The sequence below is a fragment of the Myzus persicae genome, unplaced genomic scaffold (assembly GCF_001856785.1).
Source record: "Myzus persicae strain clone G006 unplaced genomic scaffold, MPER_G0061.0, whole genome shotgun sequence".
In the NCBI taxonomy this organism is placed as follows: Eukaryota; Metazoa; Arthropoda; class Insecta; order Hemiptera; family Aphididae; genus Myzus; species Myzus persicae.
In genome coordinates this window covers 80,298-364,524 of record NW_019101352.1, presented here as the reverse complement: position 1 = coordinate 364,524, position 284,227 = coordinate 80,298, and the positions used below count along the sequence as shown (strand labels likewise).

The following is a 284,227-nucleotide window of genomic DNA, read 5'->3' as shown; positions in this document are numbered from 1 at the left end:
TGCCAGCATAGAAGAATATAGAAGCGACACTAGACCAACTGATCGGTTTTTTGTTTACCTATGATCTGAAGTCTAAACCTAGGGAACGAGGCCGTACACCAACATTTGAATACAGGCAAACAAGTGTCTAATATACTTGTTTGCCTGTACTCAAACGTTTACTACCACAACGGCAGGGTATGGGCATAGTCTGGCATAGAACACTATAGAAGCGACACTCTCGGGTGGCCAATGTTAATGTGTTTAGAATTCTTAACGGCCTTGTAATGGTTCGTAACTTCTTGTCTTACTGCCAAGCTTACAACATCATTCTTGTTGTTACTACTAATCATACAATAAATATGTGATAAGAGTATTATAAAATTATTAATTATATTTTAATTTTTTTTTGATATACATATAACATCAAATTTTTTCGATTTTTTATGTTATATCTTATATGATACGAATATTGAATTTATGATGGCTAATATATTTTTAAGATATTTATTCAATAAATTTGTAAGTATTTTGTTGTTCGGATATGATTTTATTAAAATGCATAATTATTTAATATCATTGATAATCAATGTTAATATATACAATGATTATGAATTATCTACCTTCTATTAGACAATTTAACAAAATATATACATAACAATATCTATACAAAATATTCAAACTAGATTATAAGACAATTTAACAACAACATATACACATAACAATATTTATAAATTACATAAAATTTGCAATTTTTTATTTTTCATGTGAGGTATTTGCAAATTATGGTTTGTTCTGGTCAAAGTAGTATAAATTCTAAATCTTATGTATAAGTTTAACAAATAGTCATAGGGTAATTGTTCACAGGGATATTCAAAGTATACATTTAACATTAAAGTTTTAAGTTTTTGCCCAACTTTTGGTGATGGTGCTAAAGTAGGAAATTGATTTGTAAATATATTGTTTAATTCAAAAATATATTGGTAAAAATTACAATCTGGAGTCATTAACTATGAAAACATAGATATAGAGCTGTGTTGATGTGATTTGAAGTGTGTGAAAAAAAAGTTCATCAGATAACTGCCATAAAAGATCTGCCATATCTTAAGCACGTTTCACAAGAATGCATGCAGCGCCGAATAGGCAAGGTATCGGCCTACCGAGTTTTACGATTATAACTGGCCATAAAAAAGTTGATGTCACGTTTTTCAATAAGTTAAAGTCATTAATGGCTATCCATATTTTAGTAATAACATCATATACCATACAATTTAAATTATACATATTATATTAAGCAGTTGACATAGATAAATAATGAATATTTCAAGCCGGCCCACCGAGTTCAACTCGATAACTCGCCGGCTCTATCCGGGCCTGAATGCATGTTATAACACTTCTTTATTAAATAGCCACATATATATGTAAAAGCATTTATTTTTGGCAATTTTAATGATCTGAAATTGGTAGCATCAATGGGTAACGGATTAATTTGAATTAATTTGGGTTAATCTTGGTAAGTGGTAATGTGCAGGGACCTTTTTTTTAAAAAAAAATTGGCGGGCTGATCTCGAGCAATGCATTTCGATGATAAAAGTGTTCGTTACATCATGCCTTACCGCCAAGCTTACAACATCATTCTTGGCTCTCCGAAATGAAGAAAATAAAAGTGGAGGGGTGAGTGTCGCTTCTATAGTGTTCTATGGTATGGGATCGACTTGTTTGTCATTCCCTATTTCACTTATGCCACAAAATTTCATGGAGGAAAAAAACACCGCCGATCGAAATCATTGTACCAACACAGAATCGAAAATTCTTTACAAATAATAAGAATAGTAGTACCAACATAAATAATTAATTTATACATTTTATGAAATACCTATATTTATTTTCATATTCAAAAATTATTGTATTTTAAATATAATTGCATTAAAAATATTATTTTCAAGTTATGCCTAAATTGACAGTATTTAAAGTGTTTATCTAAAATAGAAACTTACACTAAATATTGTTGTCAAAATTACTTATATTAACCATCCAATATTACCTAAGATAAACATTTATGGTAAATTGGAGCAGCTCCGCATTTTTCCAAATAGATAGATGAATTATCTCATTGAGGCTCTGACACATTCCTACATCACTCACTAATGTTTCGTGTTGACTATAGCAAAAAACACTAAATTAATTAATACTACAGGTACAGGCAGAGAGTTAGTTATTGTTATTTCATTCAGAATTAGAAAAGTAACTTTGAATATTTTGAAATTAAATTGTATAATATAATTATAACTGTAATCCCAAATTAATATCTGAAATTAAATGTTCACCTTCTTAAACTTGAACCACAGAATAATCGAAAGCACGAGCTGAGTCAGCGGTTTGACCTATGGTCAAAATTTAAAACAACGACAGTAAAAGGCGTAGGTAAGGTAAAGGTTTGAGTAAAAGCTAATAATGGTACTAAAAAGTGATCCTAAAAATTCGAAAATTAACGAAAGTCGAGAGTAGCGTCAAGTTCGAGAGTCGTTAAGCGACTAAGCGAGTCGTCGTTTGTCGTTGGTCGTTCGTACTTCATAGCTCGTACTTGTGAATCGTGATGGTGGGAGTTGGCTGGGTGGTGGGAAACTGGGAAAAACGTCTCACAAAAACTGTTACAAAACACAACAAAATCCAAATAATAATTATAAACATAATTATTAAATACATACATTATTGATTTTGTATTTCAAGGTGGTTTATTTAGGAATACTAAATTTTAATTAATTTGAGGTTGGTTAAGTTGATTTTTTTTCTTTTTTTTATTCCTCCATGAAATTTCAGAATAAAACCAATAATTCATTTGTGAGGTTATGTCATGCACGCTTTGGCTAAGTGAAACCCGTCTGACCTCTCGGCATTATAGTAACGTGGTCTGAGAATTTCATGACTTCTCTATAGTCCATTATTCTGTGCATTCCTCATCAGTCGTCTCGTCGGAAGTGCAATATTTTCAAAAGGGAGTTGGCAGTAGCAACTTCAGCAGCTGCTCCAAGAACATAAGCAGTCCTTGCAAATGAGTTTTTAGGTTTGAGCAGCATTATAATATTAGTGTTGGTAAGTCTTAAATAATATTATTACTTTTATCGTAGAACGCTATTGTCCCTGTATACCTACATCCATAGTAAATTATCTAATATTGGCTAACACAACGTCTTAATGATAATTCGTTGTTGAGTATAATTTCAAAGGAAGTAATATTTAAATACATTTTGATAATGTATTCTTTGCTTTTATTGTACTACACAAAATAAGAAAATATTGTGTTTTAGAATAAGTTTATTTATTAATATATTAATAAATAAATTGGTTTTTGTCTTTGATTTATTAATATTTTATTTTTTAGATTTGTTAAGAGAAAAAATTTTTTTTAAAAAAGGTCAAATTATAAATAATTGTTGAGTTATTATTGATGAACAAATATAATTAAAAAATATTTAAAAAAATTCATTTGACAGGTTGACATTTTTATTTATTGTTTTATTTTTATTATTTTTATTATTTTATTAATTGTGTTTATTATTCATGAATAAATCAAACAATTTTATAATATATCTATATAAATATAAATAAATGTCGGTTTTTTTCACACTCTTAATCTTTAAAACTACTAGTCCACTACTTAATAGACTGTCACTATTAGTTTATTCTTTTTTTTATAAAACAATGAGTCATTTTTATTTATATACATAATAATGATTATTATGTATATTGAATATTAATCCGTTAGAGAGCGCCACTAGTAAAAACCTTTTAAGTTTACTTTCTGTGGCCGGGAGGTAAATTTTGTGATATTTATATGGATACTGACCTTCCCCTGATCCGGCTGAATATCCGTGTTGTATTTCAAGTGGATCGGACAAGTAGTTTTAAAGATTACATGTGCGAAAAAAAGAGACATTCATTTCTATTTATATAGATATATAGATAATGATTATAATGTATATAAATAAAAATGACTCATTGTTTAAAAAAAAAAAGAAAACACTAATAGTGGCGTGCTTTAACAGATTTATAGTAATGAACTTCATAAATCTACAAAAATAAATATGAATGTTAATAATAGGTTAGGTTACGGACAAGTATATATTTTGAAAAGTAAATATTTACTACTTTGCTATACTTTCAGGTACTAATATTGTTTGAATGTATTACTGACTACAGTATTAGTATTATGGTATTTCATTATATTGTAAAGCATTCTTATTTATGCACTCTTAACAATATAATTAACACAATATTATGCATAATTATATCATGAAGTCTTATACTCAATTTTTACATTTTTAAATTATTTTATTGATAATAAATTTCAATAAAATATGTATATTTGTTATTTGTATGAATTATATAATACTTTATAGTTAATTGTGGTAAAAGTATTTAATGGAAAGTATTCAATAAAATAGAATAGTTTTTAAAATGCACTTGAATACTTTTTGACAAACAGTATTTAAAATGTGTATTTAATCAATACTTGAAAAAGTATTTGAATACCAATACTCAAATTCTTCACAACGCTGGCTATACGGTTATGAGCTAAAAAATGAGTGTAAAACCCTTTGTTGAAGTGTTTAAATTTAAAAAAGGCGGGAAATGTTTGGACGATTAATGGCTGCTATGACACCAGTTATCCACTCTTTTTATTATCTAGACTCTCTAAGCCGTACCATAGTAAAATAAATAAATAATAATAATAATGATATCAAACAAAATGTCAGTCAAAAATTAGGTTTATACTTATAAGATAAGCTTTTTATAAAATCTAACCTTGTTGCTTTATTTTCATTTACAGATATAGTATAGGTAAATAGAGATCGTGTGTTTATTGTTCATGATGACGACAAACGAACTTTCTTATTATTGCTTATGGAATCTGCAGCAAAATTCATCCATTATCGTAATTTATAATAGAAGGCACTTAATATAATACATAGGAACTATACTCTGTTAGTCGAGAGACCAGGACTGCGCGGAGGACGAAAACTCGTCGATCCCCACCACTTTTACTTGTAACGGCTACGCACCACCTGGCGACCGCCAGCTGCTCAGAATTCGGGCCATGCATACAGTGTCATGTTTTTTTGCAGTGATTTCAATTCATATGTTCGAGCGCGTTTCGTGTAATTTTTAAATAATTAATATAAAAAATGTTTTGTATGTACTTTATAATAGAATATTATTATATTATTATCATTTATATATTAGTAGCATTTTATTATAACGGCCGACATGAAAGTTTATTTGAACTCGCTACGTATGCAAAATAGTTTTAGTCATAGAGAGGGGATATTTGACGGAGCGCTCGTATTTCCATCAGTCGTATGCGCGAAATGGTTCTGGTTTCTCGGTGAACAGAGTATAGAGTCCAAGCTTCCTTATAATTAATACACCACGGAGAACCCCTGAAAACGAAATAATAATTCGGTTACCTAACCATTCTAATGTGACCCAATTCGTGTATACAATTTTTAAGGGACGCAACTAAGGTGCCCCGTGCCGTATAACATCTATAGAAATCATCGTCTCATATTTTTTTGTTTCTGCTAGCAATTGGTTTCCCACAAGTAAAGGAATTATACTTATTACTATCAGCTGACTTCAGTTTCAATGCAGAACACCATTACACCTAATAGTAACGAATTGAACACATTTTATACGATTTGGCATTTTTTACGGAAACAAAATAATATAATAATTTATACGTTATACTGGATAGATAACTGTATACAATATTATACATAATAATTTATAATAATATAATAATATTACATATTCACAGTCTACAGAATAGTATATAATATGGATGATGGATATTAAACAAATCAGTTATAGGGGTAATCTGCAAATCCTGCCTTTGTTTAAAAATTACAGTTTTACATTTTTGTCCTGGATATTTTTAAAAGTATTGGGAAGTTTTTGCATTTGAGTCATACCACAGTTTATACTCTATATATTTATTTACTTTTTGTTTTTTTTAGGTTCCAACGCTACTAAAGACTGTTGCCATCACTTATCCCGTCAACTAATTCACTCGTTGTCTCATGGTACTGTAGTACTGAGTATTGAAAAGGTGTGTGTCGTCAATATGGATGTGTTATCATTTATCACTTTTACTTTGATTATTGTTTAATGTTTTTATTTTTAATTTGCAGTACGCTCAAGCCACTTTCTCTTGGTCGTAAATTATTAGGAAAAAACAGCCGCGATGTCGGCTAACGACGAAAGAATGTACGTCGTACCCAGTCTGTTGAAGTCGGCTTACAACGCGTGTATCAAGATCCATCGGGAAATGTACGACGAGCTGCCACTTCCGGACGTCGACCTTCAGATTTGTTGTGAGTCGGTTTTTACAATCGTGAGACTCAACACGCAGATTTGTGGTTTCGACTCATCGGGTGATAGAAGGTCCATGTTCAGCAAGTTGCAGCGATTTCACTTATTCCAGGACATAATATGCGAGAAAGCCGCGTATTATGGACACATTGATTGTCTGAAGTTCGCTCACGAGATGGGCGTCCCTTGGAACAATTCGAGCCCACTTGTTAAATCGGCTTGCGAAGAGGCCGCAGGAAGGGGTAACCTAGAATGTTTGATTTATGCTCATGAGAATGGTAGTCGGTGGGGAGTGGCGTGTGGAACAGCCGCATCTGGAGGACATCTAGATTGTCTTAAGTATGCCCATGAAAATGGATGCCCATGGAACCAAAATGCGTGTACTTTGGCTGCGAGAAATGGACATTTGGACTGTTTGATCTATGCGCATGAGAATGGTTGTCCATGGGACGAATACACGTGTATGATGGCTGCTCAATATGGACACCTGGACTGTCTGAAGTATTTGCATGAGAATGGATGCCCGTGGAACCGATTCACATGTAATATGGCTGCATTTAATGGACACCTGGACTGCCTGAAGTATATGCACGAGAATGGATGTCCATGGCACGAAGAAACGTGTATGATGGCTGCGGAAAATGGACACATGAACTGCTTGATATATGCGCATGAGAATGGATGCCCATGGAACGAATGGACCTGTACTTATGCTGCAGACAATGGACACCTGAGCTGCCTGACTTATGCTCATGAAAATGGATGCCCATGGGACGAATACACTTGTACTCAGGCTGCGGAAAGTGGACACTTGCACTGTCTCTCTTATGCGCGTAGAAATGGATGCCCGTGGGACGAAGACACGTGTACTCGAGCCGCGGAAAATGGACACCTAGATTGTCTCTCTTATGCTCATGAAAATGGATGCCCATGGGACGAATACACTTGTACTCGAGCTGCTGAAAATGGACACTTAGACTGTCTCTCTTATGCGCATACAAATGGATGCCCGTGGGAGTGGAGAACGTTTTATGGGGCTGTCTTTTCTGGAGACCCACGCTGTTTTCAATATGTATATGAACATGAATGCCCTATGATACCTATATGTAGACGTCAAATATAATATGCTGTATTAATAACTGTACATTGAGTAGTATATACCTAGCATAGGTTTTAAAACGATAATCGATTGAATTCTTATACAATAAACTGTATTATAGGGCGAATGTCGAAGTATCAAGCATGCGTTATTTGTGTTGAGTTTATTATTTCATACATGTATAAATTAAATTAAATAGCAACTCGTAGTGTTATTAAAATTCAAAACTGGGCTAAGAAAAAATATATTTTATAAGTAACATATTTTAAATTTTAAGTAAGTTCCTTTATACATTTTTTTAGATTTTCAAATCACTCAAATATATCTTAAATTCTAAACATAAAAGACTAACACTTGTTTAATCAATGATTTCTTATGGAATTTGAATTTGGGGTGTTTATACCAAAACCATTACAGCAATCTTGAAGTAACACTAGGCTCACTACTCAGATTCATTTTTATTAGGCCTTATATATGTATATCAAACTTCTAAATCATATAAATAGTTGAATATTTTAAATTTAAAATCCTTGTATTTTAAATATGTTTGTTTAATCATGTAACTATAATCTTAAGGATGATATTGCAGTTGTAACTCATAATTATTCTACCCAACCTAAGTCCAATGTTATTGTTAGACAAATTAGAACAGTTTTTGAGTAACAATTTCCTAAAAACAAGTTTATTAAATTTTGTTATAAAACAGCTTTTATTTAAATTAATCTTCATATAAAACCCAAAATAAATGAAGACAACATTTATTTCTTTTATTGATTATAACTATTATGATGTAGATTATTGTATTCAATACTAGGTATTACTTCAAAGATGTAGGGAAATATTGATTTTTTGTCTAGTAATTTTTTTTTCATTTTTTAAATTTTTGGAGAAATAAATGTTTTTTGCTGGCTACTTACACGAAATGGTTCGTGGGACACTTTTTTGAGACCTCTGGCTTATAGGAAAATACACAGGTAACTTATTCGTGTCAGTGCTTGAGGACAGATCTATCCGTGTCATCTGCATGCGTAACTACGCCACTGCAAAGCTACAACGTAACGGAATAATGCATCGTTTGCACAATATACGTTGTAATAAATATTGTGACTGATTTGATAGATTTGAACAGGCAGCGTGTCTTGCAGATACATGTATTATATGAGAGCACTAAATCGGTATACCTACATACATACATGACGCGGACGACTAGAACTCTGTTACATTTTCGTATCATTTGTATATACTTGAATCAAAATATATACTGTTTGGTCCAAGTAAACCTACTGTTAATTCGACTCTCTGATCTCTAGTTTGGATCTTTATTTTTAATGGTTCAAACGGTCTCTATTTCCGGTAGTATGTTTCAAGGCCTCACGTTTTTAATTAATTATTCATTTTACGTTTGTTCTTCAACGAGACAATTTTCAAGCTTAAGAATCGTTTCACCGGTTCGTCATCTGTATATAGGCTCATGAGTCTCGTTCGCAAATCGCAAATGGGTTACGTTGGACACCAATACTTACTTTTTTTAACTTCATCGTTTTTACTGATCAGTGATAACTGATAACCTTATCTATAAAGTGCATAATTGCGTCAATATAGCATACCTAGTAGGAGACAGCACATTTTCGTCTATAACTTAAAAAAAAAATTAGCTGTTGATCTAAATTCATTACAATCAGATGTACCGATACTCAAATCAACTTATTAGTAATCTGCACTGCTGAATAACGCTTAGTGCATTTCCGCAATTTTTATATTTATTTGTTAGATAAGTAAGTAAAATATATATGATATACCCATATAATATGTACACACCATCTAACTATTTAAGAATGATAATCTAGAAAAAGCCATCATTGAAGACCACAACACAAATAAAGTCCGAGCATTTCTAACCATAGTTAATATTGTAAAATAATATTGACTAATGCCGATAACAGGGAAGTACCTATATAATATATAATATATATAGATGTAAGAACTTTTATATTTTATATATAATTATTGTATATATAATGTGAACAAAGCTAATCGCCTTATAGTTGCCGAAGCTTAATAATAATTTATTATATATTATGTTAAATAAACAGAAATATAATATCTGTACTTTTACAGAAAACTGTAGTTGTGTAATATTATGTCAATCGATAAGATTGGTTTAATTCACTTAGTTTAATTATATATAAAAATTATACTTTAAAATACATATAACAGAAAACTAGTATGCTACGACAAAACTAATTCGAGTTAGTTTGAATTGCATATATAGTTCGATTCCTGTACTTATGTAGTTATGCCAATCAAAATATTCTGCAATAATATAGTTTACAAATTTTGACATATGACTACGTCATGTTTACATAGTAGTGATGAGTATTGACGCAGTGTATTTCTTATAAGTTCCCCTACCATAGAAGATTTAATTTTTCAGGTTAACAGGTACCGTACAATTTTCAGAAACGACAGAAACTGTCACACAATTAATATCCATGCAAATTTGTGTTAAATATTTGCATTAAAAATATACAATATTTGGAATGGATGAGGTTGGAGATAAGCCATATACTCATATGTATGTGTTTTTTGTGTCAAAAACCGGTTTTTTAGCAGAAAAAATGCTTAGAACTTCAACTTAAAATTTGAAATTTCAGATTTACAATATTTTTCAAAATAATCGAAAAACATAAAGGAATTTCTTCAAGTAAAACCTTTTGCAAAATCTATTATTTTTTTTTTTTGCTGCTCAGTTTAAAAATTAAAAACGCATAACCGCTGGTACTTGAAGTGTTCACTAAGTATTTATTAATATTATTATAGCATTTCCATCAAAATAATTTGACTCTTGTTAAGCTATGTGTTAATTTTCCTATTTTTTTTCCTTAAAACTTTCGATAAAAAGTATTTGTCAAATAGCTAGTAAGTTTAATAAAAGATTTTTCATGAATAGTTCATACTGAAATCAAAACATCTAAAAATTATATAAGCACTTTTATAATAGACAATTGAAGGTCAAGTTCTGTTGAAATTGGCTACTTAAACTAAGAATAACTTAATTACAACTTGTGAAAACGTGAACTAAAGAATTATTTCAGGTAATATATTAAATGTTTATCTGTGGATATACCTTATGTCTAATATATTATTGTATTAAATATAAACAAAGTGTACTTATAAGTACACCTTGCCTACATAGTATTATGAAACCAGTGATAATAATATAGATTACAGTTAATATATTGTTTAAAAAAAAAATCATGTTTGTTATTCATTCAAAAAGCGTGTAAGGAGATGTCGCTCTGTTGTACAGTAGGTCACAAGTGCCAAGTGGGTCACTGTAATGAATGATGTTGAATTTGAATTCAAATAATTCAATGATATAAAATCATTGTGTATGAAAAACTATTCTGAGCGTAGACGGTCTGTCAGCCTATGATATTACTTAATATATTTGATGATGTTACTATGATTGAAGTAATTCATTTCACTTTTAGGAAATAGTACTACAGTAGGTTAACTTCATTTTCGCTAAAAAATTTTTTTTGGTCATTATTATTCGAAACCGTCGAGAGTGTATTTTTGATTTTGTAAATTTTTTGGATTGCAACATTTCACACACGCAATATTATTATTACTTTAAAATTTTTATTAAATATAGTCTTCTGTTTTGCGGCCTATTGGGAGATACCACTTATGAGAGGTACACTTATTTTTAAACTTATAATATTCCAATTGTAATATTAAGTAATAATAACATAACTATGTAACAATAAGAATAGAACTTATTATGTGCTTAAAATGTAAAATATCATGATGATTTTCATGTTGTAAATATTTTCGTTTTTAAAGGCTTAAAACACTGAGATTCAACACTACCTCTCCCAAACATTAGGTTTCTTAATCATTAAATACTGAACACTACAGGCCCTATTAGCACATGGGTCTAGGGCAGGGGTCGGGAACCTTTTCGTAGGAAAGAGCCATTCTTTTAAAAAAATACAAAACTATGATATCCAGGGAGCCGCACAGGTTTGAACAACTTTTTTTTAGTAGGCAATAAAATAAAAACATAATACATAATACGTCTTAAATTTAGAAAATACAGAAAAACTTTTTTTCATTAATTCATTATTATTATTATTATTATTATTGTTTATACAAATATAATATTATTTAATTAAACACAATAAAACACAAAACAACGTATCTATTTAATATTAGTGGGATTTTTGACACTGAATTTCTCCAGACAGCTTATTCAATTCTGGAAAGTAGTCTGTAGTTTTCAACTTCAAACAAGCATCAAGGCTGATATCATTCAGTTGATTTCTTAATTTATTCTTAATAAAGTTCATGTTTGAAAATGTTTGCTCACAAATGTAAGTAGATCCAAAAATGGTTAAAATTCCGAAAGCGACCATTTTTAATTGGCTGAAACTTTCGGGAAGACTATTCCATACGTCAAATATAACTTTCTCTTCTTTTTGACATTTAGCGAGTTCCGTCCATTTATGGTTCGCAGCTAAAAATCCTTTTTCCCTTTCCAGATTTTCAATATCCGTTTTCAAATTCTCAAATTTTGTAGACCAAAGATCTTTGGTTTTTAGTTCTATTAATTGCAATGAAAATAGTCTTTTGTCGACAGATGGAAACGATGGAAAATTAATTTGTCCAGTCTCCGCTATGAGTGTTCGGGACAAATGCATAAGTATCAGTCCACTCACTTCTAAATCCTCTATTTTCCTCTTCAATTTTACGTTTTTTGTTTGTAGACATCTCGGGACCCTAGACTCTAGGGCCTACGGTAGTGTTAATTCGGCCGTGGGTACGACCACGATGAAGTGATGTGAACGTTTTAAAATTGTTGTAAAAAATATAGGTATATAAATAAAGAAATATTAAGATATCATGGCGAGTACCACTACCTATACCTACATATTTGCGTTGAATATGAATGTCGTGCAGTTACAAAACTATACCGACAGCTGCAGTGTCGTCGAAAATGTTTTATTTTTATTATTCCACAATCATCATTACCCAGGCGGACGGTGCAGATGCGGGTACATGGCCGCGTGTGGGAAGAGGAGAAATCAATTTGAAAAAGTGCTTTGGATATAAATCATTCTGTGACGGTGTATATGTTATCCGTTTTTTTGTAGCGTCGTCGTCGTTGTCGTCCTATACCTAAAACCCTCAGTGGCTTTTCGCCCGATCTTCGTATTTTTTTTTTAATTGACATTTTTTTCTCTCCGCAGATCGATTGTCGCACACGAACACACACACGCGCGCTCCCTCAATGGGCGGAGCCTACGGTCGAGATAATAGCGATAATGATAATAGTACTAATAATAATAATAATAATAATAATAATAATAATAATAATAATAATAATGATAATAATAATATTGCGACAACAACAATATGTGCACAGCGCGATATATTTCACACGCGGCGACACGCGAGGTGAAAAATAATATTATATTATACTCGAACAGATATATACTGACGACGACGACGACGACGACGACGACGGATGATGGACCGGTGCCAAATATCGTGTGTGCATACCGAGAGACTTTGCGGCGCCGGTGACATGCAAAACAAGCTACACCGCAGGATACACGGCGTATATTATTATTATATACATTCGATTCCTTCCATCTGTAAGGCGCCGATAACGTCGTCGTCATCGTTGTCGTTGTCGTCGTCGTCGGCGCGCTGCAGATGAGCTTTCACCCGGCGGCCGCCGCCGTGAATAATGGTCGTTTCCGCGCTCGCGCGCGCGTGTGTGTGCGTATAATAATATATAATATCTTCACCCACACCTCGCCGCCACCCGTTCACCCACCGCCGTCAATTCGTCCACCCCGCACCCCCGCTGCACCCGCCGAACACCGTCCCGCGCGCGCGGTAATATCGTGTCACGCCCCAACGGGTAAATAATACGGTGGCGGCTGCGGCGGCGGCAGCTTTGAGAAAAGAAAAATTATGTCTGCGGTAAAAAATGAAAGAAAAAAAGAAAACCGCGTGTGTGTTATTATAGATGTATGAGGATACGCGTATGACGTGCCCCGCTCGCAACCCTTTTTCTCTCTCTCGATATATTTTTTGGCATGCTCGCACTTATTTTCGTATATATTATTATCACATATACAGTGGAAATCACTTTACCGTCTGGAAACGTTTGTACCTATATGCGCATTATGTATGTATACGTATTATAATGCATAAAATATTACGTATAAGGTATATAATGTATATAATGTATATAATATATGTATATATATATATATATAGGCATAGATCAGGTGTAATGTATATATATTATGTATATAATAGTCAGTAGATTTATTGTGTGCCCGTTAGCGGCGTGTATGTTCTTATTATATTATTATAGGAGTTATTGGCCGTTACACTATTATATTATACACAGTAGTTATTGATATCATTATACACTGGATGTAGGCCCGTGGTACATGGGTTTCAGTCGTTCATTTTTTTGGTTTTTTTGTTTGAGGGGGGCCGTAACGCGATATCGTCAGAGAGATTTCATAGAAAATGATATTTATTATCAAAACGGTGTTTAGAAATTTCAGAAATCGTAGTAGCAGAAATATTGTCCAAAGAAATTTTGCCAATAAATTCAGTATTTGGCTTAGTGTGCTGCAGTCTGTGGTGAGGTGCCAACTTGTAACGCGAGGTAGTGAGCGAGATGTCAATAATTTAAGATAATTAATTAATAAGTAATAACTGTCTATAATTCCAGTATACATCTAAAAATGAGTGAATTTTAGTTAAATTAATTTTATTATCATTCGCAGTTTTCATCGTACCTACACGCCTTAGCAGTTAGTTACTGCAATGTATAATATGTCATCTATACAGTTAATAAAAGGCGATGGTTCTACAAAACCTAATAACTACCTATAATATATTGTATTTGTCATTGTAATATTGGAGTGTTCTTCAATTTTTATTCATTTTACCGACATAAGAGTAGATATGCAAACACGTTTGTATATAGTTCACATAAACGGTTAAACCATGTAAACTGTTAAACAATTTGGTGCTGCTTTTTATGTAGGTAAATTGTAAATATGTATTTACAATCATATTTATTTAATTTCTATCTGATTTAAATCTATGAATTCTAATGATGATTTTTCTTATAACTTTAATTAAACATTTTTTTTCAATTTAGAATTTTAAATGTATACAAATTTATTCTTAATAATTTATTTTTAAATTTCGAAAAAAAGTGTCTACTTTTAAACTGAGTTACGTTCCAATTTGGAATAAAAATAATACCATAATTTTCTGCGTGGAAACAGTGTAATTATACATATAATAACTCTATAATTAATGTTGTTCTATGCAATATGAATATTAATCGGATAATGGTCAAGTGGGCTGGACACGTTTTTCGGAAACGAAATGTAATGTGATTATTTAAATTTAACATCGCGTGACAACCAAATATTAGGTTTTTATTACACGATGATGACTTATACCTATATGATTGTGTTCGCCCCATCCCATTGTTTAATGCAATAATTGTACCCTATGCCTTTGAACATTGTCACCCTTTCGGTGTTGCAAAAATCACACTTCAATTGAAGGGGTGCAGCACCAGGCCCATTAATGACGAGACACTTTTTAAAATCTCGGCCATGTGAAAAAAAAACCGTACAACCGCACTCTCGAGTGTAGAATATAACATGTTAACAAATTTATAATGCATAGTTAATGACAGATTTCACAAACTATAATCTATAAGCTTATGCATATCGGTATATACCTCAGATAAACCCGGCCAAAATGTTGGGTTATAAAAATCTTGATGATTTAATAATAATATTATTATGATAAAAATTATAAAAATTTTATTATTGCCCATCACACGTTTATTTATTTATCTACATATACTGATCCTCAACTTGTTTGTCATACCTCGTGCTATATTAGTATTATTTTATTATTATAGGTTTGATTTATTGAAAAACCGTTATTACAACATAAATGTCGTATATGCAACCCGCTGATTAAATGTGTACATAGGTGGATTATAATACATAATATGATATTCAACATTGCGTTTTATTTATTAAAAGTGGTCTCTATACTGGTACTAGTAGTATATAATATGGACGTCGGACATTTAATGACGTTATAGGTTATTCGATTCCTCTAATGAACCAATAACCTAACACATAATGAAATTTAAACAATAATATTAGCACATTTTCTCGGTACAAAGTTTATAAATCAAGAGGTATTTTAAAGAAAAATAGAATGAGTAGCATTAATAATAAATTGGGCGCACTGCAGCACAACCATGGCTGGTGACTGAAGTTTTGTCATGCATTTGGCTTCTTGAGAAACAATATTCGAATTTCGGAAAGAAACTTTTGAACACGCTCCTGGGCTCCTGCAGTGTAAATAACAATATTAACCTTCCAAATATAGCTTCGAATTATAAATTAATTTTGTTTTTTTAATGATTTTTCAAAAACTGATCACAATGCGCTTTAAAAGCAAGATGTATTAGCAAAAAATCGTTTATTATAGTTTTTAAACTACATTTTGAAGTGTATGACATAAGGGATTGATTTTTATCAAATATAGGTACCTCTCTATTTTTTTTATCTCATGCCGTAGGTCATTATACGTCTTATACTCACTCTTTTTCATTAAGAAGATTTGAGCAGAATTAATTAAGAACAATGTTACTATGATTTAAAAGAACCTATTTTGTAACAAGAAAACTATAGTTTTATCACTTCGATATAATATATATTAATGTTGTTTAAATATGCAAAATTGCTTGGGAGAGGTCCGGAGACAAGACCTTGTAAGTCGGTGTAGTGTGTGGACACATTAGTTCCAAAAATAATAAGATCTAGTTGCGCCAATCATATATTGTAACCTTACTTAAGTGGTAAATGATTAATGATTAAAAAATGTATTGCAATAGTATTTTCACTAATCCCGATCTCTATTATGATAAACATAATCCATTCAAGGGTATCACTTTTATGATCCTAAATATAATTCCGTATCCTGAGTGTATATGAATTCCAAGCTGAATTAATTAAATTCCCTCGCCTGGAGAACTGATTAAAATATGTATTTTACCACATTGTACAATATTCTTATGATATACAATAGCTACTTTTAGATTAAGATGCTGATTTTTTTATGTTATATTGAATCATGGAACAATAAAATTATTTTGTTTGAGAAACAAAATATTAAGTTCAAAGATTTAAATAATAAGAACAAATTAAATACGCATAATTGGGATTTTATAATATTGTACATTTTAGTCTAGTGGATAATTACTAGTATATTTTAACTTTCACACTAATAATTAAAAATATCTAGGTATTGAAGGTATACGAAATTAGAAAACTAGTAAAACAGATTAATAAGATTTGCATAGATAATTATTTAAACATTTAATTGTATTATATATTTTGTGGAGCGACGTGCCATAGACCCGAACGTTTATTATAGTTTAAACTGTCCGATAAAGGTTTTAACACACATTTTTGAAAATCGTATAATATAATGTGTATAGAAAATAATCCGTATATAAATCGTTTGATCGACAAATGTATTTTCGGTGGCCTAATGGCCGATATAATTGCGTAAATCCGATGACACATTAATCTCGTTTTTTATTATTTCCGATACGGTCACAAAACCGAAACCGTTAAAAAACCAGCCACCCCCTAAAAATATGTGATGTGTTTTAATTGACATGTACAACGCAGTGGCGATGGCTAAAGATTACTTAGGTCAACCGATTAATCTGGTATATGAGTTAGTTTTAGTGTGTGTGTGTGTGTGAGTGTGTGTTTTACCGCAAATATTTCTCCATTCATTTTCAGCCCTCTGCTTTTATATAATAATATTATCATGTGTATTATTTCTGATAAACGGCGTCAAATTCATAATATAATGGACCAGATGTTTTACGCGATAATACTGGAAATTCGTCTCGGCCTTTGGGCGAACACGAGCCATAACTAAAAGGTTTTTGTGCGTATGTGTATTTTTTACTTTGTTATTGAAAACCAGATATTATATTGTGCGTAGATGGATCGGCCGAATTTCGTAGCAATCGCACGTTTCCGGATGTATAATATAATAATTGGAACAGCTGTTGCCGAATCGAATCGAATGGCTTACCGAGAATTATTAGCTTTGGCTGCGCGTAATGTGTTTGAATTATTTAAAAGTAGCCGCCGCCGCAATATACAAAGTTGTCGCAGATTACAGCAGCATATTAAATATCAAGTATAAAAACACCTGTCCGAACTGTTGTTGAACTGTTTGGAAAATAATTTTAATATTATTAGGTTAAAATGTCATCGAGTTATTTTCATCAAAACATTCACCTATTGGTAATTATATAGTATACCTTATAATATCGATACTGGTGTTCGGCCCACTCGTTTCATAATATCAATAAAACTACAGTGATAAATTTAATGATGTATTTTTTTATTGAACAAAATAAAAATTCTTTTGTTAGTTCTTTTAATATTGATAAGTGAACAAATAGACAATTACTCTATTAGACACTTCAGTAATATTATAATGGCAATGGTGGTCCATTATTGTCGAAGACAAAAGCCTTACAAATGTAGATTATTTCTAAATGAACATATGGTATGCTTTTTTTGTTGGAAACTATTTTCACACACGATCAATTTGTATTAAACTTCTTTTTATTGCCGTTTGGATTAATTAGCTCTGAAACGACAGATATGCATATCGAGATAGCACGTTTAATAGACATACGCTTCAAGATTATAAGATTAATTATATTAAATAGAAATCGTTCGATTATTTGCCTTATTATAATATAATATGCGGCTTACCAGTATATGGACCTGAAAGTTCATCTAGAAATTTAAAGTTAATTAGAAACAAGTATATATTCAATATTGTATGTGCTTGTATAACTTATATAGAATAATGTCTAGGTAGGCAGTTATTAAATTTGGATAGAATTTATAATATAATATTATTGCGTAATTTTAATATAATATAAATGTTATGCACGTTATATAATACTATATTTTAATGTTGATATAGAGATATAAATTAGCTTATGATTTATAACTGTTTTGCTATGTTCCTTACATCCTACTTTATTTTTATTTTGGTACCTCTATAGTATTAATAACACAGCGTTTTTGTTATTTTTCTATTCCGATACTCAAAACTCATTTATAAAATTATAGGTCAAAACCGAAATGTATTATGTATGGCAAACATTACATTGTGTATATATTATACAGATATGTAATCTGTGTACAAAATATCCCGTTCACGTGGTATTATAATGGTAGCTATTACACGTATTATAACCAGTAGGAACACTCCAGAATTAGATATAGCCTTATGAGCACCCATTACCAAACTACAATAATAAGCGATAATGAGTGGGTTGCAGCATCAGATTTTAAATTGAAAGCCCAACACTGGGATATACAATATGATAGAGGATATTATGTTCGCTCGAGTATGCTGGTATGTCTGAAACAATGACAACAATTCATTCGAGTGTTCAGCGTACACAATATATAAACCTTCATCAGATACAAATTTGTTTGGGGTTGAAACTAAATCATTGTCGCCGATATAAACACTCTGTGTCACCGACATAATTCGTTTTGACGTGTACAATCGAATAGGTTTTCGTTACATGGCGTCCACGGTACACGCAATATACATTTTATTTTAGAGTTACTACATATAAATATATAAAACAATAACTTTAAATGAAAATTATTATAGTAGGTAACTAAATTACGTATACTTAAGTATACTTAAATGGATTGTTTTTATTCAGCAAAATTAATAGCCATTAAATTATTTCGTTATTAATAATATACCTGCCTACATTGCTCATGCTCGGTTATACTCTGTGGGCTTATTGTGAATTATATAGGAGGTGTATATAATAATTTCTTTGGAACGACATTTCTATTGATAACTGTGAATTTTTGTGATTATGTAATATAGTGTTAATATTTGTATGCAATTTTAATATTGTAAAAAAACAGTGATTTTTCTAGAGTATTTTATTTCCGAATATTAACGGTCAAAATGTAATCTACGACTACGACTACTATTTAAGGCCATACAAATATAAATGTTGCTTTTAGTATAATTATCGCATTATGAAATTAATATTCTTACACACATTTATACTGCAGTCTCAACATTAATTGCCAGAAACGAGGTTTAATTAATACCATTACATTTTGTTAGGTTTTTTCTATTTAATATATTTATACACATACAGTATATTACATAGTTACAACCTACTTATTAATTATTGGTATTTAAATTTTGATTTGGTTGAATCAAGTGATGTTCATAAACTCATGAATATCAAACAGACTGAATGTGAAAGTACATTATATAGTTTATACCTACATAATACATGATAATAATTTATAGGTAGAATATTCATTGATCTAAGACCCTCCTCATCAGAGAAAAAGTATTTAGTGCGATATTAATATCGAACACTTATGTTATGCAATTTATTTTATTTTCTCGATATTAATTTTGTCTACAACATTCGATTTGGACGAATATAAATTGCTATTTTATGTATCCAATAGTATACTATAGTAGCACATGTGACTGGAATATAATTGTGATTAAATGTTGGCAGAAATGTTTTGTATGCTGCATGTGTGGTCGGTAATTTATTTCATTGATATTTCTGTTGAATATTTAATTATTAAACTGGTTCAACCGGCAAAGTTAATTATTTTCTAGTCTTCACAGATTTTAACAAAATGTTTTATTTAACATATTACATAGAACCTATTTAACGGATAGGATAATTAATATAGGTTCCTAATGAATAGATTGTATTTAACTGTATTATCATATATCTTGATTGGACTCACTCTTATAAGATAATAATACATGTAGGACGTAAGTAGACACCTATAAATATTATGACATAAATCCTATATAGTATTTAGTTAAAGTGTAGGTATCTACGATTTTCTTATTTTTTGGTTCGATACATATTTATGGCATTTAGGTATATATATTATGCATATATTGTCAATATATATATTTTTATAACTATGAGTGATTTTATTTTTAAGATCATAAAATACCAACTTAATTTTACTGCAAACTGGCCCAATATGCATCACACGCAAACGTGCTATTGAAACAACTGTACTTTCTAGAATAACTATATGTACCAAGGTAACAAACATAATATTTTTGTATGAATAATTATAAATTATGTTTGTTGAATCTGTTGCAACAATTAAATTGTTCTGCATCAATTGAGATGTTCAAAAATTTTAAAATCGCTCACATCAAAACGCCATTTTTAAACCAATTGTTTTAAATTAGGTAGGTATTATTATTTATTACTAATATATTTTGGACATGTAGAGAAGGTTGGTAAAATTAGTAACCAATCGTAAAATAGTTCTCTACCTTAATCTTGAATTTCATTTATTATTCATATTATATAGTACATAAACTATAATATAGTCTATGCCCTGTAGGTATTAATATGTGTTTTCCTCCATTATAAATAAATATAGAAAATGTTTTCTAAAGTACTTTTATTTTTATTCTATTTGGTACATACATATATATACTTATGATTTTTTTTACATTAAAAAACTAATCATATATGTACTACAGCTACAATTTATCATTAAATAATTTGAATAAGACTGTTTCAAATATATACAATTTATGATATCGAGTTTACCGATCAAACTGGTTTCGACTGTTATTTATTTAAATTCTAAATTACAAAATTAAACTCATATAATAATATTAACAATTCTAAATTTGTAGAGAAAACACTATATAATTAAGTCGTTTTTTACAGTGGGTATATGTCCATTGCTCGTATCATGGAAAGTTCTAAAAACGCTGTGTGTTGTGACAACTTTTTTTCGGCTTAAGTAGGTATATGATTCCACTTCTATAATATACAGAGAGAAATATTAATTCAATATATATAATATATTTATACCTCAATTATAATATACAAAATATAATACGCATTATGCGCATAATAAAGAATATTTTTTGGGCATCGTATGATTTTATGGGTGTTTTGTTGGAAATATCCCCGTTGGCATTTTGGGGTGTTGTGTTAAAATTTTAGACAAAATAATTTAAAGTCGTTAATAATTATTATTTATACATACCTATGAAACGTGATAATTATTTTTTACTAGGTTCTCGCTGCAATTTCTGATCAAAAGATAAGTCTCAGGAGCTATAAAATACCAGTCATTAAAAATATGCAGGATACCCATATTATATTATAATATAATATACATAGAACTAATAAGTAATGATTGAAGTCAGTGTTAATTTAGCTAGTGTACCTATAATTCACTTCTTAAAAATGATGTGAAATATATTATACATGTAAGCGATTTAAGTTCTTGAAAAATATTACCATGTAGTTCTATGGGATGTAGTTAATTAGTTTTATGAGTGTGCTTGATTTGAATTTTGAAATGGTATAGGTACCTAAAATGTTAAAACCAAAGCCACACAGTGTGATGTATGTTATATCGGTTGTGGTATACGTATACATAATTTGTGGTTAAATATTGTAATAATACACATATTATATTATTATAACTACTACTGTAAACGGGTGGATTTATAAACAATAGGCGGTTTCCATGATGATATATTGTGGACGGGGTGGCAAGAAAATAGAAGGCACAATTCGGCACAAAATACTATTATTATAATAGAAGATACCTACGCTGCGGCAATCCGTTTACAGCGATAACCGATTTTAAGGCATATGTATTGTGGGTATGTACATAAATATTTTCGTGAGTGAGCAATATATGGAATCCGCGGGGTTGCCTCCCAGGTCCTCATTTTTTGTCCCCACCCGCGCCACCGCGGGCCACCCGTCCGTCGTCGCCCACAACAATATGATTACAATCCGTCATTATATTGCCGTGTACAATATTATTATATTATATTATGCGTAATATATTGGTAGGTACGCGCATTGTATGTATCAATTAATTAAATCTGATCTGCTCGGCTTATTAGTCAGATATATATAACATTATGCGGTTGCGGGAAACCGGGTTTTTTTTCGTTCGATGTTTTTTTATAATATTTTTAACGACCAAACTGCCGTAATGCATCACGAACGAATTACCAAAATACTACCATAAACGCGCGCCACAGCTAGTGTTATAATATGTGTCCAATAATGTTCCCGTAAAATTTAACGATCCATACAAATATAACTATACAATATATATATACACTATTATTGCTATTATTTTTTTTCCTATCGAAATACGATTTTGATATTATTATATAGTTTTGTTTCAACGGTCCAGCCCCGGGCGTAGATCCTAATATAATAATCGCCTCCGCGTGTCCAAATTATAGGGTTATGCGCGCACACAACAGCGCAACATATAACAATAATAATAATAATAATAATCGATCGACCGATCGGTCGGTCGGTCGGTCGCCTACAAATAATCACAAAACGTTATAGGCAGGCTTTAAACCGATTGTGTGTACCCGTCTGCAGGCTGTGCAATGTATATTATAAATGGACGGCGGGCGACAATAAGTCGCATTGTCGGTTTGTTATTTATTTTTGTAATTATTTTTTTTTTCACGAAAATAGGAGGAAAAAAAATCGTGATTTTTTCTTCAACCAACGTCCACAATGGAAGAGTCTGGCTGCAGTGTACCTCTATATAATATTATTATATACGTATACAGATTTGACCGAACATTGTAATCGTTATCTGACGTAGTCGACGTGAAAATAGTATAAATACTATGCATATACATGTATATAAGATACATTGTGCATGGGCACCTGCAAACCCGAAACGGTGGTCAATGTAGTAATAATAATAATAATACACAAAAAAACATTTTTGATAAACGGCGACGACGAATATTGTGCTGCACTGATTGCGTACATCGACACAATGAAAAATTAAAAGAAAAATAACGCGTAGCGCGTGACAAATTCAATCGTTAAGAACAACAACTATATAGGTAGGTACTATAGGTAGGTACTATAGGTAGGTATCGAAGTATTATAGTATATATTATTATTATTTACTTACGAGATTTTGTAGTTTTGTATCTGCGCCGCATGTAAAACGTCAAGACTATAATATATGTATATAGGTGTACAACTGTAGTAGCACTTAAAAGCAATTATCGCCATCGAGTTGAATACCTAATGATAATATTGCAGGTATATAGCGTCACTCTATATAGCGGTCTCATCATAATTGACCATTGTATCAGATGGTCTCAAATTTTTTTCGTTCCATTTTAACGCGTGTAAATGGACACAAATCATCGAATGTCATTTTTTTTATTTTCATTCATTCGCGCTCTGTACGTGTGGAAATTATTCGAATATTATCGAATTCCGTTTAATCGATTAATATACGCTGCCTATACATAATATTATATTATCATAGTTATGCGCACAGGTATTTGTTTGCCTAAAATGTAGAGACGTGATATTTTTTGTTTTTCCCGGGCCGCGAGCTTCCTTTTTTATTTCACAAATAATAATAATATTCGTTTTGAGCGTTATAACGCAGTCATTGTTGTATGGAAATATAAGTGTGCATAATAATATAATATGCGGATTTGTATTTAAATGCGGACCACCGCTGTGTCGTTGGAAAATCGGAACGCGACCGATCTGACAGTGCCGGCGACAGGGCGTCTGCGGCGACTTAGCCTTTCGTGGTTTTTTTTTTTTGTGCGGGAGACTTTCAGGACCTGTCAAATAATGCTCACAATAACACCCCGCTCGCGTGGACCGCATACCGGCGGGAGGGGGGGGGGTTATTTTTTTTTTAAATATTTAATACGTCACATGGAGGATAATGTCAAACGGCCGCCGCTCCGTCGACGACGCCGATTCATCATTTGCCGGCAAGCAAAAGAATCTTTTTTATAACGCCACGTCCTCTTGTCTGCACCGTTTCAATATGATGCAAATTTCCAATGTGAATCGCATGACACGCGCGCCACAATGGTTTGAATGACAGCGGGGATATCGAGAGACGAAGATATTCAATTTTTTTTTTTACTCGTTCGTGACGCTTCAAAATGTACAAGAGACTCGTGTATATACAGGCACGTATTTCGAGCACCCTCTTGCCACCAAGTTCCCGGTTTGGCGGCTGTTGTTAAATCATTTTTGAACTAGTAAAATATATACATATATACTAATAATAGTAATAATATTAAATAAATACCTAACGTTGAACGTATATACACATATATTATGTTCTAATATAATAGATGTTTTTTTATTTTTTCTAATGTTCTCGTAACAGAAAAAATATTCAACTATATACGTTATTTAATATTAATAAGGTATGTTGTTTTCTTTTAGACTACGAGCAAAGTGAGGAATGTATAGTTGTTTTACATATTTGATGGCTTTCTTTTTTTCCCATGAAAAAGCTCCGCAAATTCCATTTAATAGTATTATGGCTTATATAGTCGGTAGGTATACATGTATTGTATATTGTATACTTTGAACAGGCCATTTTCGATTTTCTCTGCAATTGTTTTCTTGAATTGTGTATGTTTCGTAAAAAACATCCAATAACCGTAAAAAATATATGGTTGAAGAAATTTCAGCAAGCTTTGTTTTATTTATTATTTATTTGTATTAACAACATACCATTTTCTCTGTGAGTATATTGAGTGGTGATACAACTATACAAATGTTTAATAGCTACTTTGTTTGGCTTTTGAAATGTAATGTTTGATTAGACTTAGCAATTTTTGAATTCTATACTCAATAACTTATTATTTTATTAAGATTTATAATGGTTATTATAATGTCATAACTTTTTTTTTTAAGATGATGTTATATTATGGCATATGAGATAAAATGTCTGTTGCCTAAACATTTGAGATTTACCTCATTGTGTATAAATTGGTATGTACTGGTGATGATCCATTTAATTGATTTCTTCAAAATGCATTTTAATATATATTCTTCACTATTATTATTCTTTGAGTATATTTTAGGTTAGGTGTTGATTAAAAATATTATGTTTCTATACTATTTTTTTTTTATAAATTGTCATTTTTCTATGGGCTTAACAATATAATGTGTATTAGGTCTTTGAACTCTTTCGTACAACAATGTATACATAAAATACAAGTAAATATCTCTCCTCCCATAACATGTTCACGACCGACATCAAAAGAATGTCAACATTTTTAATTATTAGTAAATTGTAATTATACTTAATCACGTTAGTGAATTTAGATATTATGTTAACTGCTATTTTTCGATTATTGCAACGAATAAAAATACATATTTATGCAATTAATAATATATACATATACAAATTATTATACACATAATAATAATATACAAGTACGTACCTATATATAAATGCACATAATAAGCAGCGACTGTATATTATAATAGTTTTTATTTTACATAAACGCTCACTAGTTTTGCACGAGTCCAAAGCAAACTAACGTGGTTTTCAAATTTAATTATAGTCTACAGTTTTCGTAGAATGCTTTAGATCACAACTTGGTAATGCGTTATCAATCATTTCTACCTGTTAGTTTTAACCAATACGCCTGAGGCCAGTATTGTGTTATTATCGACATTTACAGACTACACAGATTTTTATTACCCTCCTGCAAACGTTTAACCGGTAAACCGATTTACGTGTAAAAAAATTACTACCATATTTGGATTATATACCTACTATTTAGACATCCGCTACCTCCGTACAGAATCTTGTCTTCCCCAATTACCTTAAAAGTCTCAAATTTAAATTACCGGATTGTATTGCTCGCCGCAATATCCATACCTGATATTATTACATTTATATAATCACAATATATTTTACTACGAGAATCCGCTTTATAAATTCATAACTACAATATTAGGTACTATTATTCAATAGTTACGAGAAGAACATCTTTCATGTACCTATATAATCACAGGGCATAATATGATGAAATCCTAACACAGCTATTATAATAGTCTTTACACATTAAACAACGAGCAACAATAATACTGTATGTAATTTCTAAAGTATATAGGTTAAAAAAAAGGAATCGTTAACACAATTATTTCCATCCAAGTACCACGAATGTTAACCTACCTATAATGGTAATATATTATGTTTATGATACATTTTAATTCATTCAAAATGTATGTATAAAAAGTCGGTAGAAGAATAAAATAACGGGGGCCATTTTTTTATTTTTGTTTTATAGACTGTAATATTATTATTTTATTAAACTCAAAAATATATATCTTACATTACGATCTATTGTGAGCTGCAATAGAATATAGTTTTAACAGATGTTGTTGCAAATTATAAGGAATGATTGAAAATGAGTTAAAAACCACAGATAGGTACTTTACCATTATAATATGGACTAATACCGATGTACAGCTGTTACATCAGTTTATTATTGATAATTATTTAGGAATTCAAAAACATGTCGATTTAAGACATTTATTGTTTTCAATTACTTATAAATAGAGTGAAATTAAATTGATGGCCAAGACTTGAAAGTTATAATAATAATACATTATAATTATACAATATAATATTTATTTGTTTTGAATCTTTTGTAATTCTTGAAACTCGGGGTACCCCCCCCCCCCTCCTCACCTATATACAACTTGTATTGTAGATGGTATAATAAGCAGATAAATTTAATTTGTATTGACATTTTGTACGATTTACAATGTAATAATATAATATACCTCCTACAGCAGTATTGCATTCATTCACGCACTCTAAATAAGTGTTTCTACTTAATTGATAATGTATAAGCTGTAAAGGATTGACTCTATATACCTTTAGAAAAAAATCTTCTAATTGAACATGGTAACATTAATTCATTAAGTTCCATACAGATTAAAAGTCCAACAAGAAAGGGTTATTCTAAAATGGCATTTGAAAACGATTCTGATCGAAAGTTGATATCTATGTATGATAATATTGAAAATTTGTCTATCAACCTGCGCTTGCTTTTACTATAATTTTAGCTTACACTAAAAACTGATTTACAAAAAAATAAAACACATACTATTATATTGATTATTGATACAACACCATAAATCAACAAAGTAACTTTAAGCAAAATCAGAAAATTATTTTTGAAAAACCGTTATAATTAATGTAATATTCTGTAAATGTTGTTTAAGTGCACTTAATGCATGCATTTTTACAAGCTGTTTTTTTTTTAATACGATACTCTCATTGCCGCTTATGAATTTTATCTTTACGGTATTTGTTTATCATATCGTTCATCTATAACGCATCAAATCACTAACCCTCTTTTTGTTTCTTATTTCTAAAACCACGCGCAGCATAATAGGTAATATATGGTAGAAGAGGCGGGAGTGTATACCATATAAAAATAGTGGTGATAAGAAATGATCATAACACGCTGTATGATTGCTCAATAAAGTGTTTTGGGGGAGGGAAAATAGGGATGTACAAATAAAAATATAAAAGGGCATCACCGACGAGGAGGAAAAACGAAAGAAAGCGTTTTCAATTTATTATATTCGGTATACATATAAAATATACTGAAATAATACACTCAAAGGCGAGTATAACGCGTTATATTGTCGCTAAGTCGATGATACTTATTTTGATAGTCTCAATATATGTGTGTATATATATTTTTCCCTCCACTTCTCGCTTTTTCTCCGGGGACACACACACACACACACACACACCCGTGCATCTATATACATATATCTTAAATATATATACCTAATATGTTCGTTTATATGTGTTTGTGTGTGTATGGTGTGTTTTTTTTATCGCTCCATGACTTCCCGTTCTCTCGGTAAACAGCCATAAGTTATACTCCACAGACTTTACACGTTTTCCGTATTAGCCCCAACTGTATCGATTACGTTTTTATATTGGTAACCGTCGTATTCGTCGAAAGTATGAGAACATATACACACACACACACACACACACACACACACGAGAAACGGTGTGAAGTATGTATAAAAAAAAATAAAACTAGCACTTTATGGACTCTCAAAACAATTCTATCGACCAAATCCTCGGCTAACGTTTATTCGCAGTGTGTGAAAATATGTCGTTTATGTCCAGTGTAAGTCTTATACATACATAATACATATTATTATTATACTGACCGTACAATAATAATGCAAGCACATACGAGCAAAGTAAATATGCATAACAATATACATTAAACTATGGGAATGGTATATTATATTGGTACAGCTGGTCTTTAGATTTATTTATAGTGGTATATTACATTATGCATATTTTACCGTTCAACCCATTATATGGTGACAGTATTCAATACCTCCAATAAAATGGTTACCTATAGATCATATAATAATGATAATTAATATCGATAGTAATTTATTGCAATCTACACTTAATTAACATCAACAATTTTTCAGGTCAAAATTACTTTTATGTGTACAATACTGCAACACCTCTGCAGTCTGCATGTAAGCAAAGTTTGTGCTGGGGGAGCAGTTTTTAAAAATATTAAGAAGTGAACAATATAATAGAATAAAATAAAAAAAATTATTCAGAGACAAATATGTATATAGTAATGAAAAGGATTATTCCGTTTTATAAAGTATCGTCTGTAAATGTACCTACCCAAGATCATAAGAACTATGGAATTACTGTTTGTACGTAGATATGACATAACAATGTAAAACTATTGTAGGTATTCTACTCATAGGTATATAACGATGCGAAATACTGCAATATTATAAGTAATAGTACACGTATGTTTACTTAACTGCACTTATACTACAAATTACAATATGGGCTTGTATGAATAACAGATTATATTATGTTTATCTCGACTATTATAATTTATAATAGTAATCTGCAAATTATTTTACACGTTTTATACGATGAAACTTCTTTAAATGTACATATTCTTAGTTTTTTTTTAACATAAATATAATACTGCACGTTATAGTCTTATGTGTATAATATATGGTGGTATGTGTAATAAGTAGGTATAAGTTAAAACAAGCAAACAAGTCCGTAATATTTGAGTATAAACATAGATTTATCGGGCATTGAACAATAATTTGATTTTGTGTCCATTATGTTTCAAAGGCCCCGCAGTACAACACGTTTGAAGTTAATTTTACTTTACGCGATTAAACACTGCAGTGCGCTCGCCATATAATTATAAATACGAAATGGCCTGTTATTGGGAAAGTTATGGTTGCTGCTGTATAGGTATACGCGTTTGTGTGAGTTAGGTACGTACACCTAACTATAATTCATTAAAACGTATTGTGCGTTGCTGATCCCGTACCTAATTGAAAATCCAGTTTTACTCTCCGAAGTTTACGGCAGTAAACAAACTCAGGATGTTCGTAAATAACATATGTTAAGTCATGTAACACAATTATCAAAGTATTCCAAGTATCATGTTATATATTATACGTACAGAGGTACCTATAATACGTATGTCGTATACTTTTAGTATCATTCAAATAATAAATATTTTGCAACAATGGCGCTGATGTATAATTACCTAGGTACCTGTTGTCTTACTAATTGTGATACAGCAGTGAAAAGAGAAGAGAATCGAGTTTATCGCTGTGAATAAAATATGAGATCATAATATCGGATAATTGAAAAATATGGGAAGTCTGACGTATTATTACACTATACAGCGCAATGATTATATTTATTTTTACACTCGTAAGACTCAGACATTTCAAAAATATACCTACGTACCTATCTCTCATAATAATTGTTTTAGTTTTTACATTTTAGTAATGATTAAAAAAAACAACATTACACTTTTATTTTATGCAAAAACGTCAAAAAAGTTAATATTTGTTGGTTACACCTAAAAAACGGGTAGCAGGTGTTGGTCTATAATATACCGATTGTTGTTAGTATGTAATTACATATTTTTTTAACTTTATTATTATTGTTTTTATTACAACCATTCAACCGTTTTCCCTTCAAATTATCCTCCTACTTTATTAAATTAAATTTAGATTGCTTTAGTTCTTCTTTCGGTTTCCATAGAGATTCTTTTTACATATAATATTATAATAATATTGTATTTTATGAGTTCACATGGTGATCGATATATCATTAAGCAACTTATCTCCAGACTAATATTTTAAAACGTTTTAACGCAATTAACTCCCGTATATTCATCGGTATTTAAGAAATGATTAATTACTTTATCAAAAACTTTTATTTCCATTATGAATTATTTATAACGGTGTTTTTATTCTGAAACAATATATAACCTTTTTAACCTATTACTCTTTACATCGTGCTAATACGATTTGTAGGAAATATAATTATAAATGTTTTGCAATAAACTATTATGTCTTAAACATGGGTGAACTCAATTATTTTCTAACTTTGGTCTATTTTTTAGTGTAAAAGTGAGCCAACCATAAATGTATTTAATATTGAAAAATATTTAGGGCGATTGTGGCTATTTTTGTGTTGTTGTCGTTCACTTATGTTACCAAGTTTAATATATACATAATATAATATATTAAGGATCTAACATATTTGTTGGTCACTTATGCATTATGTCATAATTTATCATCGCAACTTAAAAAAATTAATTCGCATCTTGTTATTATTATGTTTGGGCAGGACAAATATTGTAGATTATTAAGTTTACTACTATATTCATTCGTTACGAGTATTTATAAAGTTAATATTGTGTATTGCATTTGTTCAAGCATAATAATATACCTATACACTTCGAAATTAATATAACATCTTGTTACTCTAAATAAAAGTATAATATGGCTTAACATTAAACAACTCAAATAATTAGTGTACGCAAGTAATTTATAATAGATAGATATTTTTTGGTCACGAAATTTGGTTGAACAAAAACCAAAACGATAGACAATAACTCAACAACTACAAACAATTATTATTGTTTTACACATAATGTTTGTATTCAATATACAAACATTTATTCCTCTTATCATTAAATATTTATTATACAGCTGGTCCAATAATATTTTTATTGTGGGTATATTGTAAGTATAGTAATGTTTATTTGATTTGTAAATTTATAACTTGAGTTCTTCACATAAAATGAAATATTAATTATTCATAATACAATTATACACCATATCAATATCAATAAAAAAATAAATAATTGATTTGATTCTCACTGATACGAGGAATCAATATATCACCATTGAAAAAATAATAACTATTAATTGTTAATTGTTAATTGTTATCATAAGAATTTGTTAGATTTATATACTATGTATTTCTATTATTATTTTAATAATGTTCAAACTGTATGTATTGGGTCCTAAAAAAGTAATTATTATTATTATATTGCTGTACACACATATTATTACAGCTATATAATACGATACTTGCATGTACTAATCAAACAAATTGGTCGATTTCGGAATTTCGTATTGTTGTAGGCATCATGCGATCAATGCATTTAATGGCCAGGTATAACGAATAATACTTTTAAATATATTATATACTTTGTAAGTATATAAAGAAATAATAGCGTGAGTATATAAAAATATTATGCAAATTTGAAGTTATTACCCCGCAAAAACTGCTGTGGCGTTTTCTGGACAGCTCACGGCCAAATCTTGTTTTTAACATATTTTTAACCAATAATTATTAATCCATCGAATATTTTTTTATATTTCCATTTGTGATGCGTTCGTATTCCTAAGGTGAATATAAAGCATTTAAAATGTTTATTCTATATAGATCATCCGTGAAATGACTGAGAATTTACCTATCGAGTAATGGGCATATACCTACCTTTATTATAATAATACCGAACAAGACACCAGCTATTTAAAAGGTAAGTCTATCATTTTTTGAGAGATTATCTTTTTGAAAAAATTTAGGTAAGTAGGTATGTGCAGTTTTAATACTTGTTATTTCTCTTATTTGTGATGAGTTTGTTAGCGACTAGTAGATAATTACAGTGGTATTTATTTATGATGATTTTAAAAAAGTAACCTATATTGCTATATTTTTAGTTTTATAATATACAGGAAACTATTTCTACGCATATCTCGTAGTGGAAATATCAAATATTAAACGAATCGTTATTTTATTTTTTGACATTTAAAATTGATAGATAAAATGAATGAAGCTCCAATTTTAAATGTTAGAATTTCTGGTACTTTCCTTACATTTTTCAAAATTAAAAATTAAAAATTACAATATATTTAAAATATATCTATCTAATTAGTGTGATTGCAGTGTTAATTGCAATGAGTTTAATATATCATTTTGTGATTTAGAATCACTATAAAATAGGTAGTTTAATATTTTGAAAATCAATAACAAATAAAAAATAAAATAATCGTGTAGTACTCGATGACAGCATTGAGGCATTTACGGCATATATCTGTTTGTTTTATTATTTCCCTTAGTAATATTTATGTATAGATTAAAGACTAAAACAGTAAAACACTCTCATTGTTAATAATATAAGAAATATACGTTTTTAGTTTCTGATAGGTACTTATGAATATAACAATTGAGAAATTACGATTTTCATTAAAAGTTAACCAAAAGGCAGTTAAAAAGAACAAACATCTAATCGACTTGATGGGTACTAAAAGGTTCAATTTAATTTAATTATTTCTTTATTTTTTACGCATGTTGTGTTGAAAACAAATTTGTTGCGTTTGATTTGTACTTCAGGTATGGAAGAAAAATAACTTTTTTTACAAGGGTTTTAGTTAAACAAAGTATTAATATACAAATTAAAAATAACACTTCTGCAGTTAATTAACTGGTAAAAAATATCATGACTCTATGGTAATTCTCGCTCAAAGTCTAAACGAATAATTGTTTTTGTTTGCAATTCCTTAATTTATTATTGTACCTATCTATCTTTTCCTATAATTGTTCTACTTTTTGTTCCCTTAGTTTTCAAACTAATACAATATGATCACTCTATTTTTTTTCCAATTGTCCCCGGACGGCGGATACAATTTACTAATGTTTCAAAAGTACCCAAGCCAAAATGTATGCAGTATTTGTATGACTATGGGTATATAAATATATATTTATATACTACTTACTATGAGATTATGAATAAGAATATTAATTTTTGTTTCTAAGCATATCCTGTTTTTAAAAATATCGTATGCATTCCGTAACATCAAAATTCCTACAATTATAGTTTAACTTTATGTTCGGTTGGTTGGTAGGTAGGTAGGTAGTTAGGTAGGTAGGTAGGTACCTATATAGTAAATAGAATATACTATATTACTATATACATATAGGTACATGCAAATTCTTCATTGCGTTTTACAGCATTCGTAACAGTAGACATGTAAATCATCTATATTGATGAACCACGCCTTCATTTAATTGTTATTAGAATCGCATGATAAAATATGTAAAAAAAAAAAATTACGCGTATTCTACAAACAAATTATAATTTTCTCGGAGAGTACTGAGTAGGTACCTATATCTAAAAAAATAATTCTATACTGATGTAATCGTGTTACCTAGCTTTAATTATGTTATTTACACATATTCATAAAATATTTAATTTAATTTGCCATTTTTTTGTTTTTTTGCATTCATTATTTTTAACTTCAATGCAACGAACTTCTTACGGAAAATGATAATCTTGTATTGTCTGGGTACAGTGTATACTATATGTCTATACATTATTATTATATAAATAATGTTTAGTGGATAATAATATAGTACTTATGTGTATAGTATTAATATAATACAGGCATCTTTTAATATTATATAAATTCCAGACAGGATACTATACGATGTTGGGCACTCGTCTCGCTTCGTTCAATTAATGGTGGGGCAGTGGAATAATGTGAAAATAAATTTTAAACGAAACGTGAATAATACCTTTAAATTTCCAGTAAAACGATTCTGAGTTGAACTCGAGCTTAATAAAATGTTTAATGGCTGTCTGTAGTCTGTACATAGCTTTTCATTATTCACCTATTATAATATATGAAAGTTTAGTCAGAAAATATGACCTCTGTAAATTGTGTGCAATAAGTGTTTAATTTCTTGTATTTGCATATAGAAAGAGACACTGCATGAGGTCCTTAATTATGGACAAAATATTATTGTATACAAAATGCATTGTACTATGTATAGTATATTTAATTATTTGATATTAAAAATCCTATATACATATACAGTCTTAAGACTGAAGAGAACGGTTAAATACATAAATATTATTATTTCATCATTGTTACATAGTATTTTATAAAATAAAAAAAAACAAAAACAAAAAAATAATTAACAAATAAATATTTTTATGGCTTTTGCTGAAAATAATAATAATCCATATTATGTTAACTTTAATATTATTCAGTGGAATGTGAGAAGCATCCCTGCCTGCCTTCGATCATTACATCAACTTACTGTTCATAAATACTCTATTACGCTACTCTCCGAAAACACGTTCCTTTTCTATATCGTGGTTTAAAATGTACAGATCTGATCGACTCCATTAGATTTCTCAATTCTCTTTTCAATCTTCAATCCATTCTGAACACGAATTGCACAGTCACCATACAAATTAAATTAAATTTCATTTTGGATACTACCTTTGTCATATAGTTTATTTGTATTTTTAATTGTATCTCTAATTGTTGAGCTATATAGTCGTTACTTAAAGCTATTAATAAAAAAAAAAGTCATCGTTACATATAATAATATATGTATAATATTATTATTATCGCTATTATTATGTACTTAACTATATTACATAGTGGTTCAGAGTATCAACCAAAAAAATAAAAACAAAGCATTATTTTATTTTATTAAACGCATTGCGTATAAAGTTTGACGCTGAGTTAACAAAATACTCTTGGTTTTGCACTTTTAAGTATAATATTATTTATTATTACTATAGTATACTACAATATTATACTACCTAAAAAAATTTCAAATGTTGTATTATTTTTTGTCTCTTCCTCGATGCCAAGGATAAAACCATTTTATTATAGATACAAGTTTTGGATTTCATTTTTTTAAATTTTAATTATGATATCTCATTTGGTGAATTATTGTCACGACTCACGGACACCCCAAAAGTAGGTGCAAACATGCAGAAAAGCTGAAATATTTACGTCGAACATCATTTCGAATTGTTCTTCTTAAACGAACGAATGATGCATTTTTTCATGTCACAAAAGTACAAAATGTTTCTAGTCGTTGTGAAATTAACGAAAACATCATAAGAAGTGATGACGTGTTTACAAATTCTATTGTCGACCGTAGCGGTAAGTGCAGAAGCAGAGCGGTCAATTGCGAAGTCTTATTGTTATACCTGTTTGTTGTAATACTATTCCAATTGAATCTGTAAATATGTATTGCGTAATATGCATACGCATGTCTATGCGCGAAAACTGACGAATTTATTATACATTATTATATAGTGTATTAGTGTACTCTTAAACAGGATTTTATTATTGAGCTGTATATTATAACAAGTGTAACCTTATTAATTAAGTATACTTGAAAAACGCCTTTGGGTTTAAATCGTGTTCATTTATAGGGACAAAAAGCACTATAATTGTTTGTCTGACGATGACTTACGCCGAAAATAGTGCATACATTAAATAATATTCGCATATAAAGTATAATATTATATTCAAATCTACGTCCTGTGCAGTTGGATACTGCAGCGCTTAAATTCGTCTGTGAAACTACTCGACGCCGCGTCAAAAGAATAATAATAATGTAATAGTAAAAGAAAAAAACGCTTTTCGGGGGCGGAAAATATTAGGGTCGTGAAATCGGCTGTATAATGTAGCGGGGTGACGATGGAAGATAAGTGCTCAGCATACGCGTTCTCAACGTGTTTTGTAAAAATCATGCTTTTGCCATATATATATATATATATATATATTATATATGTACCCGACTCAGTCGCATAATGGCCAAAAATTGTTGTGCTAAATGCCATTACTGCCGCGGTATGTGTGCGCAGTGCGTTAAACTTTATTAATGGGTGGAAAAAAGCTTAAGTCCACAGCACATACATGGGTTTTTAATATTTTTTTTTATTTCATCATCCTTATATTTTTTTTTGGTGCCATTTTTCACGTACAATGTATCAATTATTACAAACCTTTGATATTTTTGTACTTGTGCAGTATAAAATATACCAAGTTTGTAAACTCTCACTTCTAGTTTTTTCTATATTATATTTTCGAAATTATAAAACACATAGGTATAGGTAGAACAAGTAGGTAAATGTACAGGTAATTTAACTGCAGCTGGGATCTCTCTGCACTATGTATCAGCACTGAGTTAATCATTTAGATCGCTGTTGCCTTGAATGTGATACACGTCGTATTAATGCTGTTGGTTTTTTTATTATTCATTTTAGCGTTTGATCCTACTTTTGGCAAATAAAAATATAACTCATAGCATGTTATGCATACATTTTATTGATCAATCATTTTTGAGTTTCTTCTGTCTATTAAATATTAATATATTTTGAACATATGTAACATATTATGTATTTAAAAAAAAAAACACATTAAAATGCTCTATTTAGTACAGTTACAAATGTAGGTAGATATACCTATATTACATTTATATTTTTAATTATTACTCAATCCGAAACTTTTGATAATTGGAGTTTGATAATATAGACACTGATTTTGGGTATTCATCGTCATGATCAATAATTATTGATTATACTTCTATTCACAATGACTATATTATTTTCGATCATACATCTTGATGTATTCATATATATTATCTATTATATAGTTTTTATATACGTAATAACTAATAAGCAATAATAATAATGACATGTACGAAGTACCCATTACATGTATAGGCATTTAATTTATTTTATGTTAATCACTTCATGTTTTCAAATGTTTTTAAATATGTGTAAGTCTTTTTTGAGTGATGAGTAAAACGATGAATGATAGTTGGAAGTTTTATATAATATATTATATGTTAAAATTTCATAAAGGATCATTGAATATAATTGTTAATTTGAACTTCTGCAGGTGACTTTTTGATTTTTGATGTCAGTATACATAGTTTCTCTCAGCGTATGAAAAACAATGTAATTTGTGACAATACTTCATACTAAAATAACTAGTTTAATAGAGACTTAATTGTTTTCTTTTTAAATTGCTTTTTTAAGTTTTGGCACTTCTACCAAGAGTATATTGTGTACCTAGAAAAATTTTAAATCGAACATAAGTTATGTATAAATAATAATTTAGTAGAACGACATCATACTAATGTACATGTGAATAATTTAAAATATAAAACATTGAATACAACTTAAAAGGCTATCTACACATGATTTAAAATCATAAAAAATCGGTGTATATCCCAATCAGAAATGTATTATTTATGCCAATATTCATAATGCATAAGCATAAGCTAACCAACAGTTGGCTGGCCCTTATTATATGGGCATAATACTAGCCATAACTTTTTGACAGTACTAAATCAATGCTGAAATTCTGCACTGACAGCCAAGTGCCAAGATGGATATCCATCAACTTCTTAAGGATTGAAACTTAAAAGTTATTATTATGACTATTGACTTTCCATCATCCCAAATTAAATGTCATAAAAGGTATAATTTTGGAATTAAATCATTATAAAACATTTAATGTGTAGTTAATTTTATTATATTATTTTTGGGTCTCGAATATCTTAAAAACATTGAACATTTTTAAAATTATGACATATTGTATTATTGTAGGTTTCATCTCATGGTATTTGAGTGTAAATGAATTAAATTTGAATACGAACATATTTATATAAATCCATATCATATTTATTAGTTAAAAATGACTACTAGGTATATATTATATAGTATTTATACATATTGTATTATATAAATCGTCTTATTCAATAAATGTTAAAAACGTTTTCTCATAAATATATTTTACTACTGGTTAAAATGTGTTACACATCATTTAGTAAATATATTTTAGGTATCGAACACTAGATATTTCATCAAATGCTATGAAATTATATTTTCAAATTTGAATTAAATTATTATTTTCAGATCTGATGAGGTATTAGAACTTAGAAGTGAGACCGAAATAATACTAAAGTGCCAAATACCGGTAATACCCAATAGTTGTGTCCTGTCAAGTTTTTAATGTTTTAATATAACTTTTTGCACAATGATAATTCATTTACTGAGATTGTTTTAAATGTGTGTCATTCTTTAAAATATAATTAGTTACATCGAACATATCCTATAATATAGAAACTATAAGCTATTACATGAATTCATTGATATATACTTTATATAATTATGTACTGCCTGTTCGTGTATAAGATTTATGATTGTTCGAAAATCGAGAGATCTAATAGCTTAAAACAAAAATCGAAACAAAAAGCATTTTTCTTATCTACTATTAATTATGATTGAAGTGGTGTCGATAGCTTAATAATATTTTAATATGCTATTCACGGTGCTGGTAGATACTTTCACATGCATTTATATATCTATATATATTATATACTAATGTGGATAATATGCCATATACCTATATAGTAGGTATATATTTACCGTGTATGTGTGTCTATGTTATGGCTCATTAGAGTTAAATATTTACCGAAAATAACTACATATTAAGTAATTTTATAATTATTATTCATATAGATTTAAATGACAGCCAACATTATATCAAAGCATATTTCTGCTTTTAACGACTTAGCGATTACAGCTGTTTTTTTTTTTTAATTAAAATTTTTTATAAATCGTGACAATTTTTTTTACTATTATATTAGATTATAACTTTTTTATTAAGTTGTAAAAATTACTTTTGAGGTACCACAATATTATTTATATTTAAGTAGGTAAGTACCTATAGATTCATCAAAACCTAAATTCAAATATATTGGCAATACAAAAATTAATGTACTTATAGCGGTGTAGGCACTTTTAAAATTGTTTTCTTTGAGTAGGTGCTTTTATGACTTGTTATCAATCGTTACAAATGTCGAATAATATGAAGTGCAACTGGCAACTATAATTCTCGTACAGTAGTATTTTTTTTAATCTGCTGATTTGTGAAGACTGGCCAAACGTGTATACTGTACATAGGTACCCACTGTATAATAACCGATCGTAAAAAAATTATTTTACGATCTGTACAAAAACTAATAAAATCAAATACAGTATATAAATAAGCACACATTTCTTAAGTATAAGATATCATCGAACAGTTGGAAGATGAAAATCGATTAAACAACATGTGTTAACTATTTGTAATGTTATAATATAATAAAGTTGAATAAGTACATAATAACTAATAATTAAATGTTGCAATTCAAGTGTACCTAACCTATCCATTGCAATATATGTAGATACACCCAGAATAGTAGATTAATAATAATAAATCGGAAGCTCTAAAACAAGACCAAGGTGGATAAATCTAATTTTAAATGATATAAAAATAAATATGAATTTGAATCTAGAATTCTAGGTATTCGTGGTGATAATAAAATTTAGAAAAAAAAATTAGAACTATAATTCTTCGCTTGTAAATCGTGATGTGTTAATAATGCAATACAATAAACCTATAATAATATAATAGGTATAGTTTATAATCACTCGCGACGGGCATGACGTAGGTCATAGAAAATTTGAAATAAGCGCTAAATAAAGAAACTTCTAAATAAAGAATTAGTCTCGTGAAATTGTGGAAAGCAGTGGCTGCTGTCAACGCATTTTGTTAATTTTTTTTTTTAAATAAAAATGTACCCATACCTATATCTATCTCGTACTACATCGTCTACATCGTCGGGACGTCGTCGTTTTCAACTTTTCTCGCAGTGCACTCTAAGCCTGTAACTATATATGTACACAATATTATATGTTTTAGTTATACTACTTATTATGCATACGTCATATAATCGCATGCATATATTCCATAATATACACCATTATATTATATTATATTTTATAAATTTTAATGCACGTGTATGTGCGTATGGTGTACATCGTAGTGTATGGACGCCATACTCGAACGTTTTCGGATTAGACACCTGCCTGACATTATAATAAATTATGTGTTGACCTGGATGTTTGCTGTGCTGTTATTGAGTAAATAAAACGTGTCAATCGTCTTTTGATAAAACTGTCAATATCGAACTATACGTAACAATGGACTGTTTAATTAAAAATATATGTACGTCGTAGATGATTATTATAAATTCTACACAAATATGCGAACGCACGTACATTATAATAATATATATATGAGACACATGACTACAATAAACATATAATACTATATATACCTGTATATAATAATATACCGATATACGTACACGTGTGACCTGTGATTTTATACACAACAATTATTATTTTAAATTATGCGTATCCCTATAGCTGTTATTCGGAAAATTACCTTCATATAAATTGTATTATAATATGTTGTATGTACCTAGGGTTCGAAAAAAAACAGTTTTTTTTTCATTTTAAACAAAATAAAAACAGTTTTTATTGTTTTCTTTTGAAATTTGTCTTTTGAACATGTTTAAAACAATAGAAAATGATATTTCTTTGTTCATATTTTCAGTTGGTAGGTATTGAAAAGTCCATACAAAAAAATCGATGATACGAATTAGTTGAAAATATATTCTGTATAATCCAATCAAATGTATTATTAAACCATTTATTATGGTTATGTTTGGTTGCTGTAAGTTCATGCTAATGTCGAGCTAAATATTAGCAGAATCAAAATCGCAAATATCTCAACATTCCCATCATGACTCAATGGCTGGTGACGAAACTAACCTTAAAAAAGTGTCTTGCGAACTTTGGTGACAGTTTTGCAAATTCATGCCAATGGTGTGCTAAATATTGATGTATCAATGTATGTAGTTGATAATAATATTTTTTCAATTGGTCCGGGTGTTGTGCCAGCCCAGCCTTTCAAACTTTGGGTTTACCTGTTAAACTAATAACATTGAAATTTTAATTTAGCCATTCAAATTCTTGGTAATTTTATTCTAAATATTGGTTCAAACATTTTTTTAAATATTTCGAAATTGTCTTAACGTACGTCTAGGATGTATATACTCTATAATTTTATCCACCCTGTACCCATCCACCATGGAAACGATACTAAAATTAGATATGAAATTTTTTTAAAATTATTTTTAAGTATATAATGTTATTGTTAGGTATCTATTATTTTTGTTTTTAACATTTTTGGACTTTTTAAAAATATAAGTAGGTAATTACTTGCTTAATTTACATTAGCCATTTAAATTATTGATAAAATAAAAATAAATCTGAGTTATCATTTAGATACTACCATTTAGGTAATGAAAAATTAATATAATTAGTTGTTATTATTGAAAAAAAAATAGTATTTGTTCGTCATTAAAATACTCGTTAAGCGTCGAAACGAATCGTAGTTTTTTTTAACCGATCAGGTTTTTATATCATCCTATATACATACCTATATTGTCCGAGAATTGAGGTGTTCGTATAGCATTATTTTATAATATAAATATGTATATATTACTATTATTATTACGTCCTATCAAAGCAGTGGTTTTTTTCCATTGTACCGCGTCGTCGCGTCGACCATTGAAAACTCTATCCGTAGGTACACATTTTTCTCATTGTTAACTTTTTTTCTTGTTTATTTCTTATTTTTTTTTTTTGTATTTGCCCACCTCTAGGCACGAGCTGGGCACGCGATTAATTTTAAACCGTTTTCCAAACAATCGCCGGTGTGCTTACATTGTTTCCAAATTGTTTTCGTGGAAACGTCTTGCGAGCATTATTGTTATTATAACCAATGATATACCGATGTGTGTATACATGTATATATAAAGCAAGTATCCACACGGATTATCCGCTAGGTCATCCAGTAACCCAATAAATAAATAATTTTATTTGCCACTGTATAGCTTCAGCAGAATCTAAAAATAATATGATTAAAAAATAACGTTGTTATCACCCTGCAGTATATTGTATCCTTTGATATTATATATATGTGTGTGTATATATTCAAGGTGAATTGTTTTCTTATGTGCTTATAAATCACAAGGTTAGGTAAAGCCTGTGAGGAGGAAAAGTTTTGCATTTTATCCATTATTATTAGGTTCTGACATTTATAAGCATATAGTTATTACTTATTATAACAGTTATAGAACATACAGTTTACTATTATATGAATACTATTAATTAATTAATTTTATTTTTTTATCTGGTTTAACTATCTATTTTCGGAACATATTTTTGTGATTTTTCCGTTAGGTTTACTGTAGTACAAAATAATATAATATTAGAATGCAATAATGTTTCATAAAGTGCTTAAAAAAAGATGATTTTTATAATAATAATTTTAATTTAATTGATAAAAAGAAAGTTTAGTTTTAAATTAATTTTATTAAAATATTACGTGCTTATAAAAAATGAAAACAATTCATATCCTCCCGCTCATAATGTTATAAATAAATATTCAACTTTCAAATGCTTAAATATGAATTTTAATTTACTAAAAATATTCGTAAAAAAAAAATCAAAGAAAAATTATTATACAATATATACTATGGAACATATTTATGTATACCTACATCGATGGGAATTAACTTTTAACACAGCGGTAGCAGTAATATACATACATATCTAATAATATCTCGCACAGTTTAAAATAAGCTCATATACTATTATTATTCAGTGGTTTCAATTATTCATGTAAATTAAGTTCGATGAGCAAAATAACTATTTCTTCATTTTCATTTATATCAAATAAAATAAGAAAAATAAATATTGTTATGATTTTCGACGCCATCCTGCTACTTTATAAAATATCATAATATAACCGTATAATATTTAATAGAAAACAATAGGTAGATATGGAAATAAAGAAAATGTTTTTTTTATTATTTAGTGGCACTAATGCCTATCTAATCTTATATACCTATACAATGAATACAATCATATTATGTAATATAATTATAGTTAGTTTATCGAATACTATAGTAGCTCTGCAGAAACTGAGTTTATTGCAATATGAAATTTGTAAAATTTTTAAACTAACTCATATAGGTACCTATTTATATACTCGGTCCTTAAGCCTGTGGAAGTTAAGAATAATTAATTACCTACTTATCGATTGTAATATGATAAAAACTTATGATTTGACAATAAGTTGTTAAGGAAAATATGAAAAATCAAAATTGTTTCCACATTTCTAGCAGCCATACTATTAATTTGTTAATCTCGTTTTGTAAATATATTTTATTATTGTTTGTCAAAAATGTAGAACTCTCAGTTCACCCACGCAATCATACGTTTTGTTAGGGGGATTCGCCAGCAGCATGTTGACTTACCCCTATTTTTTCTACGATAATGAGTTTATTCAAATTATAGTTATTTAAATATATATAGGTACTTTAAGTCTAAAGACTGTATTTATATTTATTTACAATTTATACCATTTAAGGAGTGTGATACAATTTTTTTTTATGACACTCACCATTCTTATCGGAAATTGCCAGCGACTATTACAACTATTTTCTTTGAGTTATTAAAATGTATACATATCAAGTATATACATATCAATAATATAGTCTTTAGTAAATAAATAAAATATGAAATGTAATATTGAATTTACTATTTATATTACTCAGTCCATTTTTACAAATTATAAAATATTGACAGAGTCCTATTATACTCACTACAACTTTGAATCATCATTGCCCCCATATACATATATTAAACCTAAACTATGGCAGACCTAGTATCTTTTGTACACAAAGCAAATATTAACTCAAAAACCACTGGTTTGAATTTCGAAATAATGACCTCTGCTGCAGTGTACCATATACGCTGCACCTACGCAGGTATACATGCACAAATATGGCCCCGTAATAACGAGACGACTGTAGAAATATAGTTGGTAGAGTTAGTAACTACCTACCCGTTTATACCCGTGCAAATCGTATTGAAATAAATCATTTATTACGCATATCCGCTCTAGGTGCATTGCAAAAAAATAAAATACCATCGCTATGCGTAATTATTATTGTCGTTTCGGGCAAAGGATTATTATTATTATTGTGTGGTGCAGTGTACAAACGATATAGCTGCTTATGGGGTGTACGCGGTGAAAATAAAAATATATAATAAATATCTATGGTATAATATACACATAGCTGTCGTCGTATTAGGACCGAGTAGATTTGCCCGGGGTCGCGTTCGGTATGCAAAACGGATTCCGAGTCAAGGAACTCGCTAAATGCACCCGCCGACCTTGATAGAAAAGTGATTTAAAAAAATTGTTCCGGTAAGCAGCCTATGCCGGTGTGTACATATGATGTACATAATATTATATACATCTACCTGTGTATAATATAATATATTATTATAACATATAACATAATGTTATGTAGCTGCCGTAGGTGGATCGCGAGCACATTACATCGCGAATGGCGCGGCATTTATACATTATATAGGTACGGCAGGTATCCACAGGTATTAGCTGGTATAATATTATATGCTTTATTATAACCTAACTACCTACCTATTTACTACCGTATTTATACACTATACCGCCACCGCGTCAAATGAAAATGTCGTTAATTTGTTATAATAATAATATGTATATGATTTATCAACGGTCTGCGAGCGGTCACAAATAATGAACATATACTATTATTTTTTTTATTTTTTTTTACCATGGGTAACTATACATAGGTGCTTGCGCGTGTTGTATACAACGAAATCCTCGAAGTATTTTTATAAAAATATACGTTATATTATGATATTGTGTATGTGTAAAAAAAAACCGTTATGGGTACCTACTTGCTCATTATACTATCGTCGAGACAGCCGATATAATATATATGTGTGTGTGTGTGTGTGTGTGCTGTGTAGGTACATAAAATATTATTATATAGATATGAAATATATATACACATACAGTTGGTACATACATGACACACTCACATATACATACAGGTATGGGTATAGTTACACTTTTGTTCCATCTCGCCGTTTTTTATTTTTTAATGTCAAAACATTTTTCGATTAGCCTGTGAGCGCATATTATATATGTATAGAAGGCAGTAAGTATACACACGCATATATATATATATATAGATATGAGTGAGTGTGTATATATTATACTTTGTAGGTACCAGCCACAGTGTTTGTTGTGTGTAGGTACAACATATTATATATATAATATGTACACCTATATGCGGTCTCAAAACTATAAAATAATAGAATCTGTCATATAAGCCACTCAGTAGTAAATCAAAATGTGTTTCAGGGTACAATTTAATGCTTGTAAAAAAATAAATAAAAAAAACAACGAAATAAAAGGAAACTGTAACCGCTTTGTTCGATTGCCCCCGTATATGGAGTATAGTAGCTGGTTGGTATATGTGCACATATTATTATATAGATGATGCATTTATTTTTTTTACTTTTCGCTCGCCCCTTTTCAATTCCGGTATATGCATACAATATATTATAATGTTCCTGCTCGGATGTAGGTACATATTATATACGTACTTGTACTTGTATATGTGTATATATATATAATATACATAATAGGTGAATATATACGACTGGGGCACATAATATGTAGGTAAACCGATGGCGTGCGCATAATGTATACACACTATACACACACTCAAAGACGCACATAGAGTTTTAGCAACAAAAAAAGAGTATTGATAATATTTATATTTATTTATTCCTTTTTCGCGTTTTATAGACGCATATGTATAAGTACCTACTAATACTATTAAATCTATATTATATGTCCGAAGCTCGTGTAGTCACTGTGCATAATTTAAAATATCATTTGAGTACACTCGCATATAGGTACTGCACATATTATGATGTAGCAGTAAATCGGTAAAATATATTTATTTGATTTCGAATTATTATGTCTATAAATATATAGATTATTATAATGTAATAATAATAGATATTGAATATAGGTTCACTGAACATTGAACATGGATAACTTAGCATGCATAGTAATTGTTTCATTATGGTGCTTATATTATAGTCTGTAGATAATTCGATGTATATCATAAATATTGTTGTTTTGGCAGTACATTATAATGTAATAAACGAAATATAATATAATATAGATACCTTCAAACCGGATTGTGTGTAAAAACAAATGAAACGTAAAATAAAACATGGTAGGTATACGGATAAATATTTGATGTTATAGTTTATAATATATATATAATGTAGGCAGGTACCTACCATTATATAATGCAGTTTCATATTTTAATTTATTGTGGTTTTAATGGATTTCCAACAGATAATAACGCTTCCTTTTAATTTTCATAACTTAATTCAAATGTATAGTTTTAATTTATGTCTACCTATATTCATGAAAATATTTCCTATATAGCATATGTCCACAAAACGAGGTACACTCTATAATTAAATTATCCACATTACTCAGTACCTTATACATATTTTTAATCTTGTTCTGCGGGACATTAATGTTTAAACCATAGACTATTGGCTCACATCAATCTCCCGCAGACAACATTTTAAAACATTATAATAATAGATAGAGTACACTGAGTAAAATATGTTACTGAGTTTTAGAGTGTACCCAGTTTTCGTGGGCACACTATATACTATTCATAATAATTTATATGATTTTTGCATGCATTTTGAAATTATTGTTTGTATATTGATTATATTATGTATACCTACGCCTTTACGGTTATTATGGGCATAAATATACTCAAAACACAATTTAAACAATTCGGCTTGTCAGATCAATACAATATTTATTGATCTCCGTATAGCATGTAAGTATTAAGTATTGTTTGAAATATTATTCGTGTCGTGAAGCGTATATATTATATATTAATTTACTTTCTAATCTATTTATTTGTTCCCATTTATTGACATTCATATTTGAAATTTGTATTACCGGTAAAGAATTTATAACGCGTCTTAAGAGTATAAATATGCAATATGCATTATTATAATTTATATTAATTAAATAGCAGGGTAAAATATTCGTTGTACTCGAACGAAAAAAGTTATCAAAGTTTAACCTAAAATTTATTTGAATATTTGTGATAATCTTTTAACGCTATGTATCTAATAAAATACTATTAATTAAAATAATTCCGTTCAGCATTCTCTGCAGCATTACGTATAATAATTAATTATCGCAAAAAAAAATCAAATATTTCATAAGCTAGCACTACAATTAGTTGCAAAAGTAATATTTTTAATTCACTAGGTTAAACGTAGTTAATGTGTGTCTTAAATGAGTTTGAATAAATAATGCTCTGAAAGAATCCGCAGCAGCACATTTATTCAAATATAAATATAATATAGGTACATCGCAAAAACCAATTAATTGAAAATAATTGAATTCCAGAGTTATTATAGTCAATAGATTTTCATGCTAGTATGAGTATACACTATGTATATAGTGGAGCAAGATAATATATAAATGTCTCTGAGACCATAGTTTCACTGCGTTAATAACATTTGATTTTAAAGCATGGATCGCCCTATATATTTATTTTATTCTTTATCAGTCAACCGAGGTCTCAGACCACGTGCAAGTAATTTTTGATAATTCGGTTCATTAAACATGCATTGTTTGAGAAAAGTTTTTGAAATTTAAGTCAGACATTTTTATTCGGAAAAAAATTAACTAGGATATAATACATATATATTTATACGTCAGAGCGTATAGTTATACCTAGTATAATATATAGTATATACATATATACAGCTTAAACTTTTTATGCTTACTACATAATATGTGGCAGTGTACGGTACCTATATATATTATTAATTAGAAAATGGGGATACCCTGCTACATTTTATGTTTAGGTAGATGAATTATTGTGCGTTAACTGCAACGCTGCAGGCAGGTACCCACTTGAATAATTCATATAGACAATAGATTTATATAAGTACCTAAATTTATTTCTATATAATTATAACAATTTTTACCGAAAAATAGAAATTTTATTCAAATTATTGCACCGTTATATAAAGAAACCGCCATTGAAGTAAAAACCATATAATAATAGTCATAGGTATAATAGTATATTGTATAGGTATATATAGTACAATTTAGTACAGTATAATAATTAATAGTTGTATTATTCATAGTTTAGTTTATAAAAATAATTATCTTATTTTGTAAATATTATTATAAGTTAGTCAACAATAATTTTTTTAGATAAACCTAGGAATATAGGGATGAAACTTATATAGGTAATCATAGTTCCTACTTAGGTACATACTGCAAATTGCAATATGACACTGCAATGCAGTTACTCATTTGAGCCACTTTATAACTTATGGTATGAGTTTAGAAAATGAATACCTATAATATCTTAAAAAAAACGTTCTGCTCATAGGTATATTACATAGTTTTCAAATTTGTAATCATAAAACAATCATTATTTAATTAGCTCTTATTCGATATCAAATTATAAGAATGACATATATTATAAAATATTAATATCTCTATAAGTATTTTATATTGCCATCTTAAATAAAATTTTAAAAAAACTTGGTGCTTGGTCGTACGCTCAAACTGCGGCAACGTTCTAAGCGTAAGTACCGGCCGTTGTTGCTAGCACTCTGATGGGTGACCACCACTCGGGTTTTTAGCAACACATCCTTGCCATACATACAAATATGTATTTAGTATCAATCCTTCATCCCCTACAGCTAATGGCCATAATTGTCGGGCTTTAGATCGAAAAAAAAACTTAAAAAGCATGTTTCTGCTCCTATATACATATATATATTAATTAATAAGATACTTGGATACCTATAGAATACGAAACATTGTTTGACTGTAGCTTTAAATATCAGACATGAATTATTTATCATATCGTTTTATTGACGTATAATTAAATTTTGAAATAATTTCACCGTTTTTGAACTCTATTCCAATATATATATATATTATATATAAATAGGTTCGTTATAGTTACTTACAATTTTTAGAATATTAATAATTTGAAGTAGGCTGTGACCATATTATATTATGTGTGAGAGTTATTAATAGAGGTAGGATTTTGGTGACTCTTGCATTTTTTTTCTCTAAGTGTACAATTCTAACCAAAACTAAATTTGTTTCGTAATATAACAATTTAAAATATGTAATTTTTATTTTGCATTTTATTGCATTTTTAAGGTCATTTTTACGTAATATTACAAATATGACGTTTATTTTGTGTATTTAAACTAATTTTTGTTTATTTTAAGCTTTTTTAATATGTGTTTTAAAGGTAATCCCAAATATTATCTACATGGGCAATTACCTACTCCAGTCTATTGATATTGAAAAAGTAATATAATTAATTGTCATTTTATCCGATAAGATTAAATATCGAACGAACCCATAACTATTTAGGTATACAATAGTAGCTTTAGTAGTGAATTCGACACGTACCTATGTGGTTCTACCGATCTTAACTGTAGAAAATGCCAAGAATTAAGTCAACAGTAGGAAGCTGTTTACGTAGTTTTTTGAGCGAGTTTGGTGCCGATATTTTTTCTACGGACGGTATGGTGATTTTTTGTAAAGTTTGTAATGTCGCAGTTGCTTCCGAAAATACATTTACAATTCAACAACACATTAGTAGAGATGAGCATGCCCGTGGAACTCAACGAAAACTGAATGAAGTGAAACAAAACAATCAAGTAGGCACCTACTATCATCTAATTTAACAAATAATAGTGATCAAACGTCATTTAATTTAGAGCGTTTCATTAGCTGCTTATATTCCACTTGCTAAATTAAATAACACAAAGTTTTTGAAATTTTTTAGAAAAAAATATAAAATTTAAAATCCCCGACAAGTCTACATTGCGTAAAAATTATGTTGAAAAATGCTATTTAAATACAATACGAAATATTAGACTCTATATGTTGGCGATAAAAAAATTAATAACTTATTAATGTTAAATTTAATAATAATATATAATATATTATAATGCACCTATATTATTATACAACTATAATTATATAATATTATGCAAATTCAATTAAATGCTTTTGTGATGGTTTGCCGAATTATCCGAGTTAATCCACGATTATAGCTTCAATTAGTGCGTAAAAAAAGACTACGAACCCTGCAAATTCATACTAAAATTAATTAATAATACTAATTCATATTATAATACAATATACCTAATATGTATTACGAGTTCTACAAGTGTTGAAGGGAGTGGGTGTAAATGTGTAATAGTTTTATAGCCATAATGCCATATAGTCAACATTGTCACGACCACAACGGCGCCACACCATAATATATCTCCAGTGTCTCATATATTATAATATAACCATCAGTATTGGTACTAAAACCACGGTAGACAAACGTATAGGTACATAAACTGATGCAGATAGGTACAAAATATACCAGTAACTGGTATAGTGTACATTTTGTTTGTATACGTATGCAGGTAAAATATATTTGAAGTTTGAAGTATTAAATAAATAAATACAATAATACAAATTATACTATGGGGGTAGGTATAGGTATAGCCGTATAGGTATATATTTAATCTATAATATATAGTTTTACGGTTATCAGCTATATCATCACGACCGGGACGGCGTATAACACCACCTCTTCAGTCACGTATTATATATATAGGCAGGTTAAGGGTTGGCCTGGCTATGGTGGCAGACGCATCTGGGTGATCTACGCCTGGGATTATAACTAATTCATGTTTTTAGATTATTATTATTATCTGAGTATGATTAACAAATTGTTACACGTCACAGTATAACATCAATTAAGAATCATAACTATATATGAATTTGTATTATATAATAAAACAATACGAAAGCTATTTTTTTTTGTGGTAGTTGCGTACAAAGTGCCTTTATATGGACGACCCAAGTCTGAAAAAGTGTAAATACGGCCCTGGACACGACGACGGGCCTTTTAAAAATAAAATAAAAACGAACGAGTTTTTTTTTTGTATATAATAATATCCGTTGGGGCGGGCTCGTGCAAAAATCGATTTGGACACGAAAACTCTGTGCGCGCGTTAATTTTTTCCAATTCTCTATATATATTTGACCCATTTCTTTGCCCGCGTCCGTCCGTCACCCGACCGCCGGCGCCGCGAGGGGTGCAATTTTCGCGCGCGCGGCGAGTTGCGGTCGAGTGCGGCGGGAGCGCCGCCGCGGCACTGCTGCAAGGTGCTCGGCGCGGAGTGTGGCCGGGGTGGGGGGGGAGAAGAGCGAGGAGAGGATACAAAGGGGTTGGACACACGAGCGATATTTGCCACACAAAAGTAAACGGCGCGAACAGCGAGAGACAGAGTTATATATTATATTATATATTACGGTACGAGTGCGAGAGCGATGGGGACGCGGAGAGCGAGCGACAGGCGAATTCACACAAACACACGCGGGCGCGCGCGCGCAGACACATATTTTATACGATATATACGTTTGCAGCGCGGAAGAACAAGCGGCGCAAAAGGAAAAATGGGGGAAAAAAATAGTTATAATAGTAATAATAATCATAAAAACGAAGAAATATTATGCATCACACGTGTGTGTACGGGTGTGTGTACGGGTGTGTGTATGTGTGTGTGTGTGTGTGCGTGTGTGTGCGCGCGACGTGCGGAGCGGAGACAGTCAGAGTCGTCGTCGTAGTCGTCGTCGCCGCCGCCGTATCACTCCAGCGGTGGCGGACGGGGGCGGAGCTCCGGGGCGCCGGCCGCGCGGGACGGGGTTCAGCGCCGGTGGGCGGAACCGTCGCGGCCGCGGCCAGCCAATGGTGCGCGTCCGGCGCGGTGGGGGAAATTCGGCGAGCGCGAACGCGGCGGCCAACGCGACGGCCACGGCGGTAGCAGCAGCAGCAGCAGCAGCAGGAGCCGCCGAACACCGCCGCAGACGGCCGCGCCCGCAACAGTCGCGTTCCAACCGTACCGCCGCCCGGTCGCTAACCGTCGCCCGGCACACCACGCAAACAGTCATAATAATATTAGTATCGTTGTACGCGCGACTATACTCACACAAGCACGTCGCATATTGTACGTTACGATAATTTCCGCGCATTGTCGGGTGTGTGTCCGAGTGATCTGCGCGAGTTGCCGGAAGTCACCACACTGCCGTATAATCGTTTCGGTGTCGTCGATAAATTATAATTTTTTTTTTCCCCGTTTTTCCGCGCATGTCGACGGTATCTGTATTGCAGCTACTATCGACTCGATCCGGAAATCGACCGCCGTATTTGTTTACGCGCACCCGCGCGAGTGCAGTGATAATTATACTTCAGTATAGTATTGCGGCAGTGCGTTTATTTATATTTTTTTTATGTACATTACTTGTCATATAGGTACGCGCTTATCGCGATAGTTTAGGCACATAATCGGTATTTCGCTGACTCGATTCGTTTCGACTGACCTCGGCACATCATAGCGTCGCATCATAATATCGTCTGCACCATGATCATGGATTCGTCAAACGCCGGTGCGGAGTCGACCGGCTCCGGCAGCGACCGCAGCAGCAACGTGTCGACTAGCCCGCCACCGCCGTCGTCCACGTCGTCCCAACAGCAGCTACAGCAACAGCAAATGCAGCAAATGCAGCAGCAACCGGCCACGGGCCCGTCGTCGGTGGGTGGCGGTAGCAGCGTGGGTGGCAACAAGGACGGCAGTCCTAGGGATGAAAGGGGAAACAGCCCGATGATGAGCCTCATCAACCCATCGCAGCACCACCCGATCATCACGCCAACGCGAGGTCTTAGCCCGCCGGTGGCGCAGACGTCCACGCCGGTGGTGCCGGCTCCGGTATCGTCGATGAGCACGCTGGCATCCCGCATACCGATGGGACTGTTCAATTCACTGGTGCATCACTCGTCGCCACTCGACCTGATGGCCATGGCACATCACCACCAGCAGCAACAGCAACAGCAGCAGCAGCAGCAACAGCAACAGCAACACCCGTCATTGCAGCAGCAGCAGCAACACCCGCCGCGGTCGTACAACAGCCCGCCGCCGATCAGCAGCACTGACCCCGCTGCCAACGAATGCAAGTTGGTCGAGTACCGTGGCCAGAAAGTGGCCGCGTTCATGATAGCCGGCGACACTATGCTGTGTTTGCCGCAGGCGTTCGAGCTGTTCCTCAAGCACTTGGTCGGCGGCCTGCACACCGTTTACACCAAGCTCAAGCGGCTCGACATCGTACCGCTTGTGTGCAACGTGGAACAGGTACGCATACTCCGTGGCATGGGCGCCATCCAGCCGGGCGTGAACAGGTGCAAGTTGCTTTCGTGCAAGGACTTCGACACGCTATACAGAGACTGCACAACCGCCAGGTAAGGACGTTACGATAATATATTATTTATTATATTTACATCACAAAATTATATTATTATATACCTGTAATATTTATAAAACTTTTGGCGGTGACGACAATTTAGGCAGGCAACTATTTACCTTATAGGCGATGTAGGTGAATTTGAGGGATTTTTGGAGACTTAAACTTTTTGTAGATACCATTATTCGTATATTATGAAGAATATATTTAATATGACGTGTTCCACGTGCGACCCTCGAATTATTTAAAGGACTTTAACGCATTCGCCTTTGCAAAGTCACTATATAGAAATATATTTTATACACATGTATAAAGTATTGTGGGCGGATTCCTGAAATTTAACCCTTGCTCATTCATTCCGGTCAATACCTCTAATTTCTCATTGGGAGCAACCCTATAATTTTCCATTACCTATATAGGCATAAATATGAATCCAAAAGGTGCGAGGCGGACAAATTGCGTTTCCTGTGCACGACGCGAGTATCTATATATACATATAAAAGTATGATAATACCTATACATTATGTAGATGGACATATGTATAAATCTTCGTGCAACGCTTTCGAAAATTATGACTATAAACACCCGGCTCGGTTTAGGCGTATACACCAGCTATAATATACACGTAACCCCGTAATTGTCGGTTTTAAAACTATCTGTAAATGTAATACAATAACGACTATATTAAATGTATATATATATATATATATATATATGGTATATACCAGGAAGAGTGGAAAACGATACGAATAATAATCGTAAAAGCTCATCGCATATAGAATTACCCACCGTTTTCGCGTGTAAATAATATACGCGCCGATGATTTTCCCCCTTTAATTCACTGTAGAAGAGCAGCTTTTGGGGGTTGGAAAACACGTGTTGCATTTACAGACAAACCCCGACGACAATCGCATTTATAAAACCCTTGACAGATTTTATTACACCCAAACGGAAACATCGTCCGTAAACCGTATTCATCCCATTTATTTTTACTTATTCAAATCGCACGTGTAAATACACCTATAAACAGATTCCATTACATATGAAAACACGACAGCGTTACCTTCACAGTGTTAAAATCACATTTATTTATATAAAATAAATAGATACTTATATTCTCAAATCAGCCGTATTATTTGTATCTAAATATGGGTTATAATATATTGGAAAAAATCAGACTTATACATTTGCATCATTTGCCTATAAAACTTGTGCAGGGCTAAACATATTATTTATTTCAGTGTTCTTTGAAATTATCAATTTGTGAATGTATGTATAGGTAGGATTGAAGTTAGAATTTGTTATGTACGATTTGTCTAAAAGAAACATTATCATTATTTTCAAGTGCAATATTCATCATATTTTTCAAGATGTGTATGATACAAAATATAGGTAATATGAATTTTAACGTGATCAGTCGTGTGCAGCCCAATATGCGTACAGGCATATATATGGTATAAATCGCACCCACCGAAAGAATAGAATAAACATACCAAACATATGGTATTACACCTATGTCCTATAATATATATAAAAAAGTATATTGGTAGGTTCTCAACCTATAACTCTGTAGCTCTGATTGTCAAAAAAAAATATGAGTAGCGGTATGATATAGATTTAGGTATTATAAAAAGAAAAAAAAATATATAGATACATTGTAGGTATACCCATTGGTATATAAATATATGCTAACGCGGGAGTGTTCGGTGGAGCTTATATAATATATACCTATAAAAAATTGTCGAGTGGCCTATAGTAGGTACAGGCACACACTGCCACAATATGGGGTCGCTGTTGCACAATATATAAGGGGGAAATAGCAGCCGAAAGGGTTATTTGCCAGTAGAGAAATACATATTGTTACAAAGGAATAAAATATACAATACTATATATACGTCATATATTATAATATGTATTAACTACATCGGGGAGGAAACGTATATACATATTATATTATGTGAGTGCGCGCGCGTATGAATAACAATAAAATTGCGCTGGATCACGCGATCGACGAGCGCATGCTATAGATCAATTAAGCAAAACGCGCGGGGCAAATATATAAATCCTAGGGACTTATACATTGTGCCCACCCTTAATACAAGGTGGCGTGGTTCCTGTATTACTTACCATATTATATTCGACTTCCAATGCACAGAATATATGCTGTAGGTAGGCGAACTGCACGAAGACTGTCCAAATCGTTGTTATTTTATTTAACTACTTTTGTTGCAATAACATATAACTTAAAAAATAAAAATAAATTAACGCTAACGGCGCGGCGCCTATACCTATATTCCACATGGGGTTGTACGGTTTTGTTTTTTGTTTTTCTTTCATTCATTTTTCAAGAGTGTACCTATTTAGTATTTATATATATTATGCATAGGTTGGTAACTTTATATTCCTAAAACAACAAACAATTGCTTCCTTACCTATATATTGTTTCAATATATATTATAAATACTTTTTTTTACTTCTATTTTTTATACATTAGGTATACTCATCATTATCTGTCCCCACCAGTATAATATTAAATTTGAATATCGATTAGTACAATAAAGTTATTGTGGGTTCCTATATAATATGTATAGTTAGTTAATTACAACCATTTTCTTTATTCTTTCTTTATGTGCATTGTGTATTGTTGAAGTGCTAAATTATAAAAAAGTATATGTCAATTGTGCGGATGTTATATAACATATTTATATATTATGTTAATCGAAATATAATGGTGTCTCCTTATTAATAATTGTTCGGCTTGCCTATAATAAAGTATCTTTGAAATGATTGCATGTTTCGATAATGACAACGCATTAAATATTACATATTATAGGTTGTATATAGGTTAAACTATATTTAATGTATAGATGCATTTTTATTTTCTAATAGATTTCTATAGTTAATTTTTAAAAATTATTCAAGTGTATCTTGAACATGTTTGTTTTGATTATTATTACATCATTAGAGGTTGAATTTATTAATATTATTGATTCAAAGTTCGAAACCCTGCAGCGCCATTTTAAAATAAACCGTCACACGTTAAAATATTTGTACATAAAAAATTCAAAATTTTAAAAAAAATACAACAAAGTTTGGTTTGAAAAGTCAATCTGCATAATATATACCTACTATACAGATTCATACAATGTACATAATTTAGTACCTATATATTATATGAAGTTTGCATAGATGACCTAACGTATAAACGACGCGTGCAGTACCTATACATAGTACGTTTCATTTATAGATATATTAGGTTTAAAGTCTTAATCATCAATTATAGTCAACTATTATCATACAATAATATATGTATATACGCGCATATAGTACCTACCTATAAACGGTAACGCTTAATGTGTTTTATGATAAGTTCTTTGCAACAATGGCCACCTGGATATATTATTTTGTAGTCGAATTCACTTTGCGATGGTTTCACCGTGGCTAGACATCATGATCTCAAGGTGAAAATTAATAACGCTCAAGCTATGCGTTTATTAATTTTTTACATGGGTCGTTAAAATCATATACGCATATAATCATTTTACACATAAGTAGGTAGGTACATACGTTTATTGTAATAATCTCATATTATATATCTGCCTATACTTACCTATATTTGAAAGTTATCGGCACGGACAGCACGTACCTATTCTTATATGTTCAGAATATGGATGCCGGAAGCGACATAATATTAGACTAATATATTATATAATCGAATAATATTAAATAACATCATAGCATTTATGTTACGATAACGATGATGGTGTTGAAACAAATCTGAACAAAAGCCAGGCCCGTTTGACAGAAAGATACCCAGTGCAATCATAATTATATAAAAAAATAATATTATCTCATATCTCATATATAACTCGCTTAGCTTTTTAAAGCCCGTTTCGAAGTCCGTTTCCGTTTACATATAATTATTATATTTTGTTGAAGTTCATGCGCATCATACTAGCCGACGATGATTGAAAAGCGTCATCGTGGCTTATCGTTTCCGTGCACTTAACGAACGTCTGAGTAGTCGACTTATGTTAAACGGTTCTACGCGAACAATAATTTGACGCGAGTAGGTATGGGTCAGGTATCTGGTATATTATACCTACATTATATGTATATTTATATTTTATTTGTGTACAGGTGACGACTGACGGTAGATATATATGTATAATAAATATATTACAATGTAGATCCCATGTCTTATCGAGTGTCTTAGATATGTAGCTATAGCCATGCAGGGCTTTATACACGGACTTACGTAGGTACTAGTATATAATAATAAATTAAGTAGGTAAATCAGCAGCTCTCCGAACTGATATAACGTAAAAACTCTTTCGGAAACTACCCTTATTATTATGTATTTATTAAAGTATATTTTAGAATATAGGTATTAATTATTATTATTGTAATGCGGTCAAGATGTGAGGATCATAGCCGAAATATAACTTTTGAACTATTTCTCAAGACTTCAAAATACGATTTATAGGACCACCTACGCTTAACGTGTAATAGATCTAACGGAAAGTATTAGTAGAGTAGTTAAGCACAAACTATTAAAAGAAGCGAATTTCAACACATTTTTTTTCAAAAATCTCGGGGCAGTCAACTATATATATTTCATTGATAATAATATACACACATATATACATTTTGTATCGTAGTTATTGTGCACCTTATATGCTAGTGAATCAATTATGTCCATACAAACTATTTCAATACATATTTTCATTAACTATACACAATAAATAATAATATGCATTCAATGATAATGTCTACATTGTTGCGATGATCATTTTACTGTAGCCGTCTTGAGACGCGCGACGATTTCAAGACTAATTATTTGTGCCGGACTAATTATTAATATTATTATTATTATCGGTGATTAGGCACCGTGTTATTATCGTACATAATATTATACAATATTATTATAACCTATTCGTGAACGGTGCTCCTACACCACGTGTGTACACTGCTGTGGGTTCATAATATTATAATATTATATTATACCTATATATAGGCTCCACCGCTTTTTTTTACCGGACGCAACTAAGACTGCTTAAGACGCGTATGCCCGTTACAAACAGCCGGTGTAACGTTTCGATGATCACAGAAATACGATATTTTTCTTCTTCTTTTTAAACGACGACGACGCGTCGATAATAGTATAGACAGGCACTTAGTTTTCTGCGCATTAGGCAGGTAGATATTATAGGTACATATGGATTATAATTTATAACTTTTTATGGGTTATTATTGAATATACCAAATAGTACATATTATTAGAATTGCATGAGTATATATTATACCGCAGTGGTGAATTATATTTTGATTCTGATCCGCATATTTTTATTGTTATTACTATCACAACAAGGTGTCTATATAGAAAATGTATTGTACTAATATAATTAGCCTGTTAATTATCATTTGTATGTACCTAATATGCGACATGTTACTAATATTAAATTAAAACGAAATAAACCTAAAAAATGATAGGTATACTTAATTGTTTATAAATTATAAGTGACAAATATCGAATTAGGTAAATATTAAATGTATATAATTAACGATAGAATTAAATAAGTGTAAGTATTTAATTAAATTATTTTTGTCTTGTCAATGTTATATACACAGTCAAAAATTGTATACATTTTGGTTTCGACTTTTGAAAATATCAAATCAATTTAATAATCAACCTGAAAATTTTTTAAATGTTTTATATATATATTATGGTTCTGTTACAGCGTATACCATGGGCCATAATAAAATGTAACAATGTGATTTGGGTATTACAATGGATTAATAATTAAACAAGAATACGGTTTTATTAGATTTTAATGTTTTCAAAACCAATCTGAGGGATTTTATAAAATGCATTCAAGTGTAGTCTGTTCAGTCGTTATTAATTAGTTATTATTGTAAACGATGGAAAACAAAATATAAAATAACGAACAATGCGCGTCAGTGTACAATACGTAAAAATATTATTTATATAAATATTATTATATTTTGGTAAAACTGTAATCAATTTATTAATTAATTGTTGGTTTTTTAATTACGGTTCCGTGAATAGTTATATTTTATTAATTAAAGCATTTCTATGTTCCCAATAAAAGAAAAAAAACAAGCAGGCATGTATACCTATATACATGGTACAATAATAAAATCACAATTAATTGCACTTAGAAACACCACATATTATAATATCTTCATTAATAATTATACCCACTCGCTGTTATATATCTATATGTATCTTTTTATCTACCTGATGTCATAAGCTTACTACCGTTAGCCGTTGGTAGTATATCTATAAGCTAATGACTATCATACAGTAACATTAAAATGTGATTACAATAAACTATTATAACTATTATTGCTATACTTACAATATAGGTGTATTGTTTGAGAAGGATGTGAATGTCTCTGAAAGTATATTATAGAATATTATTATACATTATACTTACCTTATTTATAACAATAATACTTAGGTAGGTATGTTAAGTTTTTAATACTTACTTAAGTACGATTACCTATACGAATGTTAAGAATAATATGTACAAGTGGTTAATATTTGTACAAAAACCTAGTCTAGATTATATAATATTTAATAATAACTAATTATTAGTGACGATCGTACACGTTTTTTGATAACTATAATCATATCTAAATCAGAATTAAAGCAATTCTAAACAACAAACAGCTAAGTAAACGCTAGCCGTCTATATTAGATCGAACATATTTTGTTAGACCAAGTTTTTGCTCTCAAATTCTATGTGTTAAACCTGCTGCATACTTTCGAGATCACGAGAAGGGAAAAATAAATAAGATATTCACGTTCCCGTTCTCGTTCCTTAAAGAATTAGTGGAATCCTTTCCTTTCTGATTTTCCCAAAAATGTATAGTGATTGATTCCAGGAACGCATTCCTTCTTGAGAACAATCTTCTTGTCGTGAAATTTATACTAGAAGTTTAAAGGTAGTATTTTCGGCGACGTACCTATCGCTTACGCAAATTATCGTATATACCTACACATTATATTATATAGATAGAACTCTGTAGACTGTAAGTCTAGGTGCCATCCGTGCAGTATATAGACAATGACGCATAATTTCAGCGATAGATATGTGTATAAATATATTATAACATTATTATTACATAATTCGGGTGGTTGACGCGCGCCGCGGGTTATGCGCGTTGTGAATGGACGGGTGAGCTAGTGTATAGCGATTGAATGGAAAACGCGGTACAGCGAATAACACACACACACACACACACACACACACACACACACACACACACACACACACGCCGCACGCACACACATGCACAGATATATATATATAATATATTGTAGCAAGTGACACAGAAAGAGAGCGAGACAATGCGATGTCGGGCGGTGGGAAAACCCGAGCGGAGGCGTATACCGCGGCGGCCAACAGGTGGTCGGCCAGACGGACAGACAGACAGACGAATACTACGCGGCACGCACACAATCGTACACGCGGGCAATAGTATTCGGCTCGGCGGCATGAATGGCGAGAGCGACGGCACAAGACAGAGCGAGACCGATAGGGAGAGAGAGAGAGAGAGAGAGAGAGAGTCAGAGTCAGCAGCAGCGGTGCAATAGTAGTCTGTGTCTCTTTGACGCGGCGGCGCGATACGATTATATCGCATATATATATATGCATTCGTTTCAATTCCGAATGCACTCAGCGCGAGCGTCACGCCGGCTGTGGTTTTTCCCCGTTTTCATTTCCAGTCCGATTGCTGTGCGAGCAGCGCCAGGCCGCGTCGCACTCCCGTTTTCTCGCCACCGCCGCCGGATTACGATAAAACACGCGTCACGATCTAGCAACCGCCCCGAATTTTGTATCATTTATCGTTAAATGGGGAGTTCTAGAATTGTGTGTTATTAGCGACATGTATTAATATTAGAGCAAATTTACCTATATTATCAGACATGAAGGTAAGACCCTTTTCAATTTTTTACATCCGTTTTATTTCGATGTTTTAATTTTAAACAGATATATGAGCATTTTCAAATTTTGATATTCCTCATACTCATATATTTTGCTTCAAAATTAAAATCCTTTAAGTTTAATAAAATATAGGTCAATTCTCTCCAAAACTAATACTAACAATTCAAAATTGGAAGTGCAGCTGACTACACATTTTAAAATCATCTTAATATACCAAGGTTTTCATAATATCACCTAAATTGTCTTGTTTCACTCTCCAAACATATATTATTTATTTCCAATGATCTCATTTTTACGAAAACTGTATAGAAATAATGTGTCTTGTATTTTATTCTGCGCAGGCAATATATTATATTATAATATAGACGTATACGTAGACGCGGTGATGACGCAAAAAATATAAAATATTATAAATCGTTTGCAGGAAATTGTACCTGTACTACTGCAATGCCACTGTTACCTTCATCGACAGTTTAAATGAATATTGAATATTATCGATTTACGTGCTTACCTATTTATATTATATACCTATCAAATATGTAAATACATGCCGTTACGCGGAAAACGATCACGCGTATTATCGTTTTGTATTTTATTATGCTATATTATAATAATAATAGAGTCCCAAGATTATACAGCATAATACTATTACTATTATCATTTTTCCGTTGACAAATACAAATTTCAAAACGCTTCATAATACAATTTATCGCGGTTTTAGAAATGCGCGTGTGATGTATTATAATACGCCATATTATCATAATGACTGCGAAACATCCTGTTTTTAGCATATGCATTTACATACCCACATATGGGTACCTCACGATGATAGATAATAATATTTTGACTAGCGAATTATGTTTTACCCGGTTGACAGCGGTAACACGTAATAATCTAACATAATTTTTCAATCAGTCTCCAAACTGTTTTCCTTACATTATATATGTATATAGCACATATTATAATATTCACCTATACAAATACACAATATATGTATATATATATATATATGGATATATAAATCCCCATGTACGTCATGGACGTGATTTATAAATGTATGTGTATAGGTAGGTACTGTAATATAATATTATATTCTAGATCTTAATACCTGTACGTATGTGTAGTGTATATATTTTATTATACGACAATATAATATATAATATATACTATAGATGTTGCGTTATCTCCGTCTACAATGAAAATATATTACTTATTTTATATACTTTAATACATTATGGGTATATTATTAATACAGCTCTGCATGTGTATATGTACATAGTATAATACAGTGGTGGTATTATACTGGTATATTATACATAGATTATAGGTATACAGTATAAATGTGTTGGCAATATTTTATTTACCTAATATATACAGTTTTGAATTGTGCGTACCTGTCAATAAATATAATTTCACTAAACAATTGTATCATAGTGAAGTCTGTACACGTATATCTGGTATATAATTTATTATTGTGATAATATTACGGCATGTTGGACTCAGACTGCTTACAATACTAGCCACTGTAATATAGGTGTAGACAATCATTTTCAGACCGTATAATTACTTGTGCATATAATATTATATTCTAGATAATACTATTATATATGTATAGGTCACTGTTTAACTGCAGTCGACTCCTGCAGGGGTAGTTCCAAGTTCAACGGTAATGAACAGAATTCGAATAACCGAATTTAAGTACAAATGTGTTGCTACAATGTGTACAGTTTGAAGGGATTGTTTTTATTCTGAGTCATCAGGAATCGAGTTACCGAGAGCCGACTGTAATTATTTCCGACTCCTATATAGTGCAGCTGTACATAAATTGTTGCCCTGGGATTTGAGTAGTCACAAATCGATAAGGCTTCCAAAGACGATTTGATTATTTTTATTTATTTTTTGTTCGTCTATATTTATATACATAGTAAAATATTATGTATATATAAATTATATTTACAGTAACAAACTCGCAGACTCGTTTATATGAGCATCCGGCGTTCCCTTCGACGAAGGCGGGCGGTCGCAAAAAGGGTTAAATTAAACTTGATATACAGCTGTATGCATGTCTTAAACAATCCGATTATTCAAACGTTAATGCTACATGATGGCTAAGGAAGGGGGTGAATATAAGCCTTTTAAAAAAATGTACCATTATTACCGTTAGTAAGAACGCCATTTTTGTGTACACAAATCACAAGAGATGCGCATCCAGAATCCAGATTATAGTGTATATACGTAGTGTCGAATACGTATATTTTACTCGTTACATGTTCTCTGCTGTGACTCTTGCGTTTTCATCGATCTCCAATAGTTAATGTCTTGCAAAATACATATCCACAAGACATGAAAAGGTGACTTATCTCGATTATTGCGACTGTTATAATATGGATTTATGCATTTATGTTGTACATTATAAAATGGCCGACAAACGCTCATCGAAATCGAATAAAATATCACAACGCGATGTATGTGATACTTACACAATAATATCGCCATACATAAAATGTTTGTCACAGACGGCTGCAGTGATATAATATACAATATAATATATAATATAATAATATAAAATGTGGTGCGTTATTGTCCCCCTCCTTTGCCCCCCGAAATGTCTCCGCCTCTATATTATGTACCACACAAAAGCGGATTACCGTGCCCATTGTGTGAATGTGAGTGTGTGGAGACAAAAATCGGACGCCGCCATGTTCGAAAAACCTTTTGAAAAAAAAAAAAAAACTATAATATTATATTATGTGCGTTTGATGTGCGCACACACATAGATACAGACAGTAGCGGCGAGGACGCGTCGAACACAGTTGGAACGGATAAAAAAACAAAATGTGTATTTCTCGTCTGACTGGCCGCGGAACAATGCGAATTGAGAGAGAGAGACACACACGCGCACTAGAGCACAAATGGTGGAGCACAATATATAATATTATTATTATTAATGCTCTTCTCTCTGCAGCGTATACATGGGTCTGCTACACATATATAGATATCGCGAAGGGGTGTCGTCCTCTCAGCGGTGCATCGTTCACATATATATATATACACATAGGTGGCTAGGTATATAATATGTATATATAAACGTATACGCGCGGTCGGGTTATAAACATACATATTATATAAGATACGAAGGGTCGCGTGGAAATCGATCTGCCGCCGACGAGCGTTTTTATCCCCCCTCGCCCTCGTAACCCAGTTACAAGCACCGTGCGCATCTCTCGTATTCGTATGTATACAGATATATATATATTCGGAAACAATATCAACATGCCGTCTATATATTCATCTATACACATACACGACTATTGGGCACCTACAGTTCGGAGGGGGGGGGGGTGCACACGTTGTACTGCGTGTGCAGTATATTATATTATTTATTTTTTTGGCAGTCGCGGATTTGACAGGCGGGTTTTAAGAGCACTCGCACCGGGCCCCGATTATTTTTTTAGGAATCACCGAAATCGTTTTTTACTCAACAAATACGAAACTGGAACAAAAAATGTTATAGAAATATTAATACTTCAATTGTACGGCGGGAGTATTTTTTATTTTTTTATTTAATCCATGAACATAATGTGTATAATATTTTCTGCAGTGCTGTCAAGGTTATCTGGTTACGTAATATTTGTATCTGTCTCGTAATTTATTTTCGATTTAAGGTGTTGTTTAAGTGCGTCGTCCTGCTTTTCTGCGCTAAAATCTTTAATGGATGTGTCCCGTCCTTCCGTTATCCTCTACACCGCTGTGGATTCTCAAAATCCGAAATCCCTAACTACCAGCAGTTTTCGTTAATACAACTACTGCTGCATCAGCTTCATATAACGCATACAAATCTACTTTTCAATGTAAACGTCCTCTGCAGTATTTATTTTAATTCATGATTATTTTTATGATGCACCAAATGCATGCGATTTACCTATACATAATGGACATAATAGTATATTATATATTTAAATGTGCATAGAAGGTGTGATTTATATGGGTATACGATACGATGGTACACGGTATAAATTTTTATAATAAATAATAATATACATGGATACTCGTCCGTCTTTCGTTTGAATTATCATCGTCGACGTATTGTAGTTCGCGATATATAACGCCGTGGTGCTGCAACACAGACCAATAACTAAATATATGCCAATACAATACGTAAGGATAGACCATGACAGTTGTATGCCTAAAAATCGCGTGGCCCGAGGGAGTGGTTCACACACGACGAATGATGGTCGGGATGTGCACGGGGCGGAATATTATATACATTAAACTGTGCATATAGTGTGTTGCAAAATAATAAAGGAAAAAAAATACAGAGATAGTATTAAAAAACAGCTGCGCGGTGTACGTTTTTATACAGTAGGTACCTACCTATAATATAATACTGTATACAGTTTTGCGTGTTCTGTATACGGACATTTTGACGATCCCAATTTTTTTTTTTACCGTTATTCTGCTAAAAATCATCATAGCATAATTTATTACGTAATTTTCATTTTTTATTTTGTTGTGTCACCGCAACCCCTAAATAATAATATACATTATATTAATGTGTACGTATTATATTATATACATAGTGTGCAATATAATATCGCGGAGGTATATATAGATTTCGACGTCCCTTTCGAAACTTATGAAATCCTATTCTTTTTTCGTTTTTAATAATTTTAAACGATTATTGATTGTCCCGATAGTGCGAATATAATACAGTATTATGGTTTTTTTTATATGTATAGATGAGGGGCACGCGCAGCCGCTCGTTTATTTCGACTATATACTATTATATATATAATTTGCCTTGTATAATAAAACATCGACCATTTATAGAAAAATATTTTCTCATGTTGTGACGTTGTGCAACAGCTGAATAATATTATAATATACTATTATATCAACACGATTATTAATATTATAATATGTTTTAAGTAAATAACAATAGAGAAAGTTGGTTAATTTTGTGTAATTTCTAATATTGTCTATCGTTCAATATCACTAAAAAACAGTTTGGTGCAATATTATAGGATGCTTGAAGCAGTGTACCGATCTACTGTGTGTATATATTAATACTTAAAAAAAAAAATGGATAAATTGTATACGTTGCAGACTTAGAACATCGTTTTTACCTGCAAAATATTTAGGTATATTATTTTTAATATAATTCATACAAGTTTGGTTCGAGCGTATTATTATCGGACTGTATACTATATCTATATTTCATATTAGTTGTGCTTGAATAATATATATATATATATTATCTTTCTTAAATGTTAAGGACCTTGATTTCAGTGGAAGCTAGGTGCTAATTAGTGACCGGATATGACTTGTATCTATATAATAATATATACGTTATTATTGTTATTAATTATATTGAAATTTATTCGACAACAATCTAATTTACACTTCTAGGATTTCAAAAACGATAAATTAAAGATCAATTTACATTACTTATCCTATAGTATGTTATAGTATAATATACTTAATAAACTACGTAACATTTTGGTTGAGTTAATTTTTCTACTTATTTAGATAAAAGTTTACATGAATGATATTTTATTAATTACATCTTTAATCGTCACTGTTGTAGACAAGTGATGTTGATTTATATTTTATGTACAAAAACGCGTAGCTAGAGATCCGTGAAATTTAATTCACTTTGGACGATTTTGTTCAACGAAGACACGTGGTGTGGATTATAATAATAATAATAGTGAATGAGTAAATTGTATACTTTTAATAGCAATAATTAGAACTCGAACAGATAAAATCTGGTTGAAAATTTTGTATTAAGATAGGTTTTTCAAGCACTTAACAATTATGTGTTTTTAATCCATTGACCTTTAATCATAATTTTTTTCATAACTGTGGTAGACCCGACTTCATTTTTATTACGTCTTTTCATTTTGGCAGCAAAAATAGTGGAAAACAATTTCTTGACTTTTCCTAGTGGCGTTTTTAACTTAATTATTTTTCAATTTTTATTGAATTAACGAAGCTCCGTTTTATAAGTGATTCACTGATAAAATAATCATCGTCGTTCCAATTCTCTTACCACCCAAATCTCATCTGAAAGAATTCCAGGGCATCCCAAGAAAAGGCTAAAATGACAGTGGTGTAGAACCTGCTTAAATGAAATAAAAATTTTAGATCATTATTAGTTCTACATTTAACTAATACAATTTCACGACAAATTACTTTTGGTAGGAGGCCTCCTCACTTTATTATGCCCATGTAATATTATATTGCATTTATTAATTTTATCAACTAAGCTTATTGCTCTCAGCCCTGTAACAAATGACCCAATACAATAATATTGATACGTTTTTTCGCAATCAATGTGTGTATGTTTTGTGAGCCAAAAAGTCTCAGGGCCTCTCTAGCATTAACTTTTGGTTTTCTAGTAGTACCTATACCTTAACTTTCCACTTTAAATGTTCAATCGGTCTAAGTGGCTATTATAAAAGCTGAGATATTTGTACGGCAGATATTGACCAGTAATTTAAACTAATTATATGATCATCTTACGGTAGACATACTCAACTTAAGAGTGTGCACAGCAGTTATTGCACTCGTGTGCAGTAAGTATTATGTCTTCTACATAATATTAAACATTTTAACGTTTCTGGACGGATAAAAAAAAAAAAAAAACAATAATAATTTATGACGATACGATTAATGCGCAAGTCCCGATGGCAAAAATGTTATAGGCACCTACCTATAATAACGTTGTATAAATACCATTCACCTTTAAAGTAATGTTTACACACAATAGTTGTAATATATAGGTAGTCATAGGTGGGCATAATATATTATGCATATTATAATATAAGAGAGCAGCACTACTACTTAGGTAGTATTCATTATAATATAATATAGTAGTATATTTGCAGAAAGAGATATCAAGTTCACAGACCGCGTCGTCGTGTTGCGAGTCCAAGTCGTTGTTTAATTACGGTATGTAACGACGTGTGTGCGTGTGTGTGTGAGCGCGCTCGCGCGGGTGAGTGTGTGTGCGTGTACATAAATAGTAATCGTAATTAAAAAATAATAATAAAAAAAAAATCGTCTGCTCGAATAACAACAATGTGTCTATGTATTATATAATATACTTACCTTTATATGTAGGTACCAACGTTATTATTATTGCTATTCGTTTTCTATTGTAATGACATCGGCGGGCGGCGAATTGTCCGAGAGAAACATACAAAACGTGCGTGCGCGTATTATAAATTTAATTGCGAGTTATAATAATATAATGTGTACATCATATTATATACGATTCCCATACGAATGCGCCGAGGAAACGTTATAATAATAATAATAATATTATTATTATACGTCGGACGCGAGCAGCAATCATAATAATAATAAAAACACGAGTTTTATGTTTTTTCATTCCGTTTCGTTTTAATAGACATTTGTATTAGAGAAACGTTAATTAATCCATACGCTAATTAAACTAGGTCCGACCGAAAAAAAATTATATTATATTATAAACGAACTGCTCGCGAACGTCTCTGCCTCGTCCGCCGCATGTGCGGTATAATATATACACGGCTTGGCACGATAATTGCATGTGTTTACCGAAAAATGGTAATTATTACCCTGGTCCTGGTCGTAGTTGTCGTCTTGCGGCGTACGCAAATATTATACATTCGGCTACATCCTTCCGTCTGTCCGTCTCTCTCGCGGACTGGGTACTCTCTCGTGCAACGGACGCCACTTGTCGGCGGCGTGAGTCCGGATTGAAAAATAAAAAAAAACAAAGAACAACAACTACTTCTCTTCGTCACTACGATCGTTATTATTTGCTACATCTGTTCGAACAAATTATATAACGCGGTCCGAACACGTAGGTATACGCGAAATGAAATAGGTTTTCAATAATTCTGGTTTTATTTATGTATTGTTATAAGGTTATTGGTACATTGTACTATACGGATCTATATACCTCCTACGACTGAGGCACGAATGAAAAAACATATGAGATACGCTCCATTATTTATCTGCTCATGTAGAGCCCGTGCTGCCTTGCTAATTAAATCACTCAAGTGCCCGCTGCAAATCCATAATAATAATAATAATAATAATAATAATAATAATAATAATATTGTGCATATTATTTTCCACCTCGAGTGACGGCGGACATTGATGAGTTCATTAGATTAGGTCGCGTATTGGTACCCCCACGCATCTCTCGCGATCCCGCTGGAGTCTCGCAAAGTCGCAAAACCACACCACCAGCACCGGGGGTCATCACAGATAGTATTTTATAATGTATTTGGTACAACTCATTTGTATGGATACCGAATATTATAATATCAATACAATCATTTTATTATATAGGACAACGCGACTCTTACGTAACTATATATAACTATATTGGGACAGCTTATTCATTTTTTTTTTCGAGATACCTAACTCGCGATTAAAATATAATATACATCATATAATATGCCCATCGATATTATATTATTATAGAGCAACACAAATCGATCGGCCCCCAGTACAAGTATTTGTTGTTTACTTCTCAGATGTATAGATTTGTCGAGTCATATATATACAATATAATATATATAACGTAATAATAATCAGTACGAGAATTATTATATCTTTGATTCCTCCATCGAAACAATGGAACTCGTCTCGACCCAATAGGTGCCCATGTATAATAATATGTATTATATTATGCATGTATATACGAAGCATTTTTCTCGCGATGACAATAATAATACGATGCCGGGCTAACGAGAGTGTATATATATTATGTATACTGTTTTTACCACCCGATGGTTTTTCTTTATTAACATCGGTATACAATCATGTACCGTATATATGAAATACGTCTCGGTACAAGAATTGACGAAATTATAGATATCTTGGCACAACATTTTCGTACTCATATATACCCACTAACCATACATGCATACCAGCATACCACGGTTATCTAAAGAAAACTCGTAGATGACCGCGGTATACATCATCACCTGCTATCACTATCATCAGTATAAATGAGTTTTCATTTGTTTCTGGTCTGAAAAAATTTGACCCCCGTGATGGTATAGCTACAAGTACACCCCGGCGCCGCAAAGGCTGCATAATACGTATTAATAATACCACATATTATACCATGTGTATAGGTGATTCTTTCTCAAATGGTTTATACCAAAGTTCGTATCAGTTAGCGTGGTACAATATTATGAGCTGTGTCGAATACGTATGTGTAGATATAGGTACCTACGTTCTTGCATGTATTTAATATTACAATATGCGAATAATAATAATTTACCGATGGTGCCGACGGGTTTTAACGGCTCCCCCGTGTAACGCTCTGCACGAAACTGCATCATATATGCACTGTATGCACATAATATGCATAATATTATTTTAACGATCTCAATGATACGTCGTACGATTTATAATTATGATTTCGTCGCACCCGGTGCCCGTCGGTCGTATTGTTTTGGTCGGCGCGGTCGGTCACAGTTGGCCGGACACGCGGACACCGTCATAATATTAATGCGATATATCATCTCGATTGGCGAGCCGGTGATTTCCGTTTCGGGGAAACTCGGAATGGCCAATAACGATTATTATGTTCGTATATAGTATTACCTATGTATGAAGTACGTCGAAAAACAGCAGTCCATACAACCCCGTAAACCTTTAGGTTAGGTTAAACAGAGTCAAAAGGGGAAGGAGTTAAATAGATAGGTAACTATTACAATATTTGTGTACACTGTTTAAAACCTCATCATCTCGTCTAACTCGATTTAGACATAGTACTCGTTTAGGAAAGCCGTTGCTTATGGAGCGCTATTCGTTGACGGAGTAATTTATTTTGACCTATATAATAATAGAAATAATAACAATTTATATTTAAAAACACACGTCGAAGAATATGGATTACATTTGGCGGTCCAATATTTTTGTCACGTAGGTATTTTGTAATGTCGTCAATCTTGATGGCAATATTCCCAGTGTTTATTATCATAGATTGAAATTATAGTTTCATTGCCGTCCATCCAAAATTTTACGATCGGGGCTCGCGTTTCCACACAATATAGATAGTATTTTTACGCGTGTATAGAAAGCGAATTGTCTGAAAAAACGATCGTCCCGCACGATTTTCAATATTCGTATATTTTATCACAATCGTTTTATTATATTATATTATTCTTATAGACCATGGTTGTTTGCCATTGTTCTAGGCATATATATAATATATATATATTGATAAACTATACCTAAGTACATGTGCATACACGTACTTTATATTGTATTTTATACATAATATATTATTATGACCGTAATACGCTTAGGCTAATTGCTTTTTCACGCTCATAAAAATCGCAATACGTTTGGGCGAAATGTGTAAAATGTGTTGTTTGGGCGAAAATTGTACAATAGGTTTGAGACCACCTTAAGGTTAAGTGAGTGCTGGATAAACGTAAAACATACGACAATATTGAAATTTCATAGAATGTTATTCTCTTCACACTTGTGATGTACTACCAATACATTATAATTTTATTTTTTCGCAACATATCCTACTAAAATTTGATTACTTCAACTTCATACAAACTAAAATTATTTAGTTTATATTTTTTTCCGTGTTTTTTTAATCATAGGCACCCATGATATTCACAGACAGTGCCTCCAGTTCTATTCAGACGTGAAAGAAATACATATATATTGAATACAATTTCTAAACTTAATAAAACAATATAAAAAATGTCCACCACTCGTATACATTATATATAATCACAGTGATAATATTACAAACGTCATCGCTTTGTTTTTTACCTAAAGCTACATAACTATTATAAGTATATAGGTACACTTGTACGTCAAAAACATATTGAAAATCAAATACAAAATATCTGAACATAATATATGTACATAATATTATAAGACGACATTGCGTCGCTGCAGATTATTTTATTCCCTCAACATTTTACAGCAGCATCCCACCACGCTTACAGTCGATCGGAAGTATATTTCGTGGTAAACAATCAAAACGTACGCACTTCTGCGATCGTGAAACACAGTAGGTTTATTATTATGTACCTACGTAATTAAATTTGGTTAATATTCACATCGGTTTCTACACACAGCCTGTGTATAATGGCACATAATATATGCAAATGTACGTGATTATGTTATAAAGGTGCAGGCGGTACACACCGCGCTGTGATCAGAAAGAAATTATTCGTGTTCCACTAAATTATGGCAGTGGTGCCATGCGGTAATTAAATTAAATCCCAACGGTTTTTTTACAACGAGAATTTCTGATCGGACCGTGATACATTTGAAATAGTTACAGGTACCGTTGATGTGTGTGTGCGAATGCGCTTGTGCGCCCGCTAAGTACAAAATAGTTGTAGAGTAAAAAAAAAAAAATGACATACATAATAAACAATATAGCTTTATAAAACCAGACTTTACTTGGGAAAAAATAAATAAACTTAAGAGCAATCTCTGCGACTCTCTTCGAAATAGTTCGAGTAGTTTTTGAGTCCATATACTCTATATATTGAGCTTATATACGAACTTTCCGAACATAATATAGGGCATTATCATTTCATCGTACATTTGAATAGATTAAATACTGTTTTATTTTAAAAAAATCCATAGCGAAGCATAGCTGCCTGGGTATACGTACATACACTATACAAAAAAAAAATGTTCGATTTGTGTGAGCCAAAACGGAATTCATGCGTCAGCCAACCTATAGGAACTTATAGCGGTTGAAAAAGGAACCTAAAAACACCCTCCGATTCTCAAGAAGTCTCTTATTGATACACCTTTTATTAAAACCGTTTCAGTAGTTTACCTCAGACTTAGAAAAACTATTATATATTATATTATATATTACGCTCGAATAATATGTAAGTATATACGCAGTGTATACGAATATTTTTTGACGTAAATCACCGTTATAATATAGTTATTGGTTGTTATTATAAATTTGGCCTTCTCGATATCTGACTTATATACAAGGTGGTCATTTGCGATTTGCGCAATTTTTATAGTTTTATTGTGAGCAATAAAAACTGTTTGTAAAATTATTATAATACCTAAACAGTAAAAATATCATCATAATATAGTATTACGCAGAAACTCTGACCGGTCTCTTATATTACATAGGTATACATCGTTGTCCTATGGATCGCGACAGCCATATAATATTATTATAGTCTTGACTAAAAATATTTTATAATATATAGACGCATAAACAATTAAACGTAGCATAAATATAATCCATTCGATGTTAATTTGAATAGTTATTCGAATGTCGTTTTTGAGGCCAAGAATTTGTTGTGCGGGCGTTAACTTCGGCCCACGAAGTCCGTATATACGTATGCGTACGTACAATAACGATGATACGTTATATGGCACATAAACATAACAACATACATACATATACCCAACAACAATGAGTGATTTTAAATAATTAATTATTACCGTCGGCCAAGAGAAACACAATTAGACGTATATATGCATGCCGCTGCAACAACCGAACATTTTAAATATACGTTATTATACTATCGTTTTTGATAAATCTGAAAAAAATATCGTACTAATGAGAATATTCGGTAGGCGTTCGTCGTATCGGGACCGAAACGATTCGATCTGAGCACAGACCGATTCATTCTGTTCACATATAGACGGGGAGAAAAAAAAACTGAAACCCGATTTTAATATAATGATTATATAGTTCAACCGTACATGCACGTGAAATTATTCGAATACCATAATATTATAATATTCATAGGTTCAGCGAGCCCGGTTGTGTGTGTGCGTGTGTGTGTGTGCTCGTGCGCAAGTGTTCGCAATAATATTTTTATATAATAATATTTAATAATGTTGCTTCTGTTGCCGTTCATGGCGAGCAGTACTGTTTTTGGTCTTGATTTTTACCAAATATCGATCTGGTTTTTTTTGTTAGGTCGCGTGCGTTTTTTTGTCGAAAGTAATGTAAAAAAAAAAAAAAAACACTAGCACCTATTATATTCCACTTGATGTATATTCTGCGTGAATTGCAGTCGTTCGGAAATAATGACTGAGAAAAAAAATAAAACCAAAAAAAACCGGTTGATCGATTTGGCGTCCAAAAGAACTTCTACGCGTCATCGTTTCGACCAGGCATTTTTGATTTTTCACTATATATTTAAAAATCACATTTCACCAGGGTTTCGTAAACGCGCCTCGCTCTCGAATGATATTATAATATATACGTGCATATGTGTATATATTCTGCGCATAAAGATGAAACGGTGAGGACTGAGGATGTGCGCCAATGGTTTATATAAATGCGTTAAAACTCGTATACATAATATTATATATATATAGCGGAGAATTACTGAACGGACATCGCGTGACGTCGGTGAAACGTACAAAAAAAAAATAATGTTAAAAAATAATCTTAGGCTAATGAAATTATTACAGAAAATATCCCCATGAAAACATGCCCTCCCGGGGGGTACACGATCGCGTCTACTACATATATATAGAGGCACACCATCGCATCGTGGCAACGGCAATAAGCGTGTCATTCGGTCGGATTTAGGCGGTCTGCCGAGAAGAACCAACTCGCCGCCGTGGCCGACAACCTATGATTATGTGCTTAAAAATACATATTCGGTCCTTCGTGTGCGCCGGCCGATTCCTCTCTCGTGGGCACAAGAGATGCGAGCGAGTCTTCGAAGACACGCGTTCGAGTCCTACCATATACCTGGTGTATATTATATATCTACACATGATAATATGTGATTCGTCGTATCGTTATTGTGTGTTGTATAATATTATTAAACACACACACACACACACACACACACACACACACTTATGAGGTCGAACACAAAACACACATCACATTTCTCAGCGGATTCGAAACGCTGCTCCCGAACAATCGTTGTGTTATTAATAAAATATAATACACTTATATACATATATATTATATAAAAAAAAATAGTAATAATAATAAACAAATAAATAATGTATATAATATAACTAGTATATACCAACTCGGAGGACGAGACGGGGCCCCCGCCGAAACACATTAGTGCGTCGGACCAATTAGTTATGGGGAATCTGGAGAGGATCCCGGCCGCGTTATACTGTGTATACACCATACAATAATAATAATAATAATACCTATACTGGTAATGGTATATATCGGTTTGGTTTGGTGTGTGTCCTTGTTGCATTTGTGTGTGTAACTATGTGTTATTAGTTATTATGTTACACGACGACGGGTCTACAAACAACGAGAATAATAATGATTTATCAATACGTCAATGAGCGTGTTTGGAAGCAGAGAGGAAAAAAAAAACAAAACAAACCGAACCAAACCAAATAACACGTCGTCGTAGACGGGGGCGCGCGCTCGAGAGTGAGAGAGTGAGAGACGTCGAGAATCGGATGCGAAGAGACGCGACGTGGAAGAAGAATGGTAAAAAAAAAAAAATTAAAAAATGAAAAAGAAGGAACCGAAAAAAACCAACATCGGATGGTCGTTCGAAATTACTTTTCGGATACGCTGTGTCTCGACGACGGGCTCTCGGGTAGGTAATTTAAAAAAATAAATATTGTTACAGCCGCGAGTCCGTGTCTATTTGTTATCATTCGTCATGCGTGTTCGTCAAAAGGACGCACGTAAACCGGGCAGACCGATCGTCTTCGTCGCCGTCGTCGTCGTCGTCGTCGTCATAAGGCAATCGCGTATTACGCCTGCTGCACACACACACACACATACACCATGTACATAATATATTATAAGGTTTATTCTGTATATAGGTACGCACAACACACCCGCCCCGACCTGCCAACCCGCTCACGCTGCAGACAACAATTACTTAGCTGACGTTTTCCAAATTAACGCCGCGGGATAATGGTCGCGTCTCGTCTTCGTCTATGTCCACACACATATATTATAATGCAATAATAGTATGATATAATGATCATTGCTCTGTCGCTCGTGCAGCGTGTGTATCACATATTATCTGTTTTATATAGATTTGCTTCTTATATACATTTTCTCGTCTCGCATTGTGTTATTCGCCTTATATACTACGACGTGCTATTTTCTATATATATATATATAAGCACATCGTGTTATGTATGTATATATATATATATATATTGTGTCCGCGTCGCACGGATCATCTATTTTGGTAAATAAACGTCGACCGCGGACGAGACGCGCGCGCCTTGATATTATTATAATACTTATTATATTGTGTATATATTGTAATACGGAGACGTATATATAATAATATTAAATATGCATACAATACGCGTGTGGTGTATGTACGATAATGTGTTTGGGTGTGCATTGTGCCGCAGACACCAAAATATAAGAGACGGGGAAAAAAACGATTTTAAAACATTTCGGTCGATTTTAGACGGGGAGCGACAACCATTCGCCACTCGCTCGTACTATAACATATTTAAATACAATATAATATTATTTACTAATATAAATGTATACATAATATATGTTATTATTATGTAGATACCTAATATTACTCAACCATTACCTATACATATATATATATGTACATTAATCGCATGTTGTGCATAGCATTATTTTAATATGCTCTATACCGCGCCTAAATATAATACAATATCGTTTGAACGAAAATCACAGCTTGTCACTGGTCTGATATATACGTCATATTATTATTATTGTTATCATCATCGTCATTATATTATGAACCGCGTTCGAGTTTTTCGCACGAAAATGTCCGACTCTCGATCTATGTTTAAAACTGAAGCGAGATTGATCGATTGATTTTCATACCGAGTTTACCGCATAATAGTATTATTATAACCTATCTTATATTGTTGTGTTGTTCTCGGACGTTCTCCCCCCTCCACCTACCAGGTCGCCGTGTTTCAGTATAGAAACATATCGTAAATATTATAATAATACAATATATTATTATCGTCGTGACGGGGAGGGGGGGGGGGTCGGATACGATTGAAAATCATTATTATAATGCATCGCATAATATTATAATAAAATATAGTACTATTGCAACTCGCGATATCGCAACAGTTTGCCGAGTGCAAAATTATCGTTCAAAGTACCTATTTATAATATACCTACACTCCACACGTTTCGCGGTTAATATTAATATTATATTGGCACTGAACGGGTCCAAATGTCACGATGACTGTCATAACACGGTGACGTTAATAACAATAATTATTCGTACTATAATATATTAAAATTATTATGTACCTATATAATATTATAATACAAACGTATTAATAAAAACGGACGTGTTTATTTAATAAGTATTTGCGAGACCGCCAAGGTCGATATCGCAATCCACGTCGGATATCGTAATCATGAAAAATAATAAAAAATTGTCAAACGTTCCGACTGTTTTAGGTGTATAATAATATACAGGTACAAATTATGTTTTATTACGGAAAGCGAATGTTTTCGGGCGGCGTTCCGAAGCGGACTATATGTGTGTAGAACTCGTTATAATAATATTTCACATCCGTACCGGCCTCGTAAAATGCATATATTATAATATAATAAGCATCTCGAATGATTACCTAAATACTTAATATTTACGGGGATTACAATATATAGCACGAGTGTACTTATTATTACACTCCATGTCTATATGGTTTTCGTTCATCTTATATATTTTAGTGTACCTATGGAGATACCGGAGATGATACACGCGATTTTCCGTCCTCCTAGAATTATATACGTATCGTGAATATTTTTTTATTACATACCTACCTGAAACCTTCTTATAATTTCGCATCTTAGTATTCACGTGTAATTGCCACGTTTTGTTTAATGCTACAATAAGAGATAACGAGTTGAGTCGGGACCCGGGTAACTGTAGATAATGTTATGTACTTTATACAGATGTATATTATTATAATTTTATCTATATATGAAATCGCCTACTATCGACGGATTATAAAATATATACTCTCTGCGTGAATACGATAGTAATTGAATGCTATTAACAAATAATATGTTAATAGTATAGAAAAATGTATAATGTTATGCACACAGGCAATTAAATTTCAGAAAACAGAGATTTCGTACAAATGGGTCGGAAACGACTCCGCGGTCGCCGGTCAGCGCGAATCGCGTGCGATCTCGCTTAATTTAACTAAATACTAATACAATAACACACGCACGCACATATCATACGGGACTTTTATCATTATTATTTTTTTTTTTCGCCAAATAAACATAAATTAATATAGCTTATATTTTTCACATACACGCGCGCGGCGCGTCACGCGTATGTTGTTTTGCTGTTGCTTATATACTTACATGTAGGTGAATATTATAATTTATGCTGTTTTTTTGGCCACCATATTTATTTTCACCTTTTCCCCGTTCACTATCCGACTCACAGGTTCGGACGATGTCCTATATAAACGAGCAGCGAGTGTGCAACTCGCATACGTTATTATTTAGGTATGATGCGAATAAAATGATTTATGCATCACGTGTACCTACGTTACGCCGGCGCCGTCGGAAATGTGCAACTTGTTTCCCGCCTAAAACGCGTTTGAATTATTTTACGCTGCACATTATTGTAATATTATAACTATTAGAAATTGCATCATATTTTTTGTATCCCGGCTATGACAAAAATAATAAACTGTCCACGTGTTTTTTTGAATTTAAATCATGTACTATATTACTCTCGATCCTGCACAACTGAAAAGAAAACCAAATTTTCATCGTGTTCTGTCTGTTTTACTTATACCACCTACATTGTGCCAGACACCTCCTGCACTGCACGTGGAAAGAGTGACTACGGTTCGTTCTCCGCCTCCTGTAGCATTAGGCCGTGTAGAGAACTTCTGTATAGATAATCGTAATAGTATAACCTTCTACCTTGATTTGCTTCACCCCTCGTAAGCTTTAATTTGTAACCTTTGTGTCAGTTCCATAGCCCATCGCGAGCTTATATGCCACCGACGATCATCGACTTTTCGTCTCGGGCGAGAGCACGCGTACGCTCCCGCCGGCGGCGTTCTTCCACCTGTTCCCGGTGGAACGTAATACGGTAAAATTTCCATTGTGAATGGCGTACCTCACACACACACACACACACACACACACACGCAGACACAATACAATTAATATTATAATATACACATGCGTATCGTGCATTTGTATAATGCGCTACACCTTGGTATGTATATATATGACGGCGGATGATTATTGCGTTGTGTGTGAGCACGATAATGTCATATAATATATCATATATATGTGTGTGTGTGTGTGTATAATATACGATAGGTGTACATGTATATTATTATTTTTCAACCGGTACAAAACCCACCGCGCGATTTTTAAAATTCTTTTTCTATTCAATCTTCGCAACGTATCATTAAATTAACGTCCGAGTGCGGGCCAGGAGTGCGTAGAGGGGTATGGAAAAAGAAAAGAAACATAGCGTGCGCGCACACACACCATAATATATACGAGCTAACAGTATGACTATATACACAATAATAATATGAAATAATAACAATAATATTATATTATTGTCCATGTAGGTACATTACAATATATCGGGACCGTCGCAAATTATCGTTTGTACGATATAGCGTTTTCGTATTTTGTATTCTTAATTATTATTATCGTACCATATATAATATTATTATAATAGAGTATAACGTCCGCTTCGTGACCCGTTTCGCAAATAATAAATATCTAGACTGCACAGTCCCATTCGAAAACTAAAAAAAAAAAAAAACGATCGTAAATTATAATATTATATACGTATTTTGTACGCGCTGTTTCGTTAAAACAATTACCCATACAACATTGTAAATAAAATAAAAGTAACAATAATTTACGTCCAGCACGCGTTCGCCGGTTGACGTTCATCGTCGTCGCCGCCTCATCGACGAAAACGATTTCGTCACACCGATTCGCGCGTCGTCGGCTGCAGAGTAATTGCGGCGACGAGGACACGCAACAAACTATATCTGGGCGGCGTCGTTTCGCCGGGAAGACGGAATAAGATTTTTAACCGGTCCGGGGTCTTATCCGTGTCGATTTTACACGCGGCTGCTGTGAATTTTGTAACACGTCGAGCTGCCGAGTTTTTTCTCTCGTAGTAATCATATTCTAATCGTGCAGTGCAGTATTATCATGGTCACCTGGCACGTGGTTGCCGCTCCGAAGACCACGGCGGTATACGTCATCGTATTCAACATATACCGACTGATACCTAGTATGATTAAAAGTCGGTTGAATGACGGGTCGCGACATGATGTCGTATACCGGCCGTGTCACACAATTTCGAGTCGCTTCGCGTCGACCACCGAGGAGATCCCTGCAGAAATCGCCAATTCTGATGGTTTGCTGCAGTCGATCGGCGAAGACAGTCGAATCGAAAATCGGCCGGTATACCTCTCCAACACCCTACCCTACCCCCGTTGATCGGTTACAGTTATAAGGGAAGATAGATATAGGTACTCTATAATATGTTTATCGACGACTACGTAAACGACATTGCTCTTTCATGGGAGGCGTACTTAGGCGCGTACCTATACACGATGCATTATAATATTGTAATAATACATAATAATACCATGTATAGCTGACAACCGTATATTATTATATGTACACCGCGGCGGCGTCGATTTCCAATGAACAACAAATAACAATCAAAACGTGTGGACACATCTGTAGTGCGTGTGCCAGAGAGAAACATCATTTTTCTCTCACTCTCGCTCTTTCGCTTTATTCACAAGCACCTGCTGTCATTGGTTTATATATTGCTTCACGTATTGGAAACGGCACAAATTCGTGGTACATGCGTATCGGACGTCGCTTTGTAAACAAACACACACACAACCAAAATGTACGTAATTCTATAGAGTCGGTGATGGTGAGTATAGATGTATTTGTAGTAGAACCCAATCATATTATTGACTTTTTGTGTGACCAAGGACAAAAGAATCGGATTAACTCACAAAAAAAAAAAAAATATAATAATAATAATATAAAAAGAGTAAAATACAAATACCTAAATGTATACGACCGTACAATGGAAATCGGGAGCGCCCAGAATAATTTCTATTAAAATTCTTATAGATATATGTGTTTTTCATGTGTACTTGTGTATATATACCTCTATACCTACGAAAATTGTTATATTCCCGAAGAACGGTGTATCCATTGTCTAATGTTTGAAAAACAAACAATAGGTTCATATACGTTTTTTTTAACCATCTCTCTTATTATTACTATTATTATTATTATTAATATTACTATTATAAATATCTTAGTCATGATTGGAGGCCACTGAGGTTGAATGCCTCGCGGCTCTGACGACCGAGTCATTTGTCGTATGTACACGATTATGTGCGGTTTAATTCGCCAGTTTAAAAAGCGACAATTTTCCCGACGAGAAATCGGACGTTTAAGACTTCGTCGTCTCCTTTTCGAAAATGTTATATTCCCCGAAAAACTTCTGGTAAAATATAATAACAATACCTACGTGATATCATAACGACAGCTCTACAATACCAAACATTCTTTACGATCAACGATCGTTCTTTACATCAGTTCCGGGAATATTTTCTGGAATATATTTTTGTTTTGCAGTCATCGTGTATAGTGAATATATATATATTATTATAATGCGACGTGTAGAGGTATATGGGCACGATAATATTATAATATCTGTATGTGTCGTGTGTATATAAGGTATCATCATGCAGAATAGAAACACAATCGGAATGTTCATTAGCCGCAAGAGTAATCATAAATCATAACGTAATCAATTGTTCTACGAGCGTTATAATTGTTTCGAAGTTTGATTGATGGACTTGTGATATTGAACTCTTCGGAGCACACGGCGCGGTGGCGCGGATTGACATCCCCCGGCAAACAGGACGGTATTATACCTGCCTATACCTACCTATATAATATAATACTGGCGACGACGGTACCCATATAATAATAATAATAATAATAATAATATAACATACGAACCGGTGCAAAACAAATACCGTCGAGGGCCGCCGCCGCCTTGTGTGGGACGGATGGATTTGGGAAAACATAAAGGCGCCAGTGCAATAATTAAACGTTAACGATGTATGCAGTGCGCGCGTGTGTTATGTTGTACACACACACACACACACCGACGTATTATACACAGGTCGATGATTTGTTTCGCTTCAGGAGGCCTCAAAATGTCCTTTTCATCCAGACACCCGAATCATTAAACAAAAACAATATTAGTCTTGTACTATACGTGTATTATTTATATACGTATTTGATATCACACATAGTGGTACGATATAGATATACGTTGAACGCGGGGCACCCGTCATCGCAGAGGTAACTAAAATGGTTATTATTACTTATTATTATTATTATCGCGGCCAGGGCGACTCAGATCGATCACATACAAGACGTGTATACGAATCTACATAATATTATATATCGTAGGATATACGTAAATACTTTTTAACGTTCTGGATACGGTATTATATTATGTTAAATAATGTGATTCTGTTGCGGTATTGTAGGGTGAGCCTGCACAGTGTTTCCTGCGTTTTCCCATAATGTTAACGCGTTGCAGAAAAACGGACAATAACAACGTGTACAACACCCGCTATAATGCACGACTGCGGGATAAAAGATCCATTGCGGGTATATCGACGGACGAACGGTAGGTAAGCAGATGATTCGTCCCGTATCTTCGAAACAATATAACATTATTTACTCGATCACAAGATGATATTCGTCTCGTCAATGGTCTGCGGTACTATTATGGCGTGTGCACAGTAAGCGCCGCGCGTCGCAGGGCGTACCTATTATAATATTATAATATATTATGTAATACGACTGCCAAAAAAATAAAAACGAGTTTGTATATTTTTATCATACCTATTTTGGATGAAATTATTGTAATATTGCGCACACATCGCTGGCCGGGCGTTTCCTTTTCACAATAAAATATTACACGCGTACTGCGGTCCGCGTATGGAAAAAGGCACGTTATTGTGTTATTGCGATCCGGCGAAGGGGGCCGTACGGAAGATTATTGATGTCACCCGACTGCGTCGCGGGAGTATATTTCGTGGCGACTACAATACGGCCCGGGAACACACGATAGATCCGACTTTTTTATGCGGCGTATGAGTCGTGTGACCGCCGACGACTACGACGACGACGCACGGTTGAGGCCCACTGCAGGGGCCGTCCCCGACCGAGTGATGATAAATGATTATGAAGAGATAAATCGTATGAGACCTGCTGCGGCGCCGCGCGGTTCGAGGAGAAGAAGCGACCGCGGCGAACAACAACAAATATTGTACTTTTCCATTTCGGGGCGGCGTCGGCGGTCATTAACCACTTGGTCGAAATTAACTCGACCGCGATGACACATTGTAATTATCAAACGCACGGACATAATAATATATAATATTAATATGTACACGCGGAAAGGGGAACCGCGTTGGGTCGAAACGAAAACAAAACGCACTATACACAGTCGGACAGGAGAAAAATCGGATTTTTAGTCCAACTACGGTGTCGTCCTGCGGGTGTATCGTCGTCGCTGCGGCCCACGACTGATGGACTCGCGAGCGCTTATGCCGCCTATAATATACACGAATGGTTATGATATGTAAAATATTATGTGAATGGGTGCACGATATATTATGTTATTATTATTACTATATAATCGATTTCCGTCGGCTAATTGTCCGACCGACAAACGTGATTGGATATTTCCGTCGTACACTGCTCATGACGATGGGCTCTGTCTATATACGTACCTGCGGTAATTATTATTACCTAATACATAATAATAATTTGTAATATATTATAATATGCATAATACTGCTTTGTGCATTCTGTCGTCTGTAGTTACCGTTATAGTACAATTATTGTGCGTAGGCGCCGGTTATTGAAAATGTCACTCTTGCGACCGAACCGACTTCATATCGACCTCGGATAGATAAAAATTCGATTCAGACATTCAAGTCACACAAGACGCTGTGCTGCGTGCAGTCGCTGTAAAAGCTCTAAGATTTTACAAAAGCATCTGCGCTATAGGATCGATCTACTCGCGGAGCGGAGAGAGACAGAGGAGACCCTTGGCGATTACGTACGCGGACACCTGCTGCAGGCTTCGGTTGTTATCAGCGTATGCGTGTGCATGTGCGTTTAATGATGTAAACACGAGACGTACGATGAACTTGGTTTTCCCAAAGAAAAACTGAGTGGCTGTTCGATTATTAAAAAATGAAATTTAAAAAAAATCACGTTATTAAAAACGTTCACCGTGGAAAATGCGATACGTGCGGCGCGCATGTCCGACACATTATAATAACATGTACATTATAGTATATTATTGTATATCGCTGATGTACAAATAATAATATAATAATATGATATACATAATACACACTCTCATTGTATCTATATGTGTGCGTGTGTGTATGTAGTAGCCATACGAAATTATGATATTATACTTAACGGTTGTAAAAATATCGTATTATAATATTATAAAATATATTATATTCGTAGGTATAGCGTAGTATAGGTATATATAGGTACCTGGTGGCTGGTATACATGTGCGTGGTTAGACCGCGAGCGTCTTCCTCTCCGGCAACTCGAGCCATATAATATGTATTATTATAAATACCTGATAACATATTTACATGTATATTGGGTATGTAAATATTATTACTATTTGTATTGACGCGGGGCGGGGGTAAAAGCAAAAACGTTTTTTTTTTTTGTTTTGTACATATCGCCGACGACGAATCGTTTCGGTCCGGAAAATCGACATCGGGTCGGGCGCGAAAAAAAAACTGATCCATTCGCGTTTGCATGTGTACATCGAAAACCATAGTATTACATACGTATAATATACTTGTATATACCCACGATGTGTGCACAGCTAAATACCTATACGCGTAATGCATGTATACGAGATGCTCGTACATAACTCGGTCTGACAGGTGTAACGATACGTTTTAATAATAATAATATACAGTTCGACATATTATCATGTAATAATGTTTAGTCGCAAACGTACCGCACATAGGTATTATTATATATGTGTATATATATTTTTATTTATGGGTTTTTATTTCCGCAATTATTGTAATATTATAATTGATGTACGTAAAAATGCAAAATGCGAATAATTTTCGTTGCCTAGGTACATACGGTTTTGGTTTTTTTTCGGGCCTGAACTAAACGATATTTTCACGTCTCGTCATCTGACCGGGTTTTGCGACGATGTACGCCTGCTTCTCCACATCATCATCGTCATTATTATTATTGAATTTATTATAAATCTCGAGATCATTACAATATAATATGTGCATATTATAGTCTCGCCGACTGGTTTGACCCGGCCTGTCAGTTTATTACAATAATTAATAATTATAGTTTTTATAATTTTTAAAGTTTACGCCATCGTCCTTTCTCTTGCACAAACCGTTTATTGTTTTAACTAGACCCGAAAAGCTGTCAAATATTAATGATTTGAACGTACACGCTCATTGCTATTGGTTTTGTTGTCGATCATATAATTGTCAAAAAAAATAAATACATTATATTATAATATAAAAGTTATAGATGGTGCGTAAAACGACAATAGTTATAATATATTATAGGACAAAACGTCATCAATCGATCACCCGTCGATCGATCTCGAAAAATCTGGGAATGTAAAAAAACTATACTATACATTTCAAAAAAACTTTTTTTTTATTTTTGGTTTTTTACACCAGTTATTTTCATTGTCACCGGTGCTGCCATACGCACACATCTGCCGCTGACCTTTGAGACCAATATTCGCTCTCCCCTATACAAAATATCATTCCGTTTTAATAGGCGTTCGACGCCCATGACCTTTGCCACTCCACAATGATATACCTTGACAGTATTCGGTAAACCGTGACTTTTTATTTTTTAGGTTTCTATTTTTACCCACCATTGAATAATATAATATGTTATTATTGTTCATACGACTTTTTTCCTTCCTTCCTATTTTTTTTTAAACAGAATAATAGTGTTTATTGCGTTTTATTGACGTCCCTGTGTCGCGCGATCTAAATCCGCCTAGTCATTTCGGGGACTTGATTAACGTCCCGCGGTGACTTCGGGCGGCAGGGACCGTTATAGTGCGCGTGATATATACAATAATATTATTATACGTATATGTGTGTATATATTATGTATTGTGTGCAAACGTCGTCGATACTTCCTAATTCACTCGTATTCCATAATATCATCCCTTATCATGTGTACCTTTATACTCAGTATATATCGTCGTCATCGCCACTAGTAAAATAATAATAATAATAATAATAACAATACACGTGCACGCAAGAAATTCAATATAGTTTAACTAAGTGTGTCGGAAGAAAAACTGAACGTAAATAGAGAACCAATTTTTTTTTTACCAAAACAATATTTTAAACAACCTGCAACACTGTTAAACTATATCGAATTTCGGGTTTGCCTGTACTTGTTTTTTTTTTTATTTAATTTTTTTTAACCAATTATTTATACACTTTAGTTAAACTATATGTTTGGTTTCTTGTTTGCAGGTGCATGATGTCGCACAAGCCGACTGACAGGTAGGCAACGATTTGGATCATATTATTATATTATAATGTTATTTGCATGCGCACACACACACACACACACACAACATGAGTCGGGTAAGAAGTTTTCAAGTGCTATATATTATACCCAAGTACAAAGTATATATTAAATAGATGGTGTCGGCAGAGTGGAGGAGGCTTCCGGTTATAGGGCGCTATATACAATGTCTGGAAGAGAAAAATCGTTATTGGGGCTTATAATTAAAAAAAAAGAAAAGAAAAATAATAAAATAAAATATATCCAATCCCGCGGGGGTGGAAAGAGCATCAAAATCTGAATCCGAACAAGAGATGGAAACATTTACACATTTTTTCGTTATTAAACGTCCGCATTTGTTTCTCGTGTCGGGTTTAAATTAACTCTTCTCCTTTCCATTCCCCCAACAGATGAAGCCCCTTCATTATTTAATAAGGTTATAAACGCAAAGAAAAATATCCTTCTTTTTTTCCCCGCTCCCTTGTTTAATTAATTACGCGTCCGTTCTTCCGGCATTTACTTTTTTTTATCTGAGGAATTTGATTTTTTTTCGCCCGTCGGATCAAATCTGTAATTTATTTTTGTCAGGTCGATTTCGATTTTTTTTTTTTGTGAGTAAGATTTATTCAAAACGCTTAATCGGATTTATCATTGAAAAGACGTTTTGACAAGCCACCGCCGCGTTCCTTTTTTTTCTTTTGGCAATTTCAATAAGTACATACACCGGATGTGGCAGTCGCATTTCCATAGTTTGTTTTTATTACATTATCCGCAAAGTGTAATAATGTGGAATAAACAACGAAACCGATTATTTATATATATACAAAAGCGTTTCTCGAAAATACTGTGACAATTTGACCGGAACTATATATATAGCAGTTTATGCGTCGTTAAAAAAAATCATTTATATTAAATATATATTATATAATAACAGGACCTAATACCCAGGTGTAGACTGTAGATATATATATATATATATATAGATTTTATATTAGATATAGGAACATACAAGCGCGAAATGACCAACGGCCGTTTCGTGCACAAGGATGGAAAAATTGCAAATATTTTCCCCCTAGATAATTTCGCACCTTATAACTCTGACCCCCGCGGCGGCTATCCCAGAGTGTGTTTTAAAGGGACCGGTCGAAAGTTCAGCAGACGGTAAACGATTGGAAAAAAAAAAAATAACAACAATAATATAACGGCGTGCGGGGAAAAAAAACCACGACGACGTAATGACAACGAGCTGAATATCGACGGACGATGACGGCGGCGGCGACAACAACGGCGAGACACAAACGCGAGTTCTGGTCACCGCGCGTGTGTGATCCTCTTACGTTTCACGGTCCGAATGGCGCAGACCATCGGCGATTTTGTGTTCACACATTAGGCGCGAATCCCCCACACTCGCACCCACAGCCGGCTGTCGTGGCCGCCGTCGCCCGAGTGTGCAGAGTATCGGTGTCAACGCGAAAAAAAAAAATAATAATAAAAGGGAAAAAAGGCGAACCCGACGACACTTACAAACATCGCCGGCGCGCAATGGGTTCGGGACACCATGAAATTCGGAATGTGTACAAAACGCACTCGTACACACCCGCGCAGCAGCTAAATGGGTACCCGTGAGAGAGGGGGTGGGGGGCACGAAATACTAATATAATAACGCACAAAAAAAAAACCAGATGTCTTCTCGTAAACCGAAAATAATATATGTCCTTTTACGCCTTTTCGAGCACGCACAGCAGACACACTGCTATTATATTATTATTATTATTATCGTCATCATCATACACCGCCACACTATATAATACTCTATAATGCCACTTTTTACTACTACCCAGTACCACCAGTATAGGTACTAATGGCATAGGTGTGAGTGTTATTCCATTTCGTCCGCGATTATAATGTTATATACGTATAGGTACCCTGCTTCGAGTGTAAACACATAATGCGAAGCGGCGGCAGACGCGTCTTTTCTGTAAACGACCAGATCCATGCTCTTGACAATCGTAGGTACTCGAACTCGACAACCCGCGCGAGTGACACGATACACATAATGTTATATTATAATGATGGCAATAATATAATAGGCGCATAATGGATACGCGTACACACGCACGAACGCCCGACCGAAGATGACGGGCGGTGCGGGGGGGAGGCCTGCAATATATTAATCCGCGCGTGGGGGGGGAGGGGGTGTAACGCGTTTTGTCATCGTCTCCGTCTTGGTCTTCGGTTGTGCTCCTCGGCCAAACATATGTATGTAATAAGCAATAACTACTAGTAATCCTCTGCACTTCGTCTCGTCCGACGTAAACGATATCGCCGTGACGGATCGAAAAAACAACACTCTTGGAGCTCGCGTTTTCGGGGCGCGAGGACAGATGGCCTGCGGCGGTGGCGCGCTGCACAATATGCACACACGCACGCATCACGGACGAGTCGGTAATAAATATTATAATGTATAATATCCACGAGAATTCCTCAGACGCGAGTTGGTGTGTGTGCGAGTGAGTGTTTGTGTAGGCATTCTTTTCGTTTTTCACGCTTGGCAAATTGGTGTATACATTTCGGTGTGACACTCATACCGCCGGCCGTTTTAAAAGAAAAAAAAAGGGACTGCCACGGTGCCGGATTTAAATGTGTACGATATGATCAATGGTGATGCTGTGTAGTATAACAAGGTATTATAATATTATAAGGTGGCCAGGTTGAAGAATTCAAAACCCGCGACTCGTAATGCTATATAAATATATATAGTGTGTAGACACTTATACAATATGTCTGCGTCGACCGACACACCTCCGAACTATTTTTTTAAACTAGAGCACCCCCCGAATTTCGGCTATATATTTATTTTTGATCTGTACATATTTTGTTTCTCATAAATTATAATTATATAAATATTTTCCTACGGATTAAAATGATACAATGTACAGCGTTTCAGTTTAGGTGTATATATATATCTACACACATAAAAGCGCCATGGCAGGTATGATAGGATATTTTTTGTAAAGTAAAACACAAATAACTTTTCAAAAAAATTGGTCGTGTGTGATTTTATATCCAGAGTTCGTGTACAGCGAGTATAGCAACTACAATGTCCTAGAACCAGTGCTGCTGAGTCCCGCGAACTATGGATGCATAATATATAGTTGCTCGCCCCTCGAGTTCCGCGACGCATATCGTTTAACAATAATTATGATGTATAGAATAATATTATGTCAGGTGAGCGATTTTAAACACCTATAGCGAATTATTAGAATATATTGTACTTATTATCTTATCGACACCGGACACAGAGCCAGATTGGCGTAGGTCGCCGCCGCCTTCAATAATAATACAGCACACAATGAATCGGATTACGACGACTGAGAGGAAATCGTTATCGACGGGGTTTTAATTATTGTGTGGTGCAGTTGTAGTAGTGGTTGTTGTTGCTGTTATTGTATGTAGTACCTATAATAGGTACCACTGACATTTACTTGTTGTCTGGAATTTTAATTAGTCGCGTCGTCGCCGCCTCCATTTATACATTTTTCTCACCGTATTCTTTTTTATTCATAAAATATTCTACTCGTTCCGTAACAGCAGCAGCTGTGGTATGATTATTATCCGCATCGTTGTACAGAGCTTACGTACTATTGCACTAGTTCGCATAATATATTTTTTTATAATCTAACACTGCCGAGCTGGGTGATACGAAAATTGTGTCTCGAAAACTGTGAAGTGTGAGGATACCATTATACGGTTCTTGGGAAATCTATATATAAGTACATATTATTATATTGTTACACTTGGCACCCTCTGCGTACGCTTTTTTTGTTTTAATCGAAATAATAATAATTACAATAATATTATATAATATTAACAAACGGTCGCCGAGTGCCTAGCGAAAAAAAATTAACATCCCGAAATCACGTCGTCGATCTCTCCCGTAATAATAATAATATTATATATTATGTACGTTTTGGTCGCGTCTCCGGCATCGCGTCGTTTCACGGTGTGGCCCATTGTGTTTAACCTTTACCGGTCAATACCTATACATAATCGATTATTCTTTCTAAGTCATCACCCCGCAGTCACCCGGTGCATGTTTGATATATTATTGTTGCGTTGTTATATTTATGTGTCTATTTTTTCTTCCATCTATTACATTGAGAAAAAAAAGAAAAATACAAAATAAATAGTGTCGCCGCCGCCGTCGTTTGAATAGACTCAGCCCGAGAACAAATTGTCCGGCGGCGAATTTTCCCGTTGGTCCAGTCATTATTGGGTTCAATTGTGCGTGTGTGTGTGTGTGTGGCCACAAACGATTCGATCTCCTTTATCACCTCTGCAGTCTGCTACAATATATAAGTTGTCGTTTTTTGTCTGTTTTTTTTTATTATTATTATTATTATTATTATATTCTCGTTGTAGCACCTCTTCCGTTTGATTCGCTCTTTTTCGAATATTTTTATTAATAGGTAGTAATAATAATGAGGAAAAAAATCACCGCGACAGTGATAATAGTAATATGTATTATAATGGCCGGCGAAACGATCACGTACACCCGAATACGTGTCGCGCATTGTCCTCTTGTCGTCGTTGTTGTCGAATACGCGCACACAGACACACAGATGGCCTCGTTCGAGCGACTCTACCTACCTACTTATATATATATTTCTATTATTTATATATTTTACTTTTTTCTCTCAATTTATTCTGTCGTCGTAGTCGCCGCCTATTATTGTTCGCTGACCAATTGTTTACCGAAATCGATGCGCTCATTTATTTCGTTTGTTTGTCGATACATTATTTTTTTTACCCTCCAAACCGGCTTTCTCACTAAACCGCGGTTTCCTTCCTACTGACCCCATCTTGCGGTCACATTATTATCATATAGGTACTCGTGAACACTGCAAATATATAGCAAGTACGCATGTGCTCGGGAACGTATAATTGTACGTATAATATTGCATCGAGCAGACGAGAGAGTTTATTAAAAAGTTATTAATCACAGCGCTGTACATTTATAAATTTATATCATATACATACATGGCCACGATAGAAGCAGTATCATATAATTATATTACGCGTATATACATGTATTCGACGAGTTGTTTCAATATTTATTTCTCGCTGATGCTGCAGTGGGTTTCCACATTTTTCTCGCCCGGTCGAGCCCTCTCCGCAGCACTAAAAGCCGCTGCAAAACCGAAATTTCATTAACGTCATTTTAAGGTGAATTTATGTCGTAATTTCCGTTGGCACATACACTCCTCTCTGGTTTTACGCACCCATCACCTCCAGTCTCCGCCACCGCCGACGCCACCACCGGGACAATGGATGTGCGCCGTTGCTAATTCTTTGCAACACCCTCCACCGGCGGCAAAAGAGAGTTTTTCCGGACGGCAAAAGACGAGACCGAACGCGGGCAATGATTTACACGCGCATCGCCCAGAGAATAATATTACACGGTGCAATAATTATTGTTTTCGTTAGCATAAAGGCTTTACAACGAAAACGATTCGAAGGATTAAGTTTTAATTAAAACACAACCGTTTTATACCACCGCCGCCGACAAACTTTTCGCTCTTTTCTATTGTTGTTATGACATAATATGTTTTTAAGTTATGTGTACACACAGCCGCAAAGCAGTTGGAATCGAATGGGAGCGTCTTTAAGAGGGGCCACAGCGACCGCCGCGAATTCCTTTGAGCAGCGTATACACATGTAAACGCATATTATAATATGTACCTATTATATTATTATATATGTATACTTCGATTCAATAATAATAATATATATGATAATACAATACATACTTTGTATTTTTTCCGACGCAGTACGGCAGGAAATGTGTACGTAATAAAAATGAAAAGTAAGGTAATAAAAAAATGCAATAAGAAGGATTAGCTCTATAAACAGCGCGTTTTCGCATAAAAAGTAATGAAAAAACATGACGTCGGTACAAACAATTTAGTTTGAACAAATAAGGGAGGTCTACAGAAACTGGATCGTGGGTAGAAGTATACCTATATTACGAAATAAATTAATTTCGAATCAATGGAAATGAATTTCCTAAACACCAAACGCCACCACCCACCCTTAAATTAATAAAGTATTCATTTTTGTTCAATTATAATATTAGGTATATCGAATTGAACGCTCGATACACTTTAGTGACATTATATTATATTGAACTGTTAGGAAGAACGCTGTCAATAGCCGTACATTTGAGTGTTGATGCCAAATGCCGAGCAGCTAGTCCGTGTGTCATTTTAATTAAAAATAATAGTTTGTATTTCGCCGTAAATTGTCGAGTGTGTTTATTTTGTACTGGTTAGTTATAAATTGTGTAACAAGGTATAGAGGACGTATAACAATACTGTTACGACTGCAGCACTTTATCGTATACTACGGGTGTAATTCAATTTATATGCAATTAATGTTTGAAACCGAACAATTTAATTTAATTTTTTTCCATACGGTCAAAATGGAAAATACGTATGTAGTTATGTCTAATATAATCACGAATACAATCCTACATATATACGGTAAATCGACATCGATAATACTTCGTATAGACTAAAACTCGATGCATAATTGTATATATTCCAATTTAGCTATCATACGCAATCCGCTGTACAGACGAAAATACCTATACCGGTATAAATGGTAATCATATTTTAACGATTCGATGCACCAGTATCATAATAATATAATATTATGTAACTAGGTACCTCGTACATAATATTTCTTACACATATTTATGGTTATTAACGCCGTATGATTTATCTCAGTTGAGGGCGGCGCGTGCAACCGCCACACGCAGTCTAGCGATTTCATTCGATCTGTGCGTATATAATATTATACCTAGGTATAGTAGGTATAATGTTATTATCATACCGGAAAATACATATTATTAATATTATACGTTTGATTTTTATGAGCAATTTAATTTTACTCGTTGACATTTCACTTTACATGAATGCAATCGTAAACGTTTATCGCATAATAATGTATAGAGTGCCTACACTACAGCAGCAGCGTTGATTAATGAACGGTTTCGCGTTACCTAGGTATAAGTGCCGTAGGATTTTATTAAAGCCGTCAACGATGAATATTATTATCAGAAGCGCGTACAATCGCAATAAAACCACTACTAAACGTCGAATCGTCAACGTTTTGTATGTGAATATAAATAATATGTTATAAAGTAAACCCTCGCGTAGCCGTTCGAGCGTAAAATCGTTGCATAAAATATTGTTACACGCCTACATTATAATATTATGTGTATGCGTATGCAGTGGAAGTTGTTTAAGTCACGATTTAAATGTCAAAACATATTATTGGACAAAACGTTACGTCACTCTTGCGTTTGTACACGCCGGCGAGCGTATATATTTTATAAATGTACAAAATGGAATAATTTAAATAGGGTCGGTACATATATAAGGTGATTAAGTCCGTGCGTACAGGCGGCGGTATATTGGTTTTGGACCTTCAATTATTTCTTCCACCTCCACCCCGTCCGACGGCCGGCCAAACAATTTGGCCTCCACTACCCTCCGTCCCGCACCCTCTGCAGCCGACGGTAAGCGCGCAACAGAACTCTGTGGGCTATACGCCCGCTCGCGGGGGCACACACACACACACACACACACACACACACACACACACACACACACACACACACACACACAGACACTTACGAGAACAACGTTAACCGAAGATGACAGATATATGATTATGAAAGGATGCGAATCGGAAGCAAATACGGAATGAAATTACATATGCGTTTTACGACTAATGGAACACAACAAAGGCTCTCCCTACATACAACGGTGGATATATACTCTTTCCGCCGCCACCGCGGGACCCTTTTGTACGTGTGTATATATACATGTGTGTGTGTGTGTGTGTGTGTGTGTGTGTGTGCGTGTGCGTACGAATTAATTGCTAGAGCTTTTAGCGATTCTAAATGTGACGGCGCGGGGTCACCGCGCTGGAGGGTTCGACGATATCGGGTTTTGTATTATTAAATATTATTATATTATGCTATGGTATTACGGCCGTCGAGCATTTGTTACGTGCGTATACCCACCTCCATAGTACATACCTGGCCTATGCATACACCCGAGTGTTATACATATATTATCGTCGCAAATATACACTATATAGTATCATATTATACATACGCGTCACACAGATCCGGGCGAGTTCCGGTCATTTCATCGCAGTGACTGTAACGTAAAAAAATTCCAAAACATAACGCTCTTCGACCACATTCACAATAATACACACACACACACACACACACACACACACACACACATATATAAGGATATCATAACTACAAATATCGTTAACTTGCTCTGCGCTGTCGACGGGATCTATCTATACATAATATACTGAGTAAATATAATACAACTATATATCACCTACCTGTGATGATGGCGCAGGTGTGTATACGTCCGTGAAATTGTTTTTGGTTTTTTTTACTTAAACTATAATATATAGCTAGCTTATTCGCTCTCGTCCTCGTTAGTTCTCTATACACCCATACATCTATATATTAATATTATGAACTATTATAATATTTTATAAGCGCATCATTCGTATTTTCACGCGTATATAGGGCCGGATAACTCTCCGCACGCAGTAATGGTAATTAACAACGATGTGTTGACCGGACGGAAGCGGCTGAAACTGAACAGTAAATAACCGTAAACAACACTCTTGAGGACACAGGGGACCATAATTTTTTTCAAAGATTAATTATTAAAAATCGTTAACTTTTTCACAACCCACACCTGCAGCAGTCGCTTTTGTTTCACCGTATTTTATGTGTTTCGTATTACATGGGAAATCGGTTTTTTTTCGTCATAATATAATGTGCGTGCATATGTATACTGGAGGGCCATCAACTGTCTCGATGACCGATCAAAAATCGAACGGCGTATCGTCGCTAATTACCAACGTTTTCGTCCAACTCACCCTCCACCCACCCGTGTAAAAAAGTATAAAAAACCATAAAAAATAAGCCGTCGTCCACTACCGTCGCCACACCTTAACCGGGCATTTTCGTCTGCCTAAGCGTTCGTATTTTGTCGAGCGTGTGATGTACGGTTTTCAATCAGAAAATATTATTTACGGTCAAAATCCCGCAGGGGCTCGTGATGTAGTTATATTACATATACGTCACAGAGTTATTGCCCTCAGATAACTTCTTTTCAAATAATAAATAAATATATTCATTTTAAATCAGGTTTCTAATCATATTTCAACATTTTTTTCCGTTTTTATAATAAAAAAGGAGGTTTTTCCGATTTTTTTTTTTAAATAGAGTTAAACGGTAAGTTATTCACTTTCGTTAAGTTTTCACGATGAGCACACTTATGGAATTTCAAAATAATATTATGTCGAACACGATTGATATCGAATAACTATAACACACAGATGAATAACTTCCGTGTATTTTGCTCCATATTTTAGACAAACCACCGCTGCAGTAGCATTCCAATGTCGCCGCTGTCTGCAGCGCAGCAGGCACCTCGCGTTCGGAAAAATGTGCAAAATTCACCATCGGGACATGAATAATTATTCGCCGCGACAAACACGAGACGTCCCCCGTACGATTTACATACACACATATATATATATAAATACAATATATTATTAAATAGCGTCGGCGCGTGTATATATATTTAGCCGATCCGGATCCGTCGGTTGCTGCCGCGGGATTACAAGGATTAATGTGCATCGCGTTCGAAAGGCGCGCGAGGGGAGGGCCACTACTGAATTAAAAGTCGGTCGATTAGCCGCTAATATCGGGCCCGTCCGGACGATTATCTGAAAAATCGGTTCCGTTCTCGCGCCGGTGATTCGGAAAAACCCGGTTTGCCGCGTGCGCTTCTCATTTACACAACGCGAATAATATACGTATGTATATGCGCGGCGCCGCGACGTCTATCTCCGTCACTGTCACACTCCGCGTGTATCCGGTGTACACCGCGGCGGTTTTTAACAAAGCGGTTTTAATTTGCAAAACAATGCACCACCGCGCTCCGCGCCATTGTTGTCTCGACTGTTTCTCCACCCCCGCCGCCGAAACTAATCGCGTTCGAATTTCCCGAATTCTTCCGTCCGTGTGTACACACGCAATCGTACAGTATAATAATATGATATATAGGGTGATTCACAGGGCACGATCGCCCCAGCATTTTCAAGTATACGTCTTGAAGGCCATATGTTATTATATGATTTTAAAATGTTTGAGATTCTGTTTTCTACTATACTTAAAAAAGGAGCGTAGTCCTGCGGATGAGATATTATGACTTATGCAGTTTTCCTAATGAGAATTCACCTGCCAATTGTAATTTATTAAACGGATAATTTTCTCAAAATGTTATAGTATCACTATCAAAATTCGAGAGCGTAGTGTTGGAGTTATTCAGTTTTTTTGTAGGTTCCTATAGATAAACGATAATATGTTAGCTGTAGGTGGTTTGAATATGATTACACTGTAAATTACAGAGATTCATTATTAATGGTAAAATAGGGGTGAGCATGCGTTGTTAGGTTCACCCGGTATAATATGCATGATACCGTATTATTGTAAATCGTCTCAAGCGTATTTTTATCTCTCTATCTATCTGTTTTTTCTAACGTTTTATTAGGCGCCTCGCGTTTCACAACAATTATTGTTTTCTGTTCCGTCAATTATTGCGCGCAATTATTCAAAAACACGACGGAAGAGGAGCGAAATGGTTTTGAAGAATTTTTTTTCCGCATACGTCTCTATGTGACTATGTGGGTACCTATATGATACTCGGTGCGTTTCTCTGGTCGCCTCAGTATACCATATAATACCATGTGTATGATTACGGGAACCGCCGAACAAGAAATTCGTTTCATATAATTTTATATATAATTACAATTTTAATTAACCTGATGTATTTAGCCTCCGCCGCCGTTAAAACTTCGTGAAATAAACGCACTGTGAAAACGACCATATTATTATAATATTATTACAGTACACACATACGCGCGTGTATTATATTTATATATTATATGAATAGGGGCGGTGGCGTTCGAGTTTCAGTGTAGTTTTATTATTGTAATTAAAATCTTATCGAAACAGTCGAATCTTCGGCAGACTGATGGCTCGATCGAACGTTTAGAACTCATGGGAAATGAGACGTACCTAATGGTATTAGCGGTGAATAATTAACGCATATAATGCATATAATTTGAATGCGCTCGTGAAGCAATTTTCTGTACACACACACACACACACACACACAATATTTTTTTATTACTAAACACATTGCAGATTAACTGACATTAAATGATATACAGCCGCCGTCATTTATATATATCGACGACGTCAGAATATAGCAAGTCGGTCATATAGTCACTCAAAACCGTAGTCCTGCACTGATGTGTTTGTTGATGAAAAATACACGTATTCAAAGACGAAACTAGGATCAAACTACTTTTTTGGGGAGGGGGATATTCTCTTTATTAAATCTGAGTGTGGACATTTCCACTAAATTGGTGGAACGCATTTACAATGGCTTGTAATAAATACAAATGAACCTACAACAATATTTATGTTGGTATATAATATTTATCCAGTATGATTAACCAAGTAATGCACACACTCATAGTTTTTGGAATTTTGGATTTTTGGACTTTTTAAATACAGGACACAGGTCTTTACTCAAGGACTTATATTTTCAATTACTTGGATCAAGCTTAATAATTTACTGCAGTAACAACGTTTGGTTCTCATTTGAAAAAAAAAGTTTCTATCGCCCCACTGTAGAACACTCTTTAAATAGGACAAAAATTCCAACAGGATTTACCAAATTTGAGTAATAGACTTACAGCATACTCGTTCTCAGCCAATTGTAGCCTCATATTGAAAAGAAAATATTTTTTGTGACTATCCTATAATAAATAAAATGTATAATATTTTAAGCAGTGTGCATTTATATTTTCAAAAGAATAGACGTCGTCACTGAACCGATGGGGTGCTGCAGGTTCTCACACGATCGACATTTCTGGTTATTTCTTTCTTTTTGTTCCTAGTCAGTAATGCATATATATACACGATACACGACCCATATATAATAATAATATAATGTGTAGTAGATGAAACGCCGTCAAATTATTGTTTGGCGCCGTCGTTGGTACTATGTATAACATATATATATATGTATAATCGATCGCGCGGCGCGAGAGGACCTTTCAGAAATTGCAAAACACACACACGGTTTACCCGTCTGTCACAAAAAACCATTTCTCTTCCGAATGTGCCTTCTTGTTTCATTATTTTATTTTTTTTTATTTTTCCAATTTTATTTATTTAATACTCTTCTCAACGGCGTTTCTTTTTTAACGGCCACCCGATGACTCGGCGGTTTTCGCCATTTATTCCCTCGCATCGATATCGTATACTGCAGCACACTGAGCACTGCTTCTCTTTCCGCCTCTGTCTAGAGATATATAGGTCCATGCGGGCGATACATACTCGTGCACACAACGTGTTCGGCTGTCTATTAATTCGCCCGCCGCCGTCGTCGCTGCGAAAAGTGACGAAAATAAATGAAAGGGCCGTGGCGGGGCACACCTCGTCGTCGGGCCGACAGCCAAAGGGTGGTGGTGTGGTCTCGTGGAAACTCGAGCTCGAAATACCAATGAACGAGCCGAAACCCAATTTGATAGAGTATAATACTAATAATAATATATAAACATGCTGCGGGGCGAAGGCTGCAAGGGCGAAATAGAAGCAATTTCCTGCAATACAAGCTCACACACGCGCTCACATCATAAAAACGAATTCACGAAAACTGCAGCCAATATATACATATATACCTAGGCAGGTATACTGGATATTATTGACCTGGCCAGTAATTTGATACGATTTTTATTACGGCCGTTTATCAATCCACTGACATATCGCGTGACGATTGGCCGCCCGGAAAAACGATGGTTTATGATTGCCATCGGCGGTATATCATAATATAATATTTTGTATATACACGGGTATACACGGTACACCTAATGTATATAATACCTATATACTTTTCCGCTGCCGTCTTCCAAAGTTCAAATAAAATTACGACGGAGCTCGCATGTAAACTGCTCCCGAGGGCCCGCTATGATATGCCAAACATCTCTTATAATACGCGCGTGTGCATGGATTGGGTTTAATCAACGGTAATGGTCGTGTGTGCGCGGTAGATGTAGGTATATATAATATTATTATTGTCTAGTGTGTGTGTTGGGTGGGGGAGGGGGGGGTGTTGTTGTGCGCGTCTTACGTAAGAAACTCATAAAGTCCGCAAGTTTTATAATCCAAATCGAGTTTTATTATAATAATAATAATAATAGTGTATACGCGCTGTTCGAAACGTCGTTGATATTATTATTATATTACACGCGTGTATGTAATAATATTATATATACGTATGTATTGTTATTATTTTTTTAATATCTCGACGGTGACTCGTATTTCATTTAGGGCAGCATTTACTGTACGGCGATGGCAGAGGGCAAAAATAATATAAATTATATCTTTTTTTCTCCCCGCGCCACCGTCGCCGTCACAAACAATATGTAAAAACGAAAAGTTATTAAAAACAACAACCGTTACTGGAAAAAACTTATCCATCTGCCGGAAAGAGGCTCCGGTGTGTTTAATTCTATATACATTTTGTACACAACTTTTAATACTCAAATGGCTTTTTGGATGGAAAAAAGGTGTATTAGTTTTTTTTTCCCGCATACGCATTTGCATGCGCCGGCCGAGAGGAAATAAAGGCAACAAGACGGTCGAGAGTAATTTGAAAACACCATTAGATGGCAAATAAGCCGCGAGGAAAGGTCGTTTCTATTATATAGCGGTAAAAAAAGGAAGAAAAATCCTATGGCGGCCCGCAAGGGGTGTTAAAAATTTATTGTTTTTAATTTTTTTTCCATATTTTTTTTTAATTCCATGGAATATTTCGTTTCTGTAATTATCTCTTTAATTTTTATCGATACTGTTATTACAAGACTTATTATAGTCGTTTCCTGTAAAATTGCACACAGAAACGACTATAATAATAATAATAATAATAATAACTCTAATATAATATATAATATATTAGTTACTTAAAGCATGCAGTGGAAAATACAAAGCAATTAAATTATTAACTACCACGTTATGGTTTCGCGGGGAGACGATTTAACGGGCAAAGATTTTGTTTTCAGCAATACCCTTTTGTCTTGCCACAAAACTGAAAATACCGATGGACATTCAAACGGTATTCAGTACTACAACTATACCTATTATTACCTATGCTGGTTGTAGTAACACAGCGTGTCTTCTGGATGACGAAACAAATTGTGTTTAATGTTTTCGTGAGTAAAAATATTTTTTGGGCTCATAATGAAACGGATGACGAGCCATGGTTTAGTATAGAGTTGCAAGTCTTGCGTTTATTTATTATTATTATAAGGTTTGTATGACGTGTTGTTCGGTCGATAACAAAATATACTGAAAAACCGAATAACAACGTCTCCTCGACGAGCAACCAAATGGAAAGAACAAATTTTGAGTGGAGTTACTGATCTGTGGGTAGTGCGGAGTCGCGGGTCGGTGAGCAAATTGCAAAACTTCTGTTAGCCCGCCGCCGGGGTCCGCTCGGCGATTTAATTACGGTATTAAGTTTCGGGGGGACTCGATTAATTATTCAGTGGCGTCAAAAAGGGCGAAACGTCGGTAGTGTATGCGCGCAATATATATACCGAATATAATATATATTTACAGCAGTGTTATTTATATATATACGTATATACACGCAGTAAGTTCGAACTTTCCGCGGCGTGAGAATACGGCTGTGCGATATTATTTTTTTTCCCGGTCCACCCATCCCCGCATCCCCCGTCACCCACAACCCACACCGAGAATTCGCCGACTTTGGAAAATATACGAATTTAATACACTGCGTTGCTTCACCCGCCCGCCCGTCGGCCAGATCTCTCGCGCTAATTAAAACGTCATGAATAAAACACAGGTATTATTTTGGATGTAATAACACGCGCGGCGGCGTGTCGCTCAAAACGCTGTGGAATCGTATGCGATGTACAGCGTGTATATATATGTTGTGATAATAATTCATCGCGCGGACGGGAGAGGCGCCCAAAGCCCCCGAGGAGGAAATATTACGACCGAAACCGAAAAGGGCTTTGCATTTCCGCCATTAATTAGAGACAATATTACTTGTGTATTTCTTATTAATATGCGAGCGGGTCGGCCGCGGTTAAATATACTATATTATTATTATACTCTTGCACTGCTCGGTCTCTCACCCTCTTTCACTGTCTCTCTCTCTCTCTCTCTCTCAGTGATTCGCAGACTCCCGCGCCGAATCATCATTATTACTTTCCTACACCTATATATGCGTTGTATAATACCGTGTTTTATGGTGTAATCTGGTGTTTTTTTTCTTACGATTATTATTCGCTTGCCTATTTTCTCTCTTCTTCATCGCTTCGTTGGCACCCCGTCTGACGGTCCGGTATATCTACCCCTCTCGTACCGAGATGCATCGTGCCGCGTGCGCCTGCACTGCTGCAGTCGATGATGCATATCGACGGTATAGCTGCAGCAACTCGGCGCCGATATGCACACACATTATATAATATGGGTAGCTCTGTGTTAAATCTACGCTTAAAATAATAATAATATTTTATCTGCCGTATCAGCATAGTGTGTGAGAGAGAGAGAGAGAGAGAGAGAGAGAGATAGTCGTCGCCGTAATGAAGTGGCAGTGCGCCGTTTCGCCTCGGCCGCCGAGAGGGTTATTTCTCTCGCGCACAAAGACATCGCGAGATGAGAATAAAAAACTGTTTTTCAAAAAAAAAAAAAATCATCGTCATAATAATATATCCTCGACATAAATCCATTGTTTTAAAACGTATATCATACGCGCGTAGAAAAATCGCGTGGTATACCGTCGCGGGGCACGTTTTTGTCAGCGCCGTATTGTCCGGGCACATTCGATATTATAACCCGCCGGCCCGGGACCATTGTTTCTATCTCGCTCGCTCACACATATGCAACGAATTATTATTATTATTATTATTATTATTATTATTATTATACCGCAGATATCGTATTATTACACAAAAGCGTTCGTGCGTCTTCTCTCCGCGTAATATGTGCGTGTACGTGCGTGCGTGTGTTTATAAAACTACTTTTGTGTAAAATAAAACGCACTTGGTTTCAAAATTTGTATTAGGTACTGTATGCCACCACCTACCAACCACTATATATTATAATATAATATAATATATACACGTATGTATGTATATTATATTATATGGGCACTCTCGAGTGGCACGCCGACCGTATGTCATCCGATACGGATCACCACCGCACCGGTGTAGTGCGTATACGTATAGTACTTACCTATACGGGTGTGTGTGTGTGTGTGTGTGTTTTGAGACAACAATATACACTCGGCCGAAACCAAATGAAGTGTCGTACCACGTATTATATTATTATTATATTATTAATATAATAATAACGTTCGAGACCGATAAACGGATGTCGCCGTACGCCTTATAATAATACATATACACATATGTGTGCGCGAGTACACATTATTACAGTCGGCCCGGATATACTTACTACTTATATGGCATTATATACATCTCACAAGTGTGTGCTTCTGTACATAGTAGAGGGAATGAATATGAGCTATGTGTTTTTTCTTTATAGACTTTTCAACGATCGTCCAAAGCTCTGTCCGTCCCGCGGCCCTCTCCCGTATTGGTGTATATATTAATAGTAGTATAGTAATTAATAGCACAGCACAGTAATGCCGGCTCCTGTACAACTAGTAACTACTGCAGTCGCTTCCGTAAAAAGATAATAATAATAAAATATAATATTGATGATTTATACTGCTGCGCGTAGGTCATGTGTTTTAGATTTCGTTCTTTTTCGACGTGCTGACGATAAAACGACGAAAGTACGCTCCGAGTGTAAACATACGATACGGACGGTTATTATAATATAATAATAATTGTTCGAGGCAGTAAAAAAAACTTTTATTGCCCAATAATTGTTTATCAAGAGAATAGTGAAATGCGCTCGCTGATAATCGAGGCAAACAATGACTGCAGTAGTTGTTGTTGTGTGCTCATCAGCGGCAGTGTTATAATAATAATAATAATAATAATAATAGTAATATCAAACAGTTTGTAAGCACATCCGAAAGGCGGAATAACGAGATTCGTTTACACACTTAACTCGCCGGCGGATCCGAATAAACTTTCGTATGTATATAAAATATTTAAATATATACGTCATTCCGGTCGTTAAGGCAATCGTCGGGTTTTCGTTGTTTACCATAATTATGTTTATATAGGTACCTACATCATATCATATTATATATACCTAATAAGGAACGCGTCACGTCTCATATATATGTACTTAAAAATCGGGCCACCCTTACGTCGCAGTGGCGTCGTCTCGTCGAAAATCCACTATATTTAATATATATGTACACCATATGTGCGATATATATTCGGATAAATCGTGTGACGCTAACGCGTTTGTATATATAAATGTGCACTAGTGTGTGTGCGTATTTCATGATATGTGCGCGTGTTAAGTGTCCGTAACGTAAACGGACCGTAATAATAATAATAATATTCGAATGTTTTTTCTCATCGCACTCGCCCGACGACGTGTAAATCTCGAGTAAAATAAAATTCAACTCTCACCCGCTCAGCGTTGTACATATTTAATATTATACATATATTGTTTATATCCGTGTGCACTCGAAATAACGCTGCTGCTGCTGCTGTTGCAGCAACAACCCCCCCGAAAAAGGGTAGTGGCGTGTGGTATACAGTCGTTGATATATACGTGAGTGAAAACCAACACTTACGTGCACACACACACACGCGCACACACACTCGGTAATCATCATCCCATCATCGGATATACCATATACCACGTATATGTATATACGGCCGAAGGTCTGTCGTAGACTCATAGTGTTGTTTTTGTTTTTTTTTTTTTAAATAAACAATTTCAATAGCTCTCTCTTATCCGATATATTATATTTCTCGACCCTATACGCACATATTATTATTATTATTATTATACAATATGATATTATATAGTGGTGCCATGCGGGACATGTGTCCCGGGCCACATGGGGTAAAATATGTATATCGTCGTCGCAGACGCGAGAGATCGACGGCGCCTCGTCAATGACGATTCCGTCTTGCCCGGGCGTCTGTTACGTATCAAAGATATGATATTATTAATATTATTATTATTATTATTATTATTACGGCGACAATATTATAACGTATACACACCGTCGTGCTGATAACCGCTATTAAATCACCCTCGAGTGATAACGGTCCCAGGTTGCTTATTATATTTACTATATTTTTGACGTCTCGTGCAGCATTAAAACCATACGTCATGAAACTATATTTAGAAAGAAAGCGTACACAGCAGGCCCGAGTGTTCTGTTCGGCTCTTTGACATATTCCTATAGGTTTTGCGCCGTAATTAAATATCTACACGTGAGATTGTAATAAACGACGAGTACCTCCTGTGCAGGGTAGGAGGGAAAACGTTTCCAGAAAGGGCCAATTCTCTTTGTGTGGTCACCACGCCGTTTTGTATACGAGTGGTGCCGAATATAGTAGTATTATATATATATATACGTGTAAACAGTAAACGGGGGTAAAAAAATGTGAAATGGAACAAATTTCGAATACGATAATATATAGACCACCGTCTCGTCGTCCGTCGTCTCGCGAGCTCGTAAATTTCGCTCTCGAACCCGTCCTAAGTGGCGGTTTCCCATTCCAAATATGCCCGCGGAGTTAGACCAGACCCGGCGGACGCGCGTCGGAGGGCTATCAATCAAAACGGGTTTGGACCCCGTCCCCGTTTATATATATTATATATATAATAATCACAATAATAATATATATCGTTGGCAACAATGTACATTATTATTATATTCTTATCTAGTTTTCCCGTTTAAACTAGTGTGTGTATATATATATAGACGTGCAGTAGTAATAGCAGTATAGTCGCTTCGAAAACAGTCGGAATATTGGATTATGTGTAGCCCGACCCACCCCACACGTGCGAAAATAATACACTCGGCACCCTCGACGGGCGCGAGTCAAACGATCCTTTTTTCGATAACAACTTATTTTTTGGCCGTTTTTTTAATGGTTATTTTTTTGCACGCGCGTTTCCCTCAATTCGTAATATATTATTATTATCATAACTATTATTGAATGTATATGCTTTTGAACACAATCGTCTCGTGTTACAGTCGACGGTCCGTAACCCTATCGATATGTGTTGCCCGCGCGAGAGTCATTGTCGTGCAGCAGTCGTCCGCGTGTGCATTTCGTGTTGGTTTTACTTCAAGGATAATAACATATATATGTATAGAATGCAATAATAAAAAAAAAAAATTACGGAAAAAGGGGGTACGCGAGTCCGGACAATGTGCCCTCCTATTGTTGTACGCGTATACGTATACATGTACTTACAATGCCCGAGGCAGTATATCGATACGGCGGCGGCACGTGATAGTGCAGAAATAATAACAAACGTTTATATTTCTATTATATATATATTGTGTTACAATATGATATTATATCCATCGCGTGAAAACCCGTTCGGATTCGGTTGTTCAGATAACGTTTCCCCGGGGTGTATTTTTTGGTGCGATTTTATGATTTTGATTTTTTCTCTCACTCCTCCCGCGGGGTCGACGTCAAAGTTTAACGAACTCGTCGGGATGTTTTTTTGTACTTATTTATTTATTTATTTATTTATTTTTTGGTTTAATACTAAGTTTTTAAACGTATGTATCTCTTGCGGAAAACGGATGTCTTCTAATCGCCGTCTGTTTGTTCCGCAACACGTTTCCTCAAAAGTGTCATCGTCGTCGTCGTTGCCTCGTTATAAAAATATATCGTACAGTGCACACAAAGCGCGAGGTGTGGGAGGTGTTGATAGCTTTGTTCCGCACCGTAAACACGCGGAGGACAACTATTATAGGTGTTTTTTGTTTTCCTTATTTTTTTCTGATAAAACACCGCCGCCACCGCCGTGTGTACAGTTGCAGCTGTCCACATAGCTTGGCTCGACTTACCGAAAGTCGATTACCTCCTTTTTAGCTATCATAACTGCAGCTTGTATTGGCTGCCTATAATGCACCTTTATGTCCTATATAGTTATTACTGTTATATAACTAATATATAGGTAGCGTATTACTGCAATATAGGTTATAGGTCAGGATAGGTATGTAGCGTAGTTTAACTACCAACACAATGTGGTATATATCAAGTAATAGGTTGGTCTTCGTAAAAAGGGAACAACACAATAATACCCATATATTTATGCGTGATATATGGTTTAATATTATATGTACGTTCATTTCAATTGAGTCGACCGGCACAGCGTTTTGACTATATTATATTATTATATACTTATTCAATTGATATTCCTGTTGTATAAACAAATGTTGTTATGTCGTGCGAGCGTACAATTTACATATTATAGTATTAGTGCGGTATAAACCGCGGTGCACGAGGAGAATGAAAAATATTCGACAACAAAGAGTATTGCGAATGGAATAAAAGGCGTTTTGCATTGTGCGCGTGTCCCTTGCCTAGATGATGTTATTATGTCGGAGTGAGTAAAAAAAAAAATTATATAATATATAATAAAAATCGAGACCGCCGGCCATGTATCAATATTTCTGGTAAACGGGGAAAAGAAGAAAAACTCGGAGAGCCCATTGTTGAGCAGCCAATTTGAATTATTTACTTCCTCCGTTGAACCAACAAATGAATGTGGAATATGCCCGTCCTATTATGCATGTATAGGTACACCCGAAGTCATAAATCTGACGGTTTTTTCCCTCGTTTCCGACCAGTATTTATTTATTTTTTTACGAATTATTCGTGTTTCTCCCGCCGCAGCTCATCCCTTCTCGTTCACTCTCTCTCTCACTATATATATTATTTTTTTACGCGGGACGTTTAGGTACGTTTATTCCGCACATTAATATGCGAAAACCGCAGTTCTTCTCCCCGTCGGATATGAAAAAAGTACAACAAATCTGCTCCGAACAAAAAAAAAAGGGCGGTGGTATAAAAGCGCAAGCTATTACTGTGAACCCGACATCATAACACTTTGACATAATTTATTTGACTGTTAAACATTTGTAAGGGAAATGTCAATTTTTAAATCATATTTTTTATTATGCAAATTACACAAAAATTATTAAGTTGCCGAAAACATCATGTAAATTATTTAGAAGACTCTTAATCTACTTTAATGTTTATTATATTTTTTTTTTCGGAGAAAAGAGAAAACGAATTACACCCTTAGGTCGATCAAAGTTAATTATCAAGAATTATTTTTGTGAAGTATTAAAACGTTGAAAATCGTTTTAAATATTAATAACTCTCGTGCAATATTTATATTAGCGCGTATAAAAGCAAATCGTTAAAATAAAAAAATAAATAAATAAAAAAACGGCCACGTATAAGGAACAACAAAAATAAAATAATAAAATACTAAATATATATATGCAGAGTAACAACAATGACGTCGAGCAAAAATATTTTAGACGTATATACGTCGGTATATAATATATTATTTACCTCTTCGTCGATATAATAAAATATTAATATTGTGTCCTACACAACGTTATATATCATAATTATATTATAATATTATATCCGTCGGCTCTATTGTTGAATGTACATGTAAGGTATACAAACCCGACGTGATTTTTTTATACATTTCTACTCGTTTTCGCCGCTGCCTCAATACGCGTACAATAAAATGACGCGTATATCATTTTATACCATTTCAATAAAACACATCAACATATTATAATAACCTATACCTAAGAATAAAAAATCTCATGAGTTGGAATGAAGCGTCACAATAATTATATTATAGTTCGGTAGGGGTTGCGGCAGCGGCGGCTACGGAACGTATAGGTTTTCATCTGGTCGCTTTTCCGTTCGTGTATAGCATTTATATACATAGTTGTGGGCATTTAATATATCGGCGGCGTTAATATAATAATAAAGCGACAGAAGTATAGTATAAAATACTGACAGAAAACTCCCTCCCATAAAATATAGTACATATTATACGGGAGACTGCTGCAGTGTATATTGCGCCCGATAGGACTTACTAATCCCATCACCCCCCCCCCCTCCCCGAGAGACGTTGCCCTCACCGACCACCACGCTGGAGTCAATTAAAAGAGAAAACACCGAAATCGAGGAGGTGCGGATTTAACGGACTGTGTCCGCGGACCTGGCCGTGGTGGAAACCAATAAAAACGGGGTCGTAAATAAAACGACACAACTATATATTATATAATAATACGCGTCTGCGGCTTGACCGGTTTTCTTTCGGCCGCGATTCCCTTTACACACGTATATAATATGTGTGTGTGGGTGTGTGTGTGTGTGTGTGTGTGTGTGTGTGTGTGTGTGTGTTATATAGGTTTAAAGCATTTAAGCTCGTTCTGTGCGCGCGTTGGTCTTATCAATGCGTTACCAGCTAGCCACGTTATCAACGGGTACACCGACACGGGGGTGGCTTCAGTCGTAAAAACCTAAAAAAAAAAATACCCCTGACGGAATGAATAACTACCAATATATATTATTTCGCCGTCGACAGTTACATAACGTTATGGTGTAGAGTAAAACAATTATATATCGGGTGATCCATTTCAAGCGATTCACTAATTGTCACAACAATTATCAACGTTTTTAAAAATATTTTTTTCACGCGAAATTTAATTTTTACAATTTTGGAATAGTTTTCATTTTATAACATTTGCATGATTAACTATACGTCTTGTTCTAAATTCTGCTTCAGAATATTTAATTAAATGTGTATATGTTGTCATGCGGTAGGGTAAGAAACTTAAAAATGATTTTCGCAAAAATATCGTTTTATAACGGCTTAAAATTATGTAGTAGAAATATTTTCAAAAACGTTATCGTTGTATAAACTGCTACGTGGGTGTCTTGTAATAAATGGATCACTCCGTATATGCCTCTATTTAACACAGAACAACGATGGTTAGCGTTGAATTAAGAATTTGCGGTGTACACTCTTTTGAACGTCTCTCAGTCTGTAATCCATACACACGTGATATGTGCATCACCAAAATATTGCACCCCCAAAACATTGTAATAATAATAATATACATTATCCACGTACACGGCGGGGGCGGTCGTCAGCAAATCGTGAGTCTTCCCCGCCGCGATGATATTTTTTTTTTTGGCACCCGAAAACGATACGTGGCCTCGGTGGGGAGGTTTCCGTTATCTGACCGAACTTTTGGTGCAAATACTATATTATTATATATACGTACGATGGTATTATGTATATATACGTGAGCGCGCGCCGAGATTAAATCCCCGAGAACACGGCACGTTCCGTCTCCCCCTTTCGCGTTTTGTTTTTTTCGTTTCCGGAAATCGTTTTTTAAAAACCATTATAATCCAGCGCAATAACTTGGACCGCACGTATGGTTTTCCAGGGGGTTTTATTTTTTCCGCCGACGACGAACGCACACACGCACACACTCCAAGCGCTTGTGCAGGAATTATATGAAATAATGAATTTATATATATATATATTTAAAAAAAAAAAAAAATACACGTGAAATCTAATAAGAACGCGAGGTATTTTTCCTTCGTAGGTGGGTACGTGTATATATTATTCAATACGTATATGTGGGTGTGTGGGTGTGTGTAAATACAAACAGCGCTGAAACCATGCTGCCGTGTTTAAACAAAAATGCAATTTCCACACAGCACGCGCGCAGCACTTTATTAGTACAACGAAGAATTGCGCGTTATAGTATTATTATTTCTCTCTCACGGCCGTGCGTTTACTTACCTTACAATACACGCAGAAATTACAATAATATTATTTTACCTATATTGGTTTTTTGCGGATTGCTATTCGTTTTGCTAACCTAACCTAACCTAACCTAACCTAACCTTCGATGTTATTACAATTAAACCGTTATTTATTTGTATGTTTTTTTTTAACTTGTTCACAGTTCTCGGCCCGGAAGACCTCCCAAGAGAGCGTCGTCCGTGGGCCTGTCACTGGCCGCGTCCGCCTCGCACTTGAGTCATCAGCTGAAGAAACACCGTCTGGAAAACGGAGACTACGTCGCCGGAGTTTACGAAAACGGACATTTGCAAGGTAATATTATATTATATTCAATACATTGTAGGTATTAAATTGTTTCACCGTGATAATCAAACAGTCCCCGGTTACGCGTGGTATAAAAAACACGTTCGCGGCGGTATCGCTCTCTAGTCGTGCGGTGCCGGGTCAGAGGTCGCAAACGCGCGGTTTTAAAAACCGATCGACAACTGTTTTTTTCTTTTCAAATATTATGTTAATTATGTGTAAGTTCAATGTGATTCTTGCCGTTTGTACAGTGGTCGCTTTCGTAGTCGGATGTCTTGTACTTATAATGACGAACGATGTACCTATGTAATATACGTTTATAATTTACGCGATTCGTTTCCTACATAATATATTAATTTAATAACAGTGTTCAATTGGTGATTTTAAAGTACATACATAGTACGTATCTCAGACGTACGCAGTAGAAAATCATTTAATCAGCGTACGTATCATATACGAGTGCTTAATAATATGATATCATAAGTTGGTATACCTAAAATATATATAATATAAAAGTGTGTATATGTGTGTGTGTGTGTGTGTGTATGTGTGTGTGTGTGTGTGTGTGTGTGTGTGTGTGTGTGTGTGTGTGTGTGTGAGTAGTGGATTAGGTACCTACGTTGCAGGCTGATGGTGTTGTGTATATTAAATTAATGGGCGCGCGGCGAATACGTTTTTATTTATTATGACTAATTAGCGGAGACTCGCGTGCGGTAATTGCCGTTATAGTTTTTTTTCCTTCTTCTTTTATTCTTGGTACAATAATTATTATTCATTCCAACCCGGTCGTATGCGCTCGTCGTTCGGTGGACTGGAACCTACTTTATACTTGGTCAAGTTTAATGACCAAACGGACGATTCAATATAACAATATAAAAATATTCTATGATGCCGCACTACGCATAACTGCACGTTAGAATACTTAGGATAATAATTAACCGCATGATATTCATTCACGCTTTTCCTGGCCATCGGCTAATAAAAATGTTGAATTTCCAGGCCGTAGTTGATTGAAATAGGTTGAGGTCAAGATATACTTTGAAGATTTTCCTATTAACTAGAATATTTTACATTTTTTTTAACTACATACAATTTTACTGAAATAAGTGCAGTTCGAACTTCACTATGTGTAAGATTGTTTTCAAAAAATCGCACACTTGTTCGATTTCGTTTATTTTCAAAAAAAAAAAAACAATATTAAACAATAGTAGTCGAATCACTGCACCAGTGATCTCTATGTGGTCCCTGCATTCGAATAATAATAATATAGTTTACTGTCTAAAAGTGGGCATTATCGTCTGTTTCTCAGCAGTATAGGTACGCTATAAAATACTACATCATATATAGGTATAATATTATAATAAAGTGTTGTTCTCATCCGTTTCCCTCGTCTTTATAATATAAAATATAATATTATATTGTGTAGATATCGTTACAATATTTTTATTCGGCCGCAGCTGTTCGGCGATCAATCATCCGACAAAAGGAGAACACTCCCGTGCATGCCCATTATGCTCGTATTTAGTTTGTAACATTGCGTTGTTGGCCCGTGTATTATTTCGTTTTTTTTTCTCTTCCACCGACGATACTTATTTTTCCCTCACGCGCCCCGAGAACCGGTATTTTGTTGTTTTTTTCCCCGTTTCGTTTTATGCATATTATAATATTATTATTATTTATTATAATCACGCTGATTAAAAGCCAGTGCTCGTTGCGGCAGTGTGTGCTCGCACGCGTCCGTCTGCAGTTTTGCACCCTTGATCTCTTCTTCAATCGTCTTTCGAGAGGAGCTTCAAATTTAATTTAAAACGAGTGAATGAAAGAAAAAAAATAACACGACATTTTTCTCGGTGTTATGTAATTAAGAGTTTTTTTCTTTCGTTAAGAACGGCGTACGGTTCGTTAAGCACGTTTGCCGCCGCTGCCGCCGTTGTCACCGCGCTACCGAGTTAGCGTCGTTGCAGTGTTCCGCCGCGTCTGACACCGTTGCAGTGCTCCCGAAGACATCGGACACTGTCTTTTGAGCGTCGGATTTCCGCGAAAAGTTTTGAAAAAGAGCGTTAAAGTAAAAATTAAAATCACCACCCCTTTGAAAAATGTCCTCCGCTCGCCGTCGTGTAATATATTTTACAAGTACCCTCTCCGAGTACGACGCTTTCCGCTGTCACCACCGCGCTGCCGCTGACTGCGATGACGACTATATCGTCTATATCATATAATAACGCGACAAACGACAACAATAATTAACAATATCATAACAATATACATTACAACATAAAGTATGACAATAATAATATAGGTTTTTAGGTACGACGCATATAATAGGAGTCGCGCTTAAAATGAAAACAGAAAACAAAAGTGGGACCTTTTTCTCACACACACAGGATAGACGCACTTAAAATGTATCAACAGTGCGTTTCCTGTCACCCGAATAATATAATAATATTCAGTTGCGTTGTTTTTTCATTCCTCGCTGTTATTTTTTTTATTATTAATATTATTGTTTAATTCCATTATATTACGGTTCAATTGACAAAGCACTGCGCGTGTAGCAGTGCAGTGGCATATATACAACAATATATATGTGTGTGTGTAGTACACATGCACGCGCATTTAGAACAGTAGCCAGCCGATTGCCTCTCCCCCCCCAACCATAAGTATACGCGCGCCAGTAGTCCCATTCGGACAATGCGAACGTTTGTTGTTCTTCTCGTTCGTTATCGTTAATTGGACACACGCATACGTATATACTCTACATATTATGGTAAAGTCCCTCTGTCTCACTCTCTCACCCTCTCTCTATGTGCACGTAGGTAAATTTGCGTTATAATCCCCGAATGACACATTCCCCTCGTTTCCCCTCATTATTATTATTATTATTATTATTATTACGACGGTTGTTAAAATATGTTATGTTGTTATTATTGTTATTTTTAATTTAAACAAACCGTGGTATCGATTGTACCACATTATAATATTATAGTATCCCCCAGGCCCGGCTATCGGCACCCACTCCTGCAGCGGTGCAGAAGGCATATACCGCGGGACGTCCGGCGAGCTCTTCAAGACCTCCGCTCGCGCGTGTAAACAACCGCTGCAGCGGTCGGTCGCTTATGTATATACGACCTGCTACGAGCTGGCCGCCACCTATACATAATACTGTGTTACGAAATATATTTTTAATTCGAATGTTATTAACGTTTGTGTGTATGTGTGTGTGTGTGTGTGTGCAATTAAACCCGTTCGGTTCCCACCGCGACGTGTGTGCTATGCGTGTGCGTTTATTGTTGTATATGCGTACATGGACAAAAAAATAATACACATAAGAAATTATATGGTATAGCGCCGACCGCGTGTGTGTGCTTTTCTTTAAAAAGCCTTTTCAGGTAGACGCGCGCACACACCGCACGTTCTGTGTTTTGTTTCGAACGTCGTACTTTATTTACATTGGCGACGTGAAAAAGGGTTAAATCGACGAGTGTTTTCACCTGCGGAACGGCGATCGCGGGGGCCCGGCTTTTGTTGCCGACTTTATTTTTTTTCGCTTTTAATTGGTCCGGGAGGGTCCGCCACGGCCGCCGCGACGACTCCTTTTTTATTATTTATTTTTTTTTATTTTTCTAATAAACCGTAATAGCCGGTCGTCATCGGCGACGACCACCGCGACGTCACCCGGTGGTGAATCGACACAATCGTTTATTCGTTTATGAAAACACTGCTGTCTCCGCGCTTGGTTGCCGTTTTTTTGTTTTCTGTCCTTTTCACACGGCCTTCGGGCCAGCGCCCGCTGTTCAAAGTTCGAAACGTATTTATACGAAATGTCTTATTCACTTCGGAAATTAATGAATAAGCGCCCGCAAAAAAAAAAAAATATAATAAAATATTACAAGTTAATAATATATACGCAAACGACACATGGGCGTCGCCGAAATAAAAAAAAAATGAAATAGAATTAAAAACCGTAATTATCGAGTTTACCGTTTTTACTCGCGGTGGGTTCGGATTCTATGGTTTTTTTTCCAAATACATAGTGCTATACGCGTGCATATAATACTATTATAGTCGGCACTCGGCTGTACAAATCGCGGATTTTCGCAATCCAGACACGCGGCCTGCAGTCTATTACAGACGTGCGTGTTGGCCGCCGCCGCCGCTGCCACTGCCGAGTGTATTTATTTTGTTTGTTCGATAAACTGTAAACACACACATTGCTAGGTATATAATATAATATATACAATATACATACATATTATATCAAATACGATATAATTATCTTATACCTACATGCGTACCATGCGGTATGCCCAAACTCGAACGGCGCGGAGGAGAGGGCACAAACTTCTTCACTCCCCCGCCCCTGCAGCGCGGGATAATTGAACCAGAGAGATTCTTTTCACTGCACCCGCGTGTGCGTGAGTGTGAATTCTGTGTGTGTGCGTGTGAATGTGCGCAGTTTACCTACATCGGTATAGGCGTACCTACCTATATATTATATATATATATACAAGTATAATAATATAATATGCGATATCTGGCAACGGTGGCGGCCCAGAGTTTGTATTAATATTATTCGCGTGTTTCGCACAATGGTCACGCAACAGTCGAAAACGTTGTGTCGCCGGCCACTGTAAATACATGTTATGATGTGTACTTGTATAGGTATATATAAATACGAGTGTGAGTAGGTAGTTATTGAAATTACACACACACACACACACACACACACGCTTGAGCACGCACACACGCGGGCTATGCGGCCGATTGTTATTAACAGTATGGACATGAAATATGTCTTTTGCTAAAATCTCAAACCACCCCTTTTTTTTGCCCGTAACGCACGCTCTGCCGAGGGGTCGTCCAACTTTGGCCGCGTACACCGCCGTCGTCGAGAGCTTGTCACCAGATCATATTTCTGTACAAATGTTTCTCGTGTCGACGCCATATTATAAGATAATATATGTTATTAAATTAGAGTCCATCTATATTAAAATAGATGTGACGTGTATTGTATACTAGGTACCTATATTATATTCCGTAGACTAGCAAGCAGACGGGTGGATTCGCTGAGAAACAGCCGAAAAACAAAAAATACTTCACTATTATAATAGGTTAGGTGGATTTGGGAATTCGATTTTAGGCAATTTGGTTACATTATAATATATTCAATATGGTCGACGATCGAGATATTACTAAATATATATTATTATAATATTTAGAAATGAAACGAAAACAATTCGCTAAAAATAAATCAAACCGGCTACCCGGGTATAAGAATGAAGTTAACGACCGTCAGTTAAACCATTCGAACATGCGATATCGTTAGTATATATATATAAAGTTCTCAGTCTGATGGACATCGATTGCTGCGCACCCGGTGAACACCATATATATATATATATACATATTTATATATTATTATACACATTATATTGTATATAATATACATAACTATTTTCGTTCCGTTAGTCGTGAAACGGTTTTTTACGATTTTGTAATGTTATAACTATTTATGTATTCGCGTATATGCACACCCTGAACGAAAATACGTTTCCAAGACTGGCACTTTCGGAAGTTTCGAGTACTGCGCTTTTTGAAAACTCTATACAAACGAAGAGAACGCAAGGATCGAAACCATGACGACGTTTTAGAGCATAGGTAGATACTTATAAAAACATTAACATCATCTTGCGCTGGTTAATATCAATAGTTTTCGAAGACAGTCTTGCGATCTTAGGTCACAAACAAATATTAGTATAATATTAATTCGCACGACTGACTCATTGAGCCCGCGTATACGTTAATATAATTAGAATATGGTTCGAAATCAGATCGTCATTTTTTGGAATTGACGAAATCTGAATAATATCTTGACTTGGAACTTGTTCAAAATATGATATTATTGTCATTGATATCCCTATGACTCGATGCACTGATGTCAGTGTAATTAGTATAGAGTTTTGGTCCAGGGGTAGGCAATTAGTTTCTATAGGGAGATTCGGAGGATTTGAAAATACATTTTTGAGGTTCAGGAAAAAATATTTTTTTAGCATACTACAAGGAAAGAATGGAAAACAAATCAGTATTAAAGTAAAATATTTTTGGTGGTACATTTATTTCCTCTCCGCGTTGTCCGGATTTGGCCTATTGCCGACCCTCGTTTTAGTCGTTTTGGGGGGCGGTATATTATGGTATACACATAATCAGATTTTCGGCTCAACACCTCAGACACTGCAGCGCATCGTATATGCCGTCTCATCTCTGTGGTATTATACACATGAGACGGACGTCGCGACGGTCATCCCGTGTTGGACGACAACGTCGTTCTATAACCCTCTATAGCATGCGTTATCGCACCAGGGCCGGGAGAGAGAGTATAAAAATAATAATAATGATAACGATAATTATAATTATAATAATAATATGCGCGTCCTCGGGGGTTGATATCCGACCGGAAAACGTATACGGTGCCCACCCTGCAGCCACAACATCATCCCACCCACCCATCCGAGAACCGACGAATTCTAGAGGCCGTGCGTGAATAATGAATTGCCATCGTTTTGCCGGTCAACGGGTTAAATAGTTAAACACGCGCGGGGATTTCGGGCGAGATAGAGCACGTATTCGGCCGTTGTTGTGCTCACCCGTCGGTTACGCTCCCGTAATCGGCTAAGCCGCAGCAGCAGCCCTTTGCGCCAATAATACCGTTTTCCGCGACGGAAATGAAAATCCACGGCCGACTAAGTTTATGTGTACCTATATACAAGTCATGTATAACTATACCGAAACAAATACGGTTTTTTTCATGAAAGTTCACAGAATAATAATAAAATGTACATTAGCATTAAGGGTGGTCGATTAAATGGTGGTTACGCATAACATTCAAATGATAGTAAGTTGCTTATTGTTTTCCGACTGCCGATTTCTTCGCATCGCGTATATACGGTACACATAATATCAGGGACACAATTATTATATTACCTGTATCATAGTTTGTGCGCCACCCTCGATCGTCGATCATCATTTTTTTTCTATTTGAATATTCTGATGGTCTCTGCAAAATAACTTTAGCCGGAGCTCTCGTGTTATGAACACCGCAGGTACACATTATAATGTTATACAGTCATTAATATTTATTATTTTGTAATTTTTTTTCTCCGTTTGCCGCGTACCACTGATATACATCAAATAAATAATACCACTAGGTATTATAATATTATACATACTATAGTAAGTTACTACACGAAACGCATAATTTACGTCTGTAAAGAATGGGTATGACACATAAGTCATGGCGGCGGACAATGAAACGGAAAAAGCATATATACTATTTATACGACCCACGTCATAAATGTCTTCTTTCGCAATGCTAGATATCTCCGCCCTGCGGCCTGTTATAATTGTTGATAATTACACGGTACGCACGCACCTCAGACGTCTTCATTTCCCACTCTGCGAGCTTGCTGTCCGGCAACAGAACCACCGGGCCTAACTCGTACACACACACGAGGCAACACTCGTTCGGTCGGTCATACACTCGTACCTAATACCAGGTATATAATATGGACAGCTGAATAAGTTACTGCGTTGTGATGACCGCGGCAACCCAGTTCCGTCGTCATAATATTATATTTATGGTCGATCCCGATAACGCGATATTATTACTAATATAGACACCGATTTTTAGCATACATTATTGTGTTCTATTAATTCCTCCTTTCGTCGTCGCCGTCATATCACATCATAATTAAGGTGTTACACACACTCAAATAAAGTCATATATAATATATAATAAAGTCGTTCTGACGAGGACGTCGAGTGATTTCGAAACTTTCCTCGCTGAATATTTTAAATCGGAGAATCATCGTGGCCATATTGCACGCAATCAACAGCAATTAAAATATTATATTCGATCCGAAAGGTAGTAATCGAAAATTATTTTTCCTCAAACATCACATATCGCGTCGGTCTGTATGTGTGTGCGCATATAAATACATATATAACCTGTTTAGTCGGTTAGCTCCAATTACACACCTCGGTCGTGTGTAATTATAATAATATTATTAAAAATTCGATTTAAACGTATCCAACCGTTTAAAATCGCTACATCCGTCGTCGGCGCATCATCTAACGCTGCAGCGATGTATAATTCGATTGCTCGGCGGCTCCGCGTGTCATCAACTCGGTTCGATTCGTCATAATAATATATTATCGCCGTCGGTATAAAGCACATATCACATTATGACGACGTATATTACTCGTCAGACAGCCCGGCGAGGTGGTCTACCAGTATGAAATTTGTATACCTATGTGGCTATGTATATATTATAATAATTATATCTACACGACGAGATGACGATAATAATAATAATGAAACTGATATTATTATGTTTGTTCAATTAATGATATTATTATTATTATTGTTGTTGTTTTTGTCTTGTGTGTGTGCATGTATTTCACCCGCGGACGACCGCGACCGCGGTGGTATATTTCCACGGGGTTCCTACCAGAAAAAAAAACGAGTCCTCCGCGGTGGTCCCCGAAGCTGCTCATTGTGCGCGTCTCGGGGGGGGGCCTTTCACGCGTGCGGCGGGCTAGCTATTTAATCTTCGGATATGAACATAATATAATAAGGTATGTGTGTGTGTGTTCAGAGAAAAAAGAAGTGCCGCCATCGCCGCGTGATTGTACCTATATATATTATGGTTTATCATGGTAAAGTAACCGTTTTATACCGATTGTTATCTCCTTTTGTTTTTCGTATATGCGTACGCCGCCGCCGCATTGTTGTGGTGACTTAAATATATATTTAATTATAGAAACTTACGATGATGATTTATGCGCCACACACGTACTCGTATTTACACAATTTTTTCCTCTGCCTTTTCCCGTCAGCTATTCACAGCGCCGCCGCCACTATAGCGTACGATACGATACCAATCTCCTGATACTGTTTCGGTTGGAAATATTGCACAAAATAATAATAATATATAGGTCGGAGTTCAACCTAGCTATATATAGTTCCGTTAGTTTTTTGATGGGAGAGTCGGCAAAAACTGAATCAATTATATCAAATCAACTGAATTGACCAAATCCTAAAGTGCAGCGTGGTTCGCAGTATTCCATCAAAATCATTTTTACAATTTCTCTCGTCCAACCACAGCAATAAACCACAGAATTTTAGACCAAACCAGACGCATTCCTGCAGCGGGACACGGCACAACGCAGAGTGCCCCCCCCCCCCCAACTTACAGTGAGGCGGAATCGCGGAAGACCCATCACGGTCGAGAACGTCTCGCGGGGTATATATGCACGACGTGTCCCGGCAAGCCACCGGACGATGATCAAACACTACCGCGTGCGATCTTCGCCGTCACGGTTTATTTATTTTATGCACAGAAAATCCGTCGGAGCGTCATCCATCATCACGGCGGCTCGGAGATGACGACCACCCGATAAACAGCTCCTCGCCACCCTGTCCTACAGACGAGGATCCTCCGGCCGTCGTCAGCTCAATGCTGCATCGCGTTTATTATTACTATTACTTTATATTATTATCGTGATTATAATTATTGCACACAGGGCTTTTCTTGCTTCTGCCGCCGTTGCAATATATATATTATATACAATATACGTATCGCAGCGACGCCGGAAAACGCGTATTATGTGTATATTATTATTATTATACGTGTAGTTTCATCTCGAGGTGCGGCAGCGTGTCGTCGTCGCCGTCCGTGCCGTTGAATATTTTATGCTTAATCCCCGGACCGCATTTGTCAAAAATGCCCCTTCTGCCGCTCGAGGCAGAACCTCTCCGTGAAATTCGAAATGATCGAACGGTTCGTTTCGGAAGTGACGCGGTGTGTATTTGGTCTTTTGATATGGCTGGTTTTTTTAATTATGCATTTGATCGATGCGACACGCGCGGCGGCGGCGACGACCGTGCGAAACGTCGACGACAATTTTTAACAGACGATCGCCAAAGACAATATAATACAAAAAAATAACACAACCGAAAAAAAAATCTGTATACAGATCGGTTTCCCCGTGGGATTTGCTCGGTTTACACAGCGGGTCGATCTATATATTAAATTATATTGTTGTAAATGCTGTTGCTGGATTATCATTCCACCGTGGAAGACGTAGGCATATATTATACTAAATACATACAAACATACATACATTACACTATATAACAATATAACAGATATATAAATTGTTATATATATATATAGTTATATTATTCCAGTGTGATTTCGAGCAGAAACTATGGATCGACGAAGACATTCTGTTTATATGATATAATATTATACTTATTTACGCGGCGTGTATAACGAGAACCATAATATAATATAAATGTATATATAATACATACGCGTCATACAGTTGTAGACCTTTGTAGAGTAGTCGGCGGACCGTTTGTCCGCGGATTATAAGGGATAGGTACCAGCATTACCGGCTCTCATACACTTAAAGGTACCTATAAATACGCACTGCTCCAAGTACCTACCACATAACAACTGTAGGTAGGTCAGGCAGGTGGCCGTAAGATATTGAGAGCTCATACTTATATGAGTTATAACGATTTTCCTTTTATATTATAATATATTAATATTTCATTGGTGTCAAGAGAATTTCGTGTAAAGGTATAATAATATTATAATGTCCGGTATACGTGTACTTCATCCGCGGTGGTCAACGACTTAAGTTGTAGTCATTATAATATTATAATAATATGACGTCGTGTATACTCGATGTAAACGTTTTATACGCCACGGAAACATTATATAATTATTATTATAATATCGTTTTGAAAACGAAATTATGAAGTATATTATCGTCACCGCTACCACGCGCATACGTTTTTGTGAGACTAGAGGGAACGCGTATGTATTACGAGTAAAATAAAATACGGTATTTCGATGCAAAAATATGAAAACCACACAAACCCTTTCAGACGAGACGGGCCCGTGTATATAAATCATCGTTTACCCGTGCACAAAAAGACGCGAAGCTTTCATCTGTGAAATTGAACCTTCGTTTTTACGTTTCAATCGCAGATGCTACTCATCGGCGAGTCATGATTCACTGTCAGTCGGCGTCGTCTTCCTGGCCCACAACCGCGAAGCGGCGACGCGGCGAGAGGGTGCAGTGACGGGGAGGTAACGAAAAAACAAAATAAACTTCCCCTGACCTCAGGACGATTTTTTTCACTCCCGACTGTATACATCGTATGCTAATATTCAACGGTGTGGCTGCTGCTGCTGCTGCTGCTGCTGCAGAGCCGGCGGCGGCGTGGTGTGCAGAAAAAGAGAGTGCAAATTAATTTCAATTTAAACGAGTCGAAATGTATACATAATATATTATACAATGTATATATGTGTGTGTATAAAGGGATCCCTGCAGTACTGCCGCCGTCACTTAAAGCCAAGAAACGGTTATACACACGCACAGAGCTATACAGAGTGTAATCAATCATCCCGCGTGCGCGAGTCCGTTCTCTCACTCTCTTCGACTGTCAGCAGTACACACACACACACACACACACGCACACACACACACGCTCACATCGGTCCCTACGTACGGTGTATATATATAATATTGTGTACATGGTTATATTTTTTTATTGTTATATATATTCCGAAACCCGTGGCGGGAAGGATTTTAATTTTAGCATATATTGTTTCTTTTCGGTTCCAAGACAAACAAACACACACACACACGCACACTAGCACACTCACCCGGTCTTAATTTCCATCCCGACCCCGCGGGTCGCCACCTCCCCCTACGGTGGCGGCGGAGGCTGTGACTACTACGACGACGACTCCGGCGATGATGATGGATTGCACCCGAGTATATATGGCCGCTTTACACTGCAGCCACCCCCGTGCTTTATCATTAGCGCCAGCACCCAAAACGGCTAATTTAAACCTAAGGTCTTTTTTGTTTTCTTTTTTCGCCCCCTGCCCCTCTACCTCGTCGGTTCCGTACCGTCGCCACCGAATTATAATTACCGTCCGAAAAGGTTTTCACACTTCAAATGGCCGCCGCGACCAGAGTTTCCGACGTACCACCCACCGACACCGGTATTTATATACATATATATATATATATAACCATAAACATATACCTACTATACGTACGCCCTTTCCCTCCCAACAGTTCACCACACTTCGTCCGTCTCTCTCAAAATCCGCCAAACTTCGTCCAAAAATAGCATACAGGGGTTTTTCTCTCTCTTTCTCTCTCCACTTCGAGCTTTTGATAAATTATATTAACCCACGCGTCGCATATAATCTGTCGTTTGTTTTTACAATAATCAATTATTACATTATAAATTCATATTCCGTGTTTCAGCGGTGAGTGGTAGATTATACTTATATAATAAACGCAAGCAAAATGAGTAGCATCTGCATTTTCGACTTAACGACTCGCCTCCTTCCTTTTTTTTATTATATATGTATAAAGTATTTGGTACATTTACCGTTTTATTAATGGAAATTGTTCCGAAACGAAAACACTTTTTAATGGAAAATAGCGTTATCCAATTTACATGTTGTCTTTATACGATAACAAACTCACCTTGGGACTCGTTTATTAACTTTTTTTCACGTACACGCGTATATAAGTAAGTACTTTAACTCAAATCGAATTAACATTTTCCGGTATCAGAAGCGAGATTTAATAACAAAAATTAAATGGAAAAAGTGCCAAACTTCTATAAGATTAGAAATTAAATGAATATTTTATTTTACATAAGAACTAGCCGTAAAAGCACTGTAAAAGTGTTACGATTTCATGATTGCGTACCTATCGAGAATTAAATAATAACAAAGACTCATTGATCACACAATGAACTTAAATATAATATGCTTTATTGGGTTCAATGATGAACTAAATGTTGTGAATCAATCTTCAGCACCTCATACGCCATAAAATCACATACAGCTACGCATACCTTGTAATTTAATTTTTTAATTTATAAATTATTATTGCAACTGTTACATTGAATCTTTTCATTTTTACGTTCTGCAACTGGCGAGACTGCAACAATACTCGGTGTAATCGGTGCACCTATTAAATAATTTGCGTGGCTGCAGACGATCGCGTGGTTATAATATTATATACCATACCACACAGTAGGGTAACCTATAACCGGGTAAACAGAGCCCGGCGCGTGAACACGTCGTTACGTAATAATAATAACGATAATAACAATAATATTCTCGTCGGTGAAAGCGATTAACTGCATCGGGTGCGGTGCACTGCAACTATATATGTATATGTACTTATATTGTTATATACATGACGTTTAGATAGATACACTATACTTCTATACATACACTGAGTGCATGTATACACAATATAATATGTATATATGTATATAATATATATATAGGTGTATTAACACAAACTGCAACGGACCATCGACACGCGCGTGTACAAACAAGATTTGTAAATGTATACAAAGCAGAACGGTTAATACTAATAACAATATAATATGACAAATAGCGGCGGTTATTACGTCGACCGGTCGCCGGCGCAACCGTATAAATCACGGGCGCAATCGTCGTGTGTCGGCGGCGGCGGTGGCGGCGGCGGCGGCGTCGTCGTCGTCGTTCAAGTAGCTTCGGCGAAAAGCCGAGACTTATTAGTCAAAGTCCCGAGGTAATTGAATGTGTGTGTGTCTGTGTGAGTGGGTGTGTGTGTGTGTGTGTGCGCGCACTATTACGAGAGAGCCAGCCGACGAGGGACCCCGCTGAGAAAGGCCAATCAACATCTATAACAAAATATTATTATTATTATTATTATTATTATTATATAGGTACACATTGAGAGACCAATAATCATTATTACCGTTTGCCAGTTGTTTATTTATTATTATTATACATTTCGGGTACTCGCGCGTGCGTATATATATAATATATATATTCTACGTAGGTCCTTAAAGACAAAACCCATCAGTCACACACACCCGCCGCAGAGACTATACGGAACGAGTTCTGTATATGTATTTAGGTACTCTGACCGAATGCCATTAGGAATGTCCATTAATAATTATAAGTGGCGACTAGTAAGTCCGTTTCAATAATTATATATATATATATGTGTGTATAATATTTTTGTTTTGTTCCGAACGTTTTTTGACCGCGTGGCATCTAGTTTGTTTATAAGTTATAACACTTGGATGGACCCGCATTTCGTGAGTTTTCGAACGGATAGTTATCCCATATTGGTATACATACGAATATTGTATTATTACTGATCATTTTTCCTCGACTCTTTCCATGTAGAGTCAAATAACGTATTTGGTACTTTAATATACCTATATTAAAGGCTGCCCATATGATCATGATTTTCAAGGAAGAAATCGGAGTGTATCGATACGTATCGGTTCAATATTGAACGTTCAAGAAGTTACATATGAGGTTTACGAGCGAAAAGTACGATACGTATCGATTTTTCTCCTTGAAAATCTCGAATTTCAATATTATATACGATACTTTTATAATAAAATCGGTGTAAGAACGTAAATATAGAATAAGCTTACGGGTGGTTCTCTAGTCTCGATCATTCGGAACAGGCACCAAACCCGAAGTATAGAAACTGGGTAATCTCGTAATAATAACAAAATATAAAATAACTCAAATTATTGTATTTATAATATTATATTATTTGCTACCGACACCAATTTAATATAACAATGTACCTTTGCAGATTCGCCCCGCATGGAAAAATCGCCGTTGCTGGCAAACGGATACAATCAGCCGCCCACACACCTTGGACACATGCAGTACATGCAGCAGTTCAGCCACCATCACCATCATCCGGCGGCCGCTCACGCCATCATGAACCCGGCTGGTCTGTCGCACCCCGCGTTACCCCGCCCCGACGCACAGCTACTTAAGAGCCAAGGACTCTCCATGGAAGCGTTGGCCAGGTGAGTGTCTGCCGGGTACACCCCCTCCTCCCCCGGGGAAACTCTTTCGACCGGAAACCGTGTTTGTAGACCACTACTATCTCTCTTACCCACTATCTATAGCAAAGGACATGACACCTAAATTCACACTCCTGCCGTTATTGTTGCTATTTCATTTTATGAACGGGAGGCGAGTTCGTATAGTGCTTGAAGTGAAATAACAATATCGAATAATCCGTATGATATTATATGAACTACGTCTAAGTGCATTAAATAAACTGTGTACAGTCAATACAGTTCTATGTCGATAATATATTATTACTAAATACTATGTAGTTTCCATTGTCAGTCGATAAGGAAGTTATAACTTATTAAAAAACTTTGGTATCGTAGAAAAATGCAAACGTTTTTATATAAAAATAGCCTTTAGGTTGATCTTATTTTTAGAATTAATTTATTTAGATATATAAATTCAAATCGAATACATATTGAAAACAAGTATAGTTATAAATTAATAGAGACTGTATCTTTCGTTTACCTGCATTAATGGGACTTGGAAACTAAATTAAAAATTAATTACACTTCACATTTCACATACAGTTACTGAGTTACAGTAAAAAAAAAAAACATCTGTCAACGTTTCTAAATTATTATACGGATACTAATTTTAAAAAAAAATGAAACGAACGTGTCAATTTTATCTTGTTAATTTTTTAATATATAATTATTTTACTAAACTTGAATTTAGGATATCGCATATCTGTATTTGAATTTGAAATCTTATTATTTCTTTTCTGATATGAAATGTGGAGAGCTAAATAGGGTTTATCACGGAACCTGCAGCTGTAAATAATATAATGTTGTACGGTTAATAAATTATTATTGCAGCGTATACGCGTAATGACACAGTGGTTTACTTTTTAATTGTTTATCACTATGTTTTTAATACGTTTTTTTTTTTCGTTTTACAGTTCGGGTATATGGGAAAAAGCGTACGCCGGCTTCATGAAACAACTAGAAAGGTAAGAGAATAATAATAATAATAATAATCGCACACTGCGCGTGCAGTGTATATAATATCATTATTGTTTATATCCACGACGCCTTCCCGTCCGGCGCGTCACACTATTAAAATAACGACTTGTATATTATAATATTATTATTATTATTATTATACACGTGTATACCGTTTTCTGCAATATGCATGTACCTATATAATGATATAATGTAATACGCGAGCTGTATAACCGACGCACACGATCGTTTGAGGGAGGCGGCGGTGGCGGCGGAAATTATGTTCCGTTCAATAATATACGACCCAATGATATATGCAATGTAATAATAATAATAATACCTATGTATATAGGTAAGTATATATTATATTCGCGCAGCGAAATATCATCATCATCCCAAGAGCGACGATAATAATGATTGTTATTTTTTTTCTCTCTTTCCGCGTCGTAATAATAATATTATTATTACCATATCGTATATCCGTGCGCCGGACACAAGTATAAAACATAATATATAAATGTATATTTGCTGGAAGGTTCATCAGGACGTTGCACTAAAATACTAGCTACAATACTTCTATGTATGCATAAAATAGAGAAATGATAACGGTGATGGAGTGTGCGGCTATATTTATGAAATTTACGACTCGAACACGACTGTGTTGTATTATTTACGATATAATAATATAAATGTATAAATGTACCTTTTTAATAATAATAAATACGGTGCCGCCTCACCTCTGCCCATGGCTTATATCGGTCGCGGTAAAAAATCTGATTTAAGAACTGCTCGCAGATCCGTTAAAATAGTATAATATTATTTAAACTAGGTACAAGCGTTTCACTGCGCTTCGGCTCTTCTGATTTATCGCATAACCGACGACTTCTTCTAAAACTTCCACGTCAGAACATTATCATTATTTCCGGCCAAACATACTTATTTATAGTATTATTTAATTGGCATGGACATTACCAAATAAGAATATTCATTCTTTACCCGATTAGTTTTAAGTTGCAATAGATTAAAACTCGAAGGAGGGGGAGGGAATTAAAACAATTTTTGTGTAAGTTTAAAAATAAAAAGGCTTGTAGTTTTATAACCGTCATTAATAATTGTCCCGAACGCCGCATATTTGTCCTAGAGCTTATCTACATGGTAAGGTTTCCGATCAGCAATAGTTTTTAAAATACTAAAATTGTTTTCAGGGTTGGTACCTACTAGCCCTCATTGAAGTCTACTTACGACAATAAAACGCCTCGTTACACCCTGTACCGCAGACTTAATATCTGCGAATCTGCGAGTATACCTGCACGCAGCGAGCCCATCGTGTGATGCTACATAAATATTACTTCGTAAATAACGACGATGATAATAATTTGTTGTTATTATTATTATTGTTTGCACCTCGGCACTCGAAAATTTCTCATTGTCTGCGCGCCTCTCTACAGCCGTGTTGTCAGCAGCTGCGGCTGCAGTAATACAAGACGGAGGTCGTAAATTTCAATGAAACGCTCGAAAGTTGTGTTATTTGTACTCGGCGGCGGCGACACAAAGGTATACGACCTATATGATATCTTCGCGTTATTATATGACGGGTATATAATATACACAGAGACACAGGTCGAGAGTAGAAAACGCTCGGGCGAGCGTACTTAAATTGAATTTAGCGCTAAAACTTTTCTTGTATTTTTTCTCCCATCATATTTATATATAAATTATATATTAACTTATATATATATATATAAGATATCGTATTTTCTGGGTTATTATTTTTGTTCGCGGCGCCCATCTCCGGGACCGCTCTGATCTAATTTATATCCGGCGGTGGTGGTGGCGGTGGCAGCCAGCAGAGTTCCTCCGGTCGTCGCGTATCATTTATAACAATTTTCTTTTGGCGCGCAATGGATACACACCCACACACACACAAATAAATAAGGGACGACGGTGAAATAACGAAGGGTGGATAAAAAATATATACACGTATTAATGTATAATATATATACGTGGATATTATAGTATAGTATGCGTCGTCGTGTCCGGGGAGTGCGAAAAGAAACGTTTTACACGTCTCCGGAGATTATACGACGCGGGCACGGGGAAGGCCTATTATATGAACGCCGTAGTCATTTTTACGTTAAATATTTATGCAAAAGAAGTTATTAACTTTTTTTTTTTTATCCGTTTCAGTCTCCTCCGCTGGTTTTTTCTTTTTAACGCATATCTCTAAACACGCCTACCGCGCCGCCGCCGAGTCCTATAATAGTCATCGCCTTCGCGCGTATAATATTTATAAATAGGGACTTGCAGACCGCGTAGAGAGAAATATACAAGTACACGTTTATCGCAATAATTGTTATTATCCCACCTGCTCATACCGCTGTGTAATATCGTCTTTGTTTAAACATTTTCTTCGCGCCGCACACTAACATTTATAATATCAGATATATGCTTGTATATATATGTATATATATATATATATTATACATATACACACGAAGTGAAATAGTAATAATATAATAATAACAGTAATAACACACCGCCAGATTCTCCGCGTGTCGGTGTAATGCGCGCGTTTTTCGCTTCCCCGCCGTCCGACCGTCGACGTGCCGCTACGGTTCTCGGCGGAGGCGGAATTGATGGATGACGTTTTCGATCTGCCGCTGTCCGCGCCCGCTCGTATTATAACTTGCCGAAACATATTCCCGAAACGTTTAATAACAGTACGGCGCGCGCTGACTGCAAACGTGAAACAAATAAAAAACGACAACGCGGAAAATCTTCCATCAAGAGTCGCGTGGGAGGGGAACAACGGGGGAAAAAAATAATATATATATGAAAAACGACTTTCACGTCTCACACGCCCACCCACCACTCCATCGTATTATATATATATATAGTGCGCGGTGCCGTAATGAGAGGAGATGAGCCTCGAGAATCGAATAATATAATACGAGAATTGAACGAACGATATTTTTTTATTTTCCGTTCACACCCTTCGTCACCGCGGTAGTCATTTCTTTATGATGTACACGACGTCGCTTCTTGCTCTGGCTGTAAACGCGTGTGCGGTGTGTCTTAAGGGGTTGCCAGATGCGACTTCCATTACGCCAATTTCTCTTTACTCGCTCGGGAGGGCGGCGATGGTAAACGACGTACACTAACGACGTAAAATTTTTATAGTGTTGTCGTGCGCCGGCGGTGGTGTGTATAATGTAAGGTGTGTTCGGTGGTCGGGGTCGGAGAGTGGACCTGAAGAGGCTGGGGCGAGGGGGGCCGGGAAACAATGTCGCTAAAACGTCAAACATTAAATTACATTTTTATTCGAATTTCTTGCAAACAACACTCTGGTGGGTTAAAAAAAGCACATTCTGCTGGGGTAAGAAAAAAAACCCAGCGCAATCGTTACGTGTAGGAAAAAAAAACTTTGTCAATAACGATAAGCTTTAAAGGCGAAATGACGCGCCGGTTTCGCTTCAACGGCGCAGGATAACCGTCGCACAGCAATATGTATATAGTTCGCGTGGAGCGTCAGGGTATTAAAAATGGATTTCGGTTAAATCTCGGGGTTCAAAGTTGCAGCCTCGATCGGTGGGTACGGATTGTCGTTTGATTTTCTACGACGAGCTTCATAAATGAAAAAAAAGTATCAACGGTCGTACATAATATTATATAAACAACGATTCTCCGGCATACACAAACGATTATAGATAGGTATGGTGTTATTATGACATTAACAATTGCGTTCGAATCATGCATAAGTATGCCTATACATACGGTCGCTGCCGTCCGCGTGATGCAGTTAAGTCCAAATAATCCGGAATATGGCTATTTTGATATGCACTTGGCGGGCTGCTGTTTTTGCCGGTTACCAGTGCAGTAAAATTAAAATCGGCCGCCAACGTTCGACGGGCTATCGGAACGCCATCGATACAATAATATATTTTATATCATACCGTGTGTGCGTCAATATCTGCATATAATGTTGTCCCAGACACCCGGCGATCGTAGTGTATACAATATGTTTTTGCCGACCAAAACAAACACTGCCGCGGAGGATACGCGTACGCGGACTGTGTGATGTATAAACGCTCATATATATATATATTATATAGGTACAACGATAATAATAATACTAATCAGCGGTGGTGATGGTGGCGGGATTATATCGCGGTTAATTACGCGGCATTAACGACTATATAGCAGAGCGGCTTTTCGTATTGTTTTTGGGTGGCCGGGATTTCGGGTCCATTGTTCCGAAGGAATAACAATAACAATAACAATAGTAACACACACGCAGACGTTTTTGGTAAAGCTCAGTCCAGTATACACACACACATCGGGCGCGTAATAATTAGCAAAACCTCCGCACACAATAATGCCCCACAAATCTAGATATCACAGAGGTGGCGGCAGTAGCACCAGTCTATATATACACATTATACATGTGCTATTATTATTATTATTATAATAATATAGTGGCGGGCTCATCACGGGCCGTCATCGCCGCCGCAGCCGCCACGGAGTATTATCGGTCCAGTGTTTTAATCTAATATCGTTGTTTCCCCACTGCGTCCGCGTCTGTTCCGCTTTTGAACGGGATAAATATAATATATATATATGTTATATAATATGCGGGTGTGTGCGCTCGTCCGAATGCCCATTGTTTCTACAAAACCTCCACCCCGGCGAACAGGCCGCGATCAAATGCCATCCCTTCCGGAGACCATCGACACGTGGCTATTTATATATATATATATATTTGAAAATGTGTAATAATATTACTGTTGTGTTGTGTGTATGTATGTTATTGTGTTGTTACAATAGTAATATTCTATTATAACGTTATACGTAGAACTGCAGTATACATGCACATCGCGAGATTCGTGTGTATAATAATATTATTAAATTATACTCGTACATCATGATGACGTGTGTTGTTCGTGTCCGGACCCGCAGTTCCCCTCCACCCACATTTTGTGACCGCTGCAGCGTTTTCGGTACAGATCCTATAAACGACAAGACGATAGTAATATTTTGTGCGAGTTTTGCTGCCAAACCCAAATAATTGTCCGTTGCGAGTTCGAAATAATCGATGTATATACCTACAATACGCGATTGATCGACTGGTATAATACAACAGCGTCCGTGGGTCCAGGGATCGGCATCGCATCGGCGAGGGAGAGTTTTACAATATAGTGTGTATAGTAATAAAATAAAGAAAAATTTCAATATCGAAATATTAATGTCCCGGCAAATCCTCTCCGTCCGTATATTTTTATTAATAATATTCTTTACAAATACTTATCCTCTTCGGGTATTAGGTATATATATATAATAATATATCTCGGCTCTGCAGTGTGCCGCGGAATTACGAGCGGGTAATTTCTTTTGTCGTTTATACGATGCCGAGTTTAGTATAATATTACGACCGGCCGTCCTCTTCCTCCGCCGGAGATTTCTTAAAAAATAAATAACCGTTGCAGTGTATATGACTGTGGAGCACCGGGAATTTATTTCTGCGCCATCATCGTCGTCGTCGTTATACAGTTATCTCTTAACACTGCGGATTCGTTGACGGCCGTCACGTAAAAAAAAAAAAAGAAGTCATAATATTGTCGCTTGCTTTTAGTAAACCGAACATCGTACGGCGCTGCGGCGGCGTCGAAGTTAATATCCGTCATCGGTTATTTCTCCCTTATCTGCAGACCAAAGTTTGGGTCCGGAGGGCGACAGCGGTGGAAGAAAAAAATATTGGATTTCAATTGAAAACTCGTTTTTCTCGACCTGACCCCGAAAATGCGGACAAGATGGATTCATTTGTCACCGGCCGTATCGGCCGAGTGTGTATGAAAAAACACCACCCCCCTCACAGGACACATTTTCGGAATCATAAATTCACTTTGCTAACTTTTCGCCGCGGGGACGTGTCCTTTTTACGCTGCTTTTGATAGCCAGTTGATATATTGCCAGTTGGTAACTTTCCGATACTCGCACACGCACACGGTGGACACACACGAAAAAATACGATTATATTATGTTATTATATATACAGACTGACGGGACGACAAAAGTGTGAAAAATAAGAATAAAATATTTTACAATATCTATAGTCCTTTGTAAACGACAGTGTGCGAAAACGTATGTGTCCTAAACAATGAGTTTATGTACCCACACATGTTTATTACTATTACCTATACATCGAAACCGAGTAAATTGCAAAAAGCGTTGCTACAGAAGGCCACCGCGTAAAGTGTCGTTTCAATAATCTCCGGTGGACAGGTATTATATGAAAGCTGGCCCGCGTTATATATTTTGGAGAGAAGAAAGTTTTATTGGTTTCGAGTGTAAATTTATCGTTCTAAATAAATTCCCAGCGTACTTTTTTCCACTTCGCCTTTGAGTCGGTCCCAGGCTCGGCGCATGTGCATTGTAAATCACGGGTCGGGCGCAATATCGCTTTCTTCGAGTTTATGGACACCCACTACCCACATGTGTATATACCTACGTTATATTGTGTTCGCCCGCAGAGGAGATTCATTTCGAACCCCAAGCCGACTTTGGCTACAGCTGCCGCGGCAGTCCCAATGGCGCCTTAAAATACGATCACATCCTGACAGTCATTGCTCAATAAACACGACAATTACTAATTATTGCCACCGGCGTTGCATAATACACTGGCTCGGACAGCGGCAACAAAACAACCACAGTAATAATAATAATAATAATAATGATAAACATATTATAGCATACGCCGTCGACGACCCCGAAATGATTTCGTTATTCGAGTTCAAATATTTCATATTATAATAGTTTGTTCGCACGCGATGTGCGACTCGTCGTGGGAATGGATAAAAAAAAATACCTATCGACGACTCGTATATATTCTGATAAGATTTTATAATATTATTATTATACGTTCAGCGTGCGAAAAATAACTGGCGACGACGACGACGACGACGATGAATTTCGCCATAAAATTATTATTAAACCACGTATATACGTCCGTCGCACATCACGCTCAGATCCAAAGGCCGCCGGGACAAATACGCGGGTTTTGCGGTCGCGACAGCGCGTAATCTCCGCTGCTGCCTCCGACGGAGATTATACGCCTGCCGGACGGGACGTCATTATTCAATCTAATGGACCGCGTTAATCGCGTCGCGGCGTGACCCTCTGCTGCTGGGACAACGAGGTTTTCCCGTTTAGCCCCGAGGATTATGATATTGTATCACCGGCGACGGTGCAGATGTGTGCATGGAAAAGACGAAATCGTTTCGTTCGCGTCGCTCAGTACAGTGCGACTTTCCACGGCGTTCTTCGGCAGTTTGGTTTATACACATACGAAATAACAACATACGACGACGATAATGCCAATATTTTGTCGGGTCGCATACATGGTGGACCAGTTGACAACGTTTGTATTTCGGGATAAGACGTGTACCTGCAGTTTGTGTGGCACATGGTCAGTAAACCAATTGCGCTTGGGTACCTTTTGTACACATGTATACATTTGATTGATATTGATATTTTTAATTTTTCTAGGCTTTATTTATCAGCCTATAATGTGTCCGTTGCAGTACACAATACTGAATAATTCGGAGTACTTTGACACTAAGAGATGCTTTCATAATATGACGTACAATATATAGTCATTTATTTTTATTGTTTTATACGATAATAGTCGGGTGTTAATATTATTGTATGTTTTATCAAATACCTATCTAGTGCAATTGATAAGTTTATCGGCTTGCAAATAAACCGAGAACAGTTGATACATCAACCCTGAAAGTTATGGAGAGCAATTAGTAAACGCTCGTATTCTCATCGTCCGTCCGTCGGTCGTATATGCACCTACCGACAAGCACGCGACGATACATTCAAGATTTTCAAGAAAGAATTTGGAGTGTATCTGTACGTATCGGGTCAATTTTGAGCGTTCAAGATATTACACGTGCAATATACAAGCGATACGTACCGACCCGTATCGGACTCGGACTTCGATACGAGATGGTACGTAACTATTCCGTATCGATACGTATCGAATTTTTCTTCTTGAAAATCTTGATTGTACACCTAACGTAGATGAGAGGTACCAACATATTATTGTGTTCCTATACCTAAGACGCACGACCGTCGCACTAAAACATCTCGTCGTGACGTGTTCAGGTGGTGTCCGCCGCCGAATCAATTACCATTCGAAATACGCAGGATAATAATAATATTATACTATTAATATTTAATACGGTTGCACGTGGGCAGCGGTTGCAGCAGCTCGCAGGGTGCCGCCGAGCGCACACAAAGCTATCGGCCACTACCGATCTCTGCTCCGTCCGGGGCATTACGTGAGCAGCAGCCGACGACGACGACGTTGCGCGACTTGCGCCGCATGTCACTGTCACGAGTTTTTATTATGATTATTATTATTATTGCCGTTACCATTGTAGAAGAACAATATTCAATGCGTGCCTCTCTATGTTAATGTGTGTATAAAAACCGTTTTTGATTTAGTCGAAACGCCTTTTTTTCCTCCAAAGTGGGTGTGTGTGTATGGCTAGTCCTTGTCCGCCGCCAGCTGCTAATTACAAGGCACTCACTCCGGTGTGTGTGTGTGTGAGTGTGTGTAAGTATATTGTAAACGCTCGTGTCATTCCGATCGAAATATTATGTTATCGGTCGACACACATCTATCTATATTATATACTTTGTGCGTGTGTGTGTGCGTGTGTTGTATATAGTATGCGCTCTATATTATATCGGAAAGAAAAAAAAATACAACTTATAATATAATAATAATGGATCGCCGGGTGGGCGACCATCAAACACGAGTATTGTATATTTTATAATACAGGTACCCAATAATGTTAGAATATTACGCACGCGCGTTTGTCCGGACGGAATAATAACGATAATATACAGTGATAATAAATATCGTTTTTACTTACCCATAATATAAATATAATATACGTGGAATGTGTTGCTGAGAGTTATATGACATTTAATATTATATTATATTTTCGCTCTGATTTAGGTTCGATTTCAGAGGCGTACAAATAATAATAATATAATCGCATTCAGGCTTTTGCAAAAAGGCTGCTGCTGCTATAGGGACTGCCTCCGTCGGTGCCGCCGACGCTGTCGATTGCCTTTTATGTACTGTCAAAACCAAAAATTCAGTTTCGTTTCGCGTTTTAATTCCCTCCGTACAGAATCCGTTTTAATAATTAACTCCCTCTTTCTCGCTTTGAACTTTTAACCCTCGGAAAAGAAATTAATAATCTTGTTTTAAATGTATACAAATTCGGTTTTACGAGTAGTCTCAAAGGAATGTGCTTCGGGGCGTACGAAACTTTCCCATTAAAAATCTGGACGTCACTTACAAATCGTCCGGAATGACATTGAAAGTAATTCTAATTAGGTACCTACTGTATTCTGTTCTGAAACTACGAGTTTATGACATGACATTCGATCAGATAATATGCCAGCCAATCGGGTCTCGGAGAAATTACCAAGAAATGTAAACATTTTTTTTTTTGTCTTTGATTTTACTCAGATGCTTACGAATGAAGTTCGTTTGGACCATAATTCTAATATACAAATATTATTTATTAATCTCCTGCCTAATTATACTGTGGATTAGTACAATTCTTTGAACTGACGTGCTAAAAACGTATGAACCGACACCTCGGCTATGAATTTTATCATACACATTATTCGAAATATATAATTTAAAACATAGGTTTGACTGTCAAAATATTGAACCTATTTCAAAAATAATTAGTTCCCGAAGAAATGTTTAAATATTATAAATAAATAACGTTCTGTTGCACAAACAACAATTTAATATTATAATGTTATAGCTTATACCTATAATAGTCAGTTCAAATTTATTATTATCGAATAATTATTTCAGAAGCTCGGGAGTTGCACACGACAATTTTAAAATTAGTTAAAAAGATTATTGCAAATCACTTATAACCATAATATTAATAATATAATAACAATAACGACGTATATTTTTCATCTGCAATCAGTGAGTAAAACGTCTGAAAACGTTAGAGATCGCTAAATACAATGGGATATGTGAATTGTGAATATTGATAAACGAACACGAACTATCTGGCTTCCAAAGGAGCCAAGAAACTATTCTGAAAGTTAGACAATAATAATATAAATTTTGATATTTGTAAATTTATTATCCCACCCTAGTAAGTACTTACTTATTGCACGCGTATTCAAGCGGTAATGGAAAATTAAATAGTTCAAACTTTCAAAGGGCGTATAATATTATTATTATTTATTATCAAGTATTTAATATTAGTATTATTATTTTTCATGTCCAATGTAGCTGCGTATCTGTGCACGGGTATGCAATATCAGGTTATACTCACCAAACTGCACACACTGACACACATACGTAATAATGCGATAAATATTATTATTTAATATAAATCATTGCGGCCGCGAAGGCGGGCGTACAACACTGCTGTTCGAGTTAATGAATTGCAAAACATTGTCTTACCGCCTCCGGCATGATTATTCGATAATAATCACGGCAGGCCTAATTATTGTACCTCCGCCGCGATCCAACAGCACACCACCACAACGACTGCAGGCGGCTGTATAATAATATAATGTGCTATATATATCTATACCTATACACGCTCGCCGATTCCGGAATCCGTCCGGTCGGATTTTCGATCATCTGCGAATACACACTCACACTGACACACTACGCATAAACTTTCCGTAAACACATTATAATATATACATGTACAATATATATGCACTCGTACCCCACCTCCATCACCACCTCAGTACGCGTATATGTCTATGTCGATTAATTTAATATTAAATCCTCTCCGACTCTCTCGCGCCGTCTGTCTGCTCTCTATCTCTCTCTCTCTCTCTCTCTCTCTCTTTCTTTCTCTCTCGCCCTATCCCACTCCCACTCACTCGCTATCGTACGTACCCACCCTCGCTGTATGCCACACTCGACCGGCCGCCGACGAATCTGAGATTTCGTTTCAATTAACATGGTCCCGGGTCCGGAACGTTGGAGTTTAATATTATAATCGTAAGGAGTTTTGCGCGTTGCGCACACAGGATACGTGTGTATTAATAATCATAACTCAAAACGGCAAAGCCCCCAAAGGGTTTTGGCAACACACGCCGTACACACACCGTATATAGTAGTACCTACCGACGATGGGCGGAGGGTCGGCGGGCGGCGACCGAGAAGCGGGTAGAAGACGATGCCGCGGCGTTTCGCTCCAGAAATCTTATACTTATTACTTATTCGACCCTTCTGCGTAACGGGCAAAAGTTTAAAATCTTCCACCGCCGTCCGTCCACCCGCCCTCCCGGGGCTCTGACATTCACCGCCACCACCGCCGCGGCAGACGAAACTACCCTCTAGCCCCGAGGCCGTTTCTCGGGTTATTATTGTTTCACCACGCTGCCGAATCGGATTTCGATGATGTGATGTTGCTGTTACTGCTGCTTCTGCTTGCTGCTGTTGATCCTATAACACAACCCCTTCAACAAATTAGCATGACGTCGCTGTGCGTGGGACCCCCGCCTCATCTCGTCCGACTCCGGCGACACTCTTTTCGGCGTGTATTTTTCGCGCGTGTTTATTAAACACAAACAAAAGACACGCTGCAGCGCAACGGTGTCGAGAGGATTAGTCAAATTGAAGAATATAATATATATACAATTACGGGGTGCAAATAGCATAATGTATATATATTATTGTTGCGCGTGTCACGTAATGGCGTTATCGCACGGTAGGAATAGAAAAACCGTCGTACGACGTAAATAATAATAATAATAATAATAATAATAATAATAATAATAAAAGAATCTTGAAATAGTAATAATGTGTAGTAATGTAGTATAGTATAATACCAAGTAACTTATAATATATGATAATATGTACGTGTATTTACCTTGTGCGCGGATACGGATGAAAGCAAAAGCAATACTAATATAATACGAGTGAATAAAAAGAAAAAAAAACGTTACTGGAAAACGGAAAAAAAAGAGGAATTATCATAATTATTGTCGAATGGCCATAACGTCGGGATTAAATGAGCGGAGAAGAAGAAAAAAAATCCCCATCATCGGAGCCAATAGAATGATAAGGGGAGTTGTGTATTTAAATTTTAATCAAAACATCCGATTGAATCAATATATATAGCCGGCGGCGGAAATGAAAGGGAACAACATCCTAAAGACAAACAGGACTTTTAATATGCGGGCTCCCGCTATCCGCGTCGGCGGCGGTCCGGACATTCTTCTCGTCGTGCAGTATTATTATTATTATTATTATTACTGCTACTACTACTACTACTACTTCTATAATATATACACAAAGAACGGATTAGAATATATGCGATTCCGGCGCGCGGACTAATGAAAATTCACCCTCCACACGCGCCGGGAAAGAAGTCAAAGAACGTTACGGGAATTAATTTTGCCGATCTCTTTTTTCCCGTCTCTTTTTTTTTTTATATATTATTCAGTCTTTATTTTGATTTTATTTGTTATTTATCCTACAGTACACGTCCAAATTTCTGACGTCCCGCAGATAAGAAACACCGAGGCGGCCGCGGTGAATTCGTCAAACCGACGACGCCGCTACCGCTAATTTTCAGTGTATTTTATTACTTATTACCATAATTTTATTATAATAATAATATATATTTTTTTATATACGCCGCTGATAAATGATAATTAATTATCGGTGGACGGAGTACGTGTCTTCGAGCTTCCGGATCGACCGAATGATACTATGTATAGTGTATACGGGCGACAGCGAAATCCCCGCGGAACTTATCTGTGCGGCTACACGCCACCACCGGTCGGGCTCAAAATTTTAATCTCTCCGGGGCCGGTAATCTCGTTCGCAAACGAATAATTGCGAGACGACCACGGCAATAGAATAATATTATAATGGCGACGATAATATTATTATTATCATTGTTTTACTCGTCGTCGTGCGACTATAGGATACGGGTAGGCTTGGGTGGGTCATCTAGAACACTGTGCGTGGTCCTACCGAATCCGTGGCCTTGAAACCGCTGACAGGCGGCTGCAGTAAACGTTTTCGGAACTCCATTAAACAATTAATATGCATTATAACCTCTGGTTTCAGGTTAGGGTGGGCTCGTTTGTGTATTGTTTCTCGGATAGGTTCAGACTTCGGATCACAGGTGCAGATAGGTAAACAAAAACACGATCAGCTGATCGAGTGTCATTTCTATGTATTGTATTCCAAGACATGACGCGGTTCCGTGTGTAGTGGCGTGAAAAAGTCTCGTGGCTTACGGGCAGGCCACACGTCTTCTGTAGCTGTAGTTATACCGGCGAAGAGGAGAAACAATTTTTTTTTCGTAGAAAATTCGATATCTTTGTACATTTTCGTATACGTTTGAACACGATATATAGTCAGTGCTCGTGTGTGTGTGAGCAAGAGTTTATTTGGACGACTATATGCCGAACCGGTTTGAAAATATGTATTATTATAATATTAACATCGGCCCGATGCGACGATCCGATGAACCATTTTCGACTTCAGTCAGTCCTCTCCCAACATGTGACTCGTTTGCTTCTCGAAAACGGACCTTCGAAATATCATAATATAATATTACATTGCCATTATTATTATTATTAATGTTCACATTATCATCGTCATTATAATGCGTTGTGTTATAACTTATAAGACAATATGAGTCGTCGTGATGGCCGATATAATGATAGAACGCGCAAAATAAATATGATCCGCACGCAGCGTCGTTTTCCAAAACTCGTTTTTGAACAATAATTACACACACTCAATGATCATATTATACTGATATTTTATATAGGTGAGCGAAATCCATCTTACGACCGCCGTGTGTTTCCAAAGACGTTTTCTTCGTATGATCAAAAAAAAAAAAAAACTAAAATGCTATTATAACACGATCACTGCGGCGTTGAAAAGAAACCCTATCGAAACCTCACCGCGGTCTTTCTCATGTTATAAAATTAATGTGACATAATAATGTTTAATATACATAAAACAAAACGCGCGTGTTGATATACCCACCTTTATCTACCTATATGATATATCATTACAGTGTCGTTTTGATTTTCACATATTATTTTATCGTGTTCGATAAAATAATATGTCGCGCGACACTGCAGCGCAAGCAGACGTCTTCTGCACCGGAAGCAGCAGTTCCTCGTATACAGATTATACTTAATACAAACTCGTATGGAGTAATAATCATAATAATATCGTAATATACCGTGTGATATGTATTGTGGCGTATCGCGTGACGAAAACATCGACGATAATAATTAAAAACTCGTATTTAACATCGATGATGTATAAATATTAATGATCCGAGCATTATTGTAAATAGTACGATGTACCTACGTGGGGACCGGTGCCAGACGAGTGCGCTATTCGATGTATAACGTCATAACGCTCGTGTATAATGGTTGATTTATGTCTGGCGATATATGAAGTGTTCACAAGACGACGAGACTTGGACGATGATTTCCCGGAGTGCCGCCCTAACCGATATTATAATATTATTACTATACGAGTATATGCTTGTACTTACCCCGTGTGTGTGGAAATTCGTACGTTTCATGCGATTGTAATAACAATATTATCCGTATAGTATTCGTCGGTTTTCTCGATCCTCGATCACGCGACCGATTTCGTCTGGTACGACGATCGCGTCCGATGTCCCGTGATGTATATTCGCGTGTTCCCGTCGGGGCCGACGACGACGGTCCACACGGCGGGAGACCGACCGTGCTGGCTGCTGCAGTAGAGCATAATAATTATAATAGTAGTAATAATAAAGTATTATGATATATTATCATGGCGATATTATAATGATAATATTACGTTGACGCTTTCTTCGGGATTTCTATACGTCGTTATAATATTATGCTGCGACGACGGTAATATTATAAAATAATTACGATATTGAACGCTCGCACATGTGACGACAATAATAATATTATAATATACGCGCAAGGCAGTCGTTTCCGACGAGTGCTGCAGATGGAAAATTAGTCACTTCCGTTTTTTATTATTGTCATTTTCGTTTTTTTTTACACCGTAGTGCCCTCGACATTCGCCGACGCCGTCGTCGTTATTACGTTTTACGATTATTGTTATTACTATTATATTTGTATTATCATTACTGTATTATGTAACGCATTTGAAATGTCTTTTACGCGCGATATCGCCGCGGTGCAAAACGCATTAAAAAAAAAAAACGCTGCCCCTCCGCGCGTGTTCTTTGTATACATATATATCTATAAGTATTATATTTATTGACGATAGTAAAGCCCCCGAAATATGCAGATGTATATATACGCGCATTCACCGCTGCTGCTGAGACGTTAAAAGCTTTCGCTCATTAAGACACACGGAAAGGACTTTTTTGGTTATTCAAGTCCCCCGGCACCACACTGTATATTACTACTCTTAATGTCTTAATCGCCTCGTCCGCCGCCGACGAATTTCCGAAATGTTTTATTTATGTGAGTACAAATAAATATATATATTTGTGTGTACACTTATCGCGGCGCAGGGACTTAATGGAAAACGCGGTCGTGGAAATAAAACGTCATCGTTATATTATTTATACTTATATAATATCGTGCGTTTAATAGTGTTATGAATATTTTGTTTTAATTTTTAATTTTTTGCTTTTTTTTTGCAGAGCCAACGACGAGCGAGTGGGTGACATAAATCGAGCGCTAAACTTTGATCAGAAAGCAAGGGATTTGACATCGCAAAACGGTACGTTCACAATATTACGTAATAATATAATTAATTTAACTATAGTGTGGTGCAATTATAATGATAATATAATACACGAGTTCCACCGAGTGGCCTCTTGAAAAGACGTGACGATAACGTGTCTTTTTCACTATATTCTGTAGGTTCGTCCGAAGGGCACAGTCCCGTGCTGAACCTGTCCAAAACGGGAGGTGATCATTCGGGACCGGCCAGCGATCATTCGGCTGGCGGCAACACAAACGTCGACGACGAAGACGACCTGGACGAGGACGACGACAACATTTCCGACGGCGAAGAAGACGACATCAAGGATCACGGTATAAATTATTGTTTTTATTATTATTATTATTATTATTATCATACAGCGGTATAATACAGTAATGTTTTGAAACAGTAAAAAATATCTTTTTTTTTAAATTCTGGTCCCTCTACACTTCTACTAAAAGATATAAGATATTATATATGTGGGTATACCAAATATAATTGTTCAGACAGAAAAAAAATAACGAATTATACTCAAACCATTGGAAACAATAATATCAAAACGGAGAATGTTCTACTCGAATGCGTCTTTGACACAATTTATAACCATCATGTCGGTATAATAAAGTGAAAAGTGGATTGCAGGGGAGCCGCGTGTGCATTGTGGTCATAGTATAGTGGTAGTGGTATAGTGCAGCGCGGGTGTAATTCGAGATGGGAATACCTTTTTATAGGATATTATATTATCGAGTCCGTTTTGGGTTCAATTAAAATTATTAGTTTTGTACGTATTGTGTTATTTGTATATACGACCACAATATCGATTATACTGTGGCGATATAATATAATATTATATAGAATATACGCCGTACGTTACAAAGGGCGATTAGCGGAAGTTATATAAACGCACGTGACCGTTATTATGTTTCGCCGAGTGTATAGGTTTCAAAATGTAGTTTTAAACAATTGAATTATTCAAATAATAATTGCACCTATAGGCTACAACAATGTATAATATTATAAAATATCTTATGATATATTTTATTTAATTGTTTTTTTTTTTGTTTTTGACGTGTTCAGACCTCAGCGACAATCCGGACGTGGGAGGCAATAGCAGCGCACACGGTAGCGTCACGCCCCCGCCACAGGCGTTGAACTTCGGTTCCGCCGGATCCGGGGACATGGGTTTGCCATACATGACCACCGAGTCGCTACTCCGGAAGATACAAGCCCTGCTTAAGGCCGCCGCCGACAAGATCCGAGACGACGACCGCGCGTTGAACTTCGAAAAAGGTGAGGACCCCTTGACATCATAAGATAAATTAATTTGATATAAAATTTGCTTCGGCCGTTAAAGTGAGGCATATACGATAGCAAAGATTAGAAACTATTTAACAGGCGTATCTGAATATATTGACGTTGGTCAGAATATTTTGAGAAAATGTCTCCTGTAACCCTTGATAGAGTTTCATGGGGAATTATTTCATATAGATACATAAATACACAGCTGTACATATTATGAACAGCGACAAATATTTCTAAGCCGAGATAGGTCTACACGTGGATACGCTGATAAAATTAGATCATTGCTTTCATGATTTTCATAATTTCACCTACAGATTTTGCAAAACATCGAAATTAATAAACGAATTATATGCATACATTATATTCGTCAAAAAGTATATCGTTTTTCTATCAAACCACAACGGATTCTCTGTTCGAAAAAATCGTATCGTCGTATGTATATCAGTTGAGACCGTCTTGACTCCTAGTGCCGTTATTTCTTGAGTATACCCAGGTAAATGTACACAACACAACGCCGAACGTGACGAAAGTTTGATTTTAACAGTCACAGTCATTTAAAATTACATTTAAGATCGTTTCACACCTCCCGCCATTAAGTTTTGGTCAGTAGGTCGATTAGTACCTATATATATATATATGTATCTACTAATTTTTTTATCGCGATTTAGACAGACATTTCCTATTAAACTCAGCGCTCATAATATATTACCGTTTGTGATATTTCATAAACATCATAAAACGGCGCGGTATTCGACCAACGATTCCGTGAGACCTATAACCGGTTGAATAACATAAATACTATACCTATACATGCATACTTTTTACCTACATGCTATATCAATACTCACTCGCTCGTATATATATTTCTCGATCGGTAGTCAAAATAGGATATTTAAGACGATGGTAAATGCGTCTAATGGCTGAAAAAATAGAGTTAGTGACGGGTCAGAAACCGCTTATGTAACAGTTCAGAGGTCGGGTGGCAAAGAGCGAGTACTGGTGCCGGACAACGCAGCAAACGACCAAACAAACACACACACACACACACACACACACACACTCAAATACGAACACAACAAGCTGGACGAACATCGGGACAGGTTTTGCTGGAGTGCAGCTGGGGCCCAGTGACTTTAACGCCGTTCACGATAAATCCTGCACCGTATTGCCGCGTTGTAATTATAAAACCGCCGAACGAGAGCAATAATCATTGCCTGGCAAACCACCGCTGTTAAATGATACAACCGTGAATTCCGCATGACGGTTGACACGATCGTGTAAAATCAACCGGGTCCGTTTTAATTACGCCCAGTCGGATAAAAAAATCAAAACTCGCCCGCTGTCGCAATAGTAATAACGCGATAAATTAATCGTCGCGGATTACTGTTATTTCAGATCCGCCTAAACCGCCACACGGTGGAGAGAGAGAGACAGAGACGGAGATAAAGACACGAAATAATAATAAAAAAAACAATTTCACCGCGCGCGTATAAATTATTATTGTACGTCGGTGTGTGTATGTGTTTGGACCGCACTCCGTGTGGTGTGGCATACACTTGTATAATTGGCCACTCGTACCACTTATTCCCATCACGAACTGACCTTTAAGAGTCGTGTTCCGCCGGCTCTCATGGGACGCAATGTTTTTTCGCCCCCCTGTCCTCCCCACCCCCATCAACCGTCCTTATTGACGGAACACTCCGTTCCCCTCCGCCACCGCAGTGGTACCTACGCCTGGCCCGGGTGTAATGGATCATTCGTACAAATTATCGTTTTGAAAAACGACCGTTTTCATTAAATTACATATGAAATTATACCGAAACGGACAGACGTAAAAAGACACCTCATCACCACCACCACCTGCGTGTGTTTCCGAGTGTGTATGTGTGTGATTTTCGAGTATATATGTGTATTCATGTTTTTTTTCGTTTCGTTTCGTTTCGTCTGTTTATAGTAAATATAATTCCGTGCGCGTTTAAATAACAACAATTCCCGCGCGGGCTTCAATCAATTCCGAAACGTATACTTAACACACACATACGCACACGGACAGACACATTATAGCGCAGTCCCATTTCATTTTGTCGGGGAACGCCCACCGTTTTTGGTCGAAAATACTGGGCCAGCAGAGGAGAGAATGCACGTCTCGTCTTCACGAAATGCCATTTAATTCGGTCGACGGCGGCGGCCGTATTATATTGTGATTGCTGCGGCGCGCGCACGGAACCCGAGGCACGAAAATACGATTTATAATATATAATATGATGTATAATAACCGAACGAAGAGCGAAGAAAACGACCAAAAAAAAAAAAAAAACGATTACTCCGTAAACAAATGTGCGCTCCGAGGCCCGCCGAGTCGAAATTAGGGCTTATTATCGTACATGAAACACGTGCGTTGTGTACTTACAGGTATAAAAGCGTTCGTATTAGGCGCCCGTCATATAGAACCCAAACACGTAATCCATATATCACACACACACGTCGAAATTACATTAATATATATTATATCGACGTGTGTCTGCAGTGTGTGTGTGTGTGTGTGTATAATTTCACCGGTCGTCGATCTGCCGCAGGAGTTTGCGTGTCGCGCGCGTCGGCTAGTTTCGGGGCAAAAAAGCGTGTGTGTATACTTACGTGATCGAATACGTCAATATGGGTACTGCACGTCGAGTAAACGTATAATATTATTGTGTCGATGTTATGTAACAGGAAAAAAAATTGTCGAAAATCCCGTCGGTCCACATTTTCCGTCATCCACTAGAGCGATTCTTTAAAATATACACGATCATATTATTTTAATACAACTGTATACGTAATATAGGTATATCGATATAATATATAGGTACGTCATATCATTAAACTGACGTTATACAAACCTTTTTTTTTAAACGAATATTTTAATACCTCGTCTTACCCTCGCCTTGGCCCATAACGCATCACAATGGAGAGTCACCGTTAAACATTTTCGGGATCTTTACTAATTTTCGTAATATTAAAGTTTTACGAGTTTACGTCTTCTTTATTATAGTTATAGCAATCATGTAGGACTGTCTTTGTTCTATTCGTATGCCTACATTTCCGGTCGTTGTACCTATGCTGGACTTACATATTAGTATGCTAACAGAAATGTAGAGCATTTTTTATTAGAATAATATGTCCCAGCTGCTTTTAAACACATTTTAATACTATAATAAACATATCGACAGTAGTTTTATCATAGCTGATCTCGCAGAAGAGGGAACTCATAATTCAAGTTATCACTCTCAGAAAAAAACTGTTGGAAAATAATAAATACATATTATAGTATTCAATATACTCGTACACCGCGGGAACAGTTAGTAACTAAACCATTTGTTTCCGTATTAAATTAAAAGTCCGTACTTGTATATATTTGCAGCAGAATAATATAGCGTCTCCTCGGCGGTCAGAATATTAAAAAAAAAAAACTCGAAACCAACTCGATGTCACTATAAATTCCGAAAAAAAAATATGTCGTCCCGTCCGAGAGAGCGTACATAAATCTGCCGTGCTCGAAGTGCCTATGCTAGTATGTAGTATACTGCTATTATGCATAAATGCCTATATATAATGACACACACGGTGCAGTGCAGTGCAGTCCGCACGCGCGCAGCCGACAGACCGACTCGGTCCGCGATCGACGCGTGTGCAAGTTTTTTTTTTTTTTTATAAATAACGCAATGTAATATATTATTATGCTTGTGGTGACTGTGCTGTTGGCGACTCACGGCAGCGAAAATACGACAACGATATTCACTTATACGCCGCACACGTACACGCGTCTACGCACGCACACGTATCACATCTGAGCGGTGTGCAACGCGTATCGATGTGCGACGATTTTGCCGACACGGTTTTTCGCGCTCGATAAAATAGATAATAACAATACATACACCGCGGTCGGCCTGTTGTGCCTCACACGAAGGCGTCTCTCGGACACCGCGAGATAGGCACCTATAAAATAATATATTGTGTTATATTATATGTACACAGTTTAAGTACACACGATATATGTATATTATAATGTATATATTATGCATATATATATATAGGTACCTCACCGTCCGCCCGTGCACCGGACTACCTGTAAGAGATGTATATTATTGAACTGCATAGTCGATCGTCGTTATCGCGCCGAACCGGGGGACGCCACTGCAGCGACTGCAACTGCAACAGTAATAATATATTATCATCATCTTACAAGACGGTCGGTGTAATGCGTATATATAACGTATACAGTGTGCGATATCCTTTATTTATTCTACTCTTGTCCTCGTGATATATGACGTTATAGTAGTATACGTCCTGTAGGTACATGTAGGACATCTGATATCGGTATTCGATGCAATTTATAAGCGTGTTATGCTCCTGCTGCACCGCATAGTGCAGTTGTCATAGGTCCTTTGGGTGTGAAGCGCGTTTTGGTGCTTCTTTCATTCTCAGCTGCAGCTAAGTCAACAAAATCGTACTATAAAGTTTACCTATATACAAAACCTAAAATCGTATAAGACCATAATTGAGTGTTTAAAATATTGTGTACTCTTTTAATTCTGCAGTTTCATAATAAAATATAACTAGAGATTTCTGCAGATTAATGTATTATTGGGATCACATATACGAGCATTTCATAACTAACAAATCGTCTTTACAATCGTATATTAATATTTAAATAATTACAGACCATGTAATTGGTCATCAGTCATATACCATGCGGCATATCTGTCAAATCGTATGATGCATGCGTATATGTACTGCTATATTATTGATTTTAAAATGTCTTCAATATTAATAAATTCTGCCATGTGTTAATTCCACTTAGGTATATGTTATTATACGCTTTCGCGCTGATCAGCGATTTCTCGTCAGCCAGACACCTGTTCCGTGTGACGCGATACACACGAGTGAGAACGTTTGTAATCCGATTTGCCGTGATTAACGTCTAATAATTTAACGACCTTACGGAGAATAATATTATACGTAGCAGGACGTGTATAAATGTGAAATATACTGTTAAAATAATGGCAAGGTGTGCATGATTTTGGCGGAAAACGAATAGTATCAAATAGTCAATCGCCATTCATCGTGTCCGTTATTATTTATATTATTTGCACAAAAAGTGGACAAAATTGAAAATATTGATATCTATTACCTACGTATTAATAATGCTGCCTTGGGAGAGATCTCGATTAGGTACTTATTATTATCGAGCGTTATCCCACTGCAGCGGTAGATTTATGCTTCGGTGTTTGTCATTGTCGTCGTTGCGGTTTTTCATTACCCATATTGTCGCGTATATCATATTTTCATATAATATAATATTATTACTACTATTCCTATCGGGGCCGTTCGAAAATGTAATATCGACTAAAACAACAGACGAGCGCTCGTGTTTAGTATCGCACTGCGAGTTATGGACCGATAAAAATACTCGCGCCACGACACTTTTCGTCTGTAAATATTATCATATTAAATTTTCCGGCAGTGGAAATTAATGGGCCAGAAACCAGCGGTGACTTAACCAAATTATCGAAACCGATAACATTGTCTTCCGTAACGTCGTGATATTGTTCAGTATTAAAGAAAATAAAATAATATTGCAGCACGTGAAATGGAGAGGTAGGGAAATGACTAGAATTTCCCCAGGTGTTGTTTTGCGTTGTGCACTCCACGGCGACGACGCGACTATACGGTAGGCGGAAACTCTGGCAAAAGTTATTCAAATCGCTAGCGGGCGCTTCTTGTATTTTCCACGAGTGTTATGTTAGTATAAATATGCACTGTGTATATTTATATGTACATGCTTATATATTAACTATACATGTATATTGTATACATATATATGTATATATACATAAATATATACATATACGGTCTCGAGTGGCCGTACACGAGTAAACAGCCTTGGGTGACTAACCGACACGACCCTTCAAATCGGGATTAACACAACATTTCCCCGCAAGCCTTCGATAGCTCCTCTCGCGCGTACCACACACACGCACACACACACACACACGTCATATAGACACATAGCCTATATCTATACACATATAGCACATAAATATAATATGTTATGTGGGATATACTCTGCTTGCATATATGTGTGTGTGTGTGATGTGTTACAGTTGATATGTATATATATGTATATTGTTATTGTTGTTATTATTGTACAGCGATGGTATAATGTAGTGTGGTGATGCAGTCTTATAGGTATACCACTTTTATACCGTACAGTATATACGCTACGCTGAGAAAAGCGTTGTCAGCGAGTTTAATAAATATATATTGTGTTATGAATGATAATTTATTGTAATACTTCAATTCGCTTATCATGTATACTCAATAAGTTTTTGTTTTATTTCAGCCGAGTTGAAAATGGACGTGCTCCGTGAAAGGGAAGTCAAAGGAAGTCTAGAACGACAGTTGGTCGACGCCCAAAAACTGCGGGGTAAGTGATGTTTTCGTACTTGAAATCTCATTTTCCGTTTATTATTTACACAAGTACTCTGCACCCCTTTTTTTTGCTTTTTGTTTTTTGAATAACTTGTAAAATATTTCCACTAAAATACACCCTGCGGGGTGTGCGGTTACTTACTTTCGTGCGTCCCAATACCGACAAATTCGTTGAGGGTGGTCAACAACTCTGAATCGTACTGATGAACAATAAATTTGAGTATCCTGTTTAATATTATGTTACACGCGCTGCTAATTTACAGATGCACACACACACACGTACACAATGACGTACACATACATGTTTAAAATATACGTATAAATTCGATGAACCTTGACTGACCGTCTGTTTCACATTTGACACAAAAACTTCACTTCCACACACGCACGGTGTACAGTATATACGTACATATATTTATAAGTATATAATATAATATATTATATTTATATTGTAGGTATACGAGTGCAAACAAAAAAAAGTTTATAACATATACTCGAGAAATATAATATCTTACTATCTTAAGGTGTATATATAGTGTTACAACAACAATGAGGGGGTGTCTCTCATTCGCGCATTAGCATAAAATAAAACAAACGGGCCACCGGGATTTCCCCATACGGATTTCCGAATCGGTTGACAGTGTGTAAACGAATACGTATCGTCTCCATTTGTGTGGACTGCCCAAAAGCTTCATCTCTCTCTATTTATATATATAATATTGACCAGTCCATTTAGTCTATTGGACGTATCGAGTTTCATGCTGGTCAAGAACTAAACATAACATTGAGAAAAAAAATCATTTCGATTTTTCTTTCACCTGAAATGCGCGCGTAACCCGATTCTTCGCAATACACGCAGGGGAGTTAGACAGAAGCTTTTAGGCTTATTATATATCTATCTATATATATATTATACTTATTGACAATAGATCTCGGGTTATTCCCTTATAAGTGTGGTGCATTGGACTCTTATGAGGATATTTGGCTGCCCTTTATCCACCTCCATCGGAAGTCTCTGTGTGTTTTGTATTTTATTCTCTCTCACTCCCTCTCGTTCTCTATCTCTCTCTTCCGCTCTCCCTCTATCTCGCAGTCTGTCTCGTTCTCTTCAAACGTAATCTACACCGACTGATTAGGTTTAATTGGCCGATCGATAGTTTCCTGTTCATTCGTCTTGAATTCCGAATCCACCTCTACACTCTCTCATCCTTTCGCGCGCGTTATTATACACGACTATCCGGCGAACAGCACTAAAGCAAGTGACGAGGGGAAGAGGAGAAATATCGAAGTACGATGGTAAGATGTGAAGAGGGTTTCATTAAGGAAACGTCTGAGTGGGCGACGACGACGCCGGCGACGATCATCTCTCAGAATTAAACGCTAATTAGATCCCAAAGGGGCGGCGGGAGCGCATAAATCACTCGCTGCTGATTGGACAATTGACAGAGACACAGTTGATTGGCAACACTGGCCGTGTGCTAACGATGCCAAACATTAATCCGTCTCCTATTCGCTGTAGTCCCTTGAATATTATTATTAGAAAACGCTGTGTCTGGTAGTTAAGACAACATAAACAACCTCATATAGCAAATCGATATGTTTCACGCTATAATTTGTGTGCAGAAAACCTTCAATAAATATTGAGATTTACATATAATAACTCTAAATAATATAACTATTACAAAATAAGACTTATTGAAACTATTTTTTTTATATTATATAACATTATTATTTAAGTTTTTGAAGAATAGGCAATTTTAACAGTTATAAAATAATTGATCTATTTTTCATATGATATCAGTTACCAAAATGTATACGTTTAAAGAATTTTTTTTAAAAATAATGTTAAAAATGTCAACTCAATTTAAATAATTATTTTTTTAAACAAATTATTTTATCCTTTGCCATTTCATAGCAGTGACTGCACTCTATAATTCTATACACCGAAACCGTTTCTTTGTAATTCCTCAAACGATTTTGATATCGTTGACGAAGTTTATTGTCCGGAAGTATTAAGTTTTAATTAGATAATTGATATTTACTTTTTTGAATAAAAAGAAATTACACCCTCGTAAATGCTCTTGTGAATCAGTCCTGAGTTGGTGGCCTTTTGTTTTACTACCAAAGGGGCGCGCTCTTCAATGTCTTGTACACGTACACTGACAATAGAAACCATACCGTATAATAACCATTGTCAAGAAAAGCCAATGATCACTATATACCGTCTGTGTATATGTACAGTGTATAATATCATATATATCTATTTAAATACCCTTTTCTTACGTTGTATTATTACTATTAGCCGCCACTGACATTTCCAAAGGTCGTTTCCGCCTCAGGCGGACCATAAAGTTTTTCCTTTTCCTTTTCTGCAGCATAAATACCAAGGAGCCGCCGTCCCGCATATTCGTAATAATTAACTCTGGGCCGCGTGCGTGGGTGGAGTGGCGGGCGTCGAAGTAGGATATTGATATTTTCGTGTTGGTCGTATTACGTCAAATATGAAACAATTATTATTACATGAAAACGACGGCAAGGGGGGTCCAAGTGAAGGGGTGTTGGGTGGTGGTGGTGGCTAAAAGTGGAGATCAAAAAGAGATATGGAAACGTTTTAATAATAACAACGGGTCTCGTGTTTAACCCTTTTCTTCCGCGCTTCCCCGTAATTAACCGAAGACAATGGAAGGGAGATTGGAAGCCATCCGTCGTTCATATTGCCGTGTGCGTAGCCATCAATATTTTTTCCTTCGGGTGTGGAATGCAATAAATGTAATTAAAGTACCCCTCCCCCGCCACTATGAATCCCCGGCGGTTTGGTCCGAAACACCGAAATTTCTTTTATTAAAAACCGTTTCCACTGTGTTTTTATATATAATATAATATTCTGTTGACGATGGCGAACGTATTATGCCGACATATTTTTTTTTCCCATTCAGTCCGAGGGTAAAATTCCTGACCCTCTTTTCCGTAGCTAGTAATTATTATTGTACGCAGTAATTTCCAGATATTAATTCGGTGATAAAACGCATCATATTAATTCATAGGCAATCGTTAAGCTGGTAGGTCATACACCAAAGTATATACCTATAAGTATAGCTGTTGGCTTTTATTTCAATGTTTTTTTTTTTAAAAAAACCGTATACATTTAACGGTATCGACAAAGCGTTACGGCTTACAGAAAAAAACACCGAAAAACCCGAGGCTTTAGATCCTAACAAAAACTCTATAATATATAACTCACTATCGATTTGTTATAGGTACAAGTAATTCAATCTGCTTGGACGTTTCAAGTCCGTTCGGATGTATATATGACTTTTATAACAATATTATATATTACTGGCGACCGTCATCGATTATCGAATAATACCAACCTCATATTTGTTGTGAGCATTGTCGTTAGTATTATTCAGGAAAACTCATCGTCGTCGTCGTTATTATTATTATATTATATACTCAGTAATAGAACACCGTAGTCCAAAAGTCGGAACTGGAAAAGCATTAGATTAATGTTTGTTGTACTGATCCCGCTGAATCAATCGTATACTATGACAATGGACTCCGTTTTTGTATCGGATTGCTACTGTTGTTATGCGATCATTACAGTCTCCTTAAATTTCATATTTTATAATAATATAATAATAACTATGATATAGTTAGGTATTATATTATCGTGATTCATAATATTACTCACTGTCTCGACGTGTATTTAGTAATTTTCTAAATCAGCGGCGCCACCGTTGCTATTTTTTAATGGCAAATTTGCGTTTTTATTATAACTATCGATTTTATGCATTCCGGTAGCATTCGCAATTAACACAGCAGAGTCGATTACTGACAGGCAGGTGGAGAACTTTCGAGGGGATGTCTAGTTACGTTTCACAGGCGTTTCCGGTCGGCCGCGTGACATCTAAAAATCCTCTTCCGTTCGCAAGTCACGTACACATCGAACGTCGCGTACTTTTAATGCCACCGTCGACTCGATCGAGTCTCGGCGGCGGGGTAAGAAAGTTTATATTACCGTTCGACGAAGACTTAACTGCCGCAAATATTCAAACATGAATCATCATTACCGGGCTCGGCACGCACAGCGCATCATAACCAAACGCCTCGCGTATTATACCACGATGGTAATAATAATAATAATAATAATAGTAATAATAATATAACCCTCGTACTTCAAACGCAGTCCGGGGTGGGTAAAATCGCGCTGGAGTGAGCAGGGAAGGGACGTAACTTCTCCGCCGTCCGTGTAAAACACAAGTTCTAAATCTCGGAAGTATATCCGTCGCAAGTCCGTCACGTCGGGTGGTATAACACACACGCACACACGCACAACTGCACAAGGCATCACGCGTAGGCAATCAACCACACACGCCGGTGCTACTAGATGCATCTGAACGGGCACCTCAGTGTTCGTAAACGACGTCTTGCTAATAACCTGTCCAGTTTATCGTGGCAACGGTAATGATTTTTATAAATAGAACAGTGGTCCAAAAATGATATTGAATTGAAAAAAAAAATCATCAACCCGCTGAATGAAATAGAGAATTAGCTAGAATAAAATGTATGGTTTTTAGACCACTGTTTTAAAAATCGTAACAGTTGCCGGTTGTCATCTACTGGAAAGCTTAAAACAGTTAAAACTATATTACTATAATACCTATTATATGTTATTACTGTTGTTGTAAGGTTACGCTTTGGCGAGTGCGCGTTCCAAAACCTATAACTATTTGCGTTATTGTGTAGGTGTGGGTGTGTGGGTGCACGCGCGCTCACTTAACTCGAAACTCAGTTGGTGGCGGCGGTCAGCAATCCGACTCTTCGTGCTTTGATGTCCGGTCTCGTTCGTTCCACGGGGGGTTTCAGTAGACCCGAAAACAAGAGATGTCAAACGGCGCTGTGGTCTGCAGACCCGTCGCCAGCGCGACCCTTGGCCGCGGCCAGCGCGTTTTACGTTTCAAAACCCGCCGGTGCGGGTAGCGACCTTTTGTCGCGTCCAGCGGGCCCGCGCCGCTCGGGATTTAATAATAACGCGATTTTAATCGAAGTCGAGCACATCAAAAGCCCGGTCCGTAGTTTCTTTGTGATCATTTCACGGATGCAAAATCACCAACACGCCGCCGGACCGTCCGGCGCATCGGCGAGGGGGGTGTTTGGTGGGCTGGGGGAGGGCGTTAAATATTCATTGACGCTAACGCGGGCGAGGGAATCGAATTCACGCCATCCGAGATTTTTGACGTCCCAATTACATAATATTTAGTCGTAGACGATCACTAAAAACCGATTAACATAAACACACACGAACACACGCCACGCTATACGGTTTTCTTTGATATAGTGATGTTGACGTGTATATATAATATTATCGTGTATATGCGTATTACTGCTCTGCAGGACCAAGTGTATAATCGCTGGGCACAGTTCGATTTATGGTAAAAACTAGTCATTTTATTATTACACATCATATTATTACATAACAAATAAATAAATAAAATAATACGACTACGCTTCCTCCATAGTAAGAACACGCGACAAGACGTATTGATCGTTCATCGGGTCGTCGTTACAATATTATTACTATTATAGTAATTAAATATACCTTTTTGAAGTCACTCGTGTATAGTCCAGCTAGATTTCGATTTTCCTTTACTAAGTATTATATTATATTGTTTATAATACTCACGCGTAACGCCGCTGTATACACCGCGCAGGGGATCAATGGCGGTTTCGTTATTGCCTTTCGAATACTTACGTCTTGGGGATTTTAATGCGCCACTTCTGAAGTAAAGCGCCTCGCATAAATAAGCATTATAAAATAATTCCGAGCCCATTTCACCCATCCGCCCGGCCACTGATCTGCTGTTGTTGCTGATGTGGGGCGGAGGGGAAATCCTCTTATATGGAAATATAAATTATTAAACTTACACTGTGTGACCATTTTATGGATGGACAAAAAGGGCAGGGCAAACGACAGTGGTGGCAGACCCGTCGTAAAGGCGAGCCTCTCGCTATATATGCATATTATACTGTATACACATATATACATTGCACAGCGTATATCTCAGTTTTATTGTTTCTCTACCGTCGTCTCCCATCCCCTTTTGCTCATTAATTCCCGTGCGAAATATTCCGCAGAAAGTCTTGTTTACACAGGCCACGTACACCCAAAAACACTTTATACACCGCCCCTCCCGCGTGACCATCAACCCTATAAATATATATATTATATATTATCCGTTCGGTATAACGTTTATTGCCCATTTTGAGTGCACGAGTAGGGGACAAATTCCGATGCGAATGTCATTCCGATCGGGTTTTAGAGACCGTGTCAAAGAACCCAAAATTCTCGACCTTCGCAGGTACACGTATAGTCCATATGCAATTATTGACCGCAGGGTTTTAAGTGTCATTCGATAAGATTTTAAGGGTCGCTTTACACGAAGAATTATCGTCTGCCGTTTCAGTGCACACATATATTAAACATATATCACACACATATTATGTTATTCATTTGCCTATTGTACCTATATTATATATGTACACGCGCTACTCAAAAGCGAAGTAATACAATAGCCATAGCGGCTACACGTTGTAAAATGTAATTTGATTTTGTTAAGTGTTGGATGAGAGTAGGTTTAAGTCCTGTGCTAGTGAATTTTTATTAAAAAACATTTCGACCTTTTTTTTATAGCAATTTCGAGTTTTATTGACATGATTACAAATAAGTTTCCAAACACCGTGGTGAACTTTGGACAAAAACCCTTTGTGTACGGCACCACCATAGTATTTTTTTAAGAACGTTCCTGAAAACGTAAATTGTCCGAATGAAGACAATCCCCGGGGAATATAACCGTTTACCTTTGATCTGTCGCTATTAAAATTCGCGTATACAAACTCTCGAAGGGTCCACTCATTATTGTATTCTTCCCCATGGCCGGCGCACAAATTGGATTCCTTGCTCGCTGCAGCAGCGCGTCCCTCCGGCTACGTAGCACATAACAGTAAAAAGGTATTTCGGTTATTACCAAGAAGAAATATTGTTTTTTCTTTTTTCGTTTTTTTTATGTTGCACAGTAAAAACATAAAAAGAGAAAAGAAAATATCGCCTTACAAATGGTCACGAGAAAATTCATTTCTGCGTCCGAATATGTTTGTCCAACCCTCGCCCCACGCACGCCACCGAATAATTGAAAAACATCGAGCAATACAGTCGTAAAGCCTGTTGTCCCGCACAAAATGCACAACAATATTTTTACGATCTCCCGGAAGATGCGCTTATCGCCACAGACAAAATAATTAAATTCCGGAAGCTGATCCTGCGCGATGATGCAAACTGCGAACGTTTGATAGTATTATATTATTTTATTTTGTGAGCACGCTCCAAACTTTCGGCATTTTTGTTTCTCTATTCCATTGATTTTGATATTTTTGCTCGTTATCGTCAATTCTTTGTGATAATGATACACTACTATTAGCCTCGTCGCGATTCTTGCAAAAAATTAACGTTTTGTTTGTGAATTTTTTGCATATCAGCAGGAGTTGTACAACAGTTGTTGAACCGATATGAGTCTACATCGACGAGCGAGGATAAACCGAGAGAGGAAACTCACTGATTTCCAGAGCATATTATTACGCCATATATAATAGTATATTATTACTGTTATCTCGTGTCGTCGTCGTGTCGATGCGACGGATGAAAAACGGTCCTGTAGGATAATAATACTTTTGCAGTGATGCATATTAAAAACTACACACACGCTGCAGCGTCAGGCGCGTGCGGTGCGACAACGGTCTGTTTCCGGTCCGCCGGTTCACCGCCGCCGCCACCGCCTCCCCATGCAACCTTAGAACGATTTGCGCGAGGCGTGCGCGAGCTTCGATTAGAATAACCATATTTGTATAATATGCACACACACATACACACACACACACACACACACACACACACACACACACACACACACACATGCGGCCACGACCCTTTTCGCGCGATCTGCGGTGAATCTCTTTAGTCGTGCACACACACATACACGAGTATTATAGTCACTAGTAAGGTTTGTTTTTTTTATCTCCGTGACGCATACGCTACATTCGAACGCTCTCCGTCATCGTGTGCGTGCGTGTGCAGCGCGTGGGGAGCGACTCGGAAATAAATCGTTATTGCTTGGGTTTGGTTTTTTTATTCTTTTTCCTTTTACGATTCGAAACGAAACGACCGTAATAATAATAATAATAATAATAATAATAATAATAATTGTCGGCGCGTGTATATGAGACTCGGACCTATATATAGTACCTATCATTGTAGCGCTGCTGCAAATATATTATAATCGGACGCGGGCAAATGGCTAAGTGAATACTCGCGTTACGCCCGTGTGTAACTGTTAGTTACCTACATACTATTATACCTATCGTCTACTTGTCCGTCGAAATCGGTCGGTCTTGTAATTACATTAAACGCCGCCGTGGTGTCGTGTAAACAACCCGATAAGGGAGCGCTCGCGCTAAGTGAACTCGGTGCTCGTTATCGGTAGTATAGGTAGGACGTGTCGCGTCGTACATATTATTATACGAATAATATAATAATATATATCTGCGACGTGTTGTACCTGCGGTGTGAATACCTGTGTGTGTGTGTCCTTGATGGCGACCGTTGGCACAGTCTTCCGACGGCGTTTCGCCACACACGGAGACCGTCGACATCGTCGGTTTCCTGACCCGATCAGTGTCGTGTGCCACCTACACACGCACACGCACATACACACACAAAATAAATACAATATCATGTAATTTAGAAGCCGATTTATAGCCACCGTATAAAATACGCGACATCAGTCGTGTTGTGCTCGAGTGCTGCCGACCGGCTGGTGTCCGATTATCGGCTGAAAACGAATTAATGTTTTGGTTTTACAATATACCTAACTGATAACAATATTGGGGACGAATATTAAACGATCATTAACGGTACATGGGGGTGGGTTGAAATACGGAGTTTGTGCGAAATTTCGTCGATGTCGGAAGTTGTTGCAGCTGATCTCTCCCGTGCTGGGTTATGTGCATGCGTGAACGTCCGGATGACGATAATATGGTTTTTTACGTTTCACTGCCTCCGTCAACGCGAGCATCGAGGTCTAAGCAATCGATATTTTTCTTGTCGTTGATTAGAATATTTTACGGCTATTTTTAGAACGGTCTCGCCGATGATTTCAATAACCTTTTTTGATTTCGAATAATTTCCACTTCAAAATGCGAACCGTCACGTGATCTATAGGTTCGACACGTATACCTACGCCAAACCTATGTGGCTATATTTTATACTTATAATATTCGATGATAATATTCTCCATAGTAATATTGCAGCTCCTTAAGTCTGTGTGTTATCTTTGAGTCGCAATACCCTCAACACATGCTTGCATCATAATATTCACCATTATGTTTTGTACACATTAGTATATACATCATAATATTCAAGGAATATACTTTGCCGACGGTTATAAACTCATTGTACACTGTCAAGGTCTGCGTCATTTTTTCTTCATAGTTTTGCATTCATTATTTTGTCGAACCCGTTCACTGGTGCAATAGTACTCGTTTATACTACTTACTGCTGCAGGTGTAACAATTCCCGACGGGCGGTGAAAATTTGGGATTCGTCAACAAAAATGTTTTACTATTCACCTGTATGTAGGTAGGTACTATTTAGGATTTTATCATAATTTTAATAACGATTTCTGCTGTCGACATTGTCATAAATTCGAGATTATAAACAGTAAATATATGCATATATATATATATATATATATATTTAGGGGCTATGATGATAAAAAATACTAAAAACCAGAAAACTTTTCGATCGGAATCGATAGAACTATATAAAAGATATTGAAAATTACAACGGTACGAAATTAATTGCAAAGCAGCCCAGCTCACTGATGCAAATATTTTGAATATAACTTTTTGTTTTAAATTAAATATACATTATATATATTCCTTTACTTTGCGTTAATATAATGACGCGTGTCCTTGCGGTATTTACATTTTAAGTAAAGGGAGGTGGAATATGATATAATATTTTAGTTTAATGCAACAGTAATCAAAAAACAGAATTTCAAAATCGGCAAAACAATACGTATAGGTGCAAACTCCCTAACCCTTGCGCGTGGTTTAAACCACGACGAACGTGGACTACTCACCCGCACCCGCTTTGGAACGTCGCCACCTCCGTCACCGTCATCTACACAATATATATAATATTATTTGCACCCGACGGAATTACGACAGATAAATACGACGATAAATTATGCGTATGTAATGTGTGTACTTACATATTATTAAATAGTACATGACGTGCCCGAGCGCGTTTTGCGGCCCACGAATTCCTGGAACTTGAGGGAGGCAGTGTACATAATATATATACATATATTATATCAGTTTTAGTAATAATAATATAGTCACCGTATATGTATATATTATGATAAGACGTTGTTTGCCGAATTGTTTTCTTCGTCAAAGCATTCCTATATAATATGCGACCGCGAGCCGCCGTTGGAAGCTTTGTCCTGTATATATACTCATACAATTATATAATGCATATATATTATAACGATTTCGTCGAGTGGACTTGATGATATTATTATGTACGTGTGTTAGAGTGCGCGTTCGCTCTAGCCGCCAACCCGATGATTCTCATCATTGATGTCCGAGACCCTAAGAACTAGAAAACACTTCTTGGCCGCGGTCGAAAAGCACGCTTCTGCGGTATCCACGCGGCACCTTGTCGTTTCGGTTGAAAATTGAATCGAAGGATTTCTCGTGACTAACACTGACACTGCAAGAAAAATGTTTTCTCGAGTAGTATACGATGTATATACACACTATTTAATATTATTATTATTATTGTAAGATCGTCATACTGTAATATGAACATTAAACGGCGTTTAGTCAATATATAACTTGCGTCTCACCGTATAGTATATGTATAATATATATAGTATATACACTATATATGTGTCCGTTAACTGTTTTAGTCGGCAAACGCACTCCGCGTTACATTGTGAGTTAACGTATACATACACGAGATATATTATAGGAAAAACAGAGGTTATTATTTTCTCGTGTTTATTTTTTTTTTATCGACGGGCCCAGACGGTATTTTACAATAAATTACGAACCATATTATGTAATTACGGCGAAAACGCAGCGAGTGCATACGATACAACGGCCTGGAATGACCAGAAGACGATACGAAGCGAACCCCGAGAAATATCGAAATGGATATTATATATTATTATTATTATTATTATATATTATCCGGTCGTAAAAACACATATTATAATATTATACTTATATATTGTATATACATCGTCACAGTGTATGGCCGCGAAATGCCAATACCACGGCCGTACACATTATTATCATTATTATTAATGTACTGGTATAATATAGCCAGCGAGCGAATGTATGCATTTGTATACTTTTACGATCGACCAGACGACGTCTGACGAGGCGCTGGACGAGATGGTGGAGAGGTCAAGAAGTAGGTGGAGTGGGGCGGGGGAGGAACGGGAGTATATAATATAATAACATATATATATATATATATATACTACAATATACATACATAATACGTAATAGTTGTGTACTCAGTATTCGCGAGATCACCGCCACCGGGGCGCCGCAGGTGACATAAAATATAAAATATACGACGTATAGCCTGTTGCCGCAATAAAATCGCCGACGAAACGCAAAAAGCAAACGCCGTCGGTGCACAGTATTATATATACGCGCTTATATGGCTGAAACTTCGCGTTTTGTCAACGCGCGTCTCTTCCATCATGATGACCGGTGACTTTAACGACCAAAAAACGCCTTTGCCGCCGACGACGCGACAGTTCAGCTGTATTATTATTAGACTCCCGGAGCGTTCGTGGCGTATAAGTAATATCGATTATACGTTATTGGTAGCTGCAACTCTCAAATTGTATGCGACGTGGCGGTGCGGTAGGGAAGGGAGAGAAGATGATGTGCCTTCTCGCATATGTTTTATAATATATGTCTCGATAGCTTTATAACCCCGGATCTCATTCGCATCTATATAAACGACGTACGAAATATTATACATACCTACTATAATATATTATAAGCAGTCAATGTGAGACCGTATCATGCTGCCGCAGGTACGCAAATATAGCTAGTTTTTGCGCCACACAAGGTTATATAGACCAGAGATTCTTTGGTGATTTTTATCGTCCAGCAGTGCTCCCATGAAACACTAAAATATCCAGTAACACAAAAAAAACCTCGGGATGACACATACGTGCCGCTTTTTGTGCACGCGTAATTGCGTTTAATTGTCATGTACGGCCGTCCGATCGGACCGTTAAAACGTGTAAGTACAGTCGTTTTTGACGATCGGGTAGATCCGTGGCGGCGGCGGCGTCGAAAGGTACATAAAACTCGGCGGCGGGTGACACGTTAAATTCGACGAGGGAAATTGAATTGGAGTTTTATTATTGGACCAAGTGTCGTGATTCCGACTATAAAACAACCGTTAAATAGGTCCGTTACTGCTATGTACGCACGTCATATTATTATTATTGCAATGGTTATACATACATATGCGCGAGCGCTCGCGTTTTTAATTGACACGCAACATTTCCAATGCCCCGTCGGCTATCCCCCTCGGAACTGTCGAGCGGGCATATATATTTTATATATGTATAGGTTAGGTGCTGTGTCACACACACCGTCATTTACGCACATATCATATTATATAGATACGTTGACGACGACGACGACCGAGTATAATATTAAAATATATTATATTATATTACGTTGAGTCGTATGACTCAAAGGCCAACGGCAGCGGCCACACGTACTACTATAATATACAATCATCTATACATAATATTATATTATATGCGTGGCGAGATGGGATTATTCGCCGTTTTACGAGCTGCAGGTTTCCTACGATGAGCGGGGTTAACTGCTGCCCCCACCCACTAAACCCACTAAACCCGCGACGACCGAGCACGGCCCGTTTTCTCGAGGAATTTACAATAAGGTCCCCAAAGTTGTCCGGGGAATTGCTTTGCGAGCACACGAATATCATAATATATTATACGCACACACGAACTACACAGCGGAGCGCAACTATCGTGACTCGGTTTCTCTCGGGCCGACACATGTGGCCGGGCGATGATCCTCTTCCGCCTTTTATGGTCCGAAAGCACCTTGTTGAGATAATTACTCGATGGGCGGGCGTATGTACGCGGAGGGCTTAACTGCGGTCTCCGGGTTTCCTCCTCGATTACCCGATATTAATGTTAATACGTGCCGGCGAGATGGTCTGCCTGCTCGGCGGCGTGGAGCGATAAGGAACGACCGCGGCGACGACGACTACGACGACGGCGACGACCCTTTCTCAGCCGCATATAATAATTATTGTCTCCCCCCCCCCCCTCACGCCGACGATACACCGGTGCGCATTTTCTTCCGATCGTTTTGAGGCCATATGGGACAGAGTATCCGGTCAACCCGAGTCGTTATGTGGTCGTGTGATGGGGCTGGCGGCTCCTGTGGTTCAACTGCTACAGTGGTACACGTGTCTTTTGTAATAATTATATTATTATTATTATTATATACCGCGCGGGTCTATGTTAATGTGTAGGCTTCTGCTATCAGTTTCGGGTGCTTATAATGTGTGTGTGCGTGTGTGTGTGTGTGTGTGTGTGTCGGTGATTCAATTCTCATTCGTGATGTGCTGTTCAATAAAAACAAACGCAAGCCGTGTACATTATATTATCGTACATTACTATGTTACGCGGGGACATGCTCTCGTTGGGACGACCATCATCGTGTTTTCATCTCCCGTCATCGGCTGTAATTTATTTTTCAATGTTCGTTTCGTCACCAACGACAAAAGTTCCCGTTCAGCGAGAGAGAGAGAGTCGTGTTTATATAGTGGCGACGAAATAAAAACGAAAAAGGTGCCGGCGACGAGACAGCCAACGAACGCATTACACCCACGCGCCCAAAGATTCCGCTCAGCGCCTCCACCGTACAGTCTCTCGCCGTCTAATAGGTCGTGTTAAACGCAAATTATATAAAGCCCGACGACGGTGTTGTCATTTAAAATTCACTTAAAACAACCACCGCCGCAGCCCGCGGGTGTGGGAAGAGCGTGCGTAGGAGCGGCGGTGTGGGAGCACCCCTTTTACCGGCTTAGCAAAGCGTAAACACAAAGGACGCAAATTCGTATAACTTTTCCGGACGGGCTGCCGCGCGCGAAAGAAGAGAGGAATTTTGGAGTGCGCCTCGAGACGTACACACGCACACACCCACACACATAATATGTATATATGTATATACACGAAGAGTTTTTAAGCCGAAATGTTTTAATATGATTTCGGGACAAAACTTGCCGTTTTCTTAACCACCTTTTGCCTGCAACCCTTCCGCCCGCCGTGAGAGGGTGCGTATTAAATCTTGCACGCGGCGGAGAGGGGATGATCGGTGTTTGACGAAAATCGATAACGAGAATATATATGTGTATATATACAGTAGGGTCGCGCATACAACACAAACGCACGTACACTCTGTCTCTGTATATATTTATACACACTTATATGCTCCCATACGTTATTACAATATATCAATATGACAATATAAATAAACATATGTATATATATATATATATATATACTTGTGCTCGAATATAAACACACACGTGAAACGCGTTGAATTTATTGAATATAATCCTAGCGCTTCGTTTTATATGCGTATTATATATATGTCTATGTGCGTATGATAAGCTTTCGTACAATATGGCGTATTATATTATAGTATATTATATATAATATTTCGAACGCGCGCGCGCGCGACTGAATTATTATTACCCTGTTATAATATTATTCTAGGGGTCGCGGTGTGATAAGACCACCGTCGCACATAAAAGTAAATGACACGAAAATCGTATATAAATATATAAAGTCACCGCCGTGTATCCGACGAGTGGAAAAATTGACTTTTTCCCGCCGCCATTGTTCCCCCGACGACCGAGTTTTATGTGCATACAGTATCCAAATGCAATTTCTTTATCAAATGACAAAACGACTGGAAAAATCATTTTCACCTCCCGCCGCCGACTCCACGATTTTTTCGCGCACATTAAACGTAAGCACGCGAGTAAATATGATTTCGCGCCCTATATAACGCTGCACGCGGGCAGATTATTATTATGTATAAAAATATATCGCTTGATGGGTGCAGCGGATCGCGGGTGTGCTCGCGTTCTCCCTATCTGCAGCAGCAGTACCTATACACGCGATATATACATATATATGTGTATGCGTTTTATTTTTATCCCACCCACTCGCCCACCACCCGTTCCATTGTCCGCGAGATAAACGCAAATGCGAGTTGTCACGGGTTAACGCGGGTAACGTACTACGGTCCGCTGGCCGACAGGATATTGAGTTACACCGGTGGTGTGCTGCTGCACTCGTCTATTCCGGTGCGGTGCATTCGAAAACGGCACATCGGCTCAGATATATTATTATTATTATTATTATTATTATTATTATATTTTTGTCCTGCACGCGCTCCAGACCGGTATTTTACGATAAATCTGTACATACGCAATAAAATGCGTAGAATATTATGCGTCATTATACCGAGTGTATAGGTACCTGTATGCTGCACTGTTGCAGTATAGGAGCTAAAATGTATATTATTATTATGTAAGGCCGCTGAGTAGACACACCATTGCCGCGTGTTTATTTTTTATTTTCGTAAAAAACAAAGCCGACCGTCCTACACACATTCTGTCTGCTAATCGGTTCGGACCCGATTTCCCCTTCGGTCTTCGGATGCGCATCGCACTCTCACGTGATATACGCATCAGATATTATTATTATTGGTACGCTGTATACTATATACCTATATTAGTTGTACATAGAATATAATATGTTATACCTATAAGTTATAAAGCGTAGGTAATAATATTTTCTACGTCGTGCACAGCTATTGAGCGTACTGTACAGTGTAAAATAGGTACTTATTTTATACATATATTATTACATTAATAGGTATTATGATATAATAATTATTATTGTAGAGAATGAGAGTCTCTAAACACAGATGGACGACCGAGGGTATTTTTATATTGTTTTTTAATTATTACTTCGAGACAATGATGTACGATATCACAACATATGCAGTGTTTTGATTTTCTTCTTTCGTATAGTTATCCGTAAATAATAATAATTGTTATGCTTTCATATGACATTTTATCTTTTGTAAACTATTTCACTCTGTTGATAATATTTTGAAACAAAAGACTTTTTTGAAAATTTCAAATTTTAACATGCTGAATTAATGTTTTTTTTTTTTTTTTAATAACTGATTAGCATTTGAAGTCATAATTTCAAATGCGGTTCCTAGTATGAATATCAGAAAAATATCGAGTACAATATGTACAGTATAATATGAAATTTAAAATGTTGGTAGAAATTTAATCAACCTGGTGAAAAACATAAAGAATAACACTGCTGGTATATGAAATAGAAGTATTCTAACCAAATAATTTTTTGAAAAGCACAATTACCGATTGACATTAGGAAAGTCTTTTCTATCATATTTTGTTTAGTGCAGTAATCAGCACTGCAGTATACTTATATAATATTATATTCTGTTGTCTTACATGCCCGTATTAAAACATAAAATACCTACGATGCTACGTCGTGTATACCCACTCGTGTTTAGCCCAGTGAGTTTAATATTATGCTGCTCAGCTCGATCGAGTGGTTGGAAAGCGTTCCGTTTGTGGGGTTAAAAGTTCGTGCATAAGACATGACAAACGAGTTTACGATTTTTGACTTTAATGTTTTATAATTTTTATACTCCCCGTTTTGCTATTTACGGAGAGGGGTGCATACGTATTCAAACCAAGAGCTCTGTAGTATATACATATATATATATGTATATAAATTCGTGTTGTTCTCCTTATATTATACACACTTTATCGCTGTTAAAAGTCGTAAAAAAAAAAACAAAGACTCGTCGCATAATTTACGGTTAAGCGCCTCGATAATTGTATTTTCCAGTCGGAAATTAACGTCGTTTCTCTCGAAATTATTCATGCCGATTCCACGCGCACGTTAAAAGCTTTGCGCCCGAAAGAAAAGGTTAAAAGCTAAAACAAGAAATAATGTTTCAAGGGTTGTAGTTGTTGTTGTTGTAAGTTGTTAATATTTTTTTTTTTATCGCGGGGAGCTGTTTCTTTTTTTTCTACGTATATATACAACGTTAAAAGGGTAAAGGAATTGTTGAGCAAAAATTAGCTATCTTAATACGATTTCGAGTCTGGCGGAGGTGGCGGAGGGGGCGGAGTGTAAACCTCTTTCGCTTTTCTCAAGTCAAAACAGCGGCGCAGCGTGTAGTACCTATATAATATAATAATATAAATTATTTGAAGGGAAATCTGTTTTTAATATCTCCACGCGTTATTTTTCTTTGCAATATTCATTACTTTGGTATATTATAGACTGTAATTGTAGTATCCCTCCCGCCGCCGCCCGTTAAACTAACGACAAAACTTCTGTTAAATGTGCCGTACAATATGCAAGAGATAATGTCAGTAGAAATATACAGGGGGTTTATGATGATGGCGCAAGTCCGAGGCGGAAGACTCCGACGTCAACGACATCGCCGACGCTCCAGCCGAAAACGGATTACGTTTCCAAAGCCAAAAAACCTCCGCCGCATGCACTATTTAAGGTCGTCCAATTACCGCGTGGGTCTCGGGAGACAGAGGTGGCTGTTTTAATTGTATTCTTTTGCGGAGAAATAATAATTATAAAGGAAATGCGAGAACGCTGCAACGTCTTGTTGAATTTTCCTCTTCGGTCCGTCTTCTCCTCGTCGTCGCCACCGCTGCCGCCGTCCGTCCCCTTGTTAGAAGTTTAAATGAAAATTATTTAAGAACCTCGAATATAAAAAGGAGACACTGTCTCTTCGTTTTCGATTAACGCCATTTCTTGATTGGATTATTTTTCGCGTTAATGCACTTTTGTGGTTTTAAATGGAGGGAAATATACTTAAAGCACCGACGCCGCAACGTTTTTTTTCTTTTATTTTTTCTTCTTGTCCGGATTGATTAAGGGGAAGCTTTTTTCACGAGTCTTAAGGTGCTGCTCGCGATCCATGCAATCGATATACCAACATAACACACACACACACACACACACCACATCACACCACACGAATCTTTTCTCATTTGTCGGCTGAGGTGCGCAGACGATGTCGACGACCGCGGGAGGGGCGAACCAAAACCCGATTTGTTGTCGAACACACAAACACCGATGGGATGTATATAATATTCAAAATGAAAACGTTCAATATAGCCGATGGTCTTAATTAAAGAACCGGTGGTCCGTCATTGTTCGAATGTCTATTATTATTGTTATTTATTAATCTTCGATCTGTGTGCGCGGCACAGCCTTGCCCACAGAATACACCCATCGACCAATGATACGTGGCTGCGGTGGCTACACAATATATAATATAGCGAACATAAAAATATTTTTCCGTCGCTTGACTTGTGTGTACACTTAAAAATAAAATTTAATATTAAAAAAAAAAAAAAAAATTACAGGAAACAACGAAATCGTCCGCCGCCGCCGCCGCCGTTGTCGTCGTTCGTTGTATAGTGCGCGCCCGCGGGGGCATTCGTATATATAATATAAATATATAAATATATATATAGACATACAGATACTATTATATGAACAAAACAGTCCTTTTGTGTGTTCATTCGGACGATGCGGAGAGGATGCCTGACTTGTTTTCCGATTTCTTTGATGAAACCACCACCCGGGTGCGGTCGGTGGTGCGCGAAATAAAATGTGTATATACGTAATACGTAATAATATGTACACGTAATATATAAAAATATATATATGTTTTGTATAATATTGTATATTTTATTAAATATGATTTCGTTGTGTTTGTTGAATCGAAAGAGACGGGAATGGTGGGGGTCGGGGTGCGCGGAGTAGTACCTATAGGCTATACAAGTATATAAATTATATATATGTGTGTGTGTGAGTGTGTGTCTACGGTAGATACCGCGTATATGGTATAATATTTGTGTTTGTCCGGTCCGATTAACTGCACGCCAACGTATATAGTTGACCAGTGGACCACAAGAATCGGGATACGATTGTGAAATAATAAACGGAAACCCAATTTACGAGATGTAGATACAATAATGTAGGTACCTGCTGCACGAATGCACACGCACATTCGTCTGCGTAATGTAAAAATAACCGACAAATATTATTTGTTCATATAGATCACTATTATTTATTATCATTGTGTTCCTCGTGTTTCAGTCGTTTACCAAAAGCGTTTGCGCCGAGAGAGGAAAGCCAGAAAACGCGTACAGGATCAGCTGGAACAAGAGTTGAAGCGGAGGGCTCAGCTGGAAGAGATGATCAAAGCGGCCGGTGCACCAGCAGACGCACTCCGTGTACTAACAGGTGCGTACTATCTCAAATGACTCGGACGGTTATTTTGACGAATATTCAATCACAGGTTCCAATGGGATACCTAAATTTGGAAACTAACTTTTAGTAGTTACTATAATAGTACTACCAATTTTGATTCATTAAATACGTTTTTTCGTGGTTAAGTTTAATTTTATAATATTTGTAGTATGACTTCTACGACGGTTGAATCGTATCCGCAATATCAGGCACATTCGTCGAATCTCTGAATAATAAAATATTAAAAACATAATGCACAATAAAATAATACCATAGTTCAATAGATTAGATTCATTCATAATGGTCATATAAAAATTTGTATACAGTTATTTTGTTCACATTACGTGCGATTTGTGTTAATAATAATGTATACGACGGAATGTGTAAGATCCAGTCTTCTTAGTCCATCTTCAGAATAGGTGCACAAAATATTTGAATACGCGATTACCTTTAATTCAGTGATATCCTAAATAGGGATAAATATAATATTGGCATAATGTCCATCTTGATCTGAGAGAATATACATTTCAATTTGGGTACTTAATTGTAAATTCCACATTTTAGTACTGTTTTGGTCATATTTTTCGATGTCAGCTATAACTGCGCATCGCCTCAGTAGTAGCGTCTACTACAACGATGTTGATATCAATAATTGAGTGCCGTTTTTTCCCTCCAGAGAACAACAACGAAAAGCCGAGGGACAGGTCCGAACAGTCGCAGAGCCCGCAAAACTATTCGTCGGGACAAGTGCAACGGGGTTCGGAGACGTCCAACGACAAGCAATGGAACTACTCGGGACTGGACCTGATGAGCTCGTCCGGGGCTGCCGCATTCTGGCAAAACTATTCCGGTAAGAAAAATGCAACGCAATAATATAATTATTTATAACGTAATATTTATTTACGACGGTATAGTCATAACTTGCACTACGTGACGCATCCATACGCGTGTAATAATAATATATACAGTGACCAGTGGTGGTGCAAATTATTTTTGCGACGTTCGAAGAGAATATTTATTTTTGACACTAAAAATTTCACAAAACGGCTACATTGTTACACGTTTAAGAGATCTCAGCTACTTTAAGACAAATACAAAAAAATCTGCACATTATTATAAAATATGTATTTCAAATCGAATTATCAATATAGACGATTAGAATTCCTATTCATTTTAACATATTGCTGTTAAGTATAAATATTGCTATGGGTATTATATAGCTTTTATCATCAGACACAATAATAATACTTCAAAAAAGTGTACGTCTATGAACGTTTATTATGGTTATTATATACCCACAAGCTATTTTGGACACGAAACTATTGCTTACAAAAACCTGACACCGTCACTGATTGCACTCTTAATGTTTACGCCCGTGTGCATGCTTACGTTCTCTGTGGCCCCTACCCACGTAAACTTAAACTTAAATAATGCAATATGTGTACGGTAGTGCCCTGTGACGTGTATATAACGCCGATATTGCGACGCGCGGGAAAATTGTCTCCGGCGAAGAGCAAACATAAACAGTGATTAGTCGGAGATTTTCTTTTATTTTTAAATTCGCATCTCGCACTAGTTACGTATTCATGAATCGCGCGCGTGTGTGTGTGTGTGTTCGTGTTCGTGTTCCTCGACGAGGGTGGTGGTTTGCCGTATACGAATATACACTTATATCTATATACACGGAGACTCGAGCAGCGTATTATTCAAAACTGCCTGCGTTATGCGAGTGTGTCGGTTTGTAATGAGAACTTCATACACTCGTGTGCGTATGACGTCCGCCCCGCAATGCTGCTCAGAAATTCCATTTGCAATAAACACCGAGGTTAACCCTCAGCCGTGCAAACGTTATGTGCTGCCGCCGCCGCAATTGATCCTTTACCACCCTCCAACCCCGAGCTTGCCTCAGAGTAGTATATACATATAATAATAATAATAATAATATATAATATAGCTGCAACGCGTATATTATTACACGGGTCTTTTTATTTTTATTTATTTTCCGCCCCATCTCTCGCCGTCTGCGGCGGCGGCGTCGGCGACGGCTGCGATGACGACAGCGACGACACTCACACACCCACACACCCGCACACCCAATACGCACACATAAATTTATATATGTATGTATAGTGCGTTGTGTAAACCCTTTTGGTACACTCGTAAAATCAAGCATTCACTGCGAATTAACCGAAAACTATGCATTTTTTAAACAGAACGGGACCTGGCATCGTGCAACACCGGGAAGTTGTATACACACACACTCGACACTGACGCTCGCAAACAATCGTTTTCCGGACGTGTAAAATGAAGGAGAAAAAAAAAACGCAAATGTAAATAAAACAAGGGGTGGCGGCTAGTTGTGAGCGCGGCGCGCCGAGAGTAATAAAAAATACGACTAAAAATAATACGGCGACCCTACTAAAATATAAACGAAATCGTATATAGCGCTTAAAGCGTATAAAACTGCTTTCGTTTTCGACTGCGATTACCCAGAAAATCGGTCCGCCGAGGATATTATTAATATTATTATTATTATTGTAACATATTATATTATTATTATTCCGATATTTTGTCACATTCGTCGTCGGCGTATATACGTCGTCCACGCTTGCGTCCCGACGTATTTATGTGTACCATACACCCAATCATATACCTAGGTATAGGTACTTTCGTGGGGGGGGGGGCATTGAAGGTGCGCTATACATGTACAATGTGTAATGTGTATGTGTTATTATAATATGCGTATATGGTTTTCAAAGACTTTCTGCGCTTGTTGTTTTTGCGTTTGTACTCGGAAAACTCCGCCGACACGAAATCCGCTTAAGTGGCAAAGGAATAAAAAGAAATAACGCCGACGGGCGGGGAGGCGCGGGAAGAAGGACAAAAAAGATAATCTTTTTTTAAACACATCGTGACAAAAGGTCGCGCTCGCGAGAGTGAACGGCGGGGGAAAAAAAAGCTCACGTTATTTATTCAATTTCACGGTTGAGCCGTTTTGGCAAGAAGCGATTATTTTTTTTTTTACATGATATCTCCGCTTCCCCTGCCCCGCGGGCGTATATTTTTGTGCCGACTCTCCGCTGTCGATTTAATATTCCTCCGCCCCGGGCGTTATTACGGCAATTTTCTCGGCACCGAATTACAATTTAATTTCGTCTTGACACATGAACTGCTGCTGCTACTTCTGCCTGTACAACGCGGTGTATGGAAAAACGACGAGAGTTATACTGCTGTAGCAGTGTACTTACACATAACGCACAAAGCAGTTTCCTAATGAAAATTATATTGAATCGGCGTAGTGGAGCGCACATGAAAATTCAATTTCGAACACTGTTGAGTGAATGTAAATAATATTAACAACAATAATAATATGTGCAGTCTTTTGTTTTTATAATATTATGTTTTCACTCTTCGCTAATGGCGAATTTATATTATATATATTTCAAGATTTGAGGCGGTGTGATTTGCTGCGAGTAATCGCTGTAGATAAATTGACATGAAATCCTAAACATTGCCAGTTTAAGCTTCCTAAGCTCCAACTATGTTATACGTTGTAATATTTCAAAATCGTAGTTTTGTTAAATCATTTTTATATGGAAGCATAGAATCGTTTGAATTCCTCGTCGTCGAACTCGTGCGACGGAACATAATAATATAATAATAATATACGATTATATCAATAAAAACATACTTTTCGGCGAATCAATCCTACTATAACCCTTCGGTATGTGATAGTTTCCTCGGAGATACCTTCTCGAAACTGGAAATATTAAATGAAAAAAATAATGAAAAAACGAGCGTGTACCGCAAAGTTTGTCCAAGTCCCTCGGAAGTGTATTCGAGAATGTGCGCTGTTATATTATTATATTGGTACACTTTACGCTATTATAGGTATGCATTTCGGATTCCGAGGCAAAAAAAATAAAATAAAATAATAACTTGAAAAGACTTTGATCCGTGGCAGCATATAGGTATTATTATTATTATTATTGCAGCGTAATGTCACCGGTGACGGCCGCGGCTTCTGCCAACAATCATATTATTATTATTATTATTATCTTGCAGCCATCACATTATGTGGTCGTGTGAAATCGGGCATGCGCGATAACAATAATAATAAGCATTACTCGCACATAAATAATTTTGTACGTATCGTATCTATATGGGTATTATAATAACAATAATATGTGTGTGCACAAACGAGCGTTTTCGGTGTTCGGACGACAACGTTCGTTGTACAGTTAGACGCGTTACGAATTTAAATCTGCTTCAGATTGCGTACAAAAATATAATAACAGCAACAACAACGAATAATGATAAAATATTATAACACGACGACTAGGACGACGGCGACTTGAACGACTATGCGTATTGATAGAATTCTATACCACTGTGTATAATAATAATAATAATAATAATAATAATAATAATAATAATATATAAATGTTTGACGTGTGCTTGTGTGCTGTACATACCACAATATTGACCATATTATATAGGTATACCGAATAGTGGTCGAGGAAAATTGACGGAAATTCGACACGCAGTATATTATTATTATAGTGAATTTTCCAGGTGGACAATCGTTACGGCCCCGACGATAACCATAATAATAATAATAATAATAATACTATATCGATATGTACGTATGTCGTCTGCTGATGGCAATCGTATAGTCGATCGCATTGTCCACACACACACACACATCATAATCGCGGTGTGTGCTTTATTGTCGAAAAACTCGCGTCAAACAAATCGTGCGCACGATATATAAAATATTATTATTATTTTTGTATTGTAATCGATTTCAAATGTGTGTGTGTGTACCTCGCCGATGGGAAAAAACTATTAACCGGTCAATTGCGCCGGACAGAGTTGCAGTTCCCACACACGATATATCTTAACGCTCAGTGCTCCGACGGCGGAGGGGGGAGGAAATCGAGTTCATATAAATATATATTATGCATTATTATTATTATATAGGTGGTATATTTATATGCATATATATATATATATATTACTGTACAACATCACATATTGTACCTACATAATTTAAACGCGCGTAGTTTTTCGACAGTATCGGGTATTTTTTATTATTTATTTTCGTTATACATTCATATTATATTAACATTTTTTTTTTTCGAAAAGCTCATTTAAAGTATAATTGAATTAGTTATTGGACCGTGCATTTTTAATTTGCGGATTTAATTTTTTCCACGCACGCGGCAAACGCTGCTGTTGCAGATGTATATGCACGCGTAGTATTTGCAAATTTTTTTTCGATTCGTTAACGCCCGGAAGAGTATAATATCGCTGCCGCTCTGCACGGATTTAAGCTGTCCGATGAACGCGACGATTTATCATCATATACCTGGTGGAACACAAACCCCATTATTTGGTTGTTAAAAAAAATTGCGCTCCGGTCGTGTGTACACGATGTATAAAAAAAAGTAAAAAAAAAAAAAGAAAAAAAGAGAAACAAAAAGGGGTCATCTTTATTTGGCCGGTTGGCTTATGCGCGTCGGGTGGGTGCTTATATGTATATTTGTATATGATATATATATAGACATATGTATAGTGCGTGTACTTTATGTATGTTGTATGTATGTATGTATGTATGTATGTATGTATGTATTTATGTACATTTTTTGTATATACACAATACACGTATAATATACAATATAATACATAAAACTGTAGGTAGGTAGCGAAGTTGTTTTAAGTAAACTATTGCGCAGTGTGACGGTTGAGGCGGGACGGGGGAAACAAGGCGCAACTGTTATATTCTATTTTCAAATATATAATTTAATATACTATGTATATGTACATTCCAAAATTGGATACCGTTCGTTCGGGCGCGGGAAAAATGAAAGTAATTTCGAAAAAAATATCCATCTTCGGAAACGTTTATTTTTTATTATTGGATATTCAAATGCACCCTTTTTCTCGTCGTGCGCGTCCCTGTTTTTTTCTTTTCTCTTTCGCCACCCACCCAACCTTCTCTCCGATCCCTGAGGTCCACATTTTCGAGTGCCGCGTAACAAGTTTTATTTTCATTCAAATTCTCGTTGCCGCCGCGTTAAAACACACGGCGGCGGCGTGTTTGCCGAATGTGGGATTACGCGGTCGAACCCCCCTTATATTTTCGAGAGTGAGTTTTTCGCTGTCGTCGTCGTTTTTTTTGTTCGTTTCGTACGCATAATAATATACATGCGTATCGCCTGACGCTCGCAAAATAATACAAATGCGGCAATGGGATATATGTCTGTCGTACGACGCGTATAATATGTAATATGCAAATATGCGGTTAATCGCGCGAGCCTGCAAAGTCACGACGGGTGAAAAAACGTATATTATGTAGTGAGAGAAAGTGAGCCGAGGGTGGTGCAGAGACGCGAAACAGGTCGGCCATGGTTGTACGTGGATATAGCCCCGTGGCAAAGTTGAAGCTGCGTATGGGAAGACGGTGGTAAAATTTCGGGTTAAGGTGCCTCGGCGTCTATATATATGTAAGAAAATAGAATACACAACCGCTATGTGTATAAGTATCTACCGACCCTTTTGCTTTTTATCTAAGCGGATTAACATCCGGCGGTACCGCGCGCGAGTATTTAATATTAATATGTATGGAAACGCGAGAGTAGTTATATATATATACACACGAGAGAAACGTACGCGACGACGACCTTTGTCCGTCAAACTTTCTTAAAACAACGCTGCACTTATATATATACATATTGTATAATATACATGTGGTATGGCGGTGATCCATAATTAAAGCGAAAACTTGGAAGGATGTGCCCGCCGCGCTGCCCACTCGTAATATTACGAAGTCCGTCCGGCGTCCGGGGGATGGTTTTCTTTGTTTTCTGCAAGTTTTCCGAAGCCAATTCTATACCACCGCCTCGCCACGCGTATATAAGACCAACGGCCGAACCCTTTATTATATTTACCCGCCTCTGCGCCGTTATAATATATATAGGTAAAATGATCCGGTTGACCGCTGTGGAAATAATAATAAGCACGATGATGTGTATCTCAGCTCTGTCTTTCCATCTATGCGTATATGTATATATATATATATATACAGACATTTCGGGGAGCTCGCATAATTACAAGTCAACGAAATAGGATTATACCACCACCGCCTCCGAGATATTAATTTTCCGGTTGTATACTCGTTCGGCGGTCGGTTTCTCTAATTTGACGAATGTTCGTGTGTGTAACCACCCTCTCTGCGAGCATTTATTAAGCTCGGATTACTATACTATATATATATATATATAATTGATATATATACACGCACGTGTTAACGGCGCATTGATATCTGCAGCGCCAAACCTCGCCCGTCGTAGCGTCCATATAATATATATGTAAGCATATACTATATAATATACACTTGTAATTAACACGACCGTTATGTACACCGCGATCGATGCTCTATAGAATCGTACAAGTAATAATAATTAGTGGCGCGGGCGATCGGCAGACGAGCAGACGACATTGCAGAGAGGCGGTTTTCCTCCCTCGCGGCCAAGTCCCGCTGAAATATATGATATTATATAGTCATCGCTATTATTATTGTACCTATGCTCTATAATAACGAGACGATACATAGTGTTTTCACTGTTTTTCGTGCGTGATTTCGGATGATTCGAGGCAATAACATAATATTCGCGTCCGCCACCCGCGTCTCTCGAACGCTTCCGCCTCGGGGTGGTTTTGATTGCGGGTATACATATGCATAATAATATACGCTGCATTGAAGAACTCTGCACAGTAAAAGGCAATAACAATAATAAACGCACTGTGTATATGATGCACATATTATTATACTATATACGTCATATATTTTGTACACGGGTTAATGGGAACCGTCGCGAGGACGGGGAGGGAAAAAAAGGCCTCCGGAGAGAGTGAGGGCGACGGGATCGCGCCGAGGAAGAGCCGATTTATGCGCTCGGCGTATATATTATAAACGTTTTCCGGGCAAATTCGCATTATGAAACGTATTATAAATGCATAGATGCGTTTTGCATAAGACGATACGCCCGGAGGCGCCTCTCTCTCCTTGCTCGTATATATATATATTGTGTATAAGCACTTCTCGCGCCCCTCACCCCATACTCATCCACCACCCACTACCCCGATCGCCCTTTTTGTCGCCGCCGACAATGACATTTGCCTTACGCGGCTATTCGATTAGCCAACAACAGCCCTTTGCCGCCGCACGCACACGCAGCAATAAAGAGAAAATATACATAATAATATAGAACACAACGAGAATTTTTACATTTATTTTTATTTTTATTATTATTATCGTTTGCAGAAACGTTTGCGCAGGAGCTCGATCTGGAACGAAAAGCCAGGCAGCAACAGTCTGCCCAACAAAATCAACAACAGAGCCAACACTCGGACAGAGACATCAAATCACCCGTTCCAGGTACGTTTTGAATATTTACTGTGACATTATCTATAAGTGGATATTTTTGACGTGACGGCATCTGAATGCAGTGTATCAATGTATAAATATACACAAAAATATAATATAAACAGATGGACGCGGGTTAGATTTGGGTTCCATCTCGATGGTGGCAACATTTTATTATACGGTTTTGCGAAAAACGAAGAAAAGACACGTTTTAAAAAAAACAATTTATATTATTCCCATACCTATCGATTTGAAATAATCTCTTTGGTTTTTATAATTGGCGGAAGTGTGCGGCGCTATAGCAGCAGAGCGCACCCTTCGGTAACGTGCTATTGGTCATATATATATACGAGTACGTATATTTGTATATATTATAGGTACCTATACAATAATAATGTTGTTTTCTAATTTTGAAACTTTCCGTTATCGTTTCACTCCCACAAACCGCCCACCCCACCGCCACCACTCTATCGGTTTTTCTTGTATTATAATAATGAAAAGTTGGACGACGACGACGATATCCGCCTTTGCTTTAATAACGTCGGTACACGCGTCGGCCACGGCGGCGGCGGCGTGTTGAATATCAATTTTCCATGACTGTCCCTTCACCCTCACACCCACCGCCATCGCCACCACCGAAGACGGCCACCCTCTTTCGCAAACCGCGTGTATATGTGTGTACAACTATAATACTGCAGTCGTGTGTCGAGCAACTATATAATATTTTGCTCGGAAAACAATCAATCATAAAGCTCCGGGGAAACGCCACCGCCGCGCTCGACCCCGGAGAAAGGCGAGTTTCCTTCTGTTTCCGACAGCAATCGAGTCGTACCATATTAAAATATATATACACTCGCACGTACACGCACGCACATGCCTCGTTGTGTGATATTGTTTGCATGAGTGTGGGTGGGTGGGATGGGTGGGTAATATCGCAGGAAATTTCCTTCGTGTACGCGCTCGTATACATAATATGTAATGCCGTCGCTTCGACTTCGATCCTAATTCGAAGTGAATACAACAACATAATAATATTATTATACCCGAATAATAATAATACGAATGGATTTTATACTATTATTTATTTTTTTTGTTTTCAGACAACAGGGCAAAATTTTTCAATAATTCCGTATTGTTCAGCACGGCTACATAATATAATTGCGGAACGTAGTTTAAACATTTTAAATAAAATTTGAATTGTACTTAATAAACAATATTAGTGAAGATTTTTTCGTTTTGTATCATATATTATATTATATTACATTATTATACCTACATATATATAATAATATTATTATTACGTATGTCAGCATTTTTTTTTCGTTTTTTTTTTTTTGTATGTATTTACGTATGTGACTTTATTATGGGCTTTTACGCGTGCAGTTAAAATGTATCGCATATATATGTATGTATTATATATTATTATAGTAATATTAACTATTAAAATATTATTTAGATGTATCGTTATATAGTGTTTCGCGACGAACAACAAACGTATTGAGCGTGTTGTATTTAGGCACCAATGCCGATACGAAAATAGTGTTTGTAATATCATGCGATCTCAAAAATCATGACGTGAAAATGATATAGGTATTGTATTATTATATTATTATTATAATATTATATGTAATCCGTTGTACGAACTCCGAAGGACACTTCGCCACCGACGTGGACCCGACGAGTCTGTAGACGATTACTGTACATTATACGCATTGATATATTAATATTATTATTTATTGATTTCATATTATTATTATAACTAAATAAAATTTACCGACTGATTTTTAGAAAAAAAAAAACATTGTAATTATAAATACTGTATAAATGTCTACGACGAATCAAGCGTGATGTGTCGTTTGGTAAATACCTAAATTATATATAATATTAACTTTAACTAATGTGAATGTATCGTGTCTCCCCACCCGAAAAAATGAAAAAGGAGAAAAAAAAATAATATTGCATTATAACACGGTTATACGTCCAAAAATTGTATAAATATAATATAATTATAAGTAGTTCCTTCTTTTGGCATCATATTTTTATTTTTATTTTTGACTTCTTTTGTTTAATTATTATTAAAACGAAACTTTCTTGTGACCATATGTCATGATAATAATGTGTATATTTATAATGTATTACGTACCGCCTAATTATTTGTATCGATATTTAAAGTTACAGTACTGTCAATATATAAAACATAATATGACGTATTGTATAATGTCGTGTGAAAGACACCCACTCGTGTTTTGCATTTTGTATAGAAGTATAATAATTTTAATATATATATATATATATATATATTGTGTATCGCCGTAATTTTATTAATTTATTAATTACTTTTTATAATATTAAATAATTTATATACATAATATATTATATTATAGTATTATGTGTATTGTGTATACATATTATTATAATTATTATTGTTACGTGTAATACGGTTGTAGATAAAACCAAAGAGGAAAAAATTAAAACTTAAAAAAAAATCATAATATACTAATAACGACTTAGCCAGTATAATATAATATATATATATATATATACAATAATGCAGTATATTATATATTATTATTATGTATTTCTTTTTTTCTGTAAATTATTATTATAAATATTATATACGATTACATAGTTCTATAATATCATTATAATATTATATCATCGACTAGGCTATATTATTTATTTAACTACAATTGATATATTATATCGCCCAATGTGTGTGTGTACATTTAAAATAAAAAAAAAATTAAAAAAACATTAATTAACAATAATTTCTACTTTTAAGCGAATATATTTATGTAATTTTAATGAAACTTGTTCGCCAAAATTCATTAAATGTGCACAATACGTATATGAAAAATGAGGTGTTTTTTCTTTGTTGTTCTTGGCTCCTATAATTCCTATACTACATATTGTTACAACGCTGATTTTATGATTTTAGTGCGTTCAAGTAAATTTGTACCGCAAGTGCGACAGTCAATAGTACATTTTGAAATGAAAGACAACAATAAAAAAGTGATGCAAAAATAAAAAATTTGCGAAGGTTTACATTTTGTTATTGATTAGCATATTTTATAATAATAATAAATGGAAGCAGGTACTCTAAAATATTTAAAAAAATAACTGTCACTCCGCGCACAATTCGAGCACTGGCTCTGGCAAGTACGAGCACGAGTGCACAAGTCCATGAGCTCACTTATACCAAAGTCGTGGTATATACCACTTAGTCGGCTGCTTGTGCGTATAACAATAAATCCTTTACTGCGAGGTACCCATAATATTACTTTTATTATTACATTATAATGTGTACAATATATTATATCAATATTAAATAATATTATGATATTTTAAACGTACCTATATAATTATAATAAAATGCTCAGCTGCATACCAGTCGGATATTATTATCAGAAATGGCCATCTCGACTGTATTGACGATGACGGTTGGTGCCATTATGTATTATTAAAAAATAAAATAAAAGCAATATTATTGGACATTACGTTACGGTAATTTTTTTTTTTTATTACTATTAAGTGTATTCCATTCTCCAAATAATAATTATTGACGGATAATAATATCCGGAGGCTTGAAATACATAGGCACACACACACACAAATACAATGTATACACACTATATTGTATATTATATATAAGCGCGTTTATATGTACCTATATATATGTATATATATATTTGTGTGTGTGTTTCGGGTTTTTTATTATTATTATTTTTATTATCGTTATTATTACCTTTATCCAAATTATTATTATAATATTGTGTTCGGGTCGCAGTCGCGGAGAACAACATAAGGTAGGCAGAGACCTGCCGGGGCCAATAACTCGTTGTTTATTTTTTAAATAGACGACCGTCGCCCCACCGCCGTTTTCGAGAACAAACCACACCTATGCGTCATATATACTGCCATGTACTTCTCGCGGAGATACGAAGACAAGTATTGAGAATAAAAACGAATTTTTTTTTATCGATCGCTATTCATAGGTATGTTAACATGTAGGACAGTTCGATGCCAAAAATAAATAGTAAAACATTATATCGCTGTAATAACCTTACATGCACCTATCTGTTGTAATAAAAAAACAATATTACCATAGCTGGTGCTCCTGAACACGTCTATTAAGTACCTGTATACCTATTATGTATTTTTTTCTACCTCTCGTCGAATATGATTCGAAATTTAAACAATAATTTCGACTCAGTCAATTTTTTTCGACGGACAAAATATTCGAAGTCGAACTATTTACAATACAATGTATTTGGTATGTATACAGGGCGATTCACCAAGCACGCTCGTCTCCAATTTTTTTCTCTAATAACGAAATTTTTCAAATTTTTATTTTTAGATTGTTTAGATGTATTTAAAGATCAGAATATTTTCAAATTCTTGAGATTTTCAATACCTATTACTGAAAGAGAGTTCTGTAGCGATACAAACTTCTGTTTTTGAAACGACTACCGACCATTTTTACTGTAAATTGTACTTAACTGGGGTAATACAATCCTTAAAAATATTAAATAGAATTAATTTTGATCCAGTATTTATTATACCTTAACAATGCTTACAAACTATAAATGTTGGTGAATTATTATTAACTACTAAAATTTTCAAATCACAGTATAAAAGCTCTTTTAAGCTCATTACCATGGATCTATAAACCCTTATACACAATGATAACTTACTCGTTTAAATTTTGATTTTGAAACTTCAAAATGTTCAAAAATATGATCCACCAAATACTTTGCAATCGAAAAAGGAAGGTTTTCATTTGAAAAACAGAAGTTTGTATCACCTCGGGAAGTCGGGACACTCCTTGGGTAGTACAAAATATCTCAAGAATTTTAAGATATCGTCTGATATCTGGTATATTTAAAAATTCCAAAAAAAGGAAGTGTATACGTTTGGCGAATCACTTTTATATGGGCACTTATCTTTTTATTGTTTCTACCTTTTTACTCATTTTGAACGTGTTTTAAAAATTCGATAAAATAGTCGCACAATACCATCTAGGAATTCCAACTTTTGATTAAATATTGTCATTTTAAATAAAGCTCATGTCGTATCTATTTCTACGATATCCTTTCCCAAAATTATTGTATTTATCACCTAAACCTAATGATACGTATTTTTATCACTCTAGGTACCTATTTTATACAGTATGGCGGCGACGGAGTGGGTTCAATGTCAAATAATACATAATAATATTTTTTGGACCTATCCGATACATACAAACTTATAGCGACGAGGATATACTCGCCGCTCCTCTTCCGTCCGTTGAACATAAATATTTAAGTCTCGCCACGCATTTCTAATCAATCAATATTATACATATAGATGCCGTCCGAGTCGTTGTCGTCGTCGTTTCCTTGGGTTTTTATATTATTATATACGCGTTTTACATATTATACACACACACACACACACACATACACACACATAAATATATTAAGTATATGTATATATTATATTGTATATATTGTACACGACGACCGCTCGCAGGCGACGGCGGCGGGGGGATAATTATACGTTTTGGTTTTTTAAATGGGAAAAAAATGGTTCGGCGTGGACCTCTCTCTACGTATAATACTCACACACACACACACACACACACACACACACACACTTGATTGGGTACATAGGTACCGCGATATTATTATTAAACGTTCTCGTTTGGAACGTTATCTGGTCGTACTTAAAAATACTACTCACACATACACATATATAACATGTACATATTATTTTCTGGTATCGAAATCATTATTTTCCTCCTTTCGTATATATTTTATACACATGATGTGTACGTACACGTCTATAAAATATAATTTACGACCGTTTTATTCATAATATTATATATATGTGTGTGTGTGTGTGTGTGTGTGTGTATAAAATCGTCTATGATGTATGTACATATTATGTAGGTATACATATATACATATACATTATACATATTACATATATGTATTATTTTTTTTGTCGATCCTCAGACGGCATTTTTCATTATTATACATATGTACATATGTGCAGTGCGCGCGCATGTGTCGATAAAACGATTACGGATTTTGATCTGCCGGTGAAGACCTCGAGGACGAGTGAGGGAATGAGTATTTTTCTTGAGCTCTGCAGCAGCGCCGATCGTCTGCACGTCAATACGTAATAATAATAATAACACCGCGCCGAGTGTATTATAATAATATATTTTTATATTTATTATATTTATTGAGTATACCGGGTGATTCGTTTAGCGTAAGACATTCGTTACATTTCCAAAAACGTCAGTAGTTGTTAAAAACATTTGGGCACCTATTTTTAAGCTGATAAAAATTAACATTTGTCTAATCTTTGAATTCGTACAAATACGCTGTGATTCATAAACGAATAAAATTAAATGTAATATTGCACGAAAGACGCATAGATACATTCGACTGTTTGTCCGTCTATCTGTCTGACTGTTTTTCTATTTGTCTGAGAAAGGCCTCGAAACGAATTTGGCGGGATTTTCATAGATATTACTTGGTAAATAAAATAGAGTTTCAATGATTGGATATAATTTTACACCTGTATTTAATCAAAATCGCTCGAATAACTGTGTTAAAAATCTATGCAACTTACTTTTAACAAAATGTATGAAGCAGGACATTTGCGAGTATTTAATTTGTCTCGGGCTGCATCAGCTAGTATTATTTTTTTATGTGAACGATACTCGTATACCGGGTGCAATTAACGTACGATATTCATTGTTTAAAAAAACCATTGATGATTTTGAAAACATTTGTTTTACAGCATATGTTCGTGTAAAAAAACATGTATATGGTAGTATTGACGAGAAATTATGACTTGAACTGAAAAATATTATGTTTGATTGACATATTGTGTATCTTTTGTTTTTAAAATAAGAATAACCCCCTTTTATACAGGAAACTACTTAGTGGATAAATTTTCTGAACATAGTATCAAAATTAAAATTCAAACGAGTAGTTTATAAATTATTTCATGCTTGTTTCAGATTAGGTTCATGAAAATTAGCTTGTAAGGTATAGGATAACATATTATGATATCATTTTAACATTTTAGTAATTTATATTAATCTACTAACATTTATTATTTCCAAAAATGATCAAAGTATAATAAATACTGTATCCAATATTACATCTATTTTATTCTCGTTTGAAAAAATAGAGTTTGTATCTCCGCCTCGGGACACTCTTTATAAGTAGGAAGTACAAACAATTTCGATTATTTGAAAATGAGGCCTTTGCGTTTAAGTATATTGAAAAATTCCAAAAATCAGAATTTGGATTAATTCATTATTAAATGAAAACGAATGAGTGAGATTGGTGAATCACTCCATATGCTCCAAAAATACTCAAATGATTTTGATAAAAACAATTGAGAATATTTCAATTGAAGAAAAACGGTAATGATATATTATAATAATAGACAGTCGGCCATTACTGTTATTATTTTTTTGACCAATTGCCACCAAATCTTGAACACTTATTATTGTTTTGCGACCCCGGATGGGTCGTTATATTATTTAAATAATCACCATGGGTAGAACAGCTATTATATGTAAATAAAAGGCCAAATAATATATTTTAAGGCTGAGACGTATATATAGTTAATCAACACTCAACCGATTCAGGTTTAGATAATATGGATCGAATTAGTCATTTTCGGGTGCATTATCCGTCATTAATATAATATTAATACCTTAACCACGCATTCGATTATTTCTGCTTGCAATATTGGTTACACTTCAAACGTAAAAAAAAACTATTACTTACTTATTTACCACTTTGTTACTTATTATTACTTCCCGCCACAGGTGGATTACTCATCTCGGTTTCATTAGTCCTCGGGCAACAACGAGTATATTACAGGCAGGTAGTATTATTATATTATATTTTATACATAGGTACTACAATACGGTAATAAAATTCTAATAATAATATAATGCATGTAATCGATAGACGCACATTGAGTGCACGCCGACTGAACTGCAACGGAGTTCGAATAATGTACATCACGCGTCGATATATTATTGTATATATATATAATTATAGCGAAGATTTTGAACGTATCTTGAAATCTACCGGTTTTTCTTAAAACATGCCCTACCCCGCTGTTTTAAGTTTTTCCAAGAAAAATGTTAAGTTATTTAATCTTTTTATTTTCAGTGTCAAAAAATATAAAATAAAAAATGGTATTCTGTACTTGTAACGAAAAGATCTATAGACTATAAATAATATGTATAAAAAATGTTTTCAAAATATTGATTGAACAATTATAGGTATTTGATTTGTCAGGTCGTTTTGTTACACTTTGCACCAACCTACATTGTGTTGATTGTATTGATACTTATTATATTGGGAGCGGCTTTTGAGTAATTAATCTAATCCTGGTGAAGAATAATAATGTAATGTATCAAGTGTGTTTTAGTAATAGTAATTCGAAATCAATTATGATAGTAATTGATGAATTACATCAGTTAAGATCGATTCCGCGTGGCGTTTGTTTACAATCATTGGTATACTTGTTGTCACTGTAGCTTGAAAACTGTTTGAAGCTTCTTGGGTGTTTTTTCGAGCGCTTTAAACGAGTAACGATTATTATAGAGAACTAATAAGAAAATAATATTCCTTCAAGTACCATGTACCCAAACAATTTCAAATTCTAAGCAATTTCGTCCTTTGAATGAGTTAACATTTCAAAGAACGCTCTCTTTCAACCTACGGCAAAAATGTAAAAACACGATATCAATAAAAATTAAAATTAAAAAATACGTATTTGTGAGTATCAAATGTGAAGAAGCATTTCATAGGAAGTTTAGTACTTATATTGTATGCATAAGTACACCACAGTTTGGGTGGCACTGTTACGAAGAGTGGTGCGTGTTTATTGTTATTTTTGTTTACGAGTGCGAGACAAAATTATTGTATTGTTTCAGGCGTTACGTGGCGGCTGCAACATTATCATCAAATTTCGAGGACGCTCTCCATAGATATTGTACGCAATACACTTCAGCACGAATGCAATACGAATAATACCAACAGCTTAAAAAAATAATAAAGAAACAAATAAGATGCACTCCCATCGTTTATTTTGCAAAATGCATTGTGGTTCGTGGCTATAAAGTATAAATGCAGTTACAGTCCTCCTACACTAGCAAAATAAATAGCACCAGAAGATATTATAATAGTTATTGCATATTATAGGTATAGATATAATACCCCATTCGTATGTTTTTATAGTGAAATGCATTTCACCCAGTCGCTGCATTTTCAAATTATGTGACACGTATATGCAGTCTTCCAAACTGCACAATATCATACGTTCGCTGCAACTTGCATGTTGCATGTGCTTGCAGTTTCTAGTGTTGTAAACCATAAATTCTTACAATGTATTGTTTGACGTAAGGTGTTTATTATTTAAAAAACCAGAAGAGTTTTTGAAAATATTGCGAGAACAACATTTTTTGAAAAAATTATATCTTTTATGATTATCATTTTTAAGTTTTTTATTTTATTGAATAACAATAACATACATTTTTAATTTCGAATTCCTAATCAAAATATTATACGGAGTATTGCAAACTATAAAAGTCAAAATTTTAAGTATTTAAAATTTAAAGTAACTATTAAGATGATCCGAATAGTGGATCAACCTTTTTTGCGGGATATTCATATAATACCACTCATCTAAACTTTAAATACTTTTATAACTATTTCAACTATTAGTCCACAATTAAATTGTTATACATCAAAGTACTCCTTCTTTTAAAGATTGATGATGCATGTTGTCAATAAAAGAATATTATTGATGGTAAAAAATATAATATTTTTGTTAAAAAAAATGTTGTTTTTACTGGTAAACTTATGTAAAAAAAAATTGTTCAAATGGAACTTCCAGTATATTGTAAAATACTTGTATCGTGGTATCTGCTACAATCCGGGTACCTAAATCAAACAATTTTCAGTTCTGGTTAACGGTCAACCAGTATTTCAGAATGGGCAAAAAGTTCTTTTACGGTCCGAGAACAGCAATAATTTGCAAGACTCGTGTTATAAAAATTTACGCATTACAGTGATGTATTGCACATATTAAAATATACTATTAAGTTTAGGCTATCTAAAACTCATAATACGATTTGACTTTCATATTTGTACAGCAGCCACACACACACAAAAAAAAAATACATTTCACGAATTTGATTTTACGTCGCATACTTTATAATATTATTATTGTTTCAAAGTGAAAAATGTTCATAAGACAGCAATAAAACCTACATTGTTGTAAAATCAATACACTCTTTGCTTTCTTGAAAACTAAAAAGTGAATACATTGAAAAATAAAGCATAAAAAAATCAAAATTAAAGAAAATAAAGATAGTACCCATTTAAAAAATATAAAAAACACAATATTGAAAAATACAAAACTAAAAAGTAAAATATGAAACATTTTAATAAAAATACTTTTCAATTAAAAAAAACCCAAACATTAAACGTTTCTTTAATTGTATAACTGTATAAGTTTATTTTACATTATTTATGCATGTTGTTTTCTTTTGTAAAATAATTTCCAATATTAATTAATAGGTAACACATTCACAAGTTCACAACGAGGATGACAGTGCTAATTACACTGAATATTAATCTTAAAATATTTAACGGGCACAGTACAACGGGTGTTTCAGTTTTAAATATTAAAATCGGTTAACAATATTACTTACACAAAATAAGTCTCTTGTAATTAACTTTTGGTAAAAAGTTTTTTTCTCAAAAGGCATATAATAATTACTTAAGATGTTTTTTTGTTTGTTTAATGTTGATTTATAGCAAAAGAAAAACTAACTATTTAATTTTAATTACGTACTGTTGAGATTTTCAAAACAATTTTGTTGTTTCACTAAATTCCGGAAACACAAAAAAAATTATTAATTTAGTTTAACCGCCAAACCATTGTAGCACAGCTTATAATTATTATTTTGCGTGGTTTTAACGATGAATAGTCTCAAGACACACTTAATCAGACACACACATCATAAAACCGTTAACAATTATACTAACTTATATAAACCAAAAACATGTTTAAGTTATATTTTGTAGTTTGTACCATTCTGGTAAATAATTTAAAATATAACAAAATTATGTTTTAACACATGATGGACTTGTTTGTTTTTGTTCGTGTACGATGTAGATTTAACTCACACAATGTAGTGCTGTATATTAATATTGATTCTGATTTTGTTGTAATGTGTTAGCAGAAGATTAAACAAGATAAAAATTTAACTACAAAGGCTAGACAAATTCAACAGTTTTTTTTGACTCATCGATTAATGTTAATACGTATAAGAATAAGGTAAGTTAAGTTTAAACTTATAAGTTATTTTTTTTTCGTTAAATTGAAACAGTTATATTAAATATGAAAAATATATAACCTAACTAGGGTTTAAAAATAGTCATTTTCTTTTGTTTTAACAAAATATTTACAATCTGTGCCATAGGCCATAGCACAATAAGTAGATTAAAAGTATAAAAACATGATACGCACGAGAGTAATAATTGAAAGAAAAAAGGGGCCAACGATTGAGTCCTACTGATAGTAGTTATACATAATTACGTTAATTTTAAAGATATCGTACGGTACTGATTCCTCTTTAAAAGTTAGTTTAAGCACTGGGTTATCTGGTAGTGTCATTCTTCTGAGCTTTGAAATTATAATTTTTGGAAAGTAATTGCCGGTATGTTATTTTGATACCAAATGAAATAAATTCAACACATCAAGTCTACAATTTAGACTACAATTTGAAATACATATTACATTAAAGACTTCTTTAGCTATTTCTGATTATAATTATTTTTTTTTACTTATTCACGAAAAATTATTTTTTTTTAAAGTTGAGGACATGAAAGATGAGACACATTGTGCGAGTCCTTTCAACTTAAGTCTTAGTTCACCAACGGTCTCAGAGCACAATATATTTAAAGTCCTTTTTTATTCGTTTAAGATTGTAATGCTACTGCGTGATACTCTAGCTGCTCATTATTAAATGACAAAATACTCGGTAATTAGTAATGATTATATTTTAATATGTCATTTTTTTGTCATTTTAATGTTTTTTACTGTATGCAATATAATAATATACAATGCATATATAAATATATACTAGTCTAGTGTATTGTTATAAATTTATAATGGTTTACCTATTGGCTTTTATAATATATTCGCAGACTAGCTTGCAGCTTTTATTTTATATTTTGGAACACATTTCACACATATCGTATTTATCTATATTTCACACTGTAAAATTGTTTAATAATTACTTCTCGTTAGGTAAACTCTTGAGTCTTACACTCGTGTAGCTATAGAGTTCAGAGTATAATATTGGAAGTGTATGATCATAGCGAATAAAAAAAAAATCGATTTGAACCAAATGTTTTTTTCTGGAAAAGGCGTTTTGATCTTCTTCGCGGAGTTCATAATACTACACATTTTCATACATCTCAAATCAACACTCCATCGCCTGCAAAATCACCAGGTCATAGAATCTCTCGACGATTGCCCAACGGGTAACATAGTATTATATTACATAATAATAATAATAAAGTCAATCGCGTTTCTGTCGTTTGTTTCCTGTGCGTCTAAACGGTGCCGTCGCGACCGCGTGACCGGCTGTCAGCTATAATTATACCGAGTGCCTGTGTACAATGTACATGTATAGTATGCATTACGATATAATTAATAATTACCGCCGATTGATCGCATCCACCGAAATATGTTCCATATTCGGGTATCCACCCGATCGTAATAATAAATCCTACCGGACTCGCGTCCCACTTCTGCGCCGAGCGTACACTGCACAGGTATAATATTATCAACCTACGCATCCTACCGTGTTTGAAAATCGGTTTTCGTCGCTCCGGGACTACGCGTACGTGCACAATCTATATAGACTTCCAATATTATGTGTACACAAAATAAATCGAAAACGGTCGTCGGCAATAGTACCATTACGTTTTACAGACGAATAATCGACTTGCCGACCGCTAATGAACACCGCCGCGGTAGACGTAAAACGAGTTATAACAACATATACGGGCTATGATGTTCTTTACATACATCGAATATACTAGGTACATTGTTATTATTATTATTGTTTTTAAAATTTTTAATTCTTTTACTTTCAGCATCAACTACTTAAAGCGTACCTTTTTTTTTTTTTTTTATTTTAGAACATTCAGCTAATAACTATTACAGTTCAGAAGCGTACCTTAATATTTACATTTTTACATTTCAATATATCACTGTACATTTTTAATTTTTTTAATATAAGTTATTATATCGAGAAGTTTGAAATCATACCAATTCATTCATACAAAATGGTCTGGAATGTTAAATTAATTTCAGGCTTCGTTGACGGTTGGGCAGTAGATGATGATGTAGTCGATGGAGCTGTTTGTGTTCCATGTTGGGCATAAGAGTGGACCTGTCTATATGCCACAAGATCCATGTGTGTGAATTTAGTGTGGGGCCAATCTTTAGCCGATTGAGAATTACCTCTTTTCTTCTAATTAGTTCTTTGTATTTATTATTATTATTATTATTATTAGTTGTAGTATTATGTTATTCAATGTATATTGAAATATGTATAAATGTATTTTGATTATGTTATGGAGTTTTGCTGAGGATATCAGTTTTTCATATCACACCATAAGGGAAGTGTTCGAATGCATCAATATCAAGGATTATAAAAAAAAAATACCGAAATGCGGATTTTCAGGATGCAAAACCAGAGTTTTGACATCAGCGTAGGTGTATAAGACACAGTGGGTACAATATTTATAATAGACTTAAATTCGATTTTACACACACATAGAAATATTGGAGTTTAATTCAGTTTCTATCAATTTTTAAGTAACTAAATGTTAAATTAACTGTAATTTGTATAATAAATAACAACATTGAAGTGTTGTATTGAATGTTGAGTCCTACACTACGTTTAGTTAGAACACTCATTACGTATATTCATTGTTAACCATATTCTATATTTGAGTTAAAGAAAAAAAATGTATTCCAAGTATATGAACGGTTAAATTAAGTTTTTTTGATGTAACTTTAAATTATATCCATCAATAACTTAACAATTCCATGTTTAGTTATTTTAACATCCAATATTTTGATAACCGGCAACTAATTATTGTTAATATAATCATTTAAATGTGAATTTTACTCTAAATAAATTGTTAAATAGTATAATAATATCTGTGGTTAAAATAACAACAGAGTTGTTGTAATTTTTATAATTTTTGATATTAAGATTTACTATACTAAAAATAACAAATGCTACACAATGTCATTTTTAATCATGAAGTTGTCTGTTAAATGAAATAATTTGCTTTTAAAAATTATCCTAATATTCCTGACATGGTTATAATAATATTATATGTGTATAATGTATATATAATATATATATATTTAATGGATTATTTTGGTTTATTTATTATTATTGTTGTGTTTTCTCAAAATGCGTTGAGTTTAGTTTCGGTAATGATTATTTTTATTATTATTATTATTAAGATTTTAATAAGATTTTTTAAAGTTACATATAAAAGTACCTATAGTTATTTTAGCAATAATGAAAATTCGGAATGCATTTGATATTTGAATTAATAGCTGGTGAAATACGCAATATATATTCTATATAGTAGGTATAACATAATGCCAACCCACGGAATTATTCAAAGATAAATATAATATCTACCATAATAATGTATATTATGATCTGATGCTTGAATGCGAAAGTGTACTTTTTCCAAAACTAATTAATTTAATAGAAAACGAAAATTGAATAAAATTTAAAATTAAAAAAATTCTCAAATTAGAGCTGCTGGTCAACATTGTACTATCATTTTATTTGTTTTGAATAATTGTTACGTCAACTGGAAACAAGACTAATTGCAGTTGTGTAAATCCAATTTCAATACATATTAGGCTCTATAATTTTTTGTATAGATATATACCTAAAGGCTAAAATCTATATAATCAGTAACGGATACACTCGTTGATGCGCGTGGTTTTAATTAATATGATTAATAAAAGGAAACTATAATGAAATGTATACAGTATTAAACATTTATACCTACATAGTGTGGTTTAGTGTTTACATAGTTCGATAATCGTATAATTTGAGCTGCAGAAAGTGGCGGATCAACTCTTAAGCTGGGAGTTTCTTTCCAAACTAAAATTACATGATAAATTTAGATAGATATTTACATTACAGATCCTTTGAATAATCCTAATCATAACTATGCGTGTGGGCCAGAACTTGACAAGAAATCAAAACTCGTCTATTATTGTATCGGATAGCACACCAAACATTATTCACGTATAAAAAAAAATATGACAGCCAAAGTTTGTCACCGAAAAGTGAAAATGAATAGCTTCGGTATTATACTATACAGAGCGAATGGGGTGGTTCACCAAAAATCCTCACCCCTACATTTTCCTTTAATAATGAATTAATTAAAATTCTGTTTTTTTAAATTTATTAGCATACTGTTTATGGACCATATTCTTAAATACTTTGATTTTTTATCAGGAGTGTCCTGTGGCAATACAAACATCTTTATTTCAAATCAGAATTACCATTTTAATATACATTTTTGAGGTGCTGTTTTTTCAAATAATTTCAGTGTATATTAATTGAATTTTAAACTAGTAGTTTCTGAACTCTCTCTAAAATTATAAGTTCTAAAATAATAGCCAACGACAATAGAATCATAAAATATTGGGACTATAATAATCTGATAATTTATATTAATTCATTAAGATTTATATAGTTTAAAAAAAATGTCAGTGCATTATAAGTACCTACTTACTAGACTAAAATATTTAATATTTTAATATTTTATGTTTCTTTGGAGTATTATATAGTATTATCCTTGATAAATAAGACTTGATATTTCAGAAACTGTTCTTTCAAATTTTGATTTAGATACAGTTTAACATTTTAAAATACTTTCTGCTAAAAAATGTACAGTAAAAAAATAAAAAAGGTTGGTTCTTATTTAAAACAAGAATTAATGTACATCACAACAGGATTTTTTAATAATGATTTGTAAAAAATCGAATTATTACATGTTTTAAAATGTGGTCTTTTATTACACTTTAGAATATCCGGGTACTTTAAGAGTAGTTACTTCTGAATAAACTAGAGACTATTTATTTATACATAAGAATATAAGTCTATGACTATGAGTTAGAATAAATGCATTATTTAAGGACACAATGGTGAGCAAACTTGGCGAATCTCCCTGTATAACTGACAGCTTTACGCGCGCGCCCCACGTCAATGTAGTATAACGTCCGCAATTTTCGAGTCACTTGAAAAAACACGAACGGTCGCCGCCGTATAACACAAACTTATCCGAGTAAAAACGAAAATAATAATATTATTATTATTATTCTATCGCTTTATATCTTTCGTGTTAACACTTGGCTGACTATGATGGCACGGAACCATGTTTGACGTTTTAGCTGGAGGAAAAAAAACGATTGCGGCAAGACGAGGCGTCGTGTGTATAATATTTTTTACCTATACATAATATTGTGAATCGCTCTGTTCGTAATATGCATAACTATATGTGTTAAAACAAAAATGTGTATATGTGTAGGCAAAAACAGCAAATGATGCTTTAAACGATGAATATGACGTTGTCCAACGTGTAGGTTACAGGAGATCTGATCACACTTTATGAGGAGGAATTTCATTTTATTTGTTTAATATAATGAATGGTTATTATATATCTATGAATAGACGCGAAAACTCGTGTGGAAATTCAACTCGCATCCACACAAACCTCGAATCGTGGTTTTTGAAAATCGCCATGAGCCCCAACACGTTGAGTTCGTTAATTATTAAACACATCAATTCTATATGAATCTAACAATAACACGTCTTTGATTTGCCTTAGCTTCCAAGTACATATAGGTAGGTACCTCCAATAATAGTCCTATTTGTCAAACATTAATCTTAGAATAACCTTGTATTTGATGTGAGCGAAACAGGTGTCCGGCTTTTACTTTGTGCCGTCTATGATTGTATTAATACCATCCGTAAATTCTATTCGTTTATTCCCGAAACGCAAAATTATTTTTGTTTCCACCGTCTAAAATTAATATCTTAACCGGTTTCGTTGAAATCGTTATAAATACATCAATCGGATTTTAACTTTTGACACATTGATCTTCTCGTATAATTATAACACTTTTTTATTTCATTTAAGGATATTAAGCCAATATGTATACATAATAGATAAATCAGCAAAATTGCTCATTTTTCATTTTAATTTATAATAGAGTTATGTTGTAGAACAATTTTTCAAGTAGCCATATGCCATCGCTTTTTTAGTATTATTGCATTAATCAATACATGATATATATGTATATGTTAGGTTGAAGGTTTGTTGCTTTTAAAATTGGATTTTTTTTTAAATTCAACTTTTAAATTACTTTAAAACTAGGTAAAGAAAATAATTATAAAATATATAAAAAAAATATATTCAATTTAGGTTCTTATTGAGTAAGTTTGAGTGGACAAAAAACAATTATGTAACAATAAATAAAACTAGGTTAAGATAGAGGTGTAGACGAAAATGGGTTCTTCTTTTTGGAAAATGATAGTGTGATGCGGTCACTGTAAAATAAAACAGTAATAAAGTTTATACTTGAATTGTGTGTGTTTCGCTTTATCAGTGTATGTCGGAAGTAACAGGCGTATACACCAGTATAATAAAATCTTTACAAGTTCATTATCAAAGTTGAATTTAAATGTATTTTCATGCAGCCACTTTCACCACTTTTATTACTCCTCAATCCTCAATAGCTGTACTTATTTTAAAAAGGAAAATGTAAAAACAATGAATGTGCAAATTAGAATGGGCACGTGTAAGCAGAATTGACATTAAGTCACATAAGTAAGTAGTATTTTTTTAAGAGTGTCATCGAAACAGTATAACATATCAGTTTAACTTTATCATAAGATGCGTGTTATGCTGTGTCTTATAATTTATAAGTGTACAGTGGCATACCCAGAAATCTTCAATGGGAGGAATGGAGATTGTTATAAGTTATGACTAACAAATAGTAATAATACATTTAAATGAATTGTGTTGGTAATACTAAAGAGTAAAGACACAAATAAAAAACTTATGAGTAAAGCCCCCAAAAATCGTTAATAGCTTATAAATGTGTACATTAGTGTATGCGCCATTATTGTACATACATTTAAATTGCAAAAAAATACAATGGGTGGATACAACTCGTATTTCCTCCCCAAATTATAAAGTATAATATGCTATCATTAAAATAAGTTTCATTATAGTTATCTACATACGGTTGGTTAAATTTATACTTGTTTCTGAAATCATAATATTACACTGTAACATTTTGTACCTATACTGCTCTGTTGCCTAGTTAGTACTTCTAAAATAATTTGGTTTGGGAGTTTTTATTCTTTTTTACAAAAACCTCGTTTAATGAAAAATGAAATACAAGTATACAACGTTTTGAATGTATTTTTTACCTAGCGCAAAGTGTATGTGATGTGATTTCGATGGATATCTATGTACGAATAACAAAACCACAATTTCCCACTATATACCTGCAAATACCAACCATACATCATACAATGTATAACAATTAAAATATGAATTATTATGTTTGTATTATATTTGCTGATGTTATTTTACACACCTATAACGGTTATACGTCTAACAACGATTTCTCATAATAATATTATGTGTTGAAATGTTATACAAATACAACATAATATTAAAATATAAATAATTAAATTAGACAATTTAATTTGTTGTTATACACTAACCCTTTTATCGTGTTAAAGTAAAATATACACGAAATGTAAAGTTATTGTCTTGGTAGTATAATATATTAATAAACTATATTTATAGCTCCTATATAGGTTTGGATGTATACCTCAATTCAAGTGTACGGTGTGAAAAGGTCGATCGAGTCGGTTATCAGCATACAGTATACCTTGTGATACATTTAACGTTAGACACTCATTTCAAAAATATTATTGTTTTTGAAAATAAGTGTTTGCATAATTTCAAGTCGTTAAAAATTAAACATATTTTTTCTATTTTGTCGTATCATTTGTTAATCGTTATCCTTTTTTAAATGTCAACCTTTGTTATAATGATGTATACGATTCTTTAATATTCCAAAGCAAAATATTTTTTGTAGTATTCGATATATAAAAATCAAATTTTGAACAAGTTGCTTATAAATAATAAGTATTTTATTTTCGAAGCAGAATATCATTCCTAACTTATTTGATGTACTTCGATCCATAAAAATCAAATGTTGGACTAGTAGTTTATTAGTTATAACTATTTTAAGCTTGATGAGAGGAGTGGAGAGGTACAGATATAGATGCAATGTAAAATGACAAAACTCATATAATCTTAAAATAGATATTATAATTAATATACTAAACTCATCCAACATTTTATTTTTATTTTTTATTCGGGATAATATTCTGCTTCGAAATATAAAAACGAAAAACTTATGTCGTCGTTATTAAAAGTGAAAAACTTAAAATATAACAATAACAATTAGTAAAAATATAACTCGAAAATGTTATTTTTAACATAATTTAAGAATATGTAATATTAATATTTTCAAAAAGTCAGGGTTTTCTGAAATAACGAGTGCCTTGCGTTAAATGGATCTCACCGTAGGTATATCAGTGTTCAGTGTTCCATAGTAAACCGGAATCAGCTGGCAAATCGATAGAAAAAGCAAGTTTGTAATATTGTTTTATCTGAAAAACGAAAGTAAGTAATAGTTGTACCTACAATAACATGTATAAAATATTATTTTTTAATTTTTTTTAACGGATATCGTCGAATGTTTTGGCTGACGGTCGATTATCGTTGTTTAAGACTCGATGGACAACTGTGGTCCGTGGTCGTGGTCGATGACTCGGGGCTTGTCAAATACTCGTCGCACAAACATCTTGTTCTCCGTGACGGTGCGGCGGTGCGATTGAAAATTATCATTTCCATCGCCTGCAGTAACCGGTTAAACGCCACTGTTCAAAACGACGTGTGTGTACAACTGTTTATATACATATAAATATTCTACATATTATTTTAAAGTTGACTGAAACACTTTAAATATTAAGTATAAGCACCGCGGTCGAAGGGTTGATCTATATCTATAAGCTGTCCGCGTGCATTAGGTTAATTTATATTGAAACCCCCTCAAAACTCGTCGGAACGATTTAGCTGAACTCAAACGCGTTGTTACCATATTTTGAGTTGTTGATGAATGGGTATTACCCGTGCAGCTGCACCGAGGACAATATTTAGTCTCTTTTCGCCTCCCCCCTCCCCCACCAGCACTATTAAAAAACGGTTGATATTTCTCTACAACAAAATACTTTCAATTGACGAGAGCGAAAAAACTTTGTTTCTTTACATTGCATTTGAATAAACATTTTCCTGAATTCTATCCCGGTGATTTCGTCTTCGTCTTGTGAAATGGAATTTTTAATCAAAGGTAATTTCACGTAATATTAGGTATTATAACGCGTATTGTGTTACACCTCTGACTTTGGACAAGTTGTCTGTACGATATTTGGTGTCTATTTGTATACACATATAGAAAAGACACAGCGCGTTTCGTGCGTGCAGATGTATATGAACTGGAAATTAAAATTAAAAACCTAAAACGAACGGATCGTCCGGTACACACACGGCGTGTTATATTATAAACCGGATATACTATACGGTACGCACATATCTCCTGTGCCTTTATATTCTACGTCTGATATTCACAGGTGTGTGTGTGTGTGTGTGTGTGTGTGTGTGTGTGTGTGTGTGTGTGCCTCCATACACACTCGTAGAAAAAATATATATAACACACGCGCGTGTGTAAATTTTAATTAACCCGAAACCGAACGGTGTGAAAATTAATCCGTCAGTGAGCGCGTCTCAGCGGCGGCGGCGGCCACTCGGATGGGCCCCAACTCTGCGGCATGGCTATACAACATATCGTACACTTAATATAATATGTTACGTATGTATATTATTATTATTTTTATTATTATATTAAAAAAATATTACATGTTTATAATAACATATATAGGTGTATAGGTACGTAATAATATGTATATAGTCCGTCGTTAAACGTCTGTCATCGGCAGCACGGACGGCGAAGTGTGTAGGTATATAGTTGGTCACGGGATGGGTGGAGGGGAATGCACACGAAACGCGTGTATAATTTTACCTCCGAAATTTAAAATATTATATAATATGGACGTTTACATATTAAATTATAATATATTATGATATTGTACGCACTTCACTGGCAGTGGTGTACGCGGGTTTTTAGAGTTCTATAATGCCTCTAAAAATGTCTTCATTAAATCGGGGATAAATAGTATTATTTATTTTCATAATCAATATGCAGTAAGTATAGATGAATTAATACTAATTTTTCATAGGTATAAAATTAATTTCGTGATTGAAATAAAATCGAAAATCTTAGTTCACGTTTGTTGACATATAAGATAACATGTTGCTAATTATCTGCCATAATTAATAATATGTTTTATCAATATTATTTCCACGTTTAACAGCCTGAAGATACACTAGATTACTATAGGTTAAATACTGTATTATTCGACTAATTTTGAGACGAACTCTTTAATCTATAGTTTATTTTAACCAATTATATACAATTTGTTTGACGAAAAATAATGTAAACACTTAATACAAGACTCAAATTGTTTTTGTTTGAATTTCGAAACAACTACAACCTGATAAATTGTATGTCTTACCTATATCAATCATATTTTGATTTATTGAATAATTTATGTTAGTTATCTAAAAATCATTATTTTTGAAATGTTATTTTTTCAGATTAAGTAATACTAGAACAAAATAATAGAGTTAACAGAAATATAAAAGTTAGTATTTGAAGTAATTTTTGAATTTTAACATTGGTTCTATTTATTAATTTGGGGAGGGTGTATAGGGATGAAGCCCCCGCCTACTGGCCTATGCGGCATTGGGACCATCAAGTAATAACTAGATACCCCAACCGAATTAAAGTCCTTCGCCTAGGCAAACTTGTAACATGCATTCATATTGTATGTGTTTTTCAAGACTTGTGAATTAAATCAATATAAAATTATTGTGTGACTATTTTATTATTATTAAAAAAAATAATTTTCTTTTTTTTATCATTAATCAATTAACTATTGTGACAAAACATAATATTACTATCAACTCAACTCATAATAATCATACACTAACCAGTAACCACTGCAAACCTTCAGGAATGCACAGTTCTTTATTCTAGTTCCCTATTCTATATCACACAACATTTCGTGATTTAATTAATATATGGAGAGTCCGTCTGTTTCTTTATTACCTATCCACACGTTTGTAAGACCGAGACAACACATATGATATGGGTGTGGCGTCCTCTCAACGTTAACTAATAAATTAGAAAACCGTGGGAGCCTTTGGGCTGCAGCCCTTACTCAGACATCCCTTAATTTCGGTCCTGTCAGAGACACACAACATGTACCCTTGAAATATCAGGCGTTCGAGTATATTACGGAATAACTACGCAGTACCATTACAAAATTATAATATTAAAAGTTTATTGTTCCTGTCGACTTCTCGACCACCAATCCCCCCCCCCCAACATCGCCGCAGATGTCCACCTGCACGACCGTGCGTGTGTAAGCCCACTATAATACCTACAGCCGCCGCCGTGGAGGTAATTAAAATGGGTTTTTAATGCAAATTCACCACTAATAAAATGTAATACTAATATAATGAGGGAAATGTATTACTCGGCCCGGGCGTGCAAGTTTGCAAGCGTGCGATTGGTCTTCGTTGCCGTCGTTACGAAAAACAAAATTATGAAATAAAATATTATTATACTATTATTATAAATATTATTATAATATGCTCGTGTATATATATTCTGTTCCGTGTTTGTAATAAGGGTTGCGATTTAAATCCCAGTAATCGAATATTTTGATTGGGTATTTTAAATATTTTCAACGGTTTAAATAGATCAAGAGTTGAAATAATATTTATTAAAATTTATATTCATACACTTATATACATTCATTATGTACTTTTAATGTTATTCTCTTGTGCAAATTGCATTCTTTTAATATTTTTTTACTTACAATTAGTATATACATACGATTAAGCAGAAAACTTAGTGTAGTCGTATACCAACATCATTTACATATCTATATTCTATATATAATATATATGTGCAAGTGTAGTGAAAAATAATTTTCGACAACACATTTAATTCTTTCGAGCCGTTAAATATCATATACAATATATGAATAAAATCTTTTAAATATTGTAAATTGTCTAAATAAATAATACAATTTAAAAGAATTAAATCACTACCAAAAATGAAACATTTCAAAACGTATTCCTACAATATCCAAAATACTAAATAAATCGAGGCATATATGGTTTATTTATTTAATTAAAATGACAATTAATTGAAGGCTTGATCAAATTGTATAAATCGAACTATTTAAATAGTTAAATTGCTTTCAAAGGTTTGACTAGTTTGAACTATCTAATTTGTTAAATACTAAGCGTACTATTTCCATATTTATTAGTTGGGCATAAAGACTAAACTTGTAAATCAATTCAAAAGTAGTATTTTCCAAGTAATTATTTTATGATGGATATTAAAAAATGTGGCAAAACGCTCTAAATACAAATATTATTACAAAATGATTTAGGTGATTAATAATTTATTTATCAAAATTAATTAATGTTTACTTATGTTTTTTTGTGTTGTACTGTTTTTTTAGACTTAACAATTATTTACAAGTCTTAAATAAAGTTTAAATAAATGGTTTTAAGTTTAATTTAAATTTACGTTTTTAAAAGAATTCCAATATTTTTAATTTTTACCTTGATCAAAAAATACTTTTTTTCAAAAATTCGGAAATACGGCGTTTTTATATAATTCAGTTATTTAAATTAAAATTATACCAAAGAATTACTTCATAAACTAAATAAGAGATTTTTTTGAAAAATATTTTAGTATTTCAGAACAAAAAAATCGTGATTTCAGAAATAATTTGTAAAATGGAAATTTCAAATAGTCATCTCTCGCATTCTACATTTTACTATACCAACGAATAACAAATAATCAAAGCAAGAATTTGGTCACATTAATTACCACTTTGGTCAGTTAAATTAGAGTAGGTGCTCAAAGATATACCGCATAATACATTACCTACAAAGCGTACAAGGAACTACTTACAGTGCATATGTGCATATCACAGTGCTTCTAAACAATAGAGTTTGATTAATAACTCTATGATACTATCATGCAAATTAGTAATTCAAATTTACTCAATCAAAGTAGGTACGAAATTTGTTTACGCCCATATGCGTTTTTTAATTATAGGTCCTTGTAAAGAAGTCGGTATTATGCATAACTTACTTGTGGTTTTTTCTTTTAAACGCAAATATATACAATTGCAGATGTCTTAATTATACATTTTCAAAACATTTTTTTAATTGTGATATAAACAATAAAGTGTATAATATGATGATGGATGCGGAACAATCGTGCACTTTAAAAAAAAAGTTAAAAACGGTTTTTACTTTTTATTGATTGGACTGACAAATATTCTCAATTGAAAGTATACAGATGTGGCACAAATGTGACATAGGTATAACAACTTTCCTCCGACTGTGCACCTACTATTACGATAGTAATATAATAATATATTAGTATCGTCAAACATCTCGACCGAATCGATATCATAAAAATAAATATTATTTTCGTACACACATATGCATTTTTCACAACCATAGCCCAGAAACCGCAAACGGAAGCGTCGATCATGTACAACAACACCGGTATAGATACTGTCTATTATAACTACAGACAGGTTGGGTTAGGTTAGCAGCTCAATAATAATATTGTGAATTATTATAACATGGCGCCCGTGTATAGACTCGTGGCGCGGTCTAATATAAATTTTCCATCACCACCGCTGTATGAATACATCCGATACCTATAGAAGCTCTATGTTCCTCTGTGTACACATAATCATAATAACACACACACAGTTGTGTGCAGTATACAACGCTTGCTATTATAAAATGCAATAATAAGAAGAATGTGGCCGGGTCGGCGTCAATCACTTGTTCGAAGTCAACCATCAGCAGGTGTCATTAGTTCCCAGATGGGTGACCACTCGGGTTTTCAGTGACAAATCTTCACCATTTATAAAAGTGTTCTATATACCAAACCGTACCCCTAACAAACAGTTATAAATTATAATAGAAAAAGTGTTTTCTTAGTGTCTTTTCACATAGTTTTGTTGGCATTTTAATTGTAAAGTTTGATACTTATAAATACATTTTAAAAAAAACTATACTACGCATCGCCGGTTTTTTTTTTAAGTACAATTTATAGTTTTTTTTTCATTATTTAAAAATGTCTTTAAACGATATCATATTATAGACGAGGAAAATACCTGTACTTGATTCGTTTTTAAATCGTGTTTTAAACCTATTTTATATAATACTTCAAATGATGTAAAAACGACCACGACTTAACCGCGAAAATGGAGATCACCATCGCCCTGTATAATATAATATATCTCATAGCTTCCGCGATATTAGATTTGTGTCAACCGCGGACAAATTGAGTTACGATGTTAAATATAATATTACATCACGGTCCGAGGAAATTAAAGTGCCTATATATATGTATATATATATATGTCTATTCAAGGCACACGTACCACTCCAGTATAGGAATATCATTTCCTCTGGGAAATGCGGTCCAATACCTGATAAGTAATAATAAATTATATCGCATAATATTGTACGAATGTGATTTACGCTTTCGGGATATGTCATTTCGGCCATCGCGACCGTCGGATTCAATCAAATCGTATTACGCACGATATAATATACGCCTGAAGTCAAACAGATATGACCATAATTAAACAGGCCGAAAGATTTTTGTGAAATGAATTTCGATTGCAATCAAGATTTTTTTACCATTACACCACACGCGGCTTGGTAAAAATCATTCAAATTCTCAACATGTCGGTACTTACCTATATTACATTGTACTCATTATATTTTACATTTAATGGAGAATTTTCATAACAGATTTGGATGTTATCTAAGGCACATTCCTTACATAAATTATAATATACACACTCGACACTGAGCCACTTTTTTAGCATCGTCCAAAATATTATGATATACTATACCTAAGACCTAACTATAACTTAATGGTGACACACAGTAGAGATACATTTCGACATTTGTTCTACACGATCAGACCAAAATATGCTTACAATTTGAGTACTCATATTAATAACTATAATCATGTTCAAATCAAAATGAATAAATAATAATAAAAGCTTTGAACAAAATGTGTATTTTTATCAATATTCAACCACTATAAACAGTGTTCAGCCCTCCCAAATACGAAAAACTGAATCAATAGCAATAGAAACTCCCGTCGTAATCTCTAATAAAGTATAATAGGTCCTCTGAAGCTTCGAGAACTATACAGTATCTGATTTCGGTTTTGACCAATTTTCAACTATCTATTTTTGATATTTGTTAGCATTATTACAACATTCACTGAATGAGTAAATATATTACGATGGCCACCGTGTAAGATTTACTTTTTTATGAGGAAATATTATATTTGTTGATATTTCAAGTAGTCTTCATTGCTTTTTGATATATCCGTTAAAGATTACTGGCTAGTAATAATACCTATATAAGTATTACTAGTTGTAGATACAAAAATACTGGATACTGGCATTTCCACACTGCATTTAATAATAAATCTTAATATAAATTCCGATCAGTTTTTGATTGAACAGTATTTAACGTTAAAATGTTCTTTAAATATTCCGAATCACAAAAGATTATTTTCAATCATTTCAGGCCGTTGTCAAACGGAAAATAATAATATAATAACATACATTTAAAAATACTTAATACAAAACTAATCTAACCCGTAGGTGGGTCGAAGTGCATCCCACCACCCATTACTAGAATTTTTTTTTATGTTTCACATTATCAATAGTCGTGACTCGTGAGAAATCAGCATAGTACACTTTAATATTTATATAAATGTTTTCAGGGTTACACATTTTTCGTAATTAGGTACACAGCTCTTTCATTTGGAATCATTACTAACAGTTAACACCCTAAATATAATGTTGATAAAATTGTTGTGTGTCTAATGTGTCTTTCGTTAGGCACCAGCCTCCATAATTGAAATCTCCAGATTTTACATTTTTTTTACTACAGTTAGGTCACCCACTACCTTTTTATAATAAAAACGCAAATAATAAAGTATATTTCAAATAGGCAACTCACCTAAATGTTTGCAATTATTAATAAACTGTACACCACTGAATATACCACATACTACCACGGTATTTATAATATAATATCTAGATACCTCACAAATATTATTGCAGGTACACCTATGTGATTATCTCGAGTATGAAAATACCTAATATATACGAGTAGCGTGATATAACATATGCGATGTGAAGAGTATGATAGATAATGTAAATAATCGTGATCCAGCAAAATAATAAAACGCCTCTTCTAAAGAAATGCAATTATAAAATATATACAAAATAAAATGTTAAATTAAAAAATATGTTACAACAGTTTTGATATCCGAGTTTGATGAAGTAATCTATTTATATTAACTGAGTCGAGTTAGTTTAAAAAAAAAAACACAATTAAGTTTAAGTTAAAAGCGTTATATGACATTTAAAAAGTTTGTAGGTACATAATGAAGGATTAAGTTGAGTCGGTGCGTAAACTTAACATTTTCAAATTTAACATTTTATAATAATTTTTACTTGGAAGTATTCTACTGTATAATATTATATATTCTACATAGTATAACATAAATTATGAATTCTAAAGTTATATAATATTATTTATTTTTAATTTTATTGGATATTGTTACTGGTTTGGATTATTTTACCTTTAAAACCAAAATTATTAATTTTACAAACAATTATCATTTGTAAAATGTAATCACAATATTGTGTAAGCCCGAACCTATCATCGCTAAGAAATTAATTAATTAAGCTGGTAATTAAGAATATCGATTAAGTCACAGTCCCGTTGCTGTCATCGTTGTATTATCCATCCTCAGCATTAATTACAAACATTGTTCCATATTAAAGTATTGACTAGTTTTTGAGAGAAAAAATTGAGTACAAAAGTAGTGGAATAGAGAAACAAAATATCATGTGATTCCACAGCAGCTGTTGGCCTACAAAGTACAATTATTGGACCCTGTAGCGAAATAATTTTGTATTTAGTAAGTACCTCACAGACGCGGTGAGCACTTAGCGTAAATATAATATTATTTTATTATTAAAAATATATATACAACGGTATATACCTACAACAATAAATAGCATTAATATTATATATAGGTAATAATAATAATACAGCCATAATACGTGGTTTGCTACAACACTGTTACACTGCGTAGACAAAATCATCAGTTTCACGTCCTACGAATTAAAAAATAATATTAATAGTAATAATATTAAATAAATAAATAAAAAGTAAAAATGGGCGAACGAAATAAGACACGCGCCAGGCAAGAGTAGGCGTGATAATATGATATGGCGGGTTACCTGTGACCGGGTGTGGTAGGAGAGGGACACACACCGCACACCTGTCCGAATGTTTTCCTATCCGTAATTTTTTTTAATCGTAATTATAATCGCGACCGGCCATTGAGGTAATTTCGAGACGCACCCCGCGCAGTTGTCCCATCACCCACATGCGCGTATATATTATAAATTATGGTTATGTTTTGTTTCGATCGCGGAAATAGTCGAGTCCAACGTTCTAAATAAAACCACCATGATGATGATTATCATCATCATCGTCATCGTGTATAATCATCATAATATTATTATGCTTTCTTGTGCTTCGATATAATTTGTCTCGAGTCGTTGAATGTGGTTGGTATGCGCGCTGTATGTATACATCGTGAACAATAGAGGTTATATGTCGTTAAACATGTTAACACTGTAATTTATAATAATATTATAATATAAGCATTATGAAAATATATTTGAATGTATTATTGCATACATAAAATCATCGGAGTAGTTTTAACAGAATTTTTTTTTTTAAAAGAACAACAATAATCAAGACTTGAAAAATATTATAAAACAACTACATGTCTTTCACATCATTAAATTATACTATTTTATTCAAATTTTAATAATATAGGCACCTATCATCAAAAATGGAGTTGAAATCTGGTTTAGGTAAACGCCATTCTCTGTACATTGTGAATCAATATTTGTTATTTGTTGTACATATAATTAATAGTTTTTCGATGAGATCAACCCTATTGATATGGTAGACAATAATAAAGGTTCAACTCAAAATATTAAGAGAAAATTGAATAATAATACTGTAATAAGTGTAAACATAAATGTATAGTAATACTGCAAGGATCTTGAAAAATGTTCTAAGATCTCTTCGAGATTCTTCATTTGTGAATTTGAATTTAATCAAAAACCAACTCTTTGATATCTCTTTTACATCGTTGGTAAAACATATGATGGCCTCTGGCTTTAGCCCTCTGGTGGAATTGAAATCTCTTCTTAATTTTTATTTTAACTAAGTTCAGTTATTACTTGCTTCTATGCACGCATTATTAAAAACAAATTATTGCACCTTCTTAAATATAATATAATTGATATAATAATAATAAATAATAAACTGATTAAACTGTATACATAGCATTAAATTAGAGTGTAGATGCTATTTGTGTATAAAATAATTAAAACCATCACAATTGAACATTTCTGTAAAATAGTACGTATGTAGGTACTCATAATATTGTATTATTATTATGGATTAATACTGTGGCCTGTGGGCAGGTGTAAGAGGCGATGCACTTCACGTTAGTTTTCCGTTGAGAAATTATAGGTCATCTGCCCCCGTTGAATTAATTCCTTATTATTGTCCATATCATAGGTACTGTGAAATCACTTAACACTAGAGTGAGTATAGTATATACATAATCATATAATTTATATACTCAGTTTGAGAGAAAATATTGTACTCAAGTTGATACAATACGAGTACAAATTGCATTGAAATAAAATATGTAAGGGCAAAATGTAATACAAGTCAACATTCTGGTTGAAATACATTTGTTATTAAATCGTTCTACTGTGAAACCAATACAATTTAGAATATTGTAAATTAAAAATCCCATTGTATGAGGTTTTCTTTGTTTCGATAAGAATTTATTATTTCCTGGCACAAAAGTTTAAAAATATAAAATACCGACCCACAGTTACAAAAATATAGTTTTTACTCAAGTAATCTTAATATGATAATTGCAAGTACTTACATTGTATTATTGTAGTATATATCCGTGCACATGATATTATATACGAGTATTATGTATAGAGCAAATTACTTTAGAATTTAATTGTATGCAAATTCAAATGGATTAAAATAATAATTGCTGCAGATGTAATAATAGCTTGAAAAAACAAACGCACTAACGACTAGTCTTTTTATAGTTTTTTTTTCAATGTGAATATATTTTACACCTCCACTGGAATTTCGTTATAATTGGTTCATAAATGAATACATTATATTTTGCAAATATGTTGGGACGTATATTGCAATAAATCATTCTATTATTGTGTTGCTCTATTAGTGTGTAATATATATAGGTACCCAGTGGGGTGGGCGAATTAATTATTACATTATATCACACAAAAAAACTTTGTTTCGTTTAATACAAAAAGGTGGAAATTATAACAAAGTGAATACAAAAACCAGTTCAATAATTTACTATTTATTATAATATGTAATAACATATACTATCTGTCTTTATATTTATGAAAACAATGCCTTTATAAAATGCAACACATATATACGGTCTGCAAGGGTGGGTTATATTCATTAGCGTATATGTGAGTATGATAATCTGATCGTTATAATGCGCGTTCAATTTCGAAATTATTGATTAAAACTCTGTAAACGTAAATTTATATTTTCCTAAAATAAAATATGGTATCAATGCAATTTTTATTCTGTTACATTTTTTAGAATTTAAATCAACCAATCATAATTACTAGGAACCCTACAATTTTAAAAAAGAGTTCACGTGAATTTATACACCTATCGCATATTATGGTATGCAATTATAATATGTTAAAAAAACATTAATTTAATTAAGTGTATTATGTAGAAACGAAATGCGTTGTGTGTTTAATATTCGTTTTTCAATATGTACATAATATTAATTATGACCGTAAGACCACATAAAAATCATTCAGTAATTTATTTTTTATTCATTATACTCGAATTCATGATTATTACTTTAATATTGGACTTGTTTTAATTGTCGAAAGTAATAGTTTTACATAATAACAACTTATAAATCAAAAATGTACTAGTTTTATTTGATATTAGCTGAATTACCCGGAGTAGCCCAAGGACAAATAAAACTGAGATAATAAGAAACTTTTTTTAGAATTATGTGGTTATGATTTCAATATTATTAATAATGGGTAAGCCACATTAAAATATCTGATTCGATCTATTATCTGAACGTTCCACGGATCATTTAAAAGGTTAGGTATTTTTTGACTCTATAACTATCTCTGCCATACACGTAGCCTTTTTTATGTCGGTGCCTATGTAATAGCTGTTTTGTCCAAGCCTTCTATTATTCTGTGATACTCCATTCCACCCAGGATACCAAATAATACGTGTGCAAAATTTGGTGCTTATTGGTAAAAAAATGTGGATTTTAATACAGTATTTAAATATATATTATATATATTATATAATATCTGTATTAGTCGACTATCTAAGTGTCTTTTCCATTTTTCTTCAGTCGAAAATATTTTCTCAATTGATTTGTGCTAAAATCGGTCGTATATTTTATATGTGTTTAAACCTCAACCTTAGGATTTTCCTCTAACATAATGGAATAGCTATTTATTAGCCTAAATGACAAAATATTAATGTAATACAAAAAATTATGTCCAAAAGTACTAGCTATTTTAGTATCTGCATGACCATTGGTATTAACCAATAGCAGCCTTATAATATAAGCAAACGGATATTTGATTTTCGTGAGCAGAAACAAAATACATGTGTGAGTCACCTTTTATACTGCTTCCTAAATCCACGGCTTGAAAAATTCACTCGGACAAGCTAAGAATAATAATGGTTATTTGTAACTCGTGTAGTCGTGTGCATAACCTTCGCAATTACATCACTCGGAACGTTTGAATCTTACGACCGTCGAGTATCGTAAAAGTTTAAACAATTTCCATGTACTATGTACGGTTTTCAAATCGAGATTATTCTCGAACTTTTGCGTTCGGCAGGCGCGACGATGAGAGCTTAATATTATATGTGTACCGAACCATCGGCAGACATCATAGCTGGTTAGACGGATGAGAATAAATTATCATCATTGCTCCAGCAGGATTGTCCGCGGGAACCGCGACCGTGATTTGTATAAGGTGGAGAGGGTCTAGCGGGGTGTTGCAGAAGGGTTGGGGAGGGCTGTTGATGTGGGTGCTGCGGGGCGAGGACCGGGGTCGATTCGAGAGAGCGTTTACCAAAATAATAATGGACGCAATGGGACGGCAAATGTAAACGCATTAAGTTCGCCGGGCCCTGTAAGACAAATGTTTGTCTTATGCCGATCGCGAGGGATTGTCGTGGCCACGTGTGTCGGAGGCGCCAAATCGAGAACCCTTTCTGCATCCCTTAATGATTATCGGCTTCTTATATAAGGGAAATCCAATTGCCCGGAGACGCACTCCCGGCGAATCCGATTAATACTAGAAGACGCCCGGCGAATGTATAATAATAATAATATTATGGTCGCATTTCGTGTATTTATAATAACACGATAATATATTCAACGGCTATACTGTACTTTGGACTGGACGCAGGAGTCTTGAAAAACCTCTCTGATAATGAAAATATATACATAATATACAAGAATCAAAGTATGTATATTGGTAAAAATCAAATACCCTACAACCTGCAAGGTACACAAATAAAATGATTACACGGGTACAAGGTTGGTAAAATAAAATGATATAACTTCTAAAGGGGGTTTTTTTTGAAAATATTTTTTTAAAAATAAATACATTTTTCACTTTTTTATTGTTATCATTTTTTTAAAATGCTTTAGCTAATAAACTATCTGTCTGAAATTTGATTTGTATAAACTGAAACATTCCAAATCAAATTCCGCTTCAAAACATGAAATTAAAAATGTATATACTGTCAATTGTCATTCAAAAGAGTAACAACTTAAAATAATGATAATGATGAAAAATATAATTTGTTTACAAAAGTGTGGGCTTATAACGACTTAAAATTCTGTAAAAGAAATATTTTCAAAAACTTATGTGCTTTCCGCATTAATAGGAAGTGTCTTATGTTAATTGGACACATCATTATATTAAACGTGTCTATACCTGCCTGTACATGATATGCTCATATCTACATGATAACTATGTGTATTTATAACAAAATATTAAGTTGATATAATTATTATTTTATGTAGTGGAATGAAAATCTCACTGGAATTGATAATAAAATCACTCGTTATAGATATGCAACTGGTGTATGTTTATAGTATAGGACAACAATAAGGGTGTTTATTGGAGTTTATTGGTGCGAGCTATTGTTAAATAAGCACTTATTGCAATTTAAGTGCAGTTTTAGAGATTGACTCGTTTTATTTTAAGTTATTAAATTATACTATTTACAACAAATGACAATAACACATATATACATTTCTGCGATGTTTTAATTTAAGAGGTATTTTAAAAATAATGTAGAACTACTGAAGATTAACACAAGTCTAAAGATCCATGAAGTTGCGGCTCCTCCAAATTAAAAATTGTTGACCGATGACGTAGCCCCAATTAAGAGTAAAACAGTAAAATTGTGTTCATGTAAACTATGAATTCCTGGTATTTTATAAAACAGATTTTTTTATTACAAAGCCATATTTTTAATTTGAATAATTATTAAAATATATTATATACATGAATAATAATTATTAAAATATATTATATTATATGTCCACTATTGTTATTGTTGTTATTATTATTATTATTAATATGGTTTTATGGTGTGAAATCAATTTATATGGTTAATAAATTATTATGAAAATCAATCAAAAACAAACAAAATGAACAAATACTGTTTTTATATGTGGTAAAATATTTAGTTGCTTGGTTGAATGTTAAATTTCTCATCTAAGGTTATTAAAAATAGTATAATTATTAATGGTACGATGATAATTATTTATAATTATAACTACACAGGATGGAAGTACAACTCACTTAACGGATGTAAAGTATTATGGTGTGCTATTAAACATCATATTTTTCATCATCTTAACATTCGTAGGTTGAGTTTTGTTTAAATTAATATTCCAATAAAATATAACAGTTCTGTAACAACATCGTAAGTTAAAGAAGTGCACAATATACCTATGCTGAATCAAATTATAATCTTGAATGTCTGACTTGTTATCTAGCATTTCGATTACACACTGTGTAATAATATTATATAAAATAATATGACCAGGTGTCACAAAACATGCTTTTGAAAATATTCCATATTTTAATTAAATATATATCGACTAGTAATTTTTAATTTTGTTATTATTCGTTAAAAATGGTTTGAAGGAAACAAATAATTTGAAAAAAATGTTTAAAAATTGTAGAGCAATATTAATTTAATAAAAATAACTGTATCCACGACTAATGACTGCTCTGGTATTTATTTTAATTTTGATAAATACCTGTATGATTTTTTTTTTTGATTTAGTTCTGATAGGGATATCAACATAAATATTACGTAAAAAATATTTTATCGATCCAGCGCATTGGTATTTGGAATAATAGTCAATAATTTGACTGTGTATAAACACTATAAACGTATACAGACCTCAGACCAACAAAAAAATTTAAAAATAGAATTTTTGTTTTAACACTTAAAAACTCTACTTAAAATTTAAAAATATTTTCCTACCAAATTGTGTTTAAAAAAAAAAATTTATTTACTTCCGATACTCATATCTCTCTTACAATACTGAACATTATAATATAATGTTAGCTTGCATGGTATATGAAATAAGTACCTAATAACAATGACTTAATAAAATGTAATAATAGTAGGTATAATAAAGAATAATACGAGCAATTGCGTTTGCAGAGCTGTGATTGCAGAATATATTTTTATTTTCTTGGTTTTTATCTTCCAATATATATCCGTTTATACCCTTATAAACAAAGCGTTAATATGTGCATTTACAGTTCACCAGGTTAACTTTATTACTACGGCGTGAATTGTTTTGATGATTAAAAGTGCGTTTAATAGCATCTTGGTTGATATTTTATAGTGTTTGCAGTGTGTGTGTGTATATATACCGCGATGCAGTGTCCGTGAACACGACTTCGACAAAAGTCGTAAATAAAAATGGCACATAGGGAGAAAATTACCTATATATATATATATATGTATGCGTATAACTCATAAGCAATAGATACCTAATATCACCTAAATACAATATTACACGCACACATATATATATATATAAAATATATATCATATGATACTTTCCATCGGTGGATCGATCGATTCCAATTTTCGACTGTAATAAATCGAGAGACTACAGGGCTACAGCACACCCATTATTATGTACATAAATGCGCGTGTATATGCAGTGCGTATATTATGGTTGGCGACGGTTTTTTAGATGTTTCTCAGCTTTTGTGCCTATATAGCTGCGCAGGATCGACGACGATGACCACGCGGTTAAACGTAATATTATGTTGTTTGTAAACCAAAACATACCTGCAGGCAACTGTGCCATCGAAACAACAGCGATAATAGTGATAATACTATTGATTATAGAGATAGTATACAACCATAGTAATTGATTATTTTGTTTTTTAAAGTATTATTTGTGAGTATGTGTGTATGTGTGGCGTATATATATATTATAGTCTCATTGTCATAGCAGTGTCATGTGGCATGTATTATCTTAAAAGAAAAATACAGAACCCATAATAATGTGGTATACCTATGTTAAAATCTCATTAAAATTAAAATAAATATTTTAAAGACAAAGCTCACACCAATTGGCCATATATGGTGATATATATATCACAAACTCTCACGTGCATTAATGGCATACTGCCTGGTACACATTTCCATATATTTTGCAAACAGTATCAGTTGCTGAAAATGAATGGTGTTATAATTTATAAGTGCGCATTACAATAGTAAGTTGTAATGAAATAATATTATAATGTTAAATGTATAGCCTATAAGTATTTACATCTTAATAGATAATACTAATATCATTAAATAATATTATTATAAGTTAAAATCAAATATAGGTACTAACCATTGGCGTCACTAACCGTCCGCTGGACTTATTATTGGTTACTATTGTATGGTAAGATATGAAAGCTTAACAACTGACAGACTAGATAAAGTTATTCGATTGCCATGACAGTTTTAAAAAATAGCTTTAAGTCGATTCTAAGGGTAACACCCTCGTTTATTGTCAGACAGTTAAAGTGTCCAAATGTTGGAGGCTGTCAGAAGCTTCGCTGAGTTCTTCCAACGCCTCATTAGAAAATAGATGAGGGCAATCGTTCATATAAATAAAACATATATATAGGTACCTCCATACATCGAAAACATAACCTTTGCATAACTAGGAGGGGATATTATCATCGGTTGTTATAAGGCACACGCACACATACATTGTATAATTTATATCACATTATTTACCCGCTGACCTGGTGACCCGAAGTCCGATGGGAAAGCCATATGCGTTAATAAAATAATAATAATTTGCAATATTGTTACAGATACGTGTTAAACGGAAGCGACCACAGACGCGAATTCCCCTGACCCAAACAATGCATTCCATCTACCTCTGCGACGGAATCCGATATATTATGCGATTCACGCTTAGGTATACCTACCATCGGTTGATCGCCTAACCAAATTTCGAAATTATCGTGTATTATATACGATAATATTGCGTATTTGCGTCATAGATATTTTTATAGCCCCGATATAGCCTTACACAATTTAATCGTTTTCAGCCGATGTCATAGTCCTTATTAATAGTGAAGGTATACATAATAAACACATAAAACATAATCACATATTGTGGAACTCGCATTCGCGGTGCACAAAATATTATTGGTACATCATTGATGCAGTTATGGTGAACGCAAATACTCATGGTTAGGTATGGTATGGTATTTCTTTTATACTTCTTACAATACCATATATTATACCAGTATAATACCTTAAAGGATCTTGCAGTACTTTAAATGATTGGAAATAGAATACAGGTTGTAGAACTATTGTATATTATTATTACAAGAACTTATTTTAAGCATGCTATCAAACTCGACATTTCTAAATAGTGGTTAGAAATAATTTTAATTTGAAAGAATTGCAAACCATAGTAAATTATATTCTTAAATATCAAATTAATTTTCTAATAACATTAACTTATACTCTTATATATGTATATACAACATGTATACAATAATTGTATAACCATGTTTATAACTATGTTTATAATACCACTGTATAGTGAAAACTCACATCTTTACTGGTGGTGTAACGTAAATAAAAACCTGCACGAAGAAAATTGAGAATCGGCTTTTTTTAGAGATTTATTTTTATCGGACACGTAGGGAAAACTTTGGATCGATTGACATTTTATTATCAATATACTTTCCAGCTGCCGTGTGCTTCGGGGTAGAGTATTCGATATGCCTTCTGCACAGGCCTTAGGACTCCGTCCATTTAATATAAATTCAGTGACGAAGTGACCAAGAAGGCAAAGGAATAGGATCGCCACCCGAGTACGCGACTGTGCCGATGCAATTCAAGTTAATAACTAATATTAACTATCTGTGCAATGGAGTTAGACTTAAACGTATCATGTCTATGGCATGGACTCCGATAAATACGGGTCGTTCATGTACGTACCTATGCCAGAGATCCTCAAAATGGTTTAGTCTTGACAAAAATATCTGGACGATCACACCAGTATAGGTGGAATCCACGAAGGTTAGGTAAATATTTTCAACAGCAACAAAAAAAATAAAACAACTATTAATTATTGTTTTAAAATTAATCACAAATTATTTTGGTTATTATAGGACCTGTTGCGGCACATAAATTAAACCAATTTGTCAGTATATAGTATATATATGGCTAATGGCGATGAAAATGGCAAAAACTTTATAATATTCTAAAACTCATTTGACTTTTATTGTAGGTGCTATATTGCATAGCAATGAAAATAATCCATTATTAAACATGAAGTATGGGTACCTATACAGTTTTTTTACCACTTTTTTACTATTCAAATAGATAACTAAATACTATATAAATATAAGCCAGTGAGGCAGTGCCATAACCTATATGATTTAAGTGAAAGTATAGTAAAATCGAATTATTGACTATGTTGATGAGTTCAATCAACAGCTACATGTATTTTTATTATCAATTATGTATACAACAATTTAAGCCAGCGATATTTTTACCTGATTAAAAACAAAATGCAACTCGTTTTTATATCCAAACATTCAAATTGTGATGTTGTAACTAATTTATCATAATTATAGTTTGAAGATAATATTTATAAAAATTGTAATTAAAACAAAAAATGTGACCATTTATCACACCACATTATAATGAGTAATGGCGTTTAATCAATATTTTTTAATAATTAAAAGTAAAGTTATTTGGTAAAAAGGGAAGCTCGGTGCAGCTTCTACCAGTTAGATTGTATATTTTAATAACGAAAACAATCATCTATACACGGCGAATACACTTACGTACCTTCATACTTAATATACCTACAATATATATTATAATGATAAATAATAAAATCCCACTCTCACGTCAAACAAGAATATTATCTATCTTTAAATCAAATTGTATACGGTTTAATTATATAGCTATATCATCGATGCGTTATTATATTGTGTTCGTGTTCGTGAATGTTCTGTACTCAATGCTGTAACTACACGTAAACGTATTTTTTATTTTTTTATTTTTTAATAATAGTTTTGAAATTGTATTATAAAGTGGGCATAGGGACAAACTTTTTGAAAACCATTCCATGCAGTGGGAATGTTTTTGTCTTAAGAGTTCTCCGATTAATTGACCGGCGATGTTATAATAATTCCATAACTATTTAATTTAATTCATAAATTATACATTTTCGTTGAGCATCTTGTAAGTACTGCGTATTATCCTGCAGTATAGCCTTAAAGTGTTTTCTCGAAAACATCATATTTTTATAATAATTAGACGAATTAGACAAAATCTCGATTCACTGATAAATTAATACTTAAAGCGTAATTGCATAAATAATATGGCGTACTATTTAAATGAAAGTATAAATTCAAATTCGGTTAAAGATCAACTATTTAAGATAAATTGTGTTTTTTTTTATAGACGACTCATACACATAATAAATATTTATTATTTATATACATTTTTTCATCACTTATATTTTATTATAAGCACTGTCTTAACGATGCTTTTTACAGGACCATTGTCGAGTATTTTTAAGGCTAATAAAAATATTTGAGATGCTTACAGTACAAATATGGAATGAAAACAAATTATATCGCTCGAATTGCGTCAGTAAAATTCAACCGAAATCGTGAGTATATATATTCACGATTTTAGCTCAATTCACACGCGCCTTTCCCCCAATCAAACTGGTCCTAAACATATTAAACGTGGTGTACACCCATACACTCTCTCAGTTCTATTTTTGTGTTACCATTATAATCGTCGAAAACTCTAAATAGGTGCTAAATTATTATATAAATAATAAATATTTTTAGAAACGTGTCAAAATAAAATATATTTCTCTTTTTACAAATCCGATATATTTAATTTTATCTTTCATCATAGTAGGTATAATATTTTTTATTTAAATGACGAATATTTTTAGAAACTTTTCTAAAAAATTGTTCTTTTCTTACAAATCCGATATATTTAATTGTATCTTTCTTCATAGTGCATATAATATATTTGATAAAAATAACATTTTTCTTATGTAATTTTCGAGAAAAAAGCATATGAACTATAAACAATAATTTTATCAAGAGCATTGATCAGGGTAACAAATAATTTTTTTTTATAAATATTATATGAAAGTGGTATATCTTATTAGACTAATATAAAATAAGGTAACATCATACTGGGGTAGCTATTTCTGTTTCCGTGTAGACTTAGTCTTAAAGGTAATATTATAATAATATTATGGTTAAATAACTGCATATATGATTAATACTGAAATATGTGCAATTAATGAATATAATTTGATGGAAATCAAAGGAAGACGTTAATAATACTACACTATCGGCGAATTAAATGTATACATTTACAGAAGCACATTATACAAGATAATTAGTTAAATAAACAAGAAATAAATAGTGTTTGAGTATATACTATATATTACGTAAATTGAAAGTATAAATCTTGAAATATTCAAAATGATGTAAGTACTAATTGTAAAAGTAAATATAAATTTTAAAGATCTATAATCTAAGTTATAACTTATATTACACTTATAATTACAGCAGTCCCCATTTATTTCGTATTTTGTCAGAATTTATTCAATGTTTACAGTATTAAGACATTGTATTTAATGTAAGTAAATATAGATAGATATGTCGGAAAAACTCAGAAGTTTAAATATGCTATAACAATTTTTTTTAATGGGTTCGTCATGTGATAAAAAAATCAAGTATTAGTGAGTAATAATTTTGGTAATAATTGAAAACCCGAATTTCGTTTGAATAATTTAACGAAAATGTTTCAACTCGACAGCCTATAATATTTGCAAGCATATGAATATAATTTCTAAATTAAATGCATTAAATACGAATTAAATTAATGAAGTATATTATCAAATAATTAATTGATTTTGGTTAAGATTTATTTATTAAGAATTATTTAATTGATTTAGATATCATACATGCATATTTTTAAATGTTATTCAAAATTATCTATAACAAAAATAAGGAAACACTAAATTTATTTAAATTTTAAATTTTAAGCGTTAGGTAATTTGTACACATTACACACACAATAAAAAAACCTACCATATAGGTATCAATAAAATTACAGACGAATATATTTTTTTTCATCTTGGTAATAAACGATTTCAAAATGAGAAAATCATAAATCTCCGACTTAATTTACTGGGCTAATATTTCCTGCGAAAAATAAAACATTTCCATTATAATTTCACCGCATTTTACACACAATATTTTACTAACCCTTCTGCTCTAATTTAAGTTATATTTTACGAGAAAATTTTCATTACGTAGTTACTTTGAATTAACAAGGTGATTCGTTCCAAAACAACCCCACCCTTGGGGATATTTAACTTTAACATCTGACTGACGTACCATTTTCACCATATTTTTTTTATGTATTATAACTTTGCAAAATTATTATTACTCAAGTGAATTATTCAAATAAGGTGTTTCGTTGTTTCTTACAGGATGAATAAAAATATGAAATGATATATAACTATCGTAATGTTATGCTCTTATACTTGGTACCTAATTAAAAATATTATATCTAATGCATAATATGTAAATTATTTAATATTAATTTATACTTTTACATTTTATTTACATTTTTTATTTATCAACATTTTGATAATTCTGAATAAAATATTGCACAAATTACATGTATCTCTATACCCATAAAATATAAAACACGATAATTAAATTAAATAGAAACTAAAATTTAACATTAGGATATCTATAAACTGAATAATTAAAGTATAGTAATATTGTTGATATTATATGATTACTAGTTATGACTACCATAATATATACCAACTGTTAATTTTGATGTTTATACTAAATAAGTACGTATTGTTTGTAATAATTTATTTACCAAAGTCAAAAATATTGAAGTTGGCAAATCCTTGTAGATTAAATAATAAACTAAATGTTACTACAACAACTCTTAAGATTTTAAAGTTTCACCTTCTGATAAATTAAATTACACAAAGCTGAGCTATTCGATAAAAAAAAAAATGAAGGACTTATTGGAGGAGGCGATTCAGAGGAAGTTGTGCAACAAGAAGAAAAATGTAAAATATGGTGGTCCTGATAAAGACAATTTAAAATCTTCGCTGCAGACTTGTAATAATAAATATAGAAAGCAGCTGAATAAAGTTGCTTTTTTGTCTGGGTTGCCCAGGTTTGACGTGAAGAAAAACGATACGTTAGGCCCAGGTCGGAAAAAAAACAATTGTTATTCCATAATAATTTTATATAAAACAATTTTTTTTAAAGTTTACTTTATGAGTAAACTTAATTTATTTTTGTAGACAAAATACTATAGTTATATCGGTTGCAAATAATTTATAGTTTATATTTTATTCTATGACTATATTTAAATATTTTATATTATTAGTTATACATACTATATTCATATTACTTTTTCCATTTTATTAAAATGTTTTTACTTATTTATTGAAAAATAAGTGAATTAATTACACTTGATTAAATATTTAAATGATTAAATTCAACTATGTAATCATTAAATTTAAAGATAAGGAACTATATCCGTTGCAAATATGGTTTATACTTTATTGTATGACTATTTTGAAAACTGTTCATATTATTTTTTACATTTTCTTTAAATTATTTTTATTTATTTATTGCAAAAAACAACTGCATTAATTGTTATTGATCAATTATTTAAATAGTTTAATGCAAGTATAATATATTTACTATAATATACAACTTGAATATACATGTAATGTTTAGAAAATGCAATAAAAGTGTTCGATGAAGTACCTACACTAAATATATGTTTGTTGATAAATTATGTTTTTGAATATTTTAATCAACACATTTATTACGTTGTTACCATGTTAGGATGTGAACATGTATCTGTTTGACAGGTATTCATTATTAACTAAACTGTTCAAATTAGATACAAATTAGAATTTCTATATTTATTACTGAATTTACTAAAAAACCAAAATGTCGTGATGTTTGTAATTTCAATATTATAAATTGTTATAACCCATAATCATTACAGTCAATATTGATCATAATGGTGATAAATAATAATGGTTATTACTTATTTCAATGATTTAAAAATTAAAAAAATACCGCATTAGTAATGTCTTTAAGATATTAGATTTATTTGATATGGACTGATTGGTAATGAAAATAAGAGAAATGCGAAGACTGGTAAATTTGCTTTAATGTATCTGGACTTGTGAAGATACCTTAATTTCAATAACAACTAAAAAAAACCCTCACATTAGTGCAATGCCTTATTACGATTGCATTTAGTGAAAAAAATAAATGTCGACCGACACTAACACGATTAATTGTTGTTAGTAATTATTAAGAAGTCTTTGATTTTAAATTTCTGAACAAAACTTGTTTCATAGTATAATGTTGTATAATAAAGTAATATTATTTTAAACGTTATGTAGGTATATATAACATAAGTTTTCTGAAGTGCCAAAGAAAGAAAAGTGGAAAGTTCCCTGCTCAAACACAAATTTTAAAAATAAATTTGAATTTACCACCTTCTATTTACGCAGATGGTTTGAAACATCATATGATTCAGACTCGAGTTGAGAAAAAGATTACTGCTAGAGGACCTTATGATACGTTTACAGGTCAGAAAAATAAAATATAAATACGAATAAACCATATTGACAGAGCATAATTTTTATGTGACTAAAAACGATTTAAGTAATTACAAATTTTAGATATACATGTATAGTTGAATTTGTTAACTAGTTAACTAGTATGAATAGTATGATGTCAACTAAATAAATTATTATGATTTAAACTCATTGTACTATTTCCCTGTGTCCACATAGTCTACTGTCTAGACTAGAATATGTACTTAATCGCAAATCTAGACAATTTAACAACGGATTTAGTAAAGTTAAAATAAAATATGGAAACATTAACCATTCATTAATTGGTGTAGTATGACAAGTAAAATTATTGACGATTACTATTAGGTGTATCAATATGTCAAATTGGGAAATTAGTAAAAATAATAATAATTTTATAACAATATATAAGTCTGATATCAAGGATTACGAGATGTATTTTCATTTATTTGAATATACTATAACAGCCAAGCTATTAATATGAGATGAAGTTAAAACAACGGTTTTATAGTCATCGAAACTAAAAAGTTACGAGTACTACTTGACATGCTAACAGAATAAACTTTATTTTAGTTTAATAGTTTCTATGGTTAGTAATATTACTGGGATGAATAGTATTGCGTCTATATTCATTGCTTGATGATGCTAAGCTAAATTAAATTGATGTTATTTCATTCCACCATTAACTTCGGTTATAAAATGGCGTTTAAATAAATCATCCAAACACAAAATTAATATTTAATCACCATTTATCATTTAACCTATTTATATACTTGAAAATGTCAGAAATTAATAATATATGAGCGAATTCCACGAAATCATTTGAATACGATAAATCAACCAGCTACTTTTTTTATATGTATTATTATTTGTAATCTTATTATTGTCTTGTCGAGTATATAATTAGGCATTCACAGTGATTAATTTACTTTGGCTTATATTATGTTAAATTCCAATATGAATTGTTTTAAATTCAAAAAAATTACATTACAAAAAATTGCATTAATTAAAAATATCGGAGATTAAAAATATTATTTCGAGTTTAATCGCCGAGAACTGTATTAGAATTACAACCATCATAGATTGTTTTTGTAGCTTATGCATACAAAATTCATCGCAGTTGTTTAGAATTTCTACATAAAGTTAAAAATATAAAATAAGATAATATTTTATTTTATGAGTATAAATAAAATAGGAGTGATAGTTAGTATAATAAAATAACATGTGTATATAAATGATAAAACATAAACTCTATCACATTTTTTAACATTTCAAATCATGTACGACGCTGATACATACCTACTATACTAAAATTAAATTTATTTAATCGGTTGTCTTTTTAATTACTTCAGTTTTACTTCTGATGTTTTTTTTAAATATATTTAAATTTGAATAGGACCTAGGGATTCCAGTACTTTGATGGGACTTACTGCAGAAAAAAAATGTTATCTCTTATCAGACAATTGGCCACTTCCCCTCGAGAGCTACGTATCCAGAAGTCGTCACCATCGAACTTATACCAATGTATTCAGACAAGAGTCTCCGAGAAAAAAAATAGATCGCAGTGTGCCGTCATTTTCTTGTGTAAAAATGCCCAACTGGTTATCAAAAAAAACAAATAAGTAAGATACGAATGGTACAGAATATCAAACAATAAATATATTTTTAAATACCTACTGCCATAGGTATAATAGATACGTTTGAGAATTATTGAATTTGAATCAACAATTCTATTTCGTTGAATATTAATAATTACAAATCTTATTCTAAGATAATTTTTTATTAATAGCTTGCATGTTGTTTTTAATTGTAAGTTATTACATTTATCAACCAATGTTTGTACTTCTTATCCAGATATCCATTTAACGGATCACAACGGATCGGCGACAGTTCGAAAATGAGCGAAAATGCACTCATCCCGGGACCGGGACACTACAATGTCGATATTTATAAGCGACGTGCAGAAAATGGACACACTAACGTATTTAAAAGTATTACAGCTCAAAGGTTGGAGACGGTACGCCGAGGCTATGGCATATTTGATTAAATATACATAACTTTTAAAAATCGATTCAGTAATTTACGTTTTTATTATACATTGTTATGATCAGGAAATAATCAAATGTAAACATATGAGTAATAAAGAATAAAAAGGATTTGGGAGTTTAGTTCTTTGTTTTTCCAACTATAGATGGATATAGAAACAACGGTCCACTATATTTAAATATAAGCAAAAAAAAAAAAAAAATAATGGAGAATAGAGACATTTTTATAGTTCGTAGAAGGTAATGACGTAAGTATTAGCCAATATATCTGCTAGGTATACCTCAAAACATGGCCTTGCACTTGAATTAATCAAAACTCCTACAACTCATGAAAAAAATTTAAAAAATCAAACACACGAAACCCATACAACCCAAATGTTTTTTTTAAGCCCCTTTAATAATTAACCAAAATCCGAATAATTTTTATTTTACAATCTTTGTGTGATATATCATTTGTATGTATTTTATATGTTAAGTTCTATTTTGTAGTTAGTTGTTTGCTTAATAATTAAAATTGGAGAACAATTAATTTTAGGTAAATACAATAAATATCTAATAATAAAATCTATAAACATTTTTTGTTATTTCTGGACTACTGAATACAACCTTTATTAACCAATATTAACCTAAATAATAATAGTTATTAACACACAAACGTTAAATAATGTTTTTAGTCCGGTGCTCGAACACCCGAATACATAGCACCCAAACACCGAAACCCAAATAAATTATTCTAGTGAAAAATGCAAAATTCCTTACTTTAAAGTACATCAGCTTGAGCTATCTAACAACAAGACTCAGTGTATGTCTATGTTATAATTTTAGAATTAATATTTTACTAACTAAATCACCTGACCAAAATACAAATCAAAGTATTATATTATCAAACTACCCACAGGAATATTACAGTTTCAACTTGTTCTATTTTTTGGCTGATTTATAGAACAGCTAAATAAACTAATATCTATAACATAGGGCCAAACTATAAAGTTGGAATTGTCCATTACCAAACTAGGAAACAAATTTCGGAAGAAACTTTACAGTACTAAAGTCATTTACGATTTTCAAAATAATATATTAAATAAACGGTAAAGATTTTATTAAAATCAAAGAAATATTTGGATTAAGTTATATATTATGGTCATTTTGTGCATTGAAATCACCAAATGCAACTTTAACCGAAGAATGTTTTGACTGCATTCAAGACTTTAACCAATTAGTTTCTTTGTTGTTACAAATACTCATTAGTTAATATATTGCCAGCGACAATGAAAATATATATTTTTCTACATTAAAACGACTTGAAACACTTGAAACGAACAATCGAAATATTGCAGGTCTAGAATTATAAAATAATTTGACAACGGCCAATATACTCTGAGTATCGATGATACTGTTTATGTTATGGTTATTGATGAAATGGCAAAAACTTCAAAACAACAATCAAGCATAAGTCAGTAAGTTATTATTTTTTTGTATACTATTATTTGCTGACTTATAGGTACATAGGTTATTTTTTTAAAGTTCTTTTTTCATGTAGGTATAGTTATTATTTAAAAGGATAGTTGTATTATGAGAGAAAGTCATAAAATAATTTGCTTTTTCATTAAATGCCCACCTATAATTTAACCCCAGCAATATTCACGATTTGTGAAAATTGTGTAGGTACCTATATATAAATGTGTTCATAATGTATATTATATTATAATGTAAAATGTGTTTTAGATTATTTAATACTATTAAAATCTATCATCGATCTCATCTGGCAGTAACCTTTGGTTAAAGTTCAAAAATAATAACCATCTAAAGTTTAGATAGGAGCGCATAAAGACAATAGATTTTACACGTTGAGATAAAATAACTTTTCCACCGTATTATACCCCCTTCATCTAAACTCTAAATGGTAATAGTTTTTGACCCATTTAGTAGTATTAGATTTTGATACATTAAAATATTGCGTCAGTCAGAATTCGAAACAGTGTAATATATTATACTGAGTATATAGTTTATGTATATTTAAAAGTTTTATGTACCAACACAATAAAACATAGTACCTATATCATTTAATATCCAAAACTAAAACACGTAGAAACATGTCAAAATTAACTTGAAAATAAAATATACTACTGTAAAGTATACTATTATTTATATTAACATATCTATTATTCATTTTATATGTATAATATTCACAATTACACAACCCAAAAAGTTTAAAACTATAAAAAATAATAAAAAGATCTTATTTTCGTTGGGAATATTCTGCAAAAATAAAGATTTTCAGAAATGATTATAATAATTATTTAAATTTGAAAATTACTGTAGAGTGTAGAAAGTCAATGTAAGTGGAAATGGATTTATTTGGTACGATAACCTTTCAGCAGTAGATATTCAAAGAAAAATTATACTATATACACCTACCTATATGAACCTAGGTTTATAATTTGTTGTATTCAAATTGATTGTACTTACTTACAGATAATGTGATTAGTGATGACAATAAATGATTTTGGACTAAGTGACTACAAAGTCTGCCTTAAGGATAATTTGTAAAAATAAATAGAAAACGAAGGAATGTGTACATGTATTAATATATTATATAGATAAACATGAAAGGTCTTTCTGCATAAATCACTGAAATATTAGAAAAATCTTTGAATGATGCTGACATTCTAGCAGTACTTTAACCCATATAGTTAAAGGAGGTACTTCGTGATTGCTGATCTCAGGTATTCCCATGGTTTAATACTTTGGACATAATAACTTTATGGCTAACTTGCTTAAAATGTTTAAATCAAAAATCGATCACCACCAACTGTCTCTCTTGTCACAGAAAATGAGCAAACACGATAAATCATGTTTGGGCATCCAATACAAACTTCAACGTGTATAATCCCTCATCAGTCGCCTGGATTCCATCAGTTCCTAAGGTGTGTCAACAGTCAGTACATACCAATTTATGCGGAAGATTTGAACTCTCATTACACAGAATAGGGGGGTACTTTAGCGACACTGGATATGGTCACAGCCTTAACACATGAGCAAATCTCAACCAACTTTATCGGGTGTTGAGTGCTAAATTCGGGGATACTTTGGAGTCTGATAGATGGGGTGCTAGCCTTTTTCAAAGGTACCTTTGTTTTGTAATAACCTACAAAAATAGCCTTCCTTTCAGCATAAACTATATATTTTCTTTAGAAGTTTCCTTAGAGATAATAGACCATCGTTCGCCGGTCGACATTACTGTATTCCTTCCACAAATTATTACTAAACAAGAGTTATTTCAATGGAAGCTTTGGTTAACTGATTGAAAAACTCAAGAATCCGGCATCGAAGAAATACAAACTGTTTTACGCGAATTCCAGAAAACTATAAATAGTTTGTGATTCTTATTGAAATCGCTACCATAAAAATAATGACTAGCAATCACAGAGAAAACTACATATGCTGTTGGACAAAGTGATTTGAGACTCTGATGCATAAATTTAATCATCATTTAAAAATTGAAATTACATGACAGTAAACCGAACTTAAACGAAAATGGATGAAAGCTGCAAATAAAAATTTTACACTGGGTAAAGATGATCACTGTTGAAGGACTCGGGCGCAGTCAATAAACTTGGAGAGAAACTAATATAAACACGAGTCATGAAATATCAAGAGCATATTTTTAAACAATGAATACCAATAGACACCAAGACATAACAAGCAGTGCATGAAGCATTGCAAGTATAGGATACAGGTACCTAACAACGAGGCACCCAATACCAAAAAGTCAAAGTTCATAGTACCTTAACTTCCAAACAACATGCAGTATGCAGTTATGGTTAAGTAAAAAAATTAAAACTCAAAACAATACGATTGGCAATCTCGCATTGCGCTGAAGAATTGAATACAGATGATTCGATTCTTTGCCATGGCTAAATTTTATAGGGAAACCAGTACTTTAAGATATTGCACCTCCCGTTGCGGTCGACTATGAAATATTCTCTTAAAAAAGTAGATAAGTTGAAGTAAATGTACCAATTTCCAATTTTTAAATGAAATTTAAGTTCATGTTAATGTTACATGTCTTACAAAAACGACGCAATATAACATTTCATGGAATAACATACTCGTGATATATAGGTAGGTATGATATGAAAATCTCTAACATTTTCACGAATAACACATTCGGATGTCGCGCGCTGTACAATAATTAAACGCAATATAACATATACCTATACACACACAATGCTATATGCACATATTTTATTATAATAAACTATTTTAATATACCGACTAACCCATAACATTTGTACGCAAAATAATAATAATAATAATTTAACGTCGCAATAAATTGCAGTAAAACCGCGCAGAGCAGTTGTACCGTTTGTCACATTCGAGTAAACAAACATACACACACACACACACACACATACTAAGTATACAATACAATATTATATATATATATATGTGTGTGTATTTTATAATAGTCTTATGTGCATACACTTGTGCAGCACATTCGAGACGACGGTGTATAATTTACAACGCTTATTAAAAGATCTCGCAAGGGAAAACGACCGCCGTGATAGCGCTGTGCAAGTGTATATAATATACATAAATATACACACTCACACGCCTATATATATGATAATGATATAGTGTGCACGGAGAATGATTTTATTGTAACTTGGTCGACATTTTATCGTCGACTTCGTGTTTGTGTGTGTGTGTGTACAGACTATATAAAGATATATGTCTTAATGTTTTGAGATTTACTGCGTAATATAATACAATACAATACACAATGTACACCCTACAGGGTGTGATTCGGCGGCCTAAGTCTTGTAATAAGTGTTCAGCTATTGTATATTTGACTTATCATTTCTTATCACCTGATGAGAACGGTGGCGACCCTTATTATAGGCCAGTTTTAAATGCATGTATAAAAATGTTTTTTCAATGATTTGCCATCAACCAACCAATCAATCAATGTGAACGAATACAAATAATAATAATAATATATATCAATATGTCATACAATGTGCCGAATCGATGATAGTTTGACTCATACGTGGCCTTACAATATACGTTTACAATACCATACCAATGCATAATTGTTAGGTATTGTTTGGTTGCATTGCAAATTCTGCATGTACTTGAGGGTGCTTAGAATAATAGTGAATAATTTATGCGTTCGAATAATTCAAATGTATAAAAAAAATGTGTTTTTTAATTCTTATCTTCACGCATCTGTGTACAAATTGTTTCGATGGAAAAGAAAAAAACGTAGTTAAAAAGCGGTTACCGCAGTATAATAATATAATAATAATATATTAAATTATATGCCGAGTTCACAATTAAATTCCACATTATCCACCACTATATAGCTGGTCCTACAACAACTGTATATTGGCATGCAAGAGCTGCGTCCCACCGTTTTCTTTTGGGACACACGATTCGTGTTCGTGTTACAATATAATATACACATATTTGCCATAATATATTATAAAATAGCATATAACACTCTCGAGTCGGACGCATATCGATTCCGTAGCGTAATGACCTTTTGTCCATGCGTTTCGAGTAGGTATTCTAAGTTGGCGTTTGGCATTTGCCCGCGTTATCCCCGACAAATCTAAAAAACATATATTTATATCCTTTGACTTGATATGGAAGTGGTCACGTGATGTAATTACACTTTACGCGCATTATTATAATATGTCGCAGAGTAAATTAAATCAAGTAGGTTTACTGTTGGTGTACGTGTGTACTCTTGTATTATGTATTATTATGTGAACAAAGCACGAATGAAAATGTCATTTTAATTTTCAAGAAACTATTGCGATACACCGCCGGCTTGTCTCTAATTTTAATTTTTCGGGACGCAAATCAAGAATATCTCTCATAATATTGTTGTTGCTTAGGACGAGACATTGAAAAAATATGAATATAGGAATGCTTATCATATTACAAAAATTGTATAACTATTAAATGATGATCATCCAACGATCATTTACATTTATAACACTTTTGTATGAAGTTATAGCCAACCGCGTACTCGGGGAACAAATCTCGATTGAACACGATTTAACGTGTTCAGTGTTGTTGCATTGTCTTGTAACAAATAAATAATAATATTTTTTCAATTTTTAATTGCATTGTTTTATTATGCTAAGATCTTGTTGCTCACTTACTCGGTTGGCTCTATTTGAATCGAAATTCGTCTTCGCCTCTGTAATATGAAAACTACACCGGCTGGGTCACACTCTGACGCCAGACGATGTATATCTAATGAAATTATTACGGTAAGTAACCAGACCGTTTTAGAGAAAATAAAAATGTTTGTCGAGGTATAATATAACATTGTCAACACATTTTGAGCGTAAAAATGTTGTAGCTTAAAATATGTGTTTACCCCTACAACGAAAGATGTTTGTTGATGATATGAATACCCAGAGTACCTACTCTGTATCGTATTTTAACTGACTAAATTGTTGGAAATTATTGGGATATCAGCTGGTGACATACAAAAACGGAGAAAACAGAATAACCAATAACGACGGCATTTCATGACATTAACCCGTTTCCATGGCGGTGGTGAGGGGGAGAGGGTGTAAATGTTAAAAACGCGTACGCACTGCGACTTAAGACACATTGCTCTGTTATTTAGGGGTGAATATAATATGATTTTTCAGTCTCAGCAATAACAGCGCATTAAAGCAGCAGGACATTAACCAAATGCGCTGCCTATGGATAGGTTATTATTAAATCCATCCCTTCACGTCTTCATTCACAATCTCGTCGTATACTCGAAACGTGAAACCCAATACCCTTACAGCAGCCACATAACTGCAGTCAGCTGAGTTCTGTTCAAACGCTTATTAACGTTTGAATTTTTACGAATGTTTAATGAATTATAGAATGGCGGTAGTCCCAATCTAATTATTAATATAGTTTCCTGCCTCAGTTGATTCGTGGTTTTAGATCATTTTAGGTATACAATATAATATAATATCGTTTATACACAATATTTCGTATTTCCGCGGCAACACTTTATAAGGCCAATTTTCCTATTTGCTTTCTGCTCAACCGTTCAAAATATACCTTGAGAAATTATGGAATTTCACAAACAGCACCTATATAGTGTTTTATGCACAGTATCATTTTTATTGACTGTTTAAATTAATATAACATGATATATTGATTAATGACCATAGAAATTATGACAGTATTGCTAAAATTGTTAATAAGCAGTTATTATTTTTTTATGAACAATGCATAAAAAAAAAATTAATCAACCTTTATGTTGGATATTTTTCAAGAGATTGAGATTGATTATTAATTCATATTTTAAAAGTCTGGGTTATAATTATATCAATATGCACATTTCACATACAAATATAAATATTTAGATAATAAGCATTTATACGTTTTTTTTTATTATTATTATTTTGCTCTTAAACACAGCAGTCGAGAACAAAATATAAAAAACATCTCATAACGGGTGTTATGAGCCCTTTATACCTACATAGAAAATAACTAGCTAGCCCAGAGGCTGATTTGTAAACTGTAGACTGTTAAATGCAAATGAGAATCATTTAATATATTCAACCGGTTAAACATATTGAATTAATAGCTATAAATAAAGTCAATGTATTTGTCCCAATCGTTTTGGTCTAGTTCGAAATCAAAATATTATTAAATGTAATATCCTCTACCTACTTCCATAAAAATGTAAATTGTATACGTCGGATAACAATTAAATATAAAATTAGCTTACAAATTAATTATATATAATTATTTTCGTTCTTAAAAAATGTATTCTCCAGTGAGGCATATATTATAAAAAAAATGATTCCAAACACAAACTTGCATTATCTCTCTTTGGTATTTGATTCCGGTTTATAACGTTATTCATGTTTAAATAATGTATTAACCAGCTCATTTAGATACACTGATCCCATTATTGAATTTATTATTATTTAATTGTATAACTTTAAGAAATGAATACCAAACAATTCTTACTTGTTTAATACATTTTATGCTATTGCGATGAAAGCAATAAATTTAAGGTGGGATTTCGATGTACTTTGTATATTATTTTCCTAGTCAAGCTACACGATGCTAGTTTAATAACATAGAAGTTGAATGTATTTTTGATTCAGAACAAGAAGTTTTTATTTTAAACTATTCAGAGCTTTTTAAGATTTTTGAAGTTTTTGAATCCGAAATTTGAATTTGAAATTTTCCCTTAAGATTTTTTAATGCTGTTACATTATTTTTTATAAGCTTAACAAACTATAAATATTTACAGATAAATAAATCTAATATGATCCAAACTTATAAAAAAAAAAACATAATAATTTATGGGAATAATTATTTTTCCTTATGTCCAAGACGATCGTTCTATCTGTAAAACTTTTTTACAATTCTTTAAAATGTCTTTTATCATTTATACCAAATTTATACAAAAAAAAGTTCATTTTTCAGAATTCTTGGAGCATAAAAGCAATTTTTAGAGGCATTAAAATTCCAGGCTAAACTTGTGCTATGTATGATTAATGCATTAATTAAAAACCAGTTTAGGAACTTCTGCAATGTTTTATAATGAGCAAATAAAATGAATAAGTTCAATATTGTATAACATCTTCAGGTACAAATGTAAAACTATTTTCTGTAATAAATTAATAATAATAAATATTAAAAAGGTATCAATGAAATAAAATTATAACAATAGGTACTTACGTCATTTTTAATCAGATAAGTAGACAAGTAACAACACTAAAGTCAAGTTATATCATAATAATTCATAAATATGTAATACATTACATATAGTTTCATTATAATTATAAAAATCTCTTTAAATTGCAATACAAATTGCAGTTTTCATTAATTGTGTTACTATTATAAATGTGGATGATATGTTTTATGTATTGAAATCGATTCCATCTATTGTAAAACAAAAATAAATGAATGCTTAATTTATATTTTCTATTTAATCACGTCTAATTAAGGCGTTTGGTTTGGTGTACCTATATTTCCCGGCATTGTTTTGATTATCGAGATAAAAACTTTTTTTTAGTCATTATATTTTCCTTTTCAGTCAAAGTCCGATAGTTGCCCTGGACTCTCTCTATTTTTTTTAAATAAACGTTTTTATGTTTCTGCAGTTGTGCAGGCCAACAAGTGCCATGCACTTGCCAAAACAGGCAAAGCCTTATCATAATTACCTCTTTATTATACTATGCCATGTATAATGATTAGATATATTATTACGATTATTTATGTTTATCAAATTAAATTAAGCTTATTATATTATTTAAAAAATATATTCTATAGTTTATTTATTTATTTAGATTAAATTTATTTTCTTCCTGTACTTATAAATTTAACATTTTATTTTGAAATCTGGGAAAAATAGAAAATATCATTCAATTGTTCATAAGCATAAAATGAATTTTCATTAGGTACTATTAAGATTTACATGAACAATTCAACCAAAAAAAAAAAAACAAGACTGAGGGCTTCGTTTCTTTTGGAGCAGGAGTCCATTCCAGCCATGAACCGTGTACATTATTCACATTATTGTACCTACTTATTACTTATTACTCTGCAACTGTACGTGTAGTAACATACACCTATATTTAGGTAGTAAAAATGTTTTTAAAATATACCTAGTTCAAATGTGAAAAACACTATATTATGTCAATTACAATGTGTTTATTATTAATAAATACAATCTGTGAGTTTTATTCGTAGCCTATACAGGATGTACACCCGTATACTCCTGTACCCTCCTTAAGGAGCAGTTTGATATTATATAAATCACGGCGGCGATATGATTTATTGGCACCGATGTGTATAATATACGTTCGCCGAGGGTGGCGAGGTATTATACACATAACGTATTATGGTACGCTTATGTATAGCACGACTTCGGTTAATTCGGAAGACATTGAAACCGCCGTTATTATTTCGATATATACACATCCTACCTATTATAGGAAAACGCACCCCGACCGCGGTATTGTTTTTCCCGCTCGCGGCACACGCCTCGGAATATAAGAGGTGTAAATAATAAGAGGCGCCGCGGCGTAACGGAAATTCGACTTTGGCCGCGGAAGAAACGTACTGCAGTGAGCAGTGGGCGGCGCACTAGGGGGTGGGTGAGGGGTGGGAATCTCTCGGCAATATATTACTATTATTAGTTAACGAAACGCCCAAGAAGTAAGTATACTCACACACACATATATATATAACACTCACTGTGGCACGCGGGGACGAGAGCGAGAGAGAAAGAGACTGCGAGAGAGTGGTTTTTGTCTTTATTTTATCATCTCCTATGGCTTTTGGCGGCGGCTTTCCCGCACTCGGCTAATGAAATAAACGCGCGTGATATACGACGCAATTTTAAATATTATCATTCTGCGGCGCCATGGGGAATACACACCTGCCATGAAAATATATCCGAGCTCGCGTTGTACTACAAAGTTTTCTACGCGGAACCAATTAAAAAGTTCACTAGTCCTGCGAGAGTCGGCGTATTTAATTAAGGGACAGAGCGCCCGCGATTAAACCCGACACTCGCAGTAGTTGTGTGAGTGGGTGGGTGTGTGTGTGCGCGAGTGTGCACAATGTTCGCCCGTCTAGTCGGACTCTGTAGTGTCGAACTGTGTGTGTGTGTGTGTGTGTGCACCTCTATAATATTATATTGTGTCGTGTACACGTGAAATAGGAGTAGGTATAGTGGTGTGTGTAATAGGGAAAAAGGGTTAAACGTAATAGAAACTAGATTGACTCGATCGCCGCATTGTTCGGGAGCACAGACCATCAAACGCGATTGTTGTGCGTGGATGGAGTTTTGGTTAGTCGAGTTATTATTACTATTATTATTATTATTATTATTATTATTATTATTATATTACACTCGGTCGTGGAGGAGGGAGTGCGGGGGAGCTCGGTTGTCACTGAAGCAATTGATTTCTCGATATTTTACGAACAGCGTCGGTGTGCTCTATTATGATTTATGATAGTACTACGATCGGTGAACCGGCAGAGGGCCGTTCTCCGACAAATGATAACAACCAATTTTTACTCCGACAGTCAGAGTGACCAACTTTAAAAATAAAATGTCAAAACTTCTTTTCTATGAAGGTTAATCTATATTATAGAGTTTAGACTTAAAATGGTATATAATATAGACCAATACTGTTTAAATTGCTCTACTAAAATCATGTGTACAACATGTCAGCACTACGACCTATTTATAACGAAGCTGAAATTACTAACAAGTAACAAGTTACAACTGTAAGTTAACTTCTGAAGTTTTTTTCTAAGGTAAAGTATTATAAAATTTTTTTTAAATTATGTATATTGTCCATTAAACACACACAATCGTTGTAAAACCAATAAATTCATCGCTACCCGATGAATCTAAAATACTACTTATAAAACGTGTTATTATATAAATATTGAAAAATGTAATAATATAAAATAAATAATTCAAGTGTCAAAAAATGTAAATATTATAAATAATTCAACTGTCAAAAAATGTAAGCATAAACAATTCAATTGTCATAAAATGTAAATAATAATAATTCATTTGTCAATATCAAATAAAATATCTAATTTATCAGGTGAACTATGGCTGTGGGCCAACTTGGCCATGAAGATAACCGTCCATCATATGGCCTGTTTTTTGAAGCAACACTAAGAGGTTCCCATCTTCATTTAATATATTTATAAACTCCCTTATTTTAATGGGTTGCATCTGCTCTTTCCACTTTAGACGTTTGGTTTCTAACCTTAACATTTAAAAACAACATAAAACCATACATTTATAGATAGGTACATTGTATATATATTTAAAATAAAATGACATCATTAATTTACTGTTAGGTTTCTTCAAATTTAGTACATTTCTGTATAAAACTAATTTTCAATCAGTAACAGGTTTTCTAGAATAAAAATAAAATATTTAATTAATTATTATTATTTAACATATTGTAACCAACCACCTTCAACCATAACATTTGATACACAGCACTAAATAAATAAATAGAACTCCGTAGGTTAGGTAGATAGTTAGATTAGACTTCCAGTTTCCGAATAAATATTATTTCACAAAATGTATCAACAAAGTTGGATGTTTTCCCATTTGGTTTAGCAATATTGCATGGAATGATCCAAATAATTTTTGGTGCGAACAACAGAACTAAAAGTGCATGTATTTTAGAATTATTTCGTAATTTATTTCTGCATTTTTTGTTTTTTTTTATAAAATTATCTTACACTTATAGATACAACGCCAATTTGCATTAGCCAAAAATCTTCAACATAACTGAAAAGAAAAATCTCCAAAAGTTGAGAAATTTTTGGATGTTGGTTGACAAATTCAACAGCTACTCCGAATCAATTGTAAATTGACGACGATTTGTGCAGTTGAAGATCCATCACTGACAAATTCCAAAAACCTGTAAAGCTGGAGACGCCTGTATAAACATCGTTTCGAGGACATTCTCTCGCTTTAATACTATTTTCTGCACCTTATGGGTGACCTACTGCTAAAAACGAGTTCTGAGTAAATAAATTGAATGTAATTATAAAAAAGTTGTATATTTTCAAAACGGAGCAATAATATAGAGATGAGGCGTCAGGCGTGTACATAGTCTTAATATGATATGTGTTTGTTCTACAGTGACGCTCAATAAAGCTCAAGTGTTCTTTATTATTATCTTTACCATGGATAATGTTGTGGGCGGTAGGTTAGGTTAGATTTGGTTCATATACTGGGGATTGTGGTCTAGGCCATATTATATTTCGAATGGGGTTATAGATTTTCACTGTGGGGCGAGAAGGAAACACCGAAAACCACTGAAAACCGTTTTGCGTACCTGCAAAAATGTATCATTGGTTTCATGTTTAACATCACGATGTATAACTATGGCGTATCGACTATCCTACTACGAATTATGTAAAGCGAAACCCTGATTCGTGGAAATGGGAAATTTATCTAGGTTTTTCCATTTATTTAATTACTGGTCTTATCATAATATAATATTATGCAGTAACCTGGTATTTATATTTTAAACCTCGAAACACCATGTCCTAAATTTGGCCAATTTTTTTAAAAATAAAACTGTAAACCATAAATTGTTGGTTAGAATTTAAAGTGTAGATACTAAACATATATTATACTAGTTGCAATCAATAAGACACATTCATGTTTACTTAAAATGTGAAAACAATGATTAATAAGCTGTTATTATTTTTCATAACTATTTAAAATTTAAATACATTTTGTGTCATGAATATAATAGTTTATTTAATGATGATACAAATAAAAGGCTATAGAATACCACTTATTTACAAATTATTAATAAATCTCCCTACAATTGTTACTTTTATCTAAATTACAGTGACAAATAATTGCACATTGCATTATTCCATATTAAATTTTTTTTGTAAATTTGTATTTTTTTTTTTAATTAATACATAAATTAACTTTTAAAAACCATTACAGTAATTATTAGGTACTCTACATTATAAAACTAAAAATTGTCTTGCTGTAAATAAATGTTTAAAAACAAATACTCATTAAAACTTTCTATAGACTAAGTATCTACCTACTTATTTATAATATATTTATTATTTAAATTATACAGTATATGAATATTTGGTGCTTATAAACGATTATACTTATTTGTGGACAACCAAGTGTTTATTTAACTTAATTGTTAAAACTAAAACTAGAACAATTAATAATGATCCGTGATTAGTGATGATCACTGATAAAGATGGATAGAGCGTTTAAAAAATTATTATTTTAAAACTAATAATTGCATTATATATTTATATCGAAACGATGAAAACCCTTTTTCATAGCAAGTCTACATGATGATAAACATTTTATCGTTCTATTATAAGAACACCATGTTCCATACGAATTATATAGGCCCACATGCATCGAAGTTTTACACTTAAATTACGCACATATTATGACAAAGTCTTATCTTAAAAAAAAAAAATGTGACTTTTTTATCGTCATATAAGTTTTTTTATGTTTCTCCAAGCACTGATTTAAGAAAAGTTTTGAGCCGTGGGCTTCAAACGCGGGGTAAAAGAAAAAAAAAATAATAACTCCAAAATATAATAATCAAGGCATCTGAATGTTATATTTGATTTGAAATTATAGTAAAAAGGTGGATTTTGGTGATAAAAAATAATTGGACACTTGTACCACCGACCACTTATATATATGGTATTCATTATTTTTATAGAACCATATTATTATATCTGTAGCATAAAATAACTAGTCGAGTAGGATCCGCTGAAATGTTATTTAATTTATATCTGTCCAACTTTATATATTGCGTACATATTTTGGTACGTTTAAAAATATCGAATCGAGAAGATAATGATATTAATGATAATACTATAATTTATTACTGAAAAATTATTACAGTTGTCGATAAAAAATACCAACAAAAAGCACATTTTTATTTGAACACAATAAATTAATATTACGCTCTTTGACGGATGCTTTTAAGTGTGCAAATGAAGTTACAACCACATTTCATTCGCATCGTTGTGTTGAATAGGATAGACTATTAGGTAGGTATGCAATGCGATCAGAATACTATAACGTTGTTGAACAGTTGAACATAATATTAAATTGGGTATAAACTAATAGTATATGGTCCTAGTTGGAAAATTATTTTTTATTTGTGCGAGCGTCAACGATTTGATAAATATTATTTTCTATGTACGTGGTATTGATATTATTATTATACACGCACTTTATTAGTGGAAGAAAATATGTAATAGGCCTAAAACCGCCTAGAGATCATCATCGCAGTAAAAAAAAAAAATGATACCAACGTTATAAATTAAATTGATAAAAATCAAAAACTCATTTCATTTTTTTTTTTACACATAATTTTTTAGGGATTTCTTCGTAACGGTACAAATACGCGTGCTGTGTACAATATATAAATGGAGATCAATAAAATCATTCGGCACCCCTAATCGGGTATTTCGGTGTGCGTTGCCCAGTGTGCGGTATATTGCTTTATACCTAGGTAGGTACCTACCTATAAATGGCCTACTATATATATATATGTATATACTACCGCTATTTTCGTCGCGGCAAAGGATTGCTCAATCTGGTAAAGAGATAAAATTTAAAAAAAAAGGGATCAGACATTCTCTTCTGTGTTTTAATAACACATCTACCGCACTCGTCCTGAACATGTCCGGTAATATATATATATATATATATATTATATACTTATATATATGAATATCTTTTTTTCTGGTATAATAATACGTTTTCGAAACAGAACAGACGCAGACTGAAGTAGATCCACCTACATAAAACCAGCTGCAGCTGCTGTGCGCAACGGATATAATTTTCTACCAATAGAATCGAAAATAATAATAATAATAAAAACTAGAAAACACCCTCAACGTTTAACCGGGCCGATCGATTATATCAGATTAATAATTAAACAACTGCGACGATTTATAGCGCGGTCGCCCGAGGGATCATGTGTTATATATATATTATATAGATTAGGTTTATACTATGACGGCGAGACAGTGTTATACGGTCGTCATATATTATTAATAATAATGATAATGATAATAGTCGGTGGCTATAGGTAGGTATATGAACAATTTTTTTTTTATGAGTTGTATATTGTTTGTCTTCAGAAAAAGTGCTAGCCGTGCACTATTGGACTGCTAATAAGTAAACGAATTTCTTAAGTTTTTAAAGTGAATATTTCGTAGGTGACAGCAGACTGTTGAACACTTCATTTATTTTTTTTTTAACTTCAAACTAAAATATTTAATCAACTAAATACAATTCTAAAATATGCCTCGATCGATCCCTCTAACAAGTTGTGAAAAATTAAAATATTTTGTCGGAATGCAAATCATATAGTACACTGGCGTCTGTCCCAGGCATATGCATGTGCCGACAGGAGTATATTGTTGATAATAATATGTTTCGGCCCAGAAAACATAAAATATCTAAACGGCACACAAATACACAATAAGGTTCTTCAATAGGTACTTATTATTATAGGACTTATATGAACCAAAAATATTATTTAAATATTTATTTGGCCCCAAATAACAAAGTAAAAAAATATTCGAGATAAAGTTATAAGTCTACAAGAATTAATTTAAGACTTATAACTCAATAGTTAAATACAGTAATTCAATGTATAACGCGCCTAACAAATTAATTAATATGCTTATTTCAAAAAGTTTATAAACTCTTAAAACATCTGACACTTAATATTGCTAAGCTACATGTCAAGCAATTTAGTTTTACTTTTCAACTGTGGGAAAATGTCATGAGTTAACTTCGTCCATATTATCAGATATCTTTTAGTTAAAAGATAAACAAGTAAAAAATCTCTAGACTTGATATGTTTATTCATCGAATTTCTCAACCAATTTTGATACATTTTAAAATTACAAATAATGAGCGTTTGCAAACCACGCTTATTTTTAAAGTAAATATTTAAAAAGCACAATATCTAAGTATTCAGTCAATTGAAATAATAGTTTAAAGCAACACCATCAAGTTGAAGGAAGCATAAGAATACTTATAAAATACTTGCAACATACTATGCAAATATTGCAAATGATAATTGTTGATGTGCATTAATTTAAAGCTTATACTTCGTCTAAGACGTCAAAGCAGTAAACAGAACCATTTTCACACACTTTGTGTTTTCTTTCCAAGAATTTTTGTGTTTGTGCTCTCGATATGGTCTTATACATTATTTTATATGCTTAGATGGTGGATGAAAAATATATTATAGTGCATCGGTAATTAAACTGTAGAGGTGGTTCTTATTGTATACGAGTTTCTTCAAAATCCATTTGTGGTGTTAAAAAGGACTTGGAGCTGCAGCCCTACTATAGATTAAAAACTAAACAAGTATTTAATTTTACAGATTCTATGTTTATTAAATTTTAAAATTATAAAAATATTATATTTAACTAAACCATGGTAAATAAAATATGTGATATCTAGGTAGTATTCTAGCACGCTTGAATAATCCAAGCTTCAACCAAAAAATGTTGACTATATATTTAAAATAAATTTCTAGCCTTACTGTCGCTTGTATACAATATATGAAAACCAGCGCATTAATAAATAATTTGACAACTAAATAAACCGGATTAGAAGTGGAGATGAGAATTAAATAAATATTTAGTAGAAACAATAATAAATACGTTTATGGTGTAGGTTCCATAATATAATATTATAAGTATGTAGTAATTTATGTTACTTATAATATGTTATTTTATGGATTCAATAATCTATTAATGATATTATGTTTTCATTTTAGTAGCTATAATAGCTGATTAGTTCCAAACTCAAAAATACAGGTATGTAATACATACTGTATACAATATAACCAGTACTGAACTGATAATATTCTAACATATAATAGGTTATGAAGTGTTATAAGATAATTTAACATTTTGATTAAATAAAATTACAATTTGTAGAATAATAACTTTGAACCGAAGAAATTTAGGTACCACAATTTAGTGACATTGGAAGTGAACAAATTTAGATCTGCATTTGAAAAACACATACCTAAGTACGGGGTAGTTGAATGATTCATTTTTAGTAGAAAACGGGTTTATCTAGTTTGACGGACAGGGACTTGGAAATTCATTTTTTTTAAGATTTTGAATATAAATTCCAAACAGTGTGTTAAGTTTAGTATAAAATAAATTTTTTGACAAAGGTGTGACATAATAGTGTTATTGCAATCCGTTGTTGAAATAAGTTCATATTATTACCTACGACATTGCATGTAAGATAATTGTTTTTTAAAACTAAAGTGTATTTATTACTATTGTTATTATAATTATTTGAAACCAAGTGAGGCGTATGTGCTTAGACATTAATGACTCGCCAGGGTTCATTGTATAGGACTATTGGATATAGCTAGATAACAAAAACACTTCAATGGTATTAATCATAAAATGTTCATTAGGGACAAGGGTATATTTATTAACTCTAATGTGATATATTTTCAGTGATAAATGTGATTAACAATCGGGGTGAAATATAATTTTTAACTCAAAGAGGCGTCTTATAGTAAGTAGGCACCTATCTGTAATGTGTGTTGGGGAATGAACCTCGTTAAGTGATACAATATTTGTATTTCAAATAATTAACCAGGTATCATTCTTCATACATGTCAGTTTGATGGCTATACGACTGACGTCATTGTATGCTTAATGACTGAAAAATAAAAATTATAAATAAATAGTTTTGTCTTTATATTTTTTTAATGCCAAGGAATTAATATTTGTATAACAGGTACAATAACGATTAATATCTGCATATAAAAATACTTAAGGTTATTTATCATAACGGCCGTTCTTATAATATTTTTACTTGAGATTGTTTTTTAATTTATGTATGTTTATACGTTATAACATATAATTTAGTCTTACAAATATTTTTTATTTTTTTATTAATACAGTTTACCATAAATATAAAACTTTCTACATTTCATTGTTGTGAATATAGCTATAACATCACTGTATGAGTAATAAAAACAATATAAGACAAGGATCACACAATTTTATCTTTAATAAGAGTCTATAAAAGTCCTAGTTACGACTGGATCACCATATAAAAAATGCTATCACAGCGCATCTCAAAAGATGTTTTCTGTTGTTAAATGAGTTTATATTAGTCTTATATTCGGTATACGTATTCATAAATATTTTATCAACATTGTTAATGTCATAAAATGACATATATAAGTGTATTGTAACAACTCCGTGAGACCAATCCTCTTTGAAAAGTTGTCCATTAAATGAAATGAAAACGGCTTTTTCAGAAAAAATGTCACTTTTTCATCACAAAGTCATTACAATGTTACATTGAATAATTTTTTTCCTACAATACGACATTCACTTAGCGTAATTAAATACAACTATTACCCACAACTATTATTTAATATGAGTAACATGGTTCAATTCTGGAATTATGCGGTATAATATGACAATACATTTTACTTCTGCTGAACAAATTGACAAACAAAAAGAATTGTCCTGAATTGTTGAAACAGTCCAAGTAGTATCTGGAGGTCTAAGGTTTGAAAGTTCTGCATGTAAAAAGGTTGTCAAACCAAACGATGTGCCATGTTCTTGATGCTATACAAATTCTTAAGGAGGATATTCATTTTTCGTCAAGTCTTGAGATTAAATTACCACATTATATATTTCATTTCCTAAAAAAGTTATATCAAAAAGGTAGATGGTTATTACTAAACTTTTTGGAGGAATAATCGAAAATATAAAAAAATTGATTTAAAGTTGTCTTTGCTAAATTATATAATTCTGTTTTTAGATTTCTTATCACTTTATACTATCAATTGGATATTATGTTGAACATATAGAACATCTAAATTCCTATGTTGAGCGTGTGTCAGACAAAGACAGGCAATCACCGATTAATCCCCTCAAGGTGAAAGATATTTTTAAAAGTTAATATTATTGTTCCATATGTTAGTATGTTACGCACATAATATGTAACATACGTGATGGATGCTTACATCGTAAACATGTACGGAAATTGACTAATATTTCGTGAGGAATCGTAACTAAATATTAACAAGTACGTCGTACATTTATTACTTATAATAGTAAGTACCTACCTATATCATAATAATATCTTCAAATAGGATTTTAATCAATATTTCAACTACAATGAAATATCATGTGGTTGAGTAATATTATAAATATTTCAGTACCTACCTAATTAAACTGTAATCTGATTTGATGGTTATGTGGCTATTATAACTTTCCAATATTGCTGTGTTGTAATACTTATTTAAAGGTTTGATTAGTGTTCAAACATTAGTCTTTATACCATAGTAGTAAATAATACAGACAAACCGTTTACTTGAAAAATAAGCAATCCATTTTTTAAAAATAATATTGACACAGTTGCAAAATTTTTTACTATAACAAAAATTGAAACTAAATTTCAATCGTGATTATGAGCATGCACGGACAATAATATAGGAAAAAAATCGAAAAATAAACTGAAGGAAACATAATAAAATAACTTTGCCTATAATCATTTGCAAATGCAATTATATAATATATAACAGCTCTATATAGCTCTAATAATTAGTTTGTTATGTACATAAGACAGTTATCTTGTAGTGATGAGTCTATGAGATATTAACAACATATGTTTGCTATATAATTTAGTATGTAGGTAACATATGAAGGTATAATTAAATTCAATATTATAATCCATTATTAAATCTATCGAGTATACAAATAAATACAATTTTAATATTTTCTAAAGTTCACTTTTACACTTATTTCGTTGTAATGTTTTTGTTTAGATTACTCTGTAAGATAAAGAGAGAAACGCTCTGGTTTTAAAATATTTTGTACTGTAATAACTTGTTAAATACTTCTGTTAACTATTTTTTGGGGTATTAATGACTAGTATACAGACGCATTCGGAAAGTTTTCCTTTACGTTTTTATTATACACCGAAACTTGAATCAAGATGATGGTATACTAATACAAGAGATCATTTATCTTATGTTTCTCAAAGTACCTAGATGGGTATAACGAAAGTCTATCTACGACCGATGAAAAATGTATGTCTCAGGGTTATGTGCGTGGTTTTACAGAGTTCCGTTCAGAATCGTTTTTTAAATATGATTACGATTCATTTATTTATCGTTGATTTCAATTATTTATATAAATCACCGCAGCATGCCCAATTGCTGTAGAGCAAAACTATTATAGTGCGTCGGGCACTCGATCTCTCCCGACAACACGCGACCGCACTGCAGTAGATTAAAGCAACGACAAGGGGGGGGGGCGTCGGGAGAAATCGGGTTTTTATTTCACTTTAGCCTCTGCAAAAAATAAATCTCTACCAGTGGCGATACACCGGTGTTATATATACGTCGCTGCGGACCCTTTGGTGGCGATGTGGCAGTAACAGTGGTGGCGAAAAGGGCGTGGGGTAATTAAAATAAACAAAGCTCGGAACGGGTGTGCATATCTCTCTGGGAAATATAATTCGAATTACGCGCGCACGTATTATAACAAACGCGGAAAGGTCGTCAGCGACGACGTCTTCAGCTGCAGTACAGGTAAACGACGAGTTGATGGAATTCACACACGGATATAATACACTATTATATTAATATCAGCGAGTAAGACAGATTGAGATGGATATAGGGGTAGGGAGAAAGGATGAGAGGGGGCGAGAGAGAGTGAGGAGCGACGTTTCGCACACAATGTGTGTATGTGTGTGTGCGTGTGTGTGCGTGAGTGCGAATCATAATCGAATTAAACGCGACAGAGCAGATTAGTCCGACGAACCAATTTCTCCGGATTGACAAAGACGCGCAAGCTCTATCGTTATAATAATATGGTTATCAGGGGAAGGGGTGATGGACTTCAATCCGGGGTGGGCGAGAGAGTAAGCGTATCGTGCGATAACCGATCCGTGTACAGACACTCGACTGTGCGTCGTGATGCCCGTGCCGTGTCTACACACAACCGCTGTATACCGGAGAGGAACAAGTAACCAGTATGTACGGTAGGTACCTACGCAGGAAGTATGGCGATTTAAAGCTGTCTTCCAAGTGGCAAGTTCAGAAACCATAGTGCTGTATATATAATATTAAATTCAAAATTATATGATAAGCGAAATGTACAGATAATAATATTTATGTTATATTGTTCAAATGTATTTATCATTATAAATTGTATTGTTCTATTGGGCTCCAAACCCGTTAATAAAAAAATAAAAAAAAAAATAAAATAAATATATGGGGTACTGAGCCACTGAGGTATTATTGGCGTGAGAATAATCGAATAAATCACTGAACAATTGAGCTTTGTTTTTTTTTTTTTGTCAAAATAAGTATTTTTCAATGGAAGTTTGCGATAGTTAACAAAAATAAAGACGAGAGTGTAACAGAAATCGAATCTGCTATTACAACAATACTACCTACAGCAGATAAGGGCATTTAAGATTTTAGAATTCAATTCAAATTTTTGTCCATATTATTTTGCGAGTTGTAATAACTGTATAGAGTGCATAGTGGGCATTGATAATGACAATTTATTATGCACATGTGCTCCTAAAATGTGTTATCGTTGTTATTGGAGCGGATTCAAGTGCTTATGACACTTTGTATTTATTACCCTTATAAACTATTGACACAACTTTTCATAACTTCTATTTAGAAAATATAAATTTAAATACAAAACCAAAGCTAAATTCTAACTGTAGCTTTAACTAGTTGAAAAAGTGTGTGTCATGAAAACATTCATTCACGGAAAAATCGATATAAAGTAATTAACTTTTCATAACTGTAGAAAATATAATTGTTATCGATTAATTTTACTAAGAATATTCAGAATAGTTTAAAAACTCGTTGAAACAACCTAACAAGTAACAACGTGATAAATTTATTAAAACTACGATGTTTATCGATTGGTTGTAATAATAACTTTTCTACTCCCTAGTATAAGTACTCCGTGGAGTCATTGAATAATAGATAATACAATATACTTACGTTACGTTGTACTTAATTAACTGGAGTTCTGCAATAATTGTTCAAATTATACGCTATACAATAATAATACATTCCGAATAATCTGGATACAAAAGATCGTTAATTCTGACTTCATCTCTTCATTGGGACATAATGATCTTAAACCATAATTATTTTCCATGTCACCGTTTTTGGGTAGACGGCTATTGTTGGAAATCTCTGAGGTTGTACAGGTTAGGTCATAAAAACACATATATCTATGGATAACTGAAGACATTCGTAACCGGTGACCTGGACCTGCAACAGTACCGCGTCTCAACCGGTAGCGGTTAGGTTAGGCGATGTTGGTGGTAAAAGCGGAGGTGGCTGAAGGGTGGTTTAGCTATTTAATATACTGCGCACTATAAGTACCTATAATATACAACGCACCGTGTGGTATAATAATTATGGTAGTGGTGGTCGTCATCCGACCGTGTTATTATGACGTATACATATTAAACCTATACACTCCAGGCGAGTCATTGCCCGTAAACGCGTCAGTTTGGGACGTTTTTCGGGGACCGACAAAAAAATAAAACCACAAATTGTTGTAACGTACAGAATACATAGGAAATCAATAAAAATTATATCATATAAGTGCGTCAAGTACACTTGCATAGTCAGCTCAAACACTAATTGTTGTGTTGTGTTTGGTTTGTAATTCTGCAATAATTATGTGGTACGAATTTAAACTTTAATACGCATATAGTATAACTAAAAATTGCATTGAATTTTTCTAAAAAGTGATTATTAACTTTCCTACCCCTCTCCCTATACACACAAGTTTATTAATAATGAGTCTGATCAGAATTGATATAGAGATATACATGTTCAATATCCACGTAATGTCAACTGCTGGGCAACAAACTTAGGAGGTTGCATGTGGTATTGCGCCGCCAGAGGTATGAATGTATGATGTTCTGCCTTAATATTGAAGATTATCTCTGGACAAAATTAGATTATATTTTAGAAGTGGCCAAACACCGCTTATTGTATAATATTTTTATATTATAATTTGTATTAAGTACCCATTAGCTGGTTTATAGGACTATACTTTGTGGCTAGTGACTAATTATAAGTACCTAAATATATTAATAAATTAACATAGATATGTTTTTGCCGTTTTTGGGGACTTCATTTTTCTAACCGATTTTTTGCGAAAATGATTTTCGTAACACTTTGTTTCTTGCCATATAACCGAAAATTATCAATAAAAATAAAAATATATTTATTTAATTTAAATCCTAATATGTACCATACTAAAATATACTTTTTAAATACTCTATATTCAAAAAAGTATCTATGATTTCTCAATTTTCCTTGCAGAGGAAAAATATCTAAAAGCATACTACATATAATATTATACATTGAGTACAGACTACATTTTTTAATGTGTTTACATTTATCATATCTCTGTAAATCAAAAATGTTGCTATAAACCTTTTCTTTATAATTAATTTATTGATGAGGTTCTATCGATAAGATAGTTTCAAAGGCTGGACACTTTATTAAGTCATAAATTATAGTCCAAAACTAGTAATGTCACACTAAGTTAATTTAATAATAATATAAATATTATTATAATATCATAACTATACTTAGTATACATATATAACAATTTATAACTATTTAATTAAATAGAAATTTATTTTTTTTTAGCTTTCTGCATAATGCAATAAATTATTAGTTAATTATAAATACATTAATTAGCACAAAATAACAAAATAATTATAAAAATAGATAAAAAAAAACACTGAAATATGCAAAAATATGAGCTAGACACTTTTGTTTATTCATTATTTTTAGACTTGAGGATATGAAAAACGGATTTAGGTATAACCAACTCTATAATAAACATTTAAGCATTATAAACAAATACAAAAACGTGATTAGTCCCGAGTCCTGGACTAATAACTTATCATTATACATTATGTTTGTTTCTGTTTCACCTGAATTATGTACAGAGTGATTCGTCAAACAAAAATATACTCAGCTCTCAAAAATATGACATTTTTTAAATATTTTTCACACAATTTAAAACCATGACAAAACAAAATGTTTCCAACACATGATATTTTTACCATTTACTATTATATTGCTATTATTTTTAAGTTTTTACTTTTTTGAATAACAACATGTATTTATAATCTTTTACTCCAATGCAGAATATTTTTCCGATAAATTGTGTGCATAAATATTATGAAATTTGTAGAGTTAATTACAACTTATCCTTATGTATATTTTAAAATAAGTGGAGTAGTTGACCAACGTTTAGCGGGGTATTCCTGTACCAATTCACCAAAACCATACATCAACTCTAATACCTAAACTGTGTTTTACAAACTTTTTAAAACAGTTGAAATTTAGCTTATTGAAAATGTTTAAAAAGTTTTAAAAGTGCTGTAGAAAGTGTAAATATAAATGAATAAAATATAATGTACTGTACAAATTATTATCAAGACTCAAAAATCTATAGTTGCATATGTACAATATAATATAGAAGTGAAAACAGTTATTGATATTTTCACCATAAGTTGTAAACTTATAAATATTTGCAATTTAGAAAGTTTTTAAATTTCCAATGATCATCTAATTTTTTGATTATATTTACAATAGCAGGATAGGTACTTTTCTATAAATGATGATTTATAACTACTATTTATAGCTAAAATTTATACGCTTTACTGGAAAACGGTTTTTGGTAACTAAGCATTTAAATTAAGTAGGTACCTACAACAAGGTGGCCTTTGCTGAGTAAATAGTAGATACCCTTTAACATTAAACAAATAACAAATTTTCACTCTGATCATATATACTTTATAGTTGAATTGTTTATTTATAAATATCTTATAGTCTTATACTATATATTTGATATGCATACATTATAGTTTTTGGAAAAGTTTAATATTCGCTATTATAAAATGAAGAATATAGATTTGTCAATTGTCATCACCAATAAAAATTGTAAAACACTACCTGTAGCATAACAAAAAAAAAATAGTAAAGAAGTCATTTTTTTTATAAAATGTAGTGTTATTTAAACAACATAAACAATTTTACAAAAATATATAAACCAACTTGGAACATGAATTCAGCGAGTGAACTGGATCGTCATAATATAATATAATGTACTTTTATTTTTATTACTATCAATAATATTATACTGTTAATTTATCTTCTAAAATTACTTAAAATAGAAATACAAAAAACAAGTAACAGTATGAATAGCCAAGGACGGGGAAATGAGTTGCTCATATAGAGCAAGAAACAATAGCTGTCCAGACAATATATTATACATATAGATAGGTCCTAAGGGCTAAGACCATTATTTCTTTTTTTTTTTTGGATTTTTTTCCGTGACAACAAATATTTTCTTAAACTACCATTCCAACACACCCAAACAAGTTTTCTAAAAATAAATCATACATTTTAAAGTAATGTAATATTTTACTAAGTAACTGAATACTAATATATATTTTTCATAACATTAAAAGTATTATTAATATGTTAAATAATAATACTTACATCGTATTCATGATCTTTATATTTTTATACCGAGATAAGTTAAACCATAATTTGATAAATGGATTTATTTTACACACGCATATTGACTAATAATATTTATTTACTACATGACATTCAAGAATTATTATTCTTTTTAATTTATGTCTTCCTTCTCACACATCATGTGTTAGTGATAACTATTGCCTGTATATTTATATCGATTGTGTACCTAAAGTTCCATATCTATACAATACCAAAACCTATTGTTGTTAGTATTATTATTATTGTTGTTGCTGACAAATAACAATAATAGTAAAAATCAATTGACACGTTAGGCTTGAGTATCATATTATTTGAAATCAACAAACCACCAGCACAATAGTTTTTTACCTCTGTCAAAATAATTGAAATGTCGATCGGTGTATTACAAGCAGTTTAATTGTCAAAAATTGATAGATGGTGATAATATAGACTTTTACATGATATTGTAATCAAATATCAGTTGTAGTTGGAATAAAATAAATAGATTTCTTCCATTTGTCTCTCCGTTGTTCAATTATAAATACAATTGATAGAATTTAGAATTGGGAATATAAGTACTATTTTAATGGATAATAATACGGTAAAAAAAACATTATAATATAGAGACAGAACACAGTTAATATTATTATTAATAATAAACCAAAAATTAAAAATAGTTTTCATTCAAATTCAAATTTTTTTTTCTTGTCAAAAACTATTTCATTTATATTTATAGTTTGTTCTAAAGAATGTATTGTATTACCATATACTTGTAATATATAATAGTTTTATGTTTAAAATAAGGCATTATTAAAATATGCGATTATGATAATAGCAACAACAGAAGTGTCGTGACGAAATATTTTATGACAAATTGATTGAAAGCATTTATGATTAGATATTACATTTCACAAAAAAATTATTATTATTTCAATAAATCAGAATTTTAAAAAAAACTAGTACAGCGTCAATGGGTAACCGATTAGGTAATATTTTATTTTCATATCAATAACATTGCCAGTGTGTACCATAATTAACTGGTTTTGTTATTTCCGAAGGTCAGAAAATAATAGTTTCTTTTTTCGTTGTTTGTAGCTACTAGTACTAAAACAATTTTCATCTGTATTACATATTATAATGACTAGTATATTCTAGTAACAATGAATTAAAATTGGTTTAAATGTTTTAACAAGGGCATAACAAAACTGAAGACATTTCGATATGTATATATATTTTTTTAATCCAATATTAAATATCAAATATAATAATTGATTACTCAAACTTAAACGGCCTTCATCATTAAATTACGTTGGTGAAATAATTTGTAATAATAACATTACTGTGATCATTTCAAGTAGGGACACTCTGACAACAAGTCGCAGTTAGTCAATCAATTGAATCAGAATAATATTTATCATAAACGATCTCGTTATTCAAATAATTCAAGCAATTTATTGAAATAATATTAAAATAACTAGAAATACCCGGCTTTGGTAGAATACTTATATATATATGACAGTGTATGTAGTAATCATAGTACAGTACTTACCTGTATACAATAAATATTATAAGTTTTAAGTTTTGTCGTGATTTGTGTCGAAAAATTCCTGTATCCATTACAGTGGCGTAACTAAAGGGTTATGAGAATATATATCCTCCTAAAGCTTTTTTTTATAAAAATAACTAATCAAATTCTCGCGAGCATAATGTGCCAAAAAATATCTTAAGATTTTAAAATAAAAATTAATCGTGAATGGTTAACTATAATTATCACAGTTAAAAGATAAAACTGATAAAAACTTTATAACTTACGACATCTGATATTTTTAACCGCCTAAAACTTATACCTTAACCTTCTTAGTATTAACATAGAATAAATTAAAACTATTAATATTGTTAATAATTAATATTGTTGTAAATTACATAATAATAAGGAATGGGATTTTCATGCAGTAAAAAATCCCCTAAAAATTCTGAATAATACACTAATATAAAAATGTATTTTATATTTTTATAGTTTTGTCATACCTAAATCATAATATTCATTTTAAACGATAATAAAAAAGTGTAACATGTAAAACTGATTGTTTTGGACTTAATTAGTCTACAGAAATAATTATTTCCATAAGTTATTATTTTTTTTTTTTATAGGTTTAGATTATATATTTATTTTAATATACATAGCTATAGCTTTTTCAATTTATATAAGAATCATATGAATATCTTAAAATTAAGTTTAAAATTCAAATTTTGGATTCTAAAATTTTAAAAATATTTTTAAATTCCTGAAATGATCTGAAAAATAAACATAAAATTTAAAATTGTCAATAAATGTAAATTAAAAATTCTTATTTTTAATCAAAAATATATGAAACGTACATGTTATGAAATGAGAATCGCGTACAGCTAGATTCGGAAAAAAATACATTGTACCAATGTATTTTATATATTTTATATTTTTTTATGGTATTATTTTTTCCACCATGATAATTAAGTATAATATTTAAACTCATATAATATAAACTATAGGTTTATTAGGTATATATCCACGTATATTTTAATGACCCTTACCGTACATATTATACGATATTATACGTGTATGCTATATTATGTGTTACGAGTTGATAACTTTGTCGTTTTTTCGAATCGCCTTAGGTTTATCATGATCCTAATCCTAATCAACTTATACAGGCTCGTTTCGCGTAAGTTCTAAGGAGGAGACAGCATGATTTCATAAAGCACACACGTAATAAAGTGGAATGGGATATTTAAGCTATTTAAACATCGGAACGGGAAAATATCTAGGAAATTGTCAACATAATCATTTGTCGGTACACTCAAGGTGGTTTGTGTAGGTAGGGTGCGTATGTGTGTGGAGTGGGGAGGGGGGTTATACATATACTCATATGTAGAACGAAGGATGGATTTTGCACGGCGCCACGAGCAGTTTAACATTGCACAGCGGCCCGAATTAGTGGCATTTTTACGATGATAAAAAGTAAACACTGAGACGACCCGCCGACGTTAAGTTATTTTCACCATGATGGAAAAGCGTGTGTCGTACACGTCGCGTCATCGGTGCCATAAAAACGTATAGGTACACACACGCTGCAGCATCACTTGCCGGAGTAGAGGAGTTTATAAAATAATAATAATAATAATAATAATAATAATATCTTGTGCCCCGGGAAAAAGGTATGTTTAATTAATTTTGATCAACAAGAAAGGAATGTGTTTGCCAAGGTTTTAATGAAACAACTGTATTAAATTCCAAAAGGTGGAAAACCCGTTTTCACCCGCACATATGTATTATATACACATATACACCGTGCTCGTGTGGTTCGGGGGTGTGGTGGGAGACATACGTGACATGTGCGTACGGTGGAATTATTATCACCCTATACGTTGACTGTGTGTGTGTGTGTGAGCGTGAGATTTGTATATAGGTGTGTGTATTGGAGGGTTCCGATGTTATTAATGTCAACAACCCCAACGAATGGATTTTTCCACACAACGATCCGTGTTTTATCACTTGGCCAAGTGTGTGGAAAAAAAAACTCTTCCTCAAAACTGTATTGTTGCACCCCTAAAAAGGATAATCTAGATTTACTTGATCGAAGGAAAAATCACGAGATTAACTTTACACTTTTATTTTTATCTTTACAATGAGTAAAATATAAGTAGCAATGAATGTCAAATTTCAAAAACTTTTTACTAATAAATGTTTTTTTTATGAGCAAAAACTCTGATATTTATTCAAAAATATGTCATAAAAAAAAAATAAAGTATTTTAACAGTTTTTTTTTTAAACATTTTATGACATTTTAATAACCTGAAAGAATTATCAGCAAGAACATTATTAGCATATTTTATTATAAAATATAACACATGTACCTATAACTTTTTTGTTCATGTGTTAATTTTTAATTAGGTAGGTATTATGAAACAATATCAAGTATCTAACAGCGCGGAATATGAAAAATTGAATAAATGGATATGAAATCCTTTTTTTAAATTAAATTTCTACATTTTATTTAAGTAGATATATTGTATATGATAAAAAATATTTTTTTTTACGACATATTATCATGTGCTTTTTTGCTTAATGATTTTCATGAAATAATCGCACAAGTTTTAGATTCAAAATAAATACAATTTGATTTAAACAAACAATACACTAACACAAAATGTAAGGCAACGTGTACGCGTATTGAGTAGTGATCTATAAAAATATTGGAGACTTTACTTTTTATGTGAATCAAAATGATGAATCATTAAAAATAAAATGAAATCTGTATGAGCATCTCGTATTCTGCAGGAAAAGATTACTGGTGTCAGTAATGGAATCCTTGTTAATGATGAGTATAACAAAGTTGTAAGAAGCCGACCATTTTTTACTGTGTCATTTTCGAGTCATTTTTGGGGCGATAACTTGACACAAAATAGATGATTTGAGAGATGAGTTTTATAAATGTATAATATTTACTTTTTGAATCGGGCTTACCACCCATTCACTATAACTTTTAGTATCTACCTATTTTTAGTATTTGATATTCTAGATAGTTTTCTTATTATAAGACTATAATTATAAGTAGAAAAATCTGATTTCCTAAAATAAATACATTAATACTGATATTTGATAATAGAAAAGACAACATCATATAAATATTACATATTTTATATGTATGACAAAAATTATTTTTTACCTATTCGAGTTTATTTTCATAGATCCTATCCCTATGTGGCTATGTGTAATATTATCAAACCAAGTTGGTTAATATTTTTATATTTATTACAAGATATATATCGAATTAATTATTTTCCTCAAAATTGTATTACTCATTTAGAACAAAATCGTCTTCAAATAATACTTGCATCTTAAATTTAATTAATTAATTTACGAGTTTGTATACAAATAGTTTCATATTACGTGTTCCCCCCCCCCTACAGTCCCAAAACTCTACAGTACCACACAACCTACAGCTAATGGCCTCAGTTGCCGAAGCTTAAATCAAAAAAAAAAAAAAAAAGTTTCATATTCAGATATACAAATAATATTATATTCCAGTTGAAACGATCATGTTTTATAACTATACTAATTATGATAAAATAACTAAACAATTAGCATACCTATCGTTTCTTACAAAATTCGATGATTATAAAAGTTCAATACTTTGGTTAAGAACAAACAATACACAAGTTACAAAATTATAATATGACCTTACCAGGTTTAAAATACAGAAAACTGTATCAAAATATTGAACGAATCTGACAGCATGATAACTAGTTACGAACAATGATGAAACGCGCAGTGAGAGTTTATATTTAACTCCAATATTGAAATATTATATACTATGATTTATTAGCATAAATGTATTACAAGGCAATTACTTTCGATTATTTATGAATAACATGGTACGTTTAATAGAAAAAAAAAACGAAAGAAAGAAAGAAAGAAAGAATGAAAAAGAACATAATGCATATTACAGAATATGTCTAATTTGTAATAACTATTGATCGTATAATATAATATAATAACATAGGTATTATTCGTATACAGCGAGTTTCGTGGTTTCCTAAAATAAAGGGTTGTGGGAAAAGTATAACGATTTTAAATTGACGTGTACACGTCGATCGATTCATCGCTTATTGTAATTACTTTTCGGTCTCACTATCGTAACGTACAAACATAATTTATTGTCTTCCGGCCAGTCGGTGCGTCGATGTGAGAGATAAACATGAGTACCCATCCGAAATAATGGACCCTATCCGGTGTACAACAGTCGGCAGCAACATTGGTCATGATCAACAGCCAGTTCAAAGTAATAATAGCCATCGCTTTTGTCAATTATTACGACAAGCAGTGCTGCAAGCCCCGTCAGCAGACCTCGGGCCGTTCTTCGAGCCAAACTCACCCTCGTCTCGGAGTATCGGATTTCTCTGCGTCTTTCCTATACCTACACAATATGATGTGTATGCCGGAATAAATGTATATCGCCGAAACTCAACCACCAAACACCACCCCTACGTCATCGATATATAATATTATATATATATATATATATAGGTAGGTGTATGCGCATAACGCTGGGATTTAACAGGGTGTCGTATAATCAGTGTCATTGCCATGATGGATTAGGGGTCTCTCCTCCGAACCGATGAATGGTTTTGTACTTGGAATGATACAAAACCTTATACCTCGCCATCATCGCCGTCGTTCAAACGAAGCGATTGAGTTATTGCCGCGGAATGATGCGGCGAAATAGCTGTATGGCGCTTTTTAACTTTATTCCTCGGTAAATACCGCGCGTGGTTCCGGATGTGTTTTTTTTTTTTTTTTTACTCACTTCCCAAGTGGTTTTTCAACACTTCGCCTCTAGCGGGTGAGTTGAAAAATAAATGTATTAATAATTGTAAGTAATAATGATAATGTGAGCGAGAGAGAGAAAGAGAGAGAGAGAGAGAGAGGGACGAAAAATGATTAAATAACTAATAATAATAGCTAACCGCCACTGACGGAAGGGCCACCGCAAAGGTGTCGGTATGCATTCCGGATTAAGGGTGTCAGTATATAGTTGGACAATATTATATAGGTACAAGTGGATAAAACGAGCAAAGCAGCTTTGTATTACGACGTTAAAAATATACATCCCTTAGCCCTAGCAAGAAACGCCTGTGGTTTTAAAGGGGTAGAACGAGCCATTTAAACTCGTTTTCAACATAATCGGTATTTTAACCTGCAGTGAATTAAACTAAACTCTATAATGCAAATGCGTTTTAACAATTTAAATTTTCGTTTATCTTACACAAGTAAAATACCTATAACAAAAAATATTTTATTACAAAAAGTCAATGAACAACTTGCATCGTAAAAAATGAGTAAGCAACAATGATCTGGAAATTTTAAACATAACGAGTGATAATAAGTTACACTAGTTTATCACTAGTATAACTTATATAAATAAACAAATAAATAATTTCCCTTATTATGCAAATTAAGTAAAAATAATACATTTTGTGACTTAAATAAGGCCATTTTTGGATATTTACATATTTGTAAGTACTTTTCCAAAAATAATTCATAAAAATTGTGTTACACATGACTTTTACTAGGCCAATTCGAATTATCTGATGCTAAAAGATATACTTTGACATTTTCACACATTATTAATTATTATTTGTATAAAAATTTGAGCATAAAATGATAGATCTTATGTAAACTATTAAAATGATTGGTATCAAGCAACTATTGAGGTTTTGTATTAAAACATTTTTTGATTAGTCATTGGTTTTCAAAATGTTTTTTGATAATCACTAGGGTTCGGATTTGAAGGCAAATGCCTTTCTCGTATTAATCACAATAGAAAAATAATTTTTATACAAAAATGTGTTTCATTTAATTTCTTAGACGATGTATCTTTTTTTTTTTTGCCTTTTTTTGCCTTTTTACTTATAAATGCCTTTTTGCCTTTTTTACCTTTTGTACTTATAAATGCCTATTTTGTGTTTAATTTTTCAGTTGATTTTATAATTGTATACACAGCTTGCGTATTATCGCTACAAATGAGTTTTATTATTCGCAATATTAATCGATATCATCTTATCGAGTAGGTATTTGGTTAGGTTCAACAAAGTTATATCGAAGAACAAGGGATGGGAAAATATCAAAAAGATCAACCAAGTATTGATTGGAGAAATCACAAGCGATGACGATCTATCAATTTGCAATCTTAATTTAGATAATTATTTAAGTATGAAATACCCCCGATAACTTCGGTGGACGTAGAAAGATCATTTTTGATGTACAAAAATATTTTAACCCCTAATTTTTCTGATGACAGCTTATCACAATACATGGTAGTCAATTTTTTTTAATACCAACTAGTTTATTTTGCATTAAATTAACTAGTATAACTCAAGTAAGTTAATATTTAAAATTGTTTTTAACTAATTCTTAGGACAAACCTGGTTTTAAAAAAAGGTAACTAATCTATTTATACAAAATAGCATAAACTTAATGTAGTTTAGTATTCATGCTCATTTTTAATTTGTATTTTTCTCAAAATGTGTGCATTTGAAAGTGTTTAAAAAATGTTCACTATTTTATTTTGTAGTATATTTATGAATTGCTTTTTGATATAAATTAAATGCCTTTTTTTTGCCTTTTTTTACATTTTAAATGCTTTTTTTATTGATTATATTGCCTTCAAATCCGAACCCTAATAATCACCTTATTATAGAGTCTACTGAGTACAGTCTGAGAAAAATTTTAAATAATTTGTGCACGCCTCTGAAAATTCTAATGCGTATATGGGGCCACATATCATCGTGCTTTTGGTGATTACACGTTAAAAAAAATTTAAAAATCATGCATACTCCGTATTCAACACTAATTTCAACTAATAAATTTAAGACATACTTTTAAAATTGGTCTTACCTTAATGTTACAATGACCTGATCTCTCCAAGATTACACTTTTCACTGCACATTAAATCAGCAACAATATAGCAGGGATATTTTTCCAATCTATATAAAGAATCCCAAATATCTAATGCTACATTTGCTACATTTACTACATTTTTCCATCATTAATATAAAAAACTCCATTGGCCATCCTATATTGACTATAGTCAATTAATTGACAAAAAGTTGATCAACTATCTATAATTGACTCTTATTGATCAATTAACATCAACTGTATAAGTACATTAAATTATATAACTATGTACTTATATATTTTATCTGTTTATCAAATATGTATTACCTGCCTATGAATAAAATAAGTAACAACATACTATTTTAAGATAAATAGCATTGTTTTTTTTTAAATCACGTTTGAAATTTGTGACTATTTGAAAAATAACAAATAAATCTAAATATTTTTTACCTAAAACCTGGACAAAAGTAATAGTATGGGAATATTACGAACAAAATAATAAACCATAAAGGAAATAATCAAAATAAAATGTCTGTTCCCCTTAAAGAAATATATTCTTCTTTAACATATATGAATACCCTTCAAAAATGGGAAATGCATACATACAAATAACATTATATTGACCGAATATAATAAAATATCAGAAAATATGTAGGTAAAAATAAATCATTATTTTATGGAAATTATTATATCACAGAATATTTTCAATATTTATATTTATTTTTCACTTCACAATTTTCGGTCGGTCCTAAGTAATCAATGTATTAATATTTTATACAGATCGGCTTAAATAAACGCATTTCTAAAGCTCCGGGTTGGAATAGTTGTCAGTGTCAAGAAAACAAGTGTCACGTGGTGGTATTAGACACGAATTGGTCGGTGTAGTGTACAGGGCTGGGATTAATAACATTGTAATATATAGATGGCGGGAGGGGAGGAAGTTTTCAAATATACTCGCGGCAGTGCAGAAGAAACGCAATTAAAAACTAATTAAAATTCAATCGACCGATTGTTTTCATTATGTTCAATCACGGGCAGAACACCGAAGTCTTTTTCCCGGATTGCCGATCAAACGAAAAACTTTCAATTGTCGGTATTTACAAAGTTACCCGCTCCTATCTCCGGCCCACATTGAAACATAAGAAAAGCTTGCAATTAATAATATCCAAATGAAAAGACCTGGTACAGAGGTTGCTAACTTTTTTCCACACCCCCGTCTCTCTTACCCCATCTCGCGTACCGTTCCTCCGGTTACACAGAGACCTACCCCTAACAAACAATTAACAATGGGTTTTAAAAGAGATAAAAAAAAAACTAAATTAGAAAAGCTGCCGAGGCTCGATAAACGCGATGAAGAACTGCGAACCGCTGTTATTATAATATTTTATTATTGTTGCTAAAGACGGAACAACGGTTTCAATTAAAATTAACGAAAGAAAGGATGAAACCTTAAGGCTGTATAGTGTATGGCAAAATATAATATATAGGTATACATTATAAAGGTCTCAAGATCTGTATTCGGACTATTTGAGTGTTTAGATTAAATAAAGGAAGGTACACATCGGTACAGCGATATTTTCGTTTAGATAATATTAATATACGTATAGACGTATAGTACAGCATTCACTACTGTTCATTATCAGCAGAGACTATTCAATGCGTTAAAAATTCAATTACCAGCCACTGGCGAATGAAAATAATTATATATAAATTTATATCACAATGTCTGCGAACGTATTTTGTGCAAAACGACTAATACGGAGACGGTTATGATGATTGTATTTCTCCACTATCGTGTATGTTTAAAACGATAAAAAAACAATTTCCGAAATAATTGTTCTCACAAATTCATCATAATTTATAATACGGAGGTGGTGTGATAATTTATAGACAGACGAATGAGGATCGCATAGAGTTGAATCTTCGATCGAAATCCGATTACCTATTTTTGAATGATAGTTATATCTAAAGTTTTATCACGAAGTCTGCGAACGTAGTTTGTGCAAAACGACTAATACGGGGACGGTTATGATGATTGCATTTCTTCACGATATCGCGTACCTATGTGTGTAGAAGAAAAAAAAAGATTTCTCAAAGATTTCACACACCGTATTTTAATACGGAGGTTAATGTTAACTAACGGCTCACTCTAAGCCCAATAATAAATTGTCGCGGAAATTGCACGACGTAGGTAATTGATTTGTGTGTGGGTCCCTACTGCGTGGCTAAGACATGACATAAATATAATATTGTTATTGTTTCATAGAAAATTAAGTTATGTTCCATCGAATATTATGTTATATTGCAACTTATAAATATTGTCAAGGAAAACAAAACATATTATCAATTATAATATAATATTACTTATATACGAAAAACATCAAATTTAAATGAAATGATTTAAATACAATACAAATACAAAGGATTTTACTTATTATAGATAGGTAGGCATAGGTACTAAAGTACCTACTCGACATTTCTTATAATCTTTGATTGAAGTATTATCGATGGATATTCGAAGTAATATTACACGTTATAGTATAATACTTAGTACTTAAGTGTTTGTAATTATCATTATTGGTGAAAAATATAATATATACCTACAATCATAGGACAATGAAGTACGTCTTACTGTAAAAATCTATTTACCAGCTATTTACATATTTTTAGGTACTATAGGTACATTTACATAATATTTAAATTCATTCAGAGATAAAGGAAATACCATAATAACATATTTTCTAATTTATTATCTTACATTTTTTTGTGAAATATTAATTCAGTGTTTTCATTATATTATGTTATACTCGTACGTTAACTGTGAGTTTTCGTTTTTTTAAACTATTAATTTATATTTTTAACTACTTAATGTTCGTATCGAAAAGCTGCATTGAATTATTATTCCTTCGCGTTAAATACAATGATGTTTTCTATAATTGTATACTATTTCTTGATGTATTTCAAAAGCAAATAAACCTTAATTTTAGTTTAGTAATGTCTTTTCTTTATTCATAATACTGAGAATTGTTTATTTTTATTCGAAAACACTTAACAATTTAGTTATTCCATGAAGTTTATTATTAAGTAAACAAATAAATACCAAACTTTGCCGTAACTTGTAGTAAAAATTTAGTATTTTAAACAACAAACTTTCTTCGATATAATACACATAAGTATAGAATTTTCAATTTATAGCCTATTCACATTGTTGACAAATTATCGTTAAATAAATATTATATTTGTTAAATGTCAATATTCTGACTAAACTAACAGATTTTTATTTTCGTTTTCATTTATAACATTTAAAAAAACCATACTAGATATATTATTAAATATTATTATATTTTAGTGACGATTTTTAAATTGGTTGTAATTATTCTGAATCAAATAGTACATTTGTATATATAAAAAACATACATCAATAATTTTTATAGTATCAACACATTTATTGAACCAACAATTTTTTAACAATTTTCAAAACATTTTCCAACAATTTCCTATAGCCCATACAATATAAAACATTATTAAGTATTATAATGTTCTATGCATTATAATAGTATTATGTACTAACAATATTTGTTGAGACTTATAATTATTATTAAGTATAATATACATTGATTTTATAGTGTACTATTTTATATTTTATTTTGTATATTATAAAATCAATGATATATATATAAATGTAATGCACTGTATTCATAATATAAATAAATAATTTCAAGTCACTACAGAAATTTAAAAAATATAAATATTTTACAATCGCTAATATAATTTAACAATTATTCTACCACGATTACTTTTGCTTTTAGCTAATTATTATAACTACAAATTATATAATACTGTAACGTGCATGTAGTCATATTTAACTAATTCTTCAGATGGATCAAAAGATATTATAGAAAGTTGTACGTCAGCTTTTTTTTTTTATTGTTTATGATGACCACTATTATAACCATATTTTAATGATTCAAACTATACAATAATAGTGAACGTTGTAAGATGTGAAAAGGGCATCGTTTTCATTTATTCAACTTAAAAGTACACGAGGGAAGGGCGATTTTAAAATCCAACATATATTTTGTTTTCCTAACCGCTTCGACATCTTTGAAGTGATTTCGCGTGGAATTGACACGTCCGGGGTGAATTTTTTCCCTCGAAACCCCCCGGGGAGACAAATCATTCACGGCCGTTACGTCCCGCATAAAAACAGTTTAAAATGTAATAAAACGTATTGCTTTAGTGTATCGTGGAAAAAAATATATATGGTATAAAATACCCACGGCATTACGGAAGGTTTAGGACTTTCGCGCGGTCAACGTTTTTTTTTTATATATATTTAAAAAAAAACGCTGTCCCAGTATAATATGTCTTTGTCAATTTCACGACGTCCCTATTTTATTTCGTATTTTTTATGCGATACAGTTTTTTTTTATTTTTTAAGGTCTGGACGAGGATTTTTATTTTAACGTATCGGTTGAATTTGTAAAACGCTTTATAAACGCACTTAGAGGAAATTGATTTTTTCATTCACTTCTTCTCTATATATACCAGCAAACCAGCTATATACGGTATGGCGAGGCTTTCGATAAACGACGTGTCGGTTACTCGGCGAAAACCCAAAATATAATTTACACTCGTCAATTTTCTTCATAATATTATTAAACCGCGATTTGCAACTGCTCATTTTTAACACATTTAAGATTCGTGATTGTCTGTGAGTTATTTTAATAATATATAAGTAGGTGGGTAGCTAACAAAATAAACATAACAGAAGCAAATTTGTAGCTTGTTAATATTGAAACACTGCATGTTCAGTGTTCATTATATTTACTGCACTGTTGTAAAATATAAATATTTTATTTGCTGTGGTAGTATTATTGTTATTGTTCTGTAATCAAATATCTATCTGATATTATCCTGCAGTGTACCAATAACAGGATAATATGTTATTTATTAACACTCATAAGGTTAGATGCTGATTACAGAATTAAATGTATAAACAGTTGTTCAAATAATTTTTCAATACTAATATTAATATAACATTAATCTAAACTGTTTAGTTCTTTTAGTTTTATTTCAAAATTCTTGGTCGTTTAATGAATATCTCACTTGAAAGTTATAAATTAAAAATATTACCTGACAAACTTGCATGTGCTTACTACTTACAAAATATATTATAATAGGTATACCATATAGTAAAGCCAATAGCGGTTACAATTACTTACAAATAAATTATTAAATTGCATATTATAATATTTTATGCATCATTGAAAATATTCACATTATATGTTTAATACCTTTTTAACATAAACATGTTTTGGAGCTGTATGTATAAATACCGTGTAGCGTGCTATGTTTTTTTTAACATTGCACTTTCAGCACCTGTGACAACACTATAATTATGGCTTTTAAAACTACATGCCTTGTGTAAAAAAGGTAAATCTTTACTTGTAATAATAACGAAAGTCGATCTTGGAAACTATTGGTTGTTTGATGTAACTAAAAAGCCTCATACACGGCGCTACCATTGAAGCGAAATAGATGTTGTCCAAAAAATTCAAGAGTCAGCTAAGGCAGTTTAGTAAACTCACCTTTGAATTGAGCATTTTTGACTATAACGTATTGGACTAGATAGATTGGACTAAAATGCAAACAAAATATTTTTTTATCAATAATATTATAAAAGATCCTGCACACTTCCTTTTACCTTTACGCGATTACCTATTCCACCAGCAAGTCTCTATACATAATATGTTTAAGTGTTTAAGAGAGACCATAGTGGACAATCATATATTTAAACTCTGTCTTTGCAAATATTATAATTTTTAAACATATTAATAAGACAGCTGAAGTATAATATTTAAATTTATTAAAATTTAACCATTTAGCTTATTATCAGCAATAGCAATTATTAAATAGTAGATATTCACATTGTATATACATTAATAATATACATATGCAATTGTATTATTAATGTAATCAGGAACATTTTAGTAACAGAAAAAAAAACTATAAGAAACTAATTGACAATTCTTAAAAAGGGTACGGGGGAGGCGACTGCCTCTCGGCTACTCTCGAAAGTGGAAGACGTCCTTGGTGTATGCCATACCACGGTATAAAAATCGACTTTACTGTAAACACTGTACCACGCACAAACAGACTGGTACGTACACCTATGTATAAAAACGTTAAACGAAGCGTGAATTATGCAGTTTTGCTTCAGCGTACGTCTACGTCGTTTGACGGTCGATTAATTTCAATCGGTCTCCAGTGAAATGGTCGTCGGCTACAGCATATCTAGATATACATATATTATAGTATGTATAGTCTGGCGTACAATCGATATAATATTATTAAATATATAAAATATTAATATTACGGTGCGTAATATACTAATATATATAATAAGCCTCGAAACTGGATCGTCATTAATGCGATTACGTCGGAAATCCGGAACACGCAAATGTCGTAGGTATCCGTGGATTAAAAAATAATCATTTATTACGCCGTCGCAAATAGAATAGTTTGTGTGTCTGTTGACAGGTACACGCATCATACATATATACGTGTACAATTATTATAATATTATCCGGCTAGTCGATACGTAATTACACTGCAAAGTTGTAACGACGCGGTACACACTGCGGGGGCGTATATATATATAGGACAACGCATCGTGTGCATCGCGTATGCTGCGAAGACCACGACGCGACGTTTTGCACTCATTGATTGCGTGTATTAATATATGTATATAAATGATATTATTATTTTAGTAAAAAAATAAAATAATAATAACAATATAAGATACAAGAGAGGAAACAAAAAAAATCCCACCGGCGGCCGGCGACGTCCACAACAACTACCTACTATTATACTACCATCATATGACGCACAACGCATTATAATAATACTTTTTGCAGTGCCACGATGGGCGCGCGCGTGATTTGCGCCTTTTGTTATTATTTTTTTTTTCTTCAATAATAAAACACGAGTTATCATACGACACACACGCACAATAAGCGTACTTACAATATTATTATAATCATAGGTATCTACGGCGTATTACTATTATAGGTGTACCCACCGCACGACGGCGACGGAGACGACGACCGCCGCCACCGCGTGTTTGATTGCTTAATTAAAAACGACGAACTCGCCAATCGTGACGACAAAAAGGAGGAAAAAAATTATACCGGACGAACAACGAACAAACGTGAACTGGCGACGAGACGACGACGACGGCGGCGGCGGCGGCGGCGCATGAGAGTGTACTACTTAGGTATAATAATATCATTATTATTACCACTATTACCTACATATTATTATATTGTTGTGCGGTGTGAACGGTAGCAATTATGACTTTTTGGCGGTCGTGCTCGCAAAAGTCTTCGTTTACCCTCCTCCTATCGCCGCCTATCGGTCCGTCCGATGTTTATCTCTCGGTCATTGTGTGTGCCGGCGGCGCCGTGTTCCCGACTTGTATATAGGCATATTGTAACACGCACGCTTAGGTATACAATATTATTATTGTGTTGCGAAAGCATAAAATACAAACGCGTCCTGATGGTGGCGGTGGTTGCACGATCTGCATCGTGGTCGTCCTGCGCCAGGACTTCACGGTCGTGTGCGAATGTGTTTCCGAGTCTCTTTTTTTTCTGTCTTTTTTGTCATTCTATTTTTCTCTCATGGTTTTTGCTATACAAAACGTCTCATTGTTGAGGCACGTAATATTATATTATACAGTCAAGTCTCAGAGTACAGTCAGAGAATTTTTTTCTCTCGCCTTTTGAAGTGTTTTTAATTTGCGTTTGAGGTACATAAGTCGAATTTATTTTTATTCCCCTTGTGATTTGAGTCTCATCGATACTTGACTGTATATAATATATATATAGGTAACGACTTTGCAGAGGGAAGAGGCTATGGGTCCGGTTATAGGTACTTAATCTAATCGACTGCGAAGACTCGAAAAAAAATGAAAAAAGAGTATGTATATACAAATATATATTATGTAGATCTTCGTTATTCAATTTCGATTCAACAACACATGATAGAAATTGGAGTACCACAGAGTGAAATTTTATATTGTTTCGTCATAGAATAATTAACATGTATACATTACATTATACTGGTATCTGGTAATAATATAAAGTCAAGTAGTTAACACATAATTTTATAGTTGATTATCTTTTTAGTCTTGAACTGAATAGTTATTTGATTTAATACAAATTAATTTATTCATTGATTCGTATGTTAATTGTGTACATATTATGGGTGCATAATGATGGCTTTTAAATTTTTTTATTAAATCAATAAAAAAAAATCATATCATAGGTTACGCATATTGCGTATATCCACGCAATATCATAAAACTATATTTGTGTTAATAATCTACAAAATATTATCACTATTTAGTTGTTAGCAGTTGTATTCAATGTATAATATTATATACGGTTTAAACCCCGCCTGAATATTAAGAGTTTAAGTTTACGATTCGCGGTCACCCGACGGAAACTTAGATAAGCGTAAATATATGTATAGCATCATAATCGGTACAGAAGCCACCAAAGTGAACGTCGGCCGAAGTGATTAACTTTACCTATATTGTATTATGTATATATAGGTACTCCGAGACCCACCGCCGGATTCCAAATGGATACCGTTCATCCGTCCCGCGAAGTTTGTTATTAAACTATTCACGAATAATAAAAGGGACGCGAGTCCGCTTGCAGCATTGTGTATATAGCAGTGTACAGCAGTGTATTTACATATACTCGGGGCAGCCTATATATATATATATATGTATATAATATATACACGGAGTAACGTGTTAATTGACGAAGACGCGAGTGTATACCTAATACCTACAGGTATGTATTGTATTATATACATACACGTAGAGAGAGATCCTCGGGGACGCCGCGGAAAATCGGAAGTAGCCGTCTCTCCCTCCATACGCCGGGCCGGATACACGTGGTGGTGGTCTTTCGTGGCGACGGCGAGGCGATTAATCAACACAAAAGATGTTTGCTACATTATTATATAAGATGCGCACGCGAATATATATATATATATATATATATGTAGATACTGCAGCCCGGCCACCGCCGCCGCCGCGACCCCGCATGGTCTCCTAATGGACTTTGCGAAGACCGGGAATTATAATCGGGTCTTAATATACTCACTATATATACACTGGCGAAAGCCTTTGATTCTGTGCCAGTTCCCGGCTAATTGGCGATCCGTCATGCCGCCCGGCAAATTAACGTATCACCACTGCCGAATACTATACAATACCGGATGAGTATATGTATACGACCTATGCTCGTGTGAATCAATCTTTGGGTAGTGGTAGGAACTTATATAATAATAATAATAATATATTACTGTTATTAGTGTGATTATTATTAGTATCATATCAGGCTATCTGTATACTCACAGTGTCGTATACCAAATGACAGATATTATATTATTTTAAATTTTTAAACAGCATATTTCTGCAGGATTGCTAGAAAATAATTTGGTAATGTATGCCCGGTGGCACTTCAAGTCAGGGCCTCCTCGGAGAGAGTGTTTGAATATCATAAAAAACAGTTAAATGCGAAATTAATTCAATTGATATATTGTATATGATTTTTATACTATTTCCACGAAGTTTAGTTTTGGACGAAAATGTCACTACTAATAGTATATATTATATCATAATATAGTATTATATTACGTCCTGTTCAGTGTACTTTATTTACAAAAAATTATACAAATTACGATTTTGTGGGTTGAAAGCAACTGGGAACGGAGTTATATTTCATACATTTTATAAGGCAAAACGTACCAGTTAATTTCATTAAGTGAAGATCTTTACTAAAGTTTTTGTCTTTATACAAGTATAAAATATCATAATTTATTTGCAAAAATTGAAACTAGACATTACCAAGTAGGTATTCGCCTATGTATAAGTGAAATACCCTTTATTACGATCACATTAGTCGATATTTAAACGTTCTTTATAGTATAATATTTTATATAAAATGGAAAATTGTTTGATTTAAACTTGATTTTCGTCTGATATTCTGCGTTAGAATGAAATATTGTATTCCCCACAAATATTTACTACTGCGGTCTGCGGGTGATATAGTGCGGTTTAAAAAGGGTCTGCGGGGACAACCATCTACCGCCAAACAAATTACCATACAAGACACAACAGAGAAAAGTGCTGATATTTATAAAAAATAAAAAATAAAAAATCCTCCCTCGCCTCCGGGGTGTAAAAAAAGAATAACCTCTGTATCCGTTTATTTAAACGAACATCGTTGATACGAGGGATCGCATATTCCCAGTTCATTTGCAAATCCTGCGGGATACCATTTCACGCGAGCGTGTGTTACATTCAAATGATCTCCCCTCTCACCCATCCGCCACTCCAACTTCTATCGTCCCATCAGGCGAATTCGTGTAGCCAGTGTAAACAAAAGGTTTTTCATAAAAATACATATGATTATTAATAACACAATGGATTAAACAATGGGTTTCGAAATATATACACAGTATTTGTGGGTCCAAAGAGTAAAAAATGTAGCTTTTCACCCTTTACATGCTTGGTGTAATTAATTAAAACTCTCGCGATGACGTCACTGTTTCCCCTATTGCCAAAAAATTAACGTTTTCCACTTCGATCTGTCAAAAAAAAAAAAAAATAACACAAAAAATTACACACAATACCTTTATAAGCGGTGTGCGTAAAAATACATATACAGGCGTATTATATACATATTATATGTTCGATTCTAAATAGGCGTCACCAATCACAGTCCATTATATTGATTGTTTGTGAACACATTAAAAGTTATATTTTATTGACATTCCAAAAACAGAATTACCGAAAATTTAACCTATAAAAATAAACATTTTAAATCAAATTAAAGCTCTTAGTGTAATGAAAAATAAACCTATTCGTTTTAATTTTCAACAAAAACAATGTTTCGGTTTGCACTACAAGTACGATTTAAGAACTAAATTCTAAAAACAATAATATTACTAAAAATATATTATCAACCATAACATTGTATATACTTGTGTCTAGATAATAGCATGTGCGCAGATTCATGTATCGAGTATCTTCAATTACTAAAACACTAGAATTCTGTAAAATTATATATAAAAAAAAAGAATTAATTATCATAATAAATAAAATATTGTGTAAGAATAATAAAAACAATTTAAAAAAAAAACCTAAATTTGTGTTACCTACGTGTATATTATGTATTATATAATATGTTGTGGGTACATAATACATAATAATGGTAACCCACTGCAGTCTGCAGTTGATGATTTCGCTTTGATCAGTCAGTTTCTATATTGTGATTATATACCTTTATATAGCGATAGTTAATTTTGTCTTCTCACCCTTCAGTTCAAAATGCACAAACGTATACTGTATTTGATTCTCTGCGGACACGTCTCCGATGAATATCCATGAGCCGATTTGTTTGCAAACACAGCCGGACACCAGTGCTGCACGGACGATCAAAAGCCACGGACCTGTTAATTAACTTGTTCATCGACGCGCCGAAATTATTCATCGGTTTTGATTGGGGGGCTGCGCGATAGACTGGCCCGGCCGGCTGGATTGTCATGTACCAATATTATTATAATTTATATTATTATTACTATAAAAGTGTCGGGACGAGTATCGAAGTATATTTTTTAATATCCTGAATGGTTTAGATTTGAAAAAAAAATAATAATTAAAAAAAACGAGCACGACGAACCTTCGAAGCAATTTCCGAAATGTATTTTATGTTCGTACCGAAATCATCTAACGAAGAGTAATAACAATGCCCACACAAATTTTGCACAAGTTCATCATAATATAAACATTTTATTGCAAGTTGTCTCCATATGTGCAACATGCACTATTGCACAGATTTCGTATGATATGTCCTTTTTTTTATTTTGGTTTCTTATATTATACTATATTATATTGTAGGACAAGCTCTTTAGGAGGCCGAAAAAAAAACAAAAAAATTATAAGTGTGCAAAAAATTGTATTTATTAGACAACATACACGACTCGACTGTCACTGTACGACTATCGTCGGGTCGCTTCGGGTGCACATAAATATATATGTATAGGTAATAGGTATACAATTAATAGGTGCGGAATATGTTGGGTAGTTGGTGCGATAAGTACCCATGTGATGATAGTGATACCGAACAGTCCCGCAGCTGTACATTATGGAAAAAACCTCTAAATATAAATATAGGTCCAACAACTTAATATTAATTTTAAAATCATATTTTTTTTTATAAATAGTTTAATATTTGTATAACCAAACTATTTCAATAAGAGTACAGTTAAAAAATATAATTTTGTCGAGGTTTAAAATCTTTGGTTTATAAATTACTGCAAATATGTGTATGTATCGGCTCAGACCCCACATAATGTGTAGCTGTGATAAGAACATGGCACAACTAAACTCTTCACATTGAACATCAGTGTTACGACTCAAAACTTATGAATATTATGATCGGTTGATAGTGTTTTCCAATTTATACAATTACCTAAAGTTAAGATCAAATTACGCTCATCAACATTTCAGAGCAGAACCTATATAAGTACCTAACCACAGACATGATGTATTCTAACCTTATAATCCTTATAAATTATAATTCTCCACCTTATAATTCTTTTGTATACGTTTTTAAACCAACCCAACGGCTATTCTACTATAATTAAATTCAAATTTCACTCAATTTTTTAGTGATACTTTGGATTCGTTTAATATGCATCAAAAGTAATATCCAACAATCCTGCATTCCAGCCATAAAATAACGAATGACGTCCAATATTTGTCCATTCATGTGAAAATATTATAGTTTATGTGTTATAAGTTCTTAAACATTTTTTTTCTAACCAGTAAAATATTTATTTAAAACCAAATTTATTATTTCATGTAAAAAATAAAATTATTTAAAATTATTTATCAGTAGCTACCTAAAGTAATTCATCAAAACAACAATGGAGTTGAATAGATTTATTTTTCAATTCGTAATACGGTTGATCATTAATTGTAATTTATAAAAAATATTAAACATCCTAAAGAGCTTTGGGAACTCCCATTATCTGACAGTTTTAATCTTGCTTCTAACTTCAAATAAACCCAATGAAAAATAAAACGATATAAATAATATAATATGTGTAACAAAAAACCGTGATTAGCAAATACTAATTTTTTTTAAAACAATATGTATTTTACTAGAGTAGTAAGATATGAATAGAAGATATGGAGTTAAAGAACATTTCTGCAAATTATTAGCTAATATCGTGATTCTATTTACAAAAGAGCAGAATAATATTTTTTTTTGTGTTGAATTATAAAATATTAATACATTTTTAAAATCGTATAATCGAGTAGATACGATTTATTCAGTTATAAAATAAATAGCTAATACTTAATCCATATTCCAGAACCTGAGGATAATATTACAATAAATAAACATGAAAATAATAATTATTCCTTGAGGATTCTGGTAATCAACTTTTCTATAGACTAATTTAAGATATATAATTGATCTCTTTGACTTCTAGAACAAATATTTAAAAAGCACTAAACAAATAAGTATAATATGTATTGGAATTTTAATTTATAGTTAATATTATAAAAATAGTAATTTTAAATTTCATAGAAAAATTCCTATCGTGTAATAATTTGGGTAATTTTGTATGTATATTTTAATTTATAGATTGTTCCATTTTGCAATATAAACTGCTATTGACGCCCACGTATAATAATAACACAATATATTACACTATAATATTATATTATAATCAGCTATTAATCGAAATATCAAACTCAATTAACGGGTGATTCATGGATGACTTCGCGGTCGACATACGACACCTACGTTTTATATTACAGTTAAAATAAAACATTTGTCTAATTTAAATATTACTTTAATATAAACTGCTATTCAACAAAATGCGCCTAAATGGGTATACGACTGGTGTAACCGACGATGGCGACGACCGAAACACGATATGGTTTAGATTTTTTGTAAATCGAACGACTTTTAATCAACTATACCTACCTATCGAAATGGTACAAATAATATTATTTACCTACCTAAAATGCATTTAAATTCTAAACCTATAGTTATTTGAATGTCGTGATATGAAAACAGCTAAAATCTTTAATATCGTTATAATAGTGAACTCAATTAATCGAACCATCAGCCACCCGAACAGAGAGTTGTGGAGAGAATTATTAAGGGCTCGAATCCAGTGTGTTTTATGGGGGTTTTAGTTTAGATCGCTTGTTTTTCATCATCCTTTGCGTATCAGTAGTAATATTTCTAAGGCGGAGGGAAGTAAAACCATTTTTCCTCTTTGTAGGAGTGTAATAGCTACTCCTATTTGGAACCGTTTGCGCCCGTCCCAGGGGAGTCGTGAAGACGAAGCCGTCTTCTCTCTGGGTCCGTTTTTTTATATATATTTTTTTTACGTGTACACGTAATCATTGCGTAATATCAACTCGACCATTGTTTCTCAGCACCATTTAAATCGTCAGCGATTTATGGTCGTGGATATAAAATATAATAAATATATCACAGTAAAAAAATGAAAATGCGATATTACTCACTCGCCCAGGATTAAATCGACAAAATATTCGATTGCAATTTTTCATTTCAGCAGCTCTTTTACTGATAAATATTTCAGTCTATTATTTTTACTATTTTTATTTTTTTGTTTCTTTCAAAACATATAACATTTATCGGTTACGGCCACATTTAGGTGTACCTACACATTACACATACCACCACCTACCGTATGCTACGTTTCTAGGTAAACCATATAGAATTAGTGGATGAAAAAAAAATATATTAATTTATCGTTTTACCCCGAAATTACTAGTGTCGGGCGGTGGCGGAAAAGGGTAAATGCCATCCAATTGATCGAAAAAATAATAGTAATAATAATAATAACGGCAACAGTAATAATAAATAATATATGGGAGCAGCGTAAAAAAGTAAATGGGGGCAGTTCCGGGCACATAATTCATATGCGGCGGCGGCGTAAGGCGAGCAATTTTCTGTAAACGAAACCCAATCGTTTTGAGAACATAATCAAAGCCCCGTAGGGTTCCCGCGTGTAACGCATTAACCGCTACTTCATTTTTCACATTTTCCAAACGTCTACGTGCACATTATGTGCTGCTGCTATGGGGAGGGGTACCTATATACACCGCCAACACCATACTCGTGTGTGTATGTTGCTTTTTCTTTTCACACAAACACACACACACATACCTCCCGTATAACACATATTCATTACACACATAATATATAAAATTATTATATTATACACAGATGTGTGTGTGTGTGCGCGTACAGTATTTTGTTTTCTTCGCGGTTCGCAGAGAGAAAACTCCCGTTGAAAGATTGCGATTTCACACGAATGAGCAGAGGAAAAAAGCACCACTACGCGCACATAACACGTAATATTATTATTATCAGAATAGTGTTATGCCAATAACTCTTGTTGTTTTTTTTTAACACGCGCTCGTGTGTTCCTGTCAACGACTCCTCCCGATCGCATGTCCGACGAGTAATGTTTTGCTGCCAGCTACCCTCTGAAATCCACCCGATCATAATAATAATAAAAATAATAACAATATGTGCAATGTGTGTTGTGTGTATATAGGTAGTGAGCTGTAAATGACAAGAGAAAAACACCTTCGCCCCCGCCGACTCGTACCACTATTATACCTGTGTGCCATTTGTTAAATTATTTAACGCCACACACTTATAATACCACCAGGATACATCCTATACAATAATAATAAAACAAACGCCGCGCAGGTTACCATTTACCTCGCACATGCCTGACCTACCCTATGTGAACGGGCGAGTGTGTGGAGTTTTATTGTAAACATAATATAAATTCAATATATTATTGTATGAAATCAATATCGACGACTCGACGTGCACCGTTTTAATTATTAAGTTTTCACGGCAGGTTGTCGGTTGAATAGATAAAACTGAGGTGTTTTATAATATCCAGCTTAAAAATATTATTTACAATTGAAACCGCAGTGATGGACCACTCATCGGGTTCAGATTTATGCGCAAAGTAACCTACACATTCTCTCGATGTAGGTATGTATTTCGAATTTTGCAGTTCAACATTTTTAAAATAATTTTTATCAATCAAATTCTTATACCTTTCTTAATTATTTTAAAACCTAATTACAATAACTTCTAATCATTTTATTTAATAATACAATTTAGTATGATTAAATATTTACATCAAAGTTATTATTAAATTAGTTTGCTATTGAAGTAACACAGATAGTAATATACAAATTAATTATCGAATCATTATTTTTTCATAAGTAAATGCGCTCTTTTTTTAAGTAGATACTAAACTATATTAATTATAACTTATAAGTTGCACAATTTTACAATATGTTCAAAAACAAAATTAAAAGGAAATGTTGTACTGTATAAATATCATATTTTTTTATATATATAATTAAATTCAACTAAAAATATGTTAATTGATAGTTGCTAAGAAAAATAAACAACTTTCGCTTATTAAATAATTATAAAAACAAATAAAATATAATGTTGAATTGTTGAAACCGAAAATACACATTATGTAATTTAATGAACATTAAATTAACATTTACTAAACGATATTCAATAAATATTTGATAACCTTTTATACGTTTTTTATAAGTAACCGACATTAAAATAGGTACTGAAAACTGAAATAGGTATTTTAAATTAAATTATTTACACGAAATGTAAGTCGATACTTTGAGATTATGGGTAAAGAGCTTATCTATCTACATATCTACTTATATAATTGGCGTATAAAATACAATGACTTGTCTTTAAAGTCTGGTTTTAACTAATGTGTAAAATGGCTGGTACAATAAAAATAATAAATAGGTAGTATGTCGTATAATTAGAAATAATTGCTTTTTCATTATAATTTTATGAGGAAAAATAACGAAAACCGCCAACTTCATACAAGAGATGTGAGTGTAGTAAATTTACAAGGTACAATTTCACAGCTCAAAAAATGTAGCGTAGATTTCTTACCAATTTTTTAGTTACTGCTCAAGATATACGGTTGATGAAACATGTTATTAACTTTTGGTGACTGTCTTTTTATTTCAGTTATCCACTTCTGCCAAACGGTTTTTATCTTCATAGACCCAAATTTATATGGTTAACTGTATCTAATTATTGTAACACATAACTATTAATTGTTATTTGTGTATATATTTCGAATATTTTGATAAAAGTTTTTACTTTTACTGTTTTATACCAAGAAAATATTATAATAGATACCTATTCACACAAAGTTACAGCTATTTTACCATTTGTACTAATTTATCAGTAAATACATATACTGCATTTTCTTTCTTCACATTTTATTTATGCTGCTTAAATGCCTCATATGTAATAAACAAATGACAAATACTTATCAGTAACTCAGAATAAATTGGTAACAAGTAACAATGTAAATTATTATAAAACAAATTTCCACATTGAAGTTGATTAACAGTATTTAAGTCTATTATTGAATGAAATAATTTTTTTCTTTCATGTCTTGACATCTGTTAATACTTTTAATATTTATGACTGAATTACATACCTATTTGTATTGCCACAGACAAGTAAACAGGTTTCCACTATTCTGCATATCATTAATTTCAGATAAGAATGTTGTATTTTACTTAAAATAATTTTTATCAAGTTGGTATATAAACATTAGGAAGAAAATATTTTTTAGCAAACCATATGCTCAATTTCCACTGTGTTCTACTATCATATTGTATGGGTGTATGGAATATTATGATAACATTTCACGATTAGTATTAAATATCTAGCACACTTGACAGACCTGCGATGATAATTCAGTGTCTTTTCACGTCATATTTTGTCGTCCATTTACATTAATTTTTGTTCTTTGCCAAAGATTTAAAGAAAATATGCCGTTCCATCTCCACCGACGAGAACATGATTGAGGGTTGAGAGTTGGGTGGCCCTGGAAGAGGTGGGTTGTTTGCGTTATTAAAATGTGGCCGACGTGAGAATACCGGTTAAAACAATGTGACACACAATAACCGAGCAAAGGACGAGATTAATTAATTTTGCGGGCACGAACAATGTATAAACCGGGTCGAGTGGTTGTTGTGGGATTTCTGAAGCCTATTATTATTGTTATCATTTATGTCATGACTCCGATGATCATCATGGAGGCACTGATTTGACATAACCCCGCGTTTCGTTTATCAAGAAATCCAATCATAGAGCTCAAAAAAAATTATGTGACCTCGCTTTTAAGCTGTCATTCATAATAAAATGTATTGAACCAAAATGTGTTGATAGATACAATAATATCATACATTTACACTGATAAAATACTAAAATATTATAAAATATTATACAAGCAATTTCCTTTTAATCAATTTTGTATCTATAACGTAAATCGTACATTTTAATTAAACTTAAAAGCATTTTAGAATCTAGAATATTATTCGTATACAAATTATATTATATTGTATTGCTGTAAGTACCATTATATTTAAATGTGGTCTTGTAAATAAGATAATTGCCTATTAGCTAAAACAACTAAAATAATATCCACTAAGTCCAATAATATTTTAACAATTCATTAAAGAATAAAGACGACCACCATATGTGTACATTTTAGTATTATAAAAATGTATATTTTTGTTTTACACATAAGATGTCAATAGCTGATATCTATATTGCATGACGTATATAAATTATATAATTAAAACAAGAAATTAGAATTGTCTTAATAATATTATAAACAACTCATGAGATAGGAACAAGTATTAATATTTTAAAAATCGATTAGGCTATGTATTGTCTTATTACAATAATTTAGGTAACAGCTAACGAACAAATGTGAACATAAAAATAATGATGCATCTTCATTGTTTACAGGTGTACATGAAATAATAGACGAGATTCTATCTGCACCTAAACACGCACAAACCCTTTACCGTATAATAATATTATGATGACTCTGCAGTTTCGCCATAATCCAGTGAAAGCTCCATAAATTCACTAAGAAGTATGCAGAAAATAAACAATACATACTTAAATGGTTTGTTTGAATTATTGACAATGGTAATGATAGCAATTTGTTGTTTTTACAGATTACAAACAATTTCTAAAGTTAAAAAAAATAATCAATTTGTGACAAATATCAAAAATATATACTTTATCTATATTTACATTATTAACGCATTCCCACCGGCCGTGTTCCAATCCCCATGTCGCCGCGGGTATGTTTATTGACGAAAAAAATATATATATTTGCGCAAACAGTTATTATATTCCAATCAAATCAGGATCGTTAAGCCAATAGTTAGATATACACACAACCATAATAACCCCTTTAGGTAATTGCATCTATAATAAGATTAAATTGTGATATTAGTGACAATACTACAATAGTCAATTACAATGAAGATAATATTATTAAACAGATGCTTGTACCTAAGAAAATAACTGAGAATTTGTAACGAATATAAATTTAACACATTTATACGAAATTTATATTTAATTCCTAGCATCGTTATAATTTTTCAGACAGGTTTCGAGCATGCGTTTCCCGGACACTAAGAAAAATCATTATTGCGATTTAGAAAATAAAAATGTAAAAAATACATGGATATATTGCAGATATTATGCGCTGGCTGTTATGTCACTTGTGTAGGAAATTGTTTTTATATTTCAATATTTAATCAAACTTTTCGAGGGCTATGGGAAATGGAGGAGGGATAGTTTGCTCGAACTTGAAGGGAAATACCTTCTTTAGTGAAAGTTAGCCGTACGCCTGCTGTACCCCTCTACCTCCGACCCCCTCTTCCCAGTACCCATAAACCCTCCAGTTGCCATGCCTTAAAAACCGAACAATCCGGTGGTTGACATGACTGTATATATAATATCCGACAACGTTTTATGATTAATTACTCGTCCGCTGCCGACAATCCCGGATTGATTCGTAGCGAACGAGCACCGCTTTGGAAGTGTGGCGCATGGGCGGCGAGTGGCGAACGAACAACCGACCGAGTGGAGAATTTGAATGAACTTGCTACCCTTTCCCAAGCATTAGCCAATAATAATAATTACCCCTAAATGACATCAGCAAATATTGCAACCCCATCTCTCTCTCTTTCTGTATAGGATAAAATTGAATTAAAAAAAATTTACAGTGGCGCGCAACGGACGATGGCCGTGTAAAAAAATAACAGGTTTTTTTGATTGATAGATATCCAAAATGGTTGTGCCAAAAAAAAAAAAACAGAATATCATGATGAATGACAGTTTTAGTAATATTCGATTAAGTTGTTTCTTTTTAATAGAAAAATGTAATAATGAGTTTTAATAATTGTTTATTGAATGTTTTATATCGTTATAAAACGAAACAAAACCCTTGAATGTGACAGGTAGAACATATAGAAATGCTATTACTTACAGCTACTGTAATATTCAGAGATACGAGGGGAAATTTCTTATTGTAATTATGTAATTGAACATGATTGAAAACCATATTAAACAATTAAACTCTAAATATAATTAAAGAATAATAATAATAATGACAAAATGCTTGTTTTTTAAATATTAAATTATAATATTATATTAATATTTTACATATATAGATGTATGTATTAAATACAGATTGTTATAACCATTGTCCTGGCCATAACTAAGCATAATTATTATGCTGACTAGATATATTATTTTATTACTGCATCAGTGTTACAAACTCAAATATCTTAATATTTTTTGAATAAAGTACCTAATTAATATTCAAGTGACCTTGTTTTATAAAGTCTTATGCCAATTTCCATTTGTCCATAAGGAATAACCTTAGCTACCAATAAAATAATTATGAATATATTCTTAAAAAAACCACATTCAAATGATAAAATTATTTGACACAATTCAAATATGCTTTAAACATTTTCAAAATAAATATATATTATTAGCTATTACTGTATTTTAAATTGTTGAAACTTTATATTTAATATCAAATATTTCAAAGTTAATAAGTTTTAAAAAGTAAATTATTATTTAGTGAACATGATAATATTACACAATTAAATCTACAAATACGTACCTTAAGTTATCTACATTAGTTATGTAAGGCGTCGATTTAGTTTAACTAAAATACTGATATATAATTTATTTTAAATATTTTTATTTTTATTGCTTTATAAATATTATGATAATATAAAAATAATATTCCTTTTTGCCAAAGTTAAAATTATAATCTGAGATCAATAATTTATAGAAATAATCGTCCAGTCACTTTTAAATAAGCTTTAATTTAAAATATTATTTAAATGTATAAAGCGAAATAAATGGTCCTTATGCAATGTACATTTTAGTTAAAACTATTAAAATTTAAGATATATTATGTACATATTACCTACTAGATATTTTGACGACGACAATAATTTTCATACAATAAGTTAAATGCGAAGTAAAGTATATTTTAAGTTTAATCTTCAATAATTATTTTCTAAGTCAAACAACGATGTTATACTTAACAAACATTGTGAGTTCATAAAAAGTATACAAATATTAATAAAATACTAATAAAACACAGTTATCATTTTTGTTAAAAGTAATCTGATAATATAATTCTAGTTAAATTGTTCAGTATTTAAAATTCTTATTATTTCAATAAAAAAATGTGTTAGATTTTTTTACATTTCATTTGTAATGTATAATACATTTACTCAATACACCTAATATCTACCTATTATGTTATACATATTATTGAACCCAACATTTTTATTGTTCCGAAATCCATAATCCTGTAAAAGTATTGGTTTTATATAAAACTCGATATTAAAAAAAATAATAAATAAGTAATGTAGCATGAACCTGGAACATTATAATACGATATATTATGTAGTAATGGTTGAATTAATTATTTTACTATTCTATCAGCTCTTGACTTTTTGTTTTTAAATATATTACCATATTTTATATATTGTTTTAGTTTATCAAGACTTACAAAGATGAAATACTAAAAGAAAAAATTCTAGAATTTATTTTCATTTTTAATTTAATTACAAAAAATAATAGTCACAAATTATACTATAATTAAATTAATAAATAAATAATAAATGAAATATTTATTTTATTTTTCTTAAATTATAATTGATAACGCTTTTATTAGGTACCTATTGTACATTTTTGGAAAGGCAAATATAAATTCGATGTTTATAAGTATTATAGTATTCATAGAATAAATTTGAATTTCAGAACGGATACAAGAAGTTTATGTTTTTTTACCTATAATAGCTTTCATTGTGAATGTAAAAATTTAATTATTTACATTTCACTTAGGTATTATGTTTGCTCAATAATAATAATACCTATAGTACACGTGGTGTACAGACATGGTTTATTGTTCTGACAGTTTCCGCTTCTGACATTTTTACGTCAACAAAAATAGAGGTCTTTCCTTGTGACCGTGTTACTGTAACATTAATGTCGAAGTGTGTTTAATAGTAAATAAAAATATTTCCCTCGTTAATATTACAATCAAGTGCATAGCAAAAGAGCGAACCTTGATATAATTCCCTACCATTAATTAATATTACAATACAAAGTATCTTATGCTTCCGTATTAATTGTAGTTATAATTAATATATTAGACTATAAAAGAGTTAGGTCAGAGTGAGATTTGAATTTTAGACGAAGAAATTCGCAGAGAGCATTTTAGTGCATGCGCAGGCTTGTGTTTAATATAAGTTTGGTCCATATTATATATAACTCAAAAAACGTCTTATATAAACGGTCAAACCGTAATCTTATGACTTATGTACAGCGGCCGGGTCGTTAATATCTTGGTGAAAGCGAACTATTGAATATTTCTTTTTGCCTAAGAATTCAGAATTATAATTTGGGACAAATGTCATGTTTAAGTGTGAAATGATATGATCTAATATGATGAGCAAATGTAATTTGAAATATAAATAAAACCCTCAGAATCTAAAAGAAAATGTATAATATTATAATAATTGCAGGTAACATTAAAAACTTTAGGTAACTGTATAGGTAAGTATCTATATGGTTCCAATTTCTGTAATTACCATTCATCAACCATGGTTCTTAGTATTGCAGACACTGCAGTGCACAATAGAAGAAAGATATATTTAACTATAAAGTAGTTTGCAGCAAAGTGAACTGCAGGGAATACATATTTAACATGCGGTCTTAATGTTTTAAATTCATAAAAATATCGTATGCTCTATATTTTCAAGTGTGCAATATGTATTATGAAGGTAATAATATGTGAGTGTGTGTCTGTAATCTGTAACCGCGGGACCACTTATCGATCGGGTAGAATTTTTCTCCCTCCGATGCCCCCTTCCCTTCGCTCATCCTTTGGCTACTCGCATTCTTTATATTATATTCCATTTTCTTTGCGTACCTATACGCTGTGCGTATTTGTGTGTGCGTGTGTGTTAGCGTGTCTGTGAGTACATGTGTGTGTGTGTGTGTGTGTGTGTGTGTGTGTGTGTGTGTGTGTGTGTGTGTGTTTGTGTGCGTGTGAAGGTGACTGTGTGGNTCCCTCCGATGCCCCCTTCCCTTCGCTCATCCTTTGGCTACTCGCATTCTTTATATTATATTCCATTTTCTTTGCGTACCTATACGCTGTGCGTATGTGTGTGTGTGTGTGTGTGTGTGTGTGTGTGTGTGTGTGTGTGTGTGTGTGTGTGTGTGTGTGTGTGTGTGTGTGTCTGTGAGTGTGTTTGTGTGCGTGTGAAGGTGACTGTGTGGGTATTTTAATGGTATTTCATGCTTTTGTGTGTCGCTACGACTTGTACACCACCTCGGTGGCAACGGCAGCGGCGGCTAAGGCCACACCCAACGCCCTACGCTGAAACCGAGGCCGAGGCACACAACGAGAGAAAACTACGTTGCTGGGCACGCACAAAACAAATCGATGTAGCAAACGCGGGTGGCAGAGTTCTTCCTCTCTTTTTCGCAATCTCTCCCTGTGCTTGCGGCCCCCCCTGCAGCCCCACTCGGCACACGCACACACACACACTTGCGATGTTGTGTTTTATTCTCCATCCGCGTTTACCGCATTCTCTCTTCTTCCCCCCGCAGTAGTCCTTCCACCGTCCGGACCACCTCCTCATTCATACTATACGTGTATGCATACATATATAATATTATAATACAATATAATATGTATATATCACACGTTATATTTTCTTCTTCCCCCCTCCATCGCACACTCACTTCACCGCCAACGACTACGAGCCAAAACTTTAGATGACGTCTAGGCTAAACGACAATCTGCCACGACTTTTTCCACGAATCCGGTGGGCGGCGGAGCACCCCGAGAACTGTGCCCTAAAAACAGTCTTTGAAATCCACCCCAACCTTCGCCGC

The 284,227-nt window shown here is 33.6% G+C and overlaps 4 protein-coding genes across 5 annotated transcripts; 3 read left to right on the top strand and 1 right to left on the bottom strand.

Annotated features, from left to right (window-relative positions):
* Positions 1–6,211: 6,211 nt before the first annotated feature.
* LOC111028733 lies at positions 6,212–7,599 on the top strand. Its single transcript, XM_022307474.1, has one exon. It carries the CDS (start codon positions 6,224–6,226, stop codon positions 7,472–7,474), a length of 1,251 nt encoding a protein of 416 aa, XP_022163166.1. The 5' UTR covers positions 6,212–6,223; the 3' UTR covers positions 7,475–7,599.
* A 4,068-nt stretch (positions 7,600–11,667) lies between these two features.
* On the bottom strand, positions 11,668–12,226 carry LOC111028722 (general transcription factor II-I repeat domain-containing protein 2B-like). The gene is made up of 2 exons (XM_022307458.1): positions 12,175–12,226; positions 11,668–12,059 (listed from the first exon to the last, which is right to left on the bottom strand). Exons 1-2 carry the CDS (start codon positions 12,224–12,226, stop codon positions 11,668–11,670), a joined length of 444 nt encoding a protein of 147 aa, XP_022163150.1.
* A 40,178-nt stretch (positions 12,227–52,404) lies between these two features.
* On the top strand, positions 52,405–180,391 carry LOC111028715 (dachshund homolog 1). 2 transcript variants are annotated; one of them, XM_022307447.1, is made up of 13 exons: positions 52,406–53,853; positions 87,435–87,464; positions 111,621–111,769; positions 126,476–126,698; positions 127,649–127,699; positions 143,423–143,502; positions 143,646–143,819; positions 144,565–144,777; positions 151,172–151,255; positions 170,655–170,801; positions 171,484–171,657; positions 179,137–179,250; positions 180,339–180,391. In XM_022307447.1, the coding sequence occupies exons 1-13, from the start codon at positions 52,982–52,984 to the stop codon at positions 180,389–180,391; spliced, it is 2,364 nt and encodes a 787-aa protein (XP_022163139.1). In that variant the 5' UTR covers positions 52,406–52,981. The 2 variants fall into 2 exon arrangements, with proteins under 2 accessions (XP_022163140.1, XP_022163139.1); XM_022307448.1 differs by lacking the exon at positions 87,435–87,464 and having other exon boundaries at positions 52,405–53,853.
* A 41,126-nt stretch (positions 180,392–221,517) lies between these two features.
* LOC111028714 lies at positions 221,518–225,181 on the top strand. Its single transcript, XM_022307446.1, has 4 exons — positions 221,518–221,719; positions 222,940–223,128; positions 224,531–224,756; positions 224,989–225,181. The coding sequence occupies exons 1-4, from the start codon at positions 221,518–221,520 to the stop codon at positions 225,179–225,181; spliced, it is 810 nt and encodes a 269-aa protein (XP_022163138.1).
* The last annotated feature ends 59,046 nt before the right edge of the window (positions 225,182–284,227 follow it).

Excerpts from the sequence above, each read along its gene's own strand:
- LOC111028733 (XM_022307474.1), top strand. The coding sequence starts at position 6,224 with ATGTCGGCTAACGACGAAAGAATGTACGTCGTACCCAGTCTGTTGAAG.
- LOC111028722 (XM_022307458.1), bottom strand. The coding sequence starts at position 12,226 with ATGTCTACAAACAAAAAACGTAAAATTGAAGAGGAAAATAGAGGATTT. Across the intron at positions 12,060-12,174 it reads GGAAAATAGAGGATTTAGAA|AACTAAAAACCAAAGATCTT; the intron begins GTGAGTGGACTG and ends TGCAATTAATAG.
- LOC111028715 (XM_022307447.1), top strand. The coding sequence starts at position 52,982 with ATGATCATGGATTCGTCAAACGCCGGTGCGGAGTCGACCGGCTCCGGC. Across the intron at positions 87,465-111,620 it reads TCGCACAAGCCGACTGACAG|TTCTCGGCCCGGAAGACCTC; the intron begins GTAGGCAACGAT and ends ACTTGTTCACAG. Across the intron at positions 179,251-180,338 it reads CATCAAATCACCCGTTCCAG|ACAACAGGGCAAAATTTTTC; the intron begins GTACGTTTTGAA and ends TTTTGTTTTCAG.
- LOC111028714 (XM_022307446.1), top strand. The coding sequence starts at position 221,518 with ATGAAGGACTTATTGGAGGAGGCGATTCAGAGGAAGTTGTGCAACAAG. Across the intron at positions 223,129-224,530 it reads ACCTTATGATACGTTTACAG|GACCTAGGGATTCCAGTACT; the intron begins GTCAGAAAAATA and ends AAATTTGAATAG. Across the intron at positions 224,757-224,988 it reads TTATCAAAAAAAACAAATAA|ATATCCATTTAACGGATCAC; the intron begins GTAAGATACGAA and ends CTTCTTATCCAG.